Raw genomic sequence first — 288358 nt, 5'->3', positions numbered from 1 at the left:
TCTCCATTGGTTTCTATGAGAAGGTCTCATCTGTGGACATTTAAAATAGCGTCTCAGTATGAAGCAGGACACGACATATCCAAACAATATGATGGTTCTCTACCATTTTGATATTTGTGTACCTCTATCTCTCTGCTCCTTTTTCAGCTACTCCATTCATTCCCTCTCCCACCTGGCTTTCTGTTCCCGCCCCAACTATCAATCAGCATTTTGTGCCCACCTACATTCTCAATGGGTTGTTTGAGACGGAGGTTCTTCCCTTAAGATTCCCCCCCCCCGAAAGGTTTCATGCGTGTGTATATTTCTGCAAACTTCAGGGTTGTGAGTGGAAAGGAAGCATGGAATAAAGACACAAACACCAGAGCTTGGGATAAACTAGGGCCTCTTTATTTAACAAGGGAGATTCAACCCCTTCCTGCATCTGCATGTGAAATGTGAGGGAATCAATATGTACTAATCTCAGGCTACTTGCCTGGTTTAAGGGCAAGCCACTGTCTTAAGCCAGGAGTTGGGTAACCCAGCCCCTTTCTTATATGACACTTTGAGAGTGTGGGGAGACCACCCCACATCATCCCCACGCAAAGCCGTAAAACCCTGAGTAGATGAGGCAGGAGGATCTCCAAAGGCATACCATATCCAGGCATGTATATTCGTTTTTATCTTAATTTTAGAATTTCTATAAACCGCCCAAAGAGCCCTGGCTATGGTGGTGGTATATAAGTGTAATAAAACGTGCCAGAGTGGTCACCGACCCTATACTGTCATAGCAAATTGCCACACATCCTGCTGACAAATTGACCTATTTATCCATCCTCCAGGTAAAACCTCAAATATGGAGTAGGCAAAAATCTTCACACAACTTGTGGGAAGGAAAAATTCCTACTCAGCCCTCCCCCACAAAGGGAGCGACTGGCTAAGTCCCATACTAGAAGAGGGACGGCGGGTGGGAGCCAACAAGACAGAGAGGCCAAGTAAGAGGCGGGACCCGCCTTTAAAGGCTTGGACCCGCCCCTGCCTCACATGGCCCACATGTGCAACATTTTATTTTTTATTTATTTATTTATTACATTTTTATACTGCCCAATAGCCGAAGCTCTCTGGGCGGTTCACAAAAATTAAAACCATAATAAAACAACTAACAGGTTAAAAGCACAAATACAAAATACAGTATAAAAAGCACAACCAGGATAAAACCACGCAGCAGAAATTGATATAAGATTAAAATACAAAGTTAAAACAGTAAAATTTAAATTTAAGTTAAAATTAAGTGTTAAAATACTGAGAGAATAAAAAGGTCTTCAGCTGGCGACGAAAGCAGTACAGTGGAGGCGCCAGGCGGACCTCTCTGGGGAGCTCGTTCCACAACCGGGGTGCCACAGCAGAGAAGACCCTCCTCCTAGTAGCCACCTGCCTCACTTCCTTTGGCAGGGGCTCACGGAGAAGGGCCCCTGTAGATGATCTTAAGGTCTGGGCAGGTAGATATGGGAGGAGGCGTTCCTTCAAATAACCTGGCCCTAAACCGTTTAGGGCTTTGAATGTCAATACCAGCACTTTGAATTGAGCCCGGACCTGGACTGGCAGCCAATGAAGTTGTAAAAGGACTGGTGTGATGTGATCTCACCGGCCAGTCCCTGTTAGTAAACGGGCTGCCCTGTTTTGTACCAGCTGAAGCTTCCGGACCATTTTCAAAGGCAGCCCCACGTATAACGCATTGCAGTAATCCAAACGAGAGGTTATCAGAGCATGGATAACTGTAGCTAGGCTATCTCTGTCCAGATAAGGGCATAGTTGGTATATCAACCTAAGCTGATAAAAGGTGCTCTTTGCCACTGAGTTCATCTGTGCCTCAAGTGACAGTTCGGGATCCAAGAGCACCCCCAAACTACAGACCTGATCCCTTAGGGAGAGTGCAATCCTGTCCAGGACAGAGCAAACATCACCTTGCTGGACAGATGAACCACCCGCTAACAGTACCTCCGTCTTGTCTGGATTGAGTCTCAGTTTGTTAGCCCTCATCCAGTCCATTACCGTGCCCAGGCCTTTATTCCCCTCCTCCCCACTGCAACTACTGTTTCTCCCCCTCACGCCGTGCCGGCCAAGGGGGATAAAAGACTTCCCTGAGATTTGCATTCTACTTGCATGCGGGTGCTCTTCGTTAAGTTACATATTTGTGAAGACTAGTAACAGAAAGAAGATGATATCTTTGAGATGGCCAGATCAGTCACACATCATGTAGCTCAAAAACATAGGCTAATTTTAGTTAAAGCAAGAACCCCCTTACACTTGAAACAGCTCTCTTTCCACCTTTCTCCCTTGCCCCTCCTGCCCTGCCCAATTTCATCCCAGCCTTTCCTCTCTGCCTCATTTCTGCAAACTTTTCACATGCGCTTTTCCCTTTCTTATAAATGTGCTTCAGCAGGTGTAATAATGTTCACACCATCTCATTTCCAAAGACCCAATCTAGTTAAGTGAAGAACTTCAGGCCTCTTGAATCAGGCCACTTTGGATCTTATCTAAAGCTAAGTGCGGAGCTCAAATCTTTTGCTAAGGGTAAAAAAAAGCACAATTCTCTGCTCAGTTATGCTGCACGCTCCTATTGATTACAGTATAGATACCAATGGAATTATAGCCATGTGCATGGTCATAGAACGCATTAATTCATGTAGCCGCTCTCATCCGGTGTCAAAAAGATAGCGTAATCATCCAGTCTGTGGCTGATGAAATGTGTGTGCATAAATGAATATTGTTACGTCTCTAACATAATACACCCAGCAATATATTTGTTATTCCATTAACTAGATTAACAACATATGGTTTGAATATACCTCATCTAACAGTTATATTACTCTGTGCATCTCAAGCGCAAGCGCTGATGAATGGGGTAATAACATGTTAGCATTGCAGGGGCCGTTCGTAGAGCATCATTTGAATTGCTTTTCCATCATTAATATTTAATAAATTAATTAATGAAGCCAAGTCGTAAAAATCACAACTTCCTCCACCTTATGGTAGTAGCAGTGGAGCTTTGCACTCTGGCTGATAACAATAAAATGCCTAATGAATGGATTTTAGCAGGGAACTCAATATAAAATAATTTAAAGACAGCTTATACAGCAGGTTTTTTTGTTTTTGCCCACAAATGCAAACACTTCACAGCTAAATAATAAAAAAATAGCTGATCAGGCAGATGTTAAGGTAAATTTATGCCTTTTTCTCATAAATGTCAGTTTCTTTCCCCCACCCACCTCAAAAAGGCAATGTGTTCGATTAATTACACCCAGTTAATACAACCCACTGGGAAAAAGAGGGAGATAATTCAGTCTTTGTTCCAACAGACTGCAAAATAGGGGATGTGTGTTCACTTCTTTTTCTGACAGCCGTCAGGGCTGGTTCAAAGATTCTCTTGACGATTGCCACACCATATAACAACCTGCATGTGTGAATGAGCCATCTGAGATCTAACACCACAAACAGAATTTTCATATGATGTGACGCCACCTCAAATGCAATATTTCTTTTCCAATCGAGTCAGATCACACGATTCAGCTGCCAGTAATCCAACACTAGGCATTTCAGTATAGAACAAGTGATGTATATGTGTGCGTGAATGCCAGCTCTAATTATTGTGCTGACAAATGGAGCACTGAAATGCATAGTAAATTGACATATAGAATGAGAGAATTTATGTCTGGGATAGTGGAGATTAAATTGATGCCGGGGTGGACTGATTGTTTTTCACTTTTCTTGGGCTGCATTTAGCAGCCACGGCTCATTTTGGCCATTTAAAGACATTGTTTGTTTAATAGTAGGTTCTTCTATTTCAGTGGCTTTTGATGAGAAAATATACGATGCATATGTATCACGTTCCTTATCAACAAAACAAAAGCAACCCACCATCACACCAAAAACAGGGAAAGGTAACAAAAATGAAATGTAAGAATCCACACCCAAATCCCTCTAACAGAGGACCACTCAGATAATCATGGCCAGACCTACACCTTGTGTCCAATAATATTAACTGGTTAAGCAGTTTTATTTATTTATTTCATTTATATCCCACTCCTTTTCCTCCAAGGAACCCAAAGTGGTGTACATAATCCTCCTCCTCTCCCATTTTATCCTTACAACAACAATCCTGTGAGGTAGGTTGGGCTGAGAGTCTATGACTGGCCCAAAGTCACCCAGTGGATTTCCATGGCTGAGTGGGGACTAGAACTCAGATTTCCCAACTCCCAGTCCAACACCTTAGCCACTACACCACACTGGTTCATGTGGATTTCTTCAGTACATACAAGCTTTCAACTCTGTGCCTGTTAACATGACATCTCAAATCTTCCAATAGCAGGTCTGAATGAGGGTGCAGTTAATGTAGATTGAGTGATACATGATGAGCGCAAGCATCCCCTGCCAATCATGACTACTTTTTATCCAATGCCATTCAACCTATGCTAGAAGCCTGCGGCCAAGAACTTACTGGCGATTGGTGTCAATATATGACCTCATTTAGTTCAATGGGACTAACTTTGAGGTACGTGTGTAGAGGATTGCAACATTAGTGATAAAACAATAATTATAGCCAAATCTAAATGGCTTGGGCAAATAAATGGATTTATTGTTGATTGATTGACCTGATTTGTACCCTGCCTTTCTACCAAGGGAGATAAACTAGCTTCCCTTGGGAGGGAATTCCACAGTCTGGGAGTGGCCACTAAAAAGGCCCTCTTTTGTGGAAGCCCCAACACACCTCTGAAAGTGGTTGTCGTGAAAGTAGGGCATCTCCAGAAGATCTTAAGAACTGGGCAGGCTTGTATGGGCGAAGGTGGTCTTTCGGGTAGCTGGGTCCCAAGCCATATAAGGTTTTATAGATCATAATCAGCACTTTCAATTTTGCCTGGAAACAGACATGTGATGAGTGAAGCTCTGAAATAAGGGAGTCACATGCTCCCTGTATCTGCCTCCCATCAACGGTCTGGCTGCAGCATTGTGGACCAGCTGAAGTTTCTGAACAGTTTTCAAAGACAGGCCCACATAAAGTGTGTCACAGTAGTCCAAATGCAATGTAACTAAGGCATGCATGATTCTAGACAGATCAGACATCACTAGGAATGAGCATAGTTAATAACCTGCACATCCAGATACAGGACTGACTTCAAGAGTACACCCAAATTGCCAGCCTGAGTCTTAAGGGGGAGTGTAACCCTATCTAGCACAGGTTGAATCCCTGTTCCCTGATCTGCCTTTCAACTGACCAAAACCACTTCTGTTTTGTCTGGATTAAGTTTCCGACATCAGACATCGATTTGGAGCTAGAACATGTTCCTTGGATTTAGGGCGAAAGGAGAGGCAATATGTCATCAGCATATTGGTGACCCTGACCTCAAACCCTGGACAACCTATATCAGTGGTTTCATGTATATGTTAAGTAGCATGGTGGATAAGATGGAACCCTGAGGAACACCACAGGCCAATGGCCACAGCAACAAACAAGAACCCCCCAGCACTACCTTCTGAAATGATCCAAGAAGGACCATAGTGTAACTGTGCTTCACAGTCTAATCTCAGGTAGCTACTTCAGAAAGATTCCTTGGTCAATGGTATTGAAAGCCACCAAGAAGTCCAGCAGAACTGAGAGGGACATGCTCCTTCTTTCAACTTCCTAGTGTAGATCATCCACCAAAGCTGTCTCTGTCCCATGACCAGCTCTGAAGCCAGTTTAAAATGGATCTAGATATTCCACTTCATCCAGGAAATCATCATCATCAAAATAGTAATAACACATGGGATAGGAGGTAAATCCAAGTATCAATGGAAATCAAATCCGTCTACCTCCCTCAAAAACTGTTATTTGACTTTTGCCTCAGAAGCCTAACCCTAAATAGTCAGTTTACAAAAGCCAACCCATTGTGGCCATGTACTTTGAACAGAACATTAATTTTAGTGCCAGACATATTCTGTCTAAGATGAAATAAATCTTCTTGACACTGTTGCACTGCTTCATATACCAAGTGAATGAAAATAGCCCATGTCAGGTAAGAATACGGAATACCTCAATTGAGAATAAGAAGCATACACTCCAGCATTTCACAGATAAAAATAGGACATTCCATACTTGAGGATCGATTTATTTATTTACTTAGGGCAGTATCCAACACTACCAATAATATTTGATTTCCAAAAAAACCTGATCATTCCAGCTTACATTAGTGGCACAGTGCTAGAGGTCAATTTCGCTATCAGTATGTCAGTAATATAAGCAGACTGGCAATGCAGGATTCTGCCTCCACTTAATACATTTATATCCCTTTTTTCTTCCATCCTGACTCAAGGTGGCATACATGGGTTACAGCAACTTTAACACCCACATGAAACTGATGAGGACGTGATCTGGAAGGTTAGGCTGCAGTGTCAACAGGCTGTGGGTGACATGGCACTACCTTTGTTTTCTGCCTACAAATCCTAGGGTGGTTGTGAAACTCCTGAATAAGTGCTTGGTCAGAAGCTTAATCCTGACAAGACAGTATGTTCTGCTGATCTGATGAGCTGGAGCGTGTTCAGAGGAGGGCAACCAGGATGATCAGGGGTCTGGAAACAAAGCCCTATGAAGAGAGACTGAAAGAACTGGGCATGTTTAGCCTGGAGAAGAGAAGATTGAGGGGAGACATGATAGCAGTCTTCAAATACTTAAAAGGTTGTCACACAGAAGAGGGCCAGGATCTCTTCTCGGTCCTCCCAGAGTGCAGGACACGGAATAACGGGCTCAAGTTAAAGGAAACCAGATTCCATCTGGACATCAGGAAAAACTTCCTGACTGTTAGAGCAGTACGACAATGGAACCTTGGGAGGTTGTGAGCTCTCCCACACTAGAGGCCTTCAAGAGTCAGCTGGACAACCATCTGTCAGGGATGCTTTAGGGTGGATTCTTGCATTGAGCTGGGGGTTGGACTTGATGGCCTTGTAGACCTCTTCGAACTCTGCTATTCTATGATTCTACGATTCTATGAATTCAGCTGGTATTGGGTTGGTTTGCATTCATCCAGAAGGACCAAGCCCATCGATCTGGGGTCCTTCTGGACTCATTGCCGTGGAAATACAGGTAGGAGCAATACTCAGGAGTGTCTTTTAACCATTTTGTTTGCTATATCAGCGGCTGAATGTGGGACAAAGAGAATTCGACAGATTTGTCCAACTTCCACCATTGAAATTGTGCATCGCTTCCTGGTTTGCATAGAAAGGTGCTGTGGAACAAATCTTGTTTTTCTTTGCTTTTAAGCCTCTCTTGCAGCAGGTGCTACAACTTAGCATGGGAGTTAAAGTGGAGGATAAACATGCATCTACCATAAATAAACTTTGCGTTCTCCACCGGCTCCCCCCCCCCCGGCAATGTTTTGCTCCTAAGTAGAAAAGCATTGTGGATTCAGCTGCAGACTCATAAACAGCTAATGAAGTGGGACCAACGACAGCTTGAGGCAAACACATAGATTGTAGCCGTTTGTAATGAACACGTTTGCCGAACGAAAGCCAAAAGCTTGACAAGCGCTTTCTGCGCACTCCCCAAAGTGTTTATCCGTCGTGACAATCTGACTTCTCCTGGCTGAGTGTTTTTTCCCTGCTCCCTTTAAAGAAGTTGCAGTGGTGCGCCTTGCGCTGAATGCCACAATATTCGGTGGAGGTGCGATCCGTGAATTGTGGACTAGCTCATTCCGCACAGTGGCTCAATTTCTGTGCTTTGCTGTGTCCAGAGCAATCGGGCCCTGCAAAAGGCAAGAGAGAAGAAGTGGGTGGGAGGGTGGGTGAGCGACTAACCCTGCTACCGCCCGCTCGGTACCACTTTTGCCCTGCTTCTCTTTCCTCCCCCAGCTTCTTTTCCTCCACTAGTATTCCAGGTGTAACTCTGGAAACACTGTTCAAGAATCCCAGCTGGAGAAACAAATACAGAAAGAAGCCGTGGTTGGGGTTCAGTGCCCTTCCTACTGCCTCCACTACTTCTCTCTGACAAATGAAATCCCACCCCCATCACTTTGCTTCAGAGAAGCGGTGCTTCACATATGAAGTCTGCCAATCCAGCCTCAGGGCCGCTCCAAATGTTAAGCTTTAACTACAGGGAAGGAATTCTATGTAGGGAATAGCAGGCTGCAAATTGCTTACACTGATGGTTGGAGAGACATTATTTCTTTCAGCTCTCGTTAATAATTCTTTTTATTGCCAAGATTTTATTGAATATTGTCTTTTTACATTGTTGTAAGCCCACTTGGGGCTTTGATGTTGAAAAGTGGAGTAGATGATGATGATGATGATTTCAATCAACACATATGATGCACATACTATAGCCTTTCAGCTTGTGTGGACACAGTGGAATCAGGGTCCCCCCCACCTCGCCCCCATGTGTGGGCACACTGAAATCAGCCTTTCCCAACCTGGCACACTCCAGATGTGTTATACTACAAACCCCATCAACCCCATACAGCATTGGGAATGATGGGATTTGTAGGCCCACACATCCAGAGGTTGGGGGGCAACTGTTCTAAATGTTTGCAGTATTCAGCCTTGTGTGTTGGAATCAACTTCCCTAAAGCTTCTTCCTCCTATTTAGATCAGCCACGTAGAGCAGTATGCACTAGTGGGAATGAAGGCTAGCACAACCCAGGAGATTAGTGGAAACTACCACTTCCAGAACAGGACATGCCAACGGAGCTCCCTTCCATGCGTTTTGCTGACTTGTCCCATTCTGGAGCCTTGTGTGGCGCAGAGTGATAAGCGGCAGTTACTTCAGCCAAAACTCTCCCCACGGCCTGAGTTCGATCATGGTGGAAGCTGGTTCTCAGGCAGCTGGCTCAGGTCGACTCAGCCTTCCATCCTTCCGGGGTCGGTAAAATGAGTACCCAGCTAGCTGGGGGAAAGGTAATTGTGACTGGGGAAGGCAATGGCAAACCACCCCGCTACATAGTCTGCCAAGAAAATGTCAGCGAAAGCAGGCGTCCCTCTAGGAGTCAGCAATGACTCAAGTGCTTGCACGAGAGCTTCCTTTCCTTTCCCCATTCTGGAAGATGTAATTTCCGCTAGCTTGTGGTTGTGGTGCCCAGTGCTAACTTTCTGCTGTTGGGTTCATTCCTGCTAGCACAGCGACACTGTTGGGTACAACCCATGATCATCCCATCCACTCAGTGATCACACAATAAATGGGGATTCCATTCACCCATTTCATTTCTATAATGCCCAATAGGCAACACTCTCTGGGCAGTTCACAAAAAATGACAAAACTTTTTTTTTTAAAAAAAAAAGTTAACGTACAATTTTTTTTAAAAAAAAATCAATAGCTAAAAACAATTACAACGAGACACTGGGACCTGATAAAACAACTGACCTTAAAAAGACCCATCGTAGGGTGTTGAATGCGTGGGAGGGAATAGAGGACAGTCTCTTTAACCTGGTGCCCAAAAGATGGCAATGTTGGTGGCAGGTGGGAATCAGTGGGAATGACATCAAAATGCTATGTAGACTTGCCAGAACTGTCTACATGGTGACATCTCTGAGGGCACTGGAATGTGGCAGTATGTGAGGGCAAATTAAATGTACAAGCAAACACTTTTGCAAGGAGTGCTGACAAAGATACCAAAAGAAGGAGATTTCCTACCAAAAATCTTCCAATGTTGTGCAAATTTCCCCCCAAAGCTGTGAGTAGTTTCAACTAAGTACCTCATGAGATTCCCCCCCCCTTCATTTTCTTACAAGGCTCTTAGTCAACAGAGTTTGCTCCTGGCCTAATCTACACCAAGCAAGATATAGCACTATGAAAGCAGTATGAAAGCGGTAAATGGTATGTGTCAATGGGCCCCAATGGTTGTCAGTGCACTTCAATACCATTATAAAGCAGTAGTATGTCTCCTGCCATATACCGCTTTCATACCACTTTCATAGTGGAATATCCTGCTTGGTGTAGATTAGGCCCCTGTCATGTTTGAAAAAGATTAGGGCTATAAGGTGCCAAGAGGCACACACACTATTATAATTGTACTCTTTCATGTATAGTATATATTATTGGTTATTATAGTACCCAACATTGTGATTGTTAACCACCTTGAGACACATCTGTTTGTTTTACATATCTTTACAAATTGTAAATAAATGGATTATTTGATAATCATCACTTTTTATTGGTGTTTAGAGTAGTTGTGTGCCTCTTGGCACCTTATATAGTACTACGTAGTAACTACTGCCTTCTATTACTTGTGGAAAAGATTAGAAACCCTGAATTCAAACTCCCCCTGCTTCGTGATGGTGATGGGAAAGGGGCTGAATTTAGCCCATGAATTTAGAGGGGGCTGACGTCAGCTCCCTCCAAAAAGCTAACTTTATTCATCAACAAGCCACATGTACAGCTGATGATGCTGAATGCAGGCTCCTCATATCAGTATCTATATGCAGAGCATACAATTCAGTAAGAGAGTGCAAAACCTTGGCCAAACATGGTCATAGTGTAGACAACTTAGATACCTCAAATTCTGAAGGACAATCTCTTGCTTGTGCTGGTTGTCAATTAAGTATAAACTTTAAGAGCAGAAAAAGAGGTTGTCTTGATGATCACTCCATAGCTCTTCTTTACGGTCCACTTAAATGCAAAATCTGAACATAATCTTACACTTTCCCTGACTCACTTACCAAGAGGTAAGGTCCTCCAGAGTTTGGCTTCTTTTGGAAGAACAGAGCTTCAAAGGGTGTCCCTTTTGCTAAGCTCTGATGGGTTTCCCCTACTAAACATTTCAGAGTAGGATCTGTATATCTCTCAGTTCACTGGTGCCCATTAAAGAAACATCTATCAGTCATTCTGGGTCATTAACAAGCAATCTCAGGTGCAAACAACTGATGCCCAGGCAATGTAACAATATTTTAGATCCCCCTACACAGGCTCACGTTGCTCCTGCTCTCTCTCATCCTCACATTCAATAAGGTTTAGCCTAATGTGTGAATGTGGCCATTGCACATTTTCATTCCTGACTGTTAGAGCAGTTCGACAATGGAACCAGTTACCTAGGGAGGTTGTGGGCTCTCCCACACTAGAGGCATTCAAGAGGCAGCTGGACAACCATCTGTCAGGGATGCTTTAGGGTGGATTCCTGCATTGAGCAGGGGGCTGGACTCGATGGCCTTATAGGTCCCTTCCAACTCTACTATTCTATGATTCTATGGTTCTATGATTTCCTTTTACAAATTAAAGAAAGCTAAAAAAAAACATGAAGAAAATATACTTTATTGTATCCCTCCCTCCCAAATTCATTAGAGAAGGAAGTAGGAAATAATCAACTTAGACAGAAATGGATTTATTTCCTTAATTTGAATTTTAATTGATAGCCAATTACCACATTTGGAGCAGTGGCTGTGAAGATCTTTCTATTAGGGGACTGTAATTATTTTCATTATTAATGATATCTTCATGTGGCAGTTAAATAATCTACTAATTTATGTTTTCTATTATAGCTTCACAGTTTATTCATTCAATTAAACATTTACTATGGTTTTACATCAAGTTTGCACCTCCCCAAATTTGTCTTAACTCATGGACAAATGACACAAACAAAAACTGGGCCTTCTATATTCACCTCAAACATAGTGTTCTCAGTCCAGTTAGTTGTGTTTAAGTCCAATTGGAATCAATGGGATTTATAACAGTTGCAACTAGAGTGCGAACAAAGTTTGTACCCCAAAATTTTCATCGAAGTACCCCTTGAAAATGGTGGTGCTAAATATTCCCTGTATATTCTCTGAATAATAATCTCTTGTATTTGACATCCAATTGTTATGGGAAAATAACTGATTTCCCACTCTTCCCTTCGTCCATTTCTCTCCTTCTCTTCTTCTCTCCAAAACCCTCCTTCCCCGAAATACCATCTTTTGGTTTTAGATGAGTAGAGTAGACCCTCTACTCCCAGGTAGGGAAGAAAACCACATTTACCTATTTCGGTAAGGTCACTCAGGTGTAAAGGATGAGCCCTCGCTGCTGGTTGAATCGCCAGGCGCTTGCACACGCAGACACACACCTTTTTCCTTTCCCCACAGCTCAGCAGGAAACCAGTGAGAGAAATAAGAGGTGGGAAGCTCTCCCATCGAAAGGAATGTCAGGCACCATTTTTGGAGGCTGGGGGCTTCTTCTTCACCTTCCTTTCCACACGCTCCGGTGGGAATTTGGGAAGGGATAGTGAATACTGATTGGATGGAGGGGAGGTGAAACGGGAAGTTTCTGCCATGTAGGCAAGGTGGGACAGGAATGTCCCAGGAGACTTTGCAAAGGGGGTTGGGCAGGAAAGGAGATTGTGCAGAATTAATCCTTTCCCTTCCCAGCTGAGCATGTTGGGTGACGTAAGGGGTGATGATTTGGGCTAGCAGCCAATTGTATGTGTACAAATGGTTCTCCCTGTATAAAACAAGAAGCTCATTTCCGTTCGTGGCCTCCCCTCTCCCATTTGATCTGAGGGGAGGACCTTTGCGTAAAGAAGATTTCTTGGCACCTTAAGTGGGAAATAAACCTTCCTTTTGAAAACTGCATCCGGATTGGTTTTTATTTGATTTATTGGGTTGTAATCCACAGTTTTAGTAACACATTGATATTCGATATGTAATGTGCAAATATTGAAAGCTGATATAGATCCTGTTCAGACGACATGCTAAGCCATGGTGGTTAAGCAGTTTGAGCTAAACACTATGGCTTAGTATGTTTGAGTTGAAATAAAATATTAAATATTTAGTGGCAGAACTAGAGGATTAAGAAAAAACATTTTCAGAATGAAGAAGTATAGCAGAATCAAGAAGAAAAACAAAGAATGGAGCAATGAGGTGTACATGTAGGCACTTTGTAGCACAGGCAAAGTTGGCAAACATGAAAGTGCAGACTGTGGGTTAGAGTGAAGGAAAGCAAGTGTCCAGGCCTATAGCTTTTCACAGAGATACAGTGGACTACAGAACAGGCCTTTCAGCCAGCTTCCTGGAGGTTTGAGTTGACCCATTGCTGGTCAACTTCCTGGTAATTTGAGTTGACCCATTGCTGAAAATCCTGGCAGTTACCTCTTCTTGGCCCATTCTACACTTGCTTTTTTTCCAGGGATCGTCCCGGGATCATCACTGTGCACGCAAATAACACACAGCGGATCCCGGGAGCAGGCAGGGACGATCCCTCCATTTTCCCAGAATAATCCTTAGGTTTAGAAAGGGCCTTTGTCTCATTTTCAGAGAGCTAAAATGTAAATAAGTTAGTTTATGCCACAGGGCAGTTGGCCAAATAAATGATTTAAGAATGTGTTTCTAAGGCCATACTGTAGCTAGATGGGGCTTTATCACGGGGTGAACTTGGGATCATCCCTGTGCTACCACATGATGCACAGGGGATCCGGAGATCAAGGATGGATGATCCCTCCCTTGCCCCAGGATATAGCCCTCCTCTTTGGCCCTGGTTTTTCTGTGATCCCAGGCTGAGCCCAAGACCACGTAACGTGTGGCTGGTTGCCGCGGAGCAGGGAGCCACATATGCGGTGCAGCACTCCTCAGGAGAACTGCACCCATTGGGGGTAGGGTGGGAATAGTGGGGGAAATAATTTAAATTTTAAAAAAGGACTTACCTGCCTGGACCCTAAGGTCATCCTCAGGGGTCCTTCTCCGCGAGCCCCTTCCAAAGGTGAGGCAGGTGACTACCAGGAGGAGGGCCTTTTCTGCTGTGGCACCCTGGTTGTGGAATGAGCTCCCTAAGGAGGTTCACTTGGCACCTACATTATATGCTTTTAGACGCCAGGTGAAGACCTTTTTATTCTCCCAACATTTTAATAGTCTATAAATACATTTTAACTTGGTGTTTTAAATTCGTAATTTTGCATTGCTCCTGTTTTTATCTGGTTGAGCTTTTATATTGTATTTTATATTATGGTTTTATACTGTTGTTTTATACTTTGAATGTTTTTAATTTTTGTGAACCGCCCAGAGAGCTCCGGCAATTGGGCTTTATAGAAATGTAATAAATAAATAAATACCTTTTGTGCACGGGCATTTGTGCGCTGCTGCCCCTTTAAAAAAAATTTTAAATGGCGGGCGTGATGCCTCTCCTTCTGAGATCATCATGCGTCACGTGTAGACAGAGGAGGGATCTTGCATTAAACACAATGCGAGATCTTCCCTCCTCTGTCGCGGGATAACGGGTAGGTCTACCTAAGGCAATACTTAGAGGTGTTCTCCATGGTTTCAAGGACAAGGGACTCTCACTGGTGGAGAAGAATAAGAAGAGGATTGAATCAAGGTCATTAAATAAAGTTGTATGAGGTTCACAATAGCTGAAAGTGTCTGCACATGTACTGGGAGTTGTTTTGGATCTGATTATACAACTTGCAGTTCCTTCCTGTGCTTCACGGCTGTGTTCATCTTCTCCAAAGGTGCGGGGTGTAAGGCATTTGTGCATCAAGAGCTTGGGGCTCACAAGGTGGGGCAGATGTAAAGATTCCTCATAGCAAGTGCTTCCTCTTCCTCTTCTCACTCTACCTACAGTGATTATCCCTGGAAAAGCTTTTAATAAATGCACAGACACCATTAAGTCTCACTGCTCCTGGTCTGGCCCATGCCACCACCCTTGCATCACTGCATTTGGTGGTGGGCAGGAAAAATGTCAGTTTTAGCACTAAGGAAAATTAAAAGGGTCAAATTTATCTTGAGAACAGTTTAATTTGATCCTTTTAACATACCATAGCAGTTTCATACAAAATTTTGATGGCAAACTGGCAATTTCTTTTCTCTCAAATCCGATGGAGCAAATGGTTCCCTGCAGAGTGTGGCCCATAGGAGGGTGAGGGGGGATATATGCCCCAGGCCCTCAAAGTTGTCCACCTCTGCTGTACAGTGTGGATCGGTCTTCCTGGTCCATTCTAAGCTATGCTAGCAGCAGCCCTAAACTGCACTGAGTTTTGATGACTCCCAAAATTCCATTCAGGTGAAATTCCAGATCTACCAGCAAATTCTATTTTAGGTGGATTTTGATGGCAACTCTAAGCTATACTACTGCATTGCTTGCTTGCTTGGCAAGGAATTCAGTTGTTCTTCCTAATATTTTGTTGTCTTTTTTGCCTATTTGTGATACAAATGCATCAGGAAATATTATGCATCAACCAACACCAGATTCTTCCCAAACCTATTTACCCACATACATTTTAAGTTCCAACCGGAGAGCGTTTTATTGCACGCTCATTACTGGGAACTCATGGAGTTTGCTCAGGTCCCTCACATGACGTCGACTGCCTCCCGCATGCCTTTCACCCCTTCTGGCCTTCCTTGCGCAACAACCCCCCCCCCCCTCATTAAGTCCAATGTATTTTTAAAAACGAAATTGCTGCTCTCTCCTGCTGTGTGTGGGAGAAGCAGTGCCATTAGAACAGCGGATTCAATGGGCCTCGTGCTCGTTGGGTACTTCCTCTTCTTGAAAGAGGAAGTAACTTGAGGAAGGAAAACATGGGCAGAGAAGCGAGGTAAGGAGCCTGTTAACCCCCAGTGTGATGGAGCTTTTTGATTCAGGTAAGACGAATATAAAGGTGGAACGCCATTTACTGATCCAAAAGCGTAAGTTTAAAAAAATCACTAAGCTCTTTTCCATTGCCTGGAGGAAGTGGAACAAAATGGCATTTCCCCTCCATTTCACAAGCTCGAAAGCATTTGTAATTCCTTTAGCATTTTGTGTGGTCTCCAGTGTCTCCTGTCTTCCACTCTGCTGTTCAGTGCATATTGTGCAGTAAAGGGAGAGTGTAGGATATGCAGGAAAAGGAGCAGCAAACCCAACCACTTTTTGAGAAAGCAACTTTAAAACCACAGTGCTGACTTTATTGATTGGGATGGGTAATATCCTCCACAAAAAATTCTCCCCTCCCTCTGCTCCTTACCCAGAAGGATGCATAAAATTCTTGCCTCAGTCAGTCAAAGGGAAAAACACACACCTATTTTTCCCCTTTCACATTTATGAGTTCCTTGTAAAAAAAAGTAATTTCAGGATTCATTTTGTTAAGGTCAGACAAGCTCCATTCTTCATTTGTGGGGGCAGGGGGAGTGGATAGACAAATCTCTGACATTTAACAGTAAAAAAAATTAAACTGTCATTTCTCTAAAGTTTGCTTTGGTTGGACATTGTAAGTTAAAAGTTGCGGCAATTACTATTCCTTCTGGTTCTGACTATCCAATTAGACTGCTCTTCGGCTCTCCTTACTGAGGAGGCAGTAGACAGGGAAATAAAGGAATGAGAGACCAGGAAAGGGCATATGAATACAGAAACTGGAGGAGGGGAAGGGATGCAGGGAAACTGCTTGCATGAAATGAGGTGCTTTCAAGGGCCCTTTTTACACTTAAGGGTTATCCCAGGAAAATGGAGGGATTGTCCCTTCTTGCTCCCGGGATCCCCTGTGTGTCATTTGGATGCACAGGGATGATCCCTCCAAAAAACAATGGTGTAGGAAGGGCCAAGGTCTCAGAGGCCCTGCAGTTGCTTCTGAGTGGATCCTGTGGCGTTACACCCCACAAGTCAGTTCCCAAATGTATGTCTGCAGTTTGTATTTCATATATATATATATATATATATATATATATATATATATCACAAATTAAAATACATCAACATAAACAATCAATCAAAAAAATTTGAATACACACACACACAAAAGCTCAACTATTAACATTTGTAATTTGTCAATATTCATAATCAAACAATACAATACAATACAATTGCTCCCCTTCACCCTTTGGGATCTATTCCTGCTTCCAAAATCTCATTACTTCTTCTGGTGGTGGTTTTCCACTTCCCTTAGAGAACACATATACCAGAAACTGTTTCCAAATTTCCTCAAATTCATTCGTATTTGTTATGCCTCTTCTTACTTTAATATTACATGTCAATTTATCATTAATGGCAATATCCCAAATTTCCTTATACCATTCTTCAATACAATAATCTCCCTGAACCTTCCAGTTCCTAGATATAATTAATCTCGCTGCTGTCAGCAGGTTTTTTATCAATTCTTTAGTTTCTTTGTTATACTTTAAATCTCCATATAGTGATAATAATGCCACACTGGGTGTCTCATCAATCTTCATTCCAACAATTTCTTTTATCTCATTAAACACCATTTTCCACAGTTTTTGTACATATTCACATTCCCACCACATATGTAAATATGTTCCTTTTCCCCCACAGCCTCTCCAACAATTTGCTGAATACAGCTTATTTATTTTATTTAATCTCACTGGGGTTAGATACCACCTCCATATAATTTTATAATAATTTTCTTTAATTCTCACTGACATGTTTCTCAACACTCTTTGTCTCCATATTCCCTCCCAACTCTGTTGCCCTATCTGTACCATCAAATCTGTTTCCCACACCATCTTTCCCATATTCTCTATCTCCCCTTTCCCAACCAGTATTCTATATATTCCACTCGTTAAACCTTTTATCCCTTTATTCTCTCCCTTTTCCTTTTCTTTTTTAACAATCAGCTCCTCAAATTTTGTCAATTCTCTACATTCACCATTATCTCTTAACCATTTCTTCGTCCATTGTTCCAATTGCCAATAATTTAACCAGGTTAAATTCTTCCCCTTTAACACCTCCTCTAATTTTTCATGAGTGTTCATCTTGCTTAACCAATTTTTTTATCTCATTCTTTTTTCCTCTGTTGAAATTTTACTCAAACTATCCTTTAAATTTCCTGGGAAATTCCTTAACATTATCACTGGTGTTAATGGAGATATACTCGAAAGTAGCTCCTTTTTATACATCCTCCATATTTTCCAATGAAACTTTAAAAGAGGATTTCCTATTCCTTCACCCCATTTTTTATTACCTTCTTTAAAAAAAAATATTTTCCAAATCCCAATCTCTTTCCATTCTTGTTTTATCCTCCATCCAACTCAAATCTCCTACTCCTATACTATGTGTCTTAACCTATTGGCCACATAATACAATTTTACATTTGGGAGCCCCAATGTGCTAAGTACCACCTATTTTTGTTTATTCTCGCTTTCCTATCTCCATTACTATAATTATTTATAATATTTTGCCAACTTTTTATCTCTATTTCCGATATACTTATTGGTAATATCCTTTAAAATAAAATTGACCTTTGGTAATATTTTCATTTTTACTAATGCTATTCTTCCAAACCATGATAAATTCAACCTTTTATATTTTTCTAATTTATCTATAACTTCCTTTTTCAGCTTATTTAAATTTTCCTTTTCCAAATTCTCTAAATTTTTAGTAATTTTAATTCCCAAATATTTAATCTGATCTTTAACTCTCATTTCCTTCTCCTCACTTTCCCAATCCTTCTCTTCCTTCTTAGTATAGTTAAATATCATTAACTCTGATTTCAACCAATTTATACTTAACCCCATCACTTCTTCAAAATCTTTCAATGTTGCTTAATTCTTCCCATTTTCTGAAGTGGGTCCTTAACAGTTAACAACGTATCATCTGCAAACTTATTTAACTTTATTATTCTATTTTTACCTTCTACTCCCTCTAATTCCCCATCATCCCTTATTGCATTTGCCAATAATTCCATTACCAGAACAAATAGGACCTGTGAGAGTGGACAACCTTGCCTAGTTCCTCTGGGCAGTTGTATCTTATCCATAAATCCATCATTTATCACAACTGAAGCTGTGTGCCGAGAGTATAATTGTTCTATTATACTTCTAAATTTATCTCCAAAACCCATTCTATTAATTATCATCTTTAGTACTTGCCAATGTCTGCAGTTTGTAAGTCTGTGGTGAGTTTAGAATGTTGGCCTGAGTGGGTGGAGTTAGAATGTCTGGGGAGGGGGAGGAGTGATATATAAGGGAATGACTGAGGGGATTGTGAGGGACTTTTTAGGTACTCTTAGAGTCTTTAGTGCTCTCTGTGTTTAGGGTACTTAAGTTCTGGGAAATTGGAGGTTCAGGGTAGAGAGTGGTGTCTTTGGAGTATGGTGTGCACGTAGTTGATGTATATTAATCAATACAGATAATAAAGAAAGCTCAAGAGTGATTGTGTGAGAGAAAGGAAAGCACGTATGTGAATGAGTGGAAGAATTGGATGAAAGGTTTCAAAAAAGTTTTTAAATGTTTTATTTGAAACAAAGCTTGTGAACTTTTAAAAATAAATTTTAATTATTTTGTTTTTAACTACCACAAAAATCCCACATGTCTGTTTGGCATTTATCATCTGAAGTTTACTCATTTAACACCCACTCTGACAATAATTCACCTCAGCACATATAACTCACAGTGTATTATTTTATATATTAAAATCCTTCTCCATTTAAACCCCTTTCTCCACATAGTTTGGGGGAAGGTGGTTTTTATCCCTTGCCTCAGGCGTATCAAGCGGTGGTGCTTGGCTTGAGCAGGGAGTAGCTAGGCTTGTTGTTCAGATCCTGTGTCGTGGCAGATCCCACTACTTAGCACACTGCCCTGTTTGAAGCTACCTTACACCAATTCAAACCACTGGTCCATCTAGTTCCATCTAGGTCCAGTATTGGGCAAAAGGCAGGACACAAATAAATAAATAAATAAATAATGTCTGCACAACAGGTAGGTAACCTGGTACCCTCAGATGTTTTGGACTACAATAACCATAAGGCCCAGCCAGCATGGCCAACAGACAGGGATTATGGAAGTTGCCTGTAGTTTAACAAAGAGGAGGTCATGGATGGTGATGAAATAGTCAGGGCAGCTCAGCTTATTGATTGAACTACGTTCTTCACAACTGAATCTGATGTAAAATATGTGTTCTGTATTTCACCACAAACTCACCTCTTTTCTTTTGAAGAAAGAAGTGTGATTATGGTTGGAACAGAAACCGCAGCTGGAGGAATAGATTTCACCTTTCTCTGCCCCCCAATCTGTACTGAATGTGCACCTCTGGTGCACATTTTGAAGGGCCGTAGGGGGGAGGAGACCACAGGAAAGTCCTGTCTCATAACTGGAAGTCATTCTGCATAATGTTAGGTTTAACTTATGTTTATTTTTTTGTACAATATACATGAAGATAGAGACTCTCATATACTTTCTTAGGTGCAACAGTAGTCCTGTGGAGATTACCCAAAATGGGAACAATCAATGCATGGAGGTAGGCTCTGTTTATATGATCTGTGACCTGTATTTGTTTGTTTGTTTGAGGAGAGTATGAGTGTACATACAGTTGAACCTAGAGAAAATTAGACACAGTTCTATCCAGTGAAATCAATGGATCTCAAGACAGTGATGACTAGCTTGTGCCACTGCTTTCAATGGGATTAAAGGAAGTTAACTAACTAACTTCCTCTGGATCCAACCTAAACACTCCAGTGCAGAAGAACTGATCACTGTATGGTGATCAACGCCAGGGCCAGTTGTGACATCCTGCTTCCCATTCCACAGGCTGATTACTCCTGCGTTTAGTCAGTGCCACAGGGCTGGAGATTACAAAAAAGGGAATGAATCATGCATGTCCCATTTGCAATACACAGCATTAAAATAGAAAGGAAGTGGTAATAGTATGCAAAGCATACATTAGATGCAGAAATAGAAAGATAGGAAGACTGCAGGGCTCTAATTGCTGTCTTCCCCTATACAGTTGTGTCAAGATCCGCTATAAAAAGTACATGTAATCAATATAAGGGCAGCTATAAATGGAGCTACACATGGCAGGCATCCTGCAATTTAATTCTGCCTTTATTATTACTGCTCAGTCCCAGTTATATATTCATCGCATGCATAATGAATGAATGCGTTTAAGCCTTGCCCAAAACGTCTTTTCATTTTTGACAGCTTCCCAACTAACTCGTGTTTCCTAAACGTGAATTTAAATACAATTTTGCTAATAAATTTCTCCATCAAAACTGTAGATCAGATAAAATTCTAAGTACAGTGAAGAAAAGAGGGAATTGCTACAGAGGGACTTTTTAAATGGGATAATAAAAATACCAGGGATGTAATCCGAAAGTTAAAACAGTGAAAGTATGTAAATGATAGTTAAGGAGAGCTGAATGTGTAAAATGCAAGTTTATTGTTTTGGGACTCCGGCCATTTATATCCTAGGTTGCTTCCAGACAGACAGCTTCTAGTGCTATGAAGACATTGTGCAGCTATTCTATCTTTCCCTCCTTAAAGGGTTTTTTAATGGTAAGAAAAAAGATGGAGGAAGTATAGGAATACATGGGAGGGTTATAAATGGAAGACATCATCTGGATCCCTCATGAAATCCCATGTCTTGAGGCAGGGTAATTGCACAATAAAAGCCTCACCTGGAAGCATCCCTGATGGCCTAACAAATATATTTTTAAAAAAACCACAGCAGGATGGAAAGATAACTCTGTTCTATCCACAAATTAGTCTGGAAAGTGTGAATTAGGTTTCTTCACTTAAAAAATGCAGGCCAAACAAAATTTGCCCCCATCCCTAGGTGTGGGATTATATATGGCTGGAAGAACAATCCTACAGTCACATCTCCATATTGGGAGGAACAGTCATGGTTGTGGCTGAAGAACCTCTGGCCGTTTCTACACCTGCCTTTTTTCCAGGGATCATCCCTGTGTATACAAATGACACACAGGGGATCCCGGGAGCAAGCAGGGACAATCCCTCCATTTTCCTGGGATAATCCTTAGGTGTAGAAAGGGCCTCTGTTTCCTCTAAAACCATCCACAGCTTGGGAAGGGAGGTACAAAATACAGACAAAAGTGTGATGGGAGGTAGAGGAAGAAGTCTTCATTTTATCTTTTATTGGAGTCAATGGCACAGATACTACATACACAGGATCCTGTCCTAGCAGATGTCATCCAAATTTGTAGATGAGCTCCTCTCAATGCCACCCATGCCCCGCCCATGACTCCACCCCATTTTCAAGGATCTAAGGATTTATGAATGAAACTTTCCTGGCAGAACCTTTTTGCAGTGCACTGAGGTATTTCCATGTCAGTGGAGGCGGCCAATCTGCAGTTCTGCTGACATTGGGACGCTTCTGCCTAATGCCTGATGCCTCTCAGCCAACAAATCAGTGAGTAAAGGATTTATTTATTTATTATTTATTTATTTATTACATTTCTGGAGCTCTTGGGCGATTGAAATACAATCCTTCATTAAGGATTGTATCCTTAATGAAACCAAATATAATAATAATAATAATAATAATAATAATAATAATAATAATAATAATAATAATAACAACAACAATAATAATAAATTTATTTCTTACCCACCTCTCCCTTTGGATCGAAGCGGGGAACAACATTAGAACAGGAATCAATACATCTTAAAAAAATCATGATTTAACATTGATCTGGATAGGCCTGCCAGAAATGGCTAGTCTTTAAAGCTGCCTTAAAATCACACATAGTGTTAATTTTACGAATCTCCCCCGGCAGGCCATTCCACAATCTGATGTCAACCTATATCCTTAATGAAACCAAATATGATGTCAACCTATTTTTTTAAAGACAAAACCTCACCAATGCCATGGCAGCATCAAATATAAACCAGAAAATTAAAATAGCCGGCATTAAAATAATTCAGAGTACAGAATACAGGTCTGAAAAAGTTGGTGCCCTGTTTTTAATTGTTGCTCCATGTCTATTTTCTGACAAACACATCCGCCCCCCACCCTCTGCCCTGCACTGTCTGTAGCAATTCTTGTATCAATAAATGAAACATTGTGCAGCAGGATAGTAAACAACACAGTAAATAGAGAACAGTAAACATCACAGTAAACATCCATCTGTACCGTTATCAGAAGGCAAAGGAAGTTTGCAGAAAGTCATAAAATAATTTCATCCACCAGCACTTTCAAAAGTTGTAGCTGCTTTGAGATTAGTGAAAGAAGTTCATACACAGCAGACCACGACACTGTGTGAAGCATGTTCAGATTTGCAATGTACAGGTTCTGAAGTTTTTTCTCTTTCTGGGGATACCACGTCCTATGCATTTTTTTGTTGGAATAAACAACAGACATTTATTCAAACCCACTGTGTGGTGGGAAAAATAACTGGTTGGAAAGCCACTAAATAGTTAATGCATGTGAACAACTGAGGTGGTGGTATTAGATTCATTTTTGCCTACTGATTTTGCCTGCTTTTAGTTGCAAACAGAAGATGACTGTTAATCTTAAGTAAAGGTCCTGTCTTCTGCCTCAAACTTACTCTGCCATATTTCTAGTCCAGATTTTTGTTTTGGTTCCTAGCTTTGAATTTACTAAGTTTTAGATAAGTAAGTACCTGCACATTCTAACAGCTAAACCATAGAAGGTGTGAGACAGTTGTGACTGGAACTCCTGACATGCTTTGTTGTTTTTCATAAAAGCAGCCATGGGCGATCTCTAAATTCCTTCAAGACCATAGCACTGGGGGAAGAGGGTTAACCCCTCCATAATGGATTGGGATGTAGTTTTTGACTTTGATTTATTTATTTAGACATATTTTTCCCACCCTATATCACTGGGATCTGAGGGCAGCGTACAGATAAAATCAATTCCAACAGTATAAAACATTAAATAATGCACACAGCCAAAACATATTAAACTATTAACAAGCTAAAACCAATAGAAAAGTAAAAAGCAATAGAAACAATTTTAAAGAAAGCATTGCGGTCCCAAGCTGTTTAAATGCCATTGCCAACACCTTGAATTGTGACCAGAAGCATATAGGCAGCCAGTGTAATTCCTTTAAGACTGGTGTTATATGGTCTCTTCGTGATGTTCCAATCAGCAGTCTAGCTGCTGCATTTTGCACTAGCTGCAACTTCTGAGTCATCTTCAAGGGCAGCCCCATGTAGAGTGCATTGCAGTAGTCTAATTGGGAAGTTGCCAACACATGCACTGCTGTGGCTAGGTTGTCCCTGTCCAGCAAGGGCCACTTTCTGAAAGGTCTTTCCCCCTCCCCCGGTAAGGTCTCCCCTCCACCTGTTTAAAATCCTGGTAAGCAAAAGCTAATCCTAGCTGGAACACTCTAGTCCAGTTGTCTCCACTAGTCCAGTTGACCACCAGATTTCTTGGCCATAAACTACAACCAGCATTTTCAATAGTCAGGAATGCTGGGAGTTGTGGTCTTAAATATCTGGAAGGCCCTAGGTTGGGGAAGGCCTGCTCTACAGCTGCTTGGGAAGTTTTAAGCTCTACTGACAAGGACCCCTTCGTTTAGCCCAGCCCTAGAGATCTGAAGCAGCAAGGAGTTTTGGATTTACTTTCACAAAGTCCAGAGGACACCAAACTGAACAAAACTTTGGGAACTACGATAAAAACAGAAGGGGTAGCTTAATACCTATGCAGTCTTAGCACCTAGGGGAAATTTTATTAGTGAGAAATTCCTGAGATATACCTTGTAAAAACAATGCAGCCAAATGTCGATCGATAAAATGACATTTATTTGGGGAAAGGGGAAAAGGAAGAAAAATGGAAAGGAAGGTACTAAATCACACACAAAGACTTGAAAGGCAATTAAACTTAGAGAGCAATCCTATGGTCCCTGGGAAGGATGTGGTGAATTCCCCCTCTTAGGGCAGGAAGAGACCCTGAAGCTGATCTAACTAAATTCTTGAAAGATATTTTTTTTGGTCATGCTGAAAACATGGTGGGGTGGGGTGGGGTGGAGAGGGGATTGCTCCCTTCTTTCTTCTGCAGTGCCAGAAACAGCCCAGTAGGGTTTAGGACAGATCAGAGGCTCCAATATCTGAATGCTCCATTACAGCATATAGGATTGGCCAATTACATTTTATCTGCTTGAGCAGAGTTTTGACTCTGTGGGCCAGATGGCCCATCAGACATTTATTTAGAGCTCGGTTCCATCTCCTTAATGACCATGAACTTACATTATAAAAGAGTTAGTTTCAGCTAGCTGATGAGGTATTGTAACAAAAGAATAGTAAAGAGGATTAAGGTCAGGGTGTGAATGTTGGAATAAAGTCAACAATATTTGCCTATTGAGGAACTCTACAGGTGTTGTGAAAATGTAGATGGTCTGGGGGCAAACACAAAATTCGTCATACCATTTTACACGTCTTTGTCAATCGAAATACCTCCAAATCTGGTACCCTTATCTGGTTTGGCTCTAAAATATGACTTCTATTGTAAACATTCGTTGTGGCTTTGTTAGCAAGCTAGAGATTCATATCCCTGTGCCTTCTCCACACAATTATCCTAAATGCTACAAGTTGTTGTGAAAATATTATTAGGTCTATATTGAAAATGATCATTAACTGTGCCTTCAGATGACACAGAACCTTCACAATCGTTGTATGTCATTAATAGTGGGTGATCACCTGCAGCAGCAGAGAGAGATACAAATGGTAGAACACGTACTTTGCGTGCAGAAGGAAACAGGTTCAATGCCTGGCATCTCCAGGTAGTGCTGGGGAAATCTCTTCTATAAAATCCTGGATAACTATTGCTAGTCAGGGTAGACAATATGGAAATAGATGGGCTTGTGGTCTGGCTCAGTATAAGGCAAAGATCTATATTCCTAGACAAATGGATATGTTTTGGACACAACCCTATGCATGTTTGGATAGAAAAGGTCCTACAACTCCCAGCATTCCCTATCCAGCCATTACTTCATTGAAGTAATTTGATTTTGCTCTTTCTGAATTTTTTTAAAAGAACCTACAAAATGTCGCTATCACACAAGAAGCACTGAAATATAAACAAACTTGGATGTGTTTTTCTACAGGAGTTGCAAATGGACTATACTTCTCCAGGAACTTTATATTTGTTACATTCGAAAATTGGAATTGCTCTGTCAACTGACCTAATCATCCAACTCACATTTGGTTGTAATGAAACCTATGATAACCATCTGGAAGTTGCAAAATAACACATGTTACTATACGGAGCACCAGTGTAATCGGAGGGAGGGAGTAGTCTTGTTCCTAGGATATAGATATTATTTTTATTCACTGTTAAAGGTGAAATATTAAACAAAACTACAAATAAATGTATATGCCGAAAGTGTCCAAGGCAAAGTTCATCTCCAGGCTCGTAAGCTGCTGCTGGGCCCTGAGGGATGCTATTTTGGATTTCAGTAAGTAGAAGATAGTTCAATGGGACCAGACAGGGTAGAATCCATGACTAACTTAAGTAGGTCTACTCTAAGTAGAACTTTAGTTGGTTTCTATCCCAAGATTTAAGTACTTACTGCAAGGTTAAATTATAAATTAGTATTTTATTTTGTGAACATATATTATAGTTCCTTTCTTTCTACCTCATAAGAGCCACAATAATATTATCAATTTATTTATTTATTTATTTTCTTGGCCACCTCTCAGGGCAGAAGCTCTCGCGAGGCAGCTTACAGCTATAAAATACCTAAAAACAGTTAAAATATTAAAAGAGTAAAAACAGAAACACAACAAAACAGCAATTAAAGCCAATAAAAGCCAACCAGCAACAGGAATGGCAGCAGCAGCAGCAACATCATCAACACAGCTAAGACATCCTCTTACACTCTTTTTCAAAAAAATAAAGCGATTGCACTTTTGATATGCACACTGATGGTCTAGACCCATTTTATAGCAATAGCCACAGCGAATAACTCCTGACAATACATTAGCAGTTGGTCTACTGTATCCTAAGAATCCATAGAGGAACATTCCTAAAACTCAGGGGCCAGGGAAAGAGGAAATGTCCAGGTTTTGCAGAGATTGCCAACATCTATAATTGATGGACGCTATTTTCATAGCAACCTGCATGAACAGTAAGAATGCTTATACAGTAAGTTCTTTTTCCGCTCAGAGCCCTGTGTGTGTTATTACACAGCATTTTCTAAATCCATCTTAGTTATGTTCCCATTATTGTTGTGCTCTGTGGAAACAAATAATGCAAAGTCAAGACAATTCATATTTTGTATTTAACGTAATTCCTGGTTGCGGTCCTTTATCTCCGAAACAGCTCGTCAGGGCAGCTATCTTTGGCAATGAAGACAGACAGATGGTTAAGCAGAAAAACTTGCCAATCAAGATAGGGAACAATACGAAGGGGCAGAGGGAGGGGAAGGAGAAAATAAATCCTCTAAGGATGCCTCATCACCATTACAAGGGCACTATTAATTAAACCTGAAAAACAACACAATTGTTTACATTTCAGAGGGAAAGCAACAGTCTCCTGTAAACAAGAGACCAAAACTGATGAGTATGCCAAAAGGTGTTATTTTAATTAGCATAATTTCAAGTGTGCGACAAGTAGAAGGAGGTTTTGTTTTTGTGTTTTTGTTTGCTGATGATTATTGTAAATCTTTTGAGGGCACAACATTTGGGTTGAATGTGCTCATTTCTCTAACTATGTGAATGGGAAAAGTCTATTTATCATTATAATAGATACTATAAACCTTGACATTTGGGGAGTGGGGAAAGAGTGTTGTTTTAAAGGTTAATTGTGTTAGTAAATACTTCAGATGTGCTAATTTACTAGGCTGTTAAATTTGAACACTCCGAATTGGGGGGGGGAAGCAAAATAAAATAAATACATTAAATCTTGCATCCTGCTTTTAATATAAAACTATATTGTGTGTAAATTAAAATTCAGTTTTATGGCAAACTCTTAATGACTCCGCCCTGAAAACTAGCTCCCCGCTCCCCGCCAGTGCTAGGACAATTTCAGTGGAATCCAAATATCTTTGTCGTGATGGTTTCACAGTTTCATTTCGTTTTTATGAATACACTGTAGATTGACCAAGCAGGGTTGAATTCATTCAGTTATTTCTGCATGATGGAGGAGTGCCCTGACCCGATGGAGAGCGCCAGATGATGTCAGCTGCGACTCAGGTGGTCAAATGATTACAGTCATCTTCTTCCTAACAATGGGAGATATAGGGCATGGCTAGATGGGGCGATATCCCAGGGATTGTCCCGGGATCATCCCCGTGTGTCCACATGATCCCTCCCTTTCCCCAGGTTATAGCCGTAAACTTTAATCCCGGTTCTTCCAGCAGTCCCAGGATGGTCCTGAGACCGCGAGGTGTGGCTGGGTGTAGCGTTTTCATCCCAGCTCCTTGCAAGTAAACATGAGGAGCTGGGAACCGGGCATGGAGCTCCTCAGGTGGGAGGGGGAGCAGGATCTACTTCTTTTTTAAAGCACTTACTTTTTCGGTGGAGCACTCCTGCCCTCATTTTTTTGGGGGGGGGGGAATGGTGGGCGTGACATCCTTTTCCTCCTGGGATGTCACACTCTGCGTGTAGACTAAGGGGGAGGATCTCGCGATCACTATATCGTGAGATCTTCCCCCTCCACCCCCCTGGTGTAGACATGCCCATAGTATCATGGGAAACAAATGCATTGTGTATATAGAAGCACAGCTCACTGGTGGGCATGCACATTTCTAAGGCATGAACCTGCAATCCCAGCACAATGCCAAATGTCTGAATCATCTTTGTTTTTGAGGCACAATAGGAGAGGAAGTGTGGGTGTTGTCAGAAGTATTGTTCCCTGAGGCACACCCCGGTTGCCTGGGCCTTCAGAAGATCCCCTTCCTCCTAAAGTTCACTTCAAAAGATAACCACCTAACTACTACGGACATGACCAGAAACCGATAATACACATTCTACCTAATTGGCACCTCACAAGTTCAAGCTTCTAAGCTACCACTGAAACAACTTCAGGATATTAAATTGATCATTAGAAGTGGGATTTTTGCCCTGTGGAGATGAAGCCAAAATAATAATGAAATTAAGCCGAGCAATTCCTACATGGCAACACACGGATAACAAAAGCTTTCTGGTGGGCTCGTAACAAGAGACGTACAGAAAAATGGATCTTTCTAGGTTGCCTCTCAGAAGACTCTGCCTGCTCTATTTGCTAATTCTAAAGGAGAGAAGAAAGCCTGTCATGGTAAAATAACAGTAATATAGTTACTGTCTGATGCTGCATAATAACTGCAAAAAGAAATAACCCTCCAGGTGCTCCAACCAGTAGCAAGCCCATGAGCCAACAGTGGGAAACAAAATTATATGTTTGAAGCTTGTATATATATATATAAGAACAGAATGTATTTCTTGTGGGAAAGGCTAGTGCTAGTCTGTTTCCAAAGGCAAAGTGGAAACGAAATGCTCAGATGCTCAGGGATGCCTTGGAATCAGTCCTGTGGCAAGGCTTGCTCCTTTCATTCACATAAAAGGAGTTGGCTGGAGCTCTTAGACCCAGGACTTCTTTTCAGAGAAGCACAAACCCAGGGGAGAGGCCTGCAAAGGTTTGCAGCTTCTGCTCTCTGCTGTTTCCTTGGCAAGCAAAAGGAGGTGCTGAATAAATCCAAATCATCCCCATCATAATACATATGCTTGCTTGCTTTCTTTCTTTCTTTCTTTCTTTCTTTCTTTCTTTCTTTCTTTCTTTCTTCCTTTTTTTAAAAAAAATACTTTTCCTCTTCATTTATCAGCTTGGTTCCATGCATGTATTCTGAAGCCACACATATACATTTATTATTCTTGTTCTCTTTGCAGTGCCAATAGAGCTAATAGGGAGTGAATTAGAGTGTTGTTTGGAATAGGTCCATTACCCTTTGCTAATTACAAATCTTAAAAACAGGATGAATGATGAATCATATCAGCTTTATTTTTTATTATTTTAGGCTGGTAGGGCTTTTTTTCTTTTTCTTTCACAAAATCTAAGGGTGAACTAGAGGATCCTTTGACACCAAAAAGAAGCCTTCCTTTTCCTTTCCTGGCACTTTATGCTTTCTGCAGCACTACAGCTGCTATCCTATATACATGAGACTTAAGCAAAGTCTCACTTAAAATGGGAATCTAGTAACCATGCATACCATTGGGGTGGAGATCTCAGTTCTAATGTGGGTGTCACTCTTTTTCATTTGCAGTAGTTCTGATATAACAATCTCTCATGATGTGATTATGTTTGGATGGCACAGAGAGAATACAGGGTTGACAACATCTCCTTATGTATAACCTTAAGGCAGTGGTGGGGAACCTAAAGCCCAGGGTCCCAATCCAGCCCTCCCTTCCCCTCACTCCATCCACTTTCCCCCAAGCACCAATAATGGCCTAATCTACACCAAGCAGGATATTCCACTATGAAAGAGGTATATAAAAGCAGGAGCCACACTACTGCTTTATAGCGGTATTGAAGTGCACACTGACAACTGTTGGGGCCCATTGACAAATACTGTATACTGCTTTCATACCACTTTCATAGTGCAATATCCTGCTTGAGCCCAGCGTTGTGGTTTCCTGGCTCTTGTGCAGTTTTCCTTCTTTCTAAAAGGTTGAAATGCCTCTCCTCCTGACAGTAATGGCACTGAAATTACAGTATCTACTCTTTTTTTGTTCATTATTTTGTCTCCACCTCTTTGGCCTCACCCATCGCAAGAATGCAGCCCCAGAGAGTTTCTCCAAAATTGAATTTATCTTTCAGGCTGAAAGAACTTCCCCATCCCTGTCTTAGGGTATTTGAACAGAACAGGGTAGATTATGCCTGCAGTACCTTTTACCCAATTATGGTTTTGTAATGCAAGTTCATCAAACCTGGAATGCTAACTCACTCAGATGCCATATCATATATCATTATAGCATCGTTGTGAAATAAGTTTACAGCAAGTAACTGAAATAATTCAAGTAGCTTTCCCGACTCTTCTGGGATTCTCATTTGCACTATATTAACTTTTCTCCCTTATTACATAATGTGTTTTCAGTTTTAAGATTTACTAATGTGTCAGGACAGATATAAGTAGCCAGAGATGTAACTGAGAATTTATTATCCAGTAAATACCAACATCTGAAAACATTCGTGTGCTCCAAGAGATTTTCACTTTATTACCAGTATTGATTACAAATGCATGCTTACCTTTCCCTTCAGAACTGCAAACGAATCCAACACGACAAATAAAACTAGAAACAGTGTCAAAAGTCTTCCTTAATTTCTTTCACAAGGCACTAGTCAGAAGAACATAATATCCTAAATTTCTGTAATAGACCAAACCTGCCAAAAGGTTAGTGAACCTTCCAACAAATGTTGGGCATGATTTACGTTAGGAACAAAATCTCATTTTGTTACACAATATTCACACAACTCTAATAGTGACAGAACTGTGCGTAGTTCTTTAAGGCTGAGTGAGTGAGTACTAGACAGTGATAATGCTCCTTCATCATACCGACCATGATTTATTGTTATATCATTCCAAAAAGCACCTCCAGAGAAGGTGATAACTGATGAGCAATGATATTAGCTAGCATACTGAACCTTCAAATTTATGAACAGAATTGGCAGTGTATCACCAGCTCTTGGAGGTTCTACTTATAGAATGAAAATACGATTTAATACAAATTTAATAATAAAAAGGTATGGGCCCAATGCTGTATACCTCCAGCACTTAGCCATACTCCAGCACTTAGCCATACTATTTACTGCTTTACTCTGTACAGCACCATGTACACTGATGGTGCTATATAGATAAATAAATAATAATAATAATAATAATAAAAAAAGGTAAATACTACCTTAATATGTAAATAGTACATGACTTCCATTTGATTGAGCGCTTGGGATGTGCACCAAATGCATATACTCCTATATTGGAGAGAGATAGGGCTAAAGCAACAGCCAACAATACGGCTGCTGCAATTACAAGGTTCTATTACACCAGTGGGGGTCAATTTGTACCAGCTACACTTAAAGTTTTTACTGTCAAACCCCTTATGAAATTGACTTATAGAATTTCAATCTGGATCAAAGTGGTTAACCCTTCAACTGATCTGTACAAGCTGTTTTTGTACATTCTGTCCTTGGTCTCCCAAAGCATGTAGCAGCAACACCAGCTCTCCCCCTGGAAACTGGTTTACAGTCTATCACCTTGAGAGCTTGGCTGAGTGCACTAAAATTCTGGATTCGTTTGTATGGCCCTGGTTCTTCAAGCTACCTCCACAAGATACGAAATGACCCATTCGTCACTGAGTGGATGAAACTACTCTGGAACAAGATCAACTCTCTGGGGTTCTGCCCTGAGTCTCTATTAATGATGGAAGCAAAACAGGCCAAGGCCCTTTTGTCTCAAAGGGTAAGAGACTGTGATACACAACTTCTAAGATCTGCAGCAGATAGAACCTGCTCCCCTCTGTTCTTAGGTAGTAATACAAGATTCGGAATGGCAGAAGCGAAATATTTTTCAATGCTTAATATACCCAAACATCTGCGCGCACTAACTCTGGCAAGATTTAACATCCTGCCATCTACTCTGTTGCAGGGGAGGTTTCAGAAAATCACTTTTCATGATCACCTGTGCCCATGTGGAAGCAATGAAATTGAATCGGTTGTCCACGTTTTACTCTGTCGTTGTTTTTATACAATGATTAGAGAAAAATTATTACTTGACACCAGTTTAGAAATTAATGCACTTCTTCATTGCTGCAGGGCCACAGAGGACAGAGACACAATCGAGGCTTATGCAAAATTCTTTTTGAATGCTATGAGAATAAGGTCTCTCCAGAATTGATTTTGCTGCATACTTTTCAAATCCAAATGTAATTCTGCCCTACACTCGAGCATGTGTAAAGTCTGGTCAGTGACCGTAATAAAGTTGATGATGATATACTCCTATATGAACAAAGTTGCTCATTCAGTTCAATGGAAGGAAGTGGTGCACTTTCATCCCTTTCAAATCCATGAGGGTGTTACAATTTCACATCCTCCATAGAACCAGGTACCAATAAGAACTAGCCTTATTGGAATACTGGTGCTATGTTTTTTTAAAACCATTGCTGTTGAATTTTGCCTTGAAATATTGATTAAACCTTAATAGAACCTGAAAAAAATACAAGAAAAAAACTGTATCACACAACTACACATCTGTTTAGTAGAGCTAAAGGGGGCAGGGAGGGGGGAAACTACACCAAGCAGGATATTGGGGCTAATCTACACCAAGCACAATGAAAGCGGTATGAAAGTGATATATAAAAAGCAGGAGCCACACCAAGCAAGATATAGCAGTATGGAAGCAGTATATGGTTTGTGTTAATGGGCCCCAGCAGTTGTCAGTGCACTTCAATACCTCTATAAAGCAGTAGTGTGGCTCCTGCCTTTTATATACTGCTTTCATACCACTTTCATAGCACAATATCCTGCTTGGTGTAGATTAGGCCAAGGACATTTTGGTGTATCAAAATAGATTCCAGTTATCCACATATTCAAAGAAAACATCAAAATTTCTCTCCCCTCTAACTAAATCAATCCAAGGTGCTGGTTTTAACCTATAAAGCCCTACATGGCTTGGGACCGCAATACCTGATGGAACGCCTCTCCAGACATGAACCTACCCGTACACTGCGTTCAACATCTAAGGTCCTCCTCCGAGTGCCTACTCCGAGGGAAGCTTGGGGGATGGCAACAAGGGAGAGGGCCTTTTCAGTGGTGGCCCCCTGACTGTGGAATGATCTCCCTGATGAGGCTTGCCTGGCGCCAACACTGTTATCTTTCAGGTGCCAGGTCAAGACTTTTCTCTTCTCCCAGGCATTTAACAGCATTTAACAACACTAAGGTTGTTTTTAATGGACGCTAGAACTGTTGCTTTTTAAATGGATACTCTTGTTTTTATACTTTTTTTTGTTTCTGATGTTTTTTAAATTTTGTATACTTTTTAATGTTTACTGTTTTAACTTTTGTGAACCGCCCAGAGAGCTTCAGCTGTGTGGTGTTATATAAATGTAATAAATAAATAAATAAATAAATAAATCATGTTAGATAAGGCAATATACTGTATTTCTTCGATTCTAAGACACACTTTTTCCCCCATATAAACATCTCTAAAAACGGGGTGCGTCTTAGAATCACGGCTCGTTTATTATTTCTTAGAATCAAAGCTTTTTTTCTGTTGGTGGTACTGAAATTAGTGTGCGTCTTACAATCGAAGAAATATGGTAACCTTTATTGGAAAATTTAATAAGGCTTAAGCTTGCATGGAAAGGGATTGTAGTCCATGAAAGTTGATGCCTGAATAATTTTGTTAGTCTTCAAGGCTCTTTGTTGTAAATAGCAAGAATAACACCTTACAACACCATTCACCTTGCATGTCCTCAAATGGAGTACATCTATTGTATTTTCGTCATCTTCCAGCAATTCCCTCCTATGGGTTTCATTGTCCAACCAGGATGATCTCATTTCGTAAAAGGATAACTGGAGACAAATGCAAATTAAGACAGAGAAACCATTTGGGGAGCATTTCAATATCGCTGGATGGTGCCTGTGACCTTAGGAGTTGTTCCACTTAAAATAAATCTAAATAGTTAGTTTGAAGGAGCTGCAGAATTGCTAGTGTTTCCTAGAGCCTGAATACAGTTTATGTTTATTGGGGTTGGCTAATTGGTAGTTGAGATAGGGGTGTCATATCGAGCTGTCTTGGTAGGAGCTGAAAGCAGATGCAGACTTTGATCTAAAGGAGAAAAAGAGAGATGGTTTGAAGTTAGCCAGAGAAAGAGGAACTTTTCTATTATTTATTTGTAGCTGGGGGAGGTAGGAGAGGAATAGGGCTGTTCCTCCACCCCCTTTTTATTACCTGCACAGATACAGGTAATAATAGGGTGACCATATGAAAAGGAGGATAGGGCTCCTGTATCTTTAACACTTGTATTGAAAAGGGAATTTCAGCAGGTGTCATTTGTATATATGGGGAACCTGGTGAAATTCCCTCTTCATCACAACAGTTAAAGCTGCAGCTGCCATGCCCTCTTTTAAATCTGGTCACTCTAGTATAGCTCCTGCACCTTTAACTGTTGTGATGAAGACAGAATTTCATTAGGTTCTCCATATATACAAATGACACCTGCTGAAATTCCCTTTTCTATGCAAATGTTAAAGATACAGGAACCCTGTCCTCCTTTTCATATTGTCACCCTAGGTAATAAAAATGGGGGGCATGATGAATGGGCAGGCAGAGGGAGGAGAGGTGGTTTGCTTTGAGTCCCTGCCCTCTCACATCCTCCTCTGGCTGCCTTGTTCCTTCCTTCATTTTTTTAAATTTTCATTATCTGTATCAGCACAGCTGCACAGATACAGACAATAAAATAAAAAAGGCTATTCCTCCCTTCCTCCCTGTTTTTTTGTTTTTTGTTTTACTTTTAAAGACTGGGAAAGTTCACACTTGCATTCCTTCCCCACTTCTGGTGTGACATGTGAAGTCACAGAATCATAGAATAGCAGAGTTGGAAGGGGCCTACAAGGCCATCGAGTCCAACCCCCTGCTCAATGCAGGAATCCATCCTAAAGCATCCCTGACAGATGCTTCTCCAGCTGCCTCTTGAATGCCTCTAGTGTGGGAGAGCCCACAACCTCCCTAGGTAACTGATTTCATTGTCGTACTGCTCATAGATCTCAGGAATCAAAGCAAACCTAGATGTGACACTAAGCAAGTTACTTGCTATCGTATCTTTTTTTAAAAAAATAAAAAATGTTAATAGCGTATGCTATTAAGATGTGGAAGCTCAGAAAAGGCAAAGGCAAAAGGGTGAAAACGAAGATGTGGTTTATTAAAATAATTACCAACGCGTTTCGGACTCTAAGGTCCATATGAGAACTGATATTTCACTTTTGTTTGAACTACCCTGAGGAAGGACCTTAGAGTCCAAAATGCATTGGTAATTATTTTTAATAAACCACATCTTTGTTTTTACCCCTTTGCCTTCAGCTTTTTTGGCTTCCTTCTAGGGGTTCCTCCCCGTTTTTTAGCTATTAACATGTGGGACTGAAATGCACAAGCAGAATTTAAAAAACAACAACACCACAAACACTCTTCCCTCAGTCACAAATGTCTCAAAAAAAAAAAAAATCCCCCGCCAGGCTATAATCCTTGAAGTGAAACTCTCATTGGCAGTTAAATCTGTGAGTCCAGGAATCATCTTTGGATGAACTAAAGCTGGGAAAGCAAAACTACGATATTCAGAGTAATCCTGTGGATCTTTATTAAGAAGTTAGTCTGAATTAATGCAGTTCAGTGCAGTTACTAGTACTACCAGGGAAGCATGCACAGGATTGCAGCCTCACTTAGGGCCTTGCTAGACCTACCTGATAATCTGTGTGGGAGGAGGGGCCAGCCCACACTACAAGTAGTGTGGGCTGTCGCCCCAGTCTACATGTCAGATGCAACGGGCTGCAGGAAGGACCCGTCACGTCCGCCATTTTTTATTTTTAAAGGGCTGGGTGCGCAGGAGCGCACCATTGACCGGTAATTTTTTTTGTAAGGGTTCCCCGCTCCCCCCTCCGGCTCTGATTTTGTCGCCTGGCCGTGATTCCCCCCCATCTCCAGTTCCCCCCCCCCCGGTGATCTCTCCACTCCCTGATCTCTCCCCCTGCCCCGATGGGCCCAGCACTCCTGTGGAGCACTGCGCCCCATCTGCCGCTTTCCCCGGCTACTCACAAGTAATTGCGGTAGCTGGGAAAAGTGGCGGACCGGTCTACATGCCCGCAGTCTCAGGCTCAGCCCGAGACTGCGGGAAATACTGGGCCACAAGCGGTGCTGGTTATCCCAGGCCAAGGAAGGGTTACCCCTGCCTGAGCCCAAGTTCCCCTGTACATCATCTGGATGCACAGGGGTGAGCCCGGGGCTCGCACTGGGCTAACCCATCATCTAGCAACGGCCTTAGACTTCTTTTTCTTTAATCTTCTTCTTCTACTTCATATGAAATGGCTTCAAAAAACTAACAGCTCCTATTACTGCTATGGACTCACAAGGCTCTTCTCCTGGAATTAGGTCACTGATCATCAGTTTTACCCTAGCATTATCATCCTCACACAATTCCAGCAAGTTGATTAAGGGTTGACCTCCCATTTTCACTTGAAAGCTAAGTCTATCTTTAAATTAAGCTGCACTTTTCAAATTTGTATGACTTGTTTGAGCCCTTTTGTGACTGATGTGGTTTATCAAATTGCCACATCAGCATACGATGATGTCCCACATACTGATCAGCAATAATTTTTAGCAATATATTCTGCTGTTGTGGTGGTTTAGTGAAGTAGCAGAGCAGTAAATAGGCTTTAAGCCCGCCACCTACTGGACAAGAAATTAATTACTGTCCCAGGGTCTATGTAACATCTACTCGATCTAGTACTCTTCCAAAATGGGGGAAAGAAAAATGATGACAACAACAGCAGCAACAGCAGCAACAACAACAACAACAACATGGAAGACCCACATTTCAATATCTTGCAAAATTCTCTGTGGTCTCATCTTTGGAGAATATGCTGCAAGCTTGCTCATGCAACTTCCCAAAATGTTAGAGATCATGATGGCTTAAAACATTTTGTCTCATCATCAAGCTGTACATGTATTTGCTTTGTCTTGCGGTGGCTATCCTGCCTAGAGTCTTGGTCTTTGGGCCTTATCCCTGGAAGACACACTGGCTGTTAAACCAGAAATGTCCAAATATTTATCAAGGGTGCAACATTATGCCTGTTTAGTCAGAAAACAGTCCTACAATTCCCATCTGGCTGGGACATGCTGGGTATTATAGGATTTCCCCCCCCCCCCCCCGGTCTAAACGTGCATACGATTGCGCCCTTAAGCATGTAGTTTGGCTATGTCCTTAATCATTCCCACAAGGATGATGACCATTTCCCACTTTTTTTAAAAAAAATACTCCTAAATTCAGTAACCTAGAATAATTGCTAATAGAATCTCTCAAAATAAAATCAATAAAACCTTCCTTAAATTGTCTTCTTTGTTGGGGAAGAGGGACAAAGGATACATTATGTTTCTTAACATGACAGCTGCTTATTCCACAACCCAATTATATCAGTTTAAATTCCAGGGTTCAGCCTGTCTAATTGATTTCTTTTCAGCTGTATCAGTTTAAGGGGGCAAACCTATACATGTCTACTCAGAAGCAAGTCCCATTGACTTCAATGGGGCTTGCTCCCAGGTAAGTGGGAATAGGATTGTAGTTTTAGTACATAGTGGAATGGAATATGAAATAATTCTCTGTCTCCAATGGGATTTACTTCCAAGTAATTATGCTTTGGATTGTGGCCTTAAATCAATGCATCTGCTTTCAAGTGATTATAGGACACTAATGTCTATAGAAATGGAGAATCCTTCCATTGAACCCCAATTGTCATTCCTTCTGGTCCTCTTTCACTTTGAAGTTAGAAACCAAAGCTTATGGATTACAGTCTCTGCGTTGTTTTAGTAAACCATGACGTGAGAATCAAATCTCCTGTTTCTAAGCAGATGACATGCTTGGGAACTATACCAGTCAAACGCTGCCAGTCATTGCAGAATTGATCTTTGATCTCTCCACCACAGCTATATGCTGATGCATAGCGCTGTATGATTGTCATATTCATGAGTCGTGTTTGAAACCTAGCATAGAGTAATTGACTGCTAATTGGTTCCCAATGTATGAGTATTCCTTCTGCATCAGGGGCTGTAATTAATCACACTGCCTCAGAATAATGACCTATTCCCATCTTTAATATGGCATGACTTGAGTTACTGTCATAAATTCTTTTTTTTTAACTCTTTGGGGTGTACCAAAGGCTAAATTTTACATGTAGTAGTACGTGCGCACACAACACGGGCAAAATTCTTCTCACGACTCCATGCTCTGAAATATTTGAGCGAACGGACTCCACTTTGGCTCAAAATGCATTAATTTGGCTAGTCAGGGTTTGCACTATTGTTAGCCAGGTGAGTGTTCCTTCTGAGGAAGCAGATTTTTGAATTCCATTAAAAGCCAGCACATTGTATCTTTTTATTTGATTATTATATAGAAAGTGAACATAGGAAGCTACCTTAAACTGTGTCAGACCCTTGGTCCATCTAACCCAGTATTGTGGACACTGACTGGCAGCTGCTTTCCAAGGTTTCAGGCAGGGTTCTTTTCCTCACCCTACCTGGAGAAGCCAGAGATTGAACCGAGACCTTCTGCATGCAAAGCATGTGCTCTATCACACTGAGCTGTGCCATGGTGGAGAGAGGGGTGGCCATTTGCATTTTTCCCCCTCAGGCACCAAAATGTCTTGGGCTACTTCTGGCTCAAATAAATGGCTCCACATAGATGCCCACTTATTTTTTTTAATGTGCATTTAAACATGTATTTAAACTGACAGCTCGTCGTATAGCCCTCAAAACACTTCATAGCATACCAAAACATTATGAATAAAATCCCATTTAAAAACAACAAATGCCCCCCTCCCATTCTCTGAAGAAAACGGTAATACAAAATAGGCACTACTGGAAAGTCTGAAAGAGATTCTGTGTGTGTGTGTGTGTGTGTGTAAAAAGTATGGCTTTTCCGGTTGCATAAAGATGTTAATGGAGGGGATCTGGCAAATTTCTCTTGGGAGAGAGTTCCACAAAACAGGCTTCACTATCAAAAGGTATAAAGGTGTCCTGTTCCTAGTAACGTCCCATCTTACTTCAAATAGCAGTGACACCCAAAGCAAGATCTCATCTGCTGATCTCATGAAGACATCCCTTATAAAAGGAAAAACAAAACATCCCAATAACCAATCTGAACTGGGGGCAGGGTGGAGGACATAAATCCCCAGTACCCACTATGTAGCCAGAACAAAAGCTATTTGGTGAGTCTAAGGGGAATATATCCCTAGCCTATTCCAGTAACCCATCTCATCAATACATATCTCTAAAGAAAGGGAAAAACCTAAACAAAAAATTGTCTTTTTCCTAATGATTCTTCTCAATTACTCACTTTAAAGCCAATCATATAATATAAGTTATCCTGCTTAAACTGCAATACTAGCCTCTGACAACAGCGGACAGAATAATGTTCAAATGTCCTTGGGGGTGTATCACAGCCTATGCAGTTAATGGGGCCGTTCTGTCTACCAGTGCAAGAGACTTTTATCCTGTTGCTGTAGGTGTTTTTCATTGGAACATACTGATTGATGCCACTGGTGCAGATGTGCACCCTTTTGATTGTCCTCTGCTTTCTTTTCCACCCATTTATTTCCTGACATCTCCTGCCTAGCATAAAGAAATATGTAGCTTGAATTAGAACATATCTACAGGCAGGATCCTGTGACCCATCAAGTTGAGTGCAATTCCATCAGCCATGTATGGTGGCCCACAAGGGACTTATTAAATCACCTGATTTTTACCCACCAACCCTGCCTGGGACACAAAGAAAAGAAGAAAAACAACAAAGAGTCTTGTGGCGCCTTAAAGACTAAGCCTCGCCTTACAGACTAATGCATTTATTTGGTATTAGCTTTTGGGGACACTGTCCACTTCATCAGATGCATCTGAAGTGGACTGTGTCCACAGAAGCTTGTGCCAGAATAAATGGGTTAGTGTTTAAGGTACCACACGACTCTTTGCTGTTTTTGTTGCGACAGACTAACATGCCTCCCCTTCTGAAAAGAATAGAAGAACGGTTGTCAAACACCTAAGTGACCAGCACATAGTTTGTGGGTGCACGGTTCAGTCAGGACATCCATGATTGCTTCTCAACTACAGCGTCTAAATGCAGTTCTGTTAGATGTGCGGGGAGGCTGGGGATGGATTTTTTTTTATTGTTTATAGTCCACTTTCAAGGTCCAGTGAATGTTTGGGGAGTATCTGATAATGCTGAACCTAAGCAGGTATGAACTTGATTAATGCCTGAATGGAAGACTGCTAGATTATGTAAGGTGTCCAATTTGTTTTTTAAAAAAACAGAACAAAAGGTAAGAAGAATGATAGATAACTATTTAATAATATTTCATAACCACAATGTTTGTACTGGGGAAATTATGTGCTAATAAACTGAAACTTATTTCTATCACCTGCAACCAGTTTTTGATATGGCCTGGAATAAGCTTCTGCCCTTTTCCTGCAAACTGGAAGAGGGGAAAGTGTATTAGTAGGACAGGCGTTGTTGGTCCATGCTCTGTGAAACCTCTCTGGCAATCTATGCAAACAGTTTCCCAAAGGTACATGAAGTAATTGGTCTGCCTCTCATTCACCTCTTGCTTCTCAGAGTTCACCACTGCAGGGTTTCTCTTCTGATTCTTTTCCATGCCTTTAAAAAAAAACTGTTTCTTTGGACATAGATGTGTCCATTTCTATCCTGCCTCCCTTTCTTTTCTGAACCAGGAAGGAGAAAACAGTGGTGAACACTTTTGTATTGGCAGCCATAGCTGTAGCACAGAGCTTGCACAACTGGAGACCCACCAAGCTGAATGCAGCCATGTGTATATGGCCCATCAAGGGCTCAATTCTTTTTTTGCAGGCCATGTGGGCCACCATACATGGATGGAGGACTGCATTTCACTTGGGAAATCACAAATTCTTCAGACTGATATAGTGAATCTCTGCAATAAAAGAGAAACCTCTCTTTATTTGTTCTGGTTGTGTATATTTGTTGCAGGACAGAATCCTTAAAGCAGCCTTACCCATCTCATTGTCCTCTAGATGTATTGAGTGCAATTCCCATATTCCCCACCTGGGGAAGGCTGCTTTAAATCATTTGGGCTGGACAGGATTACAAGGTTCTTTTCCACTCTGGTCTTCTGCCAGATTCTTACAATTCCCTAACTGTCATGGAGTCAGAAACTTATCTTGCAATACACTCTTTACATGTGGAATACCCTGGCGGAAAAGGTTGCCACAGTTTCAGTCAAGTCGGGGCACTGCCTAAAAGGCATAAAGGTCTCTTGCATCCACTTTCTGCTTTAACAAAACCAAGCCAAAAATCTTTGGCTTTAGTTTTGTAGAGCACGTGACTTGTTCAACAGACCAGCTCTAGACTGTTACTGGTCTGTTCTTGCTTTGAGGTATTTTCTTCTCTAGTCTTTATATCAGTAGTCTCAACCTTAGCAGACTTAGGAAACATCTTTAACCCTAGCTTCTTCAACCCTCCTTTCCACATTTTGTCATTTTGTTTTTCTCCTCCTCTTAATAAGAAAATAGCAGGGATACCTTTGGGACAATGGACCATATCTCAGTTGTAGATCATGATCAGTCCCGGCACTAAAACACACGCAGCATTGTCGAGCAGCAATCTATGGCCCCAACTTCCATCAGGACCCATTACTGACTTCACACCAGCTGCCTTTTGGGGCCTCCTGCACCCAGCAGCTGGGTCTGACAGCCGCTTGCCATTTGAACTTCCCACAGTGCTCCTGTCATAACATTAAGGACTTGTGGGAAGTTATAATGGTGGTTCCAAGGCTGCTGGTGCTTATTGGAGCACTGCTGTTGCCTGCCACCTCCAGGTAAGTCCACCATGCCCCACCGAAGTACCTGGAGAGCTAGCCCTGATCATGACACATTAGTGCATTATACAATGATAAGAGAATAACATATCCCTTCTAATCAAAAGAGGATGTGTGGTCTCATCTCGCCTTCAGCAACATGTTGGTCAAGTCAGCCCAGTTTTGCCACATCAGCTTCATCTCCTTGTCATTCCCATCCTGGCTTCCTTTTATGGGGCTTCTTTACTTTTGGCCACTCACAGAAGTTTGCAGGTCCTTTTGACAATGTCAGCAACCTCCTGCATGTCTCTCGTACATTCCCTAGTAATTCCGTTTAAAACAAAACAAAACCTTGTGGTATCCTGATTCTGCTGAAGTATCTTGGAATTTGCTACTGTGTAGAGGGGAAGCTGCACTACACATCACCCACGTTCAGGGCTATGAGCAGCGAGAGAAGGGGAAATTTTCCGTTATAGACCACATGGTCACCCCTCTTTGACTGTGTAATGCAGCTCCGTTAGGATTGTGCAAGAGAAGCAGGAAGCAAAGCCAATTTCCCCTTAATCTAAAAAAGCCCAATGTGCTATCCGTGTGAAGTATTTTTGGATGGGTTTGTTGAGCACAGGCAAGGAGACCCCTCTCCCAATATGTATTTGTTGCAAGGAAGCATGGTTATGAGTCCTAACGTAATCCACTACCCTTCTAGTATTCTGGTTCCAAATGCAGTATTATTTTTTGTGGAGATTTAAAAAGCGAGGAACAAAATCCATGCAAAAAGATAATTTAATTAAAAGAAAAGACACTCTTGCTTGATATATTTAACTACTTAACAAGTGCAATGCATTTATATTTCTAGAAAAAAGTTCGTACCTGTGTTATGAGCCATGACCTAAAGCTTACTGATTTTAATAGCCTAGGATAAGCAGCTATTTAATAACTTTTCACAGGAATGTATTACTGGGGATATAAAATGATCTTTTAAAGTGTTTGAATGAGTGCACTCTTATTTAACTGCAGATATGCATTTTGGTTTTAAGAGTAAACTTAATTTAGAAATGTGTTTTATTAGAAATGGAAGAAAGACAGCTCATGCTTTTGCTTGTTTTTACCTGATGGGATTTGTTAGTACTTTGCAAATACAAATTTATTTCCATACCAGAAGAGTAAGGACTTTAGGTGGCATTCATGAGAAGAAGAGAGTTCCCATAGATGTGCAAAATAATAATAATAATAATAATAATAATAATAATAATAATAATAAACTAAATAAGGTACTTGATTCAATTGGGTAAGGTGCAGTTATGTGGACAGCTGACCTGAAAGACTTTATGACTGGGTTCGGATGACAGGCTGTGGCTCGTCTTGGATTATTTAATCCATGACGAGCTGCAGTGCATATTGCCACCATTTTGTGTATGGAACCCCCACTTGGTGGTGGTTGTGTCATCCCAGTGTATGGCAAGCTTGGTTATCTGAGGATTAACAAACATCACATAACCCGAAAACAGACTGTGTTCTGTGAGGGTTGTTTAAGTCTCATAAAATCCATGCTCATGAGGTTCTCACTTGACCTCCGAGCAGGGCTTGCATATTCAAAATGGTGGCCACACGCACCCCGCACACGCTGCAGCTTCACCATGGGTTAAATAACCACAATGGGCTGTATTGTCATGCGAACAGCCCCAATGTCTTGATCTAGAATTTGCTGAGCTTAAGCCTTGTAAGCTTGGAGGAAGATGCCAGTGGAGAAACTGGGGCAGGATCTACGCTACTGCTTTAAAGCGCTTTAAAGTGCTTTATAACAGTTTTGACAACTGTTGGGGCCCAGGACACACTCCATATACCATTGTCATCACCTTGCTGCCCAGCTGCTGAATAAGGACAGATTTTTAAAGCTATAAGAGTATCTTCCTGTCAAGTATCATGTATAGGGTTTGTTTGTTTTTTGAAAAAAAAATTACACTAAGCTTTAACTGGTACAGAATGTAGTCACCAGAATGCTTGGTGGGATGGGGGCCTCAGAACACAATACACTGATACTGAACCAGTTACATTGCCTGCTGTTAATTTTCAAGCTCAATTTAAAGTGCTGCTTTTGACCTTTGAAGCCCTGAATTGTTTGGGGCCAGGTTATCAGAAAGATCGCCAGCGCACACACACATCTTCATGAGATTGGCCTCAGAGGCCCTGCTTTTCAGCTCACCATCAAGATATACTAAACTGGGGGGCATTTCTCCCCCGTCCTTGATGATGGTATGACTCTTCAATGGGAATCATATGGCAGGAGAAAGTTTTTTGTCATGTAGGCCTCAGCCTGCTTTTTAGGTGGCTGGATACTGCATGGAAAGTCATTTCTCAGGCCCCTTAGGGTTACAGAACGCCTTGGGAAGTTCCACAAATCTTTAAAAGGTGTGTTCACTGAAAGCAAAATGACCACACATACACCCTTATCTGCATATACTGCATAACTCACTTTAAAACAGGCCTTAATAAAACTGTTTCTCTCCCCACCCCCACTGCCAATTGCAGCCTGGTGTTCGGAGTTGCCAAAAAAATCCAAAGGCTGAGGGATAGAAAAACGATGTGTTTGTTTTAATGCAATAAGTGAACTCCACCATGTTCTGGACCCTGAGGTCCTTCCTCAGGGTAATTAATAATCTCATTTTCCCCATGATTTTCTTGCATTAGTTTTCACCTCCTATTTGCACTGTAAATGCTAGTTGGTATTGTGGATTGAAACCATGCAGAAAAAGGCAATGTTTATTTCAGCCCCAAAGAGTACACATTCAATGCTAGTATTGCTGCTGTTACTAAGTTTTATGTAGTGTAGTAGCTATATTCCCAATCTATAGGTCAGGACCCACTTGTAAAGGCTGCAAGAAATCTGAAGGGGAGTTTCAGGAGAGTGACCTGGGCAGGATCTGCACTACTGCTTTAAAACGGTTTATAACAGTAGTGACAACTGTTGGGGCCCAGGACCCACTCCAGATACAGTCTTCAAAACGTTTTCAAAGTGTCATATCCTTCTTACTGTAGGTCTGGCCCTGCTTCTAGAAGACATAGCAGCAAGCAAGACTCCCCCTCTCCCTCCCATTTCAGAGATTATGCAGAGGCAAATATGTATTTTATAATGAGTGCCGTACATAGCATAGGAGAATTGGGGTTATGAAGCAGATGGCATCCCTTACCCTGAGGAAAGACCTAAGGGTCCGAAACACTTTGGAGTTCTTTTGACTTTGGCTTTTTTTGTTTTGTTTTGGCATCTCTTACGGAGTTCTCCTTTTCTGGCTTTGGAAAACAGCCATAATATACTATCATATTATATGTGTGTGTGTGTGTGTGTGTGTGTGCACGTGCGTGTTATATGACTAGACAAATAAATAGCCAGCAGATAGATAAATCCTTTTATTATATATATATAATCTTATTGCTTATCTAAAAACTAATGGATTTTTTTCTTTTCCCACGGTGGATTGTAAGGGGAAACTGTCATCATGTAGAATGCCTCAACATTACGAATGATACGAATCCACAATATTGCATTGCAAAGATGTAAATCATAACTCATACGTTAGACAAGCCTGTTTAAAACTCCTTGTAATTTGCATATAAAGTTTCCCCAAGTAACTTTCTGTAGTTTAAAAGTTCTCCGTAGAAGCCAGTGTGTGTGTCAGTGGGATGAGCTGAACTGATCATCTTGTTTTAGGCTAATTCCATGCTAGTCATGATTTCATCAGCTCAGCTTCTTCATTCCTAGTGAATATGGAATGTTGTTTCCTTTATTAAGAGGGAATTATATAATTTTGTCTTGCTTGAAGAAAACAAAACTAAGGGCTCATCTATGCCAAGCAGATATTCCACTATGAAAGTGGTATGAAAGTGGTATATAAAAGGCAGGAGCTATTCTACTGCTTCGTAGTGGTATTGAAGTGCACTGACAACTGTTGGGGGCCATTGACACGTACCATATACTGCTTTCATACCACTTTCATAGTGGAATATCCTGCTTGGTGTAGAGGTGTCAATGGGCCCCAACAGTTGTCAGTGCACTTCAGTACCACTATAAAGCAGTAGTGTAGATCCTGCAGAGCACTTCAATATCACTAAAGAGGAGTAGTGTGGCTCCTGCCCTTTATATACCGCTTTCATAGTGGAATATCCTGCTTGGTGTAGATGAGCTCTAAATTTGTTTTAGACACTACGTGGATAGCTTGCAACCCTTGAGCACAATCCACCACTCATATTGAAAACAAGTAGGAGCTGCACGTGGGAAGTACTGTTATGTGCAGTTTTGTAAATTATATTTTATTAATTTCAATACGGACGTGTAATGAACAAAAGATGTTTGAACCATTTTCTTAATCCTTGTTTTTTAATCTCCATTAAATTCCTCAAATTCTCCAGGCCCCATTTCCTTGCATTATCTGTATAATTTCAACCTGGAAAAAATCCTAGGGTTGTATCAATGGTTCTGTGAGCCGAAGGCAGCTGTCACAATCATTTTTTCTGTACTCTCAATAATCCATCTCCAGGAACCTTTCCAAAGAAGAAGTACTGTGTTATAGAGGGAAATAGCATGAAATCGAGCAGTCCATCATGTGTCAGCAGGAACTCCATTGGATACACTAGATACAACCCTTTCTCTTTTTATGACTTCCAGTCTTGTTGTGAACCATTTCTCCAATCAAACACTCACACACATTCATATCTCCACAAACATTAGAAAAAGTCAAATCAGCTGAAGAGCTGGACAAGAATAAAGAGAGGCAAGGAGGAAAGAAGAAAGGAGGTGAACGCCACAAACACCAGATGGTCTTCAATACTGGGCCTGTTCAGATGACATGCTAAGCCATGGTTAGGCTGCTAACCATTTTGCAGCAAATGGTTAGTAAGCATGTTTAAAACATGGTTATGTAGCCACCATGGTTAGGACTGGTTCACATGACACGCTAAGCCATTATGTTTAACTCAGAATGCTTAAACATCCATGGCTAACTGCGTCATCTGAACTGGATCACTGCCTCCTTTTTAGGGTGCATATCTCTCTCTTGACAAAACAAAAACCCCATGTTTCTTGATCATCCTTCTACAAACCTTGGTTTTTATATGTCACTTCCTGGGATGCCAAGGAACTCAAATGTCCAGGTGTCTATGTCTGGTTTGGTCTTATCGTTCCATTTACACAATGTGTAACCAGGGTTTCGGGATTTTGTTTGTTTGTTTTTTGCATGCTCAGATTTAGGAACAAGCGCAAATATTAATTTGTTCATGGTGGTTTTCCATCTGCCATTGGTGTTAGATTCATCCTGCTTATCTAAAGTTCTCATACATTGGACAGCTTATTGCCATCACACTTCACAGCATTTTCTGAAGAGCTGTGATCTAAAAGGGTTGAACTGGGATCTAAGGACTGTTAGCTGTTGATGTTGTTGGGGGTATTATATTTTGGTTACTTGCACCAAACAATAATTCTTTGTAGTCAGCAGTTGTTGTTTTCATACTGTGCTGTAATACATCCGTAAGCCAACTCCACAAGCATTCCATACAAAAAAAAAGTGAGGAATAAACAATTAAAAGGAATCAATGAGTATGCCAGGCTATAAAGCAAGTCCTTTTTCAATATCAGCAGGGAAATGCCTGTTGGAGTTAATTAGCCTTCAGAATGATGGTCTGAACTGGATTTTGGTCAGCACTTAAGAAATGAGAAATATTTTTATGGTATATATATGGATAGAAATATATAACTTAACCTTAAAATCAGTTGAAACATTTACAACACGCATGGTCTTCTGAAAACCTGCATCACTTGAAAGTTCCTCAATATTGGAATCTCCCTGCCCATGGAATGCTTACTCCTTGCCTAGCGTATTTAATTTTGCAGAGTGCTTGAGGTTGTTTGGTTTCATATAAACCCTATGAAGTAGGTCGTTTTATCCCTATTTTATAGATAGGGAAATCTGGACTGAGAAATATTGACATCCAAGGCTACACAAGTAGTAGAATCATAAGATTAGGCTGAGCTCCTGTTTCCCAGTAAATATACAACACTGGCTAGATCTACACCAAGCAGGATATGACACTTTGAAAATGTTTTGAAAACTGTATATGGAGTATGTCATGGTCCCTAATAGTGGTCAATACCATTATAACCTGTTTTAAAGCAGTACTATAGATCCTGGCACTGTCTACTAGCCCACAAACTTATTGAAAACATGCTATTGCTATCATTTTAGTGGCTTTTAGTTTGTGCTTCTCATGGGTGGTATAGGCCTTGGGTGAGGGCTAAGGTTTCCTGTGTAGAGGTTTTCATTTGAAATTGCTTGCACATAAAAATAGTCCCATATCCATTTAACCCCATCACAGAGGTGGCTTTTCAGTCTGACATTATAAATGATTGAGGTGGACACCATTTTTACATGGAAGTTCCAGAGTGGTAGTCTGTTGCAGCAAAAACAGTAAAGAATCGTGTGGCACCTTAAAAGACTAACAAGTTTATTATGGCATAAGCTTTTGTGGACTATACTCCACTTTATCCAGATCACAGATTATGTGTCCAATGGAGTAGGCTGTAGTCCATGAATGGGTGCCTTCAAATGAATATCTTATCGTTGCTTAAGGGGCTATACTAGACACTCAGTGGGTGACCAAGGCCTGGGAAATTGGGTCACTACCAACCCAGGTAGGAGCTGGAAAGTGCAATGTGAAGGCAAGACAGTAGATTTAATTGTTTCTCTTCCAGCTGCTTGTATTCTGTGCCCCTTTCACCCAACTTCTTTTTCCCCAGGTAGGATGCTAGCCCAGATGAATGCTTGCCATGGCTGGGGGAAGGGGGCAGTAAGCCTATACACACCATTTGTTGGAGAACATAGGTTGGAGGTTGCTGTTCCACAGTGTCCTGCTTGTGGGTCCCTGGTGGACAGCTGATTGGTCACTGTATGAACAGTGTGGTGGACTAGATGGACCCTTGGTCTGATCCAGGATGACATTTCTTATGTTCTTATGTTCTTATGGGAGCAGGGAAGAAACAGCAGTTAAGGGAGTTCTAAGCCCCCCTCCCCTCTCACCCAAACTACACCTTCTCCATGGTTTATTTTCAGTTATTTGGCAGCAAGCCATCTTCTCAGATTCTCCATTGATGCCTACCATTTAGTTGGGCGCTACCAAGACTGGCGCAAAAATATTTTCACAGTTTATGCCCCAAGAACCCAATCCCATCAATGAGAGGTCCAGGAATTGCCATTTTAAAATCTGTGTTATCAGATATACTTTTTATGCTGCTTCCAAGTGAAGAAATTCTAAATATATTCTAATTGCTTACTTTTACGGCTATGCGGGGATGTTCAATTACAACGATCCTTTTTATCCCCAAAAGCAGCTTGCTTGACATTTACAAGTACACCAGCTGCACACATTTCTCCCTGTTGCTGGGCATAACAATTTTACAGTCTTTATGAATAGGTGACCTTTGCAACTAAATTGGGGACTTCAGCATTTCTCATAAAAATAAACAGAATCCCCACAAGAAGAGAGCAGCATCCACTCATAAAATACCCGAAACTAGCACTAACGTCAGAATAATACAAATAGAGAGAGAGAGAGAGAGAGTGCAGACACACACTTAAAAACAGAAGTCAGATGTATAATATTAAATACATATTCTGTGACAGTCTCAAGGATCAAACTCAGGAGAAACAAGTTTAACCAGTTGGCGCCACAAACCAGATGTGCACTGGGTTGATTGGCTGGGAGCTTGCAACATCAAAACCCACATTCCCTACTCCCATCTCTCTGACAGTATTTCAGTTTCAGTCAAAAAATACTATTTATTTATAGCCTGTCTTTCTACTGCAACTGATGCTGAAGTTGCTGAAGTCATGCAATAAAATGCATGAATACACACACACACACACACACACACACACACACAAAAGCAAATAAATTAAGAACATATCAATAATTTTAAGAAACAAAGAGCATCCACATAAGACAGTGGAAAGCCTGTCCTTCTTTTTTTAAAGTGTATTTTTCTGTCTGTGGAAGGACATCAAAGATGGAGTTAGCCTGGCTTCCCCTGGGAAGGTTCCTCAGAGCTTGGGAGCAGCTATCAAGAAAGCTTCCCATGTGTTCTCACCAAATGTGCTTCAATAATAGTGGAACAACAAGAAGTACCTTAACACCTGGTCAGGCTCATATGAGAGAATGTGGCCTTTCAAGTAGTCTGGTATAGGGCATAATCCACACTTTGAATTTTGTCCGGATAATTATGGTAGCAGGGAGAGAGATGCTACTGCTGCAATAGTACATCTGCTACCATATCCTAGGCCGCTGCTAGATGATGGGTTAGCCCGGTGTGAGCCCTGGGCTCGCCCCTGTGCATCCACATGATGCACAGGGGATCCCGGGCTTAGGCAGAGGTAACCCTCCCTTGGCCCGGGATAACCAGCACCACTTGTGGCCTGGTATTTCCGCAGTCCCTGCCTGAGCCCAGGACCGCGGAAGGTCTAGCCCTTCCCCCGCTTTTCCTGGCTACCGCAATTACTCGCGAGTATCTGGGGAAAGTGCCGGATGGAGCGCAGTGCTCCACAGGAGTGCTAGGCCCATCGGGGCAGGGTGGGGACATGGGGGGCGATCAGAGGGGTGGGGAGATCGGGGGGAGATTGGAGCTGGGGGAGTGGGGTGGGGAGATCGGAGCCAGGGGGGAGTAGGGAAACTTTTTTTTTTTTTAAGAAAAACTTACCTTGGTCATTGCCCTTTAAGTATGAAAAAAAAAATAGCGGACATGACGGGGCTTTCCTTTAGCCCATTGTGTCTGACGTACAGACTGGGGCGACAGCCTGCACTAGCTGCAGTGCGGGCTCACCCCTCCTCCCAACCAGACTTTCAGGTAGGTCTAGCAAAGGCCCTGCACTCCATTGTGGGGACGTGGAAAGGTCAGTGTGTGTGGCTTTGGGGAGTTCACCCCCCCCTTTGAGTTTAATGGCAGTAATTTTCCTTCTGCTGGCTTAGTCATTGGTGCAAAGTTCTGCCATTGAGAATATACACGAATTTTCATGTGATGGAAAAAGAAAAAAAACAACCCACAAAGCTCGCAGCCTGATACAGACACAAGTTGGAATCAATTTTGAGGTGGAATTCGTAGAACTTTGAATTTTGCTGAATCACACATCCTTATGCTAGACTGTCACATCTTCCCTGTAACAGCATATGGGATTTAATAGCAATCGTTGTCATCTTCATCCAGATGGTATAACTCAAGGATAGGATTGTGCTATAAGAGTAATTAACCTGCTGTGTTTAAGTCTCCTGGGCCTAATGACCTGTGTAACAGGTTCTTTCTGTAACACATCCTTACTGAGACACTGTTAATCAATAAATTGACTTTAAAAAGTTGATTGTACCTAATACTATGACTTAACACAATGGTGTCTGAATTCAATATTGTTGGGGGGGGGGAATGAAAAATATTTCTCTAGCGGCTGCTAGGCAGACATTGTAAACAAATTGGCACCTGGTTTCTACTGTTACATAACCACTGCAGATGACCTGTACAAGGAATCTTAGTCAAAGCAACATCAGAATTGCATTTATTTCTATATGGTGTCTAGAGTTCTAGAATGCTATTTAACGGGGGCGGGGGGGGCGGGGGAAATCTCTCTCCTGCCCAGGGTTATATAAGGGTTATTATAAGCATCACTGTTCTTCAGCCAAATGGCTTTAAAATGGATCTATGATCACCTCCAGTGGAGTGCAGTTCCCATCATGTATGTGTAACACCTATTCTACGCTTGCCTTGACTGCCTATATGTTTCTGAGCCCAATTCAAGGTGCTGGTTTTAACCTATAAAGCCTTACACGGCTTGGGACCACAATACCTGACGGAACGCCTCTCCCGACATGAACCTACATGTACACTGCGCTCAACATCTAAGGTCCTCCTCCGAGTGCCTACTCCGAGGGAAGCTTGGAGGATGGCAACAAAGGAAAGGGCCTTTTCAATGGTGGCCTCCAAATTATGGAATGATCTCCCCCATGAGGCTCACCCGGCACCAACATTGTTATCTTTTTGGCGCCAGGTCTCTTCTCCCAGGCATTTAGTAGCATTTAACAACTTATGCTAAGTTTGTTTGTTTCTTAATGGACCCCAGAACTGTTGTTTAAGATGGATACTGTTTTATACTGTTGTTTTTATATATTTTTGATGGTTTTAAATTTTGTATTCTTTTTTTTTTTAATGTCCACTGTTTTTAACTTTTGTAAACTGCCCAGAGAGCTTCAGCTATGGGGCAGTATATAAATTTAATAAAATGAATGAATGAATAAATAAATAAATAAATAAATTGTTAAAAAGTGGGGTGGGGGTAGCATAAATTGTATAGGGCTGAACAGTAGTACCTTCTGGGGTTGACCCTCCAGGTATGAGTGGAACCACAGGATTCCATGTGATATCAAAAGTTGCTGAGCAGTCCAGGAGAATGAACAAGGTTACAGTCCCTTGATCCTTTCCCATGTAATCAGGGAAACCAAGGCAGCTCATAGGCCAAATCCAGTACTGAAAGGAGATTGAGATGCATCCAGATAATCAGTGTCATGCAAGAGTGACTGGAGCTGTACAGCAACCCTCCACACAATCATCTTTCCCAAGAAGAGGCAATATATAAAAAATATTGTATATATGCAAGACCAGGATTAGAACCTGTGAATCTTGCAATTCCCTAAAAGAAAATCCACTGAATTTTGAAATAAGAACATTTATGTATTTATTTAGAAGACCCATGCTGCATCAGAGCAAAGGTTCATGTAGCCCACCATTCTTTTCTCACATTGTCCAACTAGCTGCCTGCAGGTCATGAGTACAACAACACCCTCCTGCCCATGTTCCCCAACAACTGGTGTCCATAGAAATACTGCCTCTGATACTGAAGGATCATATAGCCATCAGGACTAGTAGCCATTGATGGCCTCCATGAATTTGTCTAACTCCCTTTTAAAGCCATTCAAAATTTCAAATTAGTGGCCATCGCTATGTCTTGTGATAGCGAATTCCATAGCTTAATTATACACTGTGTGAAAGAGAACTCCCTTTTGTTAAGTAATTATAATATTATCGGCATTCTTCTAATGGTTACTATTTATTATCATTGTTTGTAAACAAGATTAATAAAAGATATTGCAGTGAGGTTACTTTTGTACTCCAAACATGTTACATTACTATATTGCAGATACATGCAGGAAGCCCCAAAAGGCAGCTGGTGTGAGGCAAACAATCACATTGACCTTAGAATACTATCCTACACCCAGTTATGCATGAAATCAATGGTATTTAAACATGCATAACTGGGCTCGTGACCGGAGGCTTAATGATTAGTAGCTAAAAAGGGAAAGGTGAAAATTCAATACATATATTTAAGATTCTGTAAGACATTCCATTTTCTGTTTCACATTTACATTTGCTCTGTTTGGACTTGCAGCTAATTATCAGCGCTATCACCTGGAGATTTGGGACTCTGGCATTTACTTCTAACCTTTAGGATATGCAATTCTATTCCAGAAATTAAACTTAAAAACAGAACCGGGTGCACAATAATTAAAAAAGAAAGAAAGATATTAAGCTTGTAAAATCTTTTGTGTCTACTTCCCTGGGGAAAATGCCTTTCTTACAGTGGATGCATTTAACTTGATCTTCAATAAATGTTTTCTGCTGCTTGTGATTAAATTTTTCACTATGCTACATAATAAAGATGCTCTCAAATGACTTACAGAGTAATCGTAACCTCCAAAACAACTAGCTGGATGGGGCTGAAATGGGGCAAAGGTAGCCCCCCCAGTGTATAGGAGATCAGCCAATGAGAAGAAGAACATATGCCCCAGTCTCTGCAGTTGTGCCTGTGAAAAGCTTCTCAGTCACAGATTTACGTTTATGCGCGAATTTGCATGATATTACAATAGAGATGGTGAGCCCTCTGGCACCTTGTGGTAATTGGTCCTGCTCCTCGGAGCTTTGCAGCTTCGTGTCAGGATATGGTGTGCCTTTGGGGACCCTCCTGTCTCATCTACTCAGAGCTCTGCAGCCCTGAGTGGGGATGATGCAGGCCGTTCCCCCCATAGTACACTGTTTACCTGACCCCTGTGTTCAATGGAGTGGCTCACCGCTATTGGCAGGATAGGTGCCTGAAGAAAGGGTCTAATAGATTCCCGCACTTTCACATGCAGATCCAGGGAGGGATAAAGTTCCCTTATTTAAATAAAGAGGCCCTTGTTTATCCCAAGCTCTGCGTCTTTATTCCGTGCTTCCTTCTCCACTCGCAATTACTGCTGCCTGTGCATTAATTGTGCACAAGGTGTTGCAGGCACAGGGAAAGGGTTGCTTCAGATCCACTGGATTCAAAACTGTTTGGCAGGCTGCATTCCGCTTTCAACAAGAGTGAGGGCAATAGGGCAGAGAGGAAACACAGTATCTTTCTGGAGGGAATGAAAGTTCCTCTGAACCACTACACCTGCAGAAGCAGGTGTTTTATGGCATGGGGTGGTGCCATCTCCAAACCTCTGTGGTTCTGGCCACCCTAAGGTGAGACATGGAATATTACAAGGTTTGGGAAGCCTGTATAAGGCTTTATCACACATGGTTTGTCCTTAGTCAGCTGGCCCAGGCAACATAATCCATCCACCAACCCTTTTTGATCAGAATTACTCTGGGCATTAGCTGTTGGTACCTTTTGAAACTAGGAAGTTCCCCCCACCCCATACTATTCAGATTGGTGAAGGATGAACATGCTTTTAAACCTTCCCTGAGGTATCACCTTAGGAGGGATATGTAGATGAAATTATGTAATTCATAACAGTCACGACTTTGGCAGATAGAAGAGAAAAGGAAGGCATTAAGGCTCATAGAAGGTGGTGTTAGACATATCTGTAATTGGAGGCACAGGGGCAGCATGGGGACCCTCAGCAGATGTTGGGCAATTGCTGACTCTGGCCACTACACTTCACCCCAATATAAGGTCAGACTTAGGGCTTCACCATGGCAAATGGATCAGACTTGACAACCAGAGGAGTCAAAAACGTCATAGACAGCCGACCAGCTTCTTGGGAAAAACAAGGGTTGTGGAAACCATGGCATTCTACCCTCACCCCCACCCCAATTCAGTATGCTTGTAAGATAAATAAAGTTTTGGCCTAGTTATACTCCAAGACTAGCATATGCTTCAATCTTGCTGATTAGAATACTACAATATTGGAAAGGGTTCATTGGGGAAATGCTGTGTCCTTCAATACAAAGAGAAACACAGCTGAGCAAGGGGAAGAACAAATAATGTAAGAGGGTTTACTTTGATTTACTGTTTATAAGGGAAACATTATGCTTCCCATCTGAGTGAGGAGACCAAAATGGTATGAGGGATTTCATTTTTAAAACAGGTGTAGTGTGCAAGGATTGTATTGATGCTCTTCCATTATATTGTGTCTGCATTTGAATAAGAAGTCCCTCTAAAGTGAAAGAATAGGAGCAGGAGTAAGTGGGTGTAGATGAGAAAGGGTGTATGGGGTGAGGGGAAAGGGTGGGGGGTCTAACAATAATTTTCTTTTGCTTTTCATTATAAATGTTTAAATGTATTGGAGCCTCTGGGATTGGGTGAGTTTTTAAAAATAGATGTATCATATATAACAAGTTTGCTGCTTTTTTGTTTCAGCTCGAGTGTAACTGCAAGACAGCTTGGCTGTATATTATGACTTTGTATTTCATTGTGCTCTAACCTTGTCTGGAAATATGTGCTCTATTATCTTCTTCCAGCAACCTTGTCCTCTCTAATGCTGTCCCAGACCTATCAGGAAGCCGGGAGGGAAACTGCGTCACAGCCAGGGACAACATAATCTCAGCAAAATGTGCTCTGGACCAGCATGTCAGAATCTTGGAATATCTGTCATTTAATTTGCAATGCTTACTGTGAGCTTCGGCAAATGTCTATCTTATTTGCAAGCTATTCAAAATCATTCTATTTTCCTCCTGCAATAATACTTCATAAGGACAAGTGAGTCACAAAAAATAGGTTGTTGTTTTACCTGCGGGAATTGCTATATTGTGTGTGGCAAGGCCAACGAAGGATGGAATAACAAATAAGTCAGAAGAGATGAAAAGGTATCACTCTACAGCAACCAGCATTCTATTTTAATAAATATATATTTAAAAAAAATCTAGGGGGAAAAACCCATCTCTTCTTTTTGCTTGAATGATGGGCCTATGAAGTAATCAGTTTACCCAAGGGGAAATGTATATATGGTTAGTAATCAATCAAGTCTAATGAAAAGGAAAGAACAAAAATCTGTCATTAATATAGTTAGAAAATAGCTTTCTCCTACCAGAAATAGAATGCTGAAAAGAGCAGACAGTTCTCAAACAAAAAGTTCCCCTCCTTCCCCCACTATATATGGCATTTATATTAATACAAAACCCAGAGATAGCTTCCTTTATCTCATGTAAGTTTCTGCCAAACTAGCATTCGGGTTGTTCTTTTCTGTAACTTTTCCAGCCCTGTGGTCTTCTTATCTCAGAGGATATGACTGAGCTGAATGGGTGCAGAAAAAGGACAACCAAATAATTAAGGGGAAACAGCACCTCCCCTCCCCGGAAAGGTTTTTTAAAAATCTGGCATTTAGTTTAGGAAAAAAAATATGACTGAAGGAGCAATGCCATGACCACTAGACACTGTCTAGATGGCCATGGGACTTTCCGGTTTCCCAGAAACACTCGTCCTACCTGGTCCCCCACCACCTCATAGCTGGCATGGTTCTCTCTGCCCCAGTTCCTTTTCCATGCTTGGGAATGGTGTGTGGAGAGGGTGAAAGGGGGGCAACCCCTGGGAGCAGCGAGTGATGGAGACCGTGGAAACTTAGTTACGTAATTTCCTATGGGCCTCCCTACTTCCTCGCTCTGAAGTTTCCCAGCTAGATGCTTGAATTCGAGTGTCTAGAGAATTTTGCAGGAGGGAGCACAGAGGAGAGGATCCCTACTGTGGTCTGTCCACAGTGCACTGGATAGTTGTTAGCCTCTGAGGTTGGAAGCTTACGACGATCGTGATATCACTGCACCCTAAGGGGGACATAAGATAGATTTATGAGAGTATGAGTTGGATGCATTGTTAAAAATGGGACAAACTAGTCTACCTTCTCACTGCCATTACCATCAGCTGCTATTGCTCCTCATTCTCTTCCCCAATCACTGCTACCACTTGGTTCCTTGTCAGGCAGAAAGCCAGGTAGCAAGTAGGCAGGCCTATCCAGTGGAATTTTAAGATGTTTTTAGAATGTTTTAGGATGTTCTTTTAGGATGTTCTTTAACAATGTATATTATGTTTTAATTCAGTTTTATGTATTTCATCGCTTATTGTTGTTCCCCGCCTCGATCAAAATGGAGAGGCAGGTAAGAAATATCATCATCATCATCATCATCTACTGCTCCACCATCTCAAGACCACCATTGTCTGGGCCAGAGTGTGAACAAACAGGTTGCAATGGTGAAGAGGACAAGCAACTCAATGCGGGGTCTTGTCAGTGGGGCCCATCTGGGGTTGGGCCCTAAGCAGGGGTCCAACCATGCCTACCCTTGACACCAGCCCTCATTTTACAACCTGGCTTGGACACTTGATTTTCTCTGCTTGTTAGTTGGTTCAAAAACTAGAAATTCATAGCAAGCTAGAGAAAGGAACCCCCCAAACCGTCATCCACTTTCTCCAGGGACAGTAAGAAGTGTGGTGGCCAACTTTGCTGGTGACACCAAATTATTTAGGGTGAGACAAAAGGGACAGAAAAGAGCTCAAAAATGTTTTCTCCAAAGTGGGAGAAAGGCCAGCAAAAAGGCAGTTGAGGTTCAACGTAAGTGTAAGGATTCATATTGAGGCCATAAAGACTGTCCTATTCTGAAAGTCTTTTAGTGTTTAATGCTTTTTGCCACTCTCTAATTTTAATGCTGTTTCTAAATTTTATTACATGGTTTTTGTTCGTTAGGCTTTATGTGAAGTTTTATTGTACAAGTGCCTGCTTGGGAGAGGGTGTGATTTTATAACTCTAATAACTCTAATAAAATAAATAGACAAAGTTTGGCAACATTTCTTGGTGGGGGTGGGCATCAGTCCAAACAATCCCCCAAATTAAATCTGTGGTTTTAAAATCAGCAGGATTTTATCTGCATCTCTCACAATCCTTAGACCTGGGGTGCTTCCAGATGAGTCTTTTCATTATTTTTAAGTTACCGTGCCTTGTTTACACAACTTTAGGGGCACTTCAGATGTCACAATTATTGCACAGTGGGATTTGTTGAAGGAGGGAGCTCACTGAAGTTTTTTTGACCAAGTGGGTTCAAAAACATGGAGCTAGTATAGATCCAGGCCACAGCTAGACCTAAGGTTTATCCTGGGATCATTCAGGGTTTGCCCCTGCCTGAGCACTGGATCCCCTGTGTGTCACCTAGATGAACAGGTTTGACCCCTGGACGATCTAGGGATAAACCTTAGGTCTAGCTATAGCCCCAGTTGTCTACTTGGATACTTTGTGAAACCTATGGAGCCACTAGTTGACACTTCAGTTTAGGCTGTGGAAAGGAAAGACTCTGCCACTTTGCCGCCCCTCCCCCCCCCCAAAAAAAAATTCCACTGAAAGTTATTGTAATGGGTCTGGAAACAAAGCCCTATTTATTTATTTATTTATTACATTTCTATACCGCCCAATAGCCGGAGCTCTCTGGGCAGTTCACAAAATGAGGAGTAACTGAAAGAACTGGGCATGTTTAGCCTGGAGAAGAGAAGATTGAGGGGAGACATGATAACACTCTTCAAATACTTAAAAGGTTGTCACACAGAGGAGGGCCAGGATCTCTTCTTGATCCTCCCAGAGTGCAGGACATGGAATAATGGCTCAAGTTACAGGAAGCCAGATTCTAGCTGGACATCAGGAAAAACTTTCTGACTGTTAGAGCAGTACGGCAATGGAACCAGTTACCTAGGGAGGTTGTGGTCTCAAGAGGCAGCTGGACAACCATCTGTCAGGGGTGCTTTAAGGTGGATTCCTGCATTGAGCAGGGGGTTGGTCTCAATGGCCTAGTAGGCCCCTTCCAACTTTGCTATCCTATGATTATATGATAATTAAGTGATAAAAATGCAAAAGTGAACCAGGACATTTATGTCATCTTTTCTTGTCATTGAGGAGGAAATGCGCAACTAGTATCTCTCACTTTGCCCAATTTGATCTGGAACTATTTAATTAAAGAGTTAGGTTGCCAGTGTGTCCCTTCCTTTCAGAAATATATACTGAAGCTCTCAGTCGAAGCTGAAATTGTCTTTAGGGCCATTGACTGCGGGGTCATATAAACTGCTGATGAAATATTGATGAAGATTTATAAGCAAAAAATGCATGCGCACGGCAGCCCTCATTTTACATTCCTGAGAGGTTGTGAGAAAGAGCGTTGGAAACACTTTATAGGAATGTGGCATTGCAAGTCTTCATAAAACATTTATGAGTGTTTCAAGATTATGTAAGGATGCTATGAAAAGTAACAACTGTGGGCACAAGGTAGCCATTTTTCAAAATTTAATATCTTGAACTTTCCTAAATATCTTTAATACATTAAAGAGAATCTATCCTTGGAGCATTCAGAGATGCTATATATAGGTGGTGAAATGCCCTGTTTATTCATTGTAGCATACCACCAACAGACAAGTGGACATTAACATCTCATTATGAAATCCTTAACATACGGAGCCCTTTTATTAAAACTCCTTTGATTATTCATTGTTTATCACAGATATACAGTATACTTATGGTTAAGATATTATTAATGATTTGTTTTGTTAGACACAGGAAAATCTTGGCTAGATTTAAAAGATACTTTTTTATTCTCTTCTTATAAGGAAGAGCTGTGAAAAATGTTTTTTTAAAAAACATGGCTTGTTAAAGAACTTTTCCTTTTCCTAGAGAGCAACACTTCTCTTTCACCCTCAGGTGTTCTTTAGATGCCCCCCACCCAGTTGTATGTGGGGTGATTATCTATGAGCATGAAATGAAAGAGCATTTCAAATAACCCAAGCACATGGGCAGGGGCCAATTACATGGGACTTTCCCACTAAGACAGCAGCACACTGTTTCCAGTATGATGTAATTTCATTGGGGAAGACCCACAAGGTCATTGTCTGCTCATGTGGTTGAGTCATTTGAACACTCTCCAGTCATGCAGGAGCTGCTCAGGGATAAACGGCTGCAGGTGACTAGGATATTTGAAGGATATTTCAAGTATCTGTTTTTATTCGACACTTCCAATTATCTTATGGGTTACATCCAATTGGTTATACCCAGTATTTGTCTAACTTAAGTCCCATTCTTTTCAATGGGCCAAACATTGGATACAATTCAAAAACATTCCATCTACGTGTCTGGTCCAAGAAGCTTAGAATCTAAAATTTGACCACGGGGAGAAAAGAGAGAGGGGAAAGCAAAGCAGAACGTGGAAAGGAAAAATGGTGGGAGGGGAGAAGATAACAAAGGGTTAATGTGAGCAAATGTAGCTAAATGAATGTAGGAGGACTAAGGGGATACTTAACATTAATGGAAGTTATTCCCTAAGTAAGGTTGAACCAGATCGCATCTGAAATAGGGAGTATCTAATATACCTTGTAAGACTATAGGAAGATGTTGCAGGATCAGAAGAAAGATTCATCTTCTTCTTTTTCCCCAACGGGGGTCATCCAGACACCTGTGGCAAGTCAACAAGCAGGATATGAAAGGCAGCTATTCCCCACCCCCTGCCCAAAATGTTGAAATGGCTCTAAGGACTTTTTATGTTCAAGGTTCAAGGCAAGTTCATCACTTCAAGTAGGCCAATAAGCAAAAGTGTATAAGTTTATATCTCCAGCGCAAACTAATACTTCTGTCTTTTAAGAAATATACAATGCCTTTTCTTTTCAAAGATAACGTGTGTCTGACCCTCATACCCAATCTCTACCATGGATGCCTGGCAGAAATTTCACAATTACAAGTGAATTATTTTCTAATTATTATTTGTACACAATAAAGACTTTAATTGCATGCACATTTTCCTGGGAGTAAACACAATGGGATTTATACTTGACCAGACAAAAAAAGAGGGGCCATGGGGGTTACATGTGACCTGCTGGCTGCATGTTGCCTGCGCATGGTATAGTCTGATCATGGGTTCTATTTCTTGGAGTGGTAGCATGTGTTGGTGACTTAGGTGCAATTCTATGCACATTTAGACAGGGGGGGGGGGAAGCCCTACTGGGAGTTGTGAGACTTTTTCCTCTCTAAACATACGTAGGATTTTGCCCTAATAAGACTTTCTTGGGTGAAATAAAAATAAATGCTAAGTTCCTGTTCTATAAGCACTCACAATATAAAATTGACATCTGGGAAGACAATGGAGGAAGATGAAGGAAGGATAGCTGCAATCAATGTGAGAAACTGAAAACACATATAGTGTAGGCATAATTTGGTAGCAACTCTAGGCACGTACATAATTTACCTCTGAAATATTGTTAATCCTATTGAAAACTTTTAACCTCTTTGAATTCTTGCACAATTTGCTTGAAGAGGACCCCACCAGCACCACCTAAAATAGGGTGACCAACTGTCAGGATTTCCCCAGATTTGTCCTGGTTTTTGTTCTTTCCATGGTGTCAGGGGGGATTTTCTATAATTTTCAATAATGTCCTGGAATGACACACCTTCCTCTTTAAGGCTGCCATTAGCATGGCAGGAGGGAATGACATGCTTTCTTGATGCTTTCTTGAGGCACATCATTCCCCCACCCCGAGCTCCAATTGAGGTCTTAAAGGGGAAAGTGGGTCATTCCTGGACATTATAGAAAAGGCCCCAATTGGAGTGGATGGTGGTGGTGCAGAATGAAATCCTTTCCCCTCCTCCACTCCAATCGGGTTCTTTAAGGTGGCGGGGGAATAACGTACTTTCTGCAGGACTCAGAAAGCTGCTTCCCCCCACACACACTAGGTGTCCTCTTTTTTGGTTTCCCAAATATGGTCACCCTACCTAAAATAGATTTTGGTTTAGGCAAAATGTGTTAGCAACCTTATTAAGTTCATTCATCTCATCTTCTGTTGTCAGAATATAAAATAGGGTCTACTCTAAAATGCCATGCTGGGTTATTATGGAAAATGGATGAGATAAGTTATGTAAAGTAGTCCTCCTCTTGCCAGAAATGACACATGATTAAGTAACTTGAAGACAGAAATTTCATTTATATATGAGATGTTCATAAATAACTTTAGGTAAAAAACTGATATATGCCATCAATTACATTGTGCGTTGTTATTTTTCCCGAGAAGTAAGGTTCAGATTTTTTTTAACCTTACTGGGATGTTTTAAATATGATATTCTGCAATTACTGTAACAGAAACTGAATTCAATCTTTGTTTACAAACTGTGAAAATCACATGAGTTCCAGGTACTCTGTATGAATGTCCAAAGACTTCTACAGTTGTAAAAGGGACTTCTTGATGCCCTCTTCTGATGGCATTTTCTCCCATTGCTGCTCCAGTGGACCTCCCCACTTTTCAGGGGATGAGAAAGTGTGACTGAAGTGGAAGAGTTTTATCCATGGCTTTTACCTTACATATGACACTCAGGCCTTAGCTAGACCTAAGTTTTATCCTGGGATCGTCCCTGCCTGCTCCTTGGATATCCTGTGTGTCATTTACATGAACAGGGATGACCCCGGGACGATCCCAGGATAAACCTTAGGTCTAGCTAAGGCCTTAGTGTCTACATTCTGAGTACAGGCTTGAAAATACTAGGGTATAGATAAGAGGGTAGTTGGAAAAAGAATCATGGAGACTAAGCATCTGTTAATCTTCCTTATTCCCTGTAGAAGATGAAGAAAGGGATAACACGCCCATCCTTTACTTCCTTTGATTTTGTCCTGTTACATAGTATGAAGGCGTGAGGCCTCCAGAGCCTTGGTAATAAACTCAGGCCTATTGAGAGGGTGCATCCATGAGAACAGTAGTTTTACTTCTCCAGTTAAATTTAATTTAACTTTCTGTTTTGAGGAAGAGTGAGAAAGGCAGACCAAAGCAAGAGAAAGACCAGAGTTTATGGAAGGAGAAGAAAGAAGCAGCTTAGGGTAAAGAACTTGTGCGCTATTGATTAAATACCTGTATTGTAATTTGGTTGTTTTACTTTACTGGTAAACTATTGTGTCTGCCGTGTCAGTCATCCCATGTCTACAGCCTAAACCCTACATTACTGGAAAGGGGAGGTTAAAAAGAAGGAAGGTGAGTCTCTTAAGACGGCATAGATCCTTAAAGAGTTGCTCAGTGAGTCCAGGTCATAGAAGGAACCCTGACACATGGCATTCAAGTAGTGTTTATTTTCTGAACTAAGGACCGCTGATGACATCATCATCATCAATTTATTTCTTACCTGCCTCTCCATTTGGATCAAGACGGGGAACAACAATAAGTATAAGTACATAAAATTGATTAAAAACAGTACACATTATTAAAAACATCCTAAAAACATCCTAAAATTCCACTGGGTAGGCTTGCCAGAAGAGATCAATCTTAATAGCTTTCTTAAATGCTAAAAGATTTTTAAGTTGATGAGTCTCCTCCGGCAGGCCATTCCACAGTCTGGGAGCAGCAGACGGGAAGGTCCTCTGGGTAATACTTGTCAGCCTAGAAATAATATATTTATTTCTTACCTGCCTCTCCCTCTGGATTGAGGCGGAGAACAACATTAAATACAATATAATACATAAAACTAGTTAAAAGAGCATATAAAACCAATACAATATTAAAATAACAATCACAACATCTTAAAGTTCTTAGGTTTAAAATTCATCTGGGTAGGCCTGCTGGAAAAGACTAGTCTTTATGGCTGTCTTAAACTCAGAGAGAGTATTAAGCCAATGAATCTCCTCCGGCAGGCCATTCCACAGTCTAGTGGTCTGGAAGCTGTTCTTTGTAGTCCCATTTGTTTGGAAGTTGACTTTATTTCAGGCTTGTAAATAAACCCACACAAGTTGCTAACCTGTCCAATACTAGCCTACCGTGGGCTGGCAGAAAGAGAGATGCAGAGCTCTGTGCTTCCTACAATGGTCCACTGCATTCCCATGCTGTTCATGTAGAAGGGGGCTTACCACTCCTGGGAGTCTGTTTGGTTGCTAGACTGGGCCCCAAGTATATGCATTCACCTCTTTCTAGAGAATTGCATTCCAAAATGCTGAGAAGCGCAAATGCCAAAGGATAACTGAGTTCTAGTGTGCGTATTGGTTTAGGATGTGCGAATTTGGTAAATTCTTACCAAAATGCAAACCAAACAAAATTTTACCCCTTCCCAGTTCTAAAGTACTTCTTCATGCCTCCTCCACCAGCATGCTCGCTTGCTGCATGAAATTCCACATTCTGGCTTGCATGCATTGCCTATGGCTACCAGGAATAAATGTACATTGATGGTGCTATATAAATAAATAATAATAATAATAGTATCTCTGCATTTGTGGATATTGGTGCCCAATATCACATTCCATGAATGAAACTACTGTATGAGCCTGTTACTATACACTGTAGTAGTGGTATGTGCCAGAGTGTTACGAAAAGACTCTCACGGATCAACCAGAAAATGAATACAGTGCTGACATTTATTCTCTCTCACGGTCTCTGAAATGAAAACTAGAAATGCTCACTCGAAAAATAATTGTGCATGCTTTTATGGGGGCTATTTATAACTTTCAGCTTCCCTTCCGTATAGAGGACAAATGACGAACTGGTTAAAAGTGAGCCCACAGATATGACTTCTATAACTAGATATGTGCTAATGACTTTTACAGCCTTGAATGTTCTTTTTCCTCTTATCTTGTGTTTCCTGCTCTTTTCTCTTTTACTACCTATATAAAACTATAACTGATGCTATAAAAAAAAGTGTGTGTGGGCGGGTTGCTTACTTTTATTAAAACTGAGTCAACAAAAATTAGAGGCTACATGTTGTGCCTCCTGAAATTGCAGGAAAGATCTGAATTTAGTGTAAGATATTATATCCAAAAGGGGCCATAAACACAAGTACATGAGACAAACAGCAGGGACAGTAAAGTAAATAAAACATGCAATTTCCCCCCTTTCATGGGTCACACTGGCATGCTTGTAACCACAGACAAATGCCAGAGTGAATATAACTCAAAAGCTCTCTAATGTTGCCCACTTCAATGTTACAGGAGGAGGCCTGGTTGTAATTGTTTTGTCCTTACATATAAATGATACATTTAGTTCTGTTTCGAGGGTCGGGGGACACAATTTCACACTATCTAAACCAGTAGGTGGCACCATTAAAACACACACACACACACACACCAGCAGCAGTGTTCTGTCAGATGAAATAGTTGCTGGGCTAAATTGCCTTGCTCCAGTAGACCAATGCCAATTTACCCCAGTTGGGACAGTTGTAGTTATTTTGCTTTCAATATCAACAAAATTAAATCCTGTTTCTACCATTAATCCTTTTGAGTAATGGTAACAGTTTCTTGGCTATGTTCTCACTACTGTTTGAAGCAGATTTAACAGAACAGTTTCCCCTGTAAGTACCCCTGCCTGCCTGTTTATACTTCCCTGTGGTAAATGCCACGTTAAACCTTGGCTTAGAAATCATGCTGCTTCTTTTGCTTCCTCTCTCAAGTAAATGCAAAATGACTGAGCAAACATATCTGCCATGGCACTGTGTGTGCCTTCACTGCCTTGGAAGCATATGGGTGATATTCCTGGCCTCACAGCTGGACAGCACATGTGGAGGTGCTATTTTTGACAAGCAGTGCCTCTGTGTGTGGAGAAAGTGCTTTACACACAGTCACCACTTTCTTGGATTTGTGTGATCACGGCAGAACCTTTACTCCCAAATAGTGCCTCTGAGGCCTCATCTACACGAAGCAGGATATTCCACTATGAAAGTGGTATATAAAAGGCAGGAGCCACACGACTGCTTTAAAGCAGTATTGAAATGCACTGACCACTGTTAGGGCCCATGACACATACCATATACCACTTTCGTAGTGTTATATCCTGCTTGCTGTAGATGCCTTATGGGCCCCAACAGTTCAGTGCACTTCAGTACCACTATAAAGCAGTAGTGTAGATCCTGCAGTGCACTTCAGTACCTCTGTAAAGCAGTAGTGTGGCTCCTGCCTTTTATATACCACTTTCATAGTGGAATATCCTCCTTGGTGTAGATGAGCCCTGTGTGAACACCACCTGGCCCTGAACTCACTGGTGGCCCGTGAAATACTTGCATTTCAACCACCGTGTGTGTCAGTTGGTGAGAGGACTAAAAGTTGAAAGGGTGCAAAATGTGCGACTAGCCATCCACCAGTATGCCACAGGTCAGTCCATGCACCATGGACTGCAACCAGGTGAACTTATAAGGCAGACAAGTTGAGACAATTCTTTCAAAGTCTTCCCACACACCCTTCAGCAGCCAGGACAGCAAATGATAAGGAACTGAAGGACCAATGGGAGCATTCATGATGCTCCCTAGAGGTCTATTCCCTACAGTGAGAATGTAGTGAAGCGCATGATGGAGCTGTTCATACTGGGAATGAAACCCTGAATGTGCTGTTGCTAGTAGGGGTGTGATCCGCTCCGATTAGGAGCGTAGCAGCAGTAGCGGATTGGCCTGCTCCGCCTTACCCAGAGGCGGAGTAGGAGCGGACCGCGGACCCCTAGAAGCAAGGCGAAGAGAAGCGACCATTTTTCGGAGCTCCTAGTTCAGGCGGAGCGCTCCGGTCGCCATCTTGAAAACATTTCGCCATAGGATTGCATTGCGGCAAATAATCGGGATAACTACGTTCTTTTTGAAGCTATCGTTCTGGAAATTCTTGTGCTCAGAGAGTCGTGGATGGGGGTCATTTTGAGACCACTCTCACCTCTCTGCGTCATGCGGGTCGCGTGCTATATTTTTTTGAAAATCGGGTCAACCGCGCGGCTCAAACGGCGTTTTCGGCTTTTCGCCCATAGGATTGCATTGAGGGAAAGACTCGGGCATAACTGGGTTGGTTTTTAAACTATCATTCTGAAAATTCTTGTGCACAGAGAGTCGTGGATGGGGGTCATTTTGAGACTACTCTCAACTTTCTGCATCGTGCGGGTTGCGCGCTAGAAGTTTTTAAAAAATCGGCGGGAAAAATACCTTTTTCAAAGGGCTGAGGGGCAGAGTCAGCTCCCGGTCATGATCACATGATCCCAAAGTAAGAGGAGGGCATAGGCAAAACGGGTAACTTGGGATTCTGGGAAACTTCTCTTTCTTCATCTGAACGGGCTTTTCCCAGTGTTTTTTAAAACAGTAGCCCCACCAAATGCACAAACACAACCTGAAATCATATACTAAGCCAAGAATAAGAGATAGAAACACAGCACTGCTACCCACCCTAACTTTGGGGAACAACTGAAAAGATGTGGTGCAAGGGGATGAGCTCCCCTAGGGCATCTCATCGTGGACGTGCCCCCACTCTCTCCTGCACTGGAAGGCCATTAGCGCCTTCCAAAGAGAGTAAAACGGTGGAGCAATGCCTATTATGAGTCGAAGTGAGCGTTTACTTCTTAGTGGTGGAGCGATGCCTGTTATGAGTTGAAGTGAGCGTTTACTTCTTAATCTCAGAGGTGTTGGTGGCTGTCTTGAGTTGAACTGGCAGCTGCTTCCCCCTCCCCCGGGCACGTCCCCCTATTGCTGGTAAAAGACAGATATAGCCTTTTTTAAAAAATTCTTCTTGCTGTTTATTGAGCAACACTGCTGCTTTTAATTCCACCCCTCCTTTGTTTATTTATTGATTTATTCCATTTTATATGCATTACTGGCTTATCCTTGGCTCACTTCCTTATGCCCCCAGAAATGCCAGCTGCATGCCTGCCTGCCTGCCTTCCCTCCCTCCTCCCCTGCCCACCTCGCAGGGATGTTGTTTGTGTGTGGCTTTGACTCAGGGGAGAAGTCCTTCCTGCGCTCACTTGGAGTTTTGGAAGTTCCAAATTTTGCAGGTTTAAGCCCCGCCAAAAAACAGGGGATGATGGGACTGAGTTTTTTTAACGTGCAAAATTGACGGAGCTATGGAAAGGGGTGTTAGATTTTCATAAATTCCCCAAAAATCAGGGGATGATGGGACTGCCTTGAGTCTCGGCGTGCGTATGTATCCCTGGATAAGCTTTCATGGTGGCGTGTTTGAGGTTTCTAACGTGCAAATTGATGGAGCTATGGAAAGGGGTGTGAATGGGGTGCCCGATTTTCAAAAATTCCCCAAAAATCAGGGGATGATGGGATTGCTTTGAAACTTGGTGTGCGTGTGTATACCCCCATGAGGTGTCATGGTGCCAAACGTGAGGTTTCTAACTTGAACAGAAAAAAAAGTTGTATAATATTTTAGCTTTCAATGCAAGCCTATGGGGGGGGGGGAAACGGAGCTCCGATCCGGATCCGGAGCTCCGAGCGGAGCGGAAGTGGGCGGAGCGGGGGCGGGGCGGAGCAGCCCGATCCGGAAAATGGCGGATCTGCAAGTGAAGCGGAGCGGGGGGGTCCGTGCACACCCCTAGTTGCTAGCTAGGCCCACCTTCTCAGCCTGGTAGTTTCCAACACAGAATTCTTGTGAGGAGTGTTGCACATTCCTAGTATCAAGTGACTGGAACCCAGGAATGGTGACAATACACAGACTTCACTAGGGATAGATTACTAAAAAAAAATACTGTTTGTTCTCCATAATTGCTGATTCTGTTATACTTTACAAAGTTTGGAATATTGTTCTACAAGTCCCTTAAGCTTCCAGTTTTGATATAGTTGAGATTAATTCTGTGTCTCCCCCTGCTGACCGCAATTCCCAGTATACCTTGGGTTTCTGTAGTAGTCCTTCGCCCAGCCTTACCTTCTGTTTTTTTCTGGGTTCCTGCAACTTCCAAATCATGTTCCGCTCTTCCTGCCTGTATCTTGAGACACAACTTTCTGACCTGATCCTTTAAATGCTTTGGTGAGCTCCTGGCTGGCCTTGGCAATCCCCAACATCGTGCTTTCTTACATTGCTTGACCACCACCAACAAATGTTGTCTGGAAGGAAGGGTAGAAATAGCAAGGCTCTCTTTTTCAGGTAAGAGTAACCTTTTCCTCTGTCTCCAGTTCTCCTTTTCTCATTAACCCCCACGGTGGACCCATACAAATGGGGACAAAATGATTACATTTCTTGATAGACTCCAGAAGGAATGCTATTGCTTAGGGATGTATGCAAAACCTGATTTCTGACATACTCCAGTGTTAATTTCTTCTTACTGTTGAAATATTCTAATTTTAGAGAACAATTAGTAGAGCTCATTTCAGTGCTTTATTTAGCTCCAATTTAGCCTCGCCTACCATATTATAGCAGGCTATGCCATGAAGCAATTTACTTTATGTGTCCTAGTGCTTACCAATCATTATGCTCTCCTCTAATAAATGAAGACAATTACATTTTCATATTGTGTTGACACATAATATATGAAGATGAGCATCTTGCAAGAAAGATATTGTCAAAGTCAATGCCATAAGGTTAGTTGAGAACTGCATCAACACATTCGGAGCTGACAATTTTTAAACATTTAAAAATGTTCCTTTTTATTTTAACCAACAGAGACAACTGCTAAGCCACACACAACTGCACAAAGTATAAATAGCAATCAAAACACTGGGGCAAACAGACTATTGTAGTATGTTAGCATGAAAGAAATAGAAACTCGACATGTAACATCAAATACATATGTTCATAACAGAGTGAAACTATTCAGAAACACTTGCATGCACTTAGTAATGAAATGCTGAAATGAAACTGGCACACAGTGAGATAAGGATTTGCAGGACTCTGGATTTTGCACCTGTTTCGCTGCAGCTTCTTCAGAAACTCGCTATAGTTACACCACTAATAAGCTTGTGCCATGGGAGAAAAGGTGAGGCCTTTCTTAAAGTGCTCCTCTGCCCTAAAACATCTTTAATTGACTTCCAAGATGGATTGACTCAAATCCCCAAATTATCTGGAAAGCTTCAGAGGTGGTCCTCCAGATGTTCCAGCCTACAATTCCCATTATCCTTCACTATTGGCTGTGTTGTGCTGATGGGAGTTTTAACCTGGAATGGAGAGCCACAAGTTACCCACCCCTGTATTAAGTGGTGAAAGGTTTGTAAAGATATGAAACAGCTGGAGGTCACCATCATCTTCAACAAAATATGCAGTGCAATACTATTTACGCAATCTTGGTCATTAACTTCCTAACTAGGACAAGTTGGAGACAAAGGATTAATAGATTTCTCATTATTATTATTATTATTATTATTAATAATAATAATAATAATAATAATAATAATATAGCACCATCAATGTACATGGTGCTGTACATAAAATAGCAACACTCTGCCACAAAGGCTTACATTCTAATAAAATCATAATAAAACAATAAGAGAGGGAAGAGAACGCACCAAATAGGCTCAGGGGACAATAAAACTAACAGTGTGAAAGTAAGAACAAAGTCAAGTTCTAAAAGCTGTTTCCCAAAACTTCTTTCTATGTCAATTTCATCATGTCCTGACACTATACTCATTGCTTATACACAATCATTAACTGAGTGACTCAAACCTTCCCACACAGTGAACATTTACACTATTTTTACATTTCCTGTATAATTACTTTAAAAAAAAATGTATTGTGAAGATTAGCTTATTATACTTTTAGCATTAGTTAAGTAAAACCACTGAAGGGCTGCCATGGAATATCTCTATCTGTTAAAATCTCCACCTGTGATCCTATACACATTGAATTCAGTGGGGTTTACTTCTAAGTGTAATATGCATAAGTATGTACTACTATATTAAAATACTTATAAAATGCATTAAATCGGAGGGGGGACTTGTGGTCCTCCAGATGTTTTAGCCTACAATTCTCAGTATCCTGCACCATTGGCTGTGCTTCAATTAGCCATAAAATGTTATTTTCTATATCAGAAGAAATTAACTCCTTAGCTGAATAAAGCCAGTGCTAAAGAACCAGAAGCTCAGACCATTTTTCTTTGGAGAAGGACCATAGCTCAGTGCTAGATCACATGCTTTGCATACAGAAGGTCCTATGTTCAATCCTTGGCATCTCCAGTTAAATGGTCAGGTAGGAGGTGATAGGAAAGACCTCTAATGAGGAATTGCTGCCAGTCAGAGTAAACAATACTGAGCTAGATGAACCAGTGGCCTAGTTCAATAGAAGACTCTATCTATCTATCTATCTATCTCAATGTTGATCAGATGTAGTATAAAGGTGAAAGAATGAAGCTAAACCAAAGGGCAACTTGTGGCCCTCCAAATGTTTTGGCCTACAACTCCCATCAGCCTTAACCTTCAACGCTCACTCATAATTGTTCACCAGCGCAATGGTGAACAATTATGGGAATTGTAGGCCAAAATATCTGGAAGGCCACAAGTTGCCCACTCCTGGTGAAGGGAATTATGTCTTCCAAGAGTTGCACTGAAGGAATGGTCAGTGCAGGGTAACTGACACCAAGGCCATAGCTACATGGGGCTTTAATCCGGGGCAATCCCTGGGATTGTCCCTGTGCATTCACATGATGCACAGGGGATCCCGGGATCAGGGAGGGATGATATGACCCTACACTTTAAGCCTGCTTTTTTCACAGTCTCGGGCTGATCCCGAGACCATGGAAAGTGTGGCCCACCATCATGGTTTGTCCCAGCTCCTCGTGGTTACTCACAAGGAGCTGGGACCTGCACATGGCACACAAAGCTCCTCAGGAGCTCTGCGCCCATCAGGGATGGGGTGGGGGGGAGCAGGGAAAATGTTAAAAAAAACCAACAACACTTACCTTCTGCACATGAGCACTCGTGTGCTTCTTCCTCTTTAAAAAAAATGGCAGGCATGACGTTCCCTCCCTCTGAAGTTATCACATGCCATGTGTAAACAGAAGTGGAGATCTCACAATAAAGATATTGTGAGATCTTCACCCCTCCGTCGCGCTAGACTGGTAGGTCTACCTGAAGCCCAAGACATTAGTGAATTCACCATCCATCCAACAGACAATTTAAAAGTGCCTTGGAAAGGAGTTCCATTGGAACTGTGCCACTATAAAGAAGTCCGTAGTTTAAGTCATCACCCACCAAATTTTGATAGAGTACCCAAAATAAAATATTTCCCAATGACACCAAGGCATGAGAATGAACACATTACAGAAGGACATACCAGGAGCTGCCCAGGACAGTATAGAAGCCTGAAATCTTGCTGACCCTTGACATTCAAACATGATTTGTTATGGATCTAACACCAGGGCAACTTTTGATGGGCATTACAAAGAAAATGAATTCTCCTGACTTAATTTAAGTCAGGGAATTACTCTGTGAATATGCATGCCACCTGCCAGCATGCATTTTAGCTTCAGTCCTGTTAGACTTTGAAATACCAATTAACATAAATGTTCAACACCTGGGGAGAGGCACAAATAAGATGGGAGAAAGAAAGAGATGGAAAGTCATGTTGGGCAGCTGGCAAGCAGAATTCTAATAAATTATGCCTCTCTCTTTTTTCTTAGAGATTTCTGAGTTCCCAGTAATTGCACTATAAAACTTACTGGTGTAGTGTTCACCACCATATCACTACTGTAGTGAGTCACTGCCTAGAATCATCTGAGCATGGTCTATTTTGCAGTCGGTGATTAAGTTACCAGCTGTTCTCTTTCAATATAAATGAATCCATAATACATCCAGCAATAGCAGCAGGTTCTGGCTAATGCCAGGTCCCTTCTGGAGGATTAGGGACCTGTGCGGTCTACTTTCCTGTCAGAGTCATACTGAATGGAAAACTTCTGCTCGTGCCATCTACTTGTCTTTTGACACTTCTTGACAAAGTCCACAAAGGCAGGCCCATACAAGAAGGAAAGTCTGTAACTTTCCATAGATTATACACCCATCCAGATGTGTTGGACTACAGGTCCCATAATCCTGAGCCAGCATGGCCAACGGTCAGGAATTATTTTGTAGACTAAAGCATTTAGAGGGCAACAGGTTGATTATCCCTGGACTTGTCCTGTTTTGAGGCTGGCAAATGCCCTGGTTAAGACTCAGATAGTCCCAGGTGTAAACAAAGAGAGAAGCCAATCCAAGGTCATACACGGGAATCTGAATAGCATAGTAGGAGAAGGCAGGGGTGAGGTCAAAAGAAGTCCAGAGGTCAATCTACAGAAGTCAATTGCGTCAAGCATTAAAGCCAGTCAGGAGATATCTAGGAGAGCGGTCCAGGTGGGTTGTCGGGGCTCCAGAAGTCAGCAAGGTTTAGAGAAGCAATGCATTATACTAGGATTGACTGCAGCAGAGATCTGGTTCCAGCTGTGCTGATTTATAGCTGGTCATTAATCAGCACAGCTGGCTAGTTAGATCAGTGTGTTGTTTTTAAGGGAGGCCCCATGCAGTGGCCTCTTCTTCCTTCTCTGTTGCTTGCATCTGAGCCTACGCTGTTCGGTGGGATGAATCATCTTTGGCTCTGCCAGGAGTCCATGAATGACACTGGATGGACCAGGCTGTTCTTCCAATGGTCCACAGCATGCCTCCAGCTCTCCAGCTGGGGCATGCTGTGCTGGCTCCCCTTTCCTCATCTGATGAATCCTCCTCCAGGTAAGGCATGACAGGAATAGAACATGCACTCTCCTTTAATTAAAGACTCATTACTTAAAAGAACCTTTCCTTATTCAGAATATCAAAATTCATAGGTCAGACCTATACACCATGTGACCCACTGGGCCAAATACAACTTTCCAACCATGTATAGCAGCCCATAATCTTAATGATTTTGCTGATTGCCTAGGATTGCAAAAGCGAGATGTTTTTTTAAATTATTGTTACTGTGAATATCAACAAAAGAGAACAGAAAATACATCATAAAAATGAAAGAACCCCCCTATACATTACATACAGTATATAAGATTATTGTCACTTTCCAGCATATGTTCCATTCATTAAAAAAAAAGGTGGGGGAGAGAGTTATACAAAAGTTTCAAGAAAAGCAGACGAGATATCCATATATTTATCCACTTCAAGTTGCGTCTATATAACACCCATTCAAAAGTTCATAATATTATTAGGTCCTTGATCCATTGCGTTATGGGAGGTGTGGATTTGTCCTTCCAATGTGATAGTATGAGTCTTTTAGCTGTCATAAGGGCTGTCCGATGGGTTGTTAAACAGCTGGCAGATCACAATATATGGCTAGTGTGCTCTGTTTGGCTTGACAGACTTGCAGATCTTGTGATCTGCCGTAGAGCTTAATGAGCACCCCAAGTTTCAGAATTCCCTAGCTCTACAATCCCCACAGAATAGACCATACAGCATGGCAGTATCTTTTACTTGATACAGTAGCAATATTTTGCACACAGTAATCCAGTTCCCTGCTTGGGGCTGTAATCAGGGAATCAGGTTGCCCTGTGCAGTTGGGGCTGCCATGTGGTGAGGAAGGAATGGGGACAAAGAATTTGAGCAGGATCAGGAATGGCAATCTCATGTTCCATAGCCGTCATTGAATGAGATCCCTGAAAGCATGGCAAGAGATAAAACTGAGAGTGAATGATGCATAATTATCTGCAATACACTTCTACCTGACTAGAGTCTTGAAAAAGAAATTGAAAGGAGAACAGCAGGCAACTCAAATCAATGGCTACAAAAAATGTCCACGCTCAACCTATTCCAGGAAATGACTCACTGCGGTTACAATTTGTTGGTGAAAGTTTTATCAGCAGAGCATCACTGTCACTGTGAGGACAATTCACATATGTGCACCCTTAGTTCAGTGGCAAACTGCATTTCCACTGCATCATATTTGCCTCTTGGGCATATCCAAAGATCTTATTGCCCCTATATTTTAATGTATCTAAAATGTTTTCCTGATTTGATGCATCTGATACCTTCCCTCACTGAATGATTGGGATACTGGGAAGGGGAGCGTGTAACCCACTGCTCTGTAGTTTGAATGGTCCTTCGTGATAACAAAAGCCAGGGCAAGGTACTTTCATCTCCAGCAGATCATTTTGATTTTGTCACTGTAATCAGGGTATGGTACTATAGCCAAAACCAAAGAAAAAGAAGTGGGATGATAGGCTGAGATCCTATACCCACTTACCTGGAATTAAGCCAGTGGAACTCACTTCTGAATGCACATGTTGATGGCTGAACTCAAGGCAGGTTGAACAACCATGTTAGCTATCTTCAGGCATGAGTGGGAGGGTGGTGTTGGGTCATCCCTGGCCGATGGCTGGTTGGCCACTGTGTGAACAGATTGCTGGACTAGATGGACCCTTGGTCTGATCCAGCAGGGCTCTTCTTATTCTGTTATAGTGTAGAGTAAACCCGTATAGAGGGGGGTAATGTTAGCCCCACCCCTTCTATCACTGTTTCCATAGTTCTCTACACTTTCAGAAGGGGAGAGCATCTTGTATCCATGGAGACTCCTTCCATGATTTGGAATGCTGGAAGGGCCTCTGTGGATTGAAGAGGCTCTCTCCTTCAGAAAATTAGCCTCCATGTTTAGAAGGCACAATAAAACAGAACATCTTAATAGGGCTTAAAACACATCCAGACCCTCACGGACATCCCTGCTTTGTAAAGGAGCTTATGGGGCTGACTGTGTGTGTGTGTGTGTGTGTGTGTGTGTGTGTGTGTGTGTGTTGTTTGTTTGTTTGTTTGTTTTAATGGACCTTAAATCATTGCTTAAAAGGAACCACATGTCATGAGTAAGGCTATATTGGGAGGCTCCGTAATTCAGTGGTAGAGTACAAATTTGCCATGCAGAGGGTCCCTGGGTTAATCCCTATGATCTGAAGTTAAAAGAATCTCAGGTAGAAGAGTTGGGAAAACCATTCCTGAGATCTTGGATCATGCTGCTGACCATGTGTGTGAGTTTGGCCAATGGCCTCACAGCAGGAAGTAGTATTGAGTGAAAAAATCTTACGACCTGACTTGGTATAAGGCATCTCCATATGGCTCAAGATTAGTAATGTGAATGAGAACATATCATAGAATCATCACTTCTAGGGTTCATTATCATTGTGATTTATTTCCCAAAAAGGTTGATGTATATGCAACTGATTAATAGCAACACCTTCCTTTTGTAAGCCTCAGTTACCCAATCCTTCTGATCATTCAAGCATCGGAAAGTTAAAAATCATATTTTAGATGTACGTAGCAAAAATCTTCCAAATTTAAAATGGCAAGTTTGAAATCTGATCAAATTACTGCTCAGCATGAGATTCGGCTTTAGATGAATGCTCCTGCTGACTTTTAAGCAACTACTTCAGAATAAATGCCTTGAAGATTATGATCTAAGGTTTTAATAGTAATGTCCAGAATTTTAAACGAAATAAGACTAGCCATATCTCTTCCACTGCTATTTAACATTTTCTCTCAACACTTGAAGGCTGAAGAAACGAATTTATTTATTATAATATTTATATACCTCTCCCCATTCAAGAATTTCAGAGCAGTGGACAAATCGAATAAATGAATAAAAACAGGATAAAAGCATATTAAAAGGACTTTAAAAAAAGAAAAGAACAAAGTGCAAATAAGGGAAGGCTGGTCATTAAGGGAAGGCTTCCTGAAACAACGATGTTTTCAGGAGGTGCCAGAAGCAATACAAAGTTAGGGCCTGCCTGACTTCCAGAGGCAGGGAATTTCATAGGAAGGGGCAACCTGCCTTGTTATCGTTCTCAGTATCTTTTGTCACGGGGGCTGGGAGAGAGGAGAGCTTTGGCAAGGTGGCAGGAAGGTCAACGGATACCAGAAAGCACAAAACTGAAGAGGTTATTGTGGTCAAGGGAAAACTTTGCGGAAGGAAAATGGTTTTAGCTTAGTGAAATGCTGTATCCCTCCCAACTTCCTACTGCTGTTTTACTTGGCAGGATATACACTACTGCTTTAAAATGGTTTATAACAGTAGTAACAACTGCTGAGGCCCAGGACAGTCTTCAAAATGTTTTCAAAGTGTTATATCCTGCTAAGTGTAGATCTGGCCCTTGAGTAGGTATCAAGTGTTGACAGGCCTTGAACTGGGAATCTTCAGACCAGTGTTCTGCTGCCCTTTCTGATGGCCATTCAGGACTACAAATCCAACAATTTTCAGGTCTATGATATACTCCAAGGCTTCAAGTTCAGGCCAAAATGGACATTACTTTAAATCTATATGTATCAGTAACATCTCTCCCCTCTATTTTTACTCTAGAGTAGGTGGTGTGCCTCCCAGTCCAGACCTTAAAAGCCCCCCTACATCCGTGATAGGCTCCTGATCGGGATCAGGGCTCCTGCATCTACTCTAGAGTAAAAGTGAAACAAACCCGTAGGTCCTAGGGCTCATCTACACCAAGCAGGATATTCCACTATGAAAGTGGTATGAAAGCAGTATATAAAAGGCAGGAGCCACACTACTGCTTTATAGCAGTATTGAAATGCACTGCAGGATCTACACTAGTGCTTTATAATGGTACTGAAGTGCACTGACAACTGTTGGGGCCCATGAGACATATATACCAAGTAGGATATATCATTATGAAAGTGGTATGAAAGCGGTATATGGTTTGTGTCAATGGGCCCCAACAGTTGTCAGTGCACTTCAATACTGCTAGAAAGCAGTAGTGTGGCTCCTGCCTTTGTATACCGCTTTCATACCACTTTCATAGTGGAATATCCTGCTTGGTGTAGATGTGCCCCTAGATAAAGATTGAAGTAATGTCTCTTTTGGCCCTCACTCTACCTGTCCAAGCAGCCCAATATTCTTCTGACCTGGAAGGCTTATAAAAACTTTTGGGGCACACAAGGCCTTTTCCTAAGCAGCAGTCACATTGTATATTTTGATCATAGCTATTAGACTTGTCTCCTTGTGTATGTAAAGTCTTGCTACTTTGCCTGCCCATTGGATTCTGCTGAGGATCTGGAATGGGACTTCTGACTAGTGCTTTTCACCTGGCTGGCTCCATGGGCTGCCTACAGCCCGCCATCAATACATTTCCAGATTCAATTAAAACTTCATCCTATTTGAAATGCAGACAACTCTGATTATGAAGAGGGATTTAAACAGGAGACGAAAGTGGAGGCAAAAATGAATTAGAAAGGAAAATAAATTAAAATTTAATTTTTGCTTTAGTGGACTAACCAATTTTGAATAAACAGGAAATAGATTTAGTAAACCACGCTCTGTGTCACAGCCAGTAAATCCTACATATCTTTTCCTTGCTCATTTTAAACCAAAGCCAAAACTATAATGACCTGCATGATTTTAAAACAATCTGATAGAACGGATACAGTCATACATTCATCTTGGATTAATTACAAAGAAAGTTACAAACATTGTAGTTGCACAGTGTAGTTGCACATATTAAGCACAGAACAACCTAAAGTCCAGTGAGCATATGGTGATTTTAAAACTAGGCCTGCCACAGCTGTCATATTTTATTAATCTTGTAATAAACTATTACTGTATTATAATATAAACACGTTATGCAGCCAACAATATCATTAGCTGAGATCCACTCCTCTTTGAATTATTTGGCACACTCTTGCTAAGCATATTTGATGTCAGCTTCATATTCAAAATTCATCCTTATTTATGTTTAGGGTGATATGGAGATTTTATAATATTTGTTGCCATATGTTTGGTTAGTGCTTATTTGATACTAGTAGTTAGTCTTATGCATAACAGTGTGAACTCGCTGCCCTGATTCTACAATTCTGCTGATGAAACTGCCACTGGTGTACCACTGTATGCACTGGCACCAGCTACTCAATATCCTACTCTCTCTTAGAATGAACTCAATAGCACAAGGAACAGCTAAGCCTAATGAACAGAGAAAGTATATCCTTCCCCATGTGCAAATTCATCAGGAGCAGAACACCTTTTTCAAAGTGAGCAACTTCTAATTAACTATCACAGTGAAGTCTGAAAGCTTATACATACTTCACTAGGAGGGAGTAGGTCCTATTGGGGTCAATGGGACATTTTCTGGGTAGACATGGATAGGATTGCATCGTAAGAGTGGTGTACTAACACCCAGCCAGGTAATCACATGACTTAGTTAAACCCTGTTCAGATTTTGAAAGTTTTCAGAAAGATATTACAGAGTTTAAGGGCCAAAACAAACATTACTTCTAAATGCTTATCCGATCAGCTTGTTCTTTTTTTATTTTTTTAATGTAGACTAGGCTCAAAGGAGCTGAACTGGGAGGATTTTAAAATCAATCAGGCTCCCTACACCTATTCTACAGTAATGGGGGTGTGGGGTAGAGAGACACAGGCCATTATAAAGCAGTATTGTAGATACTTCCATAGTTGCTAGATACAAATTAAAGTCTGTTTAGACCCTAAATAAAATGGGATCATCCAAAATTTTAAAAATTAGGAACTAAAAGAAAAACTAATCGAGAAGATTAACTATTAGAGAAAGTCATAAAGGTCTATTTTTTTTCACTCCTCTGGAGTTACTTTACTTTTTGTCCTACCTGTATAGATTCTTTTAAAAATGCAAATATATAACATAATGTAAGATGAGATTTCTAATTCTTGAGTTTGACATTTTCGATGCTGCAATCCAATATTTAAAATACTTGAAAAATATAAATATTAATATAACAATAAATGTCATCAAGATATGACTGTCAAAGGGATGCTTAATGCTGAATGTTGAGAAATCTGTTTGTGCTTAATATGAATATATTCTATAATATATTGTCTCCAGTCATTTCTGTGGCCCCATTAGTGAACATGCTCACAGATTAACAAAATGAAAAGATACTTGTAACATCTAAATTGCTCTTCTTAAATACATGATTTTATTTCCATGGATTTTAGTACATCATGCCATTAGTGCAGGTTCAAAAGACTGCTAGCTATTATTTCGGAAGTGGTACTGTATGTCAGAGACCAGGTAAAACCCCACCTACTTTTGAAAAAGATAACTGCTGTTAAAATGGATCAAATGTATTTCTACTCAAAGAATTAAACTAGGTACAGTTGTCCAAGCATGTATGAAAAGCTCTGGGCCGTTTTCATAAGGTAATAAAGACCATCTGTCTGAAGCTAATTTATAATGCATTCGTGCCATTTATTCAATATGCACTTGCTGGAATGTAAAGTAGAGGTAACCTTTGATGGATATATAGGCAATGGGAACGGTTGTGGCTTCAAAGATTTAACCAACCTTCATTTAAATCACACACATACACAAACACACGCAAAATTAAAAGAAGTGAAGCATCATATTCAAACCAGCATCTGCTATATCCCAAAACAGATTTATGTTAAATGAGATTTCTAAAAGCAGCAGTAGGAAGATTTAGCTTGCATCTTATTATACTGCTGCAAAAATGGGCTCCCTGCTGCGCAACTCCGACTGGACCATTTTTCAGGGTTCAACATTTAACTTTCATTTTCTTCTAAATTACCTTGATTTTGTAGTGATCTCATCAACCTGTTGAAAAACTGGTTTCGTACAAGGACCACTTTGAGCATGTTTGGAGGACGGTCAGCTAGCCACCCCTCCAAGACAATACTTCATCCATACTCCTTTGCATTGGTAAATGTCAGATGGTGCAGTGGCTCTGATATCATTAGGCGGTGAATCCTCCCCAGGTTTCAGTCACTTCCCACCTTGGATAGCTCCTTTAGAATTCTGACTGGGGCCATTGCTAGATGAGGGTTTAGCCTGGGCTGATACCCGGGCTCAGCCCTGTGCATCCAGATGACACACAAGGGATCCCGGGGTCAGCCCAGGCTATACCCTCCCTTGGCCCAGGATAACCAGCACCAGTTGTGACCTGGTATTTCCGCAGCCCCGGGCTGAGCCTGGGGCTGCGGAAGGTCTAGCCAGTTCCATGGCTTTTCCCAGCCATGCGGCTTACTCGTGAGTAGCCAGGAGAAGCCGTGCCCATTGGGCCGGAGGGGGAATCACGGGGGGAGAGATGGGGGCAAGGGGGGGAAGAGCGGACCCGGCAGGAGACATGGGGGGAAGAGCGGAGCCAGGGTGGGGAGATCGCTGCCGGGGGGGATTGGAGATCACAGGCGGGTGGTGGTGGAGGGGGCACTGGACATGGCAGCCAAGCAAGCGGGTGGGCGAGTGAGTGGGGGCGGGCGGGGATCAGACATGGCAAGCGGGTGAGCGAGCAGGGGGGCGGGGGGCATTAGACATTGCAGGGGGAATTGGGGCAGGGGGGGAGCGGGGAACCCTTTTTTCTTTTTTTAAAAAAGACCTACCTTGTCGTTGGTGTGCTCCTGTGCACATGGCCCCTTTAAGTTTTTTTTTAAATGGCCGACGTGACGGGGCTTTCCCTTACCCCGTCACATGTCACGTGTAGACTGGGGCGACAGCTGCAGCACGGGCTCGCCCTTACTCCCCACCGGATTAACAGGTAGGTCTAGCAAAGCCCTGGGTCTGCCTGAGACCCAGAGTGGATTGAAGCCTTTTTCAATTGTCAAACAGGGAATATGAATGTGGAACGGGGCGGGGGTGGGAGTATTGAGATTGAAAGAAAATGTGCACCACAGTCTACTGCACTAGTTCAAGGTTTAATAATTTGAAGAACTCCCTATCGTAGATTGGTTGAAAACTTACATTTGAGTAGCAGCAAATTGAACCAAATCAGATACTGCCTTTGGGCAGGGGAACAACCAGTGAGGACACTGGAGCAATGTAAAGACCACCATAAGTCCTCATTGGCTATGTTCCCCAACCAAGGCCGATTCGGACCCAAAACCAGGCATGAACCGAGACTGGAATGGGACTAGATAATCAGTCCTGGACCTATGTGTCTACACCTAAACTGCTGGTCAGACCTGAAAGCCTGTTTTCAACACAATCAATGTAATTTGATTAACACAGTGTATCCATTCTGACTTTAAGTATTGTTTTCCAAATAGAAATGGTAACCTCCTGTGTGCAGGTTCATAATCTAAAAGACATAATACAATACATCATACAAAGAGAAAAAATGATTCAAGACCCTTAGGGTAAGTGTGACATTTCTTTGGCTCTTTTGGTTTAATCAGTTATAAAATTTATTTATATCAATTTAATCATGTGACTTCCCCCCCCCACCCCGCCCCAAAAGTGCACTCTTTCTTGTTATATTTTATGGAACTCCGAGTTACCAAAGACTCATTCTTGTTGGTATAATCTTAATATTTACAACTAGATGAAGGTTTTATTTTTAGGATAGCAACTTTTCAGATTATTTTTACAGTTATATCAAAAAATATATACTGATTTGATTATACTATTAGAAACACATCATAGATAGATAATTATGAAATTATTGCGAGGTGAACTATCTCTAGTTTAATAGGTTAATCATTCATATTTGGACAACTTTTCTGCTGTACTTTATTGGAAGGAGAAAAATAATCTTATAGAAACCTCTGGAAGAGCATGAGATTGTGAATGGATTAATGGAATTCATTTACCAAAAAATTTAAACAGCCTCATGCTACATAATTAAAAACTAATCCTTATTTCATAATGAATAACCTTTGGACTATAATGTATCTTAAACAGAAAACTATCTTTAGATAGATTTTTCCTCAAAAAGCATTTTATTAAAAAAATCCATTTTTTTAAAAAAAATCCAATTTAAACAAAAAAAATCTGATTTTTTAAAATTATTTTTTAAAAAATCATTGATTTTTATCCACCCTGTTTATAGATAATAGAGATAGAATTGGATTATGACTTTGGTAGATTAAGGCTGCAATCCTTCACATATTTACCTGTGAGTAGGTCCCACTGAATTCACTGAGGTTTACTTTTGAGTAGACACACATAAGATTGTACTGTCAAAATATTTATAGCCTCAGTTCATAAACCAATGAGCTTAAAGTATTTGGATTTACACCTTGATCCACTAAAGACATAGGCACTTTCTGATGCAACACTGATGGCTCTTTGTGCGGGGGAACATTGGTTCTCAATTTGGTAATTATTATTTACAGAGAAAGTGAGACTCAAATTTAGATTAAATACATACGTTTTGGCCAGTATGGCTCTCCCATTCAATTGACCAAAGTGTGAAATTCAAGTACCCTTTTTGAAATCAATTGTAAAATTCCTGAATGAAGACAAATTAGTTTAAACCAAAGTAGCTTGACTTAACTGGATTGTGGATGAGGCTATCAGAAGACAAGCACTCCTTTCTTTGAGAAAACTCAGTGAAGCAAATAGCCAAAGGACTCTGAAAAGCGAAGGAGTGAACTGACTTGCTGCAAACAATAATATAGTGCTTTAAATACTGTTACCTCTTCAGGATTCATTTGTGGCCCTAGGTTGCCTGGTTTCTACACTAAGAAAAAGTTATTATGCAAAGCCTACATTCAGGTGCTTGTGTGTGTTGGTCATATACAGTACTGAAATGGTTACATTAATATGAAATTTAATACAAGATTTTGGAACCTAAAAAGCTAGAACCCATTCCATATAAAGGCACTAATAATCCACAGAAGTAATGGGTTGGCTGGGTCCAGACTACATGAGTCACAGTTTAGTCAACCTGAAATCAATAGAATTTAAGATAGTTATGTCTAATTTTACCCATTGATTTCAATGGGATTAAAGTGTGGCTAACTTTCTCTGGATCCAATTCAATGTTGTTTATTTATTTTTGCGACATTTATAGGCAGCTCTCAGGCTGGCTTATCATAAAACAAAAGCAAATTTAAAAAATCGCTAACAACAGTAAGAATAAAACTACGAAATATGATGCAGCAATATAACTCAAAAGTGGAGAATAAAACAAAAGTTGTAATAATCAGGAGATCATCTGTCAAAATAATTAGTTAAGCAAATGGCCCTGACTATGCAATTTAAGGGTGGAAAATAAGTTTGATTTGGGACTGCCACAGAAAACGACAGCTGATATTGAATTATCCTTTTAATGTTTGGTACTTAATTGAATTCTGTGATTACTGATGACTATGTAGAGTGGGGGTCAGGAAAACGCATAACATCGTGACATGGGGCATAGGGAAAGAAGCCACAGGGCTGCTTTGTTCAGAGACAATCTTGTTCTGGGTTTAATTGCAGCCCAGTTCTCAATGTTTGGATTCAAGTTGGGTGAAAGACAAGATTGATTTCAAAATGCTTTGCAGATTTTTTTTCAAAAGCATTAACTGCAATAGTAGAGTTTTGTTTTAAGTATTGTTAGCATTGCCAAGTTACTGTGCCGGTTACTTGTAGAGAAAGAATGATCAAACCACATGAACTTCCAGATCTTGGCAAACTGGTTTGGGTATATTTTTTAAAAAATGAAGAGGTTGAATTTGTTTATTTGTTCTTTCAACCATCACGTACTGCTTTAAAGTGCTTTATAACAGTTTTGACGACTGTTGGGGCCCAGGACACACCCCATATACAGTTTTCAAAATGTTTTCAAAGTGCTTTAAAGCAGTAGTGTAGATCCCCCCTTGGTCATATCAACTTTACAGATGCAATACAGATGCAAAACTCTACAATGCAAAGAAGTAAAATACAAAAAAGATACTAAAAAGGTTTTCATTAGAAGGTGCCCACAAAAATATATATAAAAAATAAAAAAATCTTTAGTTCCATTTAAAGCTCTCTGGATGACGTAGTATCCTCTTTTCTGTATTACTGTTTATACTGCTGTCACATGAAAAGTGCTACTCTCCTCTAATTGCAGGAGTGCTCAAGAAACAATGGATAAGGAAACAGGCTTGATTGGCTAAAAATTGCTTAGCAATGTAACATTTGGTTTTCACTTGCTGCTTATTTTAATGCCTTTTTGATTCATTAAAATAAATGATGCTTCAATCACTTCTAAGAACTCAATCCTGAGCATGTGTATTCAGGTCCCAGGGACTTCAGTGGGACTTACTTCCTAATTAAGTGCACTTTGGCTTGCAGCCTCAGTGTATGTTTGCTGGCTCTTTAAAATACAAACCCAAAATGCCTTTCTCACTACAGTACATTATCTATAATAGAACTTTGTTTGTTTGGTGATTCATTTCCAGCCTTTACAGCCCAAGGAGGTGCTCAAAGATCAAGAATTTAGAAAAACAATAAGTACCACCCTAACATTAAAAAATAATCTAAACTAGCAAAAAATTAGCAGATAAAAACAATGAGTGAAACTATAAAGAATCAGTAAATGAATTCAAGTAGCCGACAGACCAGAGGTTTCTAGAACAGCAAGGTTTTCAACCAACAGTAGAACACCAGTAAACATACTCTGGATCAGGGAGCTCAACATTTTGGGTGCCACAACAAAAAAGGCCTTTTGATGTGTTCCTTCCTGCTAACTATTTCAGAAAGTGGCAGAAAATCGAGAAAGGTCTGTCCAGACAATCTTACTGTCTGGGAAGATTAATATGGGTGGAGAATACCCCTTAAGTATGCTGGTCTTGTGCCATTTACAGCTTCCAAGGTGATACTCAGGACTTCGAATTGCACCCACACATGTGAAGCCTGCCTGGATGATAAGATTTCCTGGAGAGGCCCTCTTGTGTATCCCATCTCTTTCAGAAATGCACTTGGTGAAAATGCAAGAGAGAGGCTTCTGGGTGGCTGCCCCGACATTGCCCCTCATTACTCATCTTGCTTTTCAACACTGCACCAACAGCTTCCCTGTTGAGCAGGCCTTGTAGTATTTTAATGCTCTGCCTGATTCCATAAGGCTGCTAGTGGGAAATATTTCATAGGGCTGCTAGTGCGAAAGAGGCTAAATGGGATTCATGGGGAAATACTGCTTCTGAGAAAATAACACCTCTGTTTGGGAGCCTTATTGTATAATCACTGTGGTTCAAAAAAGTGCAACTATAATTATAGCAACTGTGTATATAATAACTGCACACGTTAGCACCCAATGACTCATTTGAGACATGAGTTTTGACCAGCCATAAGCCCAGTGACAGACTTACGTGCTCCTGAGGTGGTCTTATGGGTGGGTGTTCAATAAGAAGTGTCAACAAACCCTATATCTCTGCTTACTGCTTTCTACAATATATTTAAAGTTTTCAAGTAATATATCCCAACTGACCACGACATTTGATCTCTGCAGAATCTTATATATTGTCATGCCTCTGCTGGAGAAATCCTCCTCTGAGAAGGAGCTAGAGCTCCCAGAGACAGACAAGAAGCAACCAATGTCTGGGGAGCTTGCACCTTCAGAGGAGATAACTGCTAGTCCATCCCTGCAGGAAGAGAAGGTTCCACCTCTGAGGCAGAGGCTGGGCAACCACCTAGCCCCCCAAAGTGTTACCACCTAAAGAGACATGCCCTGTGAAGGAGTGCTTGAATACAAAGGGAGACTCCTCAGGAACAAGCCCGCTGGTAAAAGTCTTACTCCTCCTGAGTAAGACTTTTGCCAGAGGGCTTGTACCACACTGCAGGTGAGCTGAGCCCTAGGTGGGGCTCAGAAAGCTCTGACTATATAAGCCTTCAGCTTTAGCCTAGCTAGTACTGGAACAACATCACTCATCAGCTCCTGTGCCCTACTTTTGAGACTTTGAATTGTGATTGTTCTTCAGTGTTACTGATTCTTAGATTTCTATTTGACTCTGCTTCTGAACATTGTATGGTAACTTAATGCTCTGCTGTGGTTTGACCTTTGCTTGAAACGTTCCTGCCTTTGCCTGATCCCATACAGGAATGGAACCTTTGTGCATGACCATATGCCTGCTTTGTTGCCTTGCCTTTTGGATTTCCCCATAATTTGTTCCAATGCTGAGTCTGAGTCATAGTAGGACATATATTTGTAAGGAGAACTGATTTTTAATAACTTTTTAAAAGTCATACTTTGACCTCTTTCTAAGTTTCTTTCTGTCTTAGTATTATATAGCCAGTACCTGATTTGCATGGTTTGTTCAGCAATGTTCCTGCCAGCAGCATCCTGCCTCATATCCTTTGCAACTTTACAGCTCTATAAAGCCAATTTTCCATGACTGCGGACACTTTTAAATGGGCAACTTTTTCCTAATACAAGTAATCTACAAAAATACAAAGGGAGATATATAGATTGTAATTCCAAAGCACCCTTCTCAAATGACTCATCAATAATAATAATAAGAGAAGGCTTGGATCACACTGAAGTGTTGGCACAATAGCATCATTGCCAGTTTTCATCAGCTAAGGGATCAAGACAGGAGTGATCGGAAACCTATTATGCTATACTATTTATGTTAGTCTAACATTTGCTCTCAGCTGGTTCCAGGAATGGAATGCTCAGATTCAACAAATCTAAAATTCTATATACTTGCAGCGCAATTATGATATAGTAGCTAACTAAATTTATTGCATTTTTGTTTAATGGAGCCAATGTTTTCACTTGCCTACCACATATGGAATTCAGATGTGGGGCTATCTGCAAAGATTCATGTTTTCAAACTTCCAAGTTCCAGAAGGCTATACAAGTGACAGATGGTGATGGGGACCATATTAGTTCAGGGTTTGCAAGAGATAAGAGTGAATTTGGAACAAAACTGAGCTAAACAATCAGCAGAATTGTGCAGCAATGGATGGACTAGCCCAGTTCAGTCTGATGGTAGAGGACTGCATGTGCAAATGCTCTCTCCCTAGCAGATTTATCTGAAATATAATTAGTAAGTCCTAAATTCAGCAATGTAGACCCATACATCTTAATGTGTTTTTTTCTAAATGTTTTATATTCTTTGGTGTTTTAAATTGTCATTTTTAAAAACATTTTTATTTACAAATATGTTGAATGTGAATCTAGTTGTTGACAGAGGGTATCACCATTTAACATTTTATCCCCTTTACTTTAGAGATAACAATATAGGTGGAACCTATTGGTTGTTTGGAGGTTTTCATTATGTTTCTTTAAATAACAAATTATATTTAGTCTCCTTTCTACAATCTGAGGGTAGACTTTGACAGATATTGATGCATATGTCCCTGATTTGTATATACAACAAAATTAACCCATGTTTTATTAAAAATCAGATTATCAAAGCAGATTTTTAGATTATTTTTTTCAGACCCAGAAAATTGTGCAAATGTATTTGTATTTTTTTTTATTTTTTATTTTTACAAAAAAAACACATTTTTAAAGCACTGTAAGATATGAGTAGTCTTACCTGGTCAATTTTCTTGTATGTTTCAGCTGCCAAAGAGAGCCATGAAGTGGAGGAGGTAACAGACATGGAAATTGACAAGACAAGACTGCATATAGGCTTATTTGCACACAATTGCCAGGGATGAATGGTCTATCACCAAAAATGGTGGGTAGAGGCAAAAGTAGGTGCGCCAAAAGGAGGGAACAATATTTCCCTCTTGGCAATGTCATCCTGTCACTTTTAAATCTTCAACAGACACTTCTCAGTGCCCTCCACCTTTTCAACACTTCCCCAAGTCTCCAAGCTACTCCAGGAAGGGGAGATATTGGCTTCCCCAGTGTTCACAGCACCTGTGAGTGCTGTAGTTCCCTGACAGTTCTAGAAAAAGCCCTGAGAAGACAACTGAATGGGACAGAGGAAATAGGCTCTATGGAGGGGGCTTAGGTACTGCTGGTGGAGGCACCCAATTTGCTCTGTCCCATTCTCCTATGTCCATAGGGGTGTTTTTTTTTTTTTAAAAAAAAAAAACCTGTTAGGAATATTTGGCATTTCTTGGGGGGAGGGGGTATGCACATTTAACAGCTGGTAAGTAAATGGAGGGAAATTTGCACACCTGCATTAACTGCTCCGTTACTGTAAGTGTGCAAATATCTCTTCCATTTACTTAATAGCCATTAAATTGGCATATATTTCCCTTCCATTTCCTTAGCAGTTATCGAAAGCATGCTAATTTTCCAGACACTTTAAAAAACAAAACAAAACTTAGAGGGTGGCAGAATGGGGTAGAGAAAATGAGGCACCAGCAGTATTTACATAGACCCCACCACCGCCATCACACACACAACGGGGCCTCATTTACTCTGCCCCATGCAGCTGCCTTCTCAGGGTTTTATTTTTTTGGAGCTCTCAGGGAACCACAGTAATTGCTGCAGGAATCACTCTGAATAGGAGCTGTGATAAGTAGGGAGAGTAGCTGGAGATTCAGGGAAGTGTTGAAAAGATAAGGGACACTGAAGAGTGTCAGTCCAACACTTAAAAGAATCAGGATGTCAGGATCACATTGCCAAGGGGGAGATATTATTGCACCACCCAACCGTCCCTTTCAGTGCACCAGCTCAGCAATTGGTCCCTGGCAATTGTGAGCAAATTAGCCTCTATGCATTCTTGTCCTTTCAATTCCCATGTCATAGAATCATAGAAAAGCAGAGTTGGAAAGGGCCTACAAGGTCATCGAGTCCAACCCCCTGCTCAATGCAGGAATCCACCCTAAAGCATCCCTGACAGATGGTTGTCCAGCTGCCTCTTGAATGCCTCTAGTGTGGGAGAGCCCACAACCTCCTGTCTCTTACCTCCTCCGCTTCACTGCTGGTTTTTGAAAGCTGAAACATACAAGAAAATTGACCAGGCAAGGCTACACATATCAGGCAGCCATAAGAGCACACTTGTGCAAAAGACCGACAATAATAATAATAACAACAATAATTTTAAGAATTACAAACACAAATATGTATTTTTGAGGTTATGGGTGGGGGAACAGCAGCAAACAAAAAGTGGTAGTGATCAGAGCGAGGAGGGGGAGACAGTGAGATATCAACCGGAGGACTGAAGGGAATGAGGGGGGTGGGAAGAACAACCCATGGTGCACCCAATCATCAGTCAGACACACCACATTGCGTACTTTTTTTCCTCAAGGTGGCTTAGCTTGACTCATGAACACAACCACTGTGGCAGTGCAATGCTTTCTTTTCAGCTTGGTGCTCAGCTCACATGTGCATTTTCATTCTTTTGAACAGGGGTTCTTCCTGGGCAGTTAAAGGGGAGAGTGGAAAACAGCTATTTGGGATCTTCTAATCTGTGGGGCACCAAAGTTTATAAGAATTTATCACAATCCCATACACAAGTTTTTGGAGGGAAGCCCCATTAAACTCAGTGAAGCTTATTTCTAAGGGCCTTGCTAGACCTACCTGCAAATCCGGTTGGGAGGAGGGGCCAGCCCGCGCTAAAAGTAGCGCGGGCCATCGCCCGTCTACATGTAAGATGCGACGGGCTGCAGGAAGGACCCATCATGTCTGCCATTTTGTTTTGTTTTTTGTTTAAAGGGGCCTTCTGCGCAGGAGCGCACCAACAAGAAAGGTAAGCATTTTTTTAAAGGGTTCCCCGCCCCCGATTTACCCCCCCCCCCCCACACACAATCTCCGATCTCCACCCCCTGGCTCCATTTCCCCCCCAACCCCTGGTTCCATTCCCCCCCGCTCTGTTTCCCCCATCCCCCCTGGCTCCGTTTCCACCCCATCTCCCCATCCTGCTTTGATGGCCGCATCTGCCGCTTTTCCGAGCTACTCATGAGTAAATGTGGTAGCCGGGAAAAGCGGAGGAACAGGCTATACGGCCTCGGGCTCAGCCCGAGATTGCGAGAAATACCGGGTTAGAAGCAGTGCCAGTTATCCCAAGCTAAGGGAGGGTTACTCCTGCCTGAGCCCGGGACCCCCTGTGCATCATCTGGACACACACGGGGTGGGCCGGGGCTCGTACCGGGCTACCCCATTGTCTAGCAAGGCCCTAAGTAGTTCTGCACAAGATTGTTTCACAAATAAGCCATTAGTATCTTTTAGCATTTGTATTTTTATGTGTCTTTTGTCTGGAAAGCACCACGAACACTAATTTCCTTGTGTCTCAAGTTTTTAGTGGTACAAGGAGGAAAAGGGGGATCTACTTAATATCAGCATGATTTTTTTAATGTTTGCAAAGTGCAAAGACCTTCTATAATGGCAGATTATTATTTTGTCATTGTCAGTTGAAATAAGTATATGAGGACATGTATTTCTTCTTCTTCAAAAATAATGCCTGCCTGACATAAGAATTTAATCCTTTTGGTCCATAGTGATTTAGCCTTTGTGGCAAGGTTTTACCGCGGTTGCTCCAGCTGCATGCATTGGTGTCACCTCTACTGTTCTCTCATAGCTAATCAGCCTAAGGCAGCCACTGTTAAGGTTCTTATCAAGCCCCACTAAAATGAATGGCAGTACAATAACTCGAATGTACTTCCCATTCATTTTAATGGGCTTTGTGCATATGTCCTTAGCAGTTGACTGCAGACTTGGATAAAATGACCCTTCTTTGCTACTTGTTTTAAGCATGTTTTGTCTTGTTTTACCACATAATAGTGAGAACAAAATCATGGCATGGGGGATTTTGTGATCTAGTTGTTTTGGCATAAACCAACATTTAAAAAGTGCAATAGTGATTTTTGTTTCCCAGAAAATAGGGCCTAGTGACTGGGATTCTTGTTCTATTAAAATATGTAGCTTTGTCTAGAGCTACAAGTGCAATCCTTAGCAGAAGGTTGTAACTGGATTTACTAGCTTGGTGATAAGTCAAAAAGAACTGAAATTATTCTTCCAGGTGCCTAGCATCTGTACTTTGCAAATGGATTTTTGAAACTGCAGCTTTTTCATGAACAAGAAGCAAAAACATTCCTAGTTGAGTTAAGAAAGCCATTCCTCACCCTCTGCCAATTGCATTCATTATGGTACTCTTTTGACTATGCTTTGGAAGTATAATAAAAATTTCTTTAAGAAATATACTTACAGCATGAATTTTATATTCCCCCCCCCCAAAAAAAAGAAGAGACCCGTTCCTTCGTCCTCCAAATACCTAATTTCAGTAAGGGAAGTGGTTTGCTGCCACTGTGTGTATCATTTTATTGCCTACAGTCTTTCATGCTTTTTATATGATGATTTATGATCTAGAAGGCAATGCCATGCCATGCAGTTTCACCATTTCTCTCCTAGCTTCTACCCATGGAGCCATTCCTTCTATAATTATGTCCCAGCTGCACAGTGCAACCTTTGGACCCCTCCCTGCACAGGTGAGTAAATGTCCCTAGGGAATTGTCTATGTTATGACTGAACAGAATGTTCACTATTGTCTGCATACATTACAGTGACAGCCCAAAGCTAACATTCCTATCTAATGCACACATGCTTCCCTCTTTGCCTATTATCTCTGCCCACAGTAAGGAAATAAAACTATGAGGCTAATTAATGCATCTTGCAGGCAAAGTCTTAAGCCTATAACCTGATCCCAGTTATTTAGCACATGATTATCCACTTGCTTATGATACAAGCTCTTTCCTTTTCTGTGGTGGCACTTTCATTTTTTTATTATTTTTGGTGTAGTTTACTGCCATGCAAGCTGTCTTGGAACCAAACTGAAAAAGAATTTGACAACTAAGGCTGTCAAATATGTCTTTATATTAAATAAAGTTGACTTTTGTCTCCAGCCTCAAATAATGCATCTTTACCCTTTCATGGGCAGTAGACATTCAACAGGAACGTTTTCTCCCCATCATATCACATCTTTCAGTCTTTAAAAGCATGCCCAAGGCAACATACATCCAATGATGAATGTTAAAACAGTTATTACATTGTTCAGGTGGCAGACACTATAAAAGCATTCCAGCAGCAGAAGATAATTTATTTATTTATTTATTTTATTACATTTATATACTGCCCCACAGCCAAAGCTCTCTGGGCGGTTTACAACAATTTAAAAATTTAAAAGTTACTTTTTTACAATTTAAAAGTTAATTAAAGGTAAAAATAAATAAATAAATAAAATGCTATTTGCTTGAATGCATTGCAAGATGAAGCCAACTGGGCATCTTTGAAGAAGGAGTCCCAAAAACTGGGTGCTGCACCAAAGAAGACCCTACCCCATATCCATCATAAACCTACTAATATTGAGAAAACTATTTTTTTTTCATTATCTCCTTTCTTCTCACACAACAAAGACACAATCCCTGGTCAAGGTCAGTATTTAGATCATAACCAACCACAGATTTCAATGGTGGGAAAGGGTAGGGGGGAAATACTTTGCAAGATTTAAAGACTCACTCTCAGATTTATTAAAGATTAGATTGCAAGACAAATCCTATACAGGATTTTAAGGGGTATCTTAAGGGTAATTATTATAGTTATGTTATAATATTTCATGAATATATGCAAAACAGTTATACTCCTTAAATAAACCCAAAGACACTTGGGTTTTAAAAAGTCTACATTTACCGTGGATACTTAATACACCAGTCCATCACGGCCTCCAATATCATCTGTATGCCGATGATACACAATTATATCTCTCATCTCCGGAACTTTCTCCTGATGTTCACGATCGTATCTCGGCATGTCTTTCAGATATCTCAGCTTGGCTGCTTCATCGTCGTTTGAAACTTAATATGGCAAAGACTGAATTGCTTGTTTTTCCTCCTAAACCTTCTCCTCATCTCTCATTCTCTCTTACTGTCAATGATGTTACGCTTACTCCGGTCAAGGAAGCTCGTAGTCTTGGCTTTATATTTGATTCCTCGCTCTCCTTTATTCCTCATATTGAGGCTGTAGCTAAATCCTGTCGTTTTTCCCTGTATAATATTGCCAGGATTCTATCATTTCTGTCTGTCTCTTCTGCCAAGACGCTTGTTCATGCACTGGTTATTTCTTGGTTGGACTACTGCAACCTTCTTCTCACTGGCCTTCCTTCTTCTCACAGCAGTCCGTTGGTCTCGGTCCACCACTCTGCCGCTAAGATCATCTTCTTGGCTCGCCGCTCTGATCATGTTACTCCACTTCTGAAATCTCTTCACTGGCTTCCAATTCACTTCAGAATCCAATATAAACTTCTTCTGTTGACCTTCAAAGCTTTTCACGGTCTAGCTCCTTCCTATCTCTCCTCTCTCATCTCACACTATTGCCCCGCTCGTGCTCTTCATTCCTCTGATGCCATGTTTCTCACCTGCCCAAGGGTCTCTACTTCCCTTGCTCGGCTTCGTCCATTTTCTTCTGCTGCCCCTTACGCCTGGAACGCTCTTCCAGAACATCTGAGATCCACAAGTTCAATCGCAGCTTTTAAAGCTCAGCTAAAAACTTTTCTTTTTCCTAAAGCTTTTAAAACCTGATGTTGTTTGGATTCTATACTGTTAGTTTTACCCTACCCTGTGCCTGTTTACCCTACCCAGTGCCTGTTTGCATTCTCTTCCCCTCCTTATTGCGTTACTATGATTTTATTAGAATGTAAGCCTATGCGGCAGGGTCTTGCTATGTACTGTTTTACTCTGTACAGCACCATGCACATTGATGGTGCTATATAAATAAATAAATAAATAATAATAATAATAATGTAACTGATTAGCCCATTTGATTCAGTGCTTAGAACTAATATTTTGCCTAGAAACGCAGGGTCGCCTTAGAAATAACTGCATGTGGGCTGTAAAAAAGAGGGCATACCACACCACTCCTTCTAAATGTTGACCTTGCTTAATCATACGATATAATGTTAGTTCTTTATTCAGATTTTCCTGGCTCCAAAGGAAACTACTGCACCAAATTGCCAGCCAGGGACACTTCACACATTAAAGACAATTTGAGATGGATCCTCACATTTTCATTGTGGGTTGACTACCTTTTCCCTGTAAACATTTGCAGGGAATTTGTATGTTGGAAGGCCGTTGGAGAGCCATGGTGGAGACATAACGCTTAACACAGTCTTGTTTTTTTTGGGATGGGTGTTTACCATGTATTCTCATATATTCATATATATATATATATATATATATATATATATATGCTACAGGACAGATACAGTTTCCAGAGGGGTAGCCCTGTTAATCTGGCAGCAAAACCAACTACTAACATATGTTATGGCATATGTTTAAAAGGTACAATGAACACAGTGGAAATATGAGAACTCATTTTACTGTAACATGTGAATTGGACATATTCACGCTAGGCTACAGTTTATCAGCAGTTTATGGCACAACACTCTGCTGTGTTTCCCACACCCCTGTTCTAGTTTCCTGGACATCCACATTTCTTCCCAAAGCTAGAACTCTGAGGTTTTTCCAAATACCTTGAGCACTGCTGGCTATACATAGGATGTTTTAACAATGTATACTATGTTTTTAATCAGTATTTTATACTTGCTGTTGTTCCCCGCCTTGATCAAAATGGAGAGGTGTATAAGAAATAAATGTATTATTATGATTATTATTGTAAATATTAAATATAATAGTAGAAGTAAGATGGTTATCCTCTATAGGAGGGCTTTTGGAAATGTTCCCATAAAGGAACACATTATCAAAATGGGAAATCCTTCACCAGAAAGACTTGTAAACATCATTTTAGAATCCTGTTGAATCCTGCTCACAGATCTTGGTTGTAAAATCTATATGGATTTTAAATTCCAGCATAACGTAATTCCAGCATTTTCTCTGAGGCTCCTGAGACAATTTTTAGTTGGTGCCCTGCCAAATTTTCATGAGGCAGGTAAAGCCAACAACCATGTCAAAACCTGTACCTCTACAGGTGGGACAATAACCCTACAGTTCATACCAGAAAGGATTGTGCGACCATTACTGTGCAAGCCTTTTTTAAAAAAAACCACACTAAATCAATATTTGAAAACATGGGAGCCCAGCAGTATGGGTTGAACATCATTTGAATTCTCATGAATAAGTGAGTGTTTGTACTAGAAGTGGGGTGGGGGGAGGCTAGTGTGGAAGCGCCTTTATTATGGAGTCACTCCTGAGATCAGTTTGTATGGCAAAATACACTTGTCTGAGGAAAACAGAGCGCCACACTCCAATATCCAGAATGTGACCATCTTGGGAAAGCACTCCTGAAGAGGTAAATGCTATGTGGGAGTTGTGTCTTGTCTTGGGAATGCTTTCAGATTCTCAATAGTTGCTCAGGATAGGATGAAAGCTCCCAGCATTTCTACTTGTCTGGGCAAATTTGCTTAAGCAGAACTGCAGCGGCTGAGTGTTTTGGGGAAAGTGGTGTTCTAAAACATCCCTTACGTTTGAAGGCGCAGAAATAATCCCGCAACAACAACACGCCCATTGCGACCTTAATGCTCATATAAAGTACAACACTTTCAATTGGGGTCATCAGGCATCTGCTTCATCCCAAGCTTTCTCTGAACATCTGCATCATTTATCGACAGTGTTGAAAAGGGAGGCGCTGAAGAGGCAGCAGGCAGAGCGAAAATGGTTCAGTGAGGACCTTGACAGCGCGCGCTCTATGTGTGTGTGTGAGAGAGAGAGAGGGAGGGAGGGAGGGAGGGAGAGAGAGAGAGAGAGAGAGAGAGAGAGAGAGAGAGGGAGGGAGGGAGGGAGGGAGGGAGAGAGAGAGAGAGAGATAATATACTCTGCCTATAAAAGCAGCTCCGCCTGCTTCCCCTTTTGCTAACTAGCCCTTAAAGCCTGTGCAACTTTAAACGTTGTTATTCCTTCTCCCCTACCCCGAATGGCTCAGTGGAGGCTTTTTGAGACGGAACTCATAACTCCAGGCTCTTTTCGCACACTTCAGCGCCAGGAAGAAGCTGCCGCCGAGGAAGCCACCTGCTTTCTACTAGAGCTGCTGCTGAGGGGAGGGGAGGGAGGGGGCCACCACGACACACACACGAGGAATCTCTCTCTCTCTCTCTCCCCCCCCCCCCGTCAATTAGAGCAACGCGGGCTTTTCACAGCTTCCCTCCATCAGTCTCCGCCTGGCTTTGGCGGGAGCCTCGCTCGCGCCTTCGCCTCTCGCGCCGCGCGTCTCCCCTGCATTTCTGAGGCACCTTCCGTCAGCTTTCCTGGTTTATTTCCCCACTAAGGACTTCTCCGCCACTTCCTCCTCCTTCTCCGAGCAGCTTCTTCGGAACTCGCCGGCTTCCCTTCTCGTTCTCCGCCTTTCCTTCCCCCCTCGCGCTTTCCTCCGCCCGGAGGCGTCTTGCGAGGCGTTCTTCCAGCGGCGCGGGGGCAGCCAGAGAGCGCGCGCGGCGCTTCGCTCCAGCCTCGCTCGTGCCATTTGCCTGCGCCACGCGCCGCCGCCGCCGCCTCCTCCTCCTCCTGGTCGGCGGCAACAGCATGTCGAACTCGGGCAGAAAAGACTTTGACGTGAAACACATTTTGCGCCTCCGCTGGAAACTGTTCAGCCACCCGGCAGCCCCGGCCGGCGGCTGTTTGCAGCCGGACAGCAGCTTCGAGCACTGGGGGCCGAGCCAGAGCCGCCTGCTGAAGAGCCAGGAGAGGGGCAGCGGCGCCTTCTGGAAGAAAGCCACCTCTTCGTCGTCGTCCTCCTCCTCCTCTTCGCCCTGTGCCGCCTCTTCGCCGCCTCTCAACGGGACTTTGCGACCCGCCACCAGGCTCCATGGACTGGCCGAGCAGCCGCGCAACCGGCCGGCCCCTCGCACCGTCTTCTACGTGGAGTCCCTGGAGGAGGGGCCCGGCGGTGGAGGCGAGCTGGGGGAGTTTACCCGCGAACAGGAGAAAACGCTGGTGCTGCGCGAGGTCAAGGAAGAACCCGGGCCCTTTTTGGATGGTGGCGGCGGCGGCCAAGCAACAGGTGAAGGGGCCGTGCACAGGTACAGTAGCGGCGGCTCTGGCCTTCGCCTTCCCAGGGGAACAGTAGAAAACGAGACGCCACCCTGGGGTTTGGCGTGGGTTGGAGGGGGGTTCCAGGGGAGGCACGCCTTCCTTGGGCGGCCCACGGTGCTTGACCTCTTTGGAGTTGTTTACCTCACTGTACTTAGTCACTCTGCACCCCACTCTATAAAAGAGTTAATGACACTTTTGCACACCTGTCACAATATAAATGACTAAAACACACACACATCAGTACTCTTTAAAAGGCATAATCCAGCCAGCCTCCGCCATATGAGGCACCTTTCCTTGGGAGCCAGCCCTGCAGACCGCTGGGAGCCATCTAACTTTAAACACTGCCTTTGAGGCTAAGCACACTTAACTAGGCTTGAGCACCCGAATCCTGAGCTGGTTCTATTGGAAGCTGAATTCAGTGGGGCTCACTGTCTGGTAACAGCACACAAGGTTGCAGATCTATAGTTTACTCTATTCAGTGGTGCTTATTCCTAGGTGTGTGTATAGGATTACAGGATAGGAACTCACTGCATAGCTCAGTAAGTTCAAAGGGAGGGATAGGTGTGTGCTTAACTCTTCCTTTAACATGAATGGAGTTCAAAATGGTTTAAAGTTGGCTGGATCATATGTTTAGTCTTGCTTTTAGCCACTAGACTTTGCTTTTCATCATTGTCAAAGACGCCATGCTATGCCTTTATACTTTTGCCTGCAAATGCTGCTTCAGATCCACTAGTTTAACTGCAAGAAGGATATAGTGAGGAAGAGTACTTTGCAATTTACTAAAATTGTAGGAGTGCACATGGAGCTAGACAGGTTCCAGATGGGAGACTTTACAATTCAGTCCTGTTTACTTATACCGCATGGTTTTGTATGCACTACATACATTTGGTGTTAATTGAATTCCACATTCCAAATGCATATCTGATCAGTTCTGATTTTGCATGGACCCTGTTGTCTGTGGGACCACAATGTAGGCGGTAAATATTTGACAATCCAGCTGAAGTGATACATTTCTAAGTGCATTTGTATGCAGTGACAAATAAACACACACTTAAATTCACATAGAAATCTGAAGAATATTAAAGCAATTAACTTTGGTTGGACTGTATCCACCTTGACCTTCTGAAAAGGGTACTGAATTCTCCCCTCCATCTAGGGTGTTTTATAACAAGATTTATTTTTTTAAAAAAGTTCCCCAGGTTGCAAGTAGACCAGCCATGTCAACATCCTCCGAGTAGTATAACTTTCTAACCACAAATTGTTGCAACCAAACTGAAACCAATCTTCCCACAAAAGGGAACTTCGAACAGTTTAATAACTTCAGACAGTTTAATTTGAGCTAGGCTCAAGTAGAGCCTTGCTCCAGAATCTATTTCAGAGCCAGGCTCTAAGTCATGCACTCTTCTTTACAGATATTAGTTCATTTGAATATGTGCAGAATGTCTTTCTATACCTAATTTGCTGGGAGAACGAAGTCGCATTAGACTCAATGGGACTCAGTTTTGAGTATCCACGTATAGGATTATACTGTAAGTAACCACAATCAGTCTCCATACACCCAGAATTAGGTGATGAAGTATTTATTTATTTATTTATTACATTTTTATACTGCCCAATAGCCAAAGCTCTCTGGGCGGTTCACAAAAATTAAAACCTTGAAAAGCATAATAAAACAACCAACAGTTTATCACAGAATATAAACTGGACAAAGTGTTGCTGGATGAAGGGTGTAAACATGAACTCTGGCATCTTACTTTAAAAATTAAGTGCTTCGGTTTAAATCCCCAGGAACATATTTTAAATATATACTGTTGCCAAAGATACAATCAACCCTGTGGACTGATCAGAGTGCGTAGTTTCTGAACTTGTTGCATTAACCTGTTGTACTAAAAGTAAGGAAAGTTATTAAAATCCTTTTTACTAATAAGTCAATTAACCTATCATATAAAAATCCAATAGTCAGCTAAAGCCACTGCTTTTGTAGCAAATTTTCTATAAACAATTTTTGCTGTGATGCCTCCTGAAATCATGTATTTCTGGAACAATCAAAGAAACCGTATAGTTGGTCCTTCCAAAGATGGGAAACGATGTGCTCTTACCATGAAAAGAGTACCATTTAAATTAATGGGACTTACTTCTGAGTAAATATATTTTGGGCTGAGCTTCACAAGTATTTACACTAATAACCATCCACATTTACATTTAGTCTGATGAAGTGTTCTGTTTGCATTTCCCTTTGGTATGAGACATTGATTCAATAAGAAGTAATGCCTTCCCTTGTCTCAGTTTGAGAGCAGGAACTATGTTTCATTTTCTTCTACTTATCTTAATATCTTCCAGTTTATTCTGCTTTCTGCAATGACTGAATGTCAAATCAGGACTGGAAAATCATTTCTAATTGTCAAGTATCAACAGGCACATTTCACTTAGAACTAAGCATATTTAAGTCTATTGTCTTCAATGGCAGAGTTAGCCATATGCTTAGAACGCTCCCAATAAAACCAAGGAGACTTAAAACTGCTTAATTAACTATGCAGGTTTGTTTATTTGTTGTTTCAACCATCATGGTCATATCAACTTTACAGATGCAATACAGGTAAGCACACAAAAACTCTACAATGCAAAGAAGTAAAATACAAAAATATACTAAAAAAGGTTGTCATTAGAAGGTGCCCACAAATATGTAAAAGTTCATCTTACAAAGAATTAAAATAAAAGACGCTAAGAGTTTACATTAAAAGCCTCATAAATGTATAAAAGTTAATACTACTGATATGAATTAACTATGCATGTAACTGAAAATAATGATTTAAAGTTACTGAGTGCCACCATTAGTTTTTGAGACAGGTAGGTACTTTGGAATATTTCAGCTTTGCTGTTTATCAGGACTGGACTAAATTGTCAATGCGTATTCAGACGTTAAAGCTGCAATTCTATATTCACTTATGTGAGAGTAAATTCTACAAAATTCTATAGGATTTACTTCTGATTAGACATGCATAAGATTGCAATGTAAGGGTACAATCCTGTGCATGCCTACTCAAAAATAAGTCCCATTGAGTTCCATGGGATTTACGTCACAGTAAACGGGCATAGGATTTTAATCTAAAATGATCATTGACCGTCTGCACCTGATATGTTGTGCGTTTTGCTGGGTATGATGTGTTCAGGCATTTCACATTTTCACCACTAGGGCTCTTTCTACACCTAAGGATTATCCCAGGAAAATGGAGGGATTGTCCCTGCCTGCTCCCAGGATCCTCTGTGTGTCATTTGCATGCACAGGGATGATCCGGAGGGGGAGGGGGAAGGCAGGTGTAGAAATGGCCTATGCCTAGAGGGAGTGGAGGTCTAATGGCATTTAGCATTAGACCACGCTGACCCTTTTTTAAATGCTACAAAAGTTCTAGCTTTGAGGGCTGTTGATGTATGTTTCTCAGATTTTTCAGTGATAGCTGTGTATCCTTTACAAACTATCAGCAGGCAATTGAATGTGTACCTAGTTACTATTTTTCCATGATTCTATATACTCTTTCCCAAAAGATCAAGGACATAAAGATGGGGAAGGAATTATGATTTCCGTGAAGTTAAATGCTGTTTATATATTTCATTTTGTTGAGGATCATACCCCTTTTGTTTCTTTATGATAGTCCATAGTATTCAGTTATCTTTACTCTGAAAGCAAGACAAGGGATCTGTATTACCGTATTTCACCTTCATATTCAGGCAGAGACTATCTGCGACACTACTGCATAAGTATAGATAACAATTGTATTCGTGAGGAAGAAAGTTACTTTATATTTTCAGTTATGTAGCAACATAGGTAAGCAATGTGGCTTGAATGGGGCAAACTTATGGAAATGTTTTGAAGGTTCTTTTAACTTTCTTGAACTTTTCATTCATGAAAACTACAGTATGAAATAGTGTTATTTTTAGGAGGATGAGTCTCTGTTCCACAATACTAAACAACTTTTTTTTAACTAGAGTAGTAGCTGAAAAGTGTCAAACTGAGTTATTTATTTATTTATTTACTTATAATATTTGTATACTGTTCCATATCCAAAACTGAACTTCAGAAAGGAGAAATCTATGAACAGCAGATAACAATAACATGTTAAAATCACTATTTATTTATTTTAAAAAAAACTGAATTCTGATAAAACTGCGGCTGGTCATTCAAGGAAGCCTTCCTGAAATAGCAGTGTTTTCAAGAGACACTAGAAGAAACACAACATTGGCGCCTGCCTGACCTCCAAAGGCACAAAATTCTATAGGAAAGGGAGCACAACACTGAAGGCTCTTTTTCTGGTGGATTCCAATTGGGCCAAAGGTCCATGTGGAACCGCCAGGAGCATGCCCTCTGATGACTTCGTTGACAGGGCAGGTGGGTAAGGGAAGAGACAATATGCCACACAAATAGGTGCTCACCTAAGCAGTTATTAATCTGTTCTAAGTCTTGTAATATGAATGGAATCTCAAGGTAGTACTGCAAGTTCAGCAGCAAATACAGGAAGTTTACTGCCGTGTGTGTAGTTCCTAATCCTGTGTTTGCTACCATATAAGTAATGTGGAGCTGAGGGGTGTGTGTGTGTGTGTGTGCGTGCGTGCACGCATACACCGCATGGTAGGTAGAAGAACAGATGCTAAACTTTCCCCCATCTGCTGGTTTTTTCTGTGCAGCCTTCCATTCTCATATTCGTAAATCCTTTTGCAGAAAACATGTTGTGGATCCTTGGTGACTGTGAAAAATTGTAGGGCTTCCTGAGAAAATCAGAACCTAAAACTCCAGCTTGCTGCTTGCCTTTTGAAAATGCACAAGCTCCTTTTTGGCATGCATCTGCTGCCTTATGTGTAGTTGCACCCAGTTCAAACACTACTTTAATTTGGAAAACAAAAACGATGGTTCGCTGCTTGTTGAACAAGAGTGGAACAACCTCATGTGAAATGGCAGGTGGGAACCTGTTTGAGATCTCAGGTTCGTTGATAGGCTACTCACGTGAGTAGAGTGTTTCAAGCAGTTACTTGTGCATATAATGATATATGAATCAGTTTCAAGGCAGTGGAACTGGGAAGCTGATTTTATACAATTTGACTGTTTTTATTGGAAAGTTTTGCAAGTATTCATTTATTTTTCATACTTTGGGGAGCATCAGAGCATTTGTAGCTGTTCTGCAGAATGGAAGGAATAGAAGAAGTAAAATAATGCCTTCTTTTGGGTCAGTTAGTTTAATCATGTTCAAAGCTCCTTCAAGATTCCCTCCTCCCCTACAGCTGCCATTTGCCACCAAAGGCAATATTTGCAACATGCATCTTCTTTAGAGGAAACTAGAAGCCTGGGTAGCATGGGGTTTCCTGCTTGAAAAGCAATGTGGGGGCAGAGAGAAAGGGTTAAAACTGCTGTCCTCTTGCATTCCAGGCATGATTCTCATAGGAGACCATCCATGGCTTCTCTGGATTAAGAAAGTCGTGCCCAGCCCTAAACATGCTATTTTAAGCACACTGTTGATGTAATTTGTAGTTAAGCCTGAGGCCCTTTCCACACCTAAGAATTATCCCAGGAAAATGGAGGGATTGTCCCTGCCTGCTCCCAGGATCCCCTGTGTGTCATTTGGACGTACAGGGATGATCCCTGGAAAAAAGGCAGGTATAGAAATGACCTGAGTCTCCACAGAGTTTTCTTCAAAACTGTTTTACAACTGTTGCTTGTCTCGGCCTAAAACTGGAATGACAAAAGGGAAAGAAGTAGGAATATTTCTGTCTCAGTTTCCCTTTGGGGTTCACAGTATCCTTGTTTTGCCTTATCTTGTCAGTGCCCTAAAATTAAAGGCATGCCGTTTACTTAGATTGGAGTTGAATTTCAGTTGTTTTTGACTATTTTAAAATATGTATGTGTGTGAAAAAGCGAATTCAGTATCTTCTAGAAAAGATCTGTATATCCTTGTTGGTTCCACTGCAGGTGATCAACTAATACACTGTTTAAAGTAATAGTGTATGTATCAGAAGAGTGGAATTCAGCTAACTTTGATTGAGTGCAGTGGGTACAAAAACTGTGTAATACAAAAAGCACTGAAGAGAGGGACTCCCAAGTCATACCCTTGTTAGTTCCATTTATTTCAGTGTTAACAAATTGCAATTGCATCTTCCTTTATATATCTTTTCTTGTTGTTAATTAGTGAATTTGCAGCAGAATCTGTAGATAAAATGTTAAGTACAATTACTCTTTTGCCTGGATTTCTAGTCTTCATATAATAAATAAGATATATTGTGTTAAATATTTCAATATAGTAATATATCCAGACTGTTTAACCTGCCTGGCATATCATTAGATGAGGATTAGTCTAGCAGAAACTACTTTAGAATTGTGTAATGTTTTCAGATGCAGAAGAAAAGTAGTATTTAATCTACTTGAAATAAGCTTTTAGTGTGTTTATCAATGACCATAGTGTTTTTAACAACGAACATGGCTCGTTTCACAACAACTACGCTACATAAACAACCTAAATGTGAACATCTGAAAAAAGAAAAGTGCTACTAGCAAAGATCATGGTGGTAAAGTTTTGATAATATTCAGTATGAAGAGATGAGTGTTTAATATGGGATTAGGGATACAAACATTTGCAAAATATATTTTAGAAAACCTGCTGCCTTTTTCATAACAATTGTTCTGATGCGAGGGAGACCTATAGGATCTACCAGCTCCACATCCATATTGTATGAATCCCATTAAATTGGCTGGATGTGTCTTTTGATGGTATGAGAGCCAGTGTGGTATAGTGGTTAGAGTGTTGGATTAGAAAGATCATAGTTCAAATCCTTTCTTGGCCATAAAGATCCCTGGCTGATATTTGGTCAGTCACTATTTCTCAGCCTAACCTACCTCATATATTCCTTTGAGCCCCTCAGAGAAAGGAGGGATATAAATATAACTGTAAATAATATGAAGATGTACTACTAATTATTATCTATGTATAGAGGTGGGTTGCCCCCAACAATAGTGCTTGATGAACTGTCATAGAGTAAAGAAGTCAGATTAGTTTCATAATCTAAAATTACATCTAAATACTTATTATTATTATTCCAATTACGTGCTTTACAGAACAACAAACAAGAAGAAGTTTCCCTGCCTGTGGCATTTAAAATATAACATTTGTCAGTAGCTTAAGGTTGCATAGGAATAGAACAATATTCTTTCTACTCTGTTGCCTGTACTTAGGCTTAGTTTAGTAGAGCAGAGAGTCAAACCTTGAATTCCTTTTCGGACAAGCTCTTTGGAACGGCATTCCAATGTTAGCTGGGACTGAATGCAAAATAAGGCAGGGCCAGGGCCAAAAATACCAAAAGATGCTAGCATATTTTAGCACAAAGTTCTTACAGTAACTAAGCTTTTGGAGAGGCTGGTCAACCTTTTAGAATAGGAAAAAAACCTGTGCATAAAGGATGTACCTATTTTTTTAATAGTTCATGGCGCCCTTCAAAATCGTGAAGCCAAATTACAGTGCAGATACAGATGAATCCCCATAAGACAATATATTTGGGGGATCTTTTAAATGGTTCTAATATACTAAAAAATTATAATGGCATTAGTTTTTTGTAGACTACAGCCTGTGGAAGCTTTTGCCATAATAAATGTGTTAGGTCTTAAGGTGCCACAAGACCCTTCATTGTTCTTCTAAAACATACACCGTTACTACACCAGCATTTGTATTGGATTATGTCAATTTGTACAGAGAACATATTGCACACCAAAAATACAAACCAAACCATATACTTTGTGTGAAAATACTTAGTTGCTACTTTGTTGTGTTTCCAATCACAAGCACAGTTTTACACAAATAGGCCCTAGTCAGACTTTTTGGCTGAATATGCAGAGGTTGGAGCAGGGCTAGCCTGTCATAATATGTATGATAAGGTAATTCTATTGAGATTAATCAATAAAATCTAAATTAATATAGCTTAGCTTTGGACATACATTTTCAGGAGTGAACCACCCACTGTTCTGGTCTGTCTCCTTACTCAAATACTACCATAACACACGTTCAAAGGAACTAAGCATTCTCCATGTGCTGAAGGGATTTTTGGGTTGGTTTTTTATTTTTTGTGCTGATTTGAGTTTAGAATTTTAGACTACAAACTCCTCCAAAGGTTAGAAGATTCGCTTGGAGAAATCTTCATTAATGCAAAAATGTGTAAAGGCTGCATATTCAGACAAAGAGCAATCGGGGTCATCCTACTTAAATCCTGTTTGGGTTCACTTGGATTTAAATTACAGAGTAAGAGTTTGGAGTATTACATTAAAAAGTCTCACTCAGGGCAGCCATGGAAACTGTAAGAAAAGCCATTTTATTTGGAGGATTTCTAAAGTCAGGTTTGTTTGTTTTTTATTGCTAAAAATTGCTGTGAGTAAATCTGAACTGTCACTGTTTTACAGGAGAAGTTTGACTCATTTTCATCTTTGTGCAAGTTCTTCAATGTTGAGAGCTTTCCATCTTTCTTTTGATGACCAATTCTTTTCCCTTCCTGTCCCTTTAAATAAATGTGATTCTACTGTTCCCATAACTTATGCCGGTAATACCTCTGTCTTAATGAACTTTTGTGCTATTGAAAACATTGAAATTCATTTCCAAGCAAAGATCCTTAGAAATAGGCTTGTAAATGTCTCTTTCCTGAATCCTAAAACAAACAAGGAAATAAAAGTTAAAAATAGAACTAGGCTTCTTAAGTACCATCTGCCTAATTGCCAGATGAGCTACTAGGTCAGTGCAGGTGTCATTTTATAAATCAGACCCTTCCACCATGAATACCAATTCCTTGCAAATAGATACTTTTCTTTAATGTGCAGCCGTTGATAACTTTCATTAGCAATTTCATAAACAATCTGGAAGAAGCTGTTTCTCCATAATTTCAGAATTGCAGAAAAGCAAAAACTAACCAATTTTGTATGGGAGCAGTGTGTGTGGAAGCATGCTTCTTTATGCATTGCCAGTGAAGGTGCACATATGGGCTTCCACTTCCTTATGTTCATCCTCACCATATTTAACCGAATGTATCATATTGTTCTTTGGAACTAATTTTTATTGTTCAATTTTTATCTAAATTACCCCTAGACTAGAATATATATATATATATATATATATATATATATATATATATATATACACATACACACACACACACACACGTACGTGTGTGTGTGTGTTGGGGGAACTTTTCAGTTGCATAGGCTGGCATGTATGAGTAGTCTGTCAACTCAACAGGAAAACTAGTATGATCCCTGCTGTGGTGATTCCAAGCTCTCCTGCTGAGATGTGAGACAGTAAAGAGGTCTGCTGTGCAATCCACAAAGCTTTATTCAGCAAATAAACATCTCACACCTGAAGGGAGCAGGAATGCTAGGACCTTTCCTCTAAGCTTAATTAGGCTAACTAAGCTAGCCAGTGGCCCTTTCAAGGGAGAGTTTCCTCTGCAATCCAAGAGCCACTTTAGCTCAGGGAGGTCTTCTCAAGAAGTCTTTGGCTAGCCTGGTGGACCGCCTCTCACCTGCTTGCAACTATGCCTGCTTGATACTGATGTGGACTCTGGGATCTGTCAACTCTGAAGTCCCCCCCCCACAGAAGCTAAGTTCCCAGGGACTGGGGGAGTATGGGATCTGAGTCGTTGGCATCCTTTCTGCTAAGCTCCTGGGAAGATTCCCCTTTGACTCCTGAAGAGTTTAGAGGATCTCCGCCCCCCACTTCCTGTCTTGGCAGGTAAATTTCTAGACTTTCTTCTTCTGATTGACCTCCTGAAACTCCTTGACCCACACTAGTGAGAACAGGCCTGATCCTGACACCTACATATTTGTGATGGAATGTCTATTTCCGATGCCAACATAACACTCCTGCAGCACTGGAATGACATTGCTTTTTGGCATAGGTGTGGTTTAGCCCATTCTGAAATTGTTTTATGACACAAAAGTCTTAGATACTCTTTAGCTGGATTCAGTATTGATTCTGTCTTTCCATCCCCTTGATGTTACTATGATTAAATGGGAATCATGCCTTAACTCTTATTCTCACTATATATTTTTCTAATATTAGATTTAAAACCGAACTCAGTGTTTTATCATGTCTTCTTCAATAACAAATCAACCTAATACTCAGATGTTTATTTTAAGTTCAAGTTCCATGTAAATAATTGGGTTTTATGCTTAGGGGAATGGTCTGACAATCATAACAAATATTCAGGCAGAATATTTTTTAAGATGACATTGGATTGTTTGTCTCTGTGTTTGCTGGGCAATCAGAGTGCCTGGCAAGTCCAGAGAGAAGCTAATATACTTCTACCACTCCCCCACCATCTTGGAGTTAGATGGGTGGCAAAGGCTTGAGTTCTCTCTGTGTTTTCCAGGATATTGGAAAGGTGGCTACTAGGAGGAGGGCTTTCTCCGCTGTGGCACCCCGGTTGTGGAACGAGCTCCCCAGAGAGGTCCGCCTGGCGCCTACACTGTACTGCTTTCGTCGCCAGCTGAAGACCTTTTTATTCACTCAGTATTTTAACACTTAATTTTAACTTAAATTTAAATTTTACTGTTTTAACTCTGTATTTTAACCTTATATCAATTTTGCTGCGTGGTTTTATCCTGGTTGTGCTTTTTATATTGTATTTTGTATTTGTATTTTTAACTTGTTGGTTGTTTTATGATGGTTTTAATTTTTGTGAACCGCCCAGAGAGCTTCGGCTATTGGGCGGTATAAAAATGTAATAAATAAATAAATAAATATTGAGGTATCAGCTTGAAGCTGGAACCAGGGACTTGGATAGGCTAAGTATTTGTGAAAACACTGAGCACCCACTAAGTACAGAGCCAACACAAATCCCAAGCTTCCTCCAAATTTTTGGGTGGTTCAGGAGGCAGAGATAATATCCCCCCAGCCAACCCACAGCTTCAGGATTGGGAAGGAGCCTTAGGGTTCATCACGCTCACCAGAGGCTGACTGAGCACATGCTGTGATGAGTGAAATTGTGGACCCTTGTTGATACAACCTGTATTAGTAGTATAGTATTATATAGACTCAGGTCAAATAAAAGGATGTTCTTCATACAGCATAACTAAGTTATGAAAATGAGGGTGTGTGAGAGAAAAAGAAGCAGTGTCAGTCCTCATTCCACCCTATCTACTCTGGCAATACTATTTCAGGAACTAATAATTCCATCCACAACAATAAGGGGTTCATACACCTGCTCACTTTCCAATGAGATATATGCCAATATTTGACAGCAATGCCTACTGCATTCTACACAGGACAAACAGGCCAGACACTGCAGATAAATGGACACAAATCTTACATCCAAAAGTTTCAGAATGTTTTGAACAACAGTTTTAGCCACAGATGAAATCCACATAGATGGGTGATCTCCTTCAAAGTCAGTTTGTATATGCCATGAACTGTAAAGAAATGGCATACTTCAAAAGAGATGGAGAGACTAAGCAATGAAGGATAGCTTTACTAAGTAGCAGGAAATGGTGGATATTCAATAACAGGCTGCTAAATAAATTACTTCTCTTGGGGGAGAGGACGGGTGATGAACAGTGAGCAATATTAAGATGGCTAAGATCATCCATCAATAGTACCATGAACTCTAGCCAGATTTCGCTAAGATGTTCAGTGTTTTTGGAAGAGTTATCTGGGGAATGGAAACTAGAAGGCTGAAATTGCTTCTTCGTAATATGTATGGTCAGCTATGAATTGTGTTATGAGTGCAATATGGAGAATTGCAAAGTTTTTATTTTTAAGTTTTGGTTTTTATTATTGTCAGCCGCCTTGCATACCATTTCCTTGATAGAAAGTCAGGAAGGGCATAAATCAAATAAACAAATATTTTATGTAAAATGTCAAATTCGATATTGGATTTCCTAGATTTAGTCCAGATAATCCTCTACACATGCACGCACGCACACACACACTGCTTTATTTAATTCTTATTTGTCTTGCTGTGCAACAATATAAAGTACATGGTGTTTGCAGTCACTGCAATTATCTTTGACAGCTGCCAAGGATTTATACACCAGTCAACCTTAGATGGATAATAAACTGTAGATGGTGACCTGCTTATCAAGTAGATAATTATTTTTGAATAAACATATTATGGCTCTCTATGAACATATTTCAGCCTTGTTACTCTTTTTGTGTTGATACATACATAATAGGATTTAATGCCATTGGGAATCAAGCTATAGCAGACGTATATTTGAAAGAGCATTATAAGAATTTCAGAATAATAAGGGTAAAAGAGCAGCATTGTGTCTTCAGTAAACTTCTAATATGCAAAGCAGTATCATTTTGATAGTTTCAATGGAATTCATTTTGAAGTTCTGATAACTGCATTTTACTTTTTTTAAAAAAAAATAAAATAAAACCTACTAGAAGCTGTGTTGTCCTATGGGAAGAGAGGAGGGTGTTTCATATATAGAAAGTTAACTGACTATTAGGCCTTAGCTAGACCGGGCTTTATTACGGGGCGAATCCCGGGATTGTCCCTATGCGTCCACATGGCGCACAGGGGATCCCAGGATCAGGGAGGGATGATCCCTCCCTTGCCCCCGGGATAGTGCCCTCCACTTTGGGCCTGCTTTTTCTGTGAGCCCGAGACCACGGAATGTGTGGCCCATTGCCACGGTTTGACCTGGCTCTACGCAATTCCTTGCACGGAGCCGGGAGCTGCGCCCATCGGGGGTGGGGGTGGGAGCAGGGAAATGATTTTTTTTTTTAAAAAAAAAGCACCTACCTTTGGCGCACAAACATTTGTGCACTCCTCTTCCTTTATTTATTTATTTTTAAAAAATGGCAGCCATGACATCTCTCTTCCTGAGGTCGTCGCGCCTCACGTGTAAACAGAGGAGGGATTTCACGTTAATCACAACACAAAATCTTCCCTCCTCCATCGTGGACTATCAGGTAGTTCTACCTAAGCCCTTAAAATGCTGAAGGGAACAGCCTAGGACAACAAATGGACTGTGGCTAATTGGAGATTGACCACAGTAGCATGTATTGGTGAAGCAAATATGGTTTCAGGAGATGAAGTAAATAACAGAATCAGCGATTTGTCTTCATGTTTTGGAGTATCAGAACACTAAAGGCATATCTACACTAGAGACTTAAACTGATATAGCAACCATTATCTCTTCCTTGAACACCTGGAAACTAGTCTGTGAAACAAGGGCTGGGGATGATTCTGTGGTTCTCGTAACGCTTTGTGTGAAGCCATGGCAGTTAAAATGATATAAAACTCACATCTGTTTGTTGAGCAAATATGCTTTAATCACCGTTTGACAGAATGTAGACTGTGGTCCCCCAACAGTGGTTGATTTTCAGCAGACTACCCAGTGCCTGCTGGTTCTTGAATTTCTTGCAAAGAATCCTGGATAGGTGCCAGGAACTTCTTGTGTTCTGAGCCATCTGGAAGCAGCGTATATCTGGAATAGGAGGAAAAGTGTTTAGAAAAGAGTCTTGGGCACTACTTCAGCCCCAGACTGCATACGTCACAGAAGAGAGACGAGAATTAATTTCTTAAGGCTGTTACATATGATATTCCAAAGGTGCATAAACTCTCCATGCAGTGATGTCTGTCCTTATGAAAAGCTGCTGTGTACATAGTGACCTGGTTCACACACCATGACAGGAATTCCTGAGTTGTTTAACTCAGGAATTGCCAGGGATGAGTGAAGTGATGGGTGTGCTGCCTCCCGCACACTGGTTGTTTCTGCTTTCAATTTTGTGACATCTGAATCTAGAAAATCTAGGTTGTTTAGGGGTTAAACAACCCAGAGTTGACTCATGGTTTGTTACTGGCTTTACTTTGGGTTGTTTAGAGATTTTGAATGTGTTCCTGGGTTTGAATGTGTTCCTGGGTTATTAATTAAAAGTGGAAACAATGTTGCTTGTCTCAGGAGATAATCCGGGAAGTGCAAACCAGGTCAGTGGGTGAAAATGGAAGCAGTTATGACACTAGTCCTTAGAAACTATAATAATAGCTTTTTATAAAGCACTGTATAAGTACATTATTAACTTGCTCAATAACTAAGAAAGTCCACACCATCACCCCCCATCCCATATTAGTATATAAGTATCTGAGATTTGAGTATTATAGGGCCTGTTCAGATGACACTTAAGGCTCTGTGGTTAGCGAAACTGTGGTTCTCTGGGGTTAGTACTAACCACAAGTTGTGTTGTCACACTTCTGACCCTGCTTGCAGACAGTCTGACTGTGGTTAGGAAAATGCATTGCACAAGACCTTAACCAGAAGGGTTTAAAGTGTCTTCTGAACAGGCCCAATGCCAGATGCATAATACCTCTGCCAGCCACTTTGCTAAACACATCACATTTCAGTATCTAAGTTTACAATTCTATGCATAATTACCTTGATATAAGCTAATTGAACACAATGTGTTTACTTCTGAGTAAATATGCATAGGATTGGATAATGCAGTATATGGGCAGCACTATGCTGTTTAGTGTTAAGTAATTCAACCCAGTCAGAGGTGAGAAATTTTGCCTTAGCTGGGATTATTGGCATTATCCAATTTTTAGAACTAATCATTGAGCTCTTTAATTTCCATTTAATTTAAAAATGAAGTTACAAATTAGGAACTGAAGTAAGTTGCATGAGAACCAAAGGATCTCTTCTTTGATTGCCTTTGTTTCATTTTCAGATAAGGAAATATATAAACAATAATATCTTCGTTATATAGCAGTCTTTCCCAACCTTGGGTCCCCAAATTGTTGAGCTACAATTTCCAGTACCCTCAGCCAGCATAACTAGTGATCAGGACTAATAGGAATTGTAGTCCTACAACATGTTGGGAAAGGCTAATGTAGAGTTTACAGAGTTAAGACAGAATGGGCCTGTTCAAACAATACACTAAGCCATGGTTAGTCTTCTAAGCCTTTTGCAGCAAATGGTTAGTGAGTGTTTTTAAACCATGGTTGTGTAGCCAGCATGGTTAGGAATGGCTCACATGACATGCTAACTCATGGTTCACACAATATGTTACGCCATAATGTTTAGCTTAAAATGCTTAACCACTGTGGTTTAGTATGTTGTCTGAACAGGGTCAACAACAGATGTCTTGCTTAGGATATTTGGAGAAGTAAAGAGAACCAGGAGCTCAAGTGCTTTGTAGTTACTCTTCTATGCAATTCCCTTATATGTTAGCTGTCAATTTAGGAAGTGATGGAGAATTGTGGGTTACAGGAAGTGTGTGGCACTTATACATCCTGTTCCTTCTACCTTTCTGAAAATTCAAGGCACTCCAAAATTAGCATAGCTAGTGATTCACAAATGGTATCAAATGACCTGTTCAATCTTGGGTTAAATTTTATTTTTGCAAAAGACAAATGTAATTGAGCAGAGAAACTGGGTGCAGAAGAGACTTGCAAAATTTAGATTAACTGTGCCAACCTGAAGAGGAGACTGCTTCCTGACGATGCCCAGTATATTCATCTTGAATGGTACAGGTGGTAAATGGTAACATTTGTTGTCTCACAATATGCTTTTGAACCGAAACTAGGCGTTTTACAAAACCTTTGCTACTGCTTCCTTAAATTCCTTTCTTGGCTATATTCCTTATCCCCAGATGATCACCATGGGCAGGGTAGGGAGGCCAAGAACACATAATAATGTGTGAAAGCACTGTAAGTCTTAGCAGAAGGGTGTATACAACTGTTCCAAGGCAATTGACACTCCTTTGTGAATCTCCATTCCATGAGCTAGCCCAAGATTGAAGAAATATAAGCAGGAAATCCCTGCTTATGCAAACACTGATTATTGATAATCCTACCTTAACAACCTTTAAGGGCTATTTCTATTGGAAATCTTTAAACATAGCCATGTTTCATTTTCTGCTGTCATTTTTTTTTGACATGTTTATAAAGATATTAACTCCTAGATTATATCTTTTTGTTTGTTTTGGCTTTCATGCATTTATGAAAAGTAGTTTGACAGAAAAGAATGAGAAGGCATCCACAAACCAAATTTGTTGGTTAGCATGCATTTTTCATTGTGGAAGATATATAGTTGCTCTCTTTTAAACTGAACACTTCAGAATCTCAACCTCGAAGTTAAAATTTTATAACCTTAAACCTTATGAAACTTTAAATCTGGAATAAAAATTTAATTCACCCGCTGAATCCATCTGCAGCATAGAAATGTTTTGAAGATTTCCTAAGCACAGAGAAGAAAGCCTTAAAATGGTTAATATTTCAGGTTTGGGGCTTTAAAGAGCACTCTATATAAACCAAATGTAAGAATTAAGCTTATCGCTTAGCTAAAGAACAACAACATTTACACAGAAAAAAAATAGAATAAAAAGACTCACTCCTTGCTAGTTCAGTTTAGGCTCATGTTTTAGACCCTAGAGAGCAACCTATTAAGTATAGCAAGTTTAAGTAAGCTTACGCAATCAACTTATCCCTTGGTTTTCATCTTTGGTTTAAAGAAAACCCCATAGTCATACGGAAATAACGGCCACTCTTTGCTAGCTTCATTTTAGGCTCAGCAGGGCAAGGAAGCCAGGGCGGTAAACTCTTCCCTTCCCAGAGGATGTTAACAACTACAGGCCGGTGGCTAATATCCCCTTCCTGGGCAAAGTGCTTGAGCGGGTGGTTGCAGGACAACTCCAGGCACACTTGAATGAAACGGATTATCTAGATCCATTTCAATTGGGTTTCAGGCCTGGTTTTGGAACGGAAACTGCCTTGGTCGCCCTGTGGGATGACCTCTGTCGGGAGAGAGACAGGGGGAGTGCGACCCTGTTGGTTCTCCTGGACCTCTCAGCGGCTTTCGATACCATTGACCATGGTATCCTTCTGGATAGGTTGTCTGAGCTGGGAGTTGGAGGTACTGCGTTGCAGTGGTTCTGCTCCTACTTGGATGGTTGATACCAGAAGGTGGTGCTGGGGGATTATTGCTCTGTGCCGTGGCTCCTAAGCCATGGGGTTCCACAGGGCTCTATCTTATCCCCTATGCTGTTTAACATATACATGAAGCCGCTGGGGGAGGTTATCCAGAGATGTGGACTGAGGTGTCATCAATATGCGGATGATACCCAGCTCTACCTTTCCTTTTCATCAAACCCAGGTGAGGCAGTGGCTGTTCTGAACCAGTGCATGGGCACGGTAATGGACTGGATGAGGGCTAATAAACTGAAACTCAATCCAGACAAGATGGAGGTACTGTTAGCGGGTGGTTCATCTGTCCGGCGAGGTGATGTTTGCCCTGTCCTGGACGGGGTTGCACTCCCCCTAAAGGATCGGGTCCGTAGTTTCGGGGTGCTCTTGAATCCAGAACTGTCACTTGAGGCACAGGTGAACTCAGTGGCAAAGAGCACCTTTTATCAGCTTAGGTTGATATGCCAACTGCGCCCTTACCTGGACAGAGATAGCCTAGCTACAGTTATCCATGCTCTGATAATCTCTCGTTTGGATTACTGCAATGCGTTATACGTGGGGCTGCCTTTGAAAACGGTCCGGAAACTTCAACTGGTAGAAAACAGGGCAGCACAGTTACTAACAGGGACTGTCCGACGAGACCACATCATGCCAGTCCTTTTCCAGCTTCATTGGCTGCCAGTCCAGGTCTGGGCCCGATTCAAAGTGCTGGTATTAACATTTAAAGCCCTAAATGGCTTGGGGCCAGGCTATCTGAAGGAACGCCTCCTCCCATATGTACCTGCCCGGACCCTAAGGTCATCCTCAGGGGTCCTTTTCCGTGAGCCCCTGCCAAAGGAAGTGAGGCAGGTGGCTACCAGGAGGAGGGCCTTCTCTGCTGTGGCACCCCGGCTGTGGAATGAGCTCCCTAAGGAGGTTCACTTGGCACCTACGTTATATGCTTTTAGAAGACACGTGAAGACCTTTTTATTCTCCCAGCATTTTAACAGTCTATAAATAAATTTTAATTTGGTGTTTTAAATTCGTAATTTTGCATTGCTGCTATTTTTATCTGGTTGAGCTTTTATATTGTATTTATATTATGGTTTTATACTGTTGTTTTATACTTTGAATGTTTTTAACTTTTGTGAACCGCCCAGAGAGCTTCGGCTATTGGGTGGTATAGAAATGTAATAAAAATAAATAAATAAATAAATACTCAGATTAAGTAACTTTAAATTAAAACCAACGAACAAACACTAAGCTGTAAATAAACTCCCTACCTTCTCCCAGTAACAGAGTTCTAGTAAACAAACCCTGTAACAGCAGTAACAACAACAACAACAACAATAATAATAATAATTAAAAATCAGTTATGAAGGTAGAATGCCAGCAGGGGTGTGGGGGCTTTTTTTATATCACTCCTGAAACATATTCCCAGGGCAATTCATTATAGTTATTTGGGCTAAGGGTAGGGGATTTTCAAATCAGTAGACCTAAAGCCTCTTTGTACCACGATGACTCTAAAAAAAACAGGGTGATCTGTAGAATCTGTAGACATTCATACTGTTTAGAGATTGTGTTGAGAGCTCTTTAAAAAAACAAAAAATACTGATTCTGGATAGCAACCTTGGCTGAAAAAGATCATAGAAAATTACTAAAGCTCTATGAGAAATAATGTTTTACATCCTGCTTCAGGCATTTTGTAATTGGGTAGCTTTGCAAGCAATTATCTCTCAACTCGAGCTTCTTTCTGTAAAATGGGAAGAATGACTTCCCTCACATGGTTTTTATGATGTCTAATGAGATAAATATTGTAAACAATATTGAACATATATACACACACATATATACACACACACACACACACACACACACACATATATATATATATATATATATATATATATATATATATATGTTTTATATCCATCGTAACTGAACCTAATCTTTACCCAATAATTCCAAACCTTAGGAGTTTTTTGTTGTTGTTCTGCTATGTCTCTTTATCGGACCTGTGTACAAGCTGGGAAATCCCCACCACCTCATTTTCAGAAAAGGATATGTCCTCTGTTTCTACTTCACCTTTATATGGTATTCACATCATCATAACTGAGATCAGTGTCCAGTGATACTGACCCATGATACTTCTGGACAAGGCTTTTACTAGAAAAATATTTGTTAAGGAAGAGAAATGGAATAGTTGCTCAATGCTTTTGTTTGGACTTGTTATGGACACTTTTCCGCATGTGGAACCTGAGGCTTTTTCAGTGGCTGCATCCAGACTTTGGAACCCCCTACCAAGGGAGGGTCATTAAGCACCCTTGTTGATGGCTTTCTCATTGTAGACAAAACTGTTTAAAACCATTATTTGGCCTATGCAGCTAATTTGTTTACTCTGCTCTGTGTTTCAAACTGCACTTAATGATAACTTAACTGGCTGCTATTTTTATATGCCCTTATTTGACTTTTAGGTGCTTTTTTATTTATTGTGTCACCTTTTAATTTTGGATTTTTCTGTTGTTAGATGTGTTGGGAATATTTTTTGGGGCAAATAAAAGTGAGATAAATAGAATAAACAAATGTATCAAATTAGGTAAATAAAAATGCCACCATGTGTGTTTTACATTGCTACTATGTCATGAACTTTCTATTTTTAAAAACAGCAAGCAGGGTAAACTTGAGCGTTACTATGAAATGCTAATGGCGCAGTTACGTAGTAGTTGGCCCGCATATGTGAATTTTTTAAAAAGTAATTAGCCTATAATATGTATTGCTGCAAATACACTGATGGCTTTGAGGACAAATCTTTGCCTTGCGCTATGTTTTGTTGTAAAGAATAGTGGAGAGTGTATGAATGCTCCCACATCTTTAATGTCAGAACGATCTTTTGTGCTATTAAAGTAGCTTTAAAAGAACAAAATTATAATTAAGAACCATGTGCTGGAAAGTCTGAGTCCATTGAAAAATATTCATGCGCAACAGATATGATTGGTATTAACACCAAGTTCATCATTTTGCTCGCTTGGTTTATTTTTGCTGATGCAACCTTGTTGCCTTTGGAAAGTGGTAGAAAACACTGTCGGCATCCCAATTCCCAGTCCTGCCTCAAAATATACTTTTCGTTAGGACATCTCCTTCCATGCTGGGGCCTCAGCAATATTTTAACTATATATGGTTCAACCCAAAGGGTGTTATTTTACTATATTGTGCTACTAACTTGGGATTTATTTATGTATTTAATTTGCCAAGTATGCAAACAGTATATGAGACCCTGGCAGCCCTATAACTCATAGTAAATTCATTGTAAATTATATATTAGTAGTTTCAGTTTTTATCTTTGTTGGAAAAGAAAAAAAAGTTAGTTGCAAGAACAGAAGAGGTTGCCTTGTACCAAATCTGGCCATTGATCTATCTAGCCCAGTACTGCCTGCTCTGACTGGCAGTGGCTCTCCAAGGTCCCAGGAAAAGATTATTTCTCAGTCTGATGCCTAATATCCTTTTAACTGCAGATGTCAGGGATTGAGCCTGGAAGAATGTACAAGCAAAGCAGGTGCTCCACTGCTGAATCTTGAGTGTCTTGAATTATTATTTTAAATTTATAGATGCTTAATAATTTTTCAGATTATTATTATTATTTGTTATTATTTATATACTGCCCCATAGCCGAAGCTCTCTAGGCGTTTTACAAAGATCATATTGTTTCATAGTTTTTGACATGTTTGTGTGAGTGTCTCAAAGTTTGTTTAAAGTTGTTAAAAGAAGTACCCCCTCTTTTTTAATAACAAAAAACCAAGAGGTTAGTGCTGGATGTGGCTCTTTACTCACTTACATGGGACTAAGCCCCATTGGACTTATTTCTGGGTAATATATTTCAGTAGTAGGTGTGTATAGGATTGCATTATAACTCTTCCATCTTTTGCATTGACGGCAGCTTTCAAACACTTTTCCAGGGACTCCATTTAGTAGAGTGCATTTCAGTTGTCAATTCTTGAGGTTACATGAAAAGCTTGAATGACAAGTGCTAGATACTATCAAGAAATTAAAAAAAATCATAAATTACTGTCACATGTCAAGCAGTAGGGCTGGGACAGACCTCTATGTGAGATCTTAGAGATCCCAATGCTAATCCTGTAGACAATGCTGGGCTACACAGACCAATAGCCTGATTACTAGTTTCAGAAGATAAAGTGTTAGGTGACTAAGGGCTCATCTACAACAAGCAGGATATTCCAATATTAAAGTGGTAGGAAAGTGGTATATAAAAGGCAGGAGCCACACTACTGCTTTATAGTGGTATTGAAGTGTACTGACAACTGTTGGGGCCCATTGACACATACCATATGCCGCTTATATATTGCTTTCATAGAGTTATATCCTGCTTGGTGTAGATGTGTCATGGGCCCCAACAGTTCTTAGTACACTTCAGTACTACTATAAAGCAGTAGTGTGGCTCCTGACTTTTATATACTGCTTTCATATTGGAATATCCTGCTTGGTGTAGATGAGCCCTAAGTTTTCCCTCCTTCCCATTTTGACTTCCTCCTGAAGTCAAAATGGTCCATACTTTCCTTTCAAGTCTACTTAGAAGAAAAAAAATTGAAGAAATCTCAGGGTGGTAGTGAATGTTTGTTTGCATAATGTCCTTATATCCTTTTCTGTTTGTTATTCCCTTTAGTTAAAACAAAGAGAAATCAATAAAGAAAACTTCATGAACATAATAGAGTGGATTAAAAGACTAGCTAGAGGATTATATAATCAGATCTAATTACCTGCTCATAAGAAATGTGTGCTATTAAAAAAAAAGAGAGGAATTGCTTTACCTTATATTTACTTGGCTGATGCATATATTGTGTTGTTTGAAAAGTCCTGCACACTCCTTCTCCTGTCTTTTTCTATAGAAAATCCAATTTTTGAGATAGGAAAATACTGGGAGGGGAAGTAAACAGAAGAAGCTACTTTGTGCAAGGAAACTTCCAGTACATTATTTCTTGTACATTATTTCAGTGTGGGAATGGGCCACAGGTTTTTCTGCACTATTATCTTCATTTCCCCCCCCCCCCCATATTGCCTGTACTGTGTGCATTCAGTTAAGAAATGGAGTTCAGTAACAGAATTAGAAAACTTCCCCTGCTTGAAAGAAAACTTCCACCTGCCAAATGCCCTGGGACTATGGAGCTATCAGCAAGGAGACAAAGGGCCATTGGGAGTTTATAACCCCTGCCAAGTAATGGGGAATCCACAAGGCTGAAACTTGTAGCCGTTCTCTGATTTTGCCTCATTCCCTTCCAAGAAGGAATCCCCCCCCTATTTTTTTCTAAATGGAAAATGTGTGTGCTAGTGCACTTTTTTTTAAAGTGCACACCTAGATGCGTACTTTCCGCCCTTGACTAAAGCAAGAAAACATGCATTTTAATGTGCATTTTAATCTATGTATTTTCCCCCCTAGTGAATACATGGTTCAAATGCAATTGCAAGCTTCAGATTATACAAGTTTTATCGAAGAAATGCGGTCCCATTCATATTTGCATTTGGGGTTGCAAACAGAGCATGTTCTGGTGCTTTTAAGAAACTGAAATGAAATTCTCATACATCAACTTTATGGCAAGGGAAGACCATTCTGCCCCCATCTATTGGCCAGAGAATGAGCTGCTGCTCCAGCACTTCTCTCTCTCTCTCTTCTCTTCCCTACCCATTTATTTTTTTAGATATAGATTGGACCCTTTCTACACCTAACAATTATCCCAGAAAAATGGAGGGATCATCTCCTCTTGCTCCTGGGATCGCCTGTCTGTCTTTTGGACATACAGGGATGATCCTGGGATGATCCCCGGAAAAAAGGCAGGTGTAGAAACGACCTAAGAGCCTGCAATCAAGGACTGTCTTTTCTTTCAATATATGTGCAGTGCTTAGAACGTGTTAGTGAATAATAATAATAATAATAATAATAATAATAATAATAATAATAATAATACATTTACTGGTTTTTGACTCAGGATCTCTCTATTGCCCTGTTTAACAGCCATTGAAATGAATGGAGAAGACCATATAATATGTGCATTGAATGGAATCTGGATCATGCTAGGCATTGATAGTCTGTGTTGGTATATTTGCCTATCCGCATGCCCTGGCGCATGGGCGTGCGGGGGCCGTTGCGGGTGGGGGCAAGCCATTGGCTCGCCCCAGTGGAGCCACTTGAAGGGGGGGCAGCGCAACGATATAAAGCGCTTTGCTCCTCCCAGTGCTCTCTTCGGCGTGAGTCTCCCTCCCTTGTAGGTAGTGTGGGTTTGCTGGTTGCCTCTTTGGGGGCCAAGTAGGAATTTTTTTCTCATATCCTAAGTTGGCATGAGTTTTTTCGCCTACTTCACACTGTGAGACAAAGGGGGAGTAATAATTAGGTTAATCTGGCGTTACTGTTCACAATTTTGATTTGGCGGTTATTTGTGGGCATTGTGGGCGAGCATAGGAATGGTGAGCATTCTTTGGCACCGTTAGTGATGAGGGGTAATGCCGGAGGCTCACAGCTGGGAGCCTTGTGGCAACAGCTGGTGAGATAGGGCTTACCTCTGAGGCCAACCTTTCTCACTCACCCGGAGTTTTGTAACATGGGGGGAGCGACACTGGAAGGCCTACCAACCCCATTATGGGGAAGCCAGAGGGGTGGTGGAATACAGGCCACACCTCTCTGGTTACGAATGACTCGCCCGATCCCTTGGCCAGATGGATGGCCAAGAGGCCTCCACCTCTTGCAGAATTCTAAATAAACGAGGCCCTTATTTAAATCCATTTTCTGTGTGTCGTCTCTTTATTTACGGACTCCACTCACTCAATTGCCAGCACAGATGGTCAATACCTACCACAACTGTGGCAGTTTGAATATCTGTGATGCTGCTGTAGCTTAAATTGAGGATGATGATAATACTACCAATAATGCATTTTTCTTATGTGTTCTAAGCATTTTGCACATAGTTCCTCAGTAATCATTACTGCAACACTATAATATGGCTGGGTATTATTGTCCTGATTTTGTATCACATCTTAAGCAAACTATTTTTTGGAACAATGGTTAAGTAGATCATCATACTTGCAAGTCATTTTGTCTTTTCAGTGTGCATAATCAAAGTTGGGTTAAATATTTCTACTATTTACGTATTGCATTTATATCCTGCTTTTCTTCCTCTAAGGAACCCAAAGTGACATACATAATCCTCCTCTCCATTTTGTGTGGCAGGATTTGTATTCTGAAAGATGGAATTTCATTTGGGTGTTTTGACAAAGTAATACTGTCGAGAAAGCTGAATGCATTTGGTAATAGAAATTTGAACTATTTAGAATGCACAGTTCCCATCAGCATACACAGAGTACTTCCAGTAAATGTCTTGTTAAAAATACATTAAAATGCAAACAAAATGAACTCCCAAGTAATTACAGTGTGTAAGGCTCTTGTGAATGTAGCTAAAGTCTTACTTGGAGAGGAAAAGGTCAATCCATTTGTCCTTGATCTCCAAAGATATACTCCAGGAAAACAGGTATGACATGGTTGCTTTGATTATCATGACTCATTTAGTGCCACAATGTGGATAAAGCTGCAAAGTATACCACCGTTCACAGCTACATCCACAAAATGGAGCTTGCATTTAGGATGATATATTGATTCTATCAGAGTCAGCAGGAATTTTGTCATTGACAGCAAAGGCTGGGTGCTTCACATGGAGTCCTAATTCATGCTGTCATTGACCCTCACAGGGGTCTCAGCCTGGAGGGTATCCAGTTTGCTGCTGTCACTTCCAGAAGCATTCTTTATAGCCAGAGAAGACAGCCTGGAAACCAGAGTATTGCACAATGTTTTATTAAGTATTAAAAGTGCTGTTGGCTTCAACTACTTAGCTGTTCACCAGGCAACATTACAAGAAATAGTTCAAGGAGCCTCTTTTCAGTTTCAAGTACAGTGAACATATCAATTTCCCCTACTAATTTTTTTTAAATAAGAATAAATTAACTAAGAAAAGCATCTAACAACCAGCATAATTTCAGAATATAAATTACTAGTCCTACTACTGCCTTACTGGAAATCTTCACTATTTTTTCAAATAAGGGGTACTTGGGCTCCTGGTACTGCCACTTGGAGTCTTTTTGCAGGCCACGGGTGGATGATTGGGTCTTCTCCCGCCACCTTGTGAGAATAGTGCACTGTCTCTTTAAGATTGGTTATGCATTTAGTAATGTTAACAAGGAACTGGTTTGGACTAGTTAGAACACAAGGCGTGGCCAGCTACAGAGAAGGGCAGAGCTCCATGCAGAACAGTCTCTGAATGCTTTGCTGGTTGATCAGTAAAATGGTTTCTATAAAGTACCGGTTTCTGTAAAGTATCAGATAGAAAACAACACACTCCCCACCCCTAGTCAAACAGCACTGGACTCAGCTGGAAGCCTTTTTGGAGCTCTCTGCTACATACCCTCCATATCATCCAAGAAAGTCCTTATTTTTTTTATTTTTAAAAAAATTCTTTTTATTAACTTTTACAACAGTTAACAAAAATTAAGAAACATAATACATAAACATAAAATAGCATTTGTATCATATATTCAAACGTAGTCTATTAAACATATTCATGCTGAACATAAAAGTGCACCCCCCACCTCGGGATCTCATTCCTGTTTCCAGAAACTCATAGTTTCTTCTGTTGGTGGTTTCCCGCTTCCCTTAGAAAACACAAATACTAAGAACTTTTTCCAAATTCCCTCAAAATCGTTCTTTTTTACTATACCTCTTTTCATTTTAATATTACATGTCAATTTATCATTAATAGCAATATCCCACACTTCTTTATACCATTCTTCAATACAATAATCTCCTTGTGTCTTCCAGTTCCTAGCTACAATTAACCTTGCAGCCATCAGCAAATTCATTATCAGTTCCTTAGTTTCTTTAGTACATTTAAGATCTTCTTGCAGTGAGAGTAATGCAATCCTTGGTGTGTCCTCTATTTTCATTCCAACAATCTGCTCAATCTCGGTGAACACCATCTTCCACAACTTTTGCACATATTTAGAATCCCGCCACATATGTAAATACGTTACTTTTACACCACAACCCCTCCAACAATCTGCTGAATGCTGATTATTAATCTTGTTTAATCTAACCAGAGTTAGATACCACCTCCATAAAATTTTATAATAATTCTCCTTTATTCTTACTGACATATTTCTCAACACTCTCTGTTTCCATAGTCCTTCCCAACTCTGCTGTCATCTTTAAATCTGTCTCCCAAACCAATTTTCCTACACTATCCGACACTCCTTTCTCAGTTAATATATTACATAATTGACTCATTAACCCTTTTGTCATTAACCCTAAAAAATTAACCCTAAAAAATTTTCAGTAATTTTTTGAAGAGTTATATAAGGAAAAAGATACCCAAAAGATGAGGATGGAAACGTATGTGGATAAATTTTTGAAGAAGGGATTAGAACAAGAGCATAAGGAAATAATGGATAAAAATATATTGCAAAGTGAAATAGAAGAGGTTATAGACCAGTTGAAAGGGAAATCACCTGGGGCTGATGGGCTAGGACCAGAGCTTTATAAAAAATTTAAACCATTAATAGTGCCAAAGTTACTGAAGTTAAGAATCCATTCCAAAGTTTGTTGACACAAATCATTAAAAACCTGCACTGGAACTCCTTGGAACTTCAACTCTCCCAACGCTCTCAGCTCCCTCATCAACTGCTCTTTTTTGTAATAATTTGAAAATTTCAACAAGACATCTCTAGGAGTTGAGCCTCCTCTGTAGCCTACAACCCTATGGACGCGCTCCACTTCTTCTTCCCTTAATTCCAGGGATTAATTCTTTAAGCCAGCTTGGGAGGGACTTTCTGAGGTCCTCCCCTTTTTTTTCAACCAAATTGCGAAAACGCAGTGTTGATCTTCTGGAGTTATCTTCCAAAGATATCAGCCTTTTCTCATGTTCATTAAATTTCACCTCCTGCTCCTCCTGGATCTTCTTAACTTGCTTAACTTGCTTTCCCATCTGATCTACTTCTGACTTAAAAGAGCTCATTTGCTTATCTCTCTTAGCCATCTCTGCCGCCAGATCATCCACACATTTGTTTGTTTTCCCGACTTCCTCTTCAGTTTTGGTGAAAATCGCATCCTTGACTCCTTTTAAAAGGGCCGTCATCTGCTCCATAGAAACTGTCTGTATATCTGGCTCCCAGCCAACTTTAGCGGCCATTTTAGGATCTTTCGTTTCTTTTTTCTGCTCTTGTTTGTTATCTTGTTGTTCCGCTAATTTATGAAGACGAGAAACTGTGTTGTTTGAAGCGTGTAATCTTTGCCACTTCGGCTTCACCGATAAATCCTTCTTGGGTGGCATAAATCACTTTATTTACGGGCTGGTCTTAACTTCACTTAACCAAAACAATGCCGTGTCCGACGGGGGATTATTGCCGTAATTTAACAGTAATTAGTTAGGTGGGGGTAATCCATCAATCTTCTGATGCTAGCTTTCTTCAGACAAGTTTCCCTTTGCAAAAAAAGTGTTTCGTCAGAAGTTCTTAAGCAAACAGTTCTTAAGAGGAATTTCTTCTCCCTTTCTTCCCCCTTTCTTTCAGCCTAATTGTCCATTACGCGTAGCGAAATGATTTATTCTTTGCCTCTCCGTCTACAGCACCACAGTTCACATCACTTCTTCGCCATTCCCAGCCCAATTGCTTCAGATGATTATTAAAACCTACCTCCCGACAGGAACAATTTGCCCTACTACTCCATTTGTAGGCTGGCTCCGCCCCCAAGAAAGTCCTTATTAATAAATCACCAGGAGGGGATCTACACGTCGTACTGAAGGCGCTTGCGTGCGCCTCCAGTGCGCCCCCAAAACGATTGTGTAGATCCTGCCCAGAAGAGACGGAGGAAGAGGTGGAGGAGGAGGCGGCTGGGGAATCCCGCCGCGTCCTTGACGCCAGCCACCTCCCTGCCGGCCTCCTGCTGCCGGCGAAAGAGCCACCCGGGTCGGAGAGCTTGGCGGAAGAAGCCACCACCCCGCCTTCTTCCACCAAGCTCTCCGACCCGGGTGGCTCTTTCGCCGGCAGCAGGAGGCCAGCGGGGAGGTAGGCGGCGGCGGCAAGGACGCGGCGGGATTCCCCAGCCGCCTCCTCCTCCACCTCTTCCTCCGTCTCTTCTGGGCAGGATCTACACAATCGTTTTGGGGGCGCACTGGAGGCGCACGCAAGCGCCTTCAGTACGACGTGTAGATTGCTAAATAAATTTTGACTTGGAGCTGAATAAACCATATGGCTGAGCTTGCTTGAAAAAGAGAAGGCAACAGGTTTTCCTGACAACTAGATGAATTCTGTTTGGAAAGTTATCCGAGGGAGATGTATTGTATGTAACTAGATTTGTGTCTGAACTTTCTGTCTTTTTATATACTTGGAAATCTGTGTGCTGGAACATTATGTTAGTTTAATAATAAGTTAAAAGATTAATAGCTATCTCTGATAGCTCAGCTGGCCCACTACTAAAGCTAGAGAGGCCCTACTTCGAAGAGAGGGACAGAGGCATGCTTGAGATGATCGGGAGCTGCCAATGGCCCTCAGACCTTGTGGTGAAAACCTGGCCTAAATGAAACATAATTTTGTCCTAGATAATATCCAACAGGATTCCAAAAATGAATCAAGTTAGTCTATTTACCATATTCTCAGTAACACCTGGTCTTTAAAAAAGATATCAACAACATACCCACAAAATATGAAGACTGAATTAGGACTTGCAGTGTCTCAGTGCTCCATCTTTTAATACCCTTTGCTTAGAAGTAAGTTCTTTGATGTGCATTGGCTAGAAATGCAGAAGGAATCCCACCATTGTGCTCACAAGGATACAGTTATGTATGCAAGTAGTTGATGAAGTTCTTCTGCTACTGATGGAATGATAGGGAGATATGGAAGAATTTATTGCTAGAATAGTCTAATTGGCAATAGAAAGTTGCTCCAAGAACCAATAGAAAGTTGCAGTACTGAGTCAACACAGGTGTAAAGATATCCATCCTGTCCCAGTGTGTGATCAAGATACAAACTGGATAATCCAGGAGAAGAAAGCAGTAGGTTCTGTATCTCTCTAGGAGGGCTGCTTCTAGGAAGACTCAAGCTGCTGCTGGTTGTTTTTTAAAAGGCTCATAATAGATAGACTGACAGCATTCCTTGTTTTTCTAATTATTATTAATCTTATTCATGTATTCACCTGTGTAGAAAGTACTTGAATGTAAGTAGGATTTTGGCTGCTAGTAACATTCTACACATTCATCTGAGCCTATGAACAGAACCAATGCATTTATAACTGATATATTGTAGACTCTCTGCATTTATAGAAGTTGTAGATGGGTAGACTCTGTTTGCATGGAGGTTGTTCCAGAGGAGCTGTTCCCCCTCCTTCTGGTGTTCATTCTACACTTATAAAAGTGTGAACAGTCCTAAACATATTGAAGTGTATTCGACGGTTTTGTTTATTTATTTGTTAAACACATTTTAAACTCACCCTTAGTCCCAAAACTAAAACAATAGCAACAGATAAACAAAATCCTTACTGAATTCAGAAGGACCATCACTATCCCTAATGGGTGTTTTTTTTTTTAAGATGGAGCTATTAATCTTTTAACTTATTATTAAACTAACATAATGTTCCAGCACACAGATTTCCAAGTATATAAAAAGACAGAAAGTTCAGACACAAATCTAGTTACATACAATACATCTCCCTCGGATAACTTTCCAAACAGAATTCATCTAGTTGTCAGGAAAACCTGTTGCCTTCTCTTTTTCAAGCAAGCTCAGCCATATGGTTTATTCAGCTCCAAGTCAAAATTTATTTAGCAATGAGTACAGCTGTTCATAAGGGAAAATAAATATACTTTTCTAAAATCACCAATGTGTTTCCCACTTGTAAATAAGGTTAATACTTCAGTGTCTAGAACCATGTATGTAAGCAAGCAAAATACATACACACAGTCAAATATGCAATTGCATTATTTTGAATAACGGTGCATTCCAATTAAGAATGGGAGACAATTGGTTCAGAATATGTTGATGTTTTGCCCCTCTAACATTGTTAGTGCCAATTAAAACTGGCTGCAAGTGCTGTAGCCACAAACAATGTTGGTAGTGAGCGTTGGGGATCCATGATCCATCCGAGAAGTCAGCTAGAACACACTGGATGCTTGGAGAAGGAAGAGGCATGGCTACCTTTCAGCATAGATTCATTTACATGCCAGTTTCAGGCAGTACAACACATGGTGCTTGGAGGTGAAGAGGGAAGAAGCATTTAGGAAGGAAAGAAGGGAGAAAGCAGGCATGGACATGGAAAAAGAGAAAGCCATTCAAAAAACCGTCGAGGAGGAGGAGAGTGGCTCAGTAGACAGAGAGGAAATGAAGAAAATGTGGGAGAATCTGGGAACTGGCAGAAGGATGAGAGTGAACTCAACATGACCAAGAAGTAAAAGACAGACAAGACAGGAAAGAAAGGAGCAGATTAACCAAAAATCAGAGTTTGGAGGAGAACTAGAGAAGGGGGGGACATGTAAAGAACTGAGAATAACACGATAGAGATTTGGTTTGCATTTTAATTTATGTAATTTTGCACTTTTAAACCAATGTCAAAACCAATGTCAGTTATTCTTTGAAATCCTCACTTCTCCAAATGTTTCAATTGAATTCTCATATTAGGGGGAAAGTGCCTATCCGTCCTTGCCTAGTCAGAGGTACCTTTTCGGCATCAGCTGTCATGTTTTAGTGGCATGTAGTGATGGGCAACAGTCCAATGGTGGCCAGTGACCTGTAATGACCAAAAAGGAAGAACTAGTGGCATCAGTTCATAATCAAACCATGCATAATAAGCCTGATTCATTCATGATCAGTTCCTGTTGTCAAAGCTAGAACAGAGGTTGTTTTTGGGGGCTCTGGTTGTTGATAGGACCTTGGCAGATGCCTGATGATATGGAACCCTGATGTTGGGCCTGGTTGGGAGAAATGAAAGAATGCCTGGGAGGCTCTAGATGGATTATTTTATGTAGCAATTTATAAATTTATGAATTATTATTATTATTATTATTATTATTTATTCTACTACTACGTGGGAACTAATGTGAACTATGTTTGATTTCTCTCTTTTAGATTTATAAAGCATAATGTAAAGATGTAGAGATATTTTGTCATACTGATTTTTGTACATAATTTACTTGTTCAAGTGACTTTCCATCTATTGTGATTCTAAGTCGTGAGAACAGGAAAAGGCACATTGAGTCCTTTTCTTATCAACTTTGAAAGCCTCAGATTAAGTCACTACTTCCAGAGGCACTTCATCATGGCTCATTTTCCTTTCATTTATTCTTCTATTTGGGGTTTACAGGTTGTCGGCAGCTAGTCTTCCCCTGACACCTCAATGTGATATGGATTCCAGTAGTTCTGAGGAGTTCTATCAAGCTGTACATCATGCTGAACAAACCTTCAGGAAGATGGAAAGCTACCTGAAGCAACAGCAACTCTGTGATGTTATCCTGATTGCTGGGAATCGCAAGATACCTGCACATAGGTAAGTGATAATGTACAGTATTTATCTTATTAAAAAAATTCCTGGGACCTGTGGACTGGGAGTAAATTAATTGTGATTGTACCTCATTCTTACAGACATTCCCTTACTTACATAACTTTTTTCTGTTTTCCAAAAAATAATTCTGTCTTGATAATAATATGTGTATATAATGACATAAAATTACAGCCGAAGTGTCTCAATGCTGACATCTCAAAGAGTATCTGCCATGTCATTTAATGCATTACCTGGACAGATCGAACAAATTGGTACCTGTATCAGTATTTAAAATTGAGCTAGGACATTGCTTAAAGAAAATTATACCATTATGTAGATTACCCAGAGTACCCAACTGGTTATGACCTGAGAATATATCTAATCCAAATTATTATTATAGAATCTATGCAGTCATTTCAAAAGCATCAAATAACACTGCTTCCATGGATATCTAATTAAGTGGCTTCAGTAGTATGTAGATTATTCAGAGTCCTGATAGAAATAGTTTTCAGAGATATTTTTAGTCTGTTGCAACAAAAACAACAGAGGTTTGAAAACTATGAAATGCATTATGGCATAAACTTTTGTGGACTAGTGCTGATAAAACAGGTTATGTTTGGTTGAGAGCTCCTGGCATAATATTAGTCTAACCTGTTTTTGTACAGGTAAACCTTTATGTTTTTGTTTTTAACTTGATTTTGAACAAAGAAGCTTTCTCTCTCCCTGCACGTCTTAAAAAAATTGTCGTGTGTTTGCTGTCTGATTACTGTAAATAGTCCTGACACTATAGTTTTGCCTTGAAGCAGAGCCTGGAATTTTACAAAATAATGTTAATGTTTCTTAATGGCCCAGTATGGCCAGTGGATGTCACTTTATGGGAGCTAATTGTTAAGAATGTAAAGTGGGGAGATATGTATGTGTATGCACGTGTGTGTTTGTGTGTGTGAAAGAACCTAAGAGGCAGTTTTGGTGAGACAGAATCCACCAATTGCAACTATTCTCAAAATGGGATGACTTCGGATGGAGTTTGTTATAAAATGGCAGCTTCAGGTCAGAGCCCATCAGAAATACTTCCTGCACTCTATGCGCTATCCACACCTCAGGTCCCCATAAAAGTATAAATCACATTTAAGTTACATTGAAATTAAAAATGTACCAGGAAAGCTACGCAGAGTCCTTGTTGCACAGGCAACAAGCAAATAATTAAATTCCTAACCATTTTACAGATTAGGAATTCTGAGGGTAATGCCATCAATCAATATAAGCCAAAGTAGGGGAAAGGGTGCTCTTTCTTTTAATGATCTGCTAACATTGTTGCATAGGAAGATTACAGGGAGGTACAAAAGATAATTACCACCATAATACTATTTCTGCTTAGGGAAGGGGAGAGATGAGCCAAGAAGGTTTTGACAGAATTGGATAATTTCCTCCTCTGTAACCATGTTCTGAGTAGAGCGCCTTTCTCTGTGTATTTGGTAACCACAACACAAAGAATGCCAGTTGTGTGTGGGCTGCCTGTGGTTATTCAGTGGAAAAGGAAAAGAACTCTGCATGAATTGTAAAAAAGAAAACAAACTTAAAGGAAACCTTAGGAAAGGTGAGGCAATGACAAAATATGGTGGGGAGGAGTTGTACAAGGAGTATAAAATTAAGGCTGAAATCCAGAAAGTAAGTGATATTGAACTCAAAAGGACTTGTACAATCTGGTTGTCTAGCTGCTGTTCTCATGGTGCTAGCTCGCTGCTTTCTGGAAAATCTTCTATTCTAAAAGCAAATACGCATGTCTATACAAACTTTGCAGCTATAGTTGAATTGAAAGTTTTAATATATTGGTATTGAAGGTAGTCAACACTTTCAGGGACATTTTAATTTTAAAAAGAAGCGTTTAGTACCTCCATGACAGATTTGTTATTTTATTTATTAGAAGGTTACTAAACCACATTTCAGGGCTTAAACAAATAGAGCATAATAATATAAGAATACAAATTTAAAATGACCTTAAAATATATCCACAAACAACGCTAAATTTATTTATTTATTTAATGGCTATGAACCACATATTTAACCTATTTGCAAATGTCAGTCCTGGGCTGTATTTTTATTGACAGAAAATAAATGGTAAATGGTACCTGTCTATACTTTTTGTGAACCGCTCAGCGAGCTTCGGCTATTGGGCAGTATAAAAATGTAATAATAAATAAATAAACATTGGATATGTTGTATAACAAACTGCTGGTGATGGTGTCTTAAAAAGGGCAGCATTACTGAACCCCTGAATTGTAAGGTTTTGCAAGACATGTTCCTCTGGGTTCCATTAGTAGCACACATTCAAAACCTAAGTTAAGTATGTCAAACCCTGCACTCATTGCAGGCAAAACAGGAGGGAATAATGAGATGAGACAGGTATATGGTATAAAACTTGGGCCACATTTATTGATAAGCTTTGAAGGGGAAAAAAGGGAAGCAAATCATCTATGCCAGCAAGTAGCTGGGCAATATATCAGGTGAAACATTCTGTGCCTGCTGAGGTGCACCTGTAAGTTTCCCACCCCTCAGGACTACCCCGTTTGGGGAAGAGAGGCCTTCCACTGTCACCCCCTCTTGGGCCGTAGAATTCTGAGTGGGTGAGGTGATTTGCCCTCAGAGGTTATCCTTATATTTCCATTGTGGCCACAAAACCCTGAGCGGGAAGTCTCAGGCATTACCTGTCACAGTTTAAACGATGCCTCACAGTGCTTACCATCTCTGTCCCCACTAAAGGTGCCTGCCCATACCTGCCATGATGACAAACTTCTGCTTAGTCGCCACCTCCCCCACTGAATTACTTCAAGCATGCCCCTTCACAGATGGACCGGAACAAATCATTGCCCAGATCCATCAAATGCCTCCCATCCTGCCTATAGAGCTCCGTCCATGTGTGTGAAATTTCGGGATATGATATAATCCCACCATCCTGTCTAGCTAGCCCAATCACTATCTCCCTGGTTACCTTTCTACAGGTCCAATCCAGGGCCCAATGATTCCTGCCATCCTTGCCATACCACCTAGGTATTAAGCAGGACCAAAGAATAACTACTCCTGGCCAGCATTGCTGGATAACTTGAAAGTTGGCCAATGCCTGTAAAATAAGGGCTTTATCTTTCCACAAACCCCACCTCCACCCCAGCTCCAACACCAAAAGCTGCAGGGAGACACAAACCAAACCTTGCTGGAATAACGTGGGCAAGAGGTGCTCCCACCACATGTTGTGTCTGCCGAACCATTGAATGTTGGCACACCAGCTGTGTCGGAGCTGTGATCCACAGCTTGACCCGGAAATCCTCTGTCCAGCCCAGGACACCATGCTGTGCCCACATATGAGCACACACACTGCGTCCCATCCATTCCAGCGATCTAAAGAAACAAGACCAACAGGTGAGAACTTGAATGCCACCTAGAACTGTGCCACTAATGAACTGGGAATGGGCAGACAAAAGACCGGAAAGCCACCTGCCCACTGCCTGGACCTTATCCGATGCAAAACCAAGAGAGGTGGCCTCAATACTGCAGGAATGCATACCAAAGAAGAAGCCTCCAAGACCTAACGCCTTCAGTGTCGACTTAGTAAATGCCAAAATTGTTATTTAGTTAAAGGGAAGCATCATGATGACAGAACAAGGGGCCAGTCCTCATCTCCTGAATACCAAGGAAAGCCTCTAAAGCCTTGGAAAGGAATCATGTCTAGACTTGGGCATAAGACACTCTCATGCCTCTACCACCCTGATCAGCCTTAGATCTGCCAAAGCTGGATTTGAATGACTTGTTGTGAAAACAGAGCGTCATAGGACTGCAAATCCCATTTCAATACATTGTCTCTCTTGCTGCAACCCCCAGTTCAGAATTCTGGAAAACCCAAAGAAGGTTGTTAATGCTGTGGCATGGAATACAGTCATCTCATAAGTTTGCACACTGATGGTCACTCTCCCTGCAGACCTAACAAAGTATCAGGTGATAGCCGGAGCTTTGAATCAGCTATTACAGAAGATGCTCAAGCCAACTCTGCAGGATAAGCCAGACCCTGAAATTTGTGGGATTGTGAGGCAAGCCCCTCGTTTCGGACCATTATTATTATTATTATTATTATTATTATTATTATTATTATTTATTTATTTATATAGCACCATCAATGTACATGGTGCTGTACAGAGTAAAACAGTAAATAGCAAGACCCTGCCGCATAGGCTTACAATCAGAAGGCAAGTGCCACCGGCTTACCTCCATAGTCCTAGCCACTAGTCCTTTCCTCTGGAAATGGACACAGTACTGTAAGAGATAAACCACTGATATGAGTCACAATAGCTGCAGTTGCATGTCTGACCTGAAATCAAAGAACTCCCAACTGGCCTTGTGGGAGGTCCTGGTACTGGGAGCTATGGAATGCATCATGGCTTGTTCTGCCTCCATCTGCCAATCTCCCAGAGTGCAGCTGGCATGACCTCCAGAAGTACCTGGAGCTAGTTCCTGGATTTTATTTTATTTTTTATGTGATAAAGTGTTGGCAATGGCATTGTCCAGGCCAGGTATTGTGCCAGAGACAGTGCAAGGTGAATTCTCTGACCCAAGCAATCACCCTCGGATTGCAGGAGGACAGTGGGTTGATGACCTGTATGGTGTCTTGATTGTCGCACAAAATGAACTACGGAGTTAAACTTCTGATCTGCCCATAAATGGGTTGCTATATATGGGGAAAATTCCAGAAAAGTGTGATCCTTATTGATCCCAGTGGATAACTAGTTGTCAGCTCACCACTCACTTGCCAAGTTTAGATGCTGTGATAAAGTGCTTGCTGGATAGAAGAAATGTGATTTCTTCTCCTCTCATACAATTTTTATTCAGAGGTTTAATGGGAATACTTGTATCCATGTGTGTCTGTACTGAATTTGATTTTATACCTATTTCAGTTCAGCAGCAACCAAATCGTTTTAGAGCAGAAAAGAATTGCTTTAATAAATATAAGCTTGCCCATGAAATAAAAACTGCATCACAGTTTTGTTTTGTAGTTAAAGATCCAGACATGCTTGTCTATTATTTCTTACTTCCAATCTATCTATAGTCAACAACTAGTTCTGTTACACACACACCTCCATACTCTGCTCATATTAAATTGTTAGGCTGTGAAATCATGAGCAAATATGAGAAACAGAGTGAAGTGAGGGGTACTTTTTAGTGTCTAGCACTGGGCAGGCAGCCTCTGGTCCACTGGCCACATGTGACATGTGGGGCCTCCCATCTGGCCTGCAGCAGCCTGTCCTTAACCCCATCCCCACCTGCAGCAATTAGCCCTAAAAAAAAAAAAGTTCCATAGATGCTGTTAGTTTCCCAGCCTTGGTCCAGCTGCTGTAGAAGCTGAAAACTAATTACCACATCAACATTTCTTAAAACACTTATACAAGTATCACTAATCTATATAGGTAAGAGAAAAGCAAGAAGATACAAGTAAAATATTTCACCCTAACATGCATGGTCCTAACACAGAAATGCAAACAGTCACTTGTTCTCAAGCAACTATTCCTGGAGTTGGGGCAGGACAACTTTAATGCATGGTAAATAACTCTTAAAGTATTTCAAGCACCTAGTGTTGCAAACTTTGATTTCAGAGATTTTGACAACCTGAAGAATGAGGCTCAGGATGTGCCTCAATCACCCTGTTCATTTACATTTTTACAAGCCGCTATTCATATATGATGCAAACTGCAAATTAATCCAGTTTACAGTTGGAAAGCAGGAATTAATAAAGTACATGCACAGTTATCCACAGATGAAACAAACAAGTGATCCTAGGTTGACACCTCCCCCCCCCTCGCTGCCCCGCCCTGACAAAGGCACTGTTCCATTAATAGCTGCATGTCAGGCAAAAAATCAAGAAGTGCAGCCTATTCCCTTTCCACTGGAATACATTATTATTGATTTCTATTGATGTGTGAAATCAGACCTTTATATTTCTGCAGAATTTCCCATATTTGTACCCTACATTCTCAGATATTTTTTCGTGCTTTTTAACATACATATATGCTCTTAAAAATAACCAAAGTGCAGTTTCACAAACCAGTGTGCATTGTAGTAGAGAGCTGCAATTGGTATGTTGGCATTTTACATGCTCAAATATGTGCACAATTTCTGATAATTTGCACCACAAGTTACATTTTCAGAGCTAATGGCAGATTATGTAGTGTCCAGCAAAGGCAGCAACAAGGAGCACTGAAACATTCATTTTTTAATGTAGTCTTTCCATTTCTCTGTAGTCAGTTGGGAGAAGCTCCTTCATTGTAGAGGTGAATCTGGATTCTACAATGAAGAGGCATCTTTGCACGTGCTGCAGAGGTACAAGGGCAAGGCTTGTGATTTCCACTGCGTGTCTCATGGTATGCCAGCTTCCTGCTAACTTTGCACAGAATTGAACTTGCTCAGGGTTTTGTGTGTCAGTACTCCTTTTGATGAGCACTAGCAAGAGTTTGAGCATCCAGGCGCCAATAAAAATATTTTCTAATTCTTTTAAATTGGATAGAATTGGACATAAAGGAGGATCTGAGATCCCTGGCCACACTTCTAGCAGAACTACACTATTCATGTTGTAAATTATACCTGGTAGATTACTACGACGACCCTAATTTCTACAGTATAACATTAGGTGATCCATATTTTCTGATGCAGATAGTAAATGCAAATGGAAGTAGGACCTCTATAACTTCATTTGCAACTCCTGTAAAAAATAAATAAAGCACTGTTTCGAAATCCTGAAGTTCTTAATGCAGACTGAATAAGAAACCAGAGGTGTGGGGAAAGTTTGGTCATTTGAGATGTTAATAAGGTAATAAAGAGTTGTAGTGATTTTCCAGTTGTTCAGGCCTCTGCCATAGGTTGCCATAGGTTCAGTTTTGGCACAAACAAAATTGCGTCTGTGGAAACAGAAGGTTTAATTTAATGCTGGCTTGGAAAAATGAAACCGGTCGTGCTTATAGCCAAATAATTTCTGAGTTGATGGATTATCTTTAGGCTGCATGTAGTACGCAACATTCCATGGAGGAAACAAGGTTCATTAGTTTATTCCTGAAGCATAGCAGGAATTGGAAAGAAGAAAATGACATGCAGGAGACAACTGACCTTTCTGCTGAATAGGTCAGCATGCCTCAGAGCCAAGAGTTACCACCACCTGCAGCCCTCTGAAGTACAGAAAGCAACAGTTCATTCAGAATTCATTGAGTTCCAAGGCCATCCTTATTTTGTTTTTGTATATTGGATGATTTAGTATGATGCAGTCTCTCAGAATTAAGATTAATTATGAGGCACCTTTCACTTGTTGTTTCACCTGTTTGAAAGCTAGAGAAAATAGCTGTGCTAATAAGTTAGCAAAGCATTTTAAAGTACATAATGCTGTTTCCTAATTGCTCATACAAAAAAAGAGATGAATTTGTAAAATACATATTTCAGAAAGACCTAGGCCTTTGCCTGCTTGTATGAGTGACACATGGAAAGATACATGATCAGGATGCCAAGACAATTTTAGACATTTACTGAATACTTGGATATTTCTGTCTCTGGATGTGCTGCATTCATCAGCCAGTTTCAAATGGAGTGTGGGTGGCATGAAAGTACTATTTATTATCATTATGAAGAGATCTTGCAGAACTACTTGATTTCAGGATTTTCCATAATCTTATTCGTGGATACATGTTATCATATAGTATATTTTTATAACACAGTAACGATAGCGACTTAGGGCCAAAATTAAAAAGAAAGAAGAGTAGACTCTCCCTGCTTCTATGGTTGCCGTTTGAAGCCAGAGGCATGGTGGGTTGGGAAATGGCAAAACCAAGAAAAAAGAGAAGAGTTCCACTCAATACAGAAAAAGAGAGAGGTCACTTAATCAGAACAAAAGAATTGAAAGATGCCAATGATACATGAAAAAAACTGTTGTGGTAAGTGACAGCTATTTAACGCACATTGTGTGGTGTGTGTATTCTGGAGTAACTGTTATCTTATGCTGTTGTGTACATCAGTTGGACTGTTTGACATTCATTATTGTATCTATATGTTCACAGTAATTGTTCAGTATGCCATAAATAGTTGTCACTTACCACAACAGTTTTTTCATGTATCATTGGCCTCTTTTGATTATTTTGTTCTGGTTAAGTGACCTCTCTCTTTCTGGTTGGAGATTTTTAGACTGCAACTCTGTGGTCCTTGGAGAATGCCTCTGGGGCCATACAGTAGATCAGCTCTCCCCCTACTAAGCTAGGAATAGAGGTCTACTCCTAGATAAGGAGATCCAACCTTGGATGCACCCTCCAGCACTCCCAGAATGCACTGAGGCCCTTGCCTCTCTGATGTTGGAGCAAAAAAGGGGGCAGATCAGGAGACATGCTGGGATCTACAGGATCCAAAGTTCTCCCTGTCCTGAGACTTCCCCACAACATGGGAAATGTTCATTAACCCTGGAGCTGGCATACATTATAATTCTGCTGATTCCAATGGGAGGGAAATGCAAAGGAAAAGAAAACAACAAATGCTTTTCCTCCCTCTCTCCTGCCCTGCTGGTATGAGCCCAGCAGGGTTTGGAAAAGGTGATTCTTCTGGTTTGGATCTTCCTGCCCTCACTGATAAGATTTATCTTTACACAACAGTACCAAGGCTATGGAATGCCCTTCCTCAGGAAGCTCCATTGTTCCCTAACTTTTAGCTTTCAGGCAACTTGTCAAGACATTCCTTTTAGGGCAGGCTCTTGGAGTGTTTTAACTGTATGCCCTGCTGATACAAAGGGTTCAATGTTCCTCTGGTTTTTAACTATCAGTTCTTTTGTATTTTATTCTAATACTATTGTAATTTTACTGTATGTTTTTAATTTGTAATATAAGTCACCTTGGACACTCCTGTAGCTGAAAGGCAAGATATAAATATTCTAAATAAACACACTCCTGAGATAGCTTACCCAAGTTTACATTTGGCCCTAGTTGAGAAAAGTGTAAGAAAATAATACACCAAGGCCAGTGAAGACTGAAATTGTAACACTTTTTTGGTCACTGTTTTATTTTATAATGAAATAATGTAGGTGACTGAATAAAACTGGATATGGAATAAGGCTTTAAAAGAACACAAATCCATGAAGAATCATACACCATAAACTTTTAAATGGTTTGTAAATGGGGTATCTGAAGGATTGCCTCCACCTTCATGAAACTGCCTGTGCTGAGATAATCTTGAAAAACTTTTTTGTGTATGTCTTTACCTCGTGAAGTGCAGAGGCTGAGCACGCATGATGAGGCCATCTCAAGCAGCAGTGCCCAGATGGTGAAATTTCTTATCTTGGGGGGTTCAGTTGGCTTGATCTCTCAGTACGTTCACGCAGAAGGGGAAAAGTGCTGCTTAAGTGTAGTTTTTTTTAATAGTTGATACTCTTCTGCTTGTGTTGCTTCTGATGTCTTTGCTGATTTATACCTTCTTTGGCAATTGTTTTGATGCAGGTGTTTTAATGTACTGTACACAGATTATTTTTAAAGGATTTTTATGTGATTGTAAACTGCTCTGGGGGCCCTGGAGGTCAAAGAAGCAGGGGTATAAATTACTGCACAGTAGAAACTAAAATAATGGTTACAAGACAAGTAATAGAACTATAGAATATCTCTTGTGCCCCTGCCACACTTGGCAGTTTACACATATATGTCTGAATGTAGGAATGTTCCAGCATTTAAAAAAACAAAAACAAGGAACTCAGCTATTTAGAAGGCAGGTATTGTGCCTGTTTGCTATGTTCTTTCCTCTATTGTTAAGAGGTGGCTGTGAAATCCTTGCACTTCCACAGTTATGCTTAATGGCCACTTCTCCATTGTAAAAAATCCTTGGGAGGGGCACTGAACAGGGGAGGGAGTGGGGAAGGGACCCTTTTTTTGCTAGTAGCTTTCCCCCTGAAAACTCAGCTTCCTTTCTCCCCATGAGCTCTGGATCTGTGGTTTCAAGATCATGAACAAAAACAGATGAGGGGAAAGTTTCAGTGGAAAAGCAAGTAGAATAGAAAGGAAATACACCCCCTTAATCCCCATATCTTCTCTGTCAGTGGGTCAGTTCCCTGCATCTTTTCTTCCCCCATTCCTCAGGATCTAGTACAGTGGAACCTGATGTAAAAGCAGGAGATGAGCTTCAGCAAGCACACTCACTATAGTGAGAAGATACTTGCCACAGAGTGCTATCTCTCTGGGCTCATCTACACCAAGCAGATAGTCCACTATGAAAGCGGCATCTAAAAGGCAGGAGCCACACTACCTCTTTATAGCAGTATTGAAGTGCACTGACAACTGTTGGGGCCCATGACACATACCATATACCGTTTTCATACTATGTTCTTAGTGTTATATCCTGCTTGATGTAGATGTGTCCTGGGCCCCAACAGTTGTCGGTGCGCTTCAGTGCCACTATAAAGCAGGAGTGTAAATCCTGCAGTGTACTTCAATTATTTATTTATTTATTTATTTATTGCACTTATATACCGCTCCCATAGCCGGGGCTCTCTGGGCGGTTTACAGACATAAAGCAGTAATAAATTTTTACTATAAAGCAGTAGTGTGGTTCCTGCCTTTTATATACCGCTTTCATAGTGGAATATCCGGTTTGGTGTAGATGAGCCCTCTGTCTGTTTTGTTTTGGCCGTTTCAATAGTGGTGACAAACACTGAGGGGGATGTGTTTCTTTGGGAAGGCTTTATGCTAAATAGACTCTCTTACAGTCCTTTTGCTCTGTTTTTGGGTCAAGGATCTGGAAGCTGCTTAGCCATAGTCAGTTTACTGATTTATTTATTTTTTAATAATTTTATTTTTCTACAATACTTAAACATACACATTACATCCTCTCATAAAGAAAAACAACAACATACTACATAATATTGAAACGTTGAATACATAATATCTTATCTAAATACATAATCAAGATTAACATACAAGTGCACCCCCCACCTCAGGATCTCATTCCTGATTCCAGAATCTCATACTTTCTTCTGCTGGTGGTTTCCCACTTCCCTTAGAAAACACATATATTAGGAACTGTTTCCAAATTCCTTCAAAATCATTTGATTTAGCTATACCTCTTCTCCATTTAATATTACTTGTCAATTTATCATTAATAGCTATATCCCATACTTCTTTATACCATTCTTCAATAGAATATTCCCCTTGAATCTTCCAGTTCCTAGCTACAATCAATCTTGCTGCAGTCAGCAAATTCGTTATCAATTCCTTGATTTCCTTTTTACATTTAAAATCTTCAAATAGTGACAGTAATGCAACTTTTGGTGTTCGTTCTATCTTCATTTCCACAATTTCTTCAATCTCCAAAAACACCATCTTCCAAAATTTTTGAACATAGTTGCATTCCCACCACATATGTAAATACGTTCCTTTACTCCCACATCCTCTCCAACAGTTTGCTGACTGCTGATTATTTATCTTATTCAATCTAACCGGAGTTAGGTACCACCTCCATATAATTTTAAAATAATTCTCTTTTATTCTTACTGACATATTTCTCAACGCTCTTTGTTTCTATAGTCCCTCCCAGCCCTGTTGTCCTATTTGTTCATTCTTTTGTACGCTTTCTTATCACCATTACAAAAATTATTTATAATACTTTGCCAACTTTTTATCTCTAATTCTGAAATTTTTATTGGTAGCATCCTAAACACAAAATTAATCTTTGCTAAAATCTTCATTTTTATTAATGCTATTCTTCCAAACCAGGATAAGTTTAATCTTTTATATTTTTCCAATTTTGCTAAAATCACTTTTTTAAACACATTTAAATTCTCTTTCTCTAAACTCTCTAACTTCTGCGTAATTTTTATTCCCAAATATCTAATCTGATTCCTAACTCTCATTTCTCTTCCCTTTCCTTCCCAATCCTTCTCTTCCTTTTTAGTATAGTTAAACAACATCATTTCTGATTTGGACCAATTTATTCTTAACCCAGTAACATCCTCAAATTCTCTCAGTTGCTGTTTAATTCTCCCCATCTTTTCTATTCGATTTTTAATCGTCAGCAACGTGTCATCTGCAAACATATTCCGTTTAATTTTTTTCATACTACCTATTCCTTCAATCTCCTCATCTTCTCGTATTGCATTCGCCAATAATTCCATTACCATTACAAATAGGATCGGCGAGAGTGGACATCCTTGCCTTGTCCCTCTGGCTAGTCGTATCTTATCCGTCACACCATCATTCACTATCACTACGGCTGTATTTTGAGAGTACAACTGTTCTATTATAGCTCTAAATTTATTTCCGAATCCCATTTTATTTAAAACCATCTTTAGAGCTTGCCAGCTCAAACAGTCAAAAGCCTTGAAAATATCCAATGCCAGAATTCCCGCTTTAACCCTAGACTTATTTATCACCTGTATTACATTTAGAACCCTTCCCACTAAATTAGGCATCTGCCTACCTGCTATAAATCCACATTGATCCTCCCCTATATATTCCTCTATAAATTTATTCAACCGCCTTGCTAAAATAGTTGAAAAAATCTTAGCATCTTGGTTTATTAATGAAATAGGTCTATATGAATCAGGGACAGTCAAATCTTTATCTGGTTTTGGTATTAAAATTATTAATGAATGTTCCCATGATTCTGGTGTTCTTTCTCCTTCCAATATGGAGTTATACAACTTCAATAATTTTGGTACTAATTTTTTTAAAAAAACCTTATAATATTCTGAGCCTAAACCATCTACCCCCGGTGATTTACCCACTTTCAGATTCTCAATTACTTCTTCTACTTCTCTTTGAGTTATTACCTTTTCCATTAACTCTTTATGTTCTATTTTTATTCTCTTCTTTATATACTTTTCTATATAAGCTTCCAACTTCTGTTTTTGAGTATCCTTTCCCTTATACAATTCTTGATAAAATTCTTGAAATTTTTTTATTTTACCCTTCATTGTATGACAATAATTCCCTTGTTTATCCTTCAATATTCCTATCCCATTCCTGGCTTTTTTTTGTGTGTGAGTCTGGCAAGCAATCTAGAATTTCTATTGCTGTTTTCAAAATACTCCCTTTTTATATATATTAAATTTTTCTGAACTTCCTCTAAATTTAAATTTTCTTTGCTTGTATTTCTACTAATTTATATTTATTTTTAGATTGCCAATAATCTTTCTCCAATTTCTTAATCTCTTCCTCCAATTGTTCCTGCTCTGCTATTTGTTGCCTCCTTAAATTACACATTCCTCTAATACATATCCCTCTTGTTACTGCCTTCATGGTATCCCAAACTACTGCCCTTGACGTTCCTCCCTTCTCATTAATTTCCCAAGTCTCTGTGAGTTCTCTTTGCATTTTTTCTACCACTTTATTATACTTCAAAAGTTTTGTGTTTAATTTCCACCTAAACGCTTCTTTATAATTCTTTCTAACTCTAAACTCTAAACTTAGCAATGCATGGTCTGTTACTTTTATTACCCCCATTTCCATTTTACATACCTTACTTGCAAACTCTTTTGAAATAGAATATAATAGAATATAATCTATTCTAGAGTATGTATGATGAACTGAGGAGTAGTAAGAGAAGCCCGGATTCGACCCATTCAGTAAACGCCAACAATCTACATAATCTTTTTCTTTTACTAGTTTATTCAATATACTCTCTTACAGTCCTTTTGCCCTGTTTTTGGGTCAAGGATCTGGAAGCTGCTTAGCCATAGTCAGTTTACTGATAATCTACTAAAATAGCCAAAATAGGTAGAGTTAGGATCAGACTAAATGTTATGAGAGGTGGGTAGGTGTGGCCATTCTCTGTTTTTTTCTGTCTCTCTTCCTCCTAATGACCAATACAAACAAACTGCCCTGTGGCATCATTTCTGCATCTCCCTGCTCTTGTCTCACATAATTGTCTGGTGCATCAGGGAGATGCATAATGAAATGATGCCATGTTGCATCTTATTTGTCTTTGACAAGCAGTGAAGCATCATTCCACTGAAGTGTAGCTACCATGCCACCTGACTCTGAACAGTAGGATGCAAAAGGACATAAACTTTTCCAGCAAATATACCTCCTATCTCTAAAAAAAACAATGGAACTTTACTATTGGCTTTAATGGTGCCTTCAATTCTGAATTACTGTTGTTTATTTTCTCTTTGGATGTGCAATGGTTATTTGAAAATAAACAAAATAAATGATTTGTTACTGATTTTGGTGTTGCTGTTTTTTAAAAAGTTGCTTTTTCCAGTTTATTTTTTAAATAAATGGTAGCTTTCTTAAATTGCAATCACGTGCATGCTTATTCAGAAGTAAGCCCCGCTGTTTTCAGTGGGACTTTCTCCCAAGTTAATCTGCATAGGTTTGCTATCTAAGGCCTTAGCTAGACCTAAGGTTTATCCCAGGATCGTTTACGTTAACTGGTCATCCCTGTTCATGTAAATGACACACAGGATATTCCGGGAGCAGGCAGGGGCGAACCCGGGATGATCCTGGAGTAAACCTTAGGTCTAGCTAAGGCCTAAGTCACACCAATATTTTAAATATAATATGTGTTTTTAAGAAATCCAGATCTCAAATTGCTTAAAGTTTTCAACAGGTTGCTGCTAGCTGAGCACATTGAGAACTAGACTGCTCAACAGTAATGTGATATATAATAAATTAATGGATATATATGTGATCCTTTTCCCCCAGACTTGTTCTCAGTTCCGTTTCTGATTACTTTGCCGCCATGTTTACAAGTGATGTTTGTGAAGCCAAGCAAGAAGAAATAAAAATGGAAGGCATTGACCCAAGTGCACTGTGGGATCTTGTTCAGTTTGCATATACAGGTACTGTAATGCATTAAATTATATTTTCCACCTTGAATACTGGTTCATTTGTTTATCTTTCTTTAACCACAAGGGCATATTATACCATCTTCAGTCTATGTAATCTGAAATAATAGATGTTAGGAATTATAAAAAGGTGGGAAAGAATGGCATGCTGTGTCTTCATGATATTTATAAACATTTGGAGCACTGTCCTCCCCCACCAGGACCCCATGCCCCTTGGAATTCCCTGTGCACTGGACAGGAATAAATGGTTGTAAGTAAGGTGTGGGAAGGCTTTGGGTTATTATAAATGGTTGGATGCGTTGAAGCAGAGATTCCTTCCATGTACAACTGTGGGAGGGAATTATGGCCTTGATCCCTAAGAATATTAGCTAGCCAGCTTTTGGGGTCTGAGGGTTGTTGCTTTCAATGCATGCTTGCTTTGTATGATGGAACATGGCCTTTCAACTCCTTTGTGATTGTACAGCAACTTCATGTTTCTGCAGTACAGCAAGATAACATTGTATATTGATTGTACAGCAAGATAACATTTTCTGTATATATTGGATCAAAGTTCCTTTTCTGCTGTTACACTGTTGTGCCCAAATTCAAGAGACATATATCAGTGTTAGTAGAAAGAAAGTAACATCACTTCTCATTGTTGCTAGGAAAAAAAAGTGAGAATGGTTCTCACTAGTGTGAAGGGAATCTACAAATAATAGTTTATATCTACAGAGCGATAACTCTGCATTGTAGTTTATCTTAAACTTGTGGGAGAAAATTCAAAATACAAAACAGCTTAAGCAGAATGCAGTCAAGGAATCAAAGTTATGACTAATATGACTTGGTGGTTGAGAGACAGATTGCAAATGTGAATGCATTACTTCATCCTGTTGGTCAGTATTATTTATTTATTTATTTATTTAATATATTTGTAAACCACCTAACAGCTGAAGCTCTTTCAGTAAATATGGATGGATTTGTTTTCGATGCTTTTTAAAGTACGATAGGGCTGAGTTCTACTTAGGTCTGGTTCTCATTTTACTTTGGTGGCATGTGCTGTTCTTTCCCACACCACTGGAATAATATAAATCTGAAACTATGCAGGAGGACATAGGAGCCCATGCCATAGCTCCTCTGCATCTTATAGGATGGATATTAGGAAGATGAATAGAAAATTAAATTGCCAAATTGCAAACATTTATTGACAATGAAATATTAATACTTCTCTGATCATGCAGCACCCTTATCAAAATGACTAAAGTTCAAGAGCAACAAGTTTAGTCTGAAATATATATATATATATATATATATATACATACATTGCATACAATTATATTATGTTAATTGATTTTTCCTTTCTATTAAGCATTTTAATTGAATATTAAGATATTTGTTAAGACATTTTCTTGTTATAATGTGATTACTGTATGTTATTTTATAATATAAACTCAATACAGAGTTTTCATTATAACATAAACAAAATTACTGTTTCATTAGGACTTCCAGTTTAATTCAAATGGTATGTGTTAATGCAAATGTCCAAGTAACATATTACTACAATTTATGCTTGTTTTCCCTAGAACACTAATTACATAGCTTTCCATACCAGTAGGCAAAGATGGGCTAGTTTTGAAAATTATGTAATTTTTGATGTGCAATGAGGAATAAACCTTTGCCTAAGATGGCAAAATCGATCCGGGTGCTCAAACAAGTTTCCATTTGTAAATCACTCTTCTAGCTTTCCTCATGTAATTTCGTATATGTATCAGTAAGTTTCTGATATAGGTTGGTGTTAATATGTCCATAATTAAGTTGCACTGTACTGTCTAGAAAGTGAATGGGTTGTGTGGACTGGTTGATATTGGGATGAAGTTATTGAACTCATGCTGGAATTTTGCCAGCCCCCCCGTCCATGATTCCAAACAATAAAGATGTCATCAATGTACCTCAGGTAGAGAATAAGCTTATAGGGACAGGATTAAGAAAGCATTGTTCTGTGTGAGCCATGAAGATGTTGGGATCATGGAAGTCCCCATGGCAGTACCACTAATCTGGAGATATATGGTCACCCTAAAGCTGAAATAACTCTGAATACAAGATGGCAGAATTTAGTAGCTAAATATTCTGTAGCCTCATCAGGGATAATAATTGTAATGGCATTTATGTGGGTCTCAGCATCCATGGTAGTTTGTATGGTGTTTTCTGGGAGATGATGATGATTACACCATTTATCCCCCAGCCTTTAGCCAAAAAAGTTTCCCAGAGCAGCTTACAAAGATAGTTAGATGCAAGTCCCTGATCACAGGCTTACAATATAAATTAAGAAATGACGCACAAGGGATAGAAGATGTGGAGGCAGGAGACTGTAAAACAAAAACCAACTAGAAACTATAAAAAAGAGAGATGGTGATCATGTAAATCTTCCTTCTTTCCTGCTTTCGGAGCAGTTCATTGGTATTTCTTCTGTTAGGGCAGGAGAGGCCCAGTCTCTAGTTTATGAAGCAGCAGCAGGTGGGGAAGGCAGTAGTGACAGTTTACCTCACTGGCTTTTTACCCCTCATAATGGTACCTTCAGCTCACTGGTACTACCATGGGGATTTGCATGATGGCTAACTTAGGGACAAATAAAATGTTCTCCTAATCATGCATACTGGAACTATACATTATTGTTTCCCCTACATTCCAGCGAGCACATAATGCCCAGATTTGGATTGGGACCGTGGCACTTAAAGAGAGGAGGGTTTAAGCTTCCTCAGAACTATTTTTCCCCTGAAATTCCACCTTCTACTCAATAAAGCATCTTTCTCTTATTTAAAAAACCCTTTTGGGGGCCGGGATTTCAGGATGAAAATGGGCTGAGGAAGATTAAACCCTCCTTTCCTGAAGACTCATGGTCCTGCTCTGAATTGGCACCACTTACAGGAAGGTAGAGAAAACAATCAACTGTGCATGACTAAGGCCTTAGTTGGACCTACCTGTTATTGCATGACGGAGGGATGAAGATCTCGTGATGTTTTTATCGTGAGATCTCCTTCTGTTTACATACAGCATGCGATGACCTCAGAGGGAGACGCATCACGCCCGCCATTTTGTTTTGTTTCTCTTAAAGGAGAAGATGCACACGAACGCTCGTGCACAAAAGGTTACTTTTTAAAATAAATAAATTTCCCCACTCCCCCCACCCCACCCCCGATGGGCACAGTGCTATAAACTGTTTTTAAGAAGTAGTGTAGATCCTAGCTATGTCAGTATTCTCCTTGGGCTGTGGATGACATCACATTCTGCATGGCTGAGATTGTATGATGACTGATGTTACCACAAACAAGAATGCTATTTCTGGTGACACCATGTCATAAAACACCAGTTATAAAACCTCTTAGTAATGGAACTATAATACAGCGAGATTGCGAAGGTTTGTTGAACTTCCTTTTTATGTTGTTGTAAATATTTATTGATGTAGGCTACCTTTCTGTGATACTTGTAAAGTTTCATATTTTGCTTTGTCTTGACAACAGTGTCACATTGGTTGCACACCGGTCAATAGGGGGCATTGAATTAAAGTGGGCTTTTACCGACCAAACTGAACGTACTGCCAGCCACGTATAGAAGCCTTTACAGAGTCTTGATAAACTGCATGGTTTTGTTGTCTGCTTGAGACTTACAAAAACAGGGGCTGTTCAAGCACCTGGCAGGCAACAAAAATTGTCTGGTAGGCTGTTTAACATACCGTATCACAGGTGTGTTGCAAATCAGAATTAAAGTTAGCAGTCTAACATCTTCTGCCATCCTGGACTCTTTTTCTCAAAGGGAAAGGAGAAAGAGGCAATGGCCAGGTAGGAGGAAAGCTTCCTTACTGCCACCATTTTATTTACTAGGCTTTTGGCAAAGCTGTATAGCCACTGATTTGGATGTTTGGGGGAAATGAAGGGTAGCTGAGAGAAGGACACAACCGATGGATTTAGAGAGTGTAGAGAAGAAGTCAATATAGTTGGGCAATTTACAATAAAAATTGAAGAAAGGGGAGTTAAGTGGAAATTACGGAAAGAGAGTGGTGTGTATAAATGATGGTGAGGGGAAAGTTGTTCCCAAGTTGCATGTGTGATTATGGAAAGTGGTGGAAAATGGAGTAAGAAACTGTAGCTTGATGCTAATCATACTACAGACCTGGGGATCTTTTGTACCTGGGAGCTGGGCTAGGCAGAGAACTTCTACTTGTGTACTCTGATTATCACAGGGGAGTTGTTCCTGACAAGTGATAAGTTAACAGTATCAGTGATTAGGTCATTTTTAAAAAATAAATAAATAGGTAACACCTGCCTTTCTAGCTGGGGTTTAAGTTCCAGGCAAGTATGTGTTTAGCGTAAAGAGATGCGAAAGGAAGAAAAGGAAAGTTACATCTGGGAGACTATTTTAAAGCTGCCAGAAATACCATACAGGACCTCTTAGATCATTATGCTGTGACAAAGATCAAAATCAATAATTTTTTCAAACAAAATTGTGAAAAGGAACTTAATCTGGCATCCCTTCCTTGCAATGTCATGCTTATAGCATTTGTTGCAAAGTCCGGGCAGTTAATATGGCACCAATAAAAAGTGCTTAGAACAGGTATAATGCCTGAAAGTTGGGTTGTTAAAGTACACTGTAAAAATGTTCTAACGGTGGCCAGAATTTCATATGGAATTAAAACACTGGATGTCACCTTTTGTAAACTGGACACTTATTTTAAACAATTTACAAATTCCAGCATGGACAATACCACTTTTACGTTTGCCATTGATAAATACAACCGTGCCTATTTATTTATTTCATCATATACATGAATGTCCTGTTCATCCACACACTTATTAAAAATAACCATTCATTTGTTTATTCATGCCATTTCTGGATCAACTTTCTGCAATTAGGCATCCAAGTCAATTTGCAATTCTAAGCCAATTCACTTACATTTTAACAATACCAACTGTAAAATGACATAAAATATTATAAAACGTTGTAAAAACAAGAAGCGATATAGAAACTGCAAAAGCAATCAATCCTCTCTTCATGGATAAGTTGGTATGATAGTCAGGGTTAGTGGCTCTAACCGTGGCTTAAAGTGTTGTGTGTGACAGCACAGCTTGTGGTTTTTGTTAACCCCAAAGAACCACAGTTTCGCTAACCACAGAGCCTAAAGTGTCATCTGAACAGGCCCATGAGTTGGGTGGGGCCACTCATTAATTAATTAATTAATATCCAATGTTTCCACCAAAAATAGTGCACAAGGTAGCTAACAATATTCAACACAGATGAAAAATAAAATTTTTATTAAGACATAACATTTCAAGTTTCACTAAAATGTAATTAAAGGCACAACAATGCAAGAAATAGGCAGCAGTAGCCAGGCAGTTAAAAAACCCTTCAGCAACAGAGCAGCTTATATGCCAAAGGCCTGCCTGAATAAAAACCTATCTTCTTGCTGATGGAAGGACAGCAGAGAGGGGGCCAACCAAACCTCTCTCAACAAGGAGTTTCAGACCCTGGAAGTGGTTTCCAGGAAGCCCTTTCGTAACGCCACGGAACATGCTTTTAGTGGCGGCAGGAGGGTGAGAGAAGGGCCTTCCCCAAAGATCTTTAAACCTGGATATGCCCATGTGGAATAATGTGGTCTTTCAGGTAGCCTGGTCCCAAGTTGTATAGAGCTTTATGGATCATAACCAGCATTTTGAACTGTGCATGGAAATAGACCAGTAGCCAGTGTAGCTGTTGTAATGAGGAAATGGTGCTGCTTGTAACCAGCCCCAGTCTGTTCAACAATCTGTTACAGCATTCTGAACCAGCTGAAGTTTAAGGACTCTTTTAAAAGGCAACCCCATGTAGAGCATTTTATGGTAGTCTGTACTGGAGGCAACATAATCATGGCCAGATGAGACATCTACAGGAATGGGCACAGTTGTGCAAACACATTCCTGTCTACTCCTAGGCATTCAGATTCAAGACTGAATCTAGGAATACACCCCAACTGTAACCTGAATTTTCAAGGAGAGTGTAATTGCATCCAGCACATCTTTATCTCTATGTCCTGGTCTGCCTTTTGATAATCAGGAGGGCCTCTGTCTTGTCAGGATTAAGTTTCAATTTGTTCATCCTCAAACAAGCCATTACCAACATCAGACACCGAGTTAGAACTAGATCAGTTTCCTTGGATTAAGATGGAAAGGAGAGATAAGAGTTGTGTGTCATCAGTACTGGTGGCACTGAACCCCTAAACTCCTGACAACCTTTCAGCAGTTTCATGCATATGTTAAATAGCGTGGGGAACAAGATGAAGCCCTGGGGGACATCACAGGCTAATGCCATGCATCATCAGTAATCTACAGTCACCACCTTTTGAAATCATTCCTCCAGGAAGATCAAGAGCCATTGCAAAATGGAGTTCTCAGAGAGGTGCCCCAGAAGGATACCATGGCCAATGATATCAAAAGCTGCAGAATGTTCCAGCAGAACCAACAGAAATTAGCCAGTATGATGGAGTTCAGGGTAGATTTTTTGAGCAGAGATCATGTGACTGCCTCTTTTAGGCAAGATGGAATCACTCCTTGCCCTAAACAAGAATTCACTACTACTGTTACCTGCTCTGCCAGTCCTCCTCCCCGGCTGTTTTTATAAGCCAAGGCAGTTAAGGGTCTAGCACACATGTGGCATGCTAACCACATATGATCCAAGGATCCTGTCCATATCCATCAACTATACAAACTGAATAATAGTTGGACAAGCAGAGGCAATAACACCTTGCTGTGCTCCCCATAATGGCGTAACTACCTTCCATCACCATATCTTCCTTTGCCCTCTACTGTTTCAGTGGGCATTTCCTCTTTCTCTCCATCTCCCTGTGCCTTTTTGAAATATATCTATCCCACCAGCTGGCAATAACCGCATCTCTAATAGCAATATAAAAACAGGCAACCTTTTCCCTTCTCCCCTCTGTCCGATAAACAGGATGGTCCTTGTTCATCCCCAAAGTGGCACCCCTAAAGAAAGGTCACGACTTTGGGGTTGGCAGGTCTACACCCAAGCAGCCCATCCCTTTATGTTTCAACCCCAGGAAGTTGATGCAAGCTGGTGCAAGGCGGCATCCTGTTGTGGTGAAGCAGTTGTATAATGTAGCATTGGAGCATATAACACATGCACATACACACACCTGTTTAAACCCAAAATAGTTTCTCAGGGGAATTTACAGATTTATAAGGGTCACTTTGAAATTTCAGTATCGTTTCCATTTGGTCTTTAAAAACAAACAAATAAAACAAACAAACTACTTGGGGTCTGTGACACTATAGGAGATAGAAAAGCTTCAGTCACTCAAGGGTGCACTAATTCTGTTATTGGACATTTCCCCAAGTATATCCTATATTTTCTTACTGTTACACTCTGTACACTTGGCATGTATGGGTATATTAAAATATGGACATGGGGACCAGGATTATGCCTACTGACCCTGGCCCTCATCATGCATGGATTCAGTCCTTTGTGCAGAGTCCAGGTTCATCTTCCATCTGTATCCCTCCTGTGTTTTTCCAATATTTTCTTCATCTTTTCTTCTTGCTAGAAACAAATCTGTTAAGGAGAAAAAGATGGAGTTGCTGCACAATGCATGTTGGTTGCTAGTGCAAGAAGCCCTCTTATCTGGAAGGTTCCTGGGTCTGCACGAGGCACAGTCAGGGGTAGGACTAGTGGGCATAATCCCACCCCTTCCCATCCATGCATAGATTTACCTAGTTGCACAATCATGTCTTTAGTATATCCTTTTCCTATGTCCTCCACCCCAAGTACAATAATATTAACAATTTTTTGCAGTCTCTTTCATTTCTTCAATATACACATATCATAATCTGACAAAACCGAAGGCAAGATTACCAATTATAACTGGAAGATACTTGCAGCAAACCTTTTCATGATTTTGTCTGAGTTGAATCTGTAATTAGCTATCAGAGTTACCAACTGCTGATGGAAAGTTTTAGTGAAATACTGAGTGATAGCACAAGATACAGGTATTGCCATTTCATATCTGTCTCATTCTTTCAGATTTTAAACATTATTTTATCCCTTTTTAAAATGTCTTTGTATTCATTTTCCCCTATGATGCCTTCATGTGTTTATCCATCCATTTGTTCATTTTCTCTCTGTATCTGCAGGTGCTGTTAAAAGAAGTGCATTTCTAGACAACTCACTCTTTCTCATGACTCAGTCATTGTTATTTACTGTTCAACCCAATGGACTCACTTGTGTGAGTAGTTATTTGTGCAGTAAGTCATGCAGGTATGTTGGCTGCAGTAATGGCAGTGCTGAATCTTACTGGCCTCTGCTTCTGTAAACCTTGTAAGCTACTAAACAACTAGAGACATTATACCAGTTAGGCATTGAACGAGGTTCAATTTAGGGCAGAACTACACATTATCTCAAAAAACATGGGTTCCTAAACCCATGTTTGCTGAAGTAATATAGATGTGTGGGGCAGAGTATTTGTTGGGGAGAACTGGAAAATGGGAGGGGCTACCCAGTGCTTCATGCCTATTCTCCTGTTCACATGCCACCACCCCTAGGCTGCCCCTTACTCGCTGGAAGGCTTACTTCTGATCACAAAATTTGGCGGTGGCAGTGGCGGTAGAGATCAAGTTAAAGTAGCCTACACGGAAATATTTTCAGAGGAGAATTGATGAGTGGGAAAGGGCTATAAGTACCTCTCTTGCCCACTAATTTTTGCCTGCAAACGAAATGATACTGAAAACAAACTTATGAGAACAGCATATTGTTTTATCAGATTGTTGTTGGCCGATTGGTTTGTTACAAAGCACACTGTTTAAAAATTCCACAATAGTATTGCAATATAATAAAATAATGTAGATGTTGTTACTGACCAGAACGAAAGAAAAGAACTACAATATATAAATAATAACTTTTAAAAACACATTTCTTAAAAATTTGAAGGTTAGGACAGAATCTTACACCTTTATCTGGTACTATGAATGAAAATAAGCATCACAGTAAAATTATGGAAAGTTATGAGGTCCAGATTGTATTGTAGATTTAGGGTAATATGGGCATCTGCCACAATAAAATACATAAATAATACAGTGAGTTTCATCACTGATGTTGACCAATCTGTGGCATGGCTACTGGATGTGGCACCGCAATGGCATTATTTATTTATTTTAAATATTTCTTGGCCGCCTTTCAGGGCAGAGGTCTTCCAAGGCAGATTACAGCAATAAAATACATAAAATAGTTAAAAAGTTAAAAGCTATAAAACATAGTAAAATAATGCTAAAAGCAACAATAAAACTCAACAATAAAACCAGCAGCAGCAGCAACAAAGGCATGCCTGGATAGAGCGCAAGTGGGTCAAACCAGGGGTGAGCAGGGCCCCTTTTTCAGCCCGAAGGCCAAATTCAATTTTAGGGAAACTCTCAGTGCAGCATTCCAGTGATGGGTGAAGGTAAAGGAGGCAGGTCCAGAGGCAAATTGGGTCTGACCAAAATACGCAAAATACACCCCTTCTAGCAAATTGTAATTTAACGCTTTTACATACCAGTAACTGTGAGTGAAACTAAACAATCTGCTAATCATGCATTGGATTACTTATTTGAGTGTAAGGGCACGAAGCCACAATTTGGATTGGTACATGGCAATTTGGGAGAGGGGTTTTAAGCTCCTTCCCTCACATTTTCATCTCAGAATTCCACTCCCCCCCCCTTTAGGAGGATATAAAAAAGCAAAAAAAAAAAAAAGTATATGCATTGGAGAATCCATGGAGACATTTTTCTTCTTTTAACTCCCCTCCCCCCACAGGGGTTGGAGAGGCATTTGGGGATGAAAAAAGGAGGGGAGAAAGTTTAACGTTCCTACCAAAACTCCAGGGTCCTGATCCAAATTGGGACCATGCACACTTACATACAAGTAAGTAAGCCAATCAGACATAGATCTGCATGATTAACAGAGCATTTAGTTTGGCCCTGTGCATTAGCAAAGGCATTTTAACCTTTTAGAACGGGGAAAACAATTGGTGGTTGAGGGGATTGGGGTGGGGCTGGTGGAAGGAGGTGGGGAAACACAGGAGGGAAGGATTTGGGCCCTGGGCCTCAGGTGCTCCAACCCTTGCTTAGAGTTTGGCCTGCAGTATCAAGAGGCAAAAGCTTCGTAGGGTGCAGAGAGTAAGGGAGGCTGCAAATCCATTTCTAGTACACAGGATTGCACAGCGGATGGACAGGCGAACAACCCTGCTTAGTGCACTCATGTGATTGCACAAACTAGTACATACTAGAATAGCACTTTGTTATACCTCAAGCTTGACTTTTGGATCATGCGATGTGCTGGGCTTGACGAAACCAAGGCTGGAGTTAAAATCGCAGGAAGAAACATTAACAATCTCAGATATGCAGATGATGGCTGAAAGCAAGGAGGAGCTGAGGAGCTGAGGAGCCTTATGACAAAGGTGAAAGAAGAAAGTGCAAAAGCTGGGTTGCAGTTAAACCTCAAAAAAACCAAGATTATGGCAACCAGCTTGATTGATAACTGGCAAATAGAGGGAGAAAACGTGGAGGCAGTGACAGACTTTGTATTTCTGGGCGCAAAGATTACTGCAGACGTTGACTGCAGCCAGGAAATCAGAAGACGTTTACTTCTTGGGAGGAGAGCAATGACAAATCTTGATAAAATAGTTAAGAGCAGAGACACCACACTGACAACAAAGGTCTGCATAGTTAAAGCAATGGTATTCCCCGTAGTAACCTATGGCTGCGAGAGCTGGACCATAAGGAAAGCTGAGCGGAGGAAGATAGATGCTTTTGAACTGTGGTGTTGGAGGAAAATTCTGAGAGTGCCTTAGACTGCAAGAAGATCAAATCAGTCCATACTCCAGGAAATAAAGCCAGACTGCTCAATTGAGGGAATGGTATTAAAGGCAAAACTGAAGTACTTTGGCCACATAATGAGAAGACAGGACACCCTGGAGAAGATGCTAATGCTAGGGAAAGTGGAGGAAATGCTAGGAAAGGAAGAGGGGCCGACCAAGGGCAAGATGGATGGATGATATCCTGGAGGTGACAGACTTGACCTTGGGGGAGCTAGGAGTGGCGACAGCCGACAGAAAGCTCTGGCGTGGGCTGGTCCATGAAGTCACGAAGAGTCTGAAGCGACTGAACGAATAAACAACAACAACAAATCACTGTACTAAATGATTTTCACATGCCTCCCAAATCTATAATTCCATTTTTTAATGTATAAAGAGATGCCTTTAACAGGGTGAACTACAGTATGATTGTATTACAATTTACTGACATGGCTATATACTTTTCATATGTGTAGACATCACACACACATACACACACACACACACACCATAAACAAACAAACTGCCTTGTTCCCTGAGCTTGATGTATGGCAACACACCTTGAGGACAGCATAAACATAAGGGAACTTTTCTGCAGGACACAAAGGCAGTGGGATGGAACCACAGCAGGTATTAGCTATCTCTTGGACCAAAACTTGGTCATCCCCTAAATTATACTAGCCTTCTCTACATTTGATAACATACATCAATTTTGACATTGCTGCAACATCCCAGCTTTTATCCATATATCAACTGATGTTGTATTACCTTGAAAAGAAAAACAGTATTCTACCATGAGCATTCCCTGCCCCAAGAAAATAATAAATCAGGAGTAAAATTAGAATGTTTTCTAACACCCCCTCCCTCATTCTAAGTCCTAGGTTAGATGACAATCTGAAACAGAATATAACAACTAATTAAATGGGTTGTCTGGTGTTGTTGATGTAGTTCCTTAATGATTGGCATTTTTGGTCTTAAAGACATTGCATTCTAAAATATATTTTAGTGTTTTATTGTGCCAAATCCATTTTAAAGTTGTCCTATTTAAGTGCTTTTAAATATAGAGGCAACAGCTGAAATATTGATCACTCTGGTGATTACCCTAATTTATGCTTTGGTGACTAGAATAAAATTAAATGATTCTTCAGTAATTGCAAAAAGTGGAGATTAATGTATTAACATCTGTGAGCACTCAATAGCTTATATTTTCTTAGCGAGCCCAATAAATCTTGTCAATTTATCTAATGGCTCAATCTTTCTTTCCAGTGTAATCCCCTCCTTAGTATTGTAAAGCACATTTTAAAGCCTCACTCTTACAGACACCAATATATTTATAGTTATACTGAAATTAAAGATATTGGGTTGTATCCAGACTGAGTCATGCTTAGAGTACACCTGTTGAAATCAACAGGACCAAAATTACTCATGACTAACTTAAGTTCCATTGATTTCAATGTGTCTACTCTATGCATCATTAAGTCTGGATCCAATCCAGCTATGCCCCATTGAAATTAATGGAACAAACTACAAATGGCTAACCTAAGACCAATGTTTTCAGTTGGTTTTAGGATTTATTCCAGGGTCTGCTTTTGTTTTTAAAACAAATAGAAAACCAAATGAATGAGCCCATTCACTTCATTCCTTTTGAATGAATGGGAATTTGAATGAGAAATGAAAAAAAAATGCATTCATGTTTCATTTGTTTGATTCCTTTACATTTGTTTCTTTTGTGACGAAAAATCGCAACATTCCAGCACAATCTTACAGGTCACAAAATGGCTACAGGAGAGAAGGGAGTGGGGGTGGGGTGGGGGGTGAGATAAAGATAGTAATGAAATTATGATAAAATTGGGGGTCTATAAGATTGGAACCCTTCCTTTTATTTGTCTGAAATTGGGAGATTTGATTATTTGAAGGTATGGTAGAATGCCTGGGAAAATTGTGCCTGTATGATATAAAGCACAGATGTTTCAGGAACCTTTCCCCCAATTTGTCTGAAATGTAGTGCTTCTGATACACTGGAAGAGTGGTAGAATTCTTGTAAAACTTATTAGATTGTAAGCCTATGCGGCAGGGTCTTGCTATTTACTGTGTAATCTGTATAGCACCATGTACATTGATGGTGCTATATAAATTAATAATAATAATAATAATAATAATAATAATAATAATAACAACAACAACAACAACAAAAAGCAAGGTTATAGGCAATGGAAGAGTTGCTGCTTCCCATTGTGATAAATGGAAATCTTACAGGATATCTGCCTTTTTAAAGAACTATAAAATGGGCCCCCTTTGTGCAATCCACTTGAAATTTGACAAGCCTGTTGCCTTGGTGGAAAGCAGTAGAAACCCTGCAAATTTTATGCTAATTGGATGGAAAACGAGTAAGTTGCAAGAAGGATATGACTGGTAGGGGCTCCCATTACATTCCCCCCCCCCAATGAATGAAAAATGAAATCAAACAAATACAAACATTTTTTTCTCTTTGAATGAGAAATGAAATCCCCCCTTCACTCACCTCTATTTAATACTTTCCATACTTATATAGAAGTAAGAGCCTTTAGACATAGGATTTACTTATTATAAAACTTTCGTAGGTTGTGATGTTAAACATTTGTAGATTTAGCTGAATTGGGGCCCATGCCTATTTGTAAGGTAAATGAAATTTGAAAGGGTGAACCATCTGTATTTTAAATAGACCTGTTTCAATTAACAATAGAAATTAATGGAATATAACACTTAGTTCTGGGTTGACGCACAAATACACCACAAAAGAAATTGCGAACCTGTGATTCTGATCAAAAACTACTATCACTATATCTCTTATTTCCTGTATACAATGGAACTTAGTTATTTTGAAATGTGTGGAACATGTTTTTAAGAGCTCTTGCAACCATTTCAAACCACTTCAGGTTGACCCATTCATATTTTGTTCCCCAAATGGCATACTACATTTATCTTAATCAGTAATGATCTCCTGACGAGGGTCTAAATTAGTATGATGTGGATGCAGTTTATTAACATTATCCTTTCTCCAAATTTGGGTTTACAGTAAGTCAACTTTATTGTTTTAATTTATGGAGGGAAATACATTTGGCATCAAAGCATCAGCACATCTGATGCTTTGGTATCATGTTTCAGCAAGGCTGCCTCGCTGAACCCATTGGAGCTAGAAGTTAGACTGTAAGCTGATTAAGCTAGTAAATGCTTTTGAATACATTCAGTTTCAACTTTAGAAATCTGAATATTAACATAAAGGTATAACAGGTCCACATCTTTCCCTGGTTTCTCTTCATCAGTGAAAAAAGAGAGATGAGTTTACAGATCCCAGAGGAACAGATCTCTCCAAACTTCAAATGTTTAATTTGTTTCATAGTACAATACAATATACCATTGGGTAATATTGTATGCCAGATTCTTCTGTACTGCAGTGGGCCAGCTGTGCGATGGCACTCTTTTGGAGGACTGATGCCTAATAAAGGAAAGATTAATTGAGGATTTCAGAGAATTGTTACATTTTCTTCTAAAACTTTGCAAATGGAAGCATAATGACTGCTCACTAATTGTAAAGTTTATTTTTCATCTGCTATCAAAATGCCTGAATTTCCCCCCTTTTGCTTCTTTATTAAAACTGCAATTGGCTCAATTTGTTTAAGATATGCACACATATGAGTGGCAAAATTTGCATGTGTATCTTCATCTCTTACACAGGTTGTTTGGAACTTAAGGAAGATACCATTGAAAACCTCCTGGCAGCTGCATGTCTTCTTCAACTCCCTCAAGTAGTTGAAGTGTGTTGTCATTTTCTCATGAAGCTTTTACATCCATCTAACTGTTTGGGAATCCGGGCATTTGCAGATGCTCAAGGATGCACAGAGCTTATGAAAGTGGCTCACAACTATACCATGGTAAGGCAGTTCAAATATACCTTATCATATCAGAATAGAATCAAAGCTTACATAAATTTTACTAGCATTCAAACTTTTTCTTATAATTTTGTTTTGCTTCCTGATACCATAACATGAAAATAGCTTTATAGAGGCTGCTATGTATATTTGAGAACTATAGTATTAATTGGAATAACTACATGTAACACAGGGATATTTCTTCGGTTGCAATTTTATGTCCTTTGTATTGGGTTTATTATTTAACTTCTTGGTTAAATAAACCATTGTGTTCTGATTTGGGGGATTCTAATTTCACTCCATGTTAACGCCTTGTCCTTTCAACTGAGTTACTAGAACTAGTATGATCATTCTTCAAGGGCAATTGAATGGATGTAGGTTGGAAGCTCACCATGACTGTATCTTAGCATCCCCCACTAGATAAGAGACCTTCACTTGATGATAAGAATTTCCATTGGTCTTTCCATGGATGCTGGCAGCTATGGACCTTTAAGTGTGTTTTAGGCGCTGTAGGAAGGAGAGGAATAAAGACTTTTCAAAGGCCCTAAAGGCATCGCATTATAGCTACATATTAAAAACTTATTTGGTTTGCACGTACTTCAGTGAAAGCAAAAAAAAAAGTAGATGTTGAGAAGATTTAGATTTTTTTCAACCCATCAAACAAGTTAAATTGCACCTTTAAATAAACCCCTTGCATTTGATTCAGAGAACGGCTCAGAGGGCTTCTCAGCTTCTCTCCCACTTCCTCCCTTCTATCTTCAAAAAGCCATTTTAGAACATCAGTGGATCCTTTAGAATGGCATACAACATAGTGCAATGAGCTGTTTTCAGAAGTAGGAATCAGAAGGAGAGATTTTCAGAGTGCTTTGGTGTGCATACTGGGAGCCAAACTACACATGCTAATTGCACAGCATGTCACTGAATCCTGTCTTTTGTTTTATTCTTCTGTAAGTGCACATGGCCCTGATTCAGATTGGGACAACAACATTGTTGGGGGTGGGGGAAGGCCTGAACCGTCTCCTTCACCATGTGATTGCTAAAATCAAAGCCTTCCCATCCTACAGAGGGGTTAACAGAAGAAAAAAGTTGCCGTTGGCATCTTTGGAATCCAGCTGGGACTTGGAAATAAGTAACCTCAGAATATTAATAGGGTTTCAGTCTTGTATTTTAAAAAGACATAATTCTCACTAATTACAAGCTACAACTTAAAAAGTAAATCTAACAAAAGAGTTATTCCAATGAAAATACCAAAACTTTTCTGAAACCAATTCATTCTGTATGGTTTGATACAATATAACAATATTTGGCTTATAAGGTTTCGCTGGGTAGAGAGGCCAAAGCCTTTAATGTCTTCAGAGATAACCGTTCCTTCTGGTCTCGATTGAAATGATTACTGTAGTAATGAACAGATCCTTAAATGCAGCTGCTATGCTTGCCCAGCCAGATTTCCATTAGAACAAGCAGTATTGTTGCTTGGATATTTAGACAATATTAACTGCAGACAGATACAGATCTACTAGGGTAAATATTTTGATCCATGCTCCTAGAAATTGTAGCCCTTACTGTGACAATGTGTAACAGGTATTTCAAATTTTAGTAAGATGATTCAGATAATTTCTAGAAAATAACAAAATGAAAATCTGTAGTATTAGGTTGTTTAAAGCCTCTATTCTGCACTGTCACTAAATACCTGACAGAACACCTCTCCCGACATGAACCTACCCATACACTCTGCTCAACTTCTAAGGTCCTCTTCTGGGTGCCTACTCCAAGGGAAGCTCGGAGTATGGCAACAAGGGAGAGGGACTTTTCAGTAGTGGCCCCCCAATTATGGAACAATCTTCCTGATGAGGCTCGCCTGGTGTCAACATTGTTATCTTTTTGGCGCCAGATTTTGCTGATCTATTACATTCCTACACCGTTTCAAAATATTAATATATCCTCTATTGAAACAGAGAACAGGATATAATTGCACTAATATTTTGGATTGTACCCAGTGTTAGTATTACTTAAAGTAGTCTCATTGAAATGAATGAGATTTAAATTAAACTAATTGTTAGATACAATTAAACTAATGTTGGAAATTAACAATCTTCAAGGAGTACGTATAATCCAAATTACTATAATCTAATTCTATGGGTACACATTTTTATTGCTGTCTTGAAAGTTGGTTTCTAGCTTCTGTATTTCATGCAGATCTATGGATGTCAGTACTCATTCAGCAGCTGTAGATACACAAAATTTACTTAAACCTCAGGGTTGCAATTATCCATAGCATATGAGGCAGTTTCAAATAATTTAATCTAGGACTGCAGATTTTGAATCTCTCCAACCTTCTACTGCTGCATCATAGTAGCATATTATGTTTTATAATTTATAACAAGGCTATAATATTAAACATTACGGGGATTGCAAAAGAAACTCTTAGAGTTGTATAAGGATAGTGGAGGGGAGCAAGAACAAGCCTGGTGAAAACTGTGATGATACAATTTCATCGAGCAAATTTTTATTTAAAAGAAGCTGGGAAGGACATCTTGCACAGATAAGGATGCATCTTTATATAAAGGTGGAATGATGACAGATACCTGAAGGGACAAGAAGAAAAGAATAAGAGAAAACAATATCCCTCTATAAATATTTGTGTCTAATTAATTAGCATAGGCAAAATAGGAAATACTTTTGAACAGTTTCATAAAGTGAGGCATGCCAAATTAATATGCTGATATAAATCATGGGATATGTATCATATATTACTGGCCTAATATCCACATGAAGAGGTGACAATAACACTCAGTGTTATGTGTACAAGCTTGAGTTTAAGGATCAGGTTGGAAAACTAAAACTTGCAAAAACCTTTGCCTAGCAGCCTAGCATACATTGCTGGCATTAAATAATTTAGTAGTAGGAGTAGGTATAGTACCAAAGAAAAAAAGAAAAGGAAGAATATACAGTAAAAGGCAGCACAGGTTGTGAAAAGTGAACTAATGGAACAAAACCTACAGTTTTTAATACATATAACGAAGTAGTATTTACAAAAATTCAGGCAAGAAAATCTATTCAGAGACAGCTCTGAGAAAGGCTTGAACAGATATGAAAGGAGCGATCTTTTCCTTGAAGGCCTTAGTGATTTTGTGCAATGAATGCACATTTGTTAATCATTTGTTATGTAGAGTCCACAGGTCTTCCCTGGAGGTTGTACATTTCTGGTAGGAATATCACATTTTCTGGATATTGAAACTCCATCACTTTTTACCTTGTGAAATTCAGTATTTCCCCCTGGATTCTATATCCATTGCATTTGCAATTATTATTGCCAGGAGAAAAGTGTTTAGATAACTTTCATAGACATCTGATATATATTCTCTGTAAGACAATTAGCAATAAGTAACATGTCTTCTCTCCTCCCCTATAATATTGTCAATTTATTTAAAGTCAAATGCTTCAGTATCTTTGTTCTTGTACACCAATGATTCCCTAACTGTGTACTGGGTCAAAGTTGTATATTGTGAGAGGGGTTGCAGTGTGATTTGAAGGAATAAATCCACAACTCTAGACCGATTCCACATGATAATCACATGAAGGGGGTTACATGCATTGAACGGGCAGTGAGGCTGCACCATTATCCTTGCCCCAATGTCACACAGTGTCCCAGTTCCACCCCCGATGTCCACATGTTTTGTGCACCGCCCAGAGAGCTTTGGCTATTGGGCGGCATAAAAATGTAATTAATAAATAAATAAATAAATAAATAAATAAATAAATAAATAAATGTTGAACATGGTTGTCTACAGCATATGCAGACTTTTGCATGGTTCTTCACTGGAGACATCCATGCTTATCCCATGGACACGAGGGGCAGAGCTGGAGAAGCTGTGCAACATCTGAGACAGGGCCAGCTGCATGGTCCCACTGGCCCTTAATTATATTAATACATGAAAGAGGCGTCTACATCCTCTGGAATAGGAAGGCCATCTGCAGCACTGATTCCTCATTCCTGCCAATTATCTAGGCAGTGATATCCATCTGAGTAAGGGAGGAAGGATGCACTGGAGTTGCCACAGGTGACAGGTGCAGGGAGGCCAAGAAGGATCATGCATGGTCCCATCTATGAACTCTCTTGTGGAAATCACTGTCCTACACTGTGCAGCCCCAGCGTTGGATCCCTCATTCAGATTTTTTTCCCCTTAAAAAAAACACACGTTGGTGTGAAGAGAAAGACCAGCTCCTTTTCCCCTGCCTTACTGACCTATCATTTTGTGATCCTCTAGAAGACAAATGTTCAATGTTTTACACTCATGTGTTTTTTGTGTGTGCTGAAGCACAAAACTAGGAGTCATTTTTAAAAAGATAGGGCTGCAGAATGACTCTTTCCTTCCAGCATGAGTATCCCTGGGCAGCAAGGTTATTCCACACCAGTATGCAGAAGGGAAATAACACTAATAGGAGCCAGTGGGGCGTAGTGGCTAAAGTGTTGGACTGGGAGTCGGGCGATCCGGGTTCTAGTCCCCACTCGGCCATGGAAACCCACTGGGTGACTTTGGGCCAGTCACAGACTCTCAGCCCAACCACCTCACAGGGTGGTTGTTGTGAGGATAAAATGGAGAGTAGTATTACTATTATGTACTATTATAGTACTATTGCATTCCTTGGAGGAAAAAAGGTAGGATATAAATGCAATAATGAAAAAAATAAATAGAATTGGTGCTGAATCAGGACATGAAGGAGCATCCTCCAACAAATAAAATGCATTTTGGATATGTTTTATTTGTGCATATTGAAAAGCCATAATAAAGTGCATCAGTAAATACAAATATACAAGCATCTTTCCATCATTTGTAAGTGCCAACAAGCGACATGGGGGTGGGGGAAGCCCCAGAATCCAGCATAGAACCCACAATAGACTGGCTAGTGAGTGATCTGAAGAGTGTTGAGAGACTGAAAAGAAGCAGAGTGCTGTGATTGAAAGGAAACCTGCAGCTCCTTCTATGCTGCATTCTTCTGAAGAGCAGCACATAGAAGTCATTAAAGTTAGACCATCCTTGAGTTCAAGAGCAAGTATAACAATTCACCATACGAATGCAGCATTGTCAGTGCTACTCACACACGCCTGGAACTTGTCACAGATTGTTCAGTATGCATTGGATTTTCCACCTAATAAAAGGTCCATATTGAACTTGAAATGTAATCCAGTTCAGAAACTGAAAAACAGATACTGTCAAAGCTTGAGGGGAAGAAAGGGAAGGGGAAGGACACTAAGTGAATATTTAACATAAAAGAAGAAGAGATGAAGCTAAAAAGGAAAGAAAATGCCACAAAACAGACTAATAGACCTCTTTAGAAATGATTAAAGTTGCGTAAAAGATTGGGGATTCAAGAAGAGCAAAGGATTAAAGTTAATGAATGCTAAGGCACATAATATCTTCTGAGAATAAAGAAAGTAAGCACCACAAAATAGGAGTATGATCCTACAAAAGCTATGGGTGCTTCCAGATGAAGCTTTTATTATGCAAACACCCTGCCTTATTCATAGAATTTTATGGGGGTTGCAGGTGTCCTCTTCCATTTGTAACCCTCCCATATTATCTCACGGCTTCCATCTTTTTTCTTTCCACAAAAAAACTTTTAAGGAGGAAAAGACAGAATAGCTGCACAATCTCTTTTGACTGGCATCATTAACAGCTGGCCACATGGTAGCACCATAAGTAATTTTATGCTTGGTTTATTTATTGGCATGTGCTTGTGGCCACAATTCTGTTCACACTTACCTGGGAGTAAGTATCATGCAACATATTGAGATTTATCCCTTGGTAAACACTGAAATCAATATATTTGGAAGTGCACAGCTGGATCATACCTGTGACCATTATTTGTTCAAATGAGAAAAGAATTGGCCCCCGAAAGACTCACTATTCTATATGCACCTCTTCAGAAGATGTAAAAATCACATCTGAGAACCGAAAACTTGCATCTCGTATATTATTTCAGGCTGCCCGTTTCTGAACCTCAACTTTATAAAGGAAGCTTCCGTTGGAGGATAGAGTACCAGAGATTTATGGTGTCTTTGTAATAAAGTTTGTTTTACAAACCAGTAGGCATTATAGGAGCACACATAGAAGCATAGAGCCAAAACTAGTCATAAACCAACCTTAGTGCACCAGCCCAATAATAATAATAATAATAATAATAATAATAATAATAATAATAATAATAATATATTTCTTACCTGCCTCTCCACTTGGATCGATACACACACACACACACACACACACACACACACACACACACAAAGTGGCTTCTTCCCATTGCTCTTTAGTTATGTTCTCCAACCTTGCACAAGTGAAATGATTTCTTTCAGGTGGCTCCAGCAATTCATAGCCTTCCTTTACAGTGTTACTCCATATAAAACTCTTAATACCAAAGAACATCAGACTGTACAAGCACCCACAGAAGCCTTACAGACAAAGATTTGTATAAATTATGCAAACATCAATACATTTTTCTTGTTACATAAACAATTATTTAGTTTTTTTGCAGTTTGTGCTATTCTGGTTTTGTCAGTCATGAACTGGGGTAAGGAGGTATGCAGGGCACTGATGTATCACCCTTGGGCATTGGAAATCTTATTTAGCCACCAATACTGGTGATTTCAGCCCACATTCTTCCAATTATTTTCTGTCTCATAAAGGCTTGAAGCCTGCTTTTAAAAAGAAAGGAAGGGGAAAAAGCAAGCAAGCTGAGATGCTTGGAAAGTTGGGTTCTGCACTCAATGCACACAATTAGGCAGGTTTACAGGTGCAGCATCAGAACATGCTATTGGCCATATAAAAGGTATTGTTTAGAGTATTGTTGTTGTTTAGAGATGATTCTATAAAACTCAGTTGTAGATCTGCGATGAAAAAAAACACCCTACAAATCAAGAATAGCAAATAAGGTCATGTGTATTGTATTTTGAATTGTATTTGATAGTTTTAACTTTTGTGAACCACTCAGAGAGCTTCAGCTATTGGGCAGTATAGAAATGCAATAAATCTTCCCTGACAATAACAGTCGTCCCCCCCCCCCCCCCGCCCTCAGTTAATGGGAGCGTTCCTCACACTGCAAATTGCTGAGGTGTATATCTGGAATTCTGATCTGGACTGCGGCAGGGGCAAAGGGGAAAAGTCATGATCTAGCCCTCTCCCCTGTGTGGCTATTTGTGAAAGAAAAATCTTGCGCTCCATAGGAAATTATGTGACCAAACTATTTGTCACATAGTTTTCTTTTCTTAACAATGTGATCTAGTAGTTTATACATGTTTGTAAAGTACTTTTTGTCTGCCAAACCATATGGTATTCTGTCATACAAATGATAGTAATGTAGAACACATTAAGGAAAATAAAATAAAATTTAGTGTGGATGTTAAAAAGAAGAACAATAAGTATTTTTTACAGGGAAAACATTTTAGACATTTCTGTTGTTGTTGTTGCTCTTTTCTCAATTTTTGTGTCTCATCAAGGCAAACACAGTCCATCAGTCCCATACTGTTTCCTGTGAAGTGCTTGACTCCCCCCCCCCATTTTGTAGCAGTTTTATCCATTTCCTGGTGGGCTTCCATACATAGTTGGAGGGCTGCATTCAGCTTGGTGCAGTGTAGGTTGTGGAGGCCCATTTCTGAAGTATGATGATGTTATATTATTGTTGATTTGTTTTTTTAAGTGTTGTATATAATCATGCAGTTAACTAATCTTTAGTGAATCGTGATAGTCTTACAGTGTATAGTGCACTAAGCATCGTCATATTTGAAGAACACAGGCTGTAGAGTTAAAACAACCAAATTAGGCAATTGGTTGCTACCATGAGCCAAATGTGTGCTGAGGTCTGTTGCATGAAGAACTTTCTTTGTGACTTCTATTTTATTTTACTCAAGTGCTAGAAAAAGACTGTTTCTGTTACTGAGGATGTGTACCTACATGACACAAGCCTTGAAGCGCTGTGGTAATAGGTGGGCAAAACAGAGAGCCAGTGTGGTGTAGTGGTTAGAGTGTTGGATGGGGAGTTGGGAGATCCGGGTTCTAGTCCCCACTTGGCCACGAAAGCTCACTGGGTGACTTTAGGCCTGTCAGACTCTCAGCTGAACCTACACAAAGGGTTGTTGTTGTGTGGATAAAAGGAGAGGAGGAGGATTATATATGCCTCCTTGGGTTCCTTGGAGGTAAAAAGGTGGGATTACAGGGAAACACAGGAGTTGCAATGATGGGAGTTGTAGTCCAACACCTTTGGAGGGCACCAGGTTGGGGAAGGGCTGCGCTAAACAAAAAAAGAGAAGTAGGTGGCTTTAAGTTGTTCGTCATCAGTTTTCCACAACCCCACAGTCACCTCTGCATATCCTATTCTCCATCCTGTCCTCATGGTTTATCTGCTTTGGGAGAATGAGAATTTCACTGGTACTTTCTGCCTCCTTTGGGAGGATGTGGCGTTAAGGCTGGCGAGCCTTAACTCCCAATTTCCCTGCTTTTTGGTGCTTGGTTGAAAACTGTACATCCTTAACGTTGTAATCATGAGAACAGTGAGAAATCCCTTTTAAAAACATCATATCCAAATATAAAAAAGGAGTTTATTTAGGGGAAAGAAGGGGGGAAGAGTTACAAGGAGGAAAACAGGGAAGGCATTCACAGAATTCCAATTAAAATAAAATGGCAGTCTAACTTATCTAGTCACATTACCTATTTGAGTACAGTCTTGAGTCTTAGAGCATATGCTATGTTTATTACAGAGTGGAAGTCCGGAGAGAGAGAGAGAGCATCTGTCTTCCAGTTAGATGGTATATAGGAAAGCTCTAAAAGGAGAATTACAGGGATTTCTGCTCAGTAGAGGCTAGCCCCATTGCAGAGAGCGATGATTGTTTGGCCCAATACCATAATACCCCTTATTTTTAATACCAGCAAATCAAAAAATTACCTAGTGGTTGAACCCATTTTCTTAACAACTGTAACTTATAGCTCAAAAGCCCAAAGTGGCTGGAGCCAGTCAGCCTATTCAAGAAAAGGGATTAAGGTTTTGTTCATATTTTGGAGGACAAAAAAGTGAGATGAGGCTAGCTCAAACTATTCAGATCAGCAGGGTGTCGAGTGACCAGGTGCTCTAAAGGGCAATGTGGATATATATCAGAAGTAGGATACATATCAGAAGTCACATTGGCACTGCACAACGTCATCACAGTTCACAGGGTACATCAGTTAAGGCATTAGTTTTGGCTTCAAATTTCATAGTTTGGTGGAGTTTGAGCGACTATAAGTTATCCTTAACTCTATTCTTAAACTTACAGGTTTTTGAAAATTTAATATGGGTTTAAGACAACTTAACCCCTTTGACTTTAGTTTGACATTATAGCTTTCATTCAGAGTATAGCAGTTTAAGTGGGTGATGGGTTGGCAGGTATATCTTTATAATCATGCAAGATAATAATTTGCTAAGTTCTTAATTTTTATTTAGACTTGGTTAATCCTTGGGGCATTCTTGAGGGAAGTTTTTGTTTTGTTCCATTGCTTATGCTAAACATCATTGCTATCAAGTGTTTGAAGCATGAATTACACATGGATGGACATGTGTTTTTGTGTGAGAGAGAGACAGAGACAGAGAGAGAAAGCCCAGAGTACTGCCATATTCCCCCAAAATCAGATGGAGTCTAATTGGTTGGATAATCTGTACTTGTATCCTGGCCTCTCCTGTCTCCCCCCCCCCCACTGAAGCACCACCTTCTCCTCTTCTCCAAGGTCAAGTTCCTGACATCTGAGAGCATCTGGTGCAGTTCTTTCTCCTCCAGCTGTGGTGAAGAGTGTCAGTGCCCTGATTGCCCCCTCTGAGTTTGGAGCGCTGTCTCAGATCAGGGAATCTGAAATATCCTATGCCCCCCTCAGACAGTGTTAATGACCATAGGATTGTTTCCTAAGCTCTCAGCTGAAACCCGGCTGAGAAGGGCTAAAATTTGACCATCACCTCAGAGTCTAGCATCAGGGAAGAGGAGAGATTTAGATTCCCAACTGTATCTTCAGTTGTCCCTCGTTTCTTTCACCTACGTAAGTAAAGGCCAAGTAGACACCACTTTAACGACATAATTAGCAGCTATGTCTCTTTTTTTTTACTCTAGTGTAAGTGCAAGGGGAAATCCAGATCAGGTCCTCATGCCTGCAACTTACATTGCAAAATAATGATCCATTTAATGTATGTATTTATGAACTAGAGATAGAAGAGAAATCATAATACCATCATCTGTTGGATAATCAGGCTTTCATAGATAAATAGAAAAGCTTTTTACTGTGGTGAAAGGCACTAGGAAAGCTGTATTTCTTTGTGTTCTTGATGTTAAAAGAGCCTTTAAACTTCCCTTGCTTTTAATATCCTTTCCCTCACCCCCTGTTTTTGCCATAAACAGTTGTACTTCATAAGAATCTGGAGGTGCTTGTTTGAAATGAATGGATATAACTAGTGCACTTATCACAGTGTGGGACTGTTTTATGATAAGCTTTCTCTAATACAGCAATGATGCCACAGTGCATTAGAGCACTGCTCCATCAAGGCACAGTGGGGAGAAGACACAAAGTAAAAACATTCAAGGGACCAGCATATGGACAACAAGTCAATTAGCAGGCATATAAGGAAGACAACTGCTGGTAGTGAAATGCCTCAGATCCGATCCGAAAAGTAGTTAAGTAAATAGTCCATGGTGAATTAGTCTGCAATCTGATGCTTAATTTAACTCCAAGAACCTCCATCCTTATTGCTTAAAATCCACAAAAAGAAATTAACATGCTAGAAAATAAGGCTGAATTACTGCATGCATAACATCTGATCTCTGCTTGAATTGAGTAATATTACATTTAGGATGTAGAACTTCAGGACAGAAAGCACCAAAAAGTACCCTAAAATTTAAGTTTACTTTCCTTGTGGAAACAAACACTGGCTTGCAACTTACACTGTGCAAAATTATATTTTGATATTTCCTTAAGAACTTTCCATGGCAAACCATTTTTGTGCCCAACCTGTTTTGCCAGCTCTATATTCTGTGCTAGCTGAAGCTCATATTGTTTGTGAAGATAAAGTAGTGAGTATTTAAGTAACCAGGAGTTGTTCACCATTTTATTCCCTGCCTATACACAATAATAAAATGACCTTTCAGCACTCTCAATACATGTGTTTGCCAGTATTTCCCACATTGGCCAACCAGAGGGTAAATAATTCTATTGTGTTCTATGAGTCAAGGACTCCAGTAACCACCTGACTTGAGGCTCTTGCATAGTGATCTAGGCCTCAGAACCCTCTTCATGTGCAAAAGGGATGGAGGTATGCTGCATAAATTCCTATGATTGATAGGCACTATAAAATCTGTAGCTTTGCCAGGCCTAGGGGTCTAGCTTTCTGCCCTTGTCTGTTCAAACACACATGCAACAGGACACATCATGCACTGGTTAAAAGAGTGTGATATTTAGGCAGGAATTCATTTGATGGATGCCTAGATAGAATATTGTTTGGGAGTTTAATGAAAGCTGGTATGAATTTTTCAAAAGTAATATGGGGTATAAGTGTAAATAATAATGTTGCGCAAGAAAGACAGGCTACCGTAACTGTTCTAATGTAACGTCTTTCCCTATCGTGTATATAATTGTCTCATATTTTCCCTCCCAAATAATGCATGGTTTCCAATTTTAGTATACAGGTGGTATGTAAGGTAGAGTGTGCTTTTTTAAAAAAGTATGCCTTTAAAAAATCCATTCAGAAAACTTTCTTTAGTGAATTATTAAATATATTAGCCTATACATTTGACAAAAGAGGTTACTGGATTCAATTATTATATGTAACTTCATTGTCAAAGTTTATTTTTCTTTACTTCATATTGAAACAGCAAGATATGCAATGCGGGCAGAATTTTGGAACACATATCAAGACTCCATTACAGGATAATTGAGGTTAACCCTGAAAGAAAGCCATAATATTAATGGTGAAATTTCAAATACTGTTATCATGGATAGACTGCCTGGACTTAATCATATTCTTTTCACCAGAATCATATGTTGCTGCTTGTGAGAGATCAGACTTTCTTATACCCTTCCATAGGCAATAGCATTTGTCCATCCTCATGGTTCTGATTACTCCATTGAGGAGTTACATAGACCCCAGCAAACTAAAATTAAACTGAAGAGTTTAAGATTATAATGGATATCCATCTGTCATCCATCCTTCTCTCAGGCAGTTAACAACATATGCTGAATTTTTAATTGACCCCAGAATAGTTGTTTTAAATCAATACTGTTTTAAAATCAATATTGTTTTTATGCTTTTGATGGTTTTAATTTTTTGTATATCTGTTTTTAATATTCATTGTTTTTAACTTTTGTTAACCGCCCAGAGAGCTTCGGCTATGGGGCGGTATATAAATGTAATAAAATAAATAAATAAAATTGCTGTTAGGAGGAACAGGCAGAATTGTGGATGTCGAATATTTTAAAGTTACTCATATGTTCCCTGATTTCCCCTTGTTCCAAGGGTTCATCATGGTCTCCTGGGCATTATAGACCATTGTTTGGAACTCGATGGGACACTGTGGCTTGGATTCTAGCTAGGCTTCCATGAAATGAAGGGCTCCTGTTCATGGACAGGATTGAGATGCAGCTGAGGATCCTACTAGTGGAAGGGAGGGGGTAAATTTCCCGTATTACCACCTCTGTCTAAAGCATGCTCCATTTTTCTAGAGGCCCCCCTAAACCCCTGAAGCAGTTTGTAGGGACACAAGGTGCTGCAGGAAAAAGAGGAATCAATGAAAGTTCTCTCCCCCCGCCTCCTTCCAGTAGTGGGAGTGTCCTGTGACTGAAACTCCACTAAGGATACACTTCCATCACTGACAACAAACTCAGGATCCCAGCCTACGAATTTTAGCCTCTTTGCTGGTCATATTCCTTGTAGGGTCGGAAGGCCTTTGTTTGGCTTTCTCAGTTCTCTGCTTAGCCAAAAATTGCAGTTACCAAAACATTGCTTGAATGCCTGATGATTAGCCCACTTTTTCTTTTACAGTGAATGAGATATTTTCCTATTGTAACTGGAGAGTAATTTGTGAGATGACCCAGTAATGTTAATTTGGATATTATTTTTCTCTCCTAATATGAGCCTCGTGTGGCGCAGAGTGGTAAAGCAGCAGTTTCTGCAGCTGAAACTCCCCACGGCTTGAGTTTGATCCCAGCGGAAACTGGTTCTCAGGCAGCCGGCTCGTGTCGACTCAGCCTTCCATCCTCCCGAGGTCGGTAAAATGAGTACCCAGCTAGCTGGGGGAAAGGTAATCACGGCCGGGGAAGGCAACGGCAAACCACCCTGCTATAAGGCCTGCCAAGAAAACATCAGCGAAAGCTGGCATCCCTCCAAGAGTCAGCAATGACTCAGTGCTTGCACAAGAGGTTCCTTTCCTTCCTATCTCTCCTAATTAGTCCATGTAATTGTTAACTTAAGTGATACCATGCAGAGAAACAAGGGAACTGCATTTTTATGAGAGTATATTTGTTTAGATTCCTACTCCTTCAGAATGAATTTAAAAACACCCGAGTTTGTTTAGTTTGGTTTACTTCCAAAAACTGAATAAGTTCATGTTATTTTTTTAAAAAAATGCTCTTAGACCAACATTTTTAAAAAAGTTTGACAGCTATATAACTGTTTACAAGGTACTGTGTACTACCCATATTAATAAAAAAACAATTTTTTCCATCAGCCTCTCAACACAGTGACTGTCAAGTCAAAGTGGAGTTGTTTGTAGCTGAATTAATGCATCCTGCAACATTGTAAGTCTTCAGCCTTTTCAGGTCCTTGGGAAATTGAATTAAAAGCTGGGGAATGGCAATGAAGTTCTACCCTTTGTTACTTTTACTGGTCAGATTGTCTGCCAAGAGACTTCTCTTGTGTGAATGTAGAGATTCTGCTAGGAAATAGAGAGAAAAATGGCCAATGGCTTCTTTCTTCTGGTACAGCAAATATAAATGTACAGGTTGGTTTTTTTTAAAAAAGTTACTTAAAACACATATATGTAGCTTTTCCTTTATTCAAAGTGGCTCACACAGATAAAACAACTATAAAAGTTAATCAAACAAGTTAATATCTCAAAGGTGAATATGATCCAACAGTGTGATATGGCTGCAAGAAAAGCAAATGCTATTTTGGGCTGCATTTATATAGCTTCCAAATCACGTGAGGTACTGGTTCCTCTCTATTCGGCCCTGGTTAGGCCTCATCTAGAGTATTGCGTCCAGTTCTGGGCTCCACAATTCAAGAAGGACGCAGACAAGCTGGAGCGTGTTCAGAGGAGGGCAACCAGGATGATCAGAGGTCTGGAAACAAAGCCCTATGAAGAGAGACTGAAAGAACTGGGCATGTTTAGCTTGGAGAAGAGGATTGAGGAGAGACATGATAGAACTCTTCAAATACTTAAAAGATTGTCACACAGAGGAGGGCCAGGATCTCTTCTCGATCCTCCCAGAGTGCAGGACACGGAATTACAGGCTCAATTTAATGGAAGCCAGATTCCAGCTGGACATCAGGAAAAACTTCCTGAGTGTTAGAGCAGTACAACAATGGAATCAGTTGCCTGGTGAGGTTGTGGCCTCTCCCACACTAGAGGCCTTCAAGAGTCAGCTGGACAACCATCTGTCAGGGATGCTTTAGGGTGGATTCCTGCATTGAGCAGGGGGTTGGACTCGATGGCCTTGTAGGCCCCTTCCAACTCTGCTGTTCTATGATTCTATTTAAGAACAGCAAGTTAAACTGGCAAAAGCTAAATCGACCACACTCGCCAAAAGCTTGCCAAAATAAAGATTGTGCAATGTTTTGAAACTCAAAAGAGAGGACTATGTCTAATCTCAGTGCGGTAATCCTTTCATGGGGATCAAGTGAGCCAACTCCATAATGTCTCATTACTTCCCTCAAAGCATTCTAGAAATGTAAAGCGAGTCCACCATTCTGGACTCCTGTAATGATCCAGCCATGACAACAGCCTAATATCAGTGCCTTCATTCACTGGATAGTCAAAATCATTAACAGTGCAGAATAGCAAATCCAGTGTGTGAACTTTCATTTGTCTACAGTCCAGTATAATATGAAACTATGGGCATGTCTACACCTATGGGTGTAGAGGGCCAGAGAGGGGGCGAGTCCAGACTTACCTACTTCCGGGATTGTTGCTCTCTGTCTACCCGCAGGGCACGACATCCCAGGAGGATGGAGGATGTTGCGCCTGCCATTTTGTTAATTTTTTTTTTATCAAAAAAGAGTGCAGGAGGGCTCCTGCGCAAAGGTATTTTTTAAAAATTTTTTAAAAATAGTCGTACTCCCCTTAAAAAAAAATGGCAGGGGCGACACCCTTCTTCCTCCTGGGATGTTGCGCCTGCATGTGGACTAAAGGGAGGATCTCATGAGATCTGCCCCCCTCCCTCCCTCTTCATTGGGCTGGTAATGGCCTAAGTGATGTCACAAAAGAGGAAGATACTGGTTTCTTTTGCATTACCAGATTGCTGGAGAAAAAGGATTTGAGAACATGTGGCTGGAAAGGAGTGTGATATGATGGGAGAGATGGTGGGCTAGACGGGGAGGCTTGGCGGACTGGATCTGGCCAGTGGTGGGGTTCCCCACCACTGACTGAATTTATGTTTAGTGAACACAATCGAGCATGATTTCAGTTCTTGGCTTGTTCTGAAACCATAGTTTAAACAAACTACATTTGGAATTTGGAATTACAGGGAAGGGAACATAGGGTTCAATCCTATTGTGCCCTTCCACAGGAAGACGAAACCTGGTGGCAGCAATTGGCGTGCATGCCCCCCTACTGTTGCTAGCTGCAATTGAGCTCTTCTTGGGGCAAGCGCTGAAATGAGCAGAAATGCTCTTTTCTGGAAGGGGCGCTGCATGCCCCTTCCAGAAATGAGTGTTTCCACTCATTTTGGCATTTGCCCCTGAAAGCGCGGTATCGCAGCTGCTGCCACTGGCAAGCCCACGCTGCCCATGGAAGGGCACAATTGGATATTGTCCTGAGGTTTGTTTAAAATCAGAAGCAAATGTTTCTGATCTCCTCTACTGCACAAAAGGAAAGGAAAAGGTGTGTGGACAAGTCCAAGATTTCATTTATTGGAAACCATGGTTTCTAGTTCTATCTGAACTTGGCCAATATTTAAGTCTGAGTGAAAAAAGGCTTTCTGATGAGATTACCTAGGGACAGTTGCCAAGTCTACGAAGCACAGGGAACTTCACAAAAACTACTCTTGTTTCCTTTATTCACAAATAAGCTGGGAAGTGAGAAATAATTGCATGTTACGGCTTGTTGACAGTATGAGATCATTTGATACTTCTGACAAAATAGGACACAATGAGTGTTCCTTTAGAGTATGCAATTTGCAAAAGACCAATAAAACAGGCGAATCTGTCAGTTTAATCGATATAATGTGCCACATGAAAAATGCTTTCCAATCTCAATTTAGTCTGAAATTTATCTGTGGGGATCAGAGAGCACATTGGCAAATTTTCAGCATTCAATGAGCAGCTCAATGAGCAGTTTGTAAGTGTTCTGTCAGGGTAAAACAACTTAATGTGACAGGTTCCTGGTGACTTGTATCATAATGCTCTCCTGAAAAAGTTTATAAGAGTAGTTAATTGGGGATAAAATGACAATACCATCTGCAGATTCATCTTGGGAGAAGAAAGGAAGGAGTAAGTTTTTTTATATTCTGAGGTAACATATTTTGTGTCCATGATAGTGTATGTTATAAATATTTAATGTTCCATCACAAACTTGTTTAAAAGAGCAGAGTGATGTTTAAAACAAATACCTTTAAAATTTATCCAAGTCTGATAATTCTGTATGGTCTAATGATATATATATATATATATAGAGAGAGAGAGAGAGAGAGAGAGAGAGAGAGAGATACACACATACAGATATACGACTATTTAAAGAGATTTGATCATTTTGTGATACCCAAATTTACTTACATTATTACATTGGGTTGCGTCCAATGTTAATCTTACTTAGAGTAGACCCATTGAAATGAATGGGAGTTGAGTTAAACTAACACTAAACATAGCCCTCCCATCCAGCATATATGTTTCTCTTCCCACTGTTCCTGCAGCAACTCTATGTATTCCTACAACAACCCTATGAGATAGGTTAAGTTGGAAAATGGTGATAAACAGACCAAGGTCACCCATGGAGTTTTTTTTTATCTGAACAGAAATTTGAAGCTGGATTTCCTTGGTGTTGTTCCAAAACTTGATCTATAACACCACATTAGTGTCCCCAAACACCCACAAGGTAAACCAGATGAAACACTCTTATTTTAAAAACATGTAATTCTCAATAAAAACTTCATAGTACTTGAGCTTTTTTATTATTGTGTTGCATCAAAAGTCGTATCACTGTTGTACTGTTTCAACAGGACTAGATAGCTGATCTGTTACAAGATTCCGAAACCTATCATACCCTGGAGAACAGGGAGGGCTGTTGCAAAAAGGATTGAAGTCCTGCCTGAACTTCCACATAGGCATTTGAGACTCCAGCTTGCTGGAGACATGATCCTGTGGCACAAGCCAAAGGGGTCTCATCCTGAGGCTTTCAGCCATGGCTGAGAAGCTGGTAAACAGGAGCTGCTACCTTAAAGAAGAGTGGAACTCATCAACTGCCTGGAGTGGAGAGTAGCCACACATACAGAGAGCTACAGCTGTACAAATGGCGAGATCTGGATTACTCTATTGGCACTGTGTGCTGAGCCTTATCCTATTCTCCATCTGGAACAGTGACCTTTACCACCCTGGAACAGGAAGAGTAGAGAGTTTGATGTATAGCATATCTATTTTCTTAATGGTAGAAAATGTTTAAAAGTGTTTAAAAAAAACCCAGGGTGGAGCCAAACATTGTTCACATTATTTTTAGACCCATTTCCCCCACTAAAGTTAAAATAAAGAAAAGTGGAGGGAGCGGTTTAGCCAGTTCAAAATCATCAGACTGTTGTCCCAAAAAAGTTCTCCCGCATGTTTTTTGTTATATGGAAGTTTAATTCATGAGAGGAACTTTTTTCTGAGTTAGATGGGATGGAAATTGAGCAGGTATGGGTTTTCAGGTATCTTGTATGGTATATTCACAGCCAGGAAGCTGGACACAACATGTAAAATTTACAAAGGAGGAAGTCGCAAAGCAACTTTGGGATTTTTTTTTAATTTATTTTTAGAATTTAAGGTGGACATCTAGTAGTATCAGCATTAGAACTGTATAATAGAAAATCCATTCCAGAACTTCTCTATGGGGCCCAGGTATGATCTTCTGGGAATTTAAACCCCTTTGGAGACAGTTCAAAATATTTTTACTAATATTGTAAGTATTCCCTTCTTCAGTTCCTTCCAGTTTATATTTATTGGGTATAATAACAATACAGTTTCATATAAAATGATGCTCAACTATTGGTTAAAATTTATCTTTAGGGAGCCTTCATGTCCTCGTAGGATAACGTTTGAAAAATGAATACTCATTGTTGGAAGTGTTTGTTTCATCTTTAGTGGTGAAATTAAAATGGGGATGAAACTCAACAAAAAGCGAGGCACAGACTGACTGATATATTCTTACAGATGGACTAGACAACTATATCAGTTTCTAAAACAGCATTATTGTATAGAATTTCCCTTACACTTCTTATGTTCTATTTTGTTATCTAAAAGATTTGAAGAGAGGGACAAGATGACCTTTACTAAAGCTTGGTTAAATCTGATGCGTTCAGCTGTGTTGGAAGGAAGATAACAGGAATAGGCCATATTCTGACCTGTCCTTGTGGTTTAAAACATGTAGAAGATCTTGTACATAATAATATATATTTTTGCTTATATAATGTGCTAAGGGAACAGTATTTGGGTCAGAATTTAGAGAGAGATTTGGGTAGATCTGTGCATGAGACTGTAATCTATTTGCTTTCTGTTCAAGATATAAATTTTACTGTTTAGTAGCACAGTTCTTATCTGCGGTAATTGGTGCTAGGGGAAAAATCTTAAAGGGGAATGCCAGGGAGACTCTGAATTTTAAGTTTGAGTGATTTTGCAGTTTTACAATTTTGCTTACTTTAGCTAGAGATCCAGATTTTAAGGTTATTCTATATGACTTGCAGCCTCGTGTGGCGCAGAGTGGTAAAGCAGCAGTTTCTGCAGCCGAAACTCTCCCCACGGCCTGAGTTCGATCCCAGCAGAAGCTGGTTTCAGGCAGCCGGCTCGGGTCGACTCAGCCTTCCATCCTCCCGAGGTCGGTAAAATGAGGACCCAGCTAGCTGAGGGAAAGGTAATCACGGCCGGGGAAGGCAACGGCAAACCACCCCGCTATAAGGCCTGCCAAGAAAACGTCAGTGAAAGCTGGCGTCCCTCCAAGAGTCAGCAATGACTCAGTGCTTGCACGAGAGGTTCCTTTCCTTTCCTATATGACTTGGGTTTGCAGTAACTTTATATGTTACTTTTGTGTTGATTTATTTTTGTTAAGTGTTTGTTTTCTGATCAGATGAATATATACAACTAAACAAATCTATCTACTCCTAGAGATGCATTGTCTCTACCATTCCATTTGTACCATGATTGTTCTCTGCATTATTATGTACTGCATTAATATCATCAGCTCCAGTGTATGTAGAGTCATATTATTTATTACTAGTGAACATACTTGGCTTTGTACAGGTTGGAATAGCCTTTTGTTTGATACAGAGAAACAATCATGTAAAATTATGCATCTCATACTTGGTGACATTCTGCCGAAGTTTCAAACTGTTTTAACTTCACAGCTATGGGCTGGTAGGGAAGTCTGCCAACAAGTGACTGAAAATGGTACTTCAGGCTTTAAACACATGGACCCATTTAAATTAATTAATGCATTTTAACAACTAAATAACCCTGAGGGGCACACGGCTAAGGTCCCCTTAGTATGCATTCCAAAGTTCGGGTACCTAGGTTTCATAGACTCGGAGCTATGGCATTGACAGACACACATTCCTTTTTTATTATAATAGAAGAAATGAAGAAAAGACAGCATTGATATCAATATATGAAGGGGTCCATTGTATGCAAAATAGTAAAGAATTAATAACTAATTTACTAACAGCAGCTAGACTGATAATTGCTAGGAATTGGAAAGAACAAAGGGAATATAAAATAGAAGAATGGTATAAAGAAGTCTGGGATATTGCTATTACTGATAGGCTAACTTTTAGTATGAAAGTTAAGAAAGAAATATTAAAGTGGAATGATTTTGAGGAGATTTGGAAACCATTTGTTAAATATGTATTAGGAAAAGGGAAAGGGTGTAAACCATCACAAGATGTGTTACAATTTTGGAGTGGAGAATAATGGTCCCAGGGGGTGGGTTGCACTTATTATCATTTTTATTATGGTTAATATTATTATTATTATTACGGTTATTACTATTATTAGATTATTGTATTAAGCAGTTTTTTCTTTGTTCTTTATTGGTTATTATTGTAGGGTAATGAGTTGATGTGTTGTGATTATTGTATACTTTTAATTTTAAAAATAAATAAATAATAAAAGAAAAGAAAATGTGGAGGAATCAACAGATGGACTCATGTTACAACTGTTTTGTTTATTCTTGTTTCTGGAGACTGCTGAGGCAAGGGCATGGGGCTGGAACCCCAGTGATGAAGTACTCCTTGCCTTTATGGCAGTAGGCACTTGAAAAAAATGAGAAATGGTAGTGTTGGCTTGGGGAAATGACTAAAGTGTTCTTTTTCAGAATAAAGCTTCAGGTGCAGCAGAAAAGAGTTAATTGAAAAACAGCTGAGATTGGGTTGAAGGGTTATTGACGTGTGAGACAGATATTCATCTTCTCCTTAAGGTGCCTTCTGAAACTAGACTTTTTAAAGGTAGCTTCTGCATGTACCTTCAGGCTTGTTATTTTATTCTGCGATCCTGCTGAATTTTTTTTTTAAAGTAAGGTCAAAATAGGTTTAATAACCTGGAAATCTCTTACAAAAACTCAGTTGCTACAAGAAACAGCTTCTCTGGTATAAGTGTTCTGCTTCACTATATGCAGAAGTAGGGGACATTCTTTTTTAATGTTTTAAATTCAGTCTTTAGACTAATATAAACATAGTTTTGTAATTTGAACTCCTTTAAATTTGAATTAGCAAATAAAATAAATTAGCAATAAAATAATTACTATTTAAATTTGAATTACCAAATAAAATAAAATTAGCAATGAAATAATTACTATTTCTTTAATTGAGCACATAAAATATTCAGCCATGTTCTTGTTGTAACACTGCATTAGTAACCTTTTTCAGTTTCAAGTGGGTGCCCCTTTCACCAGTTACAATGTCATGTTTTTATATTGCTGAATAGATGTGCCATTTCTGCCCAAAGCTTTCTACATTTCAGTAAGAGGAGAGATTATGATTACTATCTTTACTGAAATTAACTTTGGAGGGCAATGTGCATATTTCAAATATGCATGAAGAGACCTACCTAGTCCATTCAAGTGCCCTTTGAGTTAATCTTGAACCTGGAAGAAATTAAGAGAGGTGTTTGTGCTGGTAAGAAGTGTTGGATTGTTTTCGATTCATGATATTATGAATAGTCAGTAGGGGGCATCTTTGGGGATGGGCTGCCACTTCAAGAGAACTAGAATATCTCATATGTTAGTGGAAATAATTTTGCATTTCTTCGAATCCAACCAACAGTTGAAATAGAGATATTATTGGATGCAGCGATTGTTTCTTTGAAAATTACCTATAAAGATCAGTTCAGCATTGCAGCATATGCTTTGTAATGTTTGGTGTTCCTGAGCATAAACAGAACATTCCAGAGACAGGATACAAAAGATAATTTTTGCTGAGTAAGTCACAATACAAACTAACATACAAGCCAGGTGAGTCCTTTTATACTAGTCACTGATTATACTAATCAGTGTAAGAACCAATTAAGTCTCTTCAATTAACACAACCCAATTACACACACTTCATCACATCTTCCTTTTTTTTTTCATTCTCCATATCCTTAGAGGTTTTCTCACTTTTCTTCCTCTAGATGTAATTACTAGTTTCTCCTCCGGCTCCATCTTTTAAAAATCATTCTGTTCTATATTCACACTTCTACTATCTTCTTTCGCAATCTCCCTATCATGACTTTCCTCAGACATCCTTTTAGCCCTTTGCAAATCCTTTCTATTCCTCCTATACAACCTTGCATTCTGGGTTTAAACTACGTATGATGTAGGATTTTGACGATGCTCAGTTACTTTTGCTGGTTGCCATGCTCCTTCTTTTTGAATAGTAACTCTCCCACTTTCAATGGTGACAATAGCTTAGCCCTATGATCATAATAATATTTCTGATTTTCCTGTCTTTTTTTTTAACTGTTGTTGCACACTACTACATGAGACAATTTCTCTATAGGTAACCTTGTTCTCAAATGTCTTCCTATTAGTAACTGTGCTGGAGACTGCTTATCTAAAAAAAAAAGTATTTCTAAGATCTAACATACGAAGATATAGATCTGTATTATCCAAATTGCTCTTATTTAAGATTTTCTTAATTGTTTGGATAGTTTTTTCAGCCATTCCATTTGTTCTTGCACAACATGGACTAGAAGTGACATGCACGAAATCCCATTCTTTTGCAAACATTCTAAATTCCTTAGAGTTAAATTGAGGAACATTATCTTTTATTACAGTTTTGGGTATACCATGTCTAGCAAATACAGATTTGCAATGCATAATTACTTATTTACTAGTTAAAGTTTATTTATTTATTTATTTAATTATTTCATTTCATTTCTATACTGCCCAGTAGCCGAAGTTCCCAACAAACAAACTTCCAAAAGCTTTGAATAGTAATAACAATCTATCAAAAGATATACCTTCCCATGAAACTCAAATCTATTCCCAGTTCCTACCATAGTTACACATACCAGGCCAAAACACCACATCTCAGGCTCTTCTCTTGTCTAACTCAATTCCAAAATGACATCCATGAATTAATTCCAACATTTCTTTCCTTAGCTTTTGAGGTACAATCAGACTATCAATTTTAAATATTAACCCATCATACTCAGTTAATTCCTTCTATAATTCCAATATGGTTTAAGTCCTTCAGAAACTTGTGCTTTCTTTTCTGTCCATTCTGAGAAAATAACTGCTTTTAATTCTTGCAAAATATTATCTTCCAATGTTAATTTAAATTGTTCATATTTTGAGTCAAAAATAGGTAGACAAGACATTATCAAATTCACAGCAACCGTAGCTTCTCCAGTATTAAAATCTTCTCCTGATTTCAACTATTTTCAACTCTTTACCAGGTTTATATTTTACATTCAAATGATATTTCTGTAACGTTAACCATCCCTGAATTTTTGGAGGAGCATTATATAATGATTCTTTTAAAGATAACTTCCAATGGTTTATGATCAGTTTCAACAGTAATTTTTCGACCATACATGTATTTATGGAATTTAGTACAACCAAATACAACAGCCAACTTTTCTTTTTCTATTTGTGCATATGATTGCTGACACTCATTCATCGCATTAGAAGCATATGTCACTGGTAAACCTCCTTGTAGCAAAACTGCTCCTAATCCTGTACCATTAGCATCTATTTATTTTATTTATTTATTTATTTATTTTTATTTATTACATTTTTATACCGCCCAATAGCCGAAGCTCTCTGAGCGGTTCACAAAAATTAAAACCACAATAAAACAACCAACAGGTTAAAAGCACAATTAAAAAATACAGTATAAAAAGCACAACCAGGATAAAACCACGCAGAAAAATTGATATAAGATTAAAATACAGAGTTAAAACAGTAAAATTTAAATTTAATTTAAAATTAAGTGTTAAAATACTGAGAGAATAAAAAGGTCTTCAGCTAGCGACGAAAGCAGTACAGTGTAGGCGCCAGGTGGACCTCTCTGGGGAGCTCATTCCACAACCAGGGTGCCACAGCGGAGAAAGCCCTCCTCCTAGTAGTCACTGCCTCACTTCCTTTGGCAGGGGCTCATGGAGAAGGGCCCCTGTAGATGATCTTAAGGTCCAGGCAGGTACATCTGGGAGGAGGCGTTCCTTCAAATAGCCTGGCACTTTGAATTGGGCCTGGACCTGGACTGGCAGCCAATGAAGCTGGAAAAGGACTGGCATAATGTGATCTCGCTGGCCGGTCCCTGTTAGTAAATGGGCTGCCCTATTTTGTACCAGCTGAAGCTTCCGGACTGGTTTCAAAGGCAGCCCCACATATAACGCATTGCAGTAATCCAAGCGAGAGGTTATTAGAGCATGGATAACTGTAGCTAGGCTATCTCTGTCCAGATAAGGGCGTAGTTGGTATATCAACCTAAGCTGATAAAAGGTGCTCTTTGCCACTGAGTTCACCTGTGCCTCAAGTGACAATTCTGGATCCAAGAGCACCCCCAAACTACGGACCCGATCCTTTAGGGAGAGTGCAACTCCGTCCAGGACAGGGCAAACATCACCTCGCCAGACAGATGAACCACCCGCTAATAGTACCTCCGTCTTGTCTGGATTGAGTCTCAGTATGTTAGCCCTCATCCAGTCCATTACCGTGCCATTACTGTTATCAGTAGATAAAACTACCGTGTTTTATCTACTGATAAAACTACAGGATCTTCAACACTATAGTATCTTAACACAGGAGCTTTTGTTAATATCTGTTTTAATTCGTTATATGTTCCCTCATGAACCTTTGTCCATTCAAACTCCACCTCCTGGACTAAAACTTGTCTCAGATTAGTTGTCAATGTAGCAAGATTTGGAATAAATTTAGCCAAATAATTAAGCATACCCAAGAATCTCTGTAACCCTCCCTTATTTTGCAGACTGAGCATCTAAATAATTGCTTCAATTTTATTTCTATCAAGTTTTATTCCTTCTGCAGTCAAATTATTTCCCAAATAGTTTATTTCAGTCATAGAAAATTTGCATTTGTCTCTATTCAGTTTCACATTCCTTTATCTACACCTTTATAGAACTTGCCTAACCCTTTCATGGTGTTCCTGTTGTGTCTTTCATTATTTAAGTATAGGTGCACCAAGCCTAATGGGCACCAGAAAGCCTGCACTGCCTCCCCTCATTAGGACAAGTTGTTGCTGCTGCACACCAGCGAGAACGTGAGGTTTGGCAGCGGAAGCCCCTTACATTCGACTATGGAAGGCTTTCCAGTTATTAACTACATGCAGCTGAATTTGTGTTCTAAAATATATTTAAAACCACAATTAACATTTCTTGAATATCATGATGTATTGATGGAAAAGTCATTTAAGCCAATTAGTTAAATGCCTGCAAACATTTTCATTATAAATTCTCATAACACCACACAGTGGGTTGGATGCAGGACTCCATTCATGAAAGATGCCTCTGCCCAATTTTCCAGGATCTCACTGTCTACTGCATCACAGCTCACCCCTTTCAGCAAGGTCCTCTGTCCCTCAGAAGGCTGGAGGGGCTGCCGTGGGAAAGGGGGTGGGAACATCCTGTTCTGCCAGTCGACTTACGTGCACCTAAATCTGGCTCCAACCCACTGTTCTTATTTGTATATGGTTCCCATATCCCAGGTCTCCAAATCTAGGTTGTTTAATTTGCAAATAATTTAACACATTACTTTGTTCCTGACAGAGATCATTAAAAAGTTGGGAAGTACGGTTTGAAAGACACTGATCAATTGCTCATGTCTGGAAAGAGTGCTTTTTCTCAATATTTATTTACGTATATAGGCATATAGTATGATAATTGGTACAGTTTTCTATTCTGCCTGCCCTTGTTTCTTCTTTGAGATTGAGAGTATTTGAGACTGAGAGATTGGTGTGTGCAGGACAGATGCAGCAGGTTATTATGAACTATTATCCCTTTACCTTAGCAGGGTTTTTTGTACTATTGTCCCTTTACTTTAGTCACTTTTGCCCCATTGGAGGGTACGAGTAGTGGTTCCTTCCCACACTACATACCCTCTCTAAAACTTGGTTTAATTTTTAAATAAACCATCTAATGAACACATTTTTGTATTAGTAAAAATACCAAAAAATGTATCCCATGGTAAAGTTAGTTTATATCCGCTGCCAAGAATGAGCATGGAATTGCTCCCCACTGCCTGGTATTAAGCTATTCGTGATCCAGGTGCTGTGTATATCCTGAACCATATAAACTTGAAATTTAGTCTACACTAAAGTAAGTAGGTCAAAATCTTTGCTAATGCTAGTAATATATCTAAGCATGTGATTTATGATGTGTAATTAATTCCATTAAGAGCTTATATAGCCTACTCCGTCAATGATGAAAGCTACTTAAAACAAAAATGTATTCCTTGAAACAAAAGAAAGCAAACAGATCAGGATCAGTTCATACTTCTCCAAAAGTAATGCTGGAATGTTGTGAAAAAAATCAAGGGAGAGATTGTGCTGCAAAGGTCACAATCCCTCCCCCACAAAGGTTCTAGCTAAAATTATGCTTTTAGAGATGGGAGGGGTTAAAGTTTGCAGTAGTGGTTTAAGTTAATGGAAAGAAAGAACCATCCAGGTAACTAGCTTTAAAAACAAACAAACGTTGTACAGTATTTGAAATATGTTACAAGTTTGTTAATTGTCTCCATGAAAGGTGAATGATTATTATTATTATTATTATTATTATTATTATTATTATTATTATTATTATTATAGCACCATCAATGTACATGGTGCTGTAAATAGCAAAAGAATAAAACAGCAACAGCCTGCCACATAGGCTTACATTCTAATAAAATCATAATAAAACAATATAAAAGGGAAGAGAATGCACCAAATAGGCACAGGGGACAATAAAACTAACAATGTGAAAGTAAGAACAAAGTCAAGTTCTAAAACTGTAGAAAAAATGATGACACTCAGCTCTATCTCCCTGACAACTGAATCAGGAGATGCTGTGCAAGCTTAGTGGCTATAATGGGCTGGATAAACTGAAACTGAATCCTGGAAAGATGGAAGCTCTGTGTGTTAGTTGTTTCTGAGACTGTGAAATAGGCTCCTTGCCTGTTCTGAATGGGGTTGAAAGATCAGGTTTGTAGTCTGGGGGTACTCCTAGACCCATTGCTGTTGCTGGATCTGTCGCGGCTTAGAGTTCCTTTTACCAGCTTTGGTTGGTTTCCAACTATGGCCTCTCCTGGACAGGGATAGCTAGGACACAGTTGTATAGGCACTAGTAACCTCAAGACTGGATTACTGTAATACTCTCTTAAGGATGCCCTTAAACTTGCTCCAGAAGCTAGAGCTACTGTAGAATGCAGCAGCTCAGTAGTTGTCAGGAGCTGCCCCGTTTCAGCATGCAACTCCTTTGCTTAGTGAATTGTACTGCCTGCCTATTTGGTACTGGGCCAGGTTTAAAGTTTTGGTACTAGTGTACAAGACCCTAAACTACTTGGGACCAGGATACCTGAGAGAGTGTCTTTTCCTTTACCACCTTGCCCGGTCATTGAGGTCATCAGAGGTCATCATTGAGGTCATCACCTTTGGTCCAGTTAGAGTCTGCCAGGAAAACCATGGGGCCCATTTTGATTGGAACTCCCTGACCTTGGAGGTCAGGCAGGCGCCAACACTGTGTTGCTTCTGGTGCCTCCTGAAAACAGCTCCATTCCCCGAAGCATTCCTCACCTGAACAGCCACTGCTTTTATTGGCATTCTGTTAAAAAAAATAATTAATATGGTATTTTAATCTTTCTATGTTTTACTGTTTTACTTCTTATGTTCACAGCTCCAGAGTCTGTTTTAAATATGTAGTGGTATACAACTGTTGTAAATAAAAATAAATAAATAAATTTAGCTCACTTGAGGTTCATTGTGTAACCTCATAAATAATAGGTTTCCTACATCTGTTCAGAACTGATTGATTCTCAAGGTTCTAAATAGGAATTAACCACCACCATCTTGTTCTAGTTCAGTCTTTCTACTTGTAGAATTTTTTTACTCTGAAAAAAAATCTGAAATATTTATTTTTCTTCGTAGGAGAACATAATGGAGGTTATTAGAAATCAAGAATTTTTACTGTTACCAGCAGAGGAACTCCACAAGCTTCTTGCCAGCGATGATGTGAATGTTCCTGATGAAGAGACCATTTTCCATGCCTTAATGAAGTGGGTTAAATATGACATGCAAAGGAGATGTAATGACCTGAGTATGTTACTTGCCTACATCCGATTACCACTCCTTCCACCACAGGTAAATTATTGCTTAGTTCCATTTATTAAAAATTATATTTTTAACCAGAATGTTTTTCCTGCTTTAAGAAATTAGTATCTCAAAGTGAATATCTTACTCAATGCTTTTAAGGTACAGCTAACAAAAAGGAACACACAAAACAATACAAAAGAAATATAGAAACTCATTGATTATAATTTTAAGTATGTTATGGAGAAGCTCACTATCTAATATAATACTGGATATAAAACTTATATAGCATATATAAGGCATGTGGATAAGTGTGTGTGTGTAGTCTTTTTTTTTAAAACCAAATCTAAGGGTGCAATCCTATAAATGTTTAGACAGAAAAAGTCTAAAAAACCCAACGAACATGTAATTCTCACTCAGAAAAAGAAGTTACTCAAAAAACAGATCGTAGCTGGCTGGGAAATGCTGGGAGTTGTAGGACTTTTTCTGTCTAAACATGCATAGGTTTGTCTCCAGCTATGTTCATTTGTCCACTGTGGCTTACAGAGCCATTGTTCTCTACATGCTCACCTAAGGGAGAAGACTGAGGAATCATTTCTTCTACCTGAAATATACCAACCTCACAGAGATAGCCTAGTTGACTGATTCTCCGTAGCAGAATCCCTCATATTTGGACTGCTAGTGACAGAAAATGGCAGAAGCACCAATGGTGATCTGTAAGGCGTTTCAGGAAGGGGGAATTCCCAGTGGTATATTCACACAAATATTTGAGAAACATCAACTTTAGAATTAAAGCACAAACTTTGTTTGATCCACACTTAATCATAGTTAGAGTAGCCCCATTGAAATCAATAGTCATGACTAAATTAAATCTCATTGATTTTAGTGAGTCTACTCTAAGCATGACCAAGATCCAACTAAATTATCTTTTCATGGGAATGCTGCCCTGTGGAATTTGCCTTTGGAATTTCAAAAAGTATTTGAGAGTTCTGATAGATCAAACATTCTGTGGGACTTTAAGGAAAGCAACTAGAGTGTACATAAAAATGGTAACATTTGGATGATTTTCTTTCCACACATCCCTGAAAAGTACACAACATAGGGATTTGGAAAATTACATTGTGAGTCTCCATCTTGCCACTTCACTTTTGTGACAGTCATAGGGAGGGAAGGAATATGGTGATTGGCATTAAAACTTTTTTCAGCACCATCCTCATAACTTTTTGAGGAGCTGAATTAGAACCTGGATACAAATTTATATTCACCATGGGAACTGGAATCTCTGGGCTTAGTTTCCAGTCATAGTGTCAAGCATCAATCATTGCATGATTCAGAGACATTATGTAGTGAGAGTTTGTGTCCCAGCTCCAGCAATTACTGGTAGGGACAGGCATACTCATTACATAATGGCTCCAAAGCACACAGTGAGTGATATCTAGCTTATTATGATTGGCATCTCTGTGTATAAAACGTGCTGTACAGAAGCCAATATGCAACATGAAGTCTAGGTATCAAATGACAGTGTGACCGCAGTGTTATAGAGACAGAATCCTATTAAGCAGGGGTGGGCAACTTCTGGCACTCTAGATGTTTTGGCCCACAATTCCTATCATCCCTCATCATTGGCTATGCTCTATCATGTCCCCTGTTTTTCGCCTTTTTTCTAAACTAAAAAGCTCCAAGCATTGTAACCTTTCTTCATGGTGAATTGCTCCAGCCCCCTGATCATTGCCCTTTCTGCACTTTTTTGCAGTTCTACAGTGTCTTTTTGAGATGCAGCAACACAGCATTCTAATTATGGTTACACTGTAGATTTATATAAAGGCATTAGATAATGACAATTTTCCTAATGATTCTTAGTATGGAATTTGCCTTTTCCACAGCTGTGGCACACTGGTTGGATGTTTTCATCAAGCTATGCACCATGAGCCCAGATCTCTATCTTGGTCACTGGGTAGGTCAGAGGAATCTGGTTTGGGGATGGAGCTCAGGGTTTTTTACAGCTTGGTCCCCCCATAAACCACCTTGCAGATCCCTGAGCTAGCTCGACTCAGCGCACGCCATTTCGAAGTTGGGCAGTTTCGTGGCTTCCCATCTTTTGTGTGTGTGCAAATTGCATTTTGCACAAATCCTCATTTGCACAAATGGTCCCTTACACCTGCAATTTTGCACACATTTTGGTCTTTATTGTCACTAATGTGTTAAAATTGCAATTTCCATAAATGTTCCACCCTCAGTTTTGCACAAAATCACAGCTCATGTATATAAAAAAATTGCAAACTGTTGCCAGGCACCTGTGGACCGTCTAGCAGCTCATTCTTCATGCCCTCTGAGGTCAGTTAACCAGTGGGAGTCTGGCGAGCAGAGTGCAAACAGGACACAGAGAATTTTGCCCATTCCTGCTGGTCAGTCACCTATAGGTCAAATTTAGCCAGTGCATTTGTCATGTTTTTACCCCAATATGTATCACTGTGTACTTTCTAATATTGTTCCAAACATATGTGTGTGCACGGGATGTGCTTTCCTGCATGCCTGGGGGAATTATGCTCTTTCCGGATGCTCCAGAAAGTGCTTTCCTGCCTCCCCTTCCAATCAGGGCCTTTAAAGGTGTGCACTCTAATGAAATGTGCAGCACACACCTATGGTTCCACAGCTAATAGCAGATGTATGAGCATTTAGTCAGATGCTTCCCTAGAAGCTGTGCTGTCATGTCTGTTCATTTGGATTCTGTCTTACAAAGATTCAACTTGATAATAAAAATGGACTTTGCATAACTTGTCCAAAAGGAACTGACAACTTTTGAGCTAATTTCACAGTAATGTAAAATTTTACAACCACTTGACATCTGATATTATCACTTTGCTCTAATAGCTGTGTGTCAGTGAGAAACCTTAAGCACTAGTAATGTCAACCTTTTTCCCCCCCAGAATTCTGTTCTTCCCCAAATATCTATCCACTAAGTACAGTTAGTGTGAACTCTTTGTACTTGCCTCTAACAATATTGAAACAGCTTAATACTAAAGCTATCACATTTTTTTCTCTTATGCATACACAATTTGACCCAGCTGACCATTCGTTTCACAGCTTTATCAGTGGGAACTTTGAATCACTGGCAGGACGCTTTTGTACTGCACAAAGTTAAAAGAAAAAAAGAAAGAAACCAGTGTAGAAGTTTATCTTAGGTATTTAATATCAGCTCCTTTTTCATTACAAAATGTCAAGTTAATGGCACTGAATTCATAATAAATCTTCAGTCCTGTTCCCTCTCCCCCCTTTAGTTAATTCTGGAGTATCAAGACATCAAGAAGAATGTTTTGATAATATTTTTTTCTGTCATCCACAACTTGGTTTTTGAATTAGCAAGAGCTCTCTTTTACTAGCAGCATTATAGTTGTGATATCCTTGCACAGATATCTATACATCTGGCATAGTTCTTTTCATTGCTGGTCTATGTTATTTATTCATACCCCACATTATCCTTAGAAGTCTCATAGGACCTCCAGGGTTCTATCTGCAGTAAAATTGGGAGCAGACATGCTTTCTTCCCCCTCTTACTTTACCCACTGCAGATAGAACTGCAGTAACCTCTGTTCATGGAAAGAGAAGCAGAGAAAGGCACCCTTTCTACACCTTCCTTTTTTTCCTGAGATTGTCCCTGTGCATCCATGTGACTCACACAGGATCCCGGGAGCAGGCAGGGATGATCCCTCCATTTTCCTGGGATAACCCTTAGGTGTAGAAAGGGCCAGAGACATACTTAAATATTATATGTAAACCAACTGTGTAAACCACAGCTACATGATCCCAATTTACCCATGCCAAAATCTGTTGAAGAGAAAGGCTTTAATTTTTTCTGAACCGCAACAGTGAGGTATATAACAGTTGGTCGCCTGGCACCAACGCTGCTGTCTTTCCAGCGCCAGGTTAAGACTTTCCTCTTTGCCCAGGCATATGGCGGCACATCCTAATTACCCACATGTTTAGTTTTTAATCGGTTTTTAATGCTTTATGTGTGTATGTTCTGTGTTTTAGAGTTTTAAATGTTGTATACTTGTTTTTACCTCAATTTTAGAATTTCTGTAAACCGCCCAGAGAGCCCTGGCTATGGGAGCGGTATATAAGTGTAATAAATAAATAAATAAAATAAATAAATAAATAAATATATCCAAACCTAAACTGTTGCTGCGGAGCTACTGCTCTGAAGGTCCTGTGTTATCCTTTAGTAGTTTTAATTATGTTTCTTGATACTTTTTCAGTGGACAGGGTCCCACCAAATTTCATATCTGCCCTTAGCAGTTTCATATATTCCATTAGCATTCTCTGTGCATTTGTTAAAGAGGCAGCACCATAATAATCAAAGGATAGATAAGTGAGAACAATAGGTATTTCTAGCACAGTTACATACAACACTTAAGTACTTAAAGGGGTCTTTGACTATGGCGATTAAAACTCAGGCAGGCCAATAAGAGGGAATGTGGTCTTTCAAACAGCCTGGTCCCAAGTTGTCTAGGGTTTTCTAGATTGTAATCAACACTTAGTTGATTGGTTGGTTCATATCAGGAGAGGCACTCCATCAGGTATTGTGGTCCCAAGCCATGTAGTTCTGTATAGGTTAAATCCAGCACATTGGAATCAAGCTTGGACACATAGGCAGCCAATGCAAGTGAGACCAGAATTGGTCTTATACGTATACACCTTCTAGTCCCTGTAATCAATGTGGCAGCCACATTTTGCACAAGCTGAAGCTTCTGAACCATCTTCAAAGGCAGCCCCACGTAGAGCGCATTGCAGCAATCTAACTTGGAGGCTACCAGAGCAAAGACAACTGAAGCCAGGTTATCCCTTTCCAGATAGGGGCATAGCTGGACCACCAACTGAAGCTGGTAGAAGGCACTCATGGTGCTGAGGCCATCTACACTCAAGTGACAGAGATGATTCCAGAAGAACCCCAAAGCTACAAACCTGCTTCTTCAGGGGAAGTGCAGCCCCATCTAGAACAGGTTGAGCATCTCCTATTCGGTCAGAAGAACCACTTACTAAAAGCATCTCAGTCGTGTCTGGATTGAGCTTCAGTTTATTAGCCCCCATCTAGTCCATTGTCACAGCCAGGAACTTGCCTAGTACATCCACAACCTAACCTGAAGATGAAAAGGAGGAGTAGAGCTGCATCCCCAAATTCTGGTTAACCCCACTCAACAGTTTCATGTAATTGTTGAACAGCATGGGGGACAGAGCTGATCCCTGTGGAACCTCATACTGGAGAATCCATGGGGCCGAGGAATGTTCCCCAAGCACCACCTTCTGGACCTGACCCTCCCAAGTAGGACCAAAACCACCGCAGTGTAGTGTCCCCCACTGCCAACTAGAAGGATATAATAGGCAGTGGTATTGAAAGCCCCCGAGAGACCAAGGAGAACCAACAGGATCACACTCCTCTATCTTTCACATGAAAATGGGCCAGGAAAAGTGACAGATGGCATGCATTAGATTTGATGGGTAACATTTAATACAGGTATTCTGTAATGGAAAATGGTTCTCATTTCTTGTAGAATATAATCCTCCATTCCTGAAAGTTTGGTCAATATCTTCAGTTCTATCCAGTAGTGAGTAAAATAAATGAATGCTGAGAAGGATTATTTGACAATGAAGTTAAACTGAGTTTTAAGTAGGATGGTAAGGAATAACAAGGGACCTGTTAAACTAAATAATATTGAATATTTTAATAGATGGGCTCATTAAATCATAATCTTTTGAGAAATGTTAATGGTGTGAAAATAGTTTCAGCTTAATTTGATTATGTATCACAGATGTTATCAATTAATGTTTCCCCATACTAATAATTTAATTGGTGGGGTGAAAAGAAAAATGGATTTGAATTTTGTCTACCACAAAAAGGGGAAAAAAACCAACTATATAGTCAAAGCACTATTTTGGTTGCATTACATTAACTGTAGCTCCTCCTTATAAGCTTCACTATACATCTCTTGTGCTTTCCCAGTTCCTGGCCTCACTGTGAAGAAGAATTCAGTATGTGAGTTAGGGCAATCACACAGTGAGTTTCCCCAACGTTGGTATGGTTTTAGGGCAGGTTAGTTTTGCTTCACAATTCAGCCATAACAATGATTGAAGTTGGTCCAACACATCCAAAGGACACCAGGTTGGGGAAAGCTGAACTAAGGTGTTGGTATACTAACCAAGCTGTGTGGTTTTTTTCTTTTGTAATGCGCGCACATGTTAAAAATAAATTATGTAACTGTAAAGCCCAGAACTGAATTTATTTTATTACTTTATTTTATTTATATCCATTTTATCCTCTCCACAACAGCCCTAAGAGGTAGAGTCTGTGACAGGCCCAGAGTCACCCAGTCAGCTTCCATGGCCGAGCAGGAACTAGAACCCGGATCTCCTGACTCCCAGTCAAACACTGTAAAAGCTAATTTCTTCCCACATTAAAAATAGCTGCTTCCCCAATTTGTTGTGTGCACACCACACATCTGGTAAAGTTCCATTTAATCCCATATTTGTAGTTACATATATACATATGTGATTTCACATATGTGTGTGAATTAGGTTGCATAGCAACACATCAAATCTGGAGGTTACTAGGGCATAAATAAGTGGCCAAGCTGTTTCTTTCCAGAAGGAAGTTCAAGCTGGCAAATCAGCCTCAGCTGATGAAAGGCTCTATGATTTACTGACTCACTTGGAGTTCCATTAGCAGAGTTGGATCTAGGACTGCGGTGGGCAATACATGACCTGCAAGCCGCATGTGACCCCTGACACCCTCTGGGGAAAATAATGATGGTAATAAAACCTTTTTTGGTGCCCCATTGTGCTCTAAACACATATCTTCAGTTTTTTTTAAAAAAAGAACATTAATTATTAGGTCACGCAGCAGACTGCTGCCTGCGTGGGGCCAAAATAGCTCTCGGACCATCCAAAGATGCCCACCCATGATAAAGGAACACCCACAGACTGTGTAAATGATCTTGTAGGAAGAATACAGCCCCATCTAGAATAGATCATAGATGGATGAATCACCTACCAACATCTTCTCTGTATTGGGTTTTGTTTTATTTGTTTATATAACAATCTTATCATATTGGCTGCATCACCTTTCAAACCACAAATTTACACATGTTTACTTGGAAGTAAGTCTCACTATGTTTAGTGGGGCTTACTCCTGAATAAGTGACTTTAGGATTGAAGTCCAAGATCTGAAAGAGAAACAAAAGTCAAGTGTCATTAGTGTATTTAGTTCTTTAATGTTTGCTATAAAACAGGTATTTTACAGATGTTGCAGTTTTTACTTAAACCAATGCATGTCAGTTCAGAAATTTGTATAATCCCATAATCCTTCAGATAACAGTTTTACTATAGGCAAAATGAGATTCCCTTCCACCTTTGATTTATTCCAGGTGTGGAGCATTGGAGCTGGCTTTTATACTCATTCATATTATATTTTGATTGCAAGTAAAAACAGAATATGAAATAGTCCATGCAGATGAAAACTAAAAAGCTGAACCAGATAATTTTAAAGAGTTTTACTTTTAAGTAAGATTACATATGTAAAGTGTTACATTTTAAAATCTCATCCAGATAAACCTGCTTAAAGCTTTCAATGGAGAAGTGCCAGCTTTTAATTAAAATAGATTCAGGCAGGGATTGAGAATAATTACACTGGATTTATTTTATTGCTAGCAAACTAAATCAGAATATTGGTTAAGCTGAGACTGGATCAATTGGGATAGTCAAGATAATTTGCATTTCTAATGCATACCCCATCATTGTGCAAAGATTTGCTTAAACAGATCCTTAACTTGTCTAGAATCGAATCTCATGATATACTCTAAAAAGACGAAGGAAAAAATGTTCTTATAATAGTGTATTTTTGAGAAAACAAAATGGAGGATTTTTAAAAAGTATGTATTTAACATGTGAAAATAACTGAAAAATATAAAGAGGTCCAAATAATATGTAGCAGTTCTCATTGTGGAGTGTAGGTGGATAAATAACGAGACAGACAACATAGCTGGGTTTAAACAGGGCCACTTATTTATTTAGCGATCTGCAAGAGGGGGTTGCAACCTATCGGGCATCCATTTTAGCCTGTTTCAGGCCGCTTCAATCGGGCGAGTCATTCCTGACCCGTGTAGAGGCGCTACGCCATGCGTCTCCCCACGGGCCTCCCCTGTCGGGGTAGGGGAGCCTTCCTTTGTCACCCCCAACTCAGACCGCCCGGTTCAGAGTGGATGAGTAGGGTTGGCCCCAAAGGTAGGTCTTATCTCCCTAGCTAGGCCGCTGGGCTCAAAACTGGGAGCCTCGGACCTACCAATCGCTTTAAATAGCGCCCATAAATGCTCACCAATTCAGAATCCCTATGGATGCCCGTACCTAGCGCCAAATAAATGTGACCAAATTAGCAAATCAACCTATTTAAACTCCCAAGCTGTCTTACAGTGTGAAGTAGGCGAAAAAACTCATGTACAATTCAGTATATGAGTAAAAAATTCCTACTTGGCCCCCAACAAGGCAACCAGCAAGCCCACACTGTTTACAGGGAGGGAGGGAGGGAGCCGCGCAGCAAAAGAGGAGGTGGAAGGGGTAAGGCAAACATATATAGCCACTTCACACCCTTCCACCAAGGCCCGGATGTGTCCATCCAATAAGCGATGGGCACGTCTCGTGCTCATCCCCCCCACCCACAAAAGCTTCCCCGCGCCCAGGCTTTGCCGGACGCGGCAGAAATGCCCTTGTGGAGTGTAGGTGGATAAATAACGAGACAGACAACATAGCTGGGTTTAAACAGGGCCACTTATTTATTTAGCGATCTGCAAGAGGGGGTTGCAACCTATCGGGCATCCATTTTAGCCTGTTTCAGGCCGCTTCAATCGGGCGAGTCATTCCTGACCCGTGTAGAGGCGCTACGCCATGCGTCTCCCCACGGGCCTCCCCTGTCGGGGTAGGGGAGCCTTCCTTTGTCACCCCCAACTCAGACCGCCCGGTTCAGAGTGGATGAGTAGGGTTGGCCCCAAAGGTAGGTCTTATCTCCCTAGCTAGGCCGCTGGGCTCAAAACTGGGAGCCTCGGACCTACCAATCGCTTTAAATAGCGCCCATAAATGCTCACCAATTCAGAATCCCTATGGATGCCCGTACCTAGCGCCACAGGGTACGACAAGCCACTTGATTAGTCGCTGCCCCCCCCACCTAGCCGAAATAACACTAGCAATGCCCTGTTGCAGATCTTTCAGGAATATGTCATTACCAAGATCGGATAAGTGTACCCCATCTTGCCTCTAAAGCTCCCTCCGGCTCAAGTTAATTGAAAGGTGCTGAATGCTGATATCGCCATGCTTGCGTAGATCTCTGTAAATTTCGGTGATCACTTTTTTGCGGGCTCTTTCCATGGCCCAATGGTCATGCCCATTCCGCCAGACGAACCTGGGCAGAATGCAAGACCATATGATCACCACCCCAGGCCATTGTTGCCTGAAAACCTGAAAATCCTCGATGGCCTGCCAAATGAGAGCCTTGCCCTTGAGCAGCCCCCAGATCATTCCCCCCCGAGATGTAACAGCAACACCTGCGGGGGCGGGCCAACCATCTCCTGAAACAAGGTGGGGAGGAGGCGCTCCCATCGCATTCTGCGTCGGCCCCACCACTGTAGGTTGGCACGACGACTCATGCCCAACTGTGTTCCAAAAGCAGAATGAGACGCCCTCCTGTTGGCCCAGAAGATCATACGGTGCCCACACAGGGCAACCCGAACTGGGGCTCGGCCACTCCAGAGATCTGTAACAAACATGGAATAATCAACCATTGAACAGGCACAAATTAAAACTTAGGAAGTTGACGCACATATCCCTTAAAGGCTTTGGACCGCCATCTCCCGATCGCTTGCATTCTGGATGCAATAAAACCTATATTAGTCGCTGTAGATGCTGTGCCAATTCTGAAAGAATGGGTACCAAAATGCCCGTCTTGCAAGACAAATGCCTGCAGTGCCCGCTTTGATACCACCCAACACTGGAATTTGGTTAAAGGAGAAAATTGTTGATGGCAGAAGAGTGGACCGGGTGTATTGCCTCTAACTTGTAGGAACTCGGATAATGCTGTTACAGGGCATAACTCCTCCATGTAAGCTCGACCGAGCACCACCTGGCTACCTTTAGCTTCTTGATCGGTTTTGGATCGCCGAAGGGTAATTGCCACCCGAAGCGGTGTACGCTGCAGATCCTGCAATTGCAATGCCCTAACTGACGTGTCACGTTTGGACAAAACCAGCAATTCAGAAATCCGAAAAGCCCCCAAAAAGGCCGTTAATGCTGCTGCATGAAAAAGTTTCTTTCAAAAAATTGACGTGCGGATCAGACACTACTGAGCCTGAAGACCCATCAAAATCTCAGGGAAGATAGGAAGTCTACTATCTGGGTTGCTTGGTAATTCCCTAGCCCAACCCTCAAGTATGCGACGAACTCTAAAATCGTTAGTAGTGTCGCTCCATCCCCAGGGGCATTGGTTCCGGAAGCTGCCTGGCCCACGGTGCAAACTCCTGAAACCTCTGAACCTGGTGACGCGATAAAGCGTCAGCTATGGCGTTTTCTAAACCGGGAATATGTCTGGCTCTAAATAAGATGTTATGCCTAAGGCAATGTAGCGTGAAGAGACACACAAGACACATTACCCTGGGATTGCATGAAGACAAGGGATTGATGACTTGGACAGTGGCCTGGTTGTCGCACCAAAAGTGCACAACTGAGTTGGCTAACTCAGACGCCCAAATATGGGCTGCTACGTCAATTGGAAAAAATTCCAGGGAGGTTAACTCCTTACAAATCAGAGAATCCAACCATTCCACAGGCCAGCATTAGGCACACCACCTGTTGCCCCAAATCATCCCGAATCCCCATGTGCTGGATGCGTCCACGTGGACTTGTATCTCTGCCTCGACTAACAAATCCTGCCGCCAAAAGGAAATGCCACTGAAGCGGGTTAGAAATTGTAACCAGATGTCCATATCCTCTTTCATATCTCTGGTGATACGAACATGATGATGGGGTCGATGCAATCCCTGAAGCTGTACCAGAGTTATCTTCTTCACCTGCCTCAAGGCAACTAGGGGGTCGTGCGAAAGGCAGACTTCAAGTCGCATTTCCCCATCAAGGCCCAGCGACCATTGCTCCGGATCATCAGCACAGCTGAGTCAAATGATGCATATTTGACAGAACTCAAATGATTCGGAATATGATAGTTAACAGAATCACCCCTGGGAAAGGACAAGTTGTGAATTAACCTGGGCTCTTCTTGGGCACTGTTGCTAGAGGTGAAATTCTGAAATTACTAATTGGGATGTCATGGAAGGGTCCTATAGCTCTACCGGCTAATACTTCTTTCTGGATTTTTCCTTTACAAGCTCCTTCTTAGAGGCCACGGAACTCTGGTTCCATGCGAAAATTGCTGTCCTAGGGCCCTCGAACGGTATACGAAAACCCTGTGAAAAACCTAATTCTAAAATTGTTGCATCCCACCTGTTAGAGTATGCAGACAACCAGTACTTCAAAGGAACAATTTTAACTGGACTGGGGCCCTTTTGGACCAGACTGCTGAGAGGGGCCACCTCGCTTTCTACCCCCTTGTCCTTCCTTGTGTCCCCCACGACCTCCCTTTGTTCTTGGACAAAGAGAGGAGGGGTGTAATCTCCCACAAATGGTGCACTCATGTTTGAATTTACAAGGGGTCCTAAAGCACATTCCCCGTAAACTGTAATCCCAGCAGGGAAGGCGGGATTGAACCCCCTGCCCCGCACCACCCTCAACGCTGTGTGCGGGTTGCTGTTTTGTAATAATGTGCCCAATGTCCACTTGTTCGCCAGAAGCAGGCCTTGTCGGGGTCATGAATTGTAACCACAAGTCCTGATCCCGAAAGTCCCATTGCACCGAATGATCGAACGCCGCCTTCTTCCTAAATGCCTCATGTATATGAGCCATGCTCCGCCTTCATATTCAGTGTACGCTCGATAGATTACATCAAGGTACTTAGTTAAAACATATCCCCGCTCTGGGAATCGCTGTTGAATGACCCCCATATAAATTAAATAACCTGGCAACCAGTTGGCCCAAGTTCTCACCACCCTTCTTCTGCTCAATCTTTCAAACTCCTTTTCACCGACCCTCTCCTTTTCCTTGGGCTCTAACTCCATGTACAATAATGCGAAAAGGTCAATGTATTCCCCCCGCAATATTTTTTCACATGTAGCAGGGAGTAAATAATACCCAAGCGGTGTAGTAGAAGGACGCAGACAAGCTGGAGCGTGTTCAGAAGAGGGCAACCAGGATGATCAGAGTTCTAGAAACGAAGCCCTATGAAGAGAGACTGAAAGAACTGGGCATGTTTAGCCTGGAGAAGAGAAGATTGAGGGGAGACATGATAGCACTCTTCAAATACTTAAAAGGTTGTCACACAGAGGAGGGCCAGGATCTCTTCTCGATCCTCCCAGAGTACAGGACACGGAATAACGGCCTCAAGTTAAAGGAAGCCAGATTCTGGCTGGACATCAGGAAAAACTTCCTGACTGTTAGAGCAGTGCGATGGTGGAATCAGCCACCTAGGGAGGTTGTGGGCTCTCCCACACTAGAGGCATTCAAGAGGCAGCTGGACAACCATCTGTCAGGGATGCTTTAGGGTGGATTCCTGCATTGAGCAGGGGGTTGGACTCGATGGCCTTGTAGGCCCCTTCCAACTCTGCTATTCTATGATTCTACCTTTGGTATCGCTTGCCGATCGATTCCAGCCAACAGGTCCTGAGCTGTTTGCTTATACTCAGATGCCGCAGATGGAATGTCCCCAGCTGGGCCTCCCCATACTGCTGCACAAGCCTCTCCTGTTTGAGAAGTCTGACCACCAGTTCCTACACTTACTGTCTCCTGTGAACCTGCCGGGGCTCCGGATACATTGCTAGGCACCACTGTTCCCTGCCCTTCGCTCTCCATCGCCACTGGATTGACAGAAACAACCGTAGAGGTGTCTACTCTACGGTTATTTGGTGGAACTGTCGCTGCCGATTCAGTGGCGGGGGTGACCGTGGTTCCTTGCTCTATGCCCTGCCCAGTAGAAGACAACTGAACAACAGGAACCGGTGGAGGTGGAGGTATTGCTGACCTAGTAGTCATTACATCACTGGCTTCCTGAGTTGTCCCCCTCATTGTACTACTGGAGGCCTGAAGTACAACTGATGCTGTTGGTGCAGCCAAACTGAGCTTGCCTACACCCTGCATCTGCGTAAAGGCAGGCCCGGGAATCCAAGTATACCATCCCCAAGGGGGCATTAGTGTGTGGTTCTGAGAAATATGTTGTCCTGTTGTACCTGTACTATCCAATTGTTCACTGGGCATACCTGTCATGAATCTGTCCAGTGCAGCCAGCGCTGTATCAACAGGCAAGGTGGATTGTACTGCCTAGTTTTCTTGTGCTGGTTCCGGATTGTCTTCCTGCTGCTGTTGTACACCCTGACTGGTAGATGCCTCTAATATGTCCATCCTACTAGCAAGAGATTGTAACAAATTATCTTGAGTTCTCTTACGTGTGTGTAAGACAGCAGTGCCCTTACTAACAGAGAGAGTAGGCAAAGGTGTGACCCTCAACCCTTTCTCCTTTTCCATTGCCTGTATCCTAGCTAAAAGAGAAGCATTATTTGGATCCAATTCCTCGTCCAAAGAATCCCCTCGGGGCCTGGCACGCTTTGCTTGCATGCGTGGGGCTTTCCCTTTGCCCTTTGGACCACCTCTGCCTTTTTTTGAAGCCATATTAAATTTGCAAATTGACAGGGAAAAAACAACAACCCTATATTGTATCCCGAAACCAAATGTTTAGTAATAATTAAATGATAGACAACTTTTCAATTTGGTCTCCTATCAAAACTCTGACCCACCCTGCTTAGCTTCAGCAAAGTGGCTGGCTCGGGTAAGGCAAACATATATAGCCACTTCACACCCTTCCACCAAGGCCCGGATGTGTCCATCCAATAAGCGATGGGCACGTCTCGTGCTCATCCCCCCCACCCACAAAAGCTTCCCCGCGCCCAGGCTTTGCCGGACGCGGCAGAAATGCCCTTCCAACTGCTTAAGACCAGAAGTTACAGTATTTTTTTTTAGATCAGGACATGATTTCTTTAAAAACAAAACAAATGCAACAGCACAGCCCCTTGCACAACCTCAGTGAGACTTTCTTTGGGGAAAACACTTCGGAGATATATAGAGAAGTGTACTTTTTCTGTAACAGGTTCAACTTGTTTTGAAAAATAATGGTTTGATTTTAATATATACAGCATAGGCAGGTTCATACATAAAGGCATATCACTTCATGCCTCATCATATGATTCCTCAACTCTTGCAGACTCACTTCTGAACTACAAACTGATTCCATTGAAAAGCATTGCATCTGCAGTGATAAGCACACCTGGTTGTTGTTGTGTGTTGTTGTTGTTTTTGAAAAAACACCTTATTACATTGGCCATATTCCATTCCTCTTGTGAAGAGGCTGATCTTAGGAACATGTTTTTGTTAGAAGATCAGCAGTTTCAAATTTGACTTGTATTTATTTATTAAATTTATATACCGCCCCATAGCCAAAGCTCTCTGGGCGGTTTACAAAAGTTAAAAACAGTGAACATTAAAATGTATACAAAATTTTAAACCATCAAAAATATAAAAACAACAGTATAAAACAACAGTATCTATTTAAACAACAACAGTTCTGGGGTCCATTAAAAAAAACAAAAAACTTAGCATATGTTGTTAAATGCTGCTAAATGCCTGGGAGAAAAGTCTTGACCTGGCGCCGAAAAGATAACAATGTTGGTGCCAGGCGAGCCTCATCGGAGAGATCATTCCATATTTGGGGGCCACCACTGAAAAGGCCCTCTCCCTTGTTGCCATCCTCCGAGCTTCCCTCGGAGTAGGCACTTGGAGGAGGACCTTAGATGTTGAGTGCAGTGTACGGGTAGGTTCATGTCGGGAGAGGCGTTCCATCAGGTATTGTGGTCCCAAGCTGTGTAAGGCTTTATAGGTTAAAATCAGCACCTTGAATTGGGCTCGGAAACGTATAGGCAGCCAATGCAAGCAGGCCAGAATCGGTGTTATATGTTATATATGTAGAAGTTGATTTATAATGGTTCATCCACACATGTGAATCAGTACATGGACATTGCAGTCATCTATTAGTTAATGTGCATGTGTGCATTCACCCATTCAGTGATTTGGTGGTTGGCCCATTTAGGGAACTTGCAGTATCTCTTGTTATTTCTCCCATCGCAACATCTTTCTTTCTTTCTTTCTTTCTTTCTTTCTTTCTTTCTTTCTTTCCATCTAATGCAGGCTTCCCAAATCTAGTGCCCTGGCAGTCTAATATATTTTAACTGAAACATTTTGCAAAATTACTTTTAAAATAGCATTTGTGTTCACAGCTTATTTTCATAGCAATCATTGTTATACAATGCATTGTAACCAAATATATTGTGCATTTCTTTTCGTTAGGCACCCACAGACTGTTATGTAGTTACAAATGATCTACTTACGCCTAGGGCACTATCTGCTTTGTTTGTATTGCTGTGGATATTTTCATAGCGTACGTACAATATATTGAATAGCTAAGTGGAAATTATAGGAAATTATAATATAGAATGTTCAACGACCAAAACATTTTGAAAGAGTCCTAACTCACTTTAAAATTAATTTTATACATTTTTATCTGGAAATCGATTTCTAAAATGTTATAAACCAAGATTAAAATTGAGATTGGAATAGATGAGATATAGAGCGTCATCAGATGGGTGTATTTTCCCTACCGTCGCTATGGCCTCTTGCTGCTGTTCCACAACACAGGGAGAGAAAGAAGCAGCAGCAACGACCACGTGGCCCATTCAGGGGCCATTTATATTGCACTACTTTTCCGGCACACAGCAGGAAATGGTGGCACATTCTGTGTGTTTTTTAAGAAGATGGATTAAAAGGGGTCTATTTTGCAATGGAAAAACAAGCAGAAGGAGCAGGAGGCACGTGAGAGGCAGACGTCGTCTGAAGGACGCACGGACATCTGTAAATGGGCAGAAGCAAATGTGTGATAAAATGCTTGTCTGGTGATGCTTATATATTGGCTCTTAACCCAGCAGCTGTTGTTATTACTAATTTAACAATTACCTGTGTCTTCTTCCGCAAGCATAGTTTGATTCTGTTTAAGAAGGTGATATAAACAGTAAATAAAATAAGAAATAAATGTCTCATTGTCAGCAATATGCAAGGAAATGGACTTCACTGGGGAGAATGCATTTGCAATAAAGGATTAGCATTCAGCCATTATCTCACCTTTTTTCACTATTGTGAAGGTGAGGGGGTTTCCCAACTCCACACTTCTTTCAGTATAGGCAGTGGGCAAATAGCTTCGGCTATTGGGCGGTATAAAAATGTAACAAATAAATAAATAAATTATCCAGTAGGCTGCAAACACCCTTTACATCCATTTCATTCTGAACCAGAGGACCCACAGACCTTTATGGACACATTTCAGGCACAGAAAAAGGGTTCAAGCTGATACTCTCTATTTCAAGCCCCAAGGCAAAATTCTAAATAGTAGCAAGACCGAAACAGAAGGCTCTGAATTTAGTATTTGGGCTTTATCTAGAATAAAACACACACACATTTTGAAATAGATGTGAAGTTTATTTTGGCAAAACTTCAGCTCCAGCCTTAAAGGCCTGGAGACTAGAAAAGCCTATCAAAATATGTGCAGGTGGTTTTAATGAGTGTGTGCCAGACCCTCATCACGAAATGGAGCTTGGTAGAAGCAACTAAATCACAAAAGGAAAATATGTTGTTGTTTTTTTGACAACTATTAATGTGCCACAGCTTGAATCTTTTCTTCACTTTTAATTAAAGTTATTATCTCTCATTCATGAATTTCTCTATATGTTGATTAAGGATATAAGAAGATACCTGATAGATCAGGTTTATTCCATAGTTTAACAATATGCTTTGTGAAGAAGTACTTCATTTTAACTGTCTTGAATCTTCCACCAGTCAATTTCACGGGATGCCACCAGGTTCTGGCATTACAAGAGAGCGTTGTGGAGAGATTTGACCCTCTCTTGACTTTCATTTCCAAATGTGTTTGCTGTGCCAGTGCATAGGTGTGTTGATTAAATCACAACATATGAAGAAATTCTTTTTGTGCTTCAATTTAATCAACACACACATGTGCTGGTGTGCAATGGTAACCTGTGAAAAGACATTACATAAATCAAAAGCAGCTACAATCAGCAAATGTGCCAAATAAAAATGCAGTAATGATCCAATTCTACTCCCCCCACACACACACACTCCCCCCCTCCAATATTACAACAGCACTTGGGAAAACAACATCTCAATTGAACCTCCAGACTTTGCCATCCCAGTGCACTGTGAATCAGAGCACCAGAAAAGTTGGAAAGCAGTGAGGGGGGGGGGGGGAAGGGGAATGGGTTTTAGGTTTAACAGGCTTGAGATGTTTCTGGGGACAGTGGAGGACAGTGGATGGGCAGGAGGCATTCTGGCTTGGATTTTGATCTGAGAAGGAAAAGAGTTTGTGGTCTTTAAAAACTTGCCTCACCTTTGAGGCAGGCTTTTTGAATCTCTTTATTTTGTTTCCACCAGTTCTAGTACCATTTGCAAAATTAATGTCAGAAATTCTTTACTTTATGCCAGAAGGCAATAAAGGAGCAGAATATGGGGCAGAGTGAACAGTAACAGAAGAGAATTGGGGAAATCCTTGGGCCTCTTCTTGCCTATGTTATCCAGTTTCTGCCACCTTTTGTCATCCCCTTTGCCTAACTTCCATTTGGTGCTTTGGAAGAATTCAGGGGTGGGGGGAGAGAGGTAAATTAGTTTGAAATGTGAAAATGTGGCCTTGTCTAAAAAGTCAGTACTTTCATCCATGTTCGCTGTTTGGTGTATCCATGTGTGATTTCAGATGACCCTTAGAATTAAATGAACTTTTTTCAGTTGTAGTCAGTTTTGAGTATTTTGTAATAGAAAGGACAGTATGCAAGGCTTAACATTTGTGAACATGCCTAAGCTTGTTGTTTGTCAGAATGTTGATATGGATTGGAATAGCAAAGAACTACTTAGAACGCATTGCAGAGCTTGTAGAAAACCAATGATTTTCCCCATGATAATAAAATACCAACCCTATTAACCTCAAAACAATATAACCAGCAACTGGCTGATCAGACTGAAGTCCTGTGAAGAAAGGTCAAGCAAGTATATTGCACTGGCTGAAAAATAGTGGCAAGATGCAAAACACATACACACACAAACAAATATAAGCTGAAAGGGATCAAGAAAATGAGTAGCTTTTGAATGCATCTGCCTTTAAAAAAAATTAAACAAGTGTAGAAAAGACTATACAAAAAGCCCGTTTTCCGCCCAGCAGGAACGGCTTGGGTGGCGGATGGCTTTTGCGGGCGGGCAGGAGGCAGAAAGAAACGCTGCTCGAGCAGCGCGTGTGCTGCCTCGTGAGGTGGGGGCGGAGCCAAGGCTTTAAAGACCCACCCCCACGAGGCACTTGGCCTCTTTCGTCTTCGGCCCCACCCTCCCTCCCAATAAACCAGTGTAGGAATAACCAGTCATCTTCTTTGCAGAAGGGGCTGAGTAGGAATTTTCCCTGCCATTTAGGAATGTGCAGGTTTTCGCCTACTCTATACTGGAGCTGATTATTAGATTGGAGGTTAATTAGTAAATTATAATGGCAGGGTTGTGAGGGAATTTGGGATAGTCAGGATAGGGACGGTGAGCACTCGGGCACCTTTATGGTGACTGGCAATCCAGAGGCCTGCTCCTCATGGACTGTGCAGCTCACGTGCCAGGATATGGTTTGCCTTTGGGGACCTTCCTGTCTCATCTACTCACCTGTGCAGCCCGAGTGGAGATGATGCAGGTTGGTCTCCAAACACACAAGTGTGGTTGGAAATAGGGGGGCAGATTACCCGATCCCCTGTTTCAGCAGAGTGGGTCGCCCTGGGGTCAGGCTAGTTGCCTGAAACTTTAAGATTAATTCCCGCATGGTCACGCACAGATCCATGGAGGGGAGAATCTCCATGTGTAAATAAAGAGGCCCTATTTAATCCCATACTCTGTTATCCGTGTGTTTATTTCTGTGATTTCCTTCTCCGTTCGCAATAAGGTGTTAGAGGAGATTATCAAATTCCTACAATGCAAAACTCGTGGGACTGGATCTAATGGAAATAATTTTACCTAAGATATAGTTTTATAAGTCTCTATTATTTTTCATATTCTCTAAAATTGCCATTGTAGAGAGAAAAAAAGTTTTTATTGTACTCTAAGACAAATAAATCTGAAGTCATAATACATTTGAGTTATTCTCTTCAATTTAAAAGGCTGCTTTTAAGAGTGTTTTGTATTACTCATACAAAATATCTAAATATTTATTTCTTCTTCTTCTTCTCCATCACATAAATTGAGCCATTTCTGGAATTACAAGTTCTAACAAAAGTAATAATGCCAATTCTAATTATTAGAACTAAAATGGATGCAATTTCGGAGAATGTGTCTAGACACACCAAATGCTTATTATGAGTTAAAATATTTATAGGTCTTTCCCCCACCTCTAAATATGCATAAAATTATGCCCTAAATGACCCAGTGCATTAAGCAGAAGCAAACCTAGGTTTGTATAGTTAACAATAATACACCCATTTAATGGCAAAGACTGAATAAAATTTTAGGTAAAAATAAACTAGGTGTGACCATTTAGCCAAGAAATAGCTTAATTTCTCAAGAAATAGCTGAAAGAATAGCATGAAAAATATTTAAACACATTTTTAAAATTATTTTATTTATTGATTGATTTGATTTGTACCCTGCCTTTTTTTTTTTTTTTACCAAAAATGCCACTCAAGGCAGTTTACAGTCATAGTTATAATTAATTAAAACAATACATTAAAAATACAATAACAACCTAACAATTACAAAATTAAAATAAATAAATAAATTGAGATGTTCAAAATAAATACATATACCCTAAAACAAAGGCTAATTTAAGTGTGTTTAAAAGAATTTACCAATTAAGATTATGGCCAAAATTAAGTAGCTGCCCAATTTGTCATCCCTTTGACAGGTACAAGAGGCACAATGGTAAACCCCCAAAATGGATTTAATGGGAAGACTAATAATAAACAGTTTAATAGCAATGAGCTCGTCTTCTGGCTTTGCTGGTAACAACATAAACAGAGCTCTGGTATGGACATGTATGCATTATTCCTGAAGCAGTGTTTGGAGAGGACACTTGGTGGCAAGAACCCAAATTTCACTTCTGCTGCCACTGCTAAGCCATCTGCAGAGCCAACAGTTTTTAAATTTGGGAGCTGATTCCTGAGTAAATGTAGTTAGGATTATAGCATAAGAAAATTAAATCACCGGCTTCTCCTTCCCCTTTTGTAAACTGAGAAGGCCTTTGACTGTATCGAATGGAAGTGTTATGTACAGTCCTTTGGGATGGGAAATACTTTTTTTTAAAAAAATAAAAATCCAAGTGCAGTCCAGGTCATTTTCTTGTGCAGAGACAGGCATGTAGCTCCTTGTCACTGTCTGCACAGAGAAAGGTAAAATGGATGAGTGGGGCTCTTACCACTTACAGAGGCAGTTTATCCCTGGCCCCCCAAAATGGGAGCCCAATGAACTAACTCTTGAAATCCATCTCCTGCGTACGAAAGGTGGAGGAAAAATGTGTATCAGCTTAACATGTTAGCACAGCACAGGTCTACACAGCACAGGTCTACACGATAGTCCTGTTAAAATTGTAAGGTGTAGCAATATAATCTGTATTCCTGATATGTGAACAATGACAATTCGGCTGGAGGCAAAACAATAGTTTTTAAGAGAGTTGAATACAGGTAGTTTCCTATGGTATACACACTCATTTCTTTTGTTGTTTCTCATCAAACAAGTTTGGCAGCATTTTGAAAAACAACACAAAAGCCTGCAAAATCTCTGTACTTACCTATGTGATAAGTATGCCCACTATGAACAGTAATGCTTCGATTGTACCACCATAATCTCTATCTCCAGAAAGAATGTACCAAATATGTTGAAAGAATGTACCAAATATTCAGGGTTTAAAATTGAAATATTGATTTTTTTTGTGAACCGCCCAGAGAGCTCCGGCTATTGGGCGGTATAGAAATGTAATAAATAAATAAAATAAATAAATAAATAGGATAAAAATGTTCTCCCCATTTTGGTTGAGCAAATCTATCTCGATTCAGGAGCAAGTCCCACTGAGGGCCTTACTTCTAGGTAAGTATGTATAAGATTGCAGCCTAAATATCTTTGAATTCAGTGAATGTAAGTCTAACAATTCTATGTATGTCTACTCCTATGCAATCCTATGTATGTCTACTCAGAAGTAAGTCCCATTTGATTCAGTGGGGCTTACACCGGAAGGCCTTAGCTAGACCTAAGGTTTATCCCGGGATCGTCCCTGTTCATGTAAATGACACACAGGATATCCCGGGAGCAGGCAGGGATGACCCTGGGATAAACCTTAGGTCTAGCTAAGGCCGAAGAAATGTGTCTAGGATTGCTGCACAAGGGCACAATCCTATGTATGTTTAGACAGAAAAAAAGTCTTACATCTTCAGCATTGCCCAGCCAGCATGGCTGGTTGGGGAATGCTGGGAGTTATGGGACCTTTTTTCTGTCTAAATATGTATAGGATTGTACCCTGAATCACTTTAACCACATTTTAATGTGATTCTCTGTTTTCATCCTCTTCCATCCAATCAATATTATATCAACACCAACCCTTTTTGATTAAATATACGTAGGATCTAGTTGCATATCTGTTTATCTCATGGAAAGAGACATAATTGTCGCCATCTCATTTGTTTACTTTTTATTAGAATTTTTTGTTCTTAATTAGCATTTCCCCCATCTTTTGCTACTATCAAATTGTACAAGTTATATCCATTTTACTGATATAAAAGAGTTATTTAAATTATTTATACTTTCTCCCTGTGAAGGTACCACCTTCTTCTAAGATAAACAAATTGATCTGCTTAGTTGTGCACACTTAGGTTTTGCAAAATTAATGTTTTATAGCCCTTAAATCATTAAATACCTATATTCTCAACTATATTCTCAACATTCCCTATTATGGTACACTGCATTTGGCTCTGCTGTTGAAAGAGGTTAGGGTGTTTTCACATCAACTGTAACATAACACCAAAACATTTTCCAGTCTGTATTTCAGGTTTTTAATATATAAGAAAACACATTTGTCACAACAACTGTAGTAGAATTGTGCTTGAGTTGAAGATTTCTTGGATGTTAGGAAGGTGGATAGTATGCATGACTTTTAATGTTATGATTGAATGAAAACTATTTGTAGCTCCTAGCTATGAGTTTCAAAGGTCAGCCTCCATTTTCATAGGCCCCGTACAGAAGACACCTTAAAACATGGCTTTAACCATGGTTAAAGCTGTGGTTTAAGGTGTCTTCTGAACAGGGTCATAGACTTCCTACTGCAGTGCACTAATGATAAGCAACTGGGAATAGCTGATTCTCAGACTATGTTTGTGTCTTAGAGAACTGAATGATGCAGAAGATGGACTATCAATCTGGCCCAGTTTACCAATTCTTGTATTAATCCAAGCCACAGAAGAATTTGAGGATTTGTAATATTCACTACTTCCTTGAAGTAACTTTTATGAGTTCCATAAATTCAAATCTAAGCCCCAGCTCAACAACTTTCTTGGGATTTTTAATACTAGTAAATCAGATGTACTACTAAGTAGATTCATCTGTTTGTATTTTCTGTACACAAAATGAACCACTAATTGCTACCCAAACTATCTTGTATTCAGTGTGTGACTGTAGCCACAAATTGCAGCTGCGTCTTTTTCCTCATCCACTTTCTCTGTAACATCTAGAACTTCTTCTCTTATGTCCTAATGTTATGGTGTTGTATTTCCTTGCCCAGCAAATCAAAAAAGACAGGCTTCCAATTAGAATTCAACAAAATCTCACAAGCTGCATTTTATATTAATTTGAAGAGAATTACAAGGAATTAATGCACAATTATGTGCACCAAATTGTAGAGGGAATCACTTATTCCAAAGCATATGCATCATATTAACTATATCAGTCAATTACAAAGGAAGGTCAACAGTTCCAGTACATATACATCATTTTAGTCATCTCAGTCAACAGAACCTGCTTTGCATAGGATACTCATAATTCTCTGAGTTCAGAGGTTTATGAGTAGCCAACATACATCCTATAGGACTGCAGCCTTAACGTTGTAAATTTTCAATGCTTTGCTGGTCAGTTAAATAAGGCCAAATAGTCAAGTATATTATAAATTGTGAGCTGATTAATTCACCTGGATAAAAAACTTCATTATCTTATTAAACATGGAAATTTCTTTCTCCAGAATGTACTTGTGCTCTGAAAGCCAGTGATCCAAGAGATAATGTTGTCAAAGCAATCTTCAAATTGATATAAACTTGAGTCTTTTCATACAATATATAGATATTCATTAAACAAACAAAAACCTACAGTTTACAAAACAACGTTAAGACTCTAGAGATTTCAGCCAAGCACTAAAAAGTAGGGAAATTGGGAGTTAAAAGGCTCACCAGCCTTAACGCCACATCCTCCCTAAGGAGGCAGAAAGTGCAAGTAAAATTCTCATTCTCCCAAAGCAGATAAACCATGAGGACAGGATGGAGAATATGATATGCAGAGGTGACTGTAAGACTCACTTTTCTGAGACACTTATATCATATATAAACAAAAAAATATTAACTAAGCTTTTGTACTTGCTGGGGTAAATAAATCCTGCCTGACTCTGGGACTACTACTTATTCCAAGGAGAGATCTGAAGACCAGGTTATCATGGATCCAGAGGAAAGACTGAAAGGGATCTCTTCTGAGTTCTACACCCTGCTTCACCAGTGAGCAAAAAAGCAAACTGGCCTTGGGAAAAGATAACCCAAAATACTCTCAAAGCCAAAGGAAAACATGTTCCAAAAAAGAAGAGAACTTTTCTTCTCTCAAAAGGGAGGCAAGAACCAGGCTGTGTGTTTCTCAGAAAGTCAGGCCTGCTTATGATCTAAAGTTTCATTTCCATACCTTACTTGTGGTAGGGTCTGAAACCAGGCTGCTTAGTGGTTAAAGCAAAAACCAACATTCATAAGGAATAACTAAAAGAATTTATATGAACAAAAAGGTAAAGGACGCATGAGAAAAAGTGTAATACTTATTTAAATATTTTTGCAGTGTATAAAGAGGGTTACAAAAAGTTGTTAATTGTAGGATTATTGGGCTGGAAAGGAGAGGAAATTCTTAAACTCTCACTCTCCACCTGGCCAAGGTTCCAGGCAGTTTTAATTAAAAAGGCTACAATCCCCTACACACTTACCTGGGAGTAAGACCATTACACTCAATGGAACTTATTTCTGAGAACACACTGAGGATTCCACTAAGGAAATGACTGTGCTAGAAGAGCCAGGTGGCCATTTGATTTTCAGCATACATCTAGCTGAGGCAGGAGGGAGAGCGACACTACTGAGCATGTGTCGCACTATGGTTGAAGCAGATCTCTGTATTCACTCTAATGGGATGAATAAATATTCATTAAAATCAATAAAGGGGAATTTTTTTAAAAAAGAAAAGCCATTCCACCAACTGCAATGAAAGAGAAAGAAGACCCCACCACTGGATAAATGGGTAAGGAGCTCAATAGTCCAAATTTTGTGTATTAAAAATCACCAACCTTATATTATCAGAACTATTTTGATTCAGTGAGTTTTTTTCTTCTTTTGTATTTTAAACTTACCTCCTTCCCTCAATCTTTCACCAAACTTCTTGAAATTTTCAGGATATCTAAAACCAACATTTCTTTCTTGCACATTTAAATTTCAGCAAGATTGATGAAACATTTTCGATTTTATGAACGTTAGAATGATCCCCCCTAATTACTGCTTTATAATGATAGAATGCATAATCTACTGTCCGCTCTTAACTACAGGGACATGGCAGTGACTCTGTGTGTTTGTGTGTGTGTGTGTGTGTGTGTGTGTGTGTGTGTGTGTGTGTGTGAGAGAGAGAGAGAGAGAGAGAGAGATGTTCCAGTTCTGTAAAGTTCCTTACATCAGCTCTATTTTCCTTCTCCATGTAATTGGCAGCTGATGGCAGGGGGTTCTTACAAACACAACAGTGTGATGCCAGGACATATGCATGCTATCTTAGACATTAAAAATGGAGAGAGAGAGAGAAATACTGTCCGTACCCTTGACTGAAAAATTGTCAGAGATACACAGAGACACGTTCTTGTATTATTTATTTCTGAACAGGCCATTTACTCAACTCCCCCTGAGGAGACATAACATAAAAGGGAAGTTCATGATAGAGCTAGGGCAGCAGCTAATTAAATTTTAGTTATTCCGTGTAACACTTTGGAAAGATGAAATGCACAGGGGCAGGAGCCTAATATTTATTTTGCTGGCTTACTGAACAATGTTATGGGTTAATTTACAATATGTGAGACTTCTACAGCATCAGCGTCAGTCATAATTTCTAAATTTATCCCAGGAAGATAGTAAAACTAGTTTTGACTGTTAGTTTTGAACATGTTTAAGTTCTTGTTATTGTTATTATTGTTTAAATTGCTATATATTTAGGGATGGGCATCAGCTCCAAGATAAATCTTTGGGATAGAATGAATACATTCCACCCAATCTGTTTCTGAAGCATGTACCATTATTTTATGCAGCTGTGATCCAGTAGATATTATATTGGATGTGAATTTGATACACAGAAATTCAAATCTCTACTTAGGGCATGTCTACACCTGCCTTTTCCTCTTGGATCATCCCTGTGCATCCACATGACACAAAGGGGATCCTGGGCGCAGGCAGGGACAATCCCTCCATTTCTTCAGGATTACTGGGACCACTTTTTTCCTGGTTTTTCCTGTGATATCAGGATGATCCCAAGGACTGCGGGCAGTGTGGTCCCCTGTCCCATCTTCTTCCCTCCTCCCCGTGAGCAGCGGTGGTCAGCAGAGGGAAGAAGCTGGGCTGGAGGGAGTCCAGGGACTTTGTGTGTGGGGAGTGGGGTCAGGGATTATTATTTTTACTTCTTAAATGGCTGGCATGACGCCGTGACATTCCTTTTCCCTTCTGGGGCATCACACTTTCATTTAGATGGCCAGGGACGATCCCAGAAGCAGTAAGTCCAGGGTTGTCCCCCCTCCCTCCCTCTACACCCTATGGTGTAGACATGCCCTTAGACATGCCGTAGATTCTGATGTACAGTCGGTATGATACAAAGGATAGAAAGAGTTGAACTGGGAGAGTCTGGATCAAATCACTGCTTACCCATGAAGCTCCCTGAGTGATCCTAGGCGAGTCACTCTCTTTCAGCCTCACCAACTCAGATTTGTCATGAGTTTGTAACAGCAGGATGAGGAAGGGCAGGACAGAAATTAAATAAAGAAAATAAAGAAATGCACAGAGGGAGCAATCCTATGCATGTTTAGACAGAAAAAAAGTGCTACAATCCCCAGCATTCCCCAGCCAGCGTGGTAGTTGTAGGACTTTTTCCTGTTTAAACTTGCATAGGATTGCGTTCATATTTTGAAGAAAGGATATAGATTCAAAGTCACTTAGGGCAGAATCCTATGCATGCTTCGACAAAAAAAAATCCTACAACTCCCAGCACTCCCCAGCCATCATTTTGTTTTTTTCTTGGCTTGGGTATTATATCTCTTTCTTTATTATACACACACTGAATCTTTGTTCAGACATCTGTGGCTTGGACTGTGTACACATTGCCTATCATACCAGTGATATTCCTGCTTCATTGTCTGCTTCATATGCAATGCAAGCATTTTATCATGATCTCACCACCCTTTTGCAGATTATTGCATTCCTGTAATACAATCCCTAACTGGTCTCCCAGCTTTCACTTTTAATGATCCCTACACCATGGTTGTTCATTATCTGACGCTACCAAAACATTTTTTCTGTGTTACTTTTCTCTTATTTCCACAAGAACTTGGCCAAGATCCAATACCCAAGCTCTTCTACATGCTTATCAGAGATGGCCCAGCTTCCTCTTCTTTCTGCAGCTCCTTTGGAGGTCCATCTTCACAGTGCCAGTGGGCACAGAGAAAAAAAATGCAAATGGACTTCTTGATCGCAGCTGAGTCTTAATGTCACCTCTTCCCACTCCATATTTTTTAATCATGGGATTGGAGGAAGGCCAATTTTCAAAGCAAGATATCTATGCTTGCTCAATGGAAACAGTATTTAGGGTGTTTGGAACTCCCACAGTCCAGTGAAATGGAAGATAACACCAAACATTCAATCCTGTCTGTGCCTTGGCTTTTTCCATGTTAGAATGCTGGCTGCAGCTTGGAGCTGAATGTGTCTGAGATGGTTTGATTTGAATGCTGGGCATTGGTAGGAGGCAGAATTGTTACAAGCATAAGCCACTATTTTATACATTTCCCAGTCCACATGAGTGGCCTCAACTTGGAAACAATGCATAATTACTGGACACGCCTTCAGATGAAATCACATTTTTCAACATAAACCTAGAAACTACAAATACTAGACCAGTTCGCACAACAGAATAGCTCACCGTCGGTTCTTTAAACTATAGTAAGGCTGCCAGGCGGGTCATGTGAACCTGGAAGTTGTCATGTTGTGTGAACCCAGTGAGTGTGAGTGGGAAAACCAAAGTAGAAGCCAACACCCAGCTGGAGATGCAAAAAACCTCATTGACCTTTCTCTTTTAAAAAAAAAAAAGCAGAAGCATTTTCACCCTTTAAATTGCCCCCCAAATTTTATGACCTAAAATAGGAATGTCCAAATTGGTGGGGGTGGGGTGGGGGAGAGGATTCAGCCCAGCCCAACATCTAGCCAAACATGCCAGATTATTATTTGTATAATAAGGAGCTTCAGTCATGTGAGCCCCAAGCTGCAGTCTGGATGAGGTATTTACCACTTCATTGACATCTAAGGTGGATTATTAATCAACATAAAGTTGTTATGCTGATCAATTTCCAATTAACAAAAGAAAACACCTGTTTCAACTATTAGTTGCTCCAAGATGATTCAATAGTCCTAGCATATTGCTTGTGTAATCTGGACTGCTATTCCTGTGGATTTTATTTTTGTCTATTTATTAGGCTTCCCGCCTCAAGGTCATCTGCCAGCCCAAGTCCTATTCATGTCACTGAAGCTTGTGCAAGCAGAGGACTCTAGGGATTGGGCTATAAGGAATGGGATGTCATTATTAAATCACAACTCATATAATTTACAGATTTTAGCTGACCTAGAAAACCATGCACTTTTTAAAGATGACTTGGAATGTCAGAAGCTGATTCTGGAAGCCATGAAATATCATCTTTTGCCAGAAAGACGAACTCTTATGCAAAGTCCAAGAACTAAGCCAAGAAAATCAACAGTTGGGACCCTGTATGCAGTTGGAGGAATGGACAACAACAAAGGTACTAGTTAATAGTTATTTTTTAAAGACAGATTAGAAAGTATAGTTTTCCTTTTCTCTTATGGTAATCAAAATAATAGTACCATTGTGTAACAAATTGGTGCTGTTTGCTTGGTCGTACAAAAGAGATTAAAATGACTTTTTTAAGGATAAAACAAAATCAAGCAATTTACAGTTCATAGGCTTCACATGGCTGAACCATTCTGTTGGTTTCAAGTGTCTGATCTACAAGATACATAAATTACAAGCTACACTTGTATTTAGCTGGAACTAAATACAGCTTAGGCAAAGTGATTGTGTGATCCACGAATTTTGGGCAGCCATTATGACAGGGCTAATACTGGCGTAATATGACACAATCCTATCCTTAAAAGGCGGCAAAGTTAACAGCACAACTGGTGACTAGAAACAAAAGCTGACATAGCAATGCCGATAGCCAGTCACACAGTATCCCTGGAAACTCCATTAGTACCTGCCAGTAATGATGATATATACCAATAACACACCCACACATTAGTCATTCCTAGGTGGTACTAATCTGGTCACTGCAGCAGATTGACATCATGATATCACCAAGAGCAGTGCACATATGGTATCCATATATAACGCCAGGCAGAAAGAGACAACAGTGCCTTCCTCTGCACAGAATGTCATACTGCTAGGAGACTTGCATGCAAAACCAGAGGTGTCATAGGAAAAGTGTTAGAAACTAGGTGCACATTAGGTGTGGTTGAGTGAGTGAGTGATATTTGTCAGCCTAGCTTGTCACTTTCCTATTGGTAGTCTCCTTAATGTCCATGCTTGGAGCTTCATCTATTGCAGAAAACAATATAGTCATTGCAACAATTCTCAGCCATCTGGTATAAGGGGTTGCACTGGAACTCTGTAGTTGCTGTTTGTTCTGCGCCATGTCATATGATGCCAGGAAAAATGAGCCATGGCATTGGGTTAGCTCTGGCAATAGATGGTGCCTGGTGTTCACTAACAAAGGCTGCTGTGCTTCTCATATTGCCTTCTCCATGGTGAGAGCTTACCAGCATGATAGGACTTGTGGACCTTCATGGGAATTGTGTACCTATCCTCTGCTGTATGTGTGGTTGAAAGTACTACTATCTGTTGAATAAGAGGAGTGTATAAAGCTAGTGTGCATGGTTCCCACTAGAGATGTGAAGGCCCGGAAAAAAACCAGAAAAATTCGGGGGGAAACTGGTTTTTCCCCATTTTTTTCCAAAGCCTTTTTTGGTTTTTTCCCAAAAAATTGGAAAAATTGGGGTGGAGGGGAAATGAAGAAAAAATGGATTATGGGATGTTTTATTTTAGCATGATGAATAAAATGTTTAAGACAAGGTGTTTAGATATTTACTTCTCCAAATGATTTCTAAAAACTATGTACAGCAACAGATTATTACAATTTATGTGCACCAAGGACAAGCAAAGTCCTAGGTTGCAAACTGAGACCACAACTCTCAAATGCAACAGCAAGATGCATTTCTGCCTCTAGGGGGCACTGCCATTGAAATAGAGACTGAAACTGATAGGGATCAGTATAGCTCAGAAAATGAGTGATTAAATTTCATGCATATTCATTGAATCTTGGTCCCCCTTTTTCTCACTTCTTTTCATGGGAATGGGTGCTTTACATCTGCTTGACGCTGTGGAGGACTAGCGAAGACATAAATAATTTTCTTTGTCACTAATATTGATGGTTTCTTCTGGTATATATATATATATATATATATATATATATATATATCCTGCTCATAGACTGGCAAAACCAAAGCGTTCCCTTACAGTTCGGGTGTTCCCAACAGCTCAAGAGCTTGTAGCTACATTTGTTACCAAAAGAAGTAATAAAAAAAGTAGCAAAGTAAATTCAATTTGTAATAATTGTTTGAAAACACTGTACTTTTAATATATCAAATGTAATAATTTTATGCCAAACCAATTTGGACATAATTACATTTTATGTTCCTAAAGTAACAAAATGACTTTCAATCCGTAAAAAGTGCTAATATTGCATTATTTCAATTTTTCCAAAAATTTCATTCCCCCCCCCCCCGAAAAAACCCATGGGAAAAACGTTTTTTTTCCCCCATGGCTTCAAAATTTACAGAAATTTTACATCTCTAGTTCCCACATATTGCAGTGTCGTCAATGGTAGATACGCTTAGTGCTCCGCACACCATGAAGTTGTTTGGGGAGGCTGCAGGTGTCATTGTCATAGTCATTCTTTGAGGTATGGTCTCTTCCTCCCTGATGACCCCACTCCCTCTTGCTTATCTGTGTGTGAATGCCTTGATCTTGCAGCTCCAGTAGCAGGAGTGGAGTGGAGTTTGTTGATGGGTGTTAGTGTCTGGAGTCCCAAGAGAGGAACCTGTGAGGGTTCTGAGGATGTAAGTGTTATTCGTTTCCCCTTCCTTTCCTTTGTGGTCTGCTTGGTTGTTGGCTGTCATTTGTGCAAAGTGCTCCCATTTAAGCACATCCCCCCCCCACTTTTTCATTTATTTGTTCAAGATTCCTCTCTCATCTGGTGAGAGGAGGCATGTCAGATTTACTCTAAGTCAAAAATCACTTCCTGGAGATAAAACACTAAAAATGAAACTAAAAATAAAGTGCAGGACCTTTGTGGAGCCACAGAAGTGCAATATGTCTACCATATTCATCCATTTAGTCTTCAGATTATAAGAACGATTATATATATATATATATAATATCTGTGGTTGACTATGGGTTTTATAGGTGTCCTATGGGAATGAGGAATTTGTCCTTGTCTGTCACTCCACTGCAGTTCTTCTCTTAGTGAAAGGTCTTGAGTTGGAATATAGAGCAACGAATATAAAGGTGTGTTGTATTCTTATAAAGACTGTAAAATACAGACTTCTTTAAAATAATGTTTGGAATCCCAAACGCAGAACAAAGTCTACAGAGTATATCATATTGGGGCACTAAACTATAAAATCATTAGAGAAGAAAATAAAATTTGAAGAGCAGAAAAGTTATCTCAATAAATAATTGAGTAGTTTTTATAGAAAATGCAGAATACTGATTGATCTCCCATCAGGTGCTTCATCTTGCTTCATTGTTTTAGGAAAAGAAACCCCAAGGGGGTTAAACTGGGTTGCTAAAAAGAAGAAGAAGAAAAGTAATAATGTCAGAGGTACTGTGATTGAAAAGGAGAGAGGAAGAGAAAGAAAACTCCGGAATCAAAGCCCTAGGTTATCTCAGCTTTCAATGAATCATCGTCTTGAGGTGAACACAAGGAAAATAAAACTTTGAAATAACCCAGGCACGAAATTCAGCTATAAAAAAAAATCAGACATGCTAGTAATGGAAAGAGATAAAAACTGATCTACTGAAACAATAATTTCAAATATCCTATCACATAATCTGGTGATTAAATCTAAAACTATCAAACAAATTAGGTTTTGATAAACATATAAACTGCATGTCCTGGGAGTATCAGGATAAGTTAGAAATATAGTTCCCCATAATATTGGTGAAGTTGGAAAAATGCTCATACTTTTATAGCATTAAATGAAAAAGTATTTCTCTTTAATCAAAGAAGTATTTATCCCTACTCAGTTTTCCTTTGTCTATACCTGTGCACAAAGGGTAATCTATTGACTTCCTTAAGATAACATCCAGAGAGGAGGGGGGAGAACAAACTGTATACTACTAAGTCCCACTGACAGAGCCACTGTGGCCTTAGCTAGACCTAAGGTTTATCCCGGGATCGTCCCTGCCTGCTCCTGGGATATCCTGTGTGTCATTTACATGAACAGGGATGATCCCGGGATAAACCTTAAGTCTAGCTAAGGCCTTACGGTGTGATCCTATACATGGCTGCTCAGATGTAAGACCCATTGCGTTAAGTGGGATTTATTCCCAGTGGGATTTACTCCGAAGTGTGTCTAGGATCACAGCCTAAGGCCCTTTCTACACCTAAGGATTATCCCAGGCAAATGGATTGTCCCTGCCTGCTCCTGGGATCCCCTGTGTGCCATTTGGATGCACAGGGATGATCCTGGGGGGAAAGGCAGGTGTAGAATCAGCCAAAGATGATGCCTGTGTATGCTTCATGAAGGCCTTAAGAAACATGTTTCAAGAAAATAGTAGTAGTTATAACTATCAGACTTATAAAATTACTAAGTTGGGCATGTATACATTGATAGAAATTTGTTGTGCCTGAAGTCCGAAAAGGTAGATTTAAACCTATGGAATCCTTCTTGAAGAATAACCCAAACCAGCTCTGTTTCAGGACTTATGTAAGATCAGCTTTTCCTTTCAACATATAAATGAATTTGAACTTCTTTGTGTATGTGGATTGTGTTGAAAGGTTGATGAAGTAGCAAACATATGTACAGTACATAAAAAGAGAGAGTATTAAATATAGAGATTTGGTCCCAATCCAGGTGAAATTTGTTACGGAAACTTCCACTAAAAATGATAGCAATTAAATTCTTTATGGTTAATTTGTTTCAATGGGACAACAACTTGCTTTCTGCGAATCTTGCCCCTTTATTCTTTCTTTCTATTGATTTCAGTATGAGGGACAATACCATACCTATGGGGCTTCTCCAGGAAACAGAGGGACTTTCGATTCAGTGGTTCCTACCCACCCATAGTCGTTCTCGCCCACTCACAGGCCTTTCACTGGTTACTGCTAGTAGGAACGTGGTCAGTGCTACGTTTACACTCACAAAATATTCCACGGGTGTACTGGGGTCTCGGGATGGAGTTTGTCTGTGCTGGTGGAGAGGGACCTTCATGGAATCCAGCAGACCTGGTGGGTTAAGAACGCACTGTAAATTTATATGGATCATATATATAAACTGTACAAACTGCATTTCTTCTGACTTATTAATGTGTCTTGCAAACATGTTCTAGGACAAACTGCTGCCCAATGTGCACATACATAATGAATAATGAATCATATTTAATTTTTAATGCACTTTAATCTCTTCTAGGGCAATTCATTTTTCTAAAATTCTGCTTTGTCATTCAGGCATGCTTGTTTTGCCTGAAGTTGATTTTCCCTGTTCCTTATCGTTTGTATTGAGTAACCTATGAATTTAAGAGCTTTCTTTTCTCAGTACTGGGGATTAATATTCCCATGGTTATGTGTAGTTTTTGCTGGTGATTTTGCTTATAATTTGGGGAAATTGCTAAAGAAACATCCTGAACCTGGTAAAGAAGGCAGGAATAGTATTCGAACAAACTGGTTAGATATAAAATGCAGTTATATAGAAAAGTATGTACCTTATTATTATTATTATTATTTTTATTATTTATTATTTATTTATATAGCACCATCAGTGTACATGGTGCTCTATTGGTTTTGTAGACATGGAGTGTGTGTGTGTGTGTGTGTGTGTGTGTGTGTGTGTGTGTTACAGAAAGGGCAGGGTGCAGAGGCTTCCACGTGTGTGGACAGTTGGGGTGCAACTGTACATGCCCCTGTAACCTACATCTGGGCATAGTTTGCTAAAACTACTACAATTCTTAGAGGGATTCTGCACATTGCTGATGTAAATTTAAATTATTTGAAAGCAAATTATAATTTAAGTCAAGGAAATGCTTGTGTTTTTCTGTTTGGAAGTCCCCTAGTTTATTCATTACTTGGACATCTAGACTTTACTATATAGTGCAGAACATTTTAGTATTTCCTAGTGTCTTAAACGCAGAAACCTTAAGAAGAGGTATCACTGCATACCTGTTGTGTTTGCAGGTCATATAGAATAACTAAATCAAACCCAAAGGTAAAGAGAATAATTCAAGCCACTTTAATAAGCAGCTTTGAAGCAGATATGGAGAACCAGATATTAAAAATGAATTGTGATGAGTGTTGAGTTTAATAAAGCTGCTTCCTGCACCCATTGGATTATTCTATTTGCTGTTGTATTGGTGTTGCCCACTCTACAGTGTAATATAAAAATTGCAATGGGACATAATAACTTAAGAGACATGCAGGATCAGACCAAGGGTCCATCTAGTTCACCAGTCTATTCACAGAGTGGCCAACCAGCTGCCTGTGGGACAAGCAACAGAACTGCGGGTCAGACTGGAGAGGACCCTTTTCTTCCAAGGTTCTAACTAGAAGCACAAAGACCCTTTACTAATAGAGATGCTGGTGAAATTTTCTTGGTTCTGGACCAGAAGCAAGCTTTGGGGGCTCAATAATGCTTGCTTCAAGGGAAGCCCCTAAATTCGGATAAAACTGACATCCAGAGAAGACTTCCTGACTTGCAACCTCTTTTTGTAGAATTCGGAATGTTGGAGAAATTTGAGATGGACCAAAATAAGTTTGCATTTCTAAGAATCTGACCTGTGGAATCCTCTGCGAACTTTAGGATCTTACTTTTTATGAAATGAACGCAAATTTACAAAGGGAAAATGTGTGATTCTTTCAGCTCAGGGGCAGGGACTACAGGAGAACAGCCACTTGCTCTTGCCAGACATTTGAACTGATTGCTTGCAGAGGAAACTAGGCTGAAAGCCACATGGCCTTGGCTGAGGACTACAGGTTGTCTACCATTGTTTTAACTCATACGCAACTTCCTCGATGCAGTTACAGCCATTTTAGTGTATATGTACTGGTCTTTATACTTCATAGAAACAAAAGAAGCCATTAAAAATCATAGCACTGTCTCATGCATGTAAACCAACTATTTTGTGTGTGTGTGTGTGTGTGTAAGGTTGTGTGGAGAGATCTGCATTATGTTCCATTCATGCTGAGGACGTAAAACGACAACCACACTCACTGAAATCACTGCTGGCTTTTTCCGTGTATAAGCATTAAACAATTATGTTTCTCCACATAATCCCATAGACTGGAAAGTTTGCATGGATGGAAAAAGCAGGTGGCTCTCATAGGAAGTAGTTTCCATATTGCTTCAGGAACATATGAACCAAAGCACAGGAGTATAGCAGAGGTGAGCAGCCTGCAGCCCCAGAACTGTGTAGCCCTCAGCCTAATTTTAAAATTCCTCTGCATGCAATCAGTTTAAACCTATGGCAAGAACCATCTGTCCTTTCCTTGGAAGTCTGCTGCATGGGAAGGAAGAGAGAGAGAAAGAGAAAACAGAGTGACTGAAAGAGAAAAGTGACCCACCCACTTTCGGCTCTGATCCTGTCCAATGCTTGCTTCAGTTTCTGACAGATTACCCATGAGGGCATGAACCCTCGACAGAAAAAAGGTGCCCATTCCTGCTGTAAAGTATGTGAAGAGCTGTACTGTCACTATCAACTGTAAGGAATAATCTAAAATAATGTATTCTCTAGCCCAATATGTTCAAGTGGATTCTATTCCAATTAAGAATTGCCTTTCTGAATCAGACCAAAGATCCATCTAATCCAGCATTCTTTTTCCAATAATTGGAATACTTGGACTTCCAATAGAAGCTTGGACGCATTAGCATTTTTGTTTGCCTTTAGCATCTAGTATTCAGAAATCTACTGCCTCTGAATGTGGGCAGTTAGTTGGTTTATGTATCGTGGCTAATGGCTGTTGACAGCTATTGATCTGGATAACATTTCTAACATTCCTCTTAAAAAACATTTGTAATGTAATCCTGTGCATGTCTGCTCAGACGTTAAGTCTCAGTGAATTTAATGAGATTTATTCCCAAAGGATTGCACCCTTAAAGTAGTGTCTTGGTGACAGTTCATTGCTATCATAATGTCATGTTTTCTGATATGCTGACATAGCTGTTGATTCTTGAGCTGTTGATCAAACCAAGACATCAAGAAGCATATTGAAGATATTTTATTTAAGTGTGGGATTGTTCTGTTTTTGTTTTTTTCATTTTTCCTTTATTTCTGGAAGTTCTCGAGGTCCCTTTTGGTTTTCCCTTTTTCTCATCAAATGTCAAGCCAGTTCTCTACAAATGTTAAACATTTAACAAACTTTCAATAAATGAACTGAGCAATACTAATTCCTCTGATAGGTGTGATGTAAGAGATGCTGCTTTAATAGACAGAGCAGCATGTGGATTTTAAGTCTCCAATTGCTCTCTAGTGTATCATTTTATCCAGAACATGAAAAAGAGCCTAATTAGTTCTTTATAACTTCATATAATATCCATGCTTTTTACTATGGAAGTTTATCACAGCAAGCAGTTCTTCATGCTAGTTTATAGTTCTAAAGAAAAGCTAATTAATTTAACCACATGCACGTGTGGCTGCTCTTCTGGAGGTTTCAGTGTGGTCCAACATCAAAAACCACTTTATACCAGGTCAAGAAGGTTATGGATTCACCAGATGTAGTACTGCTCAAAGGATGGGTGAAAAAAGAACGTAAAGCAGAGAAGAGGGGAGGATAAAAAGACATCAAGAATTTAAGTAAGAGAGGGACTTCCCAGACTCAGCAGGTAGCTAACACAGGAGTAGAAGATGCCTTTCTAGAGTAAAGCAACAAAGATGTTATCCTTTGTCATCTATTTTAATTTACTGCATAATGCAGGAAATTGTATTTTATATAGTGTATTTTGTCTTCTTCACACTGAGACATGGGGAAAGAGGGCAGGAACTTATTCCCTTAGCCTCCTAATAAGACAATAACCATGAAAAATCAAGATGTTTTACAAATTATGTGGGGCAGTGGGAATTACTTTCCGAAATTAGTCTGTGGATTTCCCCCTCCTGTTCTCCACCACTGCAGCCATAAATCCTTAATTTCAAATCGGCATAAAATATGAATTTCAAAATCTGCAATTTACAATATGAATTTAGAGTGAATGTGTATGTGTTAGGGTGGGTTTCAAAGTTTGTTGTCTAGCTGAGTGAACCGAAGAACAGAGAGAGGGAACTGCATCTATATACTTCATATTAATTTAAATTATTGTTCCAGTGATTTATACATAACAAGAAAAGGTACTGTAATTAGGAGGCCCGGTGTCCTCAGTTGGCATGGCCCCAGAGGCTTAAAATGGCCCATCTGCCCCTGGTCCTGCCATAGCTGCCACCTCCACTGTCACTGCCGCCATCCTCCTCCTCCTCTGGCTGGCCCTGATGTCAAAGCGGGGGCACCTGGTTGAGCCAGAGGCACTCCATTTTAAAAGGGGAAAAAAGTACTTACATTTTTAGTAGCAATGATCTGAACCGATCAATGGCGCCTTTTGGGGAGAACATGGTCAATGAGGGCACAGGGCAGTCCTTCAGCAGCTCCGGTCTCAGAGTCTCTCTGTCTATCAACAGAACAGTCCATAGGATTGCACTCTTGGGAGTTTAATAAATACACGCAAGGCTAAGAAGTTGTCTTTACCAACTCTACTTTTAAAGTTTGCGTGCTGTGTTGGGATATAGAAAAATAACTGCCTGTAGCTTGAATCCAGACCTAGTCATGCTTAGACAAACCCACTGAAATCAATGGGACTTAAGTTAGTCTAACCTTTACATCCAAAAGATTTCAGTGGGTCTACCCTAAGTATGATTAAGTCTGAATACAACCCTATGTGTCCAGCATAGGAAAGGCTTCAGCGTGAATCCCTTTCCAGTTACCCTGTTGTTGCAATAGGCTCTGTAAATCATTTCCCCCTGAAACTCTTTCTGCTGATTCTGCTCCTGCTGAAGTTGCTGCTGACATATACCACTGACCATTTTGTTCAAGATTTAGAGATGTTGCTTTGAGTAGGTGCAAACTGATGACCTTGGCCTAGTGATCTGCAACAGTGTGAGTTGAAATAAAAAGAAATCTGTTGAGGTGGAACAAATGTGATTGAACTGGGTTATTGACACAGATATCAAGGAGAATTTCTTTAGTGGAAGAAAAGAACCCAGGCAACAGAAAGAGGAAAGGTTCCTGCATTGTTTTTTCCATTTGTTTGCAAAGGCTTTTTTTCAGAAGACATTCAAATTTATGCAAAGTAGATGTTTACCCATGAACACAGTTTGCTGAGAAAAATTTAATGAAAGGTTTAATTAAATTTTGACTGGCTTACTTTGAAATATAGGTTTCTCTTAATCCCATCATGATTTGTTTACAGGCCATATGTACTTTGGCATAACATTGTACTTCGGCCTGCATCTGTGTTTGTTAGGGGTGTGCGCTCTGCCCTGAAAATCAGGGTTCGACAGACCTCTGGCGGACCTCCAAACTCACAGTATGGTTAGGGGGCGGCTCAAAAGCTGATGGAAACCTGTGGTGTGGGTAGAAGATCATTCCTAACCCTGAAGAGATCTGTATCTAAATGTTTTTTAGGTGACGTTAGGGCTCGTTTCATGTTGATGGATGGCTAACTGAACACTTCCATAATAGGAAGACACCAAGGGGTGAAGGGGGGGGAGTTTTGACATTGACATCTGTGGCTAACTAATAGCCACAGTCTCCTCCCTGTCCCCCCTCCAATCACATTGCTTAGGGGGAGGGAATTGCAAATGATAAAACCCAGTTTTTCTCACCCTGGAACTCATTCCCTGTGGAGCATTGGGAAGGGAGAAGGAGGAGAGAGTCCAAGAAAAAAAGAGAAAGAGCTCTCAGTTTGTTTAGCTGTGCTTGCTTGCTCTGTCCACTTCATTTCTAGCTGCTGAGAGAGATAGCTCTTCCTTCCTTCCTTTTTTTCCTTTTTGGCTGGGTTGCTTTTCTCTCTGTGTGTCTGTCTGCTTTTATTTGTTCACCCCACGCTCACCCGTTATTGAGTAAGTGTGTGTGTTCTTGTTCAACCCTATTACCCCCCCCATTTATCTTTCCAACTTTTCTTTAAATCCCAGTCTGTCTGTCTCTGTCAGTGTGTTTGAATCGAAGTTGTGAGTGTTTTAGTGTTACCCAGGCTACTCCCTCACCAAAACTACATAAAAATACCAAAAAAATCTCTTTATTTTTTCTATTCCAATACTTTATCTTACACATCGTTTGTTTGTTTTTACTTTGTATTTATATTGTAGTTTGAGGCTTTTAAAAGTTTTATAGTATTTTTTGGTCAGGTTATTATATTATATGTTAAAACTGTTGTGAACTGCCCAGAGAACTTGGGCTATTGGGCAGTATAGAAATGTAATAAATAAACTTTTTAAAAATCCTGTTATTTTTTGTGTGAATTACATGCACAGATAGTCTAACCTTGGGGAAGGAAAAAATGGAAAAGCCATCATTGTACGCCATTGAGAAATTTCAGTAATTTATGGGTGAACAGCTTAATGATGACATTCTGCATTCTTCAGGGGTGTGTGTGTGTGTGAGAGAGAGAGAGAGAGAGAGAGACTGAATCCTGTTATAATGAAATCTAGAGTGCTGTATTAGAGAATATTTGGGCTTTACTGGTAAATGTAAATGTTTATTTGTAGTTTCGATTCAATGAATTAAAGTAAGAGACACTAAGAATTTCCATTAAAAGGTCTATAAATGTATAAAAGTTAATACTACTGATACGTTAAAACTTCATGTTAAATTTCATCATTACAGTTCACCATATTGACCTCTACAAATCTTCTTCTCAACTTTTGGGCAGCCACAGCGAATCTTGCAACTCTGTCACAAATTTGTCAGCATCAGAGAGCAAATATATAACTTTAACTTGAGCATCACTATCCAATATATCCCATAACAGATTCAAAATAAACTAACTTTTACATATTTATGGGCACTTTCTAATGAAAACCTTTTCTAGTATCTTTTTATTTTTACTTCTTTGTATTATAGAGGTTTTGTGTGTTTATCTGTATTATTGGTGTATGCATTTGTTAGGGTGACCATATTTTGGAAACCAAAAAGGAGGACAACATGGTCGCCCCCAAGGGGGCGTGTCCAGTACCAAGGGGGCGTGCCCACCCGAACATAGCCTTGGTCACATGTCTGATTTTACAGCACACATTTAAGACAAATCTGTTCTACATAACATCTTAATGTTAAAATCACTGAAATAAAGAACAAGTGAGAAATTCAATGTATCTGAAATTAACTTCACTCACTCCTACTTTTGTAGGTTTTGCTGTACTTTGAAGCTTTTGCTATACTCTGTGTGTTACATTCTCCCCTTCCCTCAAATATATTTTCTGACTGTATCTTCACTCATTGCAAGCTGATGCTGTTGTTAACAGGGTTTGCTACTGGCCCCAGATCTGTTTCAAATTTGGTATGGCTAAAGCTCTACCTAAAAGCTATCATGGTGCCAACTTTCAGCTCTTTATCTTTAAAAATGACAGTTTAAAAAATAATAATTTTAAAACCTCATTTTTTAAAAAAAAAATCCTAAAACATCAATGGATGAACGGATCTGTTTCAAATTTGGTGTGGCTAAAGCTCTACCTAAATCCTATCATGGTACAAAGTTTCATCTCTTTATCTTTAAAAATGATGATTTTAAAAATAATAATTTTAAACCTCAATTTTTAAAAAATTCCTAAAAAATCAATGGATGAATGGATCTGTTTCAAATTTGGTATGACTAAAGCTCTTCCTAAGAGCTACCATTGTGCCAAGTTTCATGTCTTTATCTTAAAAAATGATGGAGTTATAAGCATTTTTGTTAATTCCCATTAGAGCTGCCCTTTGAAAAAAAAATCCGATTTCCCCTCCCCCTCCCAGATTTGCCATCAAAAACCCGGGCAAATCCGGTCATATGGTCACCCTACATTTGTAAAGTTGATATGACCATGATGGTTGAAACAACAAATAAACATTTACATTTACATTTGTTACCCATTTAAGTTGTCAGACACCATACTACTTTTTTCAAAACCCCTTTAGCTTCTCATGATTTTCCTCGGAGTTTTGCTTGAAGCTAAACTTCCAATTTGCTTTGGATTTATCTTTAGATTAAATTTGTACATTTTTTTTCATTTAAGAGTAATTGCTATATTATTCTAATAAAAGTATTTTTCAGGAACATGGGTGGGAAATAGTGATGAACAGTGTTGAACAGGTCAGATTCCTTGGCTGAAAGGGTATATCTAAGAAATAACTCTTTTCAAATTTAAATTTATACATGAACACTGTAGGAGTTGGTGAAATACAGAAAGCCCCAAATATATGTTGCATTTGAAGCATAGCCTACCCAGAGTGTGACCTCTGCCTCTTCTTGCTTCCTGTTGTGCACTGGGTTAGAGGGAGGCAAGGCATACATATTCCCAAATACTTACAAAACTGGATTAATAAGAGTTAATTAGATGAGAAATCCATTCCTAAATGTTTTCTGAACTAAATGTATAACTTATAGTGCAAAACTAATTCCATATCAATGAAAATGCAGTAGTTGTGTAGCTATGCTATATATATATATATATATATATATATATATGCAAAAAGATACAGTGGCATAGTCCATAAAATTTTCAACCAATGGAGAATGTATGTCACATTAATATACTTTACAATACCAATAAACCACGATATAAAAGAGTGTTGTACTTGGTTCTTTCTAATTAGTGAATTAATTCATTTATATAAGTTTCAATTTTAAATTAAGCTTGGTGGAAAAACACTTTAAAGATAATTGAATACAGAAATTAGTCCATATTTCTTGTAGCTGAGCAAATTAGAAGGGAATTTAATATATCCAGTTGGGTATCACATTATTATTGTTCTGTTACACTGGGATACAAATAGAATTCAAATTACCTCTCTCTCTTTTATTAAAGCTTTAAGAAAGTTTATTTTTAAATGGATTGATTATACACACACACATATCATGGAGAAACTGTTTTATCAGACTATAAGGGAAGAGACTAAAAATAATTAATTACAAAATATTAATAAATGTAGTTTTCTCTATTAATGGTGGGAGAGAAAGCATGTCTTGAATGTGTGAGTGTAAGAACAAAGTACAAAAGGAGTTCAGTTGATACTAGTAATCATTACTCCAGAGTATTTTAAATTCAGCTCATTTAGATATCCTATCCACAAAAATATGGAGTGCTTTATTTTGTTTTCTGTTGCTTGAGACTGTGAATATGCTCAGGCCACTTCTTATGTTACATTTGAAGTGTAGGAGCTGCTGCAACAGAGCTTGTTTTTAACACTAGACAGCTAAGGTGAGAAGCCCTGACTCAAGTGGGAGAAGCTGAAGCATGATAGAAAGTAGATAAAGAAGAATTTTTTTCATTTAGGCCTTAACCAGAAGTTTAGATCAAACAAATATGGGGAAACACAGGGTTTTAATCAAAGTAGTTGTAAATTCCTTCATCTTGTAGTAAATTCCTTCATCTTGTATTGAATTATTTGGTATGCCTACTTCCTTAATTAGCTAGCTACTAAGAAAATAGGGTGAACACAGTCTGCAAAGTTCTGCTTCTGAAGCATGAAAGAAGGCACACAATCTCTACAATTATCTGGATTCATTATTCTTTAATTTTTCCAGGAATGTTGATTTTTTCTTTTCACAGAGACATCAAATTATAATAGCACAATCATATATGTGTCTACTCAGAAGTAATTCCTGTTGAATTCAATGAGACATACTCCCACATACATGTGTATAAGCTTGCAGCCTGGAGGTGTTTATGCTTTTTAACAAGTAAAAATGGAAAACCTTAGAAGTATTTTCATTTCTGTTTGAAAATCAATTACATAACTCCATTTACAAATATTCCTATTAATTACAGTATTAATGTTTCTCAGCAGGTGCTACGACCATAGAGAAGTATGATCTTAGGACAAATATATGGATCCAAGCTGGAGTGATGAATGGCAGAAGGCTGCAGTTTGGCGTGGCTGTCATTGATGACAAACTCTTTGTGATTGGAGGTCGGGATGGTTTAAAGACATTAAACACTGTTGAATGTTACAATCCAAAGACAAAGGCATGGACTGTCTTACCTCCAATGTCAACCCATAGGCATGGCTTAGGTAAGAATTCAATTTCCCATATCAAAATGTGCAACATTACTGGAAAACTCATTGATTGCAATTAATTTAAGTGTATTCTGTAAATATATTGTGTAAATTGAACAAGGAAGTTAGTAGCAAGGATGTGGGAACATTGGGCAGTATCCAACTGTATCATCCCATTACGGTGGCACAAACTAGGGCCATAGCTAGATGGAACGATATCCCGTGGCGATTCCCAGGATCATCCCTGTGTGTCCACATGACAGGGGATCCCGGGAGCAGGGAGGGATCCCCAGGATCTCACCCTTCCCTTTGACCCTGCTTTTTCCATGGTCTCGGGCTGATCCCGAGACTGCGGAACGTTTGGACGTGTGTCATGGTTTATCCTGGCTCCTCGTGGTTAGTCGCATGTAACAGAGGGGAAGATCTTGTAATAAAAGTATTGGGGGTGGGGTCGGGGGTGCAGAGAAAATGGTTAAAAAAACCTTAACTTTTGCTCCTCCTTTAAGGAAAAAAACAAAATGGTGGGCACGACATCCTCTCCCTCTGAGGTCATCGTGCGCTGTGTGTAAATGGGGAGATCTCACGATAAAAATATCATGAGATCCTCACCCACCCACCCCGTCACTCTAGACCCAGTAGGTCTAGCTGAGGTTTAGGTTTCAAACTGTGCACAAAAGATGAATCCCACTAAAGGTACATTTTCACAAGTGCAGTTGTTCAAGCAGTTATGCAACGGGTTGTCATTACACTTACGCAAGCTGTTGTGCAACTGCAATGGGCAGCATTGCTGGGCTCTTCACACAGAGGCTTTCAGCATAGCGACACTTCTTGGAATGCTCAGGTGAGTAAGTGATGTCATGTGGTCTCCTGAATATTCAGGAACTGCTGCTGGGCTGAAAGTGCCTGTTCTAAGAGCCTATGCAGGTGCAAGCAAGAATTGGGCTTTTAGAGCTTTAGAAAAGCTCTTTGTTACATAGTGTTTTTTAATGTGTTGGGGGGAAAGATTACTTAAAGCTCTAAAAACCCTGTTCTTGCTTACAGCTGCATAGAGTTCTCAGCTCAGCAGCACTTCCTGAATGCTCACGAGAGCACACGATGTCATGTGGTCTCCTGAGCATTCCAGGAAGTGTTGCTGGGCTAAAAGCCTCTGTGTAGAGAGTGCTGGAACAGAATGTGGGCATTTTGAGAATTAAGATACAAAGAGAAAGCTCCTTGGCCACCTCCTACACTTACAAGGTAAACGGAACCCCTGCTTCCCCAATTCCATTTCATGTAAACTCTCCCCCTTCCTGAGAAAGAGGCAGGGGAAAAAAACACTTGCCTCTTTTTCTGGGAGGGAATGATTTTATGGAAGTAGGGGGCAGGGTTGTATGAAAGAATTTTATTAAAGAAGGGGCCACATAGGAGACGGGACATACAAGTGGGGTCTGCAACAAAATCTTGCAGTGTTGAGTGTTCTTGTTTAGTGTTTCAGCCATTCCACTCCCCACTCCCCTACAGTCAAGTCAGCATTCAGTGACCATTGAGCATAATCTGAATTGACTGTTCAGGTGTTTGGGTTTGTTTGTTTTCTGTTTTAAGAGGAGTAGATTCATAGGTGCCCAGTCTCGGCTACATTTAAAACTTGGATTCCTCAATTGATATCTATAAACAACTGTCAGTTACTTCCCAAGAGACATTTAAAAATAGACTCAGCTTTTGAAACTGTGTACTTTATGCACTTTTTAGTGCATCATAATACATTGCACCATTTGAACATGCACTTCAGAATATACTTTTCTTCCATTCTTAGCTAGTGAATAATGGATTATTATTTCTTTCAAAGAAAGGCACTTGTAGCTACAGCTCAATGATCGAGCACATCTGTTATATGTAGACAGTCGCCATTTCAGTCTTTGGCATATTTTTTTGAAGAACCTCAAGTAGCAGGCTTGGAAGACCTTGACTTCACCCCTTGGGAAGCTTCTGTCAGTCAAAGTAGGCAGTGCTAGGCTAAATAGACCAATGGGCTTATTTAGCATAGAGAAGCAACCAATACTCATAATTAGCCTATAAAATACAATATACCAGAACACTGAGTTGCTATAAAATATGAGGGCGTGTCCTCCCTCTTGTCTGCCTCCTAAGATTCCCCAGGTCAGTAGAATAATTATTTAATAATGGGAACATAGAGACTTGCATTATGTTTATATCCTGTGAATATTTATAACACAAGTTTCCTTGTGTTTTAAAACTAGTCAGTAATAGAGACAGACTGGGGCAGTCTTTCCTAACTTGGTGCCCTCCAGATGTTTTGGACTGCACCTCCCATCAACTCTACCCAGCATGACCAATGTTCATTTCATTCATTAGATTTCTATACTGCCCATAGCCAAAGGTCTCTGGGTGGTTTACAAAGATTAAAACTCTAAAAGTGCAGTATAATAGCATAATGTAAAATCATTAACATACAAAAATGTAAAAACAATTTTAAGCAAGCAACAATGAAAAGGACCCCTAAAAGGCCTTATAATATGCTGTCAAATGCCTGAGAATAGAGGAAAAGCTAACGTGTCACTGAAAAGATGGCAAGGTTGGCACCAGGCAGATCTCACTAGGGAGAGCATTTCACAGTCAAGGGGGCACCACTGAGAAAGCCTTCTCCCCTGTTGTCATTCTCCAAAACTCACATCCAGGAGGCACTTGGAGGAGAGCCTCCAGATGTTGACCTTAGTGTATGGGTAGGTTCATAATGGGAGAGACGTTCCATCAGATATTGCAGGCCTGAGCCATGGAAGGCTTAACTGTTCAAAACTAGCCCTTGAATTAGGCCCAGAAACATATAGGCAGCCAGTGTACGTGAGCAGAATCAGTGTTATGTGTTCAAATTTTCTAGTCCCAGCTATCAATTTGGCTGCCACATTTTGTAGAAGCTGCAGATTCTAAAGCATTTTCAAAGGGTCTGCCTTTGAAAATGCTTTAGAATCTGCAGCTTGTACAAAATGTGGATAGAGTGCATTGCATTAATCTCGTTTAGAGGTTACCAGAGCATAGCCTACTGAAGCCAGGTTATCCCTGTCCAGATAGAGGTGCAATTGTGCCACCAACTGAAGCTGGTAGAAGGCACTCGTGAGCGTCAAGTAATAAAGACGGTTCCAGGAGAACCCCCAAGCTATGAACCTGCTCCGTCTGGGGGAATGCAGCTCTATCAAGAACAGTTTGAACAATCTCCATCTGGTCAGAAGAACCACTTACTAAAAACATCTCAGTCTTGTCTGGTTTGAGCTTCATTTTATTAGGCCTCATGCAGTCCATTGTCACAGCCAGGCACCAATCTAGCATATCCACAGCCTCACCTGACGAAAATGAAAAGGAGAAAAAGAGCTGCATGTCATCAGCTTACAGATGGTAACATACTCCAAAACTCCTGATGAAACCCTAACTCAGTGGTTTCATGTGGATGTTACATAGCATGTTCAGGGATTATGGGAGTTGTGAAACATCTGGTGGGCATTAGTTTGCCTGGTCCCCTGGACCCCTTTCATCTCTGTGTGTGTGTGAGAGAGAGAGAGAGATGGAGAGATGAAATTATGTAGCTCTTACTAGCTCCTTGCAGTCTCCCAAACAAGTGCTTCTGTTATAGAATAATCAGTTTTCCTGGTGCTAGAATTGTACACTCACCCAATTGCAACTATTACAGCCATTAAAGTTGTACTGACTATGATCATACTACTGTTTTGGACAGTGTTGTGACATCACTCTGGGGAGAAGTATGTCTCCCTGCTCTGTCTGCCTATGCCATTTTGAATGAATCATCGTTTGTTTTCTTCTTGAGAAGCTGGGCACTCCCTTTCTCTAGTGTGGGGGATGCACATCTTCCTCTTCACATACCTCCAAAAAGTTTGGATGTAACCATAGGTTAAAAACACAATGAAAACAAAATGTGTATATAGAAAACTAGCACATCAGGAAGAAGACTAAGCTAAACTAAGCCTTTCCCCCTTAATACTTTACTTTTCTGTGGTTACGCTTTTTAAATATCATTTCCCCAACTGTGTTCTGGTACATCCCAGGACAACTGTGCATGTATTTTCACTGCACTTGTAGATTGGCCTAGTAGCTACCAAGTGGGTTTCTGAATCAATTAATACTTAAATCAACTCTTCCATTTTTTATTTTTCTGGAAGAGAGGTGCCTATGCCAGTACTGTTTCTGCTGTCCTGTAAAGGACTTGAACACAATTACTAATCTTCAAGGGGAATCCCTGCTGGTTGCAAAAGCTTCTATGAGAGGTGGAAGTCCTAACATTTTTATGCTGATGTAAGGCTGCCATGTACTGACTACGCAAGAAGCCACCACTGTGCTGTCTCTAATGTGTATGAAAATGCTGCTGTGATTAAAGGTCCAACAATGATATGGCACCCTTAGGATATTCAGGGTGATAATGAGGAACAAGAGTTTGTGTTTACTTTCTGTATTACAACTTTAGACTTGAAAATAATAATTACAAAACATAAATCACAAAAAATAAACTAAGATAGAAAAGGTAAAACAACAACAACGTAAAGAACAAAGTGTTTTTTAAATGTTTTAAGCACTGTGTTTAATAAGAAGAGTTGGATAACATTTGTTTCATGACTCATTACCAAAGAAGTTAAAGTTGCTACTGATTTTACAACCTAAGGGATGTTAGAATCCATTAAACTGTTGGCTTCCTGTAACTAAGTTAGCTTTTCTTGTCTTCATTGTTATGGCAACGATTGTATCTTTTCCGTAGAGATGGTTGAAATAACAGTGGAAAAGATAATGGTGGAGAGATTATGGTTCCCAGGATTTCTAAGGGAGAATATTATATAAAAAGGGATGCTTTGCTCTAACAGATCAACAGGTGTTCCTATATAGATGCCATTTAACCTTAAAATGGCATGTGTGAAGTGGCTGCAAGAGCTAGGAAAAGTTTGGGGCACTGGATGCTACAAAGTATTGAGTGGGGAGGGCCTCAGCCGCAAGAGAAAGTGCTGCTGCATCGTGGTGCATGTGGCACAGCCATGGTGAGAGGATGGCATGGTAGGGGAGGGTTATACTAGAGCTGTTCTACACACTGTTCTCTGTATGTGCAAGATGCAGAGCTGTGACCAAATTCATCCTTAGGCGCTATTTCAGTTAAGCAAATTTAAAATACACACTTCCATATAAGTAACCTCTTCCACACTTTGGCTTGGATCCAGCCAAAGCTCTTTATACTTAGCTCATGTTGAAATTAATAGGATTCACATCATTACTAAGTTTTCATGCAAAGACTTGGGGAAAGCCCCAGGTTTGCAGAAGTACAAAAAATCCTTAGAAAAGAAAAACCCTAGGGGGGACCTCAAAAATAGCCCAATGAGTATTGAGTATGCCTCACTGGAATACTATGGAATACTGACTGGATGTTGGGGGATGTAAAATTGAGTGAGACAGGAAATAGAATCATGGAGGACGACATAGCTGGTTGACTGGAGCAGTGAATGGCTACATTCGACAACGCAACGTGTTGTTGCACGTACCACATGTTTCCTTCATTTTTAATGTTCAGGCATGAGTGTTGATGCTTCTGCATCCAAAATGGCACCACCCACCACATACCCATACAAGAGGGAGATATCAGTAGGCTTGCTGGAGCCCCAGGGTTTGTGAAGTACAAAAATTCCGGTGAAAACCCCCAAAGAGTATGTGTGTGTGTGTGTGTGTGTCTGTATGTTTAGTGGGGGTTGCTGACTGAGGATTGAAAATGCTCAGTGGCCAAGGAATTCTGACTGATTGGGAAGGGGGAACAGGGGAAAAGCATGGCTGGATGACTGGAAGCTTATACCTGTAATTTAATGTGGAGAAATGATTAAGTGGCACAGGTATAACACTAGATATGTATTTTAATTGGTCTTGTAGTGTTCCCCACGTATAGCCATTCTTATGGACATTGAGTGAACATCAGTTATATGGATTACCCCCTTTGGTATTCTATGTAAAGAATCCCCTAATCAAATACTCTGTCTTTTGTTTTTGAGAAAAAGTTGTTCACTAAATGCTGCAGTTTCTATAGATTTTCTTTCTATTAACTGCTCTCCAAGTTGTTTTATTAGCCCTTCGTCTAATATGTCCTCTAATGAAAAGATTCCTTATATACTTCTTTCTTTCACATGAAAATAATAGTGGTTTGTGACATCCTGGAATTTCTAGAGATGCCAGTATTCATTAATACTATTTGAAGAGTTCCAGTTCCAGATTATGAAATGGACTCTAAGTGGAATGCTTTGGAAAGTGATAATAAATAATAGCTGGTTCAGAAAAATGCGGCCATCCAAGCATTAAGTGAGTGAGGCTGCACAGAACATATTTTCATTGGCTTCCAGTTGGTTTCTGAACCAAATTCAAAGTTCTGGTTTTAAACTTTAAAGACTCTAAATGGATCAGGCTTCAGTCCAGTCTATTGAGGTGTATTAAATTCTGCATGGTGTGGAGAAAATTGATAGGGAGAATTCCCCCACCTCTCATAATACTAGAACCTGGGAATATCAAATCATGCTGAGTAGTGGGAAATTAAGGACAGATAAAAGGAAGTTGTTTTTCATACATGTAGAGTTAAACCATGGAATTTGCTACCACAAGTTGTGGTGATGGTCAACTTGGACAGTCCTTAAATCAGATTAGACAAATGAATGGAAGATAAGACTATCATGACGGCTACATATTACCATGAGAGGCAGTATGCCTCTCAATACCAGTTTCCAGTGTAGGTTATGTGGTGAAAATATATGTGGGACAGGTCCTTTTCAACAGTGGCATCGAAATAGTGTAACTCTCTTTTTGATCCATCATTTTGAGCTTTTAATCACCAGATGAAGACTGTCTTCTTCCAGAGACCTTTTGAAGTTCCTTCAGCATCTGTTGCATTAATTGAATTTTGGCTGATGCTCATCTTTCTGGTGTGTTGTCTTGTGCTTAAATTACTTTGGTTTTATAATTTCTTGTAGTTTTAATTCTTCATTAGGCACTTTGTGGGTCCACAGATCAAGATGGCAGGATATAAATATTTTGTGAAATAAAAACAAAATATGAGTGGGAAGTGGGAACAAACATCATAGTACATGACTGGCTCAAGTTTACCCAGAGAGCTTCATGAATTTGAACTGAAGTCTCTTTGTCCAGTCTACTATTCTGTATTTGAGCTCTGACTATCTCAAATATTTTACCTGCAATGTGGCACAGGCTTTCTTACATTAAACAATGAACTGCAATGAAGAGTTGTATGTGTCAGAATATGTCTTAGTGGCTGGGCAGGACAAATAAAAAAATCATTAGCCATACTCTGCACTGCTGGTCACTGCTCATAGATTGTTGTTATTTGGTATTGATTAAGTGTCCTTAATATCCAGGTCACTTTACAGAAAAATAATAAAAACTTACAATCTAAAATTCACCACATGGAGAGGGCAGTACTCGGAAGAAAGGAAAATGGTGAGAATGAACAGGTAAAGAATATGCATTCAGTTAAATTGGCATGAATTTAGGCTATTAGCTCCATCCCACGTACTTGTTTCCCTTGAATTATCCCCTACAGTGCTAAGCTGTCACCGTTGCTGTTGTTGCTAGCTAAATCACACCCCGGGGGGCAGCGCTCCTAAGATCCTTTGTATACCAGGAAATGGGTTTAAGGCGGGACATGTAAAAAATCATAAAAAAATCAATGGATGACCCAATCCGATTCAAATTTGGTTTGCTTAAAGCTCTCCTTAATATCTATTACAGTGCCAATTTTGATGTCTTTATCTTTAAAACTTACGCAGATGTAAGCATTTATTATTTATTTATTTCATTTCATTTCTACACCACCCAATAGCCAAAGCTCTCTGGGCGGTTTACAAAAATTAAAACCATGAATAGCATAATAAAACAACCAACAATTTAAAAACACAAATACAAAATACATTATAAAAAGCATGACCAGGATAAAACCACACAGCAAAAATTGATATAGGTTAAAATATGAGATTAAAACAGCAGAGTTTAAAGTTAAATTAGGTGTTAAAATACTGAGAAAATAAAAAGGTCTTCAGCTGGCGACGAAAGGAAAACAATGAAGGCGCCATTCTTTAATTTTTCTTTAAATTTATCAAATCCTGCTCCTGTGTCCCAGTGGCCACTTGAAAAACAACAAATGATTCGCTCCAAAAGTAGTACCAAAATAGGTTGGGTCTTTTGCCTTTGAAGCACAATTAAAGCAGGATGCATGGGAGTACTTGACAGTCAAAGCAGATTAGAAACTGGAAAACTTCAGAGTACTTCACAATAAAAACAGATTATAAACTGGAACACATTGGAGTCCTTTGCACGAAATTCACAATGATTGCACAGTATAATCCTGGTGTGATAAAGCTCTATATTTCAGCAAGTGATTGGGACTAAGGGACTGTGCCAAATATTTCACAGAAAGGTTGAAGAGCAAGGATTCTAGATGCACTTGTGCAAGTGGTTCTGAGCTTGAAAAATGACAGAGATTTCTAAAACATTGTTTCTTTGGAAAAGATTGTGGCATTGAAAATAAACCATATTTAGCCACTCAGAAGATTTGTGAGCAAAAGAGGAGAAACATATAAAAGTATCATAGCACTTGACTTCAGGGACTGGAAATATTGCTATGGCTCCTCATGCAAGATGATGGTGAGAACAGAGAAGTAATTTGGATAGCCTTGGGCTATCCTTGGGTTTCATCCATTGCTTTCCAGTATTTCTTCAGGCTTTCTGAGCTATGTTTCCAAGCTTTGAAGGACCTTAGACTAACTGCTGGGAGACGGAAGGAAGGAAGTAGTTATTAGAACCTCGGATTTATATCTCCAAGGTTTAATCTACTTGTTACCAATGTCACAACTTGTTCACAATTTAAGAAAACCCTCAAATTACCTCCAACCAGAGAAATAAATGCATTTTCCCCTTGTGGTTTCAGTATTCTAAGGTAAAATGCACAATGCCCTTTCCTGTGGCATAAATTTCTTCCTTTATAAGTCTATTTCAATTAATTAATGGCAGAGGATAACTTTAACAATCCTTTCAATCTCTGCAGGAGAATTCGTATTGCATTTTAAATCAAGGTCTAATGATAGTTAGCAATATCCTTATTCCTTTTCCTTGTTCTTTTAATCACAGCCTGTAGCAGTTTAACAACAGGTCTGCCAGTGTTTGCAGTGTATTAAATCACTGCACAACGGGAACATAGTCTAATCATTTATATCCTTATCAGTAATTTGTTTAAAGTTTTGCAGCATTTTCCAGCTGAAATGTGGATATAATCCTTGCTTATTATGCTGACTCATCTAGTTGAAATTGTGAACATAAGCAAAGAAAACCAGTGTGCTTTTACAGTGCATTCTTAGACAGGTCTATTCAGAAGTAAGTATCATTGTGTTCAATGAGGATTACTTCCAGATTCATGTATATGGGATGGGCTGTTTTAGTTTTTCATACTATATATTCTCTTGCACTATTGATCCCTGCTTCCTTTCTTGCTTTATGCTTCATTTCAGGGTTAAATTACATCTATAGTAGTCAACAGGTATATCCAAAATAAAACAAAATATAAAGTATGGAACTTTTAACTGAATGAGAAGTCATTGCCTTGGCAATAGGGGTTCGTCCCAAGGCTGCAGGACATGGGCCGGCCATCCCGTTTTGTCCCGGCTCCTTCAGAGTAACCACGAGGAGCCGGGACCCAGGCATGGAGCTCTTCAGGCACGGAGCTATCCGTGCCCATCGGGGGTGGGGTGAGGGGAGTGGGATTTTTTAATTATTATTTTTTTTAAAAAAAGTCACTTCCGTGATCAAGCGCTCATGCGCTCTTTTCCGATGAAAAATTAAAAAAATGGTGGGTGCAATGTCCTCTTCCTCCCGGGACGTTGCATGCCATGTGTAGACTGAGGGGGAGATATTGCGAGATCGTCCCCCTCCACCACCTCCCCCTCGTCTAGCCATGCCCTTAGTATGGATCCAACCCTGTTTTGTTTTGCCATTTAATTAAATGATGATGATGATTGAATATTTCAGAGCCAGAATACTACTCGTGTTGGTTCTTAGCCTATTGAGCATTGATTGATCGGCTTTTCCTCTTCTCCCAGGAAACTTTCCAAAGTAGACAGGCCTTTTTCTTCAAGTGATAAGTACTATTACAGAGGTGGCTCCTGTTATTTTGCTGAACAAATAGTTGATTTCTATTCCCTGGAGCTAACAAAAAAAAAAAAAAAAATTCTGGGCCAAACTAAATGGGATGTGGAAAATGCATGATTATGACTTTTATCATCTTTTTTATTTTACTAAAAGCAGACATTTAGATCAGGGCCACAGCATTCGGAGAGGAGGGATCTAACCCCCTCCCTGTGCTACAACCCTGTTCCATGGCTGTCCTGGAACCACCATTAGTTGTGCTGGGGCAACTATACACCAGTGTGTTTCCCCCCTGCACACTTAATAGCTTTGGTAGGGGGACAACTTGGATTGGTGCTCTGAAGAGGGGTGAAATGTATAGGCCCCACCTCTTCTATTACCATGGCCTTGATCCCAATCGTACTCTTTCAGCACCTGCATTTAGAAAAAGAAAAAGATTCTCGCGAGATATGATTACACATCTCCCATGTCACATTAAGTTTAGTTCTGTACCTGAGAAGGGTTTTGATCTCGTTGTTATTATGACCCTTCAGACCTACTGTATACTAATTTGTAGCAAAAACCATTTAATTAAATTAGAAAGTTTAAGGAATCAATAGAGAAACTTAAAAATTGCTTTTCTCTTCAAGAAAATTTAAGTGGTATTCTACCTCTGAAAATTCAAGTGTTTGTTGCTTATGGCCTTTGAGTAAATTCAGTGATAAATTTTGTTTTTCTTCTGACCCCTTGAAGCATCCATTCTATTGTGTTTCAAGGTAGTATGTTTTCTTTGACATCACCTGAAACTGTTTAGCTCCATCACAAGCTCAGAAACAAGTACTTAATACATCATTATTAGAAAAGCTACTTCAGCACAGCTAGATTTCAAAAATCAATATTAATGTTCCAGTTAGTAATACAGAACCTAATTTGATGATTCCTCAAAGTCACTCTTTTTCTCAGCAGGTCCTGTCACACTGTAGGCCTGAGATAGCATCTGGAGATGTTCATTTAGTTCTCATTATCATCTGTTATCATTTTTCCTGAGGAAAAATTATATATATATATATACATACACACACACACACACACACACACACACACACACGTACATATTTTATTAAATTATAGTAAGGACAAATACTAGTAGTAAATTCCTGTTTCAGACACTCCTTTTAACCATTCTTTTGATCAGCACTTCAGTTTGGCAAGAGTGGGGAAACAGTATGAAAACTAGTTTTGAAAATGTAGAGTATAAAACTGCAATCTTGAACCCTTTCATGGTTTTCCATAATGCCCCCTGCCTAGCTAAAGTGTTTCATAAATAGTTAAATTGCAATTGCTGAGATTGATGAACAGAGCTTGTACTCCGTTCATAGGGAATGGGAGCTGGTGCTGTTTTCCCTACAATTTAATGAAATGATCTTACTAAACCATTATAAACATAAAGGCTCTAGAAAGAGCATATTCCTTGCCCTGATTCATCTAGGGATCCTTCCATATTGGTGGTTCTTAGTGCTAGCCAAACATTGCTTTTTTCTTAACTACGTGTGCATTTGCAATGGACTTTCCAAACTTTGGGGGTATAGTTCTTTTTCTTTGTTTTCATCCAGCTATGTTTTGTTTATAACAGTAAGGCGTGACTTAATGATGTGAAGTACATTTCCAAGCATATAATTTTTATTTTTTAAAAAACCCTCAGTTCTTTAAAAAAAAAGAATATTTTAAAGTTGTGCTAAATACCTTTTTATTTAGACATTTGTGTGTGTGATTACTTTAATGACTTTTCTTAAAATAAGAAAGGCTATTTTTAAAATAAATAACCTGATGCTAGAATGGCACTGACTAGAAAGGCACTATATTTTTAATCAATGTTTAAAGTGTCAAAATACTTCTTAATCTAACATATCTATCTAAAAGTGTTTTAGCACAAATTAATTAATAGATTGATTAAAAGACTTTAACATGTTGATGAAATGGCAGCAACAGGCAAGGTAGGGATGGACGGAATCACCAATGCTCAGCCTTGTTGGGTGCTCGCTGAGCTACCACTGCCATCCGCCCCTGTTCACAGCACCACACGAGCTTCTCCCGATGGAGAAAGCTGCAGGGCCGTCTGCCCTCCTACCAAGCCACCATTTTGCAAAAGAGTGGTAGCTTGGGGAATTTCTGGGAAGGGAGCATTGCCTAAATGACAGTTGTAAAGGGGCCATTCATGCAACATTATAGGTGTGAATGGAGCATTCACGTCTGTAGTGTTGTGGAAATGGCCCCTTTATGGGTACCATTTCCGCAACATTCCTTTTCCAGTAATGCCCAAGCTGCCATTGTGGTGCATGTCAGTGTATTCACTGTAAGTAAAAAGGATTTTACAGACCTGAATGGTAAGGGTTAACCAAGCTCCTGAAATGAAGAGAGCTAATTGCATCAGCCAGGGTGTGCTGATTAGCAGCACCTGGGATGTTGCTGGTCAGGTTGAAAACCCTGTGTATATATTCTGTAGGTAATGTTCATGTTGTGGTTGGGTAGTTGATGTAGTCGGTGGTGGATGGTTGCTAGAAAATATATTTATGATTAATTGGACCAGCAGACTCTGTGTCTTTCTTTGGACTGGAAGAAGGGAAGCGCGTACTCTGTCAGGTTATGGGCCCAGAGCTGACTTGAAAGCTCTGATTCTGTTTGAGTGGATCCACTGGTGAGCAGTGCTTAAGGCATCTTCTTGAGCTGTTGAAGGTTTTGTAACGAGGCCTGAGAACACCAGAAGATATGGAAGCTGAGGCAGCAGTTGCGGTGAGTGGAGGAATTCCTTTGAACCGACTAAATGAACATAACTACCTAACGTGGTGCATTAAAATGGAAATGTACCTCCGGAGGGAAGGTCTCTGGGATGCAGTCAGTAATCCTCCAGTAAACCCTACTGCAAGAGAGCTGAGAGCTGATGAAAAAGCTAAAGCATGTATAATTTTGGGTCTGGAAGACAGCCAACTTGTCCACATTCGTGGGTTAACAACATCCAGTGAATGCTGGAATGTTTTGCAACAGATTTATGTCCGTGACACTCCAGGCAGCAAGATTGCTTTAACCCGAAGGCTATACAAAGCTAGCTTGAAGCTGGGGGAAAGTTTATCTCAGCACTTGCAAAACATGAGAACTTTGTTTGCAGAACTGGAGGTAAGAGGAATGACTTTTTCAGAAGCAAACAAAGTATATATTATTCTAAGCTCCCTAGATGATTCCTGGAATATGATTGTTGCCAGCTTAGAATCAATGCCAGAAAGAGAGCTTACTTTGCATTATCTTACTGGGAGGCTTCTCGAAGAGGAGCAGAAACAGACTGATAAAGCACAGGAATGTGCCCGTGCAAAAATAAGCTTGCGAGGAAAAAAAGACATGGAGGAGGCAGCGACCAGCGGAGGAGTAGAGAGAGCTCTGGCTGTAAAGCGTTGCTACAGATGTGGATCAACACAGCATCTGAAAAGAAATTGTATGGCTCAGCTGCAAGAAGGGGCTGAGAAACCCAGGAACCAGCGATTAACAAGAGGCAAACGTCAGCAGTTTGTTTCAGTGGTGAGAGCAGTTGATGAGCTGCAAAAGGAAACCTGGCTCCTAGACTCTGGATCCAGCCAGCATATCTCCAACAGAAAAGAAGATTTTGTGACTTTGAATCCAACTTCTAAAGACCATGTTAGTTTGGCAGATGGAAAGAAATCTGCAGTTCATGGTCAAGGGCAAGTGTTTGTGCCAAGCATGAACAAAACATTTGATGGGGTATTACTGGTGCCAGGCTTAGAGTACAATCTTTTAAGTGTTTCCTCTCTTACACAGGATGGATATTCTGTGTTATTTAAAGGAATGTATTGCAAAGTAGAAAAAAATGGAATTCTCTGTGCGAAAGGTGTGTTAAAGGACAGGCTGTATGTCATGTTACCTAAAGAAAATATCTCTGATAATGTAAATACTGCAATGTATAACAAACCAGTGCATGATAATTGTATACATTTACTTCATAGAAGGTTAGGTCATGCAAATTTCAGAGCTTTGGCCAAAATGCCTGAAATGTGTGAAGGGTTAAACATAAAACAGTGTGGCAAGTATTTGGATTGTGCTGCGTGCAAAGTATCAAAATCAAAGGCTTACCCTGTTAGTAAACAGAGTAATAGGTCAACGAAAAAACCATTTGAATTGGTGCATGCAGATTTAATTGGTCCACTGCCACAAAGCCTAGGAGGGGCAAAATATGTACTGGTAATAGTAGATGATTTTACAAGGTATGGGTTCTGCTATTTGCTCAAATCCAAAAATGAAACGTTTGAGACATTTAAAAGCTGGGTTGCTTGGGTGGAGAGGAGGTTTTCCTACAAAGTGGCTCAGTTACAAACAGATAGAGGAGGAGAGTTTCTTGCAGGTGTTTTTCAACGTTGGCTGAAGCGGCAAGGCATTTGGCATCGCAAAACAAACCCATACTCCCCCAGTGAGAATGGTGTGGCAGAACGGAGGAATGGTGTGTTACAAACCATGAAGGACTCACTGTTACAGGATTCAGGATTGTCAAAGCATTTCTGGGGGGAGGCTATCTTAACAGCGAATTATATACTGAATAGATTATGGAGTTCTGTCATGAACAACACTCCATATTATCTGCTGTTTGGAAAGAAACCAGTGTTGTCTCATTTAAGAGTATTTGGTTGTTACGCATGGGTGCATATACCAAAGGGACAAAGAAGAAAGGGTCAGCCTAAGGCAAGGAAACTGAGATTTGTTGGATACCAACCTGGTTCTAAGGCATATAGATTTGCACTTAACAATGGGAAAGTTGTAATTTCCAGGTCAGCAGAGTTTGCAGAACAGGATGGTTGGGAGAGAATACATGCAAACACAGAGATAATCATGCCACTAAGTGATAGTGAGGAGACAGAACACAGTTTGCAGCCATCACAAGAATCAGCAAAGAGTCCAGAAAAGAAAGCAGACATTCTAAGTCCTAAAGTAGAGAGAGAGGAGGGGGAAACTGAAATCTTTGTACCCAGGCGTTCTGAAAGGGCAACAAAAGGCATACCTCCAGAGCGATTCACTGTGGGGGAAGTGAGAGTGTGTCATGTAAGTTATGAACCTCAATGTTTAGAGGATGTGTTGGAATTGCCAAAAGCTGAATCTAAAAAATGGTTTGAGGCAATGGATGAGGAAATGCATTCAATGGCAAAATACAAGGTCTTTACACCAACACAGTTGCCTAAAGATCAGAAAGCAGTTGGCTGCAGATGGGTATACAAAAAGAAAGTTCTAGTGTCTGGTAAAGTAAAATACAAGGCACGTTTAGTAGCACAGGGATTTACACAAAGAAAGCACTTGAACTTTGATGAGACCTATGCACCTACTGTTAGGTCAGAGAGCGTAAGATTAGCTTTGAAATTGGCAGCATTAAAGAAATTTGAAGTCAATCATTTTGACATCACAACTGCTTACCTAAATGCAGAACTAAAGGAAAATATTTTCATGATGGAGGCTCCTGGGTATGAAAGTGGAAAAACAGGAATGGTGTATAAATTGAACAAAGCCATTTATGGTCTAAAACAGTCAGCCAGAAACTGGAATCAATGTTTAGATGAAGTTTTACAATCTCAAGGTTTTAAAAGAAGCTTGGCAGATCCATGTGTGTATACCAAGGGAACAGGAGAAAAACAAATGATTTTGTTAGCTTTTGTGGATGATCTTTGTTTGATGGCAAGTAAAAAGGAACAAATTCAAGACTTTGAAAAGGAAATTGGTAAAGAATTTCAATTGAAAGATTTGGGAAATATTAAAAACTATCTTGGAGTTGAAATTGAAAGGGCACAAGATGGCAGTTTTCTGCTAAACCAAAAACAGAAAATTGAGCAATTATTAAAAGAATATAACATGGACAATTGCAAAAGTGTCCAAACTCCAATGGTAGTAGATTTTCAAAAGAATATAGGTGAAACATATTTTCAAGACCCAGACCTTTATCAATCTATCATTGGAAGTCTGTTGTACCTGGCACAATGGTCAAGACCAGACATATCCAATGCAGTAAGCATTTTGAGTAGATTGGTGGCAAAACCCACAACAAATGCATGGCAAGCTGTAAAAAGAATAATGAGGTATTTAAAAGGCACTCAGGACAAATGCTTAAAATTAAGTTCATCAGGAACACCAAATCTGGAGTGTTACGTGGATAGTGATTATGCTGGAGACAGAAGTGATAGAAAATCTACCACTGGCATTGTGGTAACATTTGCTGATTCCATAATTGGCTGGAAAGCAAGGAAACAAAATGCAATTTCTGTTTCTACTGCTGAGGCAGAATTTGCAGCACTATCTGAACTGTGTAACGAAATAGTGTGGTTCAAACAACTGTTGATAGATGTAAATGTGCCAATTGATAAACCAATAAAAGTAAATGAAGACAGCCAAACGTGTATCCAGATGGCTAAAACTGAAAGAATGCATGCCAGGAGTAAACATGTGGATATAAAATATTGTAATGTTAGACAATCTGTAAATAATGGACTGATAGATCTGGAATACTGTGAATCAGAAAATAATGTAGCAGATCTGATGACTAAACCATTATGTGCAAAAAGGCATCAAGAGTTAATTGAGAAACTGAATATGGTAAATCACAATATGTAAACTGTTTTGTGTATGTTCATTCAGGTCAGTAAAATGGAGGGGTGTCAGTGTATTCACTGTAAGTAAAAAGGATTTTACAGACCTGAATGGTAAGGGTTAACCAAGCTCCTGAAATGAAGAGAGCTAATTGCATCAGCCAGGGTGTGCTGATTAGCAGCACCTGGGATGTTGCTGGTCAGGTTGAAAACCCTGTGTATATATTCTGTAGGTAATGTTCATGTTGTGGTTGGGTAGTTGATGTAGTCGGTGGTGGATGGTTGCTAGAAAATATATTTATGATTAATTGGACCAGCAGACTCTGTGTCTTTCTTTGGACTGGAAGAAGGGAAGCGCGTACTCTGTCAGTGCAAAGTGGTGGCTTCTAAGGATTGAGCAGTTTTTTCAAGATCTTGCCAAGCCATGGGGTGCTCGATGAGTGGGTCCACGAGCACTCTGCAGCTTGGTGGGTGGAGTCCAGTGGGGCGTTGCTGAGGAGTCCGTTGGACTCCATGCACCCCAGTGGACTCTTGCAACATCCCTATGTGAAGGTGAGCCAAACTAGATAACATGGCAATAGGCTCACCTGTCTGATACTACAATACACCCATAGCAAAATCATGCCTCTAGGAAAAGATGGAAGAGTAGTGCAAAGGTGGAGATTGCACAATACCTGTGGAGATTGCACAAAGGTTCTGTTCTCTCTAACATCAGTCAGATTTTCTGCAGTCCAAAAAGAGACAGAAGAACCATGGGAAAACAGTTTGATTGTATCATTTATCCATCTCCATTGCATCCATTCAGACCTGGGTAGAGGAGAAGTTCCTAGTAGTCAAAGGTCTTTTACATCTTACATACAGAGCAGGTATATCAAGGCTTTTCTCAACCCATACTGCTTATGTCATGGAGCACCCCATGGCTTGGCAAGATCTTGAAAAAACTGCTTGCCCCTTATAAACATAAAAATTACTTTTGCTGAATTATACCAAAGTCCATATAATTCATATTTCTCTGTCCAGCCAGCCGGATTGCTGAAAAACTATGGTCATGTTTGTCCTCTGTTGTTTATTCTTCACATCTAGTACTCTAAGTCATGCACTGCTTCTGAAGATAGGGTTCCATTTAGCTTAGATTTGCATGTTTTGAGAATTTGTGTGTGTGTTTGAGTGTGTATGTTGGGGGGTGGCATCTGAAGCAAAGCATCTTCTTTCAGAGGAAGCAAAATATACTTCGTGAAATGTCTTGAGTAGGGTGGGGATACATCTCTGAACTGGAAATACATTTCACTGAGATGAAATTTCAAGATGAATTTGGAAGTTCTTTTGGGGACGAAATATCCAGGGAAATTTTAAGGAAACAAAGATGATTTAAATAAGATCAGCAATATTTTTCAGGGGTGTTATCCTGAGTTATCAAGGTTATGCACCATTGAAAGAACTTCAGCGCAATCCTGTACATCCGTGCTCAGAAATAAGTCTTAATAGTTCCAATGAGGCTTACTTTCAGGCAAGTGGGCATAAATGGCAGCCTTAATCTCCATAAATTGATGTAATCTTTATTTATTTTTAAAGGCATCTCAGCTGGTTACCGTTACCACATGCTGTGTTAGTGAATTATGTAACGTAATTATGTGCTGGATAAAGAAGTACTTTCTTTAGATTTGTATAGAATCTACTGCAAATCAATTCCATTAATGTGACCATTTATCTGCCACTACAATGATAAAAAAAATCCACCATCTAAAACATTAATTCAAGGACAAAGCGTAAAAGTGTTTTGTTATCAATCAATCAATCAATCAATCAATGTACCTTTATTGGCATAATACAACCACAAACCATACGAAAACATTATATGTTATAAGGGGCGCTAAACCATGTGCCTGCTCCTAAATCATGCAGCATTGAATATATAGTTGATCCCAGAAACCTGGGAAATGGCCATGCACAGAATTGTACATAAGAAGAGCCATGCTGGATCAGACCAAGGGTCCATCTAGTCTAGGGTGACCATATTTTGGAAACCAAAAAGGAGGACAACATGGTTGCCCCCAAGGGGGCGTGTCCAGTACCAAGGGGGCGTGCCCACCCGAACATAGCCTTGGTCACATGTCTGATTTTACAGCACACATTTAAGACAAATCTGTTCTACATAACATCTTAATGTTAAAATCACTGAAATAAAGAACAAGTGAGAGATTCAATGTATCTGAAATTAACTTCACTCACTCCTACTTTTGTAGGTTTTGCTGTACTTTGAAGCTTTTGCTATACTCTGTGTGTTACATTCTCCCCTTCCCTCAAATATCTTTTCTGACTGTATCTTCACTCATTGCAAGCTGCTGTTGTTGTTAACAGGGTTTGCTACTGGCCCCAGATCTGTTTCAAATTTGGTATGGTTAAAGCTCTACCTAAAAGCTATGGTGCCAACTTTCAGCTCTTTATCTTTAAAAATGACAGTTTAAAAAATAATAATTTTAAAACCTCATTTTTTAAAAAATTCCTAAAAAATCAATGGATGAACGGATCTGTTTCAAATTTGCTGTGGCTAAAGCTCTACCTAAATCCTTTCATAGTGCAAAGTTTCATCTCTTTATCTTTAAAAATGACGATTTTAAAAATAATAATTTTAAAACCTCAATTTTTAAAAAATTCCTTAAAAATCAATGAATGAACGGATCTGTTTCAAATTTGGTATGACTAAAGCCCTTCCTAAGAGCTACCGTTGTGCCAAGGTCCATGTCTTTAACTTAAAAAATGACGGAGTTATAAGCATTTTTGTTAATTCCCATTAGAGCTGCCCTTTGGAAAAAAATCCGGATTTCCCCTCCCCCTTCCCGGATTTGCCATCAAAAACCCGGGCAAATCTGGTCATATGGTCACCCTGATCTACTCCAGCATTCTGTTCACACAGTGGTTAACCAGCCATCGGCCAGGGATGAACAAGCAGGCCATAGTGCAACAGCACTCTCCTGCCCATGTTCCCCAGCAACTGGTGTACGCAGGCTTATTGCCTCGAATACTGGAGATAGCACACAGCCATCAGGGCTAATATGTGTTCCATTAGTCTTATTCATGCATTACTCTTGTGTAGAGCGCTCCCATGGTGATGCAGAAGCAGGTCTGTGCACCTGGCCTCACTCCCAATATTGCACCCTCAAACTAGCCCTACCCTTCGATGTCCACATCTTGACTTTGTTTGTCTGCAATGGAACTCCTACTCATGAGCAGCTATGATGGGAGTATGGTTAGAAGTGCAGGCCCACTTCTTGCTTCACACGTGTATGGTGCCCTCGTTTCTTCTACATTTGTTATCTCACAACCAGAAACAACGAGGATTCATTTTTCATGCTGGTTGGTTTTAGATAACATAAGTGACTTTTTAATTGTTATATTGCTAAATTGGGTTATAAACTCGGTTCAGGTGTAAGGTAGGGTGACCATATAGAAAGGAGGACAGGGTTCCTATACCTTTAACAGTTGCATAGAAAAGGGAATTTCAGAGGTGTCATTTGTATGCATGCAGCATCTGGTGAAATTGCCCCTTCATCACAACAGTTAAAGCTGTAAGAACCCTGCCTATTGACCAGATACAAGAGAGGGCAGGACTTCTGCAGCTTTAACTGTTGTGATGAAGAAGGAATTTCACCAGGTGCTGTATGCATACAAGTGACACCTGCTGAAATTCCCTTTTCTATGCCATTGTTAAAGATACAGGAGCCCTGTCCTCCTTTTCATATGGTCACCCTATGTAAGGGGAAACTTTGTTTTCCCACTATGTGAACAAGCCTGCACAAACCTTGGGCTAACATCCCCCCCCTTTCGCAACTGTGAAATAGATATCAGAAGCTTCTTTTTAGGGATGTGCTCCGCTTCTAATCGGACCGGCGAATTAGAAGCGGAGCAGGGGGCTACGCCTGCCCTTAAGGCGGAGGCGAAGAGGTTTGGGGGGCCGGCGGAGCGTGGCAAAGAGGATCGAGGTGAAGGCGGATCCTTCGCCTCGATCCGGAGCTCTGCCGGAAAGGTAAGTGGGGTTTACCGGGCCCTGCCGCTGTCACTGTTGCCCATGCGGCGACAGCGGCAGGGCCCGGTAATCCCCCCCGCCCTCCTCTCCCTTACCTGCCTCCGTCCGCGGTCCGTCGGCGTCTTCAATTGAGCCCGCGGTTCAACCCCCCTCCCCCTTGGTCCCTTACCAGGCTCTGCCGCCGTCACCGCACGGGCAGCGATGGCGGCAGGGCCCAGTAAACCTCCCGCCCTCCTCTCCCGGCTTTACCTGGCACCACTCCCCTCCACTGCGGAGCTCCGTGCCGGAGCTCCGCGGCGAAGAGGAGCAGAGTATGGGCAGAGCGGCGCGGAGCGGGCCGACCCGAAATTTTTGGATCGGCCCACAGGGCGGAGCGGGGGGTCCGTGCACACTCCTACTTCTTTTAAACAAACCACAGTTCTACATGATAGCCAAACTCGGGAAAGTGTGATTTGTATAAATTCTAATTGGTGAGAATAAAACACAACCTGAAACCAGTTTGACCTTGGTTTGTTCTCGTTAAATAGAGTTTAAACAAACTTAAGTTTCCTACAGTCCAAGGTCATGCAAGCTCATTCTCATAGCAGGAAACATGGGCAGTATGCAATAGTGCCGGTCTGCTTACAATATTGTTGTATCGCCACCATAAGAAACCCTTATACCAATGGTGTAAGCTGGTGCAACACGCTTTCTGGGGAAACAAGTTCTGCTGCTTATGCTATTGGCATACTGCTAGAGGTTGCTTACACTAGCAGTACATCAGGAGCATAGGTTGACTGGCAGTGATGGATACTGCCCCATGGTGAGGAAGTAAGCCAGGTGGCTACCAGGAAGAGGGCCCTTCTCTGCTGTGGCACCCGTGCTGTGGAATGAGCTCCCTAAGGAGGTTCGCCTGGCACCTACACTATATTTTTTCAGATGCCAGGTGAAAACCTTTTTATTCTCTCAGCATTTTAACAGTCTATAAATTTAATTTTAACTTCGCTGTTTTAAATTTGTATTTTAAATTTGTATTTCTACACTGCTGCTGATTTTATCCTGGTTGTGCTTTTATATTGTATTTTATATCATGTTTTTATACTGTTTGTTGTATACTTTGAATGGTTTTAATTTTTGTGAACTGCCAAGGGAGCTTCAGCTATTGGGCGGTATAAAAATGCAATAAATAAATAATAATAAATAATAAAATATATGTGAACACAGGCCATAGGAAATATCCCTTATCTGAACTAGAACAAGAAGTGGTGATCTCTCTCTCTCTCTCTCTCTCTCTCTCTCTCTCTCTGTGTGTGTGTGTGTGTGTGTATGTGTGTGTGTGTGTGTGTGTGTGTACAGGACAGACTTCTCTTTATTGTTACTTCTCATTTATTTTATTCTTTCATTGATCTGCATACTGATAGATTAGAAACACAATTTTAAAAGGGAGCAATATACTAAATGCCTAGATAAAATTGCTCAGACCCACGGATGTTCAACAAAAACGTTCAGTATGCCTGCATGAACTGAAGTCCCAGGAAGTTTTTACAACCTCTGCAGGTTTATTACTTTCCAAAGAATGAAGATGCTTCTTTAATTTATTTTTGAAGCCCAGAGGGCCCACGTATTTAATAAAAGCTGCTTCCCTCAGCTCTCAGCAACATCAATCTAACCTTAATTACGTTTTTTGCATTAACTAAGAAAACTTTATAAGGAGTGTCTTCCCATGCCCACCTAAAAATATTTATCAAGATAAATCATGACGTAACATATTTTTGCACTAACAGTATATAAATTTATATTAAAAAAACACCAAATGAAACTAAAACTTAACATTTATTTCTATGTGCTACTAATGAAAAATAATAATATAGTACTAATAAAAAAAGACTCAAGACGGCTGTTGGGATGAAGTGAATTCAAGGGTCGTTAGACCTCCTGAAGTCACAAAATAACTTGGTCCTCCTGCTAGCCCTTTTCTCTCAGGGTAAAAGCCTTTGTGGCACCTTACATTAATCCATGCTCTTTCCTAGCACATCTGTGATGTTAAAGGCATCAAATATGTTCCCGGCTTGTTTAGTGAGAATACTGATGGGCATACACATGCACACAGGCAGCTCAAATCGGAACTGAGAATGGCAAACTGAATCCCCACCCACCCACCGCCCTGTGCCAACATTAGAAAATAGGCTGCCTTATTCCAAACCCAATTCTGACTCCATCACATCTTGGGAGCGCCACAGGATATGACCGTTTCTCCCAAATACTCTGTAAAGACTCACTCCCACTCTCCACCCATGAGTTTCTGCTACCCCTTTTCTACTTACCTAGGCTATAACATGGGACATGTCTACACCAGGGGAGGGGAGGGGGAGGATTCACGATATGCTAATCATGAGATCCTCCCCCTCAGTCCTCATGGGCCATGCGATGTCCCGGGCATTGCGTCAGTCGCTGTGGCCATTTTTTTTTAAAAAAAAAAACACAAGAGCTGGAGTGCACTCACATTCTAGTGAAAATTACAAGGTAAACAAAAAAACAAAAATCCCACTCCCATCCCCACCCCCGATGTTCACAGAGCACCTGAAGAGCTCTGTACCCCATTCCTGGCTCTTCACGTTTACGTGTGATGAGCTGGGACAAAACCAGGATGGCCGCCCACACCTCCTGCGGTCTTGGGATGATCCCAAGACCACGGGAAAAATCGGTCTAAAATCCATCCCAGTTATCCCGGGGAAATGGCAGGATCATCCCTCTCTGCCCCGGGATGCCCTGCGCATCACATGGACACACAGGGATGATCCCAGGGCGATCCCTGGGATAAGGCATGGTGTAGACATGCCCAGAGGTGACAATGGCAGTGGATGCGGTAAAGAGATCTCATTGAAACACTGCTACAGTAGCATCCCATGTGTCAGAAAACCTGGAATTTACATGCCCCAGATTTCCTAGCTTTCAGGGTACTTGACATCTCTACAAAGGACTCCAGTGTCCTGGAGAAATTATGGTTTACAGCACCATAAAAGGAAGGCTGGAGCTAAACTGCATGGGTTTGGGGTTGCAAAAAGTGCACTGAAATAGGAATTCAATGCAATGACCCTCTCATTTGTAAAATTGATATTGAAAACCATGAAAATAAAAGTTGTATCTTAGTTATGGCCTGTTCTGACTTTATATTGTCCTTTACACAAGGACAAAACGACTACTATGCCTCAGTACTTAATTTACACTGAGGGAAAACTGTGTATCTCTCCATGCAGAGATGGAGAGTAATTCTATGTCATGAATTATTGTGTAGGTTTCTTTCACCGAGTAGATTTCTTCAACAAGTTTTGGATAATCACATACTTTCTCTACTAATTGCCAGACATGCTCAGCACTGAATGCACATTTTGTCCACATGCAAGGTCATGCAGAATTATATGCTTTTCTGGGGAAGGTATCGCTTGCTACATTAATATGGTGTCCAACTCAGCATGCAACTTTATGCAGTATGAAATATTCAATGGAAAAGCTCTAATAAAAATATTAAAAATGAGATCTTCCAGCAGGTCCCAGCTATCTATTAGCTGGAAAAAATATATAGGTATGACTAAGTGCTGAGTCATCATACCAAATAGGAGCAGTTGAAGCAGCTAGCAGTGTTTAATCCCAAGAGACTGTCCTACATTCAGGTAGACCTACTAGGAAAAAATACAATTTATATAGAATTTTGCACTTTGGCCTTACAACAGAAGTGCTTCCATGTGCTAATAGGAATGACAGTCTGACATTTCACTACAGACTACTTAAAAATAAATTGAGTTCTGGCTATTAAAAGAAATGAACCGAAAAGTTCATTCGAGAACAAAAGGACTTTTAGCCTTTGTTATCTTTTGAAGAGTTTGTCTTTCTCACACTACTGTTCTGCCTCAGAAAATCTATCTTCAGCTATCTCATGGATTGAGATTTGAGAAACACTTAAAACCACCCTTTCCATTAACATTATAAAACCTGGAATTATTTAAGGTAGGTCATCAGTGGTGAAGTCTGAAATACAAGCTATATATATCAGGGGTCCTATTTATTTGCCAGTATGAGGGCCAATACAGATGACGGTCCCCATGATGAATGTTACTGTGGCAGAGAAGCCACTGCTGAGAACCTATCTGAAGGCTATTCATGTAGCTGCCACAATGTCCATGATTGTGGTGGCCTGGAAAAGGAGGACAGACCCATGAAGCAATGATAGGTAAATGGAACTTTCATACACAAAGTTAGTACATCTCTGAGTTCCAGATACTGAGGGCAGAGAGCAGGGAAAGGCCATTGCCTTCGTGTCCTAACTGTGACTGCCCAGAAGCTTCTGGATATCCCTTGATGGAAACAGAACCTATCTGAAGGCTATGGTCTGGATGGACCTTGGTCTGATCCACCATGGTAATTCTTGGTTTCTTACTACAGGTGGTGTGAGTCCTTGAGGATAAATAGGGCCAAATAAACAGGGAGAAACTGTTGGACAGCTCACAAATTACAGCCACCTCTTCACACAATGTAAGAGTACTCCAAAAAAATTGTTTCCAGTGCCATGCCAATCTTGCACCACCCAAATGGAATGGCCAGTTCACACAAACAGTCCTTCCATGCTACTTGCGCCTTGGCCGGAATTCCTTTGGTGGCCCCACACGCTGTCCAATCAGGGCTTTATGCCATGTGTGACGCAGTTTGGCTTGTCCGACAGCCTCATGCATGTTAGCCTACCCTGAGCTTTGTTTGAATTGTTGGATGTATTTTTATTTTCTTCCTTTTGCCTCTTTTCCTTTTTAGGAGTTACTGTTCTTGAAGGGCCAATTTATGCAGTGGGAGGCCATGATGGCTGGAGCTATTTGAACACAGTCGAGAGGTGGGACCCCCAAAGTCAGCAGTGGACATTTGTAGCCAGTATGTCTATTGCCAGAAGCACTGTTGGTGTGGCAGCATTAAATGGCAAGTGAGTAGGGGGAATAACGCTTTAATAATTATGACTGGAAAGCATTGGGGCATAAGCATTCCCATCTATCTTGCATTAACTAGACATTACAATTATCTCCATTATTCCCTAAAACTCAACACCCCAGGTGCTCTTCTGTAACAAGCACAACTGAAGTGGCTTACACCAAGTAGAGAGTTTGAGAAGTGGAGCTTTTGAGTAATTGGAATGCTATTTAAAGAATTGAAAGTGCAAGGTGAAATCTCACCAGGTTACAGTTTGAAGAAATGCAGCATTTCCCAACTGCTAGATAAACTACATTTTTTTTTCATTTCATATTGTGATCTTTTTTTATTCCTTCCATCTCAAAGTCTAAGCATCAGTTACTAGAGTGTGTCAATGTCTAAGAATGCAACAGTTTTGTATTCTTAAATTTTTGTTCTATTTTATTTAGAACCCATCTGCTTCATTTCTGTTGTTATAAAATCTTATTCAATTACTAGCCCCTAAAAAACAAAATGCTGCATTATCTAAAGAGGGCAACAATGGTGTTCACCCTAAGGCACATGAGCTGTCCCAAAATAGTCCCAGAACTAGTCTGACATTGTGAGTTCCTAATGGTGTACATGGAATATACAGAAGCTACAAATGCAAGGCAATCCATATGATTAGATTGTGGTCAGGTGACTGCAACAGAAATATGAAGAATTAATGGACCCGTCTGCTCAACATCCAGTGTTACCGTTCTGTAGCTTTCTGACCTCACGCGTTAAACCCAGGAGCTCTTGTCTTGGACAATTCTCAGATAATCTTGTGAAGTATGTAAGTACATCGTATGCATATTTTGTCAAAAGTAGACCCACTGTGTTCGATGGTGTTTGCTCACTTTTAGGTAAGTATGCTCTGCATTGCAACCATATAGCCCAATTCTGCATATTTATTCAGACATGAGAGTCATTTTGTCAAACAGGATTTTCTCCCATGTAAGTGTGATAGGAGTGCAGCCACAGGCCTAATCTACACCAAGCAGGATATTGCACTATGGAAGCGGCAGGAACCACATAGTGGTATTGAAGTGCACCGACAACTTGGGGCCCATTGACACATACCATATACCACTTTCATAGTGGAATATCCTGCTTGGTGTAGATTAGGCCTTAGCTTATTCTCCTGATCGGGCCATTCCTGAAATCGGCTTGGTTTGGCTTATCTTGGAACACTTCTTTTAGGTCTGATCATAGAGAACAATGGCACTAATATGATACAACATCTGTCTATAATTTAATAGATAACTGTGTGGATTTACAAAGTACAGTGTAGATACTCCACTTTTTCTCCCCTCCCCCTCCTTCTGTAGAATTAACGTTACCTGAATGTTGGGAGTTATATAGTCTCTTACTTAGTCGGCTGTTCTTCAGCTTGCAATATTACAAGCCCTATTCTCACAAATTCCACAGGACCCTGCCTGGTGTTGGGAATGTCAATTTGACCAATATTTACAAAAGTTATACACCCCAAATGTGCTACAACACCATGTAAGCACTATGATTATTGCACATACCAATTGCTGCATAGAGTTCAATGTCACAAACCAAACTTTTGTACTGGAGTTATGTGAACATTATTCCAGCATTGCAGACTAATATTGTAATGCAGATACTTTAGGACTGCTGTACCAACCTTTTGACAGTTTGAAAGACAGTTCCTTTTATGGTGTTTCCAGAGATAACTAGGCAGGAAAATGCTATGATTATAGAGAAAATCATTAGTCCTGAGCAGATGGCCAAAGTGTAGAAATATATATGTGGATGGTGGTGTGTGTGTGTGTGAGAGAGAGAGAGAGAGAGAGAGAGAGGTTTCCACCTACTAGCCCCACCCAACCTCCATGCATTGATCATGACTTCCTCACATAACAATTGATTGTGCGATCTGTACAAAAGTTATTCGGAACATATGCACAATGGGTTTCAGTTCCTGCATGTCACATGGAACTCAGGGGCCAGGCTAGCAGATGTGATTCCAAGCCCCCCTCTACGTGTACCTTTCTATACAGTCCAACCCTAACCAGCTCAGCTTGGAAGTAATAAGAACAGCACTTAATAAACAAAGATTAAAAGAACACATTAGAATTACAGATATTTTGTGTTGTGGTAAGAACATGAGTCTACCAGGTTCTTTGCTAAAGCCCTCCATCATATGTTGCTCACATGAAGGGGCAATCGTGTGGAAAACGCTGACCCCACCTGGAACTTTGTTCAATATGTGGAGGTCAAGAGCAGCAGAACCAGGAGGACTGATGTGATGTCATGGGTGGGGCCAGCAGCACAACTTCCCTCTCCTTTCATCAGTCCCACATGAAAGGGCTTTAAGTAAAAGTTAGAACTGAAGAAAACCAATCTTAGGTTGCAATCTCTGCTCCTTATGTGGAAGTAAGTCCTATTGAACAAAGTGGTACACTCCTGAGTAAATATGCACAGGACCAGGCTGTGAATTTTATGGTATTCAGTTTGTTCTCTGGAAGGTACCTCAAATTTATTGCAGGAGAAGCAAATAACGAATGCTTGTGAGATCCATGGTAGTAGAGCATATGTTAGTATATCAAACATTCATTCATCTTACTCGTACTGAAAACCTGACTTTCCCTTCCCAAACACAAAACAGCATTATTGGCTTTCTTCATAAGCATTGTACTCAAAATAGCGATCCGAATGAGTTTTGTAGCACCCTAAAGACAAACAGAATTGTGGTATGTGCTGCAATCAGTTAGTTAGTTTTTAAGGTACCACAAGACTTGTGTGTGTGTGTGTCTATGTGTATATTTGCTAACATGAATAAATAAACTCAGTGAGGTAGCTTCAAAGTATACTCTGCACATCTTGATTTATTGCTCATAATATGTCAGTATATGTGAGGTTCTTCAGTCATACCCCCAGACTGAGCTAATCAACGTTTGTGTCTACTTAGCAGAAGGATCAAATTTATCATAAGATCCATAGCTTACTGAGAAGCACTTGATTTTTCATGTTGATTTTTCCTTCTACAATGTTATGTGTTCTGTTATGTAGAGAATGACAATGAATATCTGCAGGCTACAACAAAGCAGGGGTCAGGGGTCTTCCCAGCTGCAACTAAACCTGGATTATAAGAAAATCAAGCAAGAAGATCAGAGTTTTGGAGGTAGACAGAGCAAAACTGTATACTGCTGCCACATGTTTGATCATGTGTGTGCCAAACAGGAATATTTAAAGCTATTTTATTATGCTTAATGTGCCTCCTCAGTAACAAATTCAGGCCAGTTCTGTCTGATATAGACACGGTGTGGAAAGCCACTGATGTTTCTTTGTAGTGATATCTCTACCTGAAGATTATGAACGGCAAAATCTACTATCAGGGACGTTTGCTAGGGACTTAAAAATTGGGGGGCTTCACCACACCCAGCTCTTGCTTCCTGGCTGGGCACTCCAATGCTAGCATCTGTCTGGTCAGGCCAGCAGGTAGAACCCCCAACCAGGTTGTGAATGGCCACAGATAAGGGTGGACTACATAACAGAGGCCCCAGAGTTTCATCCAAAGTCTCATAAGTCTTTGGATGAGGTTTGTGGAGACATTGATAAGGCCTCTCCATCCATGCCCCACCTTTGCTGAGGTGGTCGCAGCCTAGTCGTGCCTTAGCTCTGGAATCGCTACACTTCAATGAAGAGAAATTGGCTGGGGGCTAGGGCAGCATGGAACCAGCATGGATCATGCAGTGGCTGTTTCAGTGTGCTACTTGGAGGGATGGTGAGGATCTGGACCCCTGCTGGCTGAGCAGCAGTGACTGGCTGACACTGGAGGCACTGGGAAATAGATACAGGGCTCATGGGCTTAGGCTTAGCAACATCCTTGACAGCTACCCATATGGATGAGTCTACTAGGATTGAGGTTCTCCAGAGCTGAGCTGGCATAGTGACTTTCCATGTGATTCGGGCATTCCAGTGCCACACCAGTTGCAGTTCCTGTGTGAGCCCACCAGATCTGGTATGTGCAGTAGGAACATTGCTACATCAGTTCAACTTCTAGATCAGTGGTGGACAATGATCCCTCAGCATTGGCTGTGTTGGCTAGGACTGGTGGAAGCTGTAGGCCAAAACATCTGAAGTGCCACTAGTGGCTAGCTCCTTGACTAATACAATGCCACACAACATGACACTATCAAGGTCTTATGCTTAGGACTTTATCTTTAATTAGGGATCACAGTGCTTAGCCATTTGGTATTAATGATACATTTATCACATACCTAATCAATGTGTTATTAGGCATATCACTTTTGAATGCCATCCCTTACTTCTTGAGTGTATCTAAAAATAACATTCCTAGAACATTGTGACTGACCTTATATTGCCAATTCATCCATAAACCATAGTTAACTTTCTAATTGACATTGCTCTACTGCATCAAGTCACCATGCTGTTGAACTGTTCAAGAATAGCTCAAACGGACAGTTCTGCTTTGACTGCACAACTTCGTTCTCACCCTCAAAGAATAGTTTTTTAATATAAATTTATGACAATATTTAGCCAGTCAGCTAAAATGTAGATTTACTAAATGATTTTATAGTACAGCTTTAAAATGTTAGAGGAAGTCTCTGTTTGTTATTTTTCTTTCTTTCTACTTTGCGCGTATCTAAGCAAACTGAAAACTGTGCCGCTTTTATAGGTATTTGTTTTGTAAAAATCATTACTTTAGCACAAAAAATCCAAAATAAAACCATTTCGGTTTATATTAGATTCTTTGTATTTAAGGTCAGCTTTAGTCTTATTTTATTATATATTTATAGAATATATTCTACATTTATAGAATAAACCACCACATATAATGAAAACCCACAATAAAGCAATGCTTGGTTTAGGGACCAGTAAAAAAGCCTCAACCTACACTCTTACATGAAGTAATAAAAGGAGCAGAGGAGACAAACTGCCACAGAACAACCCAGTGTAAGTCCCTATGTGTTCAATGTGGCTTACTCCCAGGTAAACCCTATTATATATATGTATAGGATTACAGCCTTAATCTCATTTATTAGTTATCTCAATTAAAGTTACAGGGCTCCTGTATCTTTAACAGTTGCATAGAAAAGGGAATTTCCGCAGGTGTCATTTGCATATATGGGGAGCCTGGTGAAATTCCCTCTTCATCACAGCAGTTAAAGTGCAGGAGCTATACTAGAGTGACCAAATTTAAAAGTGGGCAGGACACCTGCAGCTTTGACTGTTGTGATGAAGAGGGAATTTCACCAGGTTCCCCATATATACAAATGACACCTGCTGAAATCCCCTTTTCAGTACAACTGTTAAAGATACAGGAGCCCTGTCCTCCTTTTCATAGGGTCACCCTACACAAAGCTTTATGCCACTTACAAAAGCAAGAGCAATAACAATCTTGTTTTCACTTTCCCATGTTCCTCATGATTGCAGTCAGGGTTAGCCGTGCCTACAGTCGACCTCTTGAAATGAATGGGAATTAAGTTAGACTAACATTGGCTACAATCCTTAATGTTAATGAACAGGGGTGGCCAACTTGTTGCCTTCCTAATGCTTTTGGACTGCAACTCCCATCAGCCCCAGCCAACGTGGCAAATGTTGAAGGGTAATGAGAGTTGCAGTCCAACACCACCTGTAGGCCCACGATTTGCCTGCCCCTGTTGTAGAAATACTGATGTTGACTCAGCTCTGAAAAGCTCTCATGTGAGCTCTCAGTTCCACCACCACCACTAGGCAGTAAGTTATAGAGGTTTCTCATAGGAGTCCCATGTAACTCTCTGCCCCTACCCATGATATTCTGGGCACAGTGTGATTTGGCCAGGCCATTTACTTCAAGCAAAGGCCCTCATGTGCCTTACCATCATGGTAAGGTACACAATGGCGTTCCACACAGACTGCTACTCCTGCTTTTTGGGGGTCAGGGTAGAAGCACTGGCTATTCCAAGAGGAGCCATGGAAGTGTTAAGTATATGAAAAGAAATACTTGCTTAGTCATTAAAATTGTGTGTGTATGGCTATCTCAGGGTTAAACAGAAAAAGTCTATCTGTGGGCAATTACCTTGAGATAGAGGCTGTTCTGGGAACCTTGCCAAGATTCTAAGTTAGCCTCATCACAGCTGTATGTAATGTAGATAAGAATTGTGTAGATCTGTATATAGTTTCTCACTTGTGTAAAATGGAACTGATCACTGCTTACTGATCACTGCTCTACGATCACTGCTCTCTGTGTATGCCTCAGTGTGCTGATCTGAACTGACCTGAATAGGACTGCACAGAAGCCTGAAGGAAATAAACCAGCTCTGCTGTGTAAGACCTGCGTGATGTGTGTTTGTTTTCTGAGCACAAACAGAGTTCCAGAGGGAGAAAAGTTCTGGCACAATAACCCAACAAAGGTTATGGGCCCAGTCTAGCCTAGACCAGCCTACGCCAGCCTAACCCAGGCAGAAGAACCAGAACTTGGTGGGAACGGTGCAGTATCAGAACCAGGAGTCTGCTAAAACAGAAAACTGTTGATGAAGGAAGACATCAAGCTAAAGCCAGTGCTGCAAAGTGAGGAAGAATCTCAGTCGGCTGACTCTGAGGAGGACTCTGAGCAGGAGGACGGTGAGATACAAATTCCTAAAGCAGAGGAAATGGCAGGAGCTAATATGTCTGGTTTGCATCAATTGTTGGAAAAGCTGAATGACTCTAACTATGCATTATGGTCTTACAAAATGCAAATGTATCTGATTCAGGCTGAACTGTGGTATGTAGTCACAGAGGATCCACCAGATAGAGCAGATCCACAGAATGCTAAATGGTTTAAGGACGATGCAAAAGCAATGGCAGATATTGCATTAGCTGTGGAAGACTCTCAAATTTCCTTCATTCAGTTTTTGAATACATCAAAAGAGTGCTGGAATGCGCTACAAGCTGTATATCAAAGAGAAACAGCGGGCAGTAAAGTAATTCTAACCCGGAAGCTGTATGGAATGAAGCTGAAACCAGGGGAGTCTATGTCAAACCATTTGAAAAGCATGAGAGAAATCTTCAATCAACTCAGGGCACGAGGGATGGAGTTTACAACTATACACCAAGTCTATGTGATTTTGTCAAGCCTTGATTCATCGTACGACGCGGTTGTCACCATGATGGAAAGTCAAGAGGAGAAAAATTTAACCCTCGAGTATGTAGCTGGAAAACTACTGGAAACCTATGAAAGAAGACAAGCTTCAAAACAACAGAGCCTTAAACATCCTGTGGCTGAATTTCAACAAAGCCATAAAACTTCTGATGTGGTGGCTGCATTAAAGGCAAGGAAATGCTTTAACTGTGGTTCCTCAGGACACTTAAGGCGGGATTGCAACAAGAAGAAGAAAAAGCAGTCAACAGCAAAGTGGAGAGAAGAAAACAAAATGAATGAAGCTGAATCAACAAAGAAGTGTCTTCTAGCAAGAGTCAAAGAGACAATGAATCCTTGGTTTTTGGACTCTGGGGCTTCAATAAGTATGGCAAAAGACAAACTTTCATTTGTTACCTTGGAAACTTCTACTTCAGAGCAAAAGTGTGTTACCCTTGCAAATGGAACAAAAATCCAGATTTGTGGTGTGGGTAATGTATATTTTGATTGTCTGGGAGTTGAACTACAAAGTGTTTTATATGTACCAGAATTGGAAACAAACCTTCTAAGTGTGTTTCAGTTAACAGAAATGGGGTATGAGGTTTGTTTTACTGAAGAAAATTGTACTATAAAACATGGAAACAAGGTGTGTGTGCAGGGAATAATGAAAGAATCTTTGTATGTGATTAATACTTGTACAGAAAATGAAGTTGTAGCCAGCAAAGTCACAACAAAAACAATAGCCAATTGCAAACCACACCAAGAGTGTATCCATTTAACTCATAAAAGGTTTGGTCATGCTAACTATAAAACAATTTCTAAGATCCCAGAATTGTGTGAAGGGGTGAAAATCAAACCATGTTCTAACTATGTAGAATGTAATGTATGCAGTGAAACCAAGTGTCATAAGTCAAACATTCCAAAACATAGTGAGAGAACAACAAAAAGAATTTTTGAATTAATTCATGCAGATCTTGCAGGTCCTTTTGAGACAAGTCAAGGAGGAAACAGATTTTTCTTGTCTATTGTTGATGATTACAGTAGATTTGGATTTGTGTATGTGTTAAAACAGAAGAGTGAAACTTTTGGAAAGTTTAAAGCCTTTGTTAAGTGGAGTAAAAATAGATTTAAAGAACCTATAGCTAATCTAAGAACGGACCGGGGAGGTGAATTTCTTAGCAACCAATTTAAAAAATTCCTCAGTGATGAGGATATACAACATGACCTTACTGCTCCATATTCACCATTTCAAAATGGAGTTGCAGAAAGGAAAAACAGAACCTTGCAGAACATGTTAAGAGCTCTATTGAAAGAGTCAGGATTGTCTAATCTGTTCTGGGCAGAAGCTTTGTCCACCTCAAATTATTTGTTAAACAGGCTTTACCACTCTGTACATGAAAAAACTCCATATGAAATGTTTTACAAAAGAAAACCTAGAGTGTCACATATAAGGGTTTTTGGAAGTAAATGTTTTGCTCATATTCAGAAAGAAAACAGACCAGGAAAACTAGCTCAAAGAGGTTTGGAATGTAAACTGTTGGGATATGATACACAAACAAAAGGCTATCGTTTGTGGTCTCCATATCACAAAAGTGTAATTGTGAGCAGAGATGTAGTTTTTCATGAACAAATGCAGGAAACAAAACAGTATGTAAGTTTGCCTGTAGAACAGAAAGCTGTAGAAACAGAAGAAATTCCTGAACAATCTCAGCAAGAGAGGGAGGGGGAAGAAACTGTAGAGGAGGAAACTATGCCTGTAACTATGCCAAGACGATCAGAAAGGGAACGCAAAGCTCCAATTCGTTATTCAGATGAATACCAAAGCAAACAGGTTTCTCATAGAGCTTTACTAATAGCCTATGAATCTACTTCATTTGAGGAAATTCAGGAAATGGAACCTACAGAAGCTCAGGGCTGGCATGAAGCAATGTCAGAGGAAATCAGAGCAATGGAAAAAGATGAAACGTGGGAGCTAGTACCTTTACCTGAAGGTCGTAAAGCCATTACCAGTAAATGGGTATTCAAAGTAAAACAAAATGAGAAAGGACAGGTGGAATGTTCAATGGTAAAACACAAAGAGATGCTTTAAAGCTAGGTCTCAGATTGTAACACAATTTAAACAACATGCGCAAGAGGAGGACTGTTAAGTATATGAAAAGAAATACTTGCTTAGTCATTAAAATTGTGTGTGTATGGCTATCTCAGGGTTAAACAGAAAAAGTCTATCTGTGGGCAATTACCTTGAGATAGAGGCTGTTCTGGGAACCTTGCCAAGATTCTAAGTTAGCCTCATCACAGCTGTATGTAATGTAGATAAGAATTGTGTAGATCTGTATATAGTTTCTCACTTGTGTAAAATGGAACTGATCACTGCTTACTGATCACTGCTCTACGATCACTGCTCTCTGTGTATGCCTCAGTGTGCTGATCTGAACTGACCTGAATAGGACTGCACAGAAGCCTGAAGGAAATAAACCAGCTCTGCTGTGTAAGACCTGCGTGATGTGTGTTTGTTTTCTGAGCACAAACAGAGTTCCAGAGGGAGAAAAGTTCTGGCACAATAACCCAACAGGAAGGCCCTCAGGATGGGAGTGACTTGGGCCAGGCCTTTGGTGGAAGTATGATCATGAGGCCTAGCAACTGGAAATATATGAGACACAGTGTTCTAGCTTCTTAAATCATTTGCTGTTGTACACAACATTAATATTAAGGAGGTGTGGATTCTGAAAGCACTGCACTTTCACAGTGTATTTACTCACCCAGTTGTTGTTTTTTGCAGCAGAGCAAATACAGCTCTGAGAGGCACCATAAAATCTAAAACATAATTAAGGGGATACATTTTATCCTGATAGATTTAATTATTAGTAGCTCTGCTTACATCAAAGAGATGCACATTATGCCTTTACTAACTCTTGCTATTACGATGCTTTAAAAATGATCAATGGTTTCTAAGACTCACAATCGAAAGGATCCTTTTTGCATTCCACCTTTAAATAATTCTGTATACATGCATTTGGAAGTAAAAGAGCTCACCTTTAACTTCCTTTGATGGAGCATCATTAATGGTGCCTCTGGATGTAAAAAGCCTGTTGCTGATTGACTATATTATATAGCACAATCACCCACTGAGTGAAGTGTCAAAAGTCGCAATTGTGGCACACCGCAGGAGTCCTCCACGCTTGCGCAATAACTGTCTTTCAGAATCAACAGAGAAAAACTTCTGCCCTTTATTAATCCTTATCCTCCGAAAAATATGCTTTCATGTTCTTAGTAGTTCTACAGGCTGCTGGCGTTTATATGAAATGTCATGGGAAGCTAATGATTACAGACAAATAAAGCAAATGGGCATTTCATTAAAAAAAATCAGTGCACAGTGGGTACTTCTAAAGCACCTTCAAGGCTTTCAGCCCCAATTGCTGCTCACACACAACTTCATATGCTCACCAGAACACTGCAAAGATACAGGTCATGGACAATATCAGTGACCATATGAAAAGGAGGACAGTTTATCTTTAACCGTTGTACTGAAAAGGGAATTTCAGCAGGTGTCATTTGCATATATGGAGAACCTGGTGAAATTTCCTCTTCATCACAACAGTTAAAGCTGCAGGAGCCCTGCCCTCTTTTAAATCTGGTCTCTCTAGTATAGCTCCTGCAGCTTTAACTGTTGTGATGAAGAAGGAATTTCACCAGGTTCTCCATATATACAAATGACACCAGCTGAAATTCCCTTTTCTCTGCAATTGTTAGATACAGGAGCCCTGTCCTCTTTTTCATATGGTCACCCTAGACAATATGTACAAAAGAACTAGAGAACTCCATAAATAATATGTCATGGTAGTGTTGCCTAGTGAGTTATAACCATTTTTGTAATATAAATATGCATACATTATATAAAGAAGAGCAACTGTTTATTATAATATTATATAAAACACCATGACTCAATCATGCACCATTAAGACTAAAGGAAGTTTTCCCTTTAAAGTCAGTAGTTACAGAATTGGTTCCCCCATTCTGTAACCTGTGGCAGATGCATTAACCTCTGGAAAGGTTCAGCACCTGATTCTATTGCATGGCTGCTCTAGGAAAGTGTATTTGCTGCTTGGAAGAAAGAGAGCAGAAATTGCTTTTAAGTCTGCAGGAACTGGAACGGGCAGCTGTTCTTGCCATGAACTGACCAGACTGTTTCTCTCCCTGCCCCCCTCCGCAATGCTATATCCCTCTTTATCTTTGGGAAATCATTTTTCTAAACTTTTTGCTTCCCCTCTATTTTGCAGGTTAGTTGCCCCACTGTTAATAAATGTATTTCTATATATAGTGATATATGATATTTTTCCTTGTGTCACTTCATTGTTTTTCCCCTTTCACCCTCTTTCATTTCCTTTCACTTGCAATTCTTTTTCTTCCCCTAATTGCCATACTACTGTTTTGAAAGTCTTTCCCCACACTAACATTTGTCTGCCTTATTTTTTAAATAATAATAATAATCCTGAAACAAAAACAAAATATCGTGGCACAATCCCTCCCTCCAAGGGTTCAGCTCTCTTTACACCTTTTAGGGCCCTAGGCTTTCCTCAGCTGTATGACCACTGCAGCATATCAGCTACCGTACTTTACCACCTACTCCAGAAATCTGCGCCTAATCTGCATAGCCACACCCTGTTTTCCATTCATTGATGACTGGGAAATCAGTGTGTAGAGAGGAGGCACTCCTTTTCACAAAGTCACCCTGCGCACGTAGAGGGTGACAGACATGATGACAGGGGCAGGGTTAGTGCACTCCCTGTCCTCACCTGTTTATTATACCCAGTACAGGAATGCCTGAATAGGCCTGAGATTAAACCAGGAACTGCTGAAACACAAGATTAGACCATGCTGGCTGAGTTCAGACGTCACGCTAATCAACTGGGGGTAGGAGGTGGTAACAGGAACAGAATGGGAAACAACCATTGATTAACGTGATGTCTGAACTCAGCTGTTGTCATGAGAACAATGAATCACACCCACATCATACAAGCTCATCTCCCCACATAACATAAAAAGCACATGTCTGCAAACCATTCACTCAAAAAGGAATGATTGAAGCCTGAACTACAGTTCATCATGACAAAGAGCTAAAATCCCAAGGTGGACTGTACGTCTTCACTGCAGGTGAGGATGCTATTTTTTTTAATGCTCCCATTTGTTGTTGTTGGTGTTTAGTGTTTGTGTTTTAACTTCCTTGCAAGTAAAAACCAATGGATCAGGGGAAAGAGTTTAATCCAGCCTTCTCTCTGGAGTATGAGTTGTTTTCGTTTTTACTTGCAGGGACTTTTTAAGGAGGAGTAGTAAATGGAATGCCACCTGCGTTCTGAAGTGGTTCAATCCATTTTAACCCACTTTGTTCTATGCTTCATTTTTTTGTATATGAAGACAAGGCTTGGTTTGCTGCAAATTAATGCAATATGTTGGCCTGCCCTGACTTGGTGCTCTCCAGATATTTTGGACTACAGCTTCCGGAAGGTCCTGACCATTGGTCACTGTGGCAGGGGCCAAAGAGAAATAGTCCAAAACATATGGGGTTGAATGCAGATTTAAGCTGGATCAGTTCTGCCGGTGTAAGTGGATTTCCTCGTTTCTTCCTTTTCATGGCAGTTCATCCAGCCTCTGAAATGCTACACAGGGAGTCAAGAGTCACTGTTGAATGGGATAAAGTATGGTGGGGCTGGGGGGCAGTCCCAAAATGTGTGTGGAGCAGGTCCCTTCCTGTGGAGGAAGGCAGAACCTGGATCCAACCCCTGAAAGGCACCAGCTTCTGGATGTCAGCAATATGTTAATGAGCATGTGATGTTTCATTTAAGTGGCTTGCTCCCACTCTTGTAATTCACTTAAATCTGGCCTGAAGTACAGGTACATTTGCATTATTTCTAGACATCATAAAGAGGTGTGATTCTGAGCTTTTAACAGTGCTTGGCCTGAGAAAACCAACTATTGTTAGTATTTTAAAATATAAACTATTTAGGAGTTCTTTATGGATGATTGTAGGTTTCCAAAGAGTTTTGCTTTTCTGCCTTCAATACTACAAATGATAAAACTCCTGGTTGACATTTACTTCTAAGTGAATCATTGGGACTCATTCATAATTCAGTGTGTGAGCCTGATCTTTAACACCATTTCTCATAAATGCACATTTCTGGTGTGCAGCCTCTGGAAGGCTCTACATGTGATCAGTATTGTCTACACATAATATCGTCTTTCTGAATGAGCAGCTGCTGAGCAGAATTAAAACTTTTTAGCTGTTGTTCATGGAGCTTCCTACAGAATAGGCACATGAATCACTGAAAGTCTGAGTGACTGATTCTGTAATGTTGTTTTGTTTCTGAAAATGAAAGAGAAAATGTTAAGCAAGGCCTTTGCTCCTAAGAATGATGACAGCTTCTTTATATTAACTTGTAAATTATTTTATGCTGTAACCCTGTGCCCATTTACCTGAGAGTAAACCCCATTGAACTCAACAGTTTACTTCTTAGTAGACATGTATCAGGGTGTGGTTCCCTCATATTCTCAAGAAGTCACTTAAACTTAAAGTTTTGGTCATAAGGACATGTATTTATTTAATTAATAAATGAATCCACTGAAGTACATTATTGATCTGCCCCTATTTCAGCAGAAATGTGTCATAAATCACCAACGTTAGAGAGATAAACAGGAGGGGAAAGTCAGCAAACAGTCCATGGTCAAAAGCGTCTGCCCAAAGCTGGGTCAACAATACTAGAATCAGGAAAGCATAGTCAGGGTCTGGTCCAAGGCCAGGATAAGTCCAGGCAAGATCAAGGAGCTGGTATGCAAACGACCAAGAACAATACTTGCTTCTAGCGTTGCTTCTGAATTCAGGGAAGTCTTCTATGGGGAGTGTGGTGATTGGGGATTGTTATCAGCTGCTTTGGTCTTCAGCTAGCTTCTGCCTGTTCCTGTGAAGGGCCACACCCCCAAACACTCCCAAGCTCAGCTCCTCCTCCTTTCCATTTAATCCCTCAAAGGGAAACACCACAAAATGAAAAGGGAAAGTGGATCATCATGTGAAAATTATTTCAATAAAGTGGCCACTTAAGCATTGCCAAAAAAGAGGAAATGCAACACCAAAAATGACAACATGCATTAGCATAAAATGTGCATATGCATATCTATATGTATAGATGTAAATCTGGAAATGATTATTGTAATTTAAATAGAAATACAGTACATCTCACCATAGTGGGGGAAATAGTGATGAGGTGATGTGTCCCTGCTCAGTCTGCTGTCCATAGCTCACTGTTCATGGGCAGCAGAATGGCCCCTGTTAGCATTTCAAATAGAGGACCACTTCAAAGAGAAGACAGTCCTCTTATAGCCCTCCAAGTAGAGTACTGACCTATAAAGTAGGACATATGGTCACCTTGGGTGACCATATGAAAAGGAGGACAGGGCTCCTGTATCTTTAACAGTTGCATAGAAAAGGGAATTTCAGCAGGTGTCATTTGTATATATGGGGAACCTGGGGAAATTCCCTCTTCATCACCACAGTTAAAGCTGCAGGAGCTATACTAGAGTGACCAGATTTAAAAGAGGGCAGGGCACCTGCAGCTTTAACTGTTGTGATGAAGAGAAAATTTCATCAGGTTCTTCATATATACAAATGACACCTGCTGAAATTTCCTTTTCAATACAACTGTTAAAGATACAGGAGCTCTGTCCTCCTTTTCATGTGGTCACCCTAGGTCACCCTCTATTTGATGGGACTGTGCAGCATTCAGAGAACCATGTTTTCCAAGGTTCCAAATGGAAAATATGGCCAATGCCTCCTGAATGAACAAAGTATCCAAAATGATTGATCTGCCAAAGAATAATATCACTGACTTTCCACTGCCTAGTGCAAAACATTTCATGAGTTAGTTAATGATCATTTGTGAAATAAGAGAGAAGAAATCTGTTTGCTTACAGAACCAAGCACAAATAAATATACCAACTACTACGATGTAAGCAAATGGGCTGTTCTGACAGGTCACTTGACGAGTAACTCTTGGCTTATTAATGGAATGAATCCCCCTCAATTTTTGCAACATAATTCAGTAGTTTGCCTTGTTACAGTGTTTATGGTGCATAGATAAGAACCATCCATTGTGAAATGTGAATACATTTCTGCTAAACGAATCTCAGGAGGGAAAAGAGCTGATTCAACTGTTTTTATATCCTACATACATATTGATTTTATGTATTACCTTTATATCTCATCCTTCCTCTGCTTGTAAATCCACTTACCTGTGAGTATGCCCCATTGAACATAGTAGGACTTACTTCCAAGTAGACAGGCATAGGATCCCTTTGTTAATTAGGCAAATACATTGAGCTTTCTCAGGGATAATTTTTAATGCTTTCTTTCTTGAGCAGGGCAAACTACTGTCAGTCTTCTCCCTTGTAAGTCAGCATTCTATCTAAGGAGCTATAACACATTTGACAACTAAGGTCTGCTGTATATTTGTTTTCATATTCTAGAGGGCTGGTTCAGGTGCTCATCAGTCCAGAAATCCCATATGTATTGTGAAATAGGAGTTTGTTTATGTGCCTGCCAAAATAAGGACAATATAATGACTTCTGCATGCTGCATTCCACCCATCTGAATGCAACTTTTAGTTACTGGGCAGTATAGAAATGGAATATTTAACATGAACCTACCAGGCATTTATTTATTTTATTTATTAAAACATTTGTATCCCGCCCTATACCACGGGGATCTCAGGTGGCATGTACGAAGAAGAATGAACATCCATATTGCAAGGATTATACCTTCTAAAATAGATACCCATGACAAGATATCTAGTTTGAGGCTCTCATCTGTGTGACTGTTCATTCTTCTTGCATTCAGCCTATCTAAATGCCAGTCACTGCAATAATTATTTTAGCCCACCAGGGTTCAAGAATGTATATTGTTAACTTGGAAAACATTAAATTGAATGACAAAACATAACAGTTTCTTGACCAGAGTTACTTTGAACAACTGGATCCAAAATATGAACATAGGTAAACTATCCTGACCCACCTGCACACTTGTAAGAAAATACTATTTTTACGAGAGACATGCCATTCGGGAATCTCCAGACTCCCTGGGCACTTACAGTAACAGGCTGATGTAAATATTTCAAAATGCCGTGTAGTTAGATGATGCAGTAGGAGTAGTAGAACACAGTTTCATTAACAATGAAACCTTAAGTGTACATTCAACTAGCTCAGAATTCATGAAGTGTTTAGAATAATAAAAGCTTCGAAGTGAATAATTCCTTCACTGATTAGAGGTTTTGCATCCCAAATTGCTCACTGCTTGAGCTTCAAAATGGCCCATGTTTCTATACATTTTGTTATTCCCTACGTAATATACAAGCAACAAACTATGAAGGAATACATTCAGTGTGTCAACATTGTTAGATTGCAATCAAAATAATTTTCTTGTGTGTATGTATATGGGGTGGAACCAATTATGTTTTATTTGCCCTTGAGCAACTTTCCAAATGGATTTCAAATCTTAGTTACTGAGCATTTTTACCCCTGCAATACTAAGTAGGTCTCAAAGTTTTGTCCCCCAGATATCTACGTATAAAACTATCCTAAATGGCATTTAACCCTCTGGTATTCTGTAATGAAGTATGTCACATGGTAATAATGTCCTGCAGCCAGCAATTAAATTGAGACCTGGTGTAGTGTAAGTAGTTTATAATGCAATTCTGTATATGTCTACTCAGAAACAAGCCCCATTCAGTTCAGTGGGGCTTACTCCCAGATAAATGGGGATAGGATTGCAGCCTAAGCTATGAAAGAGGATGTCACTAATTTGCATTTTATTTTGCCCCAAACTCACAAGAGGGCCAATCTATTCCTGCTGATCTCCAGTGTCCAGCACTACCACATCACTCCTGCTAATGCTGAATGGATTGAGTGCCAATCTTTATTTAGCCAAATGGCACCATCTATGCACAAGAGGGATTTATTTATTTTTAAAATCTCTTCAGTCTTATTCAGGAAATGGTTTAGACACATAACATTTTCAGCTTATGAATTATTTGTGAACGGCTTGTCACAAGCAGCATTGCAAATATTTGCTTTCAAACTCTTTGACTGGCATTCTCATGACTCGCTTGTGTCAGCATATTAGCAGAATGTATGAAAACCACAAGAACAATTGCATAGACAAAGCCATGTACCCAGTCCTGAATAGCAAAACCTACTGCCTAGACCACTTCCCTGGGTCAGCCAGGCGGGCAGTGAGTTGTGGAGAGAAACCCTCTTCCTTGCTTTTTCTTGGGCTACTATCAGCTGGTATGGTGCAATGATAATATAATCAGTTTGCACTGGTACTGGAAATCATTTTCATTATTGCTGCCAAGGAATGGAGGTTGCCCCCAACTCCTGGATATTAGTAGTATTGCTCCTGTGTTCGTATTACAGATGTCTAGATTTTGTGAAATCTGACTCACGTGTGTTTCATGGATTGTGCAGTGTTTTTCATTCTGGTGTCCATTTACAGATGGATTCAATTTTTTTTCCCATTATATGGAAAAATATGCAAATGGTTCTGTAAGAAAGGTTGCAACAATTTACATCATTTATGTTAACATGTAACATTTAGCATATTGTCCCCCATTCCATTAGACTTTTCCCCATGTTTATTTTCCAGCATGGCATACGTCTCAGCAGAAACTTGCATATTTTCCTGCAAACGAATTCGTGTAAATTTCAGAAAAGATTTTTTAAAAAATATACAGAATCGACATCTCTGCATAGACTAGGGAGTCCAGCCTGCAGCAGATTCCCCAGGTCAGATTCTTAGAAATCCAAGCTCATTTAAGTCCATCTCAAATTTCTCCAACATCCCTTATTCAGACAATTATTTCCTCTGACCTGTGTGAGAGCAATTATTATTATATTGTGTCTACAGAGGGTTCTATTATTTATTTATTTATTTAGAATATTTATATACCGCTCCCCAATGAAAAATTTCGGAGCGGTGCACGAGGTAAAATGAAAATAAAAACAGAATAAAACAGTTAAAACAAAATTTAAAAGAAGCAAAAACAGAAATCCAAGGCTGCATGTTAAAGAAAGGCTTCTTGGAATAAAGATGTTTTCAGGAGGCGCCGAAAGGAGTACAAGGTTGGCGCCTGCCTGACCTCCAGAGACAGGGAATTCCACAGGAGGGGCGCCACCACACTGAAGGCTCTTCCCCTGGTGGATTCCAATCGGAGGATGGATCTATGTGGAACCACCAGGAGCAGGCCCTCGGATGACCTCAGTGACTGGGCAGGTTGGTAAGAGAGAAGGTGCTCTCTCAGGTATCCTGGTCCCAAGTTGTTTAGGGCTTTGTACACTAGGACAAGAACCTTCAACCTGGCCTGGTAGCGAATAGGCAGCCAGTGCAGTTCCCTCAGCAGAGGAGTTACATGCTGGAAAGGGATATCAATTATCAACGCCACTGCTGCTGAGAAGGGATGTAGTAGGTGTTCCAACATTCCCTATACTAGCAAAGATTGTGCTCTTCCACCTCATTTGTGGCCATTGGGTTTACTGAAAAATAGTCAAGTAGGCTAGCTGCTTAGGGACACTATTGTTGCTTACCAGACTCACAAAGTAAAAGGTGGATTCCATTTTGCCAGGAAAAAGTTGTAACTCTAGATATTAGTGAATAGAACTGAGATTTACTGAAAGTTGGCAATGATATTATGCAATGACGGGTTGCAGTGAAGTTATATCATCACCTCAGGCAGATATGCCAGCCGTGATGTATAAGAGAAGTTATAAATCAGATGGTTAGAGTTACATCCTGATTCAATTACACTTTTTAAAATTGCTCAGCAGTTTGTAAGTTTGTTCAGTTTTCCTGGACACTACAGTTCAGAACATTATAATCTGGTTTTCAAAATGTACCAGTTTCCCCCCCCCCCCAGATGGGTCACACCATCAAATGTTTACATTCGTCAAGATGAACATCATACCATGTTTGAAATATATACCTGAAAATTTAGGCCATAGCTAGACCTAAGGTTTATCCCAGGATCATCCCTGGTTCATCCCTGCCTGAGCGCTGGATGCCCTGTGTGGCACTTAGATGAACAGGTTTGACCCCAGGACAATCCTGGGATAAACCTTAGGTCTAGCTACGGCCGTAGTGTGACTGCCACAAGCACTTGTATCCCCACAACTCCCTGTTATGTGTACACTTCGCAAGAAACCCAGCTTCGCTTCTCTGAATATATGAAGGGGTCACTGTCGTAATCAGCCATGGTCTCAGAGAAAGTTCTTTTCCAGCCATGGTACCTGAGATCCTTTGTAGCTAAAGATGTTGAAGATTGAAGCTAGTAAGGGAAGTTTTCAGGAGGGAGAAAAGAGATGTCTTTTTTCTCTCCCACCCTCCTGTAAATTTCCCTTACTGTTCTATATAGTACTAAGAGCTCAGGTTCAGGGCTGGATGTGAACCCAAATGCTTTATTGCCATATAGCAATGGGAGCAAAGGCATTAGTGAGTATTTTGCGCCATTGGTTGTTTTTATTAAGACCTTTACAAAATTGGCAAATTTGGGATGGAAAGAACTCAAAATTTTAAAAGTTTAAATGTGGGAGAAAAACTGACAAATTTGTCCATCCTATGACAGGGAGGGAAGTTTCTGGAAAGAGAAAATTGGATTTATTTATTTATTTATATCGTACCATAAATGTACATGATGCTGTACATAGTAAAACAATAAAACAGCAACACTCTGCCACATAGGCTTACATTCTAATAAAAATCATAAGAGAACAATAAGAAAGGGAAGGGAATGCACCAAATAGGCACAGGGGACAATAAAACTAACAGTGTAAAAGTAAGATCAAGTTAAGGTCTAAAAGCTTTAGGAAAAAGAAAAGTTTTCAACTGAGCTTTAAAAACTACAATTGAACTCATGGTCTGCAAATGCTCCAGAAGAGAATTCCAAGCATAACGGGCAGTGAGAGAAAATGGACGAAGCCGAGCAAGAGAAGTAGAGACCTTCGGGCGTGTAAGAAACCTGGCATTCAATGAGCGAAGAGCACAAGCGGAGCAATAATGTGAGATGAGAGAAGAAAGATAGGAAGGAGCTAGACTGTCTTTATCTTTTATCTTTTCTTTTTTAAAAAAATATCATGGTAACATCCTGCCCTAACCCTCCTTCACCCCTGTAGGATAGTATAAGTTAGTATTTCTCAAACTTTCTGACAGGCTGCAGCCCACTGAGTATCTACCGCAGAAGAGAGGAATTTTAAAAATTGGAAGTGTGGAGGCAGAGGTTACAAGTGAAGTGTGAAGGAGAAGAAATTACAGGGAAAGAGTAAGAATACTTTGAGAGGCATGTGAGGTGGTTGTGGTAATGGAAAACAATATGAAATAAAAAGTCTTCCACTTAGAGCCTCTGGATCTGCAAATTCTGCCTGAAATGGGGAGACTGAGCCATGATACCTCCAGGGCCAATGGTTCTACCTACCTTGATGAAAGATGGATTTATAGACAGCCCTGCTACAAGGAAATCACTGTGGCAACAACAACAAAAATGTGTGTATTACTTCCCGTTATGCTTAACAATTGTATTCTGTTTATTTTAGGCTATACTCAGTTGGAGGACGAGATGGAAGTTCTTGTTTGAGTTCTATGGAGTATTACGATCCCCACACAAACAAATGGAACATGTGTGCTCCAATGTGTAAGAGAAGAGGAGGTGTTGGAGTGGCTACTTGTGACGGTTTCCTTTATGCAGTCGGTGGCCATGATGCCCCTGCTTCTAACCATTGCTCCAGACTCTTGGATTATGTCGAAAGGTAGCCATCCTGTATGTGTTTATATGTGACATTTCTGGATGAAAGCAAAACTAGACTATTTATCTTAAATATTCTTAAATCCATATATATTGTTTTTTGTTATGGATTATTCAGATGCTTAATAATTCGTGGAATTCATTTCTGGAAGATAAGAGCACAGGCTTTATATTTTTCCTTTCCTTTCCATTACTTTTTCTTTCCTGCCATCTGTAATTTTTAGTAATTGGCCTTTTTGGATTCGGTGAAGGTGATAATGTTTGTGTGTGTTATCTTACCTTTCAAAAAGGTAAGCACATTTTTAAAGAAATGTTCCTAAACTTAGATGTTCAATGTGTATCACAAATAGTTAAATTTTACCTGACCTTAAATTAAAGGCTAAAGTGGGAGACTGGCTTCAAGATCACTGTAGGTCTGGGGCTGATGGACGTTTTACAATCAGTATTAGAAAGTGTGTGTTTTATTTTCATGTGCCCTAGGGCAATAAACGTTAATCGAGTGTTCAATGCAAGATCGTCTTTTACAGCTGCATGAGTCAAGGTGAATGCCGGTGAAAACAGAAAGAGCAGAAATACAGTCTAACTACCTAGAAATGGAATCCTTTTTTTTTTTTTTTGTCTTGATATGATTTTGGTGGGTTTTTTTTTAATAAACAAGTAACAAGGAAGTACTAGAATACTTAAAACTCCCCAAAACAGAATCAGAAAGAAATGAATGTTGAAATGCTGCCTTCATTTTGTAGTGTTATTTCTTCAGCTAAAAAATGGCTGCACACTTCATCTTTGTAATAACTTGATGTGCCCCAGGGTGAAACAGGAGATACCATAAAGTTCCTGAATACAAAAAGAAATCAATTTGGAGCTGCTGAGCTTGAAGGCAAGGAGAAAGGCTTTTGAGCTTTCCATTTCTTAAAAGCCCTCATAATCCTTACCATCATCTATAGTGAAGTAGTTGCTATAAAAATCTTGCAAAATAACATCTCATTAATATTCATTTGCAATTGGAAAATATTGACAGCTTTATTACAATGCTAATGGTTTAAAAAGAAGAAGCCTAACACGCTTTCCAGATACAATAAGTTTAAAAAATGAAATAAGAATAGAAACTGCTTTACGTGGTTTCACATAATATAATATCATCCAAATTAAATCTCTATGTATATTCTAACCAGTGGGGAACTGAAAAAACAAGATAATTCTGATAATTAGCATTTAATATAGGCCAATAATGCTTAGATATCTTTAAGACATGCATCTTTAACTGGTTGCAGTGATGTGAACTAGATGTTTACAATCCATATTGTATGATGTTTGTATACTGAGAGCCAGCTCATGTTGACTGGAAATCTGGTCTGGACATACTGCAAAATGAATATGCATGATAGCTTATTATGGAGTCAAGCAGTCATTTATATGCTATATATTCCACAGCCAAACTGATTTTGAGATGAGGATGCAATGGTGAAAAATATTGCCTCATTGCCAGATTTAACTTGCAGAATTCACCACAAGATAATGGGTTGGATCTAGTCTTAGTTAATTTAGAATAGTGCCCTGGAAATCAATGGCTGTTCAATTAGTCATGGCTAACTTAAGTCCCATTGATTTCAATGGGTCTAGTGATGTTCACAAATGTACGCTGCTTTTTAAAGGGATTACATAAATGCATGGAGGATTGGTCCATCAATGTTTAACCATAATAGCTAAATGGAACCTCCTTGTATAGAGGCAGTATACCTCGTAATCCCAGATGTTGAAGACAATAAAAGGGGTAGCCTTCTTAATGCCATGCTTGTGTGCTTTCAGAGGAGTCGAATCTGAACTTCCTGGAGAAAATGTGGTATGCAGGCATAATTTTAAGACCATAATAAATAGCAATAACATCTGAATGAATGAATGACAGGAACCCACTATAGAAAGAGGTTTCATTTAATTATTCTGATTAACCATTGATCGACCAATCCTTCATGCATTTATCTAATTCCTCTAAAAAACCATGTACATGTGTGGGCATCACTGAAAATATTTGGGTCTGACTTTCTGTCCCTATTGTTAAAGAGCTTAAATTTGGGAGAGTGTTCACATCAACACATCTATTTGATGAACTGCTTTTGATGTTGAAGATCAGCTTGATTACTAAATAGGTTCTGAAAATATATATTACACCTTTTGTTGTGCAGGTATGACCCAAAAACAGATACTTGGACGATGGTGGCTCCATTGAGCATGCCTCGTGATGCTGTTGGTGTTTGCATCCTTGGTGATAAATTATATGCAGTAGGTGGATATGATGGCCAGACGTACCTGAACACTATGGAGTCATATGACCCTCAAACGAATGAATGGACACAGGTATCTATGGTTTTATACTTTATAAGTATGATTTTATGCTTTTTCACAAAGGGCTTGTTGGGACTGGTGAGCACTCACAATCTCCAAACCTATGCAATTATAACTTTTATGTAGCCTACAACCACTATAAGGGTTTATCTGAAGACTGTCAATATTGTTTCCTAGGTAACCAATAAAAAGTTTTATAAAGTGGTGGAAATCCCATGTTATCCATATAACACTACCCTTATTTGTTTGATTTCTTACTGAAATACTTTCTTTGCTTTTGAATTTGACAATCGCTCAAATTCAGGATTTGTTAAATGAACCTCTGGTGGTTATACTTGTGAGATGGTTTTCATCTAGTTTTGTGAGCAAACATTTGATCGATCCATGTTTTCAATATATTTGTACTTTTTGTTGTGCAGAAATATATAAATATGATAGAAATGACTTTTAATCAATATTTTATTATTAAATATATTGCACGTTATTACTAATTTAAAATGTTATTGTATTGATCTGATATTATTTTAGCTTTATGTCCTGATTCTATCCATGTTTACTTGGAAGGAAGTCCCATTGATTGGATTGGGACAACTTCCAAATGTGTTTTGTAGTTCTTCTCATCAAAATATTCTAATGAGGCAGATCATAATTATTTTCATGGTAGAGATAGACAGTAGCCCATTCTGAAACACCCCACTGAATTGACCAGGTTTTTGAGGGCCCTTGAGCAAGTCACCCTCAATGGGCCTCTCTCACTCAGTGAGTCTATCTTCTCACTGCCATATTCTCACCAGTTATTGCTCCTCATCCTCTTCCCATCATTACAGTTGTTCCCTGCCTCGATCAAAATGGAGAGGCGGGTAAGAAATATTATTATTATTATTATTATTATTATTATTGCTCTCACTTGCTTGATTGACAGGCCAATAGGGAGGGGCATCTACTGCTCCCTTTTCTCACTACCTATGTTGGTGGGCCAGAGTAAGAGGCAGGTGAACAAGCTGGTTGCCATGGTGAAGTGGAGCATCTTAAGGGGTTCTTCTCAGTGGGACCTTGCTGGAGCGTGAGCCCTTGGCAGGTGTCCAACTAAGCCTAGTCATGACGCTGGCCTTGGACTCAATTGGCACTGCCTCCAAAGATCACTGTGGCACACATATCTTAATCAAAAGCCAGCAGCTGCTAAGCAAAGCACAGAAAATGGGAATTGGAAACAAGGGAATGTAGTTATTATTGTTTTTATTGTGGACATTGCTCCCTCAGGCAAGCAGGCTCGTGAGCAAGGATGCAAACTTTATCAAAAAGTCATAATAATATTCATACACTTTGATCCTTGAATGCCTTTTATTATTCTGCTTGAGTTCACAGGAAGATAAAAATGTTACTATGGACAGTGATAGAATTCATATTTGCTGTGTAGAAAAATCCCCTAACCAAAAGGTTCAGTGTAAAAGTCGTTAGGCATTATTTTTTTATTTCCTGCACTGATTCCTTTTACCCATGAAGGAAGGTAATTCTGGCCTTATTGGTCAATGCTTCGCCTTTATGCTCTCCACACTTTTGAGGGGTTTAAATTTCGTTATTCACTTTATCCTCAGTGCCATAGGAACAATTTCAACATGTACAAATTCCACACAAATAGAAATGTGATACCTAATATACAGTCCAAACCCTCATACAACAATCATTTTTTAAAAAATGTTTTTGTCGGGGATTTTACTACCCCAAGACATTATTCAATGTACTCTGGAGTGGAAAAATGGCTCAAAACCAGAAATATGTCTGTGGTGTCAGAAGAAATACATTATGAACCGAAAATATTAGAAAAAGTATCAAACTGTCAAGGTAAAACTTTAGATAAAACTTTATTACTAAAACTAATGTTTCTTGGTGTTTTGGGGTATTTTTCTACCCCATAACATTTTACATTTGTGTCTCTGGTGAAGTAAATGTTCCCCAATGAAATGCCAACCTACTGAGACCCAAAGTACTTTCCTAGACCAGATTTCTTTGGAAAAACCATGGGAGTCAAAATTTTAATAGCCCAGGTATGTTGTCTGGTTTGGGGGACATAAAGGCACCTCTATGGATTATCAGGATATTTTATGCCCCACATCTGGGTTCCCCCCCACCCCCAGAAAGAAAACAGTAAATGGTAAGTGACTAATAACTGGGGATATTATGCAGGTGACAGAAAATAACAGTTGCCTGGTTCAGACAACACGCTAAACCATGCTGCTTAACCACAAAATGGTTAAGGGTCCCTTAACCATTTTGTAGTTAAGCAGCATGGTTTAGCGTGTTGTCTGAACCAGGCCACTGTTGTGAAAAGACTATGTTATAAGTTTACTTCTGTGTAAATTCTGCAATGAAAACTGCATTTGGGTAGCCCTTTAGGCTGTCCCCATTTTTGTGGGATCAGATCAATATCCTTCACTATGCTCTTGCGAATGATAGTGATAATATCTGAGCTCCCAGTGGTTGAAATTACTATTGTTTGCTGCAGTTCTCAGCACTAAAGAGTGCTCTTCACTCACTTATTCCATTTTGTTTGCCCATTTATGCCTTCTATATAATTTTAGAAAACATTAAAATTAGGACTGTGCACCAGTTGTGTTCCAGATCCAAATCCTGAACTGAAGCAGGCTGATGTAGGCCGCTTTGGTTTGAGTCCAGATCAGTACTGGATCAGGGCAAAGCGAGTCAGATCAGGTCCGAAGTGCCTGATCTGGGGCGATGGTGACCTGCCCTTTCACTCAGCTGCACGAGTGGCCAGAACTTACCTGCAGCCAGCCATCCTCGCTGAGAGCCACCATTTTTAATGAAATTGGGGGCTCTCTATTGTCGTGAATCTAATGTTGGAAACTACAGCGGCTGTAAAGGATGTAAAGAGAAACATGCAAGAAGCAGGGACCAAGGAAAGAAATGTGGTCTAGAATAACTTTAGTGGATTAGACAAAGTGGAGGCAGAAGCAAATGAAAAAGAATAAGGGTGGGAGAGGAAAGAGAAGCTGAGACAGCAGACAAAGGACAGAAAGATCAAGGGAAGATGAAGCCTAACTAAAGGAGCAGAAACTGGGGGTAAAGTCTGCTATGCAAGCCCAATCTAAATTGCCAGAGTGGGTGAAATTATTAAAAACTAAAGGAAATTTGTAGCTTTTCTAATAAGCTAACACATTCAGTGAAAGCTTTGCTATTTTCAGTTGCTTATAGTGAAGGGAATGGATAATATTAAACTTTCGCAATTATAAGTAAGCTATATAAGTAATAAACATTTCTAAAAAGGAAAAACATGACGCACATAACTTGAAAAACAGCGAGGAAGTGAATACTCCAGTAATCTCATGTTTCCCAAAGAACGTTATGCACAATCAGTACTGCCACATATTCCTTTCAGATACAGGACTGACTTCCAAAAGTACCTCCGTTTCAAAATGAATGGCAACATGTAAAGCAGACCCAGGTACCCCTGGTGATTAAGAAAAGAAAACAGTTAGCTAGGTATCTCAGTGCGTAATATATTCCTCGTGACTGGAATAGCAGAAGAACTGGAAATGATGACTTGTGATCCAAAGAGCTACTTCAAGGGCTTGTGAATGCTCAGAAGAATTCTTTTCCTTTGAACAACTGTTTTTGAAACTCTCCTCAGTTCCATAGCAGCTTGTCCTGCGGCATTTGGTGCAAGGCCTACTTTACTGAGGATGTGGAAGTCTAAGGTTGCAGTTCTATGATGTTTAGACATAAAGAAGGAGGGAGAGGACCTTCCATCAACATCAGAAGTGTTTTGTCAGGAATTTGAGAGAAGGCCTTCTCCCACACTCTAACTGCATGTAGCTCCCTCTCTGGTGACCTGGCAAAAATGGTTTTATGCAGACAGGCCTTTGCTTTGGCAAGCTGATTTGTTGACTGCCCCTGTAGGTGATGTACTTGTTCACCTGGCATTCTTTTTATTTCTATGTTTTATTTGCCCTATTGCTGTGTATCAGGATTTGGCCCAGCATCTCTGCAGAGCCTTTCAAAAGAATCTGATAGGGAAGGGTGTGAAAAGATATGGGGAGGGACCAGAGATTCAGAGAGACAAAGGCAGAGAAGAATCTGTCCAGGCACAATCTAATCAGTTGGAGCAAAGCCCAACCATAACCTCTTCATCTGTGGGAACAGAGAACTTACAGTGGGGGAGAAGGTGGGTGTGACAGACACAAGGATCAGACCTCATGCTAAGAAGGAGGAGCAGCTTTGGGAAGTAAGGCATTCTACAAGATCGGCTCATCCCAAGAGATCTCTAAGGGAAGACCCTCCCTGAAGGTGGGGCTGGAAAAGCCTCTCAGGTTCTGTCCTGCCAATTGGCTCTAGAGTCACAGCAACCTTTATTGTAACTGTAGTGCATCCATCAAAGGGACTTTCAGGTAGTAAATTTAGTATTTTGTCAGCTTAATCAGTGCTAGGCTGCTGTAGGACAACCAGATCTGTAACCTAAACCACTGTTAGACTGATTGATTCGCATAATAAAGGCTATTTACTTGGAGATCAACTTCTTCATTTGACTACAAACATGTCAGGAGGGCTCAGCACTTGGCGCAATGTTATCTTGGATAGTTACTCTGTATACTACGGTTAGCCACCTTTAGTACCATTTGGTGGAAAGTGGGATACAAATTTAACAAATTAATTAATTTAAGTTCTTTTATAGGCCAGTCCTAGAATATACTATCAACATATTTAAACTGACTTTTATTGTAGCCCTCATAATGATTGTGGAGGTGAAGAACTATACCAAGGACCTAAATCCCAGCCTATTACCTCACCTCTAATGTCATGCTTCCATCCACAATTATGGTAAAAGAAATGTTAGCAATATCAATTTTCTAGCATAATATACTAATAAATTGTCTGTTGTTTGCTTAGACTCTTCAGATGTTCATGCCTGAAAACTACTGGCTTATCACTCCTGAATATGGAGCCTGAATTTAATATTTGTTTCATCTCTGCAGATGGCTTCTTTAAATATCGGAAGAGCTGGGGCCTGTGTCGTAGTCATAAAGCAACCATGATTCTGTTTGCACTGGATTTTATTGACTTCTAGGTGGATTTTTCTGTCAGACAAACAAGAAAGAAAACGTTGTTGAGCATAAGGATCGATAGATACACTCAATACTCTGTTGATCACAAACTTGAAGAAGTTTAAAAATAGGAAGAAAAAATGACGATTTGATGCCTTTTCCCATCAATGGTTGAGCAAGAAAGAAAATCAATCTGCTGTAGGACCTGATCTATGAACACAAAAAGAGAATGTTCAGGTACTGCTCTACAGGCTGCGTAATGCAGTTATAGCAAACTGGCAGTGACCAAAACCAACTCTTCATAAGGAGTAGAGCAGCCTAATGAATGGTTTTCATAGCACTAGAGATTTTAACTCTGGAACCATCATAGCACACTAAGTCACTTTTTAAACCATAGTTTTATTAAAAGAAAATGTAGGTAACCAATTTATTTTCGCGCTCTCTCTTTCTCAAGGCCTTATCTTCAAATGGTTTACACACTTTGCCATTTACACAGACAATGATAGACAAGAGACAATCAGTTTCCTCCTAAAACAATGAAGGAAGCTTTAGCTCTTTCCTCATCAGAAATTATTCAACATTAACAACACAATGTTTGTTTCTCCGAAATCGGATTGTCTCTCCCATTACAATGATACATCATCTCTGATTCCATTGAGGTTGTATTCTGAATGTTTGCAAGACAATGGGAAGAATTAACGTTTAGGACCTTATGGGCTTCATACAAGAAAGCCAAAGGAACACCCTCACAAATCTACCTTAACTTCTGATTCAAGCATGTGAATTCTTGTCTCTTTTGATGCTTTTGCTCTTCTCCTGCATGTGGGAAGATTGTGGAAGACAGGAAAACTGCAGCTTCTACTTCATCATATCACATAACAGATAACATGCACCAATCCCATTGGGGCCTAGAAATGCAGTAAGAGAGACAAAAATGTTATAATGCCTATGTATGTTTTCAGATCCCATCATTGTTGTAATTGAACTTGGCTTAATTTTAATTATCTTAGCTTTCATTTATTGCTGCAAGTTATTGAAACTAAGGTCCAAACTACTCATTCCACTGTAGAGGTGCATTAAAAAGCTCCTGGTTTTTTATTTATTTTTTAAAGATGAAAATATGCCACAGGAGTTGCCAGTTTGAATGGGGGAAGGACAGGAGAGGGGAGGGGATGGCTTGACCCCTTTTCATCTTGCTATTTTTTTAATTATTATTTTTGTCTAACCACCAATCTGCTTTTCCAGCAAGGGATAAAAGATATGGTACATTTTGTTCCATGGAAAAAAGATATGGAAAAGCAATTGGGAAGGGATTTTCAGTGGCAAAACAGCCAGTGGAGAAAAGTTTAAGTAGCATCTTCCAAACTGATAGCTTGCCATAGTTGTTTTTCAATTAAAAGAACACTGGAAGAGTGTTACATAAGTTTGCTGTATAATATTTAGGTTGGCTGTAAAGAATGATGCATCAGTGAGGCCGTTGGCACATAATGGTGGCAAATCATAGATTAATTAACCCAGCATTTGCTGTAGAACATGCTGGGTACATGACACCATTTCAATATGCAACATCTGTTTGGCCCAATCTGAGGTTGTTGAATGATGTCCAAATTCAAACACTGTAGATTAATTGTGGGTTAAACAACTCACACTTAACCTAACAACTAATTGTAGGTTGTGGGTTATTTAACCCATGATTGATCCATATTGTTGAAGTTTGGACATCACACAGCAACCTCCAATTTGACCAGTCAGTGGTTGCTTATGTAAAATGGCAGTGGCACGCACCAGAGCAAATCGTGGGTTAATTAGCCGACAATTTGATGCCGTTATGTGTGAACCGGGGTGTGTGTGTGTACAAATCTGGCTGTTCTGGAATAATGTGTCTCAATAGCAGAGCACCTGCTTTGCATGTATGAAAAACATGTCAAACTGTATTAATTACTTCACCTTTGGAAAGATCTGCTTTGTATACAAATGAGCTGCAGAAGTCCTATTGTGGTCACTAAATGCCCCCAGAGCTTACACAGGCATCACTGTTTGCTGTATTATGTCATAAGCATGGTTGAGTTCTCTATCAAGGTGCCAAAATGAGATTGGTTTCATTGTTGTGTGTGGGAAAGTATAATTTCACAAATGACCTCAATTGTAGCAGGAATAAAGCTTTGTGTGAAGCACTGAAGGGTGCTGCTAGTGAGTTCTGCTATTAAGCAAGTTTGGGAATGAGTAAAAATGAAGTGTGAGGTTCTCCCATCCCAACCCATTTGCTAGTGAAATAAAATGTTTGTGTCCCAATGATTCTGGCTGTGCTAGCTATTTCATTTTTCAGTCAACTGCAATTAGTAGATAAACAGTGGGAGAGCAGGCTGTGGATCCTGTAATTTAGTCATAGTTTGAATGGTGTAAAATAATAAGGAGCAAATAAATGTGCATTTTGGGTCTCATGAAAATAGAAAACTAGGTGTCTTGTGCAGTAATACTACTTATGTGAAAATGAAGATGTCTCTTCCAGCAGGTCTAGAATGTCAAAGGAAGTTGAAGTCCAAAACTATCAGTTAACTATATTTTCTAATCAGACAATTCCATGCACATGAATCAATTCATTTGTTCTAATTTCGAAGGCAAACACTTCAAGACAGATAAGCAAGAGAATGCAAAAAACTCACCATGGGGAGAGAGAACTTTCACACAATATAAAAATCATTTAAAGCGCATTTCAGTTGTTACATAAAAACACATGGAGGATGAGGATCAGGCTGGCAGTCTGTACCACCAATCAATGCACATTCATTTGAAGGGCTGTATAGACCCTATACACATACAACTGTATGGGCACGGGCTCTCTATTCATGGAAAGTGTTTCTAATTGTGCAGAAAAGACCTACATGTATACAGTTGCTCAGGCACAGGATCTACATGGACCTTCAAGATAAGTAGGATGCATAGGTTGTGGACAGGGAAAGCTATTGTAGATCACACACCCACACCACCATGGACATTCACTGTACATCTGAAAGGATTTTGAGACATTGTAGTTTTACTGTGTTGAATTATGTTTAAATTGATAGCAGGCCACCCGGAGCAATTGTGAGAAGACAAAATTTAAGTGTTTTCAATAAATAAATTAGCGACAGGCAAGCATCTCCCAGCTGGATTTGTTCTTTGCACATTCTTTCTGAGCTGACTCACAATTCACTCAATCAGGACTCAATTAATGAAATCAGACCAAAATCTCATCCCCAGCTAATGCGACACAAATGGGACAGAAATTTTCAAAAATTGTGTATCTTAATTAAAGCTATCACAGACTTATAATTAAGATGTGAACATCTCAAAAACCACAATCACCATCTGAACCTAAGAGTTTTTAGGATTTCTGAGTCAGTAATATGCTGAGTTTCGTAAAGCTCCATCACACTGGGGGTTAACATGCTCCTTACCTTCACTGCCAGTGTTTTCGTTCCTCAGTTACTTCCTCTTTTCAAAAGAGAAAGTATAGGACGAGCACGAGGCCCATTGAGTCCACTGTTCTAATGGTGCTGCTTCTCCTGCACACAGCAGGAGAGAGCAGCAATTCCGAGTTTAAAGAAACATTGGACTTAACGAGTTTTTTGTTGTTGTTGCACAAGGAAGGCCAGAAGGGGTAGAAGGCACACGGGATGCAGACAACGTCATGTGAGAGACCTGAGCAAAATCTGTGAGTGCCCAGTAACGAGCATGCAATAAAACACTCGTTGGATGGAGCTTGTAATCCTGTAGCTTTCAGAGATACATCTTTCTGTCTGTATTTCTGAAATAGACTTTGAAAGGATATATAGGGCAGTATCCCATGTTGCCAACACTCTAGCTATCAGATTGGGGAAGCTATCAGATTCTGCAACAATTGCAAATGAGTCAAACACTCATTTCTGGAACTGGGCAGGTCAGCGGAGCTTGCAGAATGGAGTTCTGTCCTGTTCTGTTCCAGAAATGAGATTCCCCCCCCCCATTTCTAAGGCTGCTGTTAGAAGTGTTCGTAGCTGTTGCATTGATGGTGTGTCCCACTAGTGCAACAGAAACAGTGGGAGCACA

General features: G+C 40.2%; 1 protein-coding gene across 3 annotated transcripts; it reads left to right on the top strand.

Annotated features, from left to right (window-relative positions):
- The first annotated feature begins 97143 nt into the window (after positions 1–97143).
- KLHL1 (kelch like family member 1) lies at positions 97144–284763 on the top strand. 3 transcript variants are annotated; one of them, XM_063125994.1, is made up of 11 exons: positions 97144–97640; positions 128954–129136; positions 143821–143957; positions 158521–158717; positions 186731–186943; positions 215273–215459; positions 230013–230237; positions 255804–255966; positions 276685–276897; positions 279074–279245; positions 284222–284763. In XM_063125994.1, the coding sequence occupies exons 1-11, from the start codon at positions 97144–97146 to the stop codon at positions 284279–284281; spliced, it is 2247 nt and encodes a 748-aa protein (XP_062982064.1). In that variant the 3' UTR covers positions 284282–284763. The 3 variants fall into 3 exon arrangements, with proteins under 3 accessions (XP_062982064.1, XP_062982063.1, XP_062982065.1); XM_063125993.1 differs by having other exon boundaries at positions 230010–230237; XM_063125995.1 differs by lacking the exon at positions 128954–129136.
- Positions 284764–288358: the final 3595 nt, after the last annotated feature.

This window comes from Elgaria multicarinata, chromosome 5 (assembly GCF_023053635.1).
Source record: "Elgaria multicarinata webbii isolate HBS135686 ecotype San Diego chromosome 5, rElgMul1.1.pri, whole genome shotgun sequence".
NCBI classification, from domain to species: Eukaryota; Metazoa; Chordata; class Lepidosauria; order Squamata; family Anguidae; genus Elgaria; species Elgaria multicarinata.
Note: the sequence above shows the minus strand (reverse complement) of the source record. Positions and strands in the feature narration are given on the sequence as shown.

What these genes read in the sequence shown, in the direction of transcription:
- KLHL1 (XM_063125993.1), top strand. Translation starts at nt 97,144, where the DNA reads ATGTCGAACTCGGGCAGAAAAGACTTTGACGTGAAACACATTTTGCGC. An exon ending in TACCACTCCTTCCACCACAG is followed by an intron (nt 186,944 to 215,272) that starts GTAAATTATTGC and finishes TATAATTTACAG; the next exon opens with ATTTTAGCTGACCTAGAAAA. An exon ending in CTCTTGGATTATGTCGAAAG is followed by an intron (nt 276,898 to 279,073) that starts GTAGCCATCCTG and finishes TTTGTTGTGCAG; the next exon opens with GTATGACCCAAAAACAGATA.